The sequence below is a fragment of the Barbus barbus genome (assembly GCF_936440315.1).
Source record: "Barbus barbus genome assembly, chromosome: 40".
NCBI lineage: Eukaryota > Metazoa > Chordata > Actinopteri > Cypriniformes > Cyprinidae > Barbus > Barbus barbus.
The window spans coordinates 18,996,800-19,285,157 of record NC_136718.1 but is presented as its reverse complement, the minus strand read 5'-3'; the positions used below and the strand labels follow the sequence as shown (position 1 = coordinate 19,285,157).

The window sequence follows — 288,358 nt, the reverse complement described above, 5'->3', positions numbered from 1 at the left end:
CATTTTAGCTATCGTTCTATCATTTTTGTATCTATCTTTTCTTTTTTCTGTCATTCTGTTGTTCTATTATTCTATTTTATATAATTAAATATCTATCTATCTATCTATCTGTCTGTCTGTCTGTCTGTCTGTCTGTCTGTCTGTCTGTCTGTCTGTCTGTCTGTCTGTCTGTCTGTCTGTCTGAATGTCTGTCTGTCTGTCTGTTGTTCTGTCGTTCTATTGTTCTGTCTATCATTTTGTCTGTCTGTTTTTGTTCTATAATTTTTTTGTTTATCTGTCTTGTGTTCTGTCTATCATTCTGTCTGTCCATTGTTCTGTCATTCTATCATTCGGTCTATAATTTTAGCTACCATTCTACCATTTTTTTTTGTATCTATCTTTTGTTCATTTTTGTCATTCTATCATTCTGTTGTTCTGTATTTCAATTTTATTATTTATCTTTCATATCTATATTTTGTTTGTTCTGTAGTTTTATCTGTCATTCTGTTCTGTTACTGTTCTAATGCTCTATTGATCTATCTTCTTCATTCTATAGATCTTTCTATCTGTCGCTCTATCTGTCATTCTGTCATTCCATCAAGCATTCTTTCATTCTCTCTATCTACAGTATCTATAATCACTGCTTCATACTGGTTATTTTTGGCCTCATGCCATTGTCATGTCAGAAGTCATCTATTGATGTTTTCAAACATTTGTTAATTTTCTAGAAATCTAAACTGTTTCCATGAGTTATGATTAGCCTTAAGCTTCAGCGTGGTTCATAGCTGCTTAGCATTAACTTATTTTACACATGACTGGACATGATCTTATCATCTTCTAAACCACTAGCTGCTCAGTCCCGATGAGTGCGACGTCAATCCGCAGGCGCTTTCTGAATGCCACAGCTATAACAATGCCTCTAATTATACTGTGTCTGTTGCTGTCACTGTCTCGCTGTTCCAGACGCAGATGAAACATGGTACCCTCACCTCTGTCAGCCTGATGTCCTCCCGTCAAGTTCAGTGAGTCAGCGGCTGAGTGTTCCATAACATCGCTCCGCTTCATCAGAGCTTGTGTTGAGGTAATCTAGTACTATTCAGGACTAAGAGTTTCAAAATAGCATGACGCTTTTGAAGATCACGTCATCAATGAAGCAAATCTTCATCTCTCTCGTTTCTTTCACACACACACACACACACACACACACACACCTGGTTTTTGTGGTTTATGGGGACTCTCCATAGGCGTAATGGTTTTTATACTGAACAAACTGTGTGTGCTATTGCCCTACACCAACCCTACACCTAAACTTAGCCCTCACAGGAGACTTTGTGCATTTTTAGATTTTCAAAAAAAACTCCATTTAGTATGTTTTTTAAGCCTTTTGAATTACGGGGACATAGGCAGTGTCCTCATAAACCACCTTCATATTGTAATACCTCTGTCATACCCATGTCATTATACAAATTTGTGTCCTCATAAACCACATAAACATGCACACACATATATATACACACACACACACACACACACACACAAACATATATATACACACACACACAGTATATGGTCAGGTTATGTGACCATATATTAATAATGATTTAGCTTTGCCCTCACAGCAATAAATAACATTTTAAAATATATTAAAATAGTAACGTTATTTTAAATTGTAATGCTTTTTTCACAATATGATTGTGTTTACTGCATTTTTGATCAAAACGCTGTCTTCAGAATCAGAATCAGAATCAGAATGAGCTTTATTGGCCAAGTATGTTTACACATACAAGGAATTTGTTGTAGTGACAGAAGCTCCACAGTGCAACAGAAGGACAGTAACAGGACAGGACACAGGTAATGAAACAAAATAACAGGAAATAGCCAATGACCAATGTACAAGCAGCAAAAAAAAAAAAAAAAAAAGAAATACACAATATATAATATATAATATAGGCGACTATGTATGTACAGGTCAAGTATGTGCAAATTAGAAATGAGAAAATAAAATAAGTGAGTGTGGTGAATGGATAATGTATTAGTTGTGTGTTTTACGTTTATTTATTGAGTGTTCATGAGATATATTGACTGAGGGAAGAAACTGTTCCTGTGTCTTGCTGAACATAGGAGACTTTCAAAAACATAAAACGTACTGAACCCAAACTTTTTGAACAGTAGTGTATATTTTTTCTCATGAGATGAGAAACAAATGTTTCTCACAAACCCTGCAGTAACTATTCAACCATTAGTTTCCATTTTTTCTGTCATAGAGAGAAAGTCAAGCATTTATCGCTGCTCATTGCATGTGATTAGTGATTTGTCAAGCGTAATTTATTAAGCCCAATACTTGATTTTGCTCTGGTTTGTCAGTTTGATTTGAAATCGTTTGTTTTTATATGCCATTGTGTGCTAACAATATCACACGCTTGTCTTCGGTGACCGGATAATGCAGTATTTTTAGCAGTGAGTGGCAGAGATCAGAATTTCTGCACACGGTTGAACAAAAGCATTGAAAGAAGTGGCATCAGAAATCTGACATGGGTCACATACTAAATTTACACATCCCACAGTATTACATAAATGTATTAAGACATCTTTTTCTCAGAAAGTAATGCTTGCATCTAGAGTGACATGCACAGTGAATGTAATAATAGTCTTGTAAAGCTATAATATCTTTTAAAAAAAATATTATATATATATATATATATATATATGTGTGTGTGTGTGTGTGTCTGTGTGTGGTTTGTATAAGTTAGAGTTTAAAGTGGCAAACCACAATGTACAGTACAGCTGCTACAGATTTCAGCTTTTTTTTTTATAAACTTTGATGGATGAAAAGCACCGAGGCAAAGACATTTTATCGCACTCAGGAGCAGGAGAGGTCAGTGTGTGCAGTTATTCACTTTTTGACTTTTAGTACTTGGACTCTCTCTCACTTTCTCTCTTTTTGGCTCTTTGGTAACAGTTCCTCTGTGGCAGTAAAGAAATGGGAAACCGTGACTCACTGATAAGGAGCACAATTGGGGGCCAGTCTGAGAGCTGTCAGACGGAGTGTACTGTCTGAAAAGACAAGAAAAAACGAGGGAAGGGCATGTCATGTTCCTCCAGAGTATTTCAAACTTATCTGCAAGATTTTTGTCCCCAAGTGGATCCTTAAAATGTAATTGTCCTATCTTGGGCTCGCTCTTTGTTCCTTAATGGCTTTATCCGAGAGGTTTGCTTAGTCAGCGGCTTTTTTCAGAATCAGAATCAGAACTTTACTTTTTTGTAAATTTTATTTCCTAAAGAGTTGCTAGACTTGCTTAACTCACACGTCTCAGACAAATCTGAGTTGAATAGATTCACTGGCTGTGTCCCAAAACATGGTGATATACAATCCACGTAGACAACTACCTTAAAAGGCAGTATCTTTAATATGCTACCATGTGGTTGCTAAGCTTTGCCATGGCAAATTGCTGTTCTATAATGTCTACAGTTGATACAAGCACATTTTGACCATAGAATTGTAGGTTAAAAAAAGTAAATTGCATTATAAAATTCAATCACAATTTAATAAATTATTATTTAATTAAATAAATTATCATTTAATTAAATACATGATTTAATTTAATTTCATTTATACTCTATTAATATATTATCTAATTTCAAAATGTGATGATACGTTTTATGATACCATTGTTGTTAGATATTATTATTAATGTAAAACATGTTAATAAAACAAGATGAAAAAGGGCAACAACTGAACAAATTTGCTGTAAATTTGGATTGTATGGTTATATTTTATTAGAGTTTTATTATCATATTATTTGACAGCATAATTTTGATACCTACTGGGAAGTTTGCTATGATGACTAGAAGTGCTGTCTAGGTAGTCAGCTCACTAGAGTTTGAAACAGTGAATAATTGTGCACTTTTCTCTCTGTGCACCTGTGTGAGAGAGTGTTCATATGGTTTATGTTCCTGAAATGCTCTTGATCTCTAGAAGGCATTGGTCATGTGACTGTGACTGACAGACAGGGACATCTGTTTCTGTCACACGGGGGTTTTGTATAAAAGAACCGAAGTTTGTGTTTCACACACAGTGGAGTGTGTGTTGTGTGCCGAATAATGAGCATCCAAGCCAGAGCTCCTCAAGAGACAGGTGGTCCTGCATCTGTGGAATTACCTGCCCTGTTCCAAAGCCAATGAAACAAGGGGAAAGTTTCTCAGGTCTGCCATCTTACTTTGACTGCAGTGTCACTCTGATGTGATTGCATAAGCCTGACTTAATTCTCTATGCAGCTGTGGTCTGAGCTTCTTCTGGTTTTGTTTGCAGCACAACATGAAATTCTGCTTTCTTCTTTGAGTTACTTTTGAATGCTAAGATGTTATGAAGAGCAATCAATAGAAAAAGCAGGGGGGAAAAGGACAACAAAACATGAACAGAATTTACTAATCCATAGAACTGACTAGAGTTTGTAAGTTTTCTGAATCAAAAATAAGTGATTTTAGGGCTTGTTTTTGAAAAAAGCCTCTCATACAGAAGGTACTAGCAATACCAGGGTCATTAGTTTGAGTTGTAGGCAATGCATACAGTACACTGAATGCAGTAGACACTTATATCAAAGAAAAATATGCATTAATATAATGGATATGGCTCAGGTTTCTAAATTGTTTTTCATCTATTTTATCATCTGGCAGCTTAAAAAAGTAAATCAAATCACCATGATTAATGCACAATGCATGTCTGCAGTGCAAACAGTGCAGGCTAGGTTAAGTATTGAAGTTTAAGACTTTGCTCAAATCCTTGACCCTAGGCATGAGCAATAGTAATGATGTCTTATCAAGTGTCACTAATTAACTGAGAGAACTGTAGCCTGTTTATGCTACGACTGACTCTTTGTTTTCTTTATTTTAGTATGCTGTACTGTTCAGTGCTGTGAATGGACTTGAGTGGTTAATCAAATAAATGGATGGCTGTTCATCTTGGCAGGGACAGCCACCCTTCACTCGAGTGTCTAATGCACTTAAATGCCAAAACTCTCTCTCAGACCAGACAGCATGTCCAGTAAATCCAATTTATTTTATATACAGTATAGATTTTCATAACAGTACAGCTTAAGTATTTCATGATCAACATTCATGGCTCCTGCCAGCACAGTTGCAGAATTAAACTTTAGGAACTGACAGCTCTTCTACAGGACCTCCTAACCTCTAAGATTTCAAAATTATTTGACATTCAATCTGGAATGTAAGTTGGCGGTTCGTCATTCCCAGAGTAAAGCTGTCACCTTTCCGCGTACAGCACATGCAGTCTGCTTGAATTATTGATGGTGGACTACAACCTAGTTCCCATTATTCAACGTTTTGCTTTCAGGAAGAAATAGACATCAAAAATGTTTTTTACAGCACACTATTATGAAATACTGTATATAATGCTGTTGCTTTTATTGTTTCCTGTTCTGTGAAAGAAATAATTCAAATCTATAAGAATGTGAGTCTCTCTTCTGAGCAATGGATGGTTGGAATATATCCAGCTTTTTCATTTTGCTTGAGGAAAACAAACAAGGTTGTGTTTTTAGTTGAATGGTATTGATACAGCAAATGAGGACGAGACCCATATATTTCTCCACGTCTTTTCATTGCCCATGCAGAACAGATTAAAGTCTAAATCTGTTTCTGTTGAATGGTATAGGACATTGAGGGACAGTAGATTGACTCTAGTAATTTATTCAGGGAGGACAATAGAGGTATATTGCTCAAATGGTCACCGGAGTGGAAAAATGGCCTTTAGATTCTATCAGCATAGGTTATTCAGCTCTTTGAAATCGTCCACATCCTAGATCAGATTTTAATTTGTGTGATGAGACTATCATAGATATCATTCACAAAATGCAGAATGATGAGACATTATAATACTGCATGATTAAATGTCAATCTGTGTGATTTGAGTCGAACAATTGTTCATTTAATACATATTTAAATATTTATATAAAATAGAAGAAATTAATTAAAATGAAGTAAAACATCAATTTTTTTTATTATTATTATTTTATTAAATTATTAATTTATATGGGATCACTACGCCCCCAACATTTGCATAAACCCGCCCTTGTTCTAAGCCGGCCGAACCATCAGAAGCTCTGCAGGTATTGTAAATAAACAAGCGCGGACAACAGCGAAAATAACAAAATAAATGTTATGTTCCAGGCCGTGCAGGGGGTGTGAAGTGCAGGGATGGGTTGGTGTCTGTATTCAGAAAGGCACAGAAAGCAAATAACGCGAGCCACTAAAGGGACATGGTTAGCTCCTTGCTAGCGGTAGCCTGTTACAGTACATAAGATTTCACTCTCAGTAAGGAGAGATGAGGATGATGGCGAATGACTTACAGATCCTGAGCACCACTGACAAGCATCTGATCTTGTGAAATGTGTGGTAAGTACTGTTGCTCCATAATGTAAACATAGTTTGTGTGATCGCGTCTCTTGAAAGGGAAACTATAACGAGATCGATGGATCGTTCAAAAGCAGTTTCAATGCCTCGCATATTAATAACGGCTCCCTGATGCCCACGTTTTATATACAGCATAATTACCCGGCGATATAACTGCGAGAGAAAGTATTTAAATATATATTTTCCTCCCTGTGCTTCCTTCTTGCTGATGAGCTGTACTGTGAAACAGCCAATCAGAGCAGAGCTCAACATTGAGCAGCACTGTGAAACAGCCAATCAGAGCAGAGCTCATTATTATTCATGACCCTGCCAAATAAGCCAATAACAGACCGTTTCATTCTAGGGAGAAATCCTAGGGTTGTAAATGGACATGTAAAATCGTTTCTGGAGATTTTTTGCCCTTACCTAAGCCACATACCTTCTGTGTAGATATCAGAGAACAATTTAAAATACTGTATCAATGCATTCTATGGCACCTTTAAGATGTGTTTCGAGTAAATAATCGGTCAAAGGAGCAGGCAAAAAAGGAACATTGCTTTAGAGCAGCGGTGTTACTGAATATAGTTCCAGTGGCCTTTGCTTACATTTCTCCTTTTCTTTCTCACCCCTGCAAGGGTCTCCTGCTCTTTCCTGTGCTCAGACATTAAATGCTACCTGCTCATGTGTGTCTCTGGGCAGTGCTGAAGTAGCAGGATGCCACCTGGAATTAGCAGTGTGTGTGTTTGTGTGTAAGCCTCTGCCTGCAGTGTGTCCTCTGAGGTCGAACAGAACTGGGGCTTAACTCAAACTTTTCCACCCTGAAGAGGGAAGACAGCTGGGCAGAGCAGCTCGCTGTAAACATGACCGCCAGCAAGACATTTTCACTTCGTAGTCAGTTTGTAGTCAGTTGAGCTTTCCGGTAATGGCTTCTACTTCTAGGTCTTCCTTTTTGATTGTTAGGGTTATTTTAGTACACCAGCCTGGCATCACAGATCTTAGTTGCGTGACTATACACACACACACACACACGTTTGTTTTTGTGAAAAGTGGGGACATCCCAGAGGCGTAATGGTTTTTATACTGTACAAACTGTATGTGCTATTGCCCTACACCTACCCTACACCTAAACTTAGCCCTCACAGGAGACAGTTGCATTTCAACTTTCCCCAAAAAAACTCACTCTGTATGATTTATAAGCGTTTTGAAAAGTGGGGACATGGGTCAACGTCCTGAAAAGTCACCTTCACCTTGTAATACCTGTGTCGTACCTGTCATTATACAAATTGATGTCCTCATTTGTCACAAAAACGCACGCACGCGCACACACACACACACACACACACACACACACACATTATGGTCTACATTTAATGAATGTTATGTTATGTTTAGAAATCATTCTAATATGATTATGTATATTATGTATTATTCTATGTTTTTGCATTTTCAGGATGTTTGAAGAATATAATGTTCAAAAGTTTTATTTAAATGGAAATCGTTTGTGACATTATAAATGTCCTTACTGATCAATTTAATATGATTTTGCTGATTGAAAGTATATTCACACATTATTTTAAGGTCCAATTCTCGCTATTAACAAACCATTAATTTCAACTCTTGACTCAGTAAACTCCTAATTTGCTGTTTAATAATAGTTAATAAGGCAGTTTGTTAAGTTTATGTTTTGTGTAGGATTAGGGATGTAGAATATGGTCATGCAGAATATGTGCTTTATAAGTATTAATAAACAACCAATATGTTAATAATAGGCATGCTAATTAGCAACTAGTTAATAGTGAGAATTAGAATTAGTGTTACAAAAAGTATTGACATTTCTTTAAAAAAAAAAAAAACTGGTAGCAACTTATTTTGGTTAACTTCATTTTAAGGGGTCCTTGTTACAGTGTAATTATAAATTTAAGTACTGAGTAATATTAATTAACTACATGTACTTACTGTATAGGGTTATGTCTTAGGGTTACTTGCATGTAATTATACATAATTAATTGTCATTATAATAGTAAGTACATGTAACATTTATAACAAGGACACCTTAAAATAAAGTGTTACCATTTAAAGTGTTACCATTATTTCCACTAAAATATGAAGCAGCATAACTGTTTTCACCATTGCTGATAATGAGAAATGTTTCTTGACCATCAAATCAGCATATTAGAATGATTTCTGAAGGATGTGACATCAAATATGCCTATGTATGTGTATATATGTATGTATATATATATATATATATATATATATATATATATATATATTATGACTTTATTGACATTATGTCACATTCTGGACACAGTACCTGCCTCTGGGATTAAAACAATAATATGGCCTTGCTAAATATCTCCAGCGTGTGGTGTGAACTTTTCACCCCTGTAGGTGGATGACCCCTTTGCTGCGGCAGGTCCCATGATTAAAGGTTCTGACACAGCTGTGAACGGGTGCGCAATGGCTGACTGGGAGCCCCGCTCCGCACTTCTTATCTTTGACATCCTGTTGGTCAGTGAATGCCCAGGGGCAATTGATCCGTGAACCCAGCTCTCCCCGACAGGATAACCCTCTTTATTTGGCAGGGGGTTGGCCCACCTGTCAGGATCCTAAAGGTTAATGTCAGTACCGTACCGCACCGCACAGACCAGGTAACAGGGACAGACGGGACTGTAGTAGTCAATGGATCCACCTTGGTCTATTATTTGTTGTGCTTCATTTTTGTTTTGTGAATTCAGTTTGTTTATATATATATATACACACACACACGCATGGAGGTCAAGAAAAAAAAAACATGCATTATATATATATATATATATATATATATATATATATATATGCAGTGCCCTCCATAAGTATTGGAACAGTAAAGACAAAATTGCTCTGTTGGCTGTGGAGTGAAGACATTTGCAAATATGATTAAAAGATGAATATGAGACAAAACTACAGAATGTCACATTTTATTATTAGCCATTTCAACACATACATGTTTTACCAAATAAAAAGAACAGCACTTTTAGAGTTCATCCCACTCATTGATGTGAGCATAAGTATTGAGACAGTTGAACATAAGGCAGATATAAAAGATTAAAAGATATTATTTAGTTGCAGATCCCTTGCACACAATCACAGCAGTGAGTCTGTGACCCATAGACATCACCAGACTCTTGGTCTCATCCTTTGAAATGCTTTTCCCAGCCTTTAATGCAGCCAATTCCAATTGTTGCTTGTTTTGGGGAGTTTCTGCCTTTACTCTTACTCTCTTTACTCTGGTGAAATTCATGTTCATTTGGATTTAAATCTGCCCTTATAAATTCTTTGACTGAACTGGCAGGGTGTTTTGAGTCATTGTCCTGATGCAATATGAATAATTAAGTCATCAGTAAAGTTGAGAGGGCCTGTTCCAGAGACAGCCATGCATGCCCATGCCATGACACCACCTCCACCATGCTTTACAGATGAGGCTGTATGCTTGGGATAATTTGCAGTTCCCTTTTTTTTCTCCACATTTTTGCTTTCCCATCACTTAGATAAAGGTTCATCTTTGTCTCATCAGTCCATAAACTCAGTTCCAAAACTCTTCTGGCTCACCTTTGTGCTTTTTGGCTAACTCTAATCTTGCTTTTCTATTTTTGGTGCTGGTCAGGTTTGCATCTTGCTGTGTAGCATCTGTAATTCTGTGTCAGTCTCCTGAGGACAGTAGATTGTCAGTGCATCACCCCAGCTTTCTGGAAGTTGTTGGTGATTTTACAGACATGTCTTTTAGGGTTTATTTTCACAGCTTTTATGATTTGTCTGTCATCAACTACTGTTGTTTTCTCAGCTGATCAGGTCATTGGTGGTTGCTGGTGTCGCTGCTGTTTTCCAAACTCTTGATTTCTCCATGTTTTTGCTAGAGCTGTAATTGACTTCCTCTTTTCTTTTAGCATCCAAATTGCTTGCTTTTCTCTCAAAGTCAGCTCCCTCATCTTCATCCTGGTTTGTGTGTGTCATCATCGAATGCAAGATTCACAATACAGAAGTAATGGATATAACTGATACGACACATCCCTGCTTTTAATATCTGAAGAATTATTGCAACAGGACACAGCTGATCACTTAGAAAGACCTGTGAGGCAACTGCTCCAATACTTATGCTCACATCAGATAGAGGGATGAAACTCTAAAAGTGCTGAACTTCTTAGATGGTAAAACATCTATGTGTTGAATCACCCAATAATAAAATGTGACATTCTGTAGTTTTGTCTCATATTCATCTTTTAATCATATTTGTAAATGTCTTGACTCCACAGCCAACAGAGCAATTTTGTCTTTACTGTTCCAATACTTTTGGAGGGCACTGTAGATATGTATGTATAATGAGTTCAGATGCAAAAGCCCCTACGTACGTCTGACATTTTTCTTTAAAATTAGCATTTCTTTCTGGCTACTATGCATAGGTTTCTATGTAAGTACTGGTACTTCTAAATGGGTTGAGGCTGGGATTTAGTGCATTTGAAGTGAAAGTACTTGATGAACATATACTATGTGTTGAGAGCATTCACTCAGTATCGTTATCTCATTTTTGACCAAGATGGCTTTTAGTGGCTTTTGCATTGGAACACTTCATATATAAAATGCATGTTTGTTTTTTCTTGACCTTCATGTAACAAGCAAAAAAAGTTGACTAAACAACTCTGATGACATAAAAAGTGCTTGTAGCTCAACAAACGCCTGTAAATGTCGACTAACTGAATCCTGAAAACAAGTGCATTATTCTTTGGCTGCACAGTGCAATATGGCATACAACATAAGCAGCCATCTGCACAATTAGCATAGCACATCCTTTCATTGCTCCCCGTCACTTCTCTCCAGCACCGCCATGTCAAATCAATGTCAAATTTAAATGTTAATAGAATCTTAAATTATTCACCATGTAGTTTAGCCCCTTTGACCTATTCCTCAGTGTGGAGTGAATCTCAGTCCTTTTCCAGAATATATCAGAATAAGGTGGCTTGTCCTTTTCCCTTGAGTGCGTATCCATTTTTTTTTCAACTGTTCCCGAATACTGGCAGTCTGATTGGAAAGTGGGGCATAATTTTGTATTGATATATGGGCACATCAATACAATTTCTTATTCAATTACAAGGGACAGCTGATAACACTGAAAGCTGGTTAGCTGCTAGTCAAAAGCAATGGATTACACCTGCAGACTGTTCCAACTTGAACTGTCCTGCACTGTCACTACCTTTAAGGTTAATTTGATGCAGTTATGCTGGATTTTATCAGTAATGATGTAAATGATGGCAGAATGTTAACTTTTGGATAAACTGTGCCTTATATCTTGTTTATAGGTGTCAAATTGACATTTCATTCCTTGAGAAATGGTTTTGACATGCACTCCACATTGTTAATAAAATTGGAATATTAACAGAATATTAATGTTGGTTGCAAGATACAGACGAATAAACTCAAAGGTGGTCACACAACATGAGAAGATGGTGGTATAACATACACTTCTGTGCTAGTAATACATGCAGTGCAGTCACAGTACTGTGAGTAAAATTGGACCATATTTGCCAAATTAAAACTTATGGTTAAGTGAAATAGTCTGGAATCAAATAACTAAGGGTGCTTCTGAAATTATTGAGGATGTTCTAGCCTTAATAATCTGCTTTCACATATCATATTTTTGTCCTGTCTATTGCTATGGTTATAATTATGTCAATAATTGCAATTCTGAAGGTGAATCCCACATTTATATGTGAATTAATTTGCAGTGTGTGGTCTCTGGTCCTTTAAGCAGCATGAAAAACAAAGCTTTTAATTTATTCAAATTCTGCATGGATAATATAGAGTAGAAAGCACACAAAGAGGCCACCCTTTATAACCTCTACAATCTGTCACTCATCTTAGTCCATAGCGATCTCACACAGTTCCTTTATAAGCTCTTTACACCACACAATGGATCTCTTACTGTATATTGCGTGTACACTTTCTTATAGTCAAAGGATCACGCGAAACTCCACATGGAACAAAAAGTCCATTTTGTTCCATTTTTGTCGCAATAACGTTTTTTTTTTTTTTTTTTAATTCAATGGCGGAAACGGGCTTCCATTGGTCATATCTTAAAATGCTTCAACAAACCCTTTTTAAAAAAATCCATATGGGAAAAATTTATGAAAAACAATACTCCTGGAACCACCACGCTGAAAAAAGTGGATGGGCACTAATGCATTCACAGGTGAATAGGGTAAAAAACAGATATTACAATTTAGTTTATTTTTTTTTTAATATGCAAATGAGTCATTATCTAATTAAACGAATCCACTAATTTGCATCATACATTTCCCAAACACGCAATTCTGGCTTTAGATCTCGCAATTCTGACTTTATAACTCACAATTGCGAGTTTGTATCTTACAATTCTGTGAAAAAAAGTCCGAATTGTGAGATAAAAAATTGCAATTGTGAGTTATAAAGTCGCTATTTTTTTTTTTTTTATTCAGTGGCGGAAACGGACTTCCATAATGTAACAAGCAAAACAGCTACAAGGTGAATCACGACATTACAAGTATATATTTGAAGCGTAAAAGCATATGCATATGGGTAGTTGACAATGTGTCCTATGGTGTGACAGAAAAAAAACCCTCTAACATTGAAGATGCCTCTCTCATGCTATTTGTAACTCTAAGAATGAAGATACATTTTTGTCATGTTATTTGTATGTTAAGTTTTTTTTCTACATTTTTTGCTATGTCACACCATAGGACGCAATCCAATTTTTATGTGCCAACTACCCATACACAGGTATTTAGGTATTTTGACAAAAAAGCATATTCCATCGATTAACTACATCAGAGCTCACAACAGGTCTGCATTTAAAAGATATGGTTACAAATCAGATTCCCTGGAGAAAATAAATATATTGGAAACAATTGTGAGCCTGTGCAGAGTGGCGTTGCTGCCCATATAGAATGTTCCAAATTTCTCGCTTATTGAGTTGCCTGACAGTTGGGATGTGTTCTCAGAAGGCAGCTGACTTTGTCTTGGAACAGATCTCCCATGTAGTCTTGTTTTAAAGTGACAGCAGCGGCAGGGAGGGCGAAGTGCGGCCCGGAGAATCAAATTAGCCGGTGGATGTGCTTCCGCCAGAGACTTTGGTTAACATGGAACAGCGCTTCAACATGCGTATCACCCTGACCTTTAGAAGAATTACGGTTCGTCTGCAAGAAGGCCATCTTCCATACTCAGCTCTCTTCTTCAAGGGTCTTGCTGCTCTGCCAGACGTGGCCTTTCCAGCTCGTGGTTCAGGACTTGTTAAATGTAATAGAGCTCCTAATGCTCAGACCTCCATCTGGCCCAGGTCAGGTCCCTGACATTAATGGATTCCAGCACTCATTAAATTTATTTAAATCATGTCTCTCCAGCCAGGCGGTGCAGTGGGGGGTGGGAACCTTATCCGAGGAAAAGGCCTTCAGACTGTTGCTCTGTCAAACCGCACACCGGGGTGGATCCCATATGTAGATTTAAGGGGGGACCAAGGAGAACTCTGTCAAAATGTTTCCTTGCAAAGAACACCTTGAGCTTTTACGAGTGTGGTGAGGTAGGCACTAAAAAGTCATTAAGATGGGAATAAATCTTAATGTGTAAGCAGTTTCACAGCTGTTAGGGAGAAAGGCGCGGAATTAACTAATATCAGCAAAAGAAGCTTCTAACTCTCGCTATGCATGTCACTGATCCTATTTACTGATCTGGTGATACTAATAAAACAACACGTTACAAGAGTGTGCTTCCGGTACGACCAATTAGGCTTCAAAGAACAGAAGGTTTTGGAAGTGTCATAAAATCTAACCGTAATGACATGGGAGGGTTACAATTGTTTTATAGAAGAGTAAACAGCATCCCTTAGAGCCAAATTCATGTCCCTTGTTTATTTCAGTCTTTTTACACTGACTGAGCAGAGAGCCACTGTAGTGCCATGCCATAATTGCGAGTCATGATTACAATCGCAAAATGAAACCTAACTGGGCATGATGTGACAAGTTTCCAATGATTTAGTTAATAATTTGTTTGTCCACACAGAAAACAAAAATGGTATGAAAACTGGCAGCCAATCAGAAAGTATTTTATTTAAATATAGTTATGTGGAGTGGCACTGATGGCAAGCAACTAAATGTAATGTGCCAGCCTTTTTGATCAAAATCTGACTGCTTAAAATATCTTATTGTGAATAATTCATTATCTATCATTTAAATGAACCTAGCATGAAAAGTAGCTAGTTTTAAATGTATGTATGTTTCTTCAGATGGTGATTCTTTTGGCATCTTCCACCTCATAGTCTTGACATTGACTATATGCAACAATCAGAATCATACATTATTGTAATTTTGACAGTCTGCTGAATTGATATTCAATTTATTGCCTTAAATGATATTTTACTTTCATTTAAATATATATTCTTATATATTAATTATACGGTATACATTTCTATCCATAAATTAAATTTGGTTTCACTTTATTTTGATGGTCCCTTCAACATATTTTGTTGACTATTAATAATGTTGCACCTACATATCTACTTACTCTCATTAGAGTGTTAGTAGAGTATTAGTATACTGTTAGGGTTAGAATAAGTTAACATGTACTTGCAAAGTTACTTATAGTCCATAGAATATCTGTTGGGAGACTATCACAATAAAGACTAAGAGTTAGCAGATATTAATCGGACAGTGTACTAATACTCTAATGAGAGTTTGTTGACATGTAGGTGCAATGTTACTAAAAGGGACATCAAAATAAGGTATTTTTTAATAATTTGTGTCCAACATTTTGCACATGACCAATTTACCAATATTTTTGTTTAAATATGAAAATAAGGTCATTTAATTTTCTCTTTTATTTTGTCTGTTTAGTTTGAATGTTTTTAAATGTTAATTGCTGAAAAATGAAAAATCCCATAAAAATGTATAACTATAAAGGTTCATCATTTAGCTTGACCTCCTGAGGTTAAAAACAGCATTTTCTAAGTGTCAAGCACCACTATTCACTGGTCAATTAATGTGTGTTTTTATTTTTTTTTATTTCAGGCCCTAATTTGCAACATATTTAATGAAAAGTACCAGTTGTGCTAATTGTGAGTCTGTTTTTCACCCATAGTCATTTTTTTGGGCTACTTCAAAAATATTGCTGTTGGTGCTAAATGATGTCCAGTTTGCTATGAGATGTCAATAGAGGGTATTATTTCAATACTTGATTCTTACTGAAGGGCCGGTGTGGATACATAAGACAATAGTTGTTGTGAAATGCTGGTGAAATGGGAATAGTGTTTGTCAGGAAGCTTTGAAAAGGTGTTTTCAAAGAATGGGTCAAAAAGGCATAACAGCATGAGGAAGATGCAAGTGAAAGGGCTTTGATTGGTTGAATATTGACCTTGCGTTTTCTTTTCCACACAAGCACAATTTTACGATGTCAGTGCTTATGCAGCCTGATGTCTTTTACTCCAAGTGTCATAGCTCTTCACAAGCCATGGCAGGTGATGAGAAGCGATTCGTCCACCTCTCAAAAACATGCAAAGTGAAGGGGTATCAAACAAACAGCCTCAAACAGATTCAGAGTTAGCACGGTGTCAGCACAGCACTTGTGCCCCGCACCCATCCTCCTGCTGAGCATTTTAATAATGCCGTCTCAGAGGAACACTATCAAATATTAGTTTTCCCCAACACCTGACACCAACTCCAACAGCCTCCCCTCCCTCCGGCTCTGATCGGCATCTTCCTCTCATTACAGCTCAGGGATTGATGATTTTGTTTCATGAGCGTCTAGATTGAGACCGGATGGATGGAGGGTTAATAAAACATGAGGAACATTATTATTCACCTCATACTTCCCTCTACAGCAGGTCCAATGTGGCATTTTTCCTCTCCTGCCATCCCTCAGATGTTCCAGTGCCAAATGCTTCAGCGGCAGGCTGGGAATTGGAGGGAACAGAAACAAGATTTGCTTCCACACAAGACCTCTGTTGCTCATCAACATATAAACTCACATCTGAGCAACCAAAGAGTCCACATAGGAATTTGTCGCTTGCTTTTGATGCAAATACACTTTATTTTTTCTGGATATTGAAATATTCATTAGCTAGTGCCAAGGGTTGTGATCTTAAGTACTTTTCTGTGATATGCATGTGCAATGAATCCTAAATGAGTGTATTTTGCTCTAAATTTAAAGCAATAGTTCACCCAAAATGACATAAACATAACATAAAAAAGATATTTTGAAAATGTTTTTTTCCCCCCTATACAATGTAAGTTACTGGGATTCCAAAAAAAACAAAAAAAAAACACACACAAAATATTTTTGTTCTGGAGACAAAAAGTCACACAGGTTTGGGATGACATAATTTGAATACATTTTAATTTTGGAGTGAACTATCCCTTTAAAATGTACATTTTGGTTGTGCTCTTCTGGTTTGTTAATTGCAATATATCCACTCTCCCCAATAATGTGCATTTGGATATTTTTAAGGTTGTATTGTAGCCTAGCTGGGACATTGTTTTTTTCAAGGTGCAATTATAAGTGTCTAGAACCCCAGGTAATTTGTACATTGACCTCAAGGAAAAAGACATGTCCTCCATTTTGTATTTTAATTAGCTTTTTATTTAGCTTTTATGGGGAAAAAAACATTTCGCATTGGACTTGGAAATATCTTGGAAATGGGTAATTAAGAAGAGCTGCATTATAAAACGCAAAAAACAACATAATGATGGAAAATAAGTCTTATATTGTAAAATACACTGCAATTTTTGCAATTATGCTGACAGGATCTCTGGGGTTTGATTCTCTTAGTACAATCCAGCTGGGAACATTATCTTCAGTCACTGCAATAGTCAATGGCACACAATTAATTGCCCAAATGAAAGGGTCTGTTTAATAATTCAAATTGCCGTTTGTGTGAATTAAACAGAGGGCTATCTTGGCTCTATCTGAAGAGTTATTGTTCACGGTAGTGAATGGCTCGCCGCCTCTCGCTCAGCACACTGGCAAAGCTCTGGAGATCACATGAACATTTCTGGCTTTTTGTGATTGAGTCTTCATTGGAGTGAGGCAATTTGAATGTATTTTTTTTTTTTACCTCCTGCTGTGCTTGTTTACTGCCAAGTTCAGACTTCTCAGATGAAAATGCTTGCACCAAGCATCTAAAAAATTCAGCAGCAAGATGAACCATCTAAAATGAGTTTCCTGGCACAGTCACTTCCTGTGGGCTTGGTGTAATGTAAGTACAGGCTGACTGTGTCTGAAACTTAAGGCAGTCAATGACTTACCAGGCAGTGTTTTTGTCAACAAGCTCATGCAAATTTGTTACTGTTTTAATGCTGCATTCACGTGCTATCGGAATTATCGTAAATACGAGTTTCCTAGTCGGAAATTGGCCATATAAGGCCGTTCATGTCCAATTTCCGACTAGGAAGCTCGTATTTACGATAATTCCGATAGCACGTGAATGCAGCATAAGTTTGGAGAATTGGTATGATCTCATTTGTACGTTTTGTATGTTTCATACATTTTTGTTCATGTTTGTATCTGTCTAAATAAAATAAAATTAAATTAAATATAAAACGTACAGTTCCAGTTTCATATGAAATTGCCACTTTATATTATAGTTACATTTTTCTGTGGGAAAGTTTCCTGAAGGAAGTTCAGGCTTCCAAGTCCATAATACCATAATGTTAATGTACGATTAAAGAGTTAACATTGATGACAAATTAAGTGATGACAGAAATTATTTCTCAACTATTTATTCTTGTTCTTTTTAGTGAAACTAAAATATACAGAGCAAGCATTGTAGACCAATTTCCAAACAAATGACTCTCCAACCTGTTCTTTTTTTGTGAATCAAACACATACAGCGCAACCAGTACGTAGTATGATTTCTGAACGAGTGACTCTTTTGAACTTTCTTTTTAGTGAATCAAACATACACTGCCCTCCAAAAGTTTTTTTTTAATTTGTGATAATTTTGCACTGATAAGGGACAACACAAACTACGAAAACATATTTTATTACATAAACAGTGTATGCATAGAAAAAACTTACATTTTCGATTCATCAAAATATCCACCATTAGCAACTTTTACAGCGCTGCATAATCTGGGCATCCGAGCTGTCAGTTTATTCAAACATTGACTTTGAATCGGCAATCAATTGTTGAAGCTACAGTATTAAGGTGTGCTGACCCAAAAATCTTTTAAAAACCTGGGCCAAGTTTAAACCAGTAACCAGGCATCACAGCTGGCAAGGGGGTCTGTCTGACTTTGACACGTATATATAGCCATTATTATGTTTTATTGCTGGTCTTCAATGATAATGTCAAGTTACTTTAATGTATTTGCACCAAAAAATTATTTATTCCTTATTACTTAAGAACTAAAAGAGTTGTTAATGGAACTATTTAAAAACTGGAATCTTTTTTTTTTTTTTGCTCACGCGGCAGACGGCCTTTGTGTTTTGGCCTAGAAAGAGAAAAACAGCTCTCATTTGGCCTTGAGATCACAGCGCGGTCCAAATACCCACAGATCCCCCCAAATCAGAGCGCCAGTTTAGCATCAGAGCATCAGAAATGACACGCGAATAAAACGCCAGTGTGTTTAAAAGGTCACACAGATACATTCTACAAATGTCCTTCCATCATTTGCACCTCTACCTGGGCTCTGTTGCTTTGGCTTTAGGTAGCTTCGTCTGACAGCCTTGGAGAGTGACAGATAAGAGGGAATAATTAATTTATCAGAGGAGACCAGACTCTAATCCCCGGTGTCCTGGTGATAAGGTTGTTTTTTCGCTCTCTCTCCTTCCTTTAGATCTCTTCTGGTGATAGAGAGCTCTCCCTCAGCAGGTTCCCGTTAATAAGCCTGTCAGAGAGGCCAGGGAGAGCCCGTCCAGAGCAGGTTATCTCCTCGCCGCACACCCACGTCTCCCCCTGACAGCGACTGGCTGGCCGCTCGACGGCCCTTTGAAACCTCAGGAGCACTGGGCCACCTTCTGCAGGCCTTCGAGGCAGCCCTGTCATTTGAACTGGCTAATTCCAGCATCAGGGGGGCAGAAAAGGGCCAGAGGACTCGGCGACTGACAGACCCGTCGGCACAGGCGAGGTATGGAACTCGACGGGGGTTGAATTTGTTAAAAATTCTTTTGTGAGGGATCTAAATGCTGAGGGATTTGTTTTCTCTTTTTCATGTTCCTCTTCTTTCCCTTTCCAGCTATCGCTTTGGGTTTAAACGTGGGCATCTCTCCTGAGGTGGTTGCGCATGTTTCATATCGTGTGTGGATTCAACTGCCCCTCGTGGTGTGAGAAGCTTTTGTGTGCCTGGTTTCTCCATCTGTGCAGGTCTGTCTGGTAGCGCCGGTCTGGATCTGTCTGCCCTGCACAGCACGAAATGTGTGTGTGTTTTTGTGTGTGTGTGAAGAGATGAGGTCAATAATGAAGGTTGATATCATGTGGGAGTTTAAGCAGACAGAGTCTTTAATAAATAATAACCTGTATGATTGAAGCTTAGCCAGGTTCTGTACACAGGTGGACATCTCCTTGATTTCTGGGAAATATATTAAAATCCTTTTCAAAAGACGTAATTGAAAACCCAGGGACAAGATTAACAACTTGGCGGTTGTGGAATTTGATGGTTTATGAATAACAATGCTCCAACTATTTTGTTTTCTCATGAATATTTAAAATGTCAAATATTAATCAGATATGAGATGGAATTTATTTTGCAGATAAGAGGTTAATGCTGCAGCTGCTGCTGTTTTTTCAAGCAGGGCTTTGTTTACTGTGTATATTCTTTAATATTATCATTTGTCAGATTTAATATATCATTATATACCATTATATTCTATATTTGTATTATTTTCGATCATATACCATCTGATAATTACTAAAGGTAGATATTTGATCTGTTCAAACCTGTGATTTTGGCATTGCTAGTGCTATGCTTGATTTCAATCTATTTAAAGACAGATGAAGTGAAAATTCACCTATTTTTCAACTGCATCTATTTTTTTTTTTTTAAATGCATCTTATTGATCCTATTATGAATAATTCACCCATGCCGTTTTTGGTGAGCTTGTCATTTTTAATCAAATATCATCTCTTAATCTTACGGTTAGACTTCTCCAGCCATTTCATTCATATAAACTCCACTTGTTTCTTAAATAAGATTAATATATTTTTTTAAATCAGGGTTGTCCAATCCTGCTCTTTGGAGGGCCAGAGTTTAGTGTTCTGTAGAGTTTGGTGCCCAAATCCAATTAAACACACCTGAACCAGCTAATCGTGGTCTTTAGGCTCACTAGAAACTTCCAGGCAGGTTAAAACTAATTTTGAGCGTGGCATGGTTGTTGGTGCCTGAGTATTTCACAATCTGCTCAGTTACTGGGATTTTCACGCACAACCATTTCTAGGGTTTACAAAGAATGGTGTGAAAAGGGAAAAACATCAAGTATGCGGCAGTCCTGTGGGCGAAAATGCCTTGTTGATGCTAGAGGTCTGAGGAAAATGGGCCGACTGATTCAAGCTGATAGAAGAGCAACTTTGACTGAAATAACCACTCGTTACAACCGAGGTATGCAGCAAAGCATTTGTGAAGCCACAACACGCACAACCTTGAGGCGGATGGGCTACAACAGCAGAAGACCCCACCGGGTACCACTAAAAATAGGAAAAAGAGGCTACAATTTGCACGAGCTCACCAAAATTGGACGGTTGAAGACTGGAAAAATGTTGCCTGGTCTGATGAGTCTCGATTTCTTGCAAGACGGTTCAGATGGTAGAGTCAGAATTTGGCGTAAACAGAATGAGAACATGGATCCATCATGCCTTGTTACCACTGTGCAGGCTGGTGGTGGTGGTGTAATGGCGTGGGGGATGTTTTCTTGGCACACTTTAGGCCCCTTAGTGCCAATTGGGCATCGTTTAAATGCCACGGCCTACCTGAGCATTGTTTCTGACCAAGTCCATCCCTTTATGACCACCATGTATCCATCCTCTGATGGCTACTTCCAGCAGGATAATGTACCATGTCACAAAGCTCGAATCATTTCAAATTGGTTTCTTGAACATGACAATGAGTTCACTGTACTAAAATGGCCCTCACAGTCACCAGATCTCAACCCAATAGAGCATCTTTGGGATGTGGTGGAACAGGAGCTTCGTGCCCTGGATGTGCATCCCACAAATCTCCATCAACTGCAAGATGCTATCCTATCAATATGGGCCAACATTTCTAAAGAATGCTTTCAGCACCTTGTTGAATCAATGCCACATAGAATTAAGGCAGTTCTGAAGGCGAAAGGGGGTCAAACACAGTATTAGTATGGTGTTCCTAATAATCCTTTAGGTGAGTGTATATTGGGTTACACTTTATTTTATGGTGTCCTTGTTACAGTGTAATTATATACTTAAGTACTGAGTGATATTAATTAACTTCTTGTACTTACTATATGGTTAGGTTAGGGTTAGGATTAGGGTTTGGTTTGGGGTTACTTGCATGTAATTATGCAAGTGTTATTATAAGAGTAAGTACATGTAACATGTTTAACAAGGACACCTTAAAATAAAGAGTTACCATATATTGCTTTTAAAAAATGCTAAATGCTCTTGCAAAAATGGCTTAAACCAGTCTTTGTTTGTCTTAGCTGGTATCCCTGGGTGGTTTAGCTTGTTAGCTAGCTGTCATTGGTTCGTTCTAGGGACTAGTTTCAAAGTGTTCTTTAATTTACAAATGAAAACAATATGTGTTCTAAAGTCTTCGTAAAATATCAAACGTGTGATATCCATCGACTGGATGCAATCATAGTCTGGAGATAAAAAATCAGATTCTGATACCATCATACATGATTTTCTACAAAACCTGTCAGCTCAAATCTGCAGACTGGCTTTGAGTTTCGGCAAATAGCGTCAACTTGTCCAGACTGTAAATCAGAGCATAAATCTGGGCAAAAGTATAAATATAAATATATATAATGTATAAATAAATAAATCTGTTGCTCATCTGTAACACTGCTTTTACTTTAAATCCCAAATGGTTTTCCAGCTGTCTACTGCTTTTGTTACTTGGATGCAAACTGGAACTCAATCTGAAGAGAGAAAGGTAGTTCATTGGAGAGTGAAGTCTGTTATCATATCGCGGCTAATCAAATCGACTGATCCTTTTGTTGCTCCGCTATTGATTTGTTTTGTCTGCTGCAGGACTCCCTCCCTCAAAACAAGAGACGAAAGTGTCTGGTGGGTAAAGATCATTCCAAGGTCAGCGGTGAGTGATTCGGTCCATCCAAAGCCCCGTGTCAGGCTTTTTGGCAAACGCCAGCTCTTCTGCCTCTTTCGATCAGGCAGTCGGCTGCCACCGAAAACCATGGCAGATGATTCCTTGGCTTATCTCTCTGATATGTTTAATCTCCTCAGGGGCTTGGCCAGAGGAGGAAGGAGACGCTTGTCATTGTCCAGGAAGGTGAACTCGTGACCTTTTCAATTTCGGCCTTCGCTTCAAAGCCCTGTCCATCCAGGCGGCCACACGTCCCGGCACAAAGGTGCCATTTGCTTTTCATTTCCCGCCCGATAAGAGCGAAGAGAAAACATTGTATATTGTAATGCTCTCTCAGCCCTTTGACATCAGTAAAATGGAAGCCCGTGAGAGAGATCGATACAAATTAAAAGCAAATACAAAACCGCCGCTGAGAGAAGAACATTAAAACGTTCAGAGAGCCATTGGCTGCTGCTTGCCACTCTCTGACCGAACATTGTTTGTTTGAAGGTTGAACGAAATGGAGGGATTGAAAAGTAAAGAGAATAAAAGTTAGAGGAAGTAGAATGACCTTCAGTGTATCCCAAATCTGAACACATTCTCACGTTCTTTATAAAAAATTTCTTTATGCTGTCCAGCACTCTGTAATCCTAAAACTTTTTATATGGTTTTAGTTTTAATCTGTAAAATGATCCTTATTAGATTAATAAATGTGCATGTATGCATTACAATTTTGGGGGAAAAAAACATATTCTTCATTTACTAAATTAATACTGATCAATGCTTAATTTATTATTAACAATACTTGAGTATGTTCCAGTTTAATACTGTAATACGTATTATATTATACGTATTATATTATTACAAAATAAAAAATTTTTAGAGGATAGTTTAATGCAAAACAATTACCTGTGTATGCTGTACACTATCATTCAAAACTTTACAGACAGTACGATTTTTTAGTGTTTTTGAAAGTATTTTATGCTCACCAAGTCTGCATTTTATTTAATTAAAAAATACATTAAAACAATAATATTTTGAAAACCGTTTTCAATTTAATATGCTGTAAATTGAATGTATCGTAAAATGTAATTTATTTCTGTAATGGCAAAACTGATATACTTTGATACTTTTATGGAAACCATGATACTTTTCAGGATTGTTTGACGGATAGAAGGTTCAAAAGAACAAAAAAAAGCATAACCATATTGAGTTCAAATTTTTATATAATTCCCTGGATTTATCTGAACCGTCAAAGAGGTCATCTAAAATGGATGTTAGTTTTTGTTAGCATCATCCGCTGACATATTTATTGACATCTTTTGTTTGGGTCATTGTAGCAGGCGCTCAGAATAATGATGTCTTCAGAGCTTTTTTTGCCTGCTGGATGCCCTTACACGTTTCTGATTGATGGAACCATACAAAGAGATTTATTGTCATCTTCTCTGGTATCTCAACATACCTTAAATCGTGGCAGGTGGTATCACATCAATCTCAACTCCCTGGTGTTCAGTGTCTTAAGCATTTATTTATTTAATTTTCTCCATTCTGCTGTGTGTTTTGCTCACGTTTCACAGCAGAAAAGCCTTCCGTTTATACTCCGCTCTTCACCCCACAACTGAGATTCAGCAGGAGGAGCACAGAGGAACTCCTACTGCAGCTAACTTGCATCACCCTGCAGGTGCAATTGATCATGGAGGTGCTGTGGCTTTGCATCAACACTTTTAAGGTGCAGAGTGTGCATGATGGAATAGGTGGAAGTGGGCTCAAATTACAACTCCCTATTTAATGGGAAGAATATAGCAAAACGTTACTTTATGATTTCCAATATTTAGTAGTGTTCACGATTTTCCAGTTCAAACCGGAAAATTATTTTTAATTAAATATTAAGGTTTGTAAGTTCCCAGCATGCATTGCAACACATTAAGTGTGTTCAACTTGAAAGGGTACTATGTATACTTTTGAAAATGGTTCTTTGATGTCATACACCAATCATTCTGTGTAGCACTGTTTCAAGTTGAACACACATATTCTGTGTTGCCAAGTCTGAGGTTTTTATGTGGAACTGGGTTATTTTTGCACTGTTGCCATGAGTTTTTTTAGGTTGTGAGTTAAAGCAACTTACCTGAAACACTATTTTGATGAAGGGAAAAACCTGACTGGGCTAGTTTTAAGCTAATTTTGAATAGCAATTGTTTTGCAGACCTGGCAACCCTGATTATTATTAAAGATTATTGATTAGTAGAGATACCATATTAAAATATTACTTATGATTTTCAAGACGATTTCAACTTCTGAGGTTTAGTGTTTTTCAAAAAAAAAATTGTTGAACTAAAAATGTGTGGTTCCTTTGACAAGAGTATATCGGCTTAATTTAAGATTTAAAAAAAGAAGAAAAAAAAAATTGATATTCATCATAGGATAGTTCACCAAAAATGACAATGCTGTCACATCACCCTCATGTCATGATTCAAAATAAAATTGCACCCCATTGACTTTTATTGTGTGGAGCAACAAAAAAATCCCAAATCTCTTTGTTTTCCACTGAAGAAATAAAGTTTGCAGCTTTGGAATGACATGTGGGTGAGTCACTCATGATTAGGTGTATCCCAGCTAGTAAAATATTCCCAGCTATATTACATGATTTGCATTCATTATTGTAAGATACTGGGTAAAAAAAATTTTATAAAAAAATACCAAGAACGCAAAAGCAGTGAAATAAGAGAACCACTGTACATGCGAGGGATACACAGACAGCAAGAGAGACTATGTTGTTTGCAGGTGTTTTTGTACCTGCCAGTGGCTATACATCAAAAGCAATGGGATTACCATCAATACAAATTAAACACAAATAATATGTGTACATGGAAGTAGTTCAGGAGCTCAGCATCCATTATGCTTTGATTTCTGGTGCGGTGACCCGGAGCCTGTTGGGTCAGTGAGGCAGTAAGCATGAATTCAAGCAGACTCATTGCCAACTTATTGGTCAGTCAATAACCTATTTAATTTAATGTCACAGGCAATGTGGACTGGGAATGTTGACGAGGACTTGAATGTACCTCAGAAGGAGAGGGGTGGTGGGAAGGCAGCCCCCAGGTGCAGGTACCAGATAAACAGTAAGTGAAAATCCAGTCTCTCTGAGCATGAATACCTCTGGCTCTTTCGAAAATATTGAAAGTGTCTGGCCTCTTATAAAGTGTAGAAGACTTCAACTCCACAAATTAATACCAGTCATTTGGAAAAGCCAATATGCCCACCTGCAATCGCTCTTTAGATGGCCTGGCCTTTGCCTTCGCTTCAGCTCAATCAGACTCTGCCCTTTACCGCATGCCTGCACGACCGCTTTGCACCTACGCAGAGAAAGACACAACTAGCTGCTGATGTTCAAGACTAGTGTATTTTAGCATGAACTGTTCATTAGTGGTTGAACATATGCTATGCAGTTGTTGCGGTGTTGTTTTGCTGTTTGCTGACACTATAGTGATGTTGATTTTGTTATTAAAGGTGCAGTAATATTGATAGCTAGCAGTTGAAATAGGTACAGAAGTCTAAATTCAAAATATTGGAGGGAGTTATTTCACCTGCCCACTTCACTTCAGATTCAACACTAATGCGTTTTGCCAAATTGAGGACACGCAACAGGAACAAGCGCATTGACAATGGAAGGCAACAAGCCTTACACTGTAAGTTGATGAGTTGATTTATCAGAGTTTGAATATGCCTCTTGTCATAGAGCTTTTTAGATGGATGCAGTGGCCTTTTAGTTGAATCTGCAATCTCTCACACAGTTGATTTGTTGGCTTCCATGGCTGCAATATGCTGTGTTTTCCACGAGCTGGCAACCCGAGGTGTCAAAATACTTTTGGGTAAAATGGCATTGGGCAGAATCACACAGACCAAAACAAAAACAAACATTCCGACATGGAACTCACATTTCAAAGTAGAATGACTGGCTGTAGCATTGTTTTTTGGAGAAAAAATTATGTGAACTTAGCGGAACTTAGTGTGAACTTAATGTGAACTTAGTTTCCTAAATATATTATGGTATTTTTATGCTATATCACATTCAAAAAATTACATATAGCACCTTTAATGGTAGTTATTTTCTAAGTGTAGTTAAGAACTCTTTTTACATTTTTGATTGTCACAATTGTTGAGGTTTGTGTCAAGAATTGAGGTTTGTGCAGCCATATATACTATTACCCATGTATCTAACACAGAATCTAAAATGCAACGTAATTGTTACATTTTTAGATTTTATAGTCTTGTATTCTCATCTATTTTACGTTTGCTCTCATTATTGTAGGATATTGAGTATGAAAAAGTAGTAGGGTGTTACTATGTAGTTTCTAAAGTGTTCCGAGTGGAATTTAGCATGTTGCTACTGAATTTTAGCACATTCCTATGCATTTTCTTGGGTGTTCTGAGACAGCTAAGTTCTATAAGTCTAGCATCCTTTGGCATTCAATTTTCATTGGCTTTTTTTTTAAATCATACAAAACCCGAATTTAAAATCCACAAAGCCACAACCAAATACAGGACCTCCCATCAATAGCTTGCAGACTAGGACAGTGGCTGCGACATTTGCAGGTGAGTTCATGTGCGAGCCCGTTCGCTTTGATGCCCCACCAACAGTCAATAAAGCATTTAATCTTGGAGCTTTGGAGGGGTCGATCACACCGATGTCGTGCCCAGGAGTTGCAGCATGTGGGAGAGCTGTCCGGCCCTGATAAAGCATTAATTTCCCAGTCCCCTTTGTCTTCAATTTGGATAGAAGCAAAAGGCCCCCGGACCATTTCAATAATTCATCTGTGTGTTTAATGAGCTCCAGTAATCCGCAGTGGTGGGCAACGGCAAACTCAGTGCCTCACAGTGCTCTAAAATGAACACGATTAGAGGATTACTCCCATGCATTTCTGTATTCATGCACCTAATTTACAAACATGACAATGTCGTTCCGCTGGTTTGGCTGCTATGGCAGCTTTGAAAGATTTGAGCCAGCACTTTTTTATTTTTAATCTTGCCATTGCAGGATTTTCACCAGGGGTCTTTTCAGGCCCCCCAGTAGGGCGTCACCATCCAATCCAACACGTGCACGAGTTGAACCTGCACATCTAAATCCTTCTAAAACCAAATTAATTTTTTTCCACCTGATTAAAAATAATAACAATGGACATTTCATAATCTTTTAATAAGCTTGAATTTGTATTGCTCTTGTTTAAAGGAATAGTTCACTCAAAAATGAAAAGTATCTCATAATTTACTTGCCCTCAAGCCAGCCTAAATGTACATGCCTTTTTTTTTTTCATTCAGATGAACGCAATTAGATCTATATTAAATAATTTGCCTTTTTCCAGCTTTGTAATGAATTTGAACAAATTTTTGAAGTGAATTGTGAATAGAAGTGTGTTGTTTTGGTCACATGTAATGCTATGTCTGATGAAGAGCGTCTAAGCTCGAAACGTCACCTGTGGTGAAAACATAAATACATATATTTCTATTTCTGGAGCTATGGTGTGCCCACTTTGATTTTCTGGTTCACATGCAATGCTACTCATTGCTGGAAGCCAGTGATAATAGCACAATGTAACAAAAAAATGTTTCCCTCAAATTTTTGATGGTTCGTCTGTAATTCCGTGGTGCTAATTGTAATTGTAGTATTTGTTATCATCTAGCATCAATATTTTGTTTAATATTTAGGTCTGGTAAATTTTAGAACTTCTATCTTATAAACCATTGGTTTAGTATACAGATAAGTTTGTACCAATTTTGCATGTTTTTTTAAAAAATATTTTGCATTTGCAAGGATGAGAACATTCTTGAAGTATCTGTAACGTTTTCCATAATATTGTGCATTGTGGACTAGCCATAAAAGACAAAATATTCCAGCATGCACTTCTGAAGTTTTGGACGGCTCACTTCTCTTTACGCATGATTAGCTTGTATAAGTTGTCAATATATTTTTTATTTTCATAAGCACTGTTAATGATACACAAAAAGTAATGCGATTTTCGTATTCAGAATGTCAAACTTCATGAAGAAATGTTTAAAAAAAATTTGTTACACTGTGTAGTTTATACAGTTTTAAATATGGATATTTTTCTTACAAAAACCCATCTCTTCATTTCAGAAGGCATTCATTAACCCACTGCAGTCGTTTAGATTACTTTTATGATGGATGGATGTGCTTTTTGGAGCTTTACTGCCATTACAAAGCAGGGAATTTGATTGTGTTTGTCTGAAAGAAGAAAGACATACATCTAGGATGACTTGAGGGTGAGTAAATTATAGCATTATTTTTTAGTGAACTAGTCCTTTAAAGTGCTCCTTGTGGAAACAGGGAGAGAAAAATGTCAGTGCAGCTGAAATAAAGCAGTAGAGTCTAGTACTCCATCAAACATCCTCATCCCTCACCTTCCCCTGACTTTTCTCTCTCTTTCCCTCCACAAGGCCACACACTGGCGATTAATCAGATGAAATCTGTCTGCTTCACTCTCCAGTCAGACTCTGACAATGCCTCCTGTGTGTATGAGATGGTGAGGGAGGAATGGCAAGATGTGCTGGAGTCAAATAAGGAAAGAAAAGGTATGACTGATTCTGATTCACTCTTGACTTTAATATTACGTTTTTTTGAGAAATGTCAGCAATAAAAAAATAGTAATAAAACCTTTCAGTCATCACGTTTTCACTGTGATGGTCCATTAAATGGTGGGCTGGTCTCCGTTGGGAGAAAATCGTTCCGGTTCTTGAATACATTTGCATTTCATTGATACGTCTGAGCGTCTGAGAATAAAACTGCAAAAAAGAATATGTTAAGCTGTACTTCAAGACATTCAGTGACTTTACAATATGTGCTGTTCAGTCTTAATTGTACTTCATAAAAAATGAATGTAATTAATGTAATTTGAAGCTTTTCTATAAAAAAGGCTTTTTATGTGTCAGTTCTGAACATTTTAAAATGATTTAATCATTTGTACCTTATTTATATATAGATTTTTATAATGTGAGAGGTGCTTGTGCTTGAAAAAGTTACTGATTTGATGCTAGATTCTTCTAGGTGGTTGCCAAGGTGCTGCGATGTGGTTGCTAAGGTATTCTGAGTGGATTTTTACATGTTGCAATGCGATTGCTAGGCTGTTCCGGGTGTTTTTTATTTACTCATGTCAAAACAGCGCAATACGTCAAGTATTAAGCTTTAATGTTTAGGAGTATCATTTTTAAAAAATGCCATAGTTTATTAATTATTAATTAATATTAATATAATAAAAAATCGTTGTATTTTATAATTATGTATTTTATATATCTAAATTTACTCACGTCAAGACTTCTTTCTTTCTTTCTTTCTTTCTTTCTTTCTTTCTTTCTTTCTTTCTTTCTTTCTTTCTTTCTTTCTTTCTTTCTTTCTTTCCCAGAAATACTGTGTTGTGTATTTATTTTTGTGCTAAATAATTTCTGGCAAATCATTTTTCTGGCAATTTACATTTACAAATAATGTCTTAATAATATTTTTTATTAGTAGTAGTAGTAGTAGTGCCATTATATTAAGTACTGGTTTCTTCAAGTTAAACCGAACTTTTATTTTGACAGGTTGATGTGAAGACCTTTAGGTTTCTGTTTGATATGATGATAGTTTTACTAAAAAAAAAATGAAGTGACTCTCAGAGAGTTCTAGAGATTATGTTCATGTGTTCACGTGCTCATAAATTGAGGCAGCAGAGGCTGAAAATGCTTCAGTATGTGTGTGTTAAATGAAACCGCGCGTCTGCGCCATTCATTCACATAGAGAAACGCAGAACATGCAGGATTCATATTTAAATGGTGTTTTTGCAGCTTAATATTCACAGACACTAGTCCATATAATGTTTTTATTTAAACATACTGACCTACTTTTGATCCAAAATTTAGCAAATTCTGTGACATTGGGAGTTATACAGTAAATGTTGTTTTTATGACTGTATTCTGCGATTTCCGTCTGTGTTTTTTGCATTGCAGAAATCATAGGGCCCTATAAAGCATAGTGGTGCTTTCATTCTACAGTTTCACCTTAGTAAATTAATCCGGTCTGCGATGTCTAGTTCGATGCACCTCCGTGTCTGCTTGTGGTCTAATCTAAACACACTCATCCATGCAAACATGCGTGTAAAGAGGTGCGCGGCCACCCATGTGTCATTGAGCGCATCTGTCAGGGCCCATCATGAGACCAGAGCAGGTGACAGATGAGGTCCATCACACACACACACACACAATACACACTCCGGGGAGGTACGAAGTCCTACACACACTTGCGTTGGCAATCATGCAAAGCGACTTGATGAGAGATAGCCTGTCGAGTTGATTGACAGGCCCGCTAACAGGAGGTGAAGGCAGCGATGAGGCGACATTGAGAGCAGAAGAGCAGAGGCATAAGTCTCCAACCCTGACACGCACATATAAACCCCTAATCACTGACCATGATTAGCTGTCGTCTCCGTTGCTCAAATCGTTAGTGTGAGTGACATGAGTCTCTGCAGGTCTTTCAGGGACCGTTTATAAGTGTACAGCCACACTGCTTCATTATTATGAGTCACTAAAGATGGTTCGCTTTGGCATGTGTGGCAACTAACGTTTTCTGTTTCCTTAAGGTGTGATGTTAAACTCTGGCTGAGTGTGAAACTTAGGTAAAGGTAGGAAGACACTGAGACACATCCGAACCCACTGTATGTGTAACATCAGGTAACATCTGGTTCTGCAACCTAGTTAGATACCTATGTGCATGGATAACAAATTATATATTATATATAATATATAAAATATATAGTAATCATTAATTCATAATATGTTATTAGAATAATTAAATGCCAAAAACTATTACTAATATAGATAGATACATAGATACAGTAGATAAGAGTAGACACAAAAAGTGAATTTATATATGAACATATTTACTCTTTTTGTGTTATGTGTTGTATGTATTCGTCCTAGACATTGTTACTAAAATCCTATTTAATAGAAATTTTATTAATTAAAAAATAAAATCTGAAAAAAGCTTCTTATGTAAGAGTACTGTTGCTGTTAAATAAAATTGTAATACTAATAAATAATATTTAATAATAATTTATTAGCTATTTTTAACTATTTGTTATTTTTTTACTAAATTATTTTTCCATTTCCATTTTATGATTCTATATCTACCATGAAAGAAGCTTTTTTTCTTCTTCTTCTTTTTTGGGAGGAGTAATTTTGCTGTGTAAATGTTCTCTTTTATCTATATTATTGGCTCAAATGCAGTGGTGAATTATACCTTCAGATATATTTATTCTTACAGGACCTCATTTGAATTCCTTTTTTATCTGCTTTAATTATATTCAGCCATCTCGGTAGCATCATTAAGTCTTTAACCTTGCTTGTAAATGACCCATGTAGCTTCTACAGGGTCATTGTTAATCAGTGTTTATGGGTCCTTGTTAAACGTGCAGGTTCATCTTAACTAATTAAATTGTCTTTTCTGAGCTCATCTACTGTGCACTTTTATTGTTCATGTGATTAAGGTATTTAAAGGTGACAGAATGTAAGTCGTTATGTTCAAGACAGGTGTCATGATATAGAGAGAAACGTAACTAAAATCTGAACTACTCTGTATAGTTGATAAGAAAGTAGAGGGATAGAAATATCACCAATAATTTTCATCTTTAATAACTGTTTAGACAGCAATGGAGATTTTTGCTTTAGTTCTCTGCTTTTTAGATTTCCTTCTGTTAAAAAGACCTCCATAATCTAACATTGTATCTACAGTTTTAGATCAGTGCTCAGATTTGCCATGCAGTTCAAAATCAGAGATATAATGATTACATTCAAATTCAAATTTATTACAAATAATAACTTTAGATTCCAATAAAAGTCTCTGAGGCTATAAAGAACAGCATTTGATAAATACATACCGTAGATCTAGCAAGAATAAGTTCAAACAGAAATTAGAGAAAGACAAATGGGAAGAAATTAGGTGGAACGATCTATAATAAATGTAAATTAGAAATGTGTGGATGTGGCATATGAGCCAGACAGATAGAAAAAAGCGGCCAGCAGCCATGCTGCTTGTGTATGAGCAGGGAGCCATGTGTATGAACTAACGTCTTAATTGGTGTGAATGGCAACGTCCGCTACCTGACCAGAATCATTAATCAGAGCGGATGAGAGCTGGAGGGTGTCAGCCTCTCTCTCTCACACACACACACACACACACACACACACACATAAGCCTAATTCTGTGGTTACAGCTGTGACTGTGACACTCTGGTACTCTGTAATACCAGCAAAGGCCAGAAGAAACGATACACTAATTAAGAAACATAGTCACAGACAGCCCGGTCATGTGTGGGTTCATAGCCATGTCAACAAACTGCTAAATAAATGATATATATACAGTCAGGTCCATAAATATTGGGACATCGACACAATTCTAACATTTTTGGCTCTATACACCACCACAATGGATTTCAAATGAAACGAACAAGATGTGCTTTAACCGCAGACTGTCAGCTTTAATTTGAGGGTATTTAAATCCAAATCAGGCGAACGGTGTAGGAATTACAACAGTTTGCATATGTGCCTCCCACTTGTTAAGGGACCAAAAGTAATGGGACAGAATAATAATCATAAATCAAACTTTCACTTTTTAATACTTGGTTGCAAATCCTTTGCAGTCAATTACAGCCTGAAGTCTGGAATGCATAGACCTCACCAGACGCTGGGTTTCATCCCTGGTGATGCTCTGCCAGGCCTCTACTGCAACCGTCTTCAGTTCCTGCTTGTTCTTGGGGCATTTTCCCTTCAGTTTTGTCTTCAGCAAGTGAAATGCATGCTCAATCGGATTCAGGTCAGGTGATTGACTTGGCCATTGCATAACAGTCCACTTCTTTCCCTTCAAAAACTCTTTGGTTGCTTTTGCAGTATGCTTTGGGTCATTGTCCATCTGTACTGTGAAACGCCGTCCAGTGAGTTCTGAAGCATTTGGCTGAATATGAGCAGATAATATTGCCCGAAACACTTCAGAATTCATCCTGCTGCTTTTGTCAGCAGTCACATCATCAATAAATACAAGAGAACCAGTTCCACTGGCAGCCATACATGCCCACGCCATGACACTACCACCACCATGCTTCACTGATGAGGTGGTATGCTTAGGATCATGAGCAGTTCCTTTCCTTCTCCATTCTCTTCCCATCACTCTGGTACAAGTTGATCTTGGTCTCATCTGTCCATAGGATGTTGTTCCAGAACTGTGAAGGCTTTTTTAGATGTCGTTTGGCCAATTCTAATCTGGCCTTCCTGTTTTTGAGGCTCACCAATGGTTTACATCTTGTGGTGAACCCTCTGTATTCACTCTGGTGAAGTCTTCTCTTGATTGTTGACTTTGACACACATACACCTACCTCCTGGAGAGTGTTCTTGATCTGGCCAACTGTTGTGAAGGGTGTTTTCTTCACCAGGGAAAGAATTCTTCGATCATCCACCACAGTTGTTTTCAGTGGTCTTCCGGGTCTTTTGGTGTTGCTGAGCTCACCGGTGCGTTCCTTCTTTTTAAGAATGTTCCAAATAGTTGTTTTGACCACGCCTAATGTTTTTGCTATCTCTCTGATGGGTTTGTTTTGTTTTTTCAGCCTAATGATGGCTTGCTTCACTGATAGTGACAGCTCTTTGGATCTCATCTTGACAGTTGACAGCAACAGATTCCAAATGCAAATAGCACACTTGAAATGAACTCTGGACCTTTTATCTGCTCATTGTAATTGGGATAATGAGGGAATAACACACACACCTGGCCATGGAACAGCTGAGAAGCCAATTGTCCCATTACTTTTGGTCCCTTAACAAGTGGGAGGCACATATGCAAACTGTTGTAATTCCTACACCGTTCACCTGATTTGGATGTAAATACCCTCAAATTAAAGCTGACAGTCTGCAGTTAAAGCACATCTTGTTCGTTTCATTTGAAATCCATTGTGGTGGTGTATAGAACCAAAAATGTTAGAATTGTGTCGATGTCCCAATATTTATGGACCTGACTATATATATATATATATATATAATGTATGTGTGTGTGTCTATACAATAAAATAATACTTTAATAATATATATATATATATATATATATATGTTTGCTGTGTGCATTTACATATTTTATGAATATTTTGACTGTGCAGCAATTTTCATTTTATTAGCATATTTAAAAATGATTGTGTATTCATTTAATTCTATCTGTATGCACCTATTTATATACATATTTATAATAAATGCAAAAAAAAGAAGAAAAGAAAATAAATAATACCTTTAGGGCTTTAGTTTAGGCTGAACTAAGGTATTTCTGTGTTTGTATTATTTTTATGAACAAAATGGATTTGCTACCTGTTTTGTCTGACCCGACTGAAAGCAGAAGCCTGTTTAATAATGATTGGAGGGATGATAATCTTGCATCAGCTGCTGTCTGGGCTTGGACTTGTATTCAGCAGAATTCCACAAATTCAATTGGCAGAAGACCTTGAATGGTTTATAGAAGTGGGTCAATCTAATCTCTGTGTTTACTGGTACTCTGCTGAGTTGAGGGCACAAACATGTGGCACTCAGAAATCTAATCATGCAAATCTAAGGTAGAGCAGAAACAGAGCATAGGTCACTGAAAGTAAACACCAGACTACATCTTTCCTAATAATATGTGCCCACAGAATTTTAGTTTTTCATCAAATATTTCTCACAGTGTGCATATTTACTTTGAATGGCTGTGATGTGTATAGCCCAATTTATTATACATAAACAAATACATACATAAACATTTATAAAATGCATGTTTAAAACAATTGTATTTAAAAATTATAATATATAATTATATAATACGTTAACAAAATTATTTGCTATTGCTATTTATATATATATGCACACACTATATAGTTTTCAGAGCATTAGTGGAGCTATTAATGGCTCTAAAACTGTCAGAAAATATTGCTCTGCTTTTTTGACACCACACATTCTAGTTAAAGTGACATGACATGACATGTGGCCAAGTATGGTAACCCATACTCGGAATTTAACCCATCCAAAGTGCACACATACAGCAGTGAACACACACCCGGAGCAGTGGGCAGCCATTTATACTTCAGCGCCCAGGGAGCAGTTGGGGGTTCGGGGCCTTGCTCAAGGGCACCTCAGGGCACCTCAGTCGTGGTATTGAGGACTGCATTGAGGTGAGAGAGAGTCATAGAGCCAATCAAGTGTATGGGGATTATTAGGAGGCCATGATAGACAAGGGCCAGTAGAGGGAATTTGGCCAGGACACCGGGGTTACACCCCTACTCTTTACGAGAAGTGCCATGGGATTTTTAATGACCACAGAGAGTCAGGACCTCGGTTTAACGTCTCATCCGAAAGACGGTGCTTTTTGACAGTATAGTGTCCCCGTCACTATACCGGGGCGTTAGGACCCACACAAACCACAGGGTGAGCACCCCCTGCTGGCCTCACTAACACCTCTTCCAACAGCAACCTAGTTTTTCACCGGAGGTCTCCCATCCAGGTGCTGACCAGGCTCAACCCTGCTTAGCTTCAGTGGGCAACCGGTCTTGGGCTGCAGGGTGATATGGCTGTGGCTACCCTAATGAGAATAATACTAATTTCTTTGCATCATTTTGATGATATCATTTAAGTCTGTCCATAAAATCATTTCTTAGAAGACTTTCAGTTAGGATTCTGTGGTGGCCAGTTGATTCAATCTTAAAATCTTACATATTTCCTTATTTAATTCCAGACGGCAACATATTTTTTGGCAAGGCAGTGTATATATGTAGTGTATGGGTCTGTTCTCTGTGGTCTACTGCTTATATAGGTATGTTTTTTTTATTCTCTCTTGCATGTGTTTCAGACTGCCCTTGAGGACTGTCATTCCCACAATGCTGTGCAAACCGTCAGCACTTACCACCACAAAGCACTGGCCTCATTGGCCTGGATCATGACTTTCTCTGGCTGCTCTTTTTTCCCCACTTTTGTTGTGCTCTTTCATTCTCTTCATCCTCATCTTCCTCAGGTCACTACTCCTGATGGAGGAAGAGAGTGTCGCCCCAAGGCCTGACGGCTTCTTTCCTTCTGTATTTTACATCTTTGCTCTTGCCGTTGTTCTATTAGTTGCTGGCCGTGGGGCAGAGGGGCAGAGAGGAGGTCACTCCGACTGTTGCCTTTATCGCAGGCTATTCAGAGAACGCTATTAAAGGTGACACAAAAGCGTGTTTGTGTCATCGGACTCGTTTGCAGTCTTCATTTCCTCCGTCTGTCAGTGCTTGCCCCACTTCCTTTGGCTCTCTGGGAAGAACTGAAGGGCATGTTCTTCCGGTGGGTGTACAGTGTTAAAAAGCCACCTGCATCTGGGTGACTGCAGGGTACATTTCTGTACTTCTTGTTCTGTCTGGTAGAGTTTAGTCTGAATAGTTTAGTTTAATGGCTTGATGAGTTCCAACTGTCTCGACCACCATATTGAATTATAGATAAACCAAATTCAGAGGCTTTGATTAAATACTACTAAATACTTTGCAATAGCCTGAAGTGTTATTTTATTATTGTTAATTTGTTTTATATTAATTCTATTTTGAATTACCTTTCCTTTTTATATTTTAATTTTTGTTTAATTTTGTTATTGTTTTATTATTTATTTATATTTATTACTTCATTTGAAACTTATTTTAGCTGTCAAGTCAACATTTCTACATTTAATTTTTTTTTTTACTTTAAGCTTAATATTAAACTTTTAGTTTAATAATGTCAGAACAAAAGTAAATCAATAATTTGATCAATACATGTCTCATATTTTGAGGAAAAGTAGCATAGAAGTGGCCTCAAAGCTAATAGCCATTAAAGATTTTCATTTATTTTCTTTTTTTTTTTTTTTAGTCTTTACAATAGTTTTAGCAATAAACGGTACTAGAGAACATTTTAATGGGATACTTAAAACAAACACTGGCTCACAATACAGTTAGCTGTAAATAGCATACTATATGTAAATAGCTACTATTTTCCTACAACTTCAATCCAGGCTGTTGGAAAAAAAAAAAAAAAAACTAATGACTTATTCTGTGACCTTTGTTTGTCCTGGAAAACTGCTGATGAAGAGTTGCGTTGTGATTAATCTTCCCCTAATCTCTCACCGAGGGACTTCTGCATTAGACGAAATGCTGTGTGAGACATTCTAAGAGACTGAACTTCAAGGAAAAACATAAATCCACCTGGTGTTCCTGAATCACTACTGCACTTGCGTTTCTGTCGCAACCGTGTATCCATCCATTAAACTATATTGACTTTCCATTAATCATGCTAATCCCTAGAGCTGATGTTATCAACTACAAGCTAAATGAAGCATATTCAACAAAGTGTACGTGGGTCAAAAGGTCACTGACAGCTCTGTCAATTATTTTCGGTACATTGTTTCCTTATTTATGTAGCTGAGGCACTTTGAGGTACAGTATGAGAGTGGAAAGGAAGCAAATTTGAAGCCATAATATCCAAACAAGAACCACAGCGCAACATGCCATAAGCAGCAAGAATCTGAATAAAAATAAATCTGCATTTCCCCTCATAGTAAAACTAGAAAGTAGGTAAAATTCAGTGTCAACAGAGCACATTCTCAGGCTGTACTGTGGAGGGAAGTGATGGAGTGACAGACACACTGTGACTGTATACACACAGACGCGCTACAGTCACCAGTCTCCGGTCTGAATCCCGCTCTGCTCAACACTCACACAGCAGGCAGCTGATCGACAGCCATTACACACCTCTGCAAACATGTCCCATATTCTTCCCTCTCAGTGCTTCTGTCTCTCCTTTAGCTCTCTCACTCTTTATTTATCTCTCTTTTTATACTCTCTGTATTTTTCTTGTCCTTGTAAAACAACATGAAATCCAAATGGACCCCATTTACTTTCTTAATAAATGTTTTTAGTCTTGTTGAAAAATGGTCTCATTTCATGTGGAAGTAGGTGTTTCTTAAAGGCACAGCTGCAAAAAAAAAAAAAATTAATTGTCAGAGAGACAGTACAGTGAAAAATAAAATATTTAAATTTTGTTCTAGTTTTGTATGTATGATATAATTTTTTATTATTATTATTGTGTGCACTACCATTCATAAGTTTGGGGTCGTACAATTTATGTTTTTTTTTTTTTTTGTCTCAATGCAGTTTTTATTGTGAAATATAATTGCAATTTAAAATAAGGGTTTTCTATTTATATATATTTTTTAAAATGTAATTTATTTCTGAATTTTAAACATCATTACTCCAGTCTTCAGTGTCAGTGTCCTTCAGAAATCATTCTAATATGCTGATTTGGTACTTAAGAAACATTTCTTATTATTATCAATGTTAAAAACAGTTGTGCTGCTGCTATTGAAAGTTTGATTTCGTTGTTACAGGTTCTTTCATGCATAAATATGAATATTTTTACTATCGGTTTTGATCAGTTTAATATGTTGGTGTTTAATAAAAGTATTAATTTCAACGGTAGAGTTTGTTTTATAATACGTTTTCTAGTGCAAGAAATTTTGCCTTCCTCTTTTCCCTCTTCGTTCTTTTTCCTATCACACGTCCGTTATCATAATAACCTGCCCTTTCAAATTGTCTCCTGGATCCATCAGAATATGTGAAGCAGATGTGACATAATGATACAGCTCTCTGTCAGGCCAGCACTTCACTATTGTGTCAACACTTTCCTCTATCTTCTCTCCTCCCTCATTAACCTCACTGGCAGTAAACCTCCCCTCCGTCTCAATTCATCTCAGCTTCTGTGGAGGACAGTTAGTGAGGAAAGGGTCTCATTACAAAAGACCAAAACCTTCCTGTCCTCTGCTGTGCTCCACTGAGCTCTACTCGTTGGTGTTTGACAGTATGACTCGGAGACTTACTCCTAACAGTTTTCTGTGCTTGATGCCCCGCCTGTTTGAGCTTGTCTTTCTGGGTCTGCATGCAGTGAAAGTGTTCAACTTCCACATCTCTGTGTGTTTATCCATCGCCCTGGGGTTCAAATATTTTAATTTTTTCAATTTTAAAGACTGATGATGTGTCACCACTAGAGAGGCCGCAATAAATAAAACAAAAAGGAATTCATCTTTATTTAAAAAAATACCAACTATTGTTGTTTCCAAATAATTTATTCCATAGTTGCTATTCTAGCGTTAAGACCTAATACTAAGGCATTTTTCACGTTCCTGAAAGTCGACATGAAATGGAAGTTGTGATTGTCTTTTCTCAAGTCACCTTTATTTATAAAGCGCTTTTAACAATACAGATTGAGTCAAAGCACTTAACAGTATCAAATTGGAGAATATAATGTCAGTAATGTATAATAATAAGATTAAACACTCAATTTTCAGTTAAAAGCATTTAATTATTGAATTTAGAGATGTCATTGTCTATCTCAGCCGATCTCCGGGTCTGGTGGTAGCACTTTTAGCGTAGTTTAGCATAGATCATTGAATCTGATTAGACCGTTAGCATCTCGTTAGCATATTACGCAGTGCCTGAAAGTAGTCCCCAGCTGGGTAACTAGTTATTATATAGCTGGGGACTACTTTCAGGTGCTGCGTAATATAATTGCACCTGCTGCACCCATGGTACGGCAGCAAAGTTCCTTGATTATTACGCCAGAATGAGAGTATAGTTCCTAGCCATATCGGCCTAGAAAATCTCAACTTTTCATTTTCCGTCAGTCTTAGTACACAATGTATAGAAGAGTCAAGTTTTAAATAGGAAAAATATCGAAACTCTTTGGTCATTTTTGAACGAGATCCTAACGGTCTAATTAGATTCAATGATCTATGCTAAGCTACGCTAACAGTGCTACCGCCAGACCCGGAGATCGGCTGAATGGATTTGAAAACGGTAAAACTCAACTGTTTAACTCTTGGGGAGTTGGAAAATTAGCCTATTTTCAAAAAATGTTGAGTGTTCCTTATATAATAATATATATTCATATTAATACTTAAATGAAATAAAACTAAATTAAAACAAATAGAAATACTTTTCTTTCTGTTCTAAATTTCTGGAGTCAAAGCCTGCACCACTGTGTTAGATCATGTACAGTATGTTTATTGAATTATGTTTTATGAAGACATTTTTATACAGCTATTTATATCCAGAATGGCATGGTTTATATAAAATTGGAATTGCATCATAGCTCATTTTTTATCTTATAGTATAGAAACAACAGCAGGAAAACAATATTTTCAATTTGGGTCAAAAACAGCACATAATGTCTGGCATTCATCAGTGAATGCTGAAGTTTTGGAGTACTTCCCTTCCTGCATGCTGTATTTGTCTTGTTGAAGGAGCGTGTAAGTGCATTTGAATGCTCATTTTTTTATAGATCTCTATCGATCATTCCTGGGAAGGAGCATGGCTCTCTGCAGATAGCAATCAAAGTGTGACATCGCAAGACTCCCATTTCCTCTCCCGATGTCAGGTGGGATTGATTTTATGGGTTTGAAGGTCTTTCTCTCCAAAGAACGCTGGAAAAACTTTACACTGTGAGACCAAAGACACAGCCTGGAGCTTCAAGTGTGCCTTTGCTTACATTACACAGGAAGTGTCTAAAGATTCCCACCATTAAAGCTGGATTTTACAAAGCACCACAGGTGTACGGGAGCAGAATGTGTTTAATACACGGATACAGGGAATGATAAACTGATTACAGTTGTTACATGTTGTCAATTTCTCACAAATATCTGCAAATCACGTCAGAATGCTGAAAATGACAGATTGCAGCATGCTCCAATCTGTTTTTAATTATGTTCAAGATGCATGGCAGGCTTGATTTTAGAGATTCAGTGGAGAATGAAGACTGACATGAAAGCAATTTTCCATGCTCTCTTCATTAAAAATGCTTTTTCTTCCCTTCCCTTGTCTCCTTCCATTTTCCTCCTCGCTGTCTTCCTGTAATCCCCCTTTCCTTCTGTCTTTTTTGTTTAGTCACATATTAGATCCTAGAGAGCTGCCTATGGATGCAGCAGCGTAAGGCATCACACACAGTATGTGAAGCCCGGTCTAAAATATCTATATTATAATATAATAACATATTTGTTATGCGTTGCTGATTGTAGGAGGCAGGAAGACGAGGGATTCAGGAAAAACAGGTTCTTTTAATCGTGCAAATGTATTAACAACAGAAATAACAGCATAAACATAACTTTAGTTTGAGATTCGACAAAGACTTGAACAAAACTGAATGCTTATAAAGGAACAGGAACAAAGGAGTAAACGAGATGAATCATTAACTAAACAAGGACAGGAACTACCAAATAAGGGCAAAACAGAACTGAAAGGAAACCGACACATGACAATATTATACCTCCTAAGATATTTTGTTTGAAAGACAAAGTTGCATTGCATGTAAAAAACAAAACAAAACAAAAAACAAGCAAAATTTAATTATAAATATAATAATAAATAAAATATACTGTATATAAAATGAAAATTGTTAAAATTATTTGGGGAAAAAAAAAATTAATAAAACATTCCATGTCAGTTATTCTTGTAGCAGGGCTATTATTTTTAGTTACATCTGAGACTAAAAACATAGACATTTTATTACTTGAAAAAAATGTTAAATGTAAAAAACAAAAACACTTAAGCTTCAGCCCTATTTTTAATTTCATTTAGTTTAACTTTAAGTACTAAAGTAACTACAACTAAATAAACTATTAAAAAAAATAACACAAACACAAAATTATAAAAAAAATTAACTAAAATTTCAAAATATAAACTATTTTTAAATATTTAAAAAAATGTAATTCATAACAAAATATTAACAAAAATGGTAATAGTATATCAAAAATACTAAAATAATACTGTTATTTGAGTATTAGTAATATTCTATGTAAACATACAGTGAGGCTGATTTCTAGATGTTTTTAACATCCCTACATAGCAGATGATAGAAAAAACAAGTATGTTTTTTTTTCATTCAACGAAACAGTTGAAGAAAAAAACATGACTTTGAACAAGCCTCCAAATTTAAAATGAAAACAGTTAATCTCTGTAATCTAAAAAGGCATTGTTCTTCATTCACTAGGCAGTTTTTCTCATTAATACGTGATCATATTGTACTAATTTCTGTGTAAATCTCCACAATCGTTCACCTGGAGGAAAACCAGAGTAGCAGGGGGGGGGGGCTGCCCCAGAGCACATGCCTCCTGATGACATGCTCCCCAGAGGCCGTTAGGGAATGATGAGGGAATATTCTGTTTCCCTCCGATAGAGCCTTTAAAATATTCAGTGTGAGAATCCTCGTTTGCGCGCTTTCTCGCTCTCCTGTCTCTTTCTCTCTGGGTCCTCGTGGCTCTCTCCTCATCAGTAATAGACTCCTGGTGTCACTGCTGCAGCTCTCGGCATGGGGCTAATGCAGAGATGGAGCTGTCACTGGGAGAGACCAGTCACCACAAATGACATACATTGTTCACCCCTCATCCATATAACACCCCCGTACAGTCTGCAACAACCAACCCACCAACACACTCTTAACCGCTCCTGAATAGAGCCAGTGTCATGCCAGACAGACCATTACAGATTTAGAATCACAATTGTTTATCACACAAAAGTAAACTAAAATGTCCTTAAAATTTGACATAGACATTTTAATACAATTTCCATGAACTGCAGGCTCAGCCATTTGCAAAATTATTAACATAAGAGAGGCTTACATATTTTTGTAAATGCATACACAACAGAAGTGTGATTATTTTTTTTATTTTTTTGTCAAGAACTGAATTAAATGTAAAATTTTAAGCACTAATTGACCCTTACTTGGTAGCTTGATTGACAGGCGTTCTGACCAATCATAACGCAGAATCTGTCATTTTGTCCGACAAATAAACCAGACAGGAGAGTAGATTAATATTGATGGACTTGAACTTAAAAATGTTAAAACAAGTTACCTTCTGATATTCATTCATGTTTATTTTGTGCTATAACTAGTAAAGAGGAAGAAATGATCAGTTCATGTGCCGATTGAACTGAGGCTCTGTCACAACACATTAAAGAGTTGAATTTCTTTTAAAAAATCACAAAATTTGAAAGCTGTTTTCAGTGCTATTTCTTCACTATGCGTGTTTAGTAAATCCAGACAGTACTATTTTGACGCCAAAAGACGGTTTGCACAGGTGCAAGCTGTTAGTACATCTGGCCATTTGTTTCATACCAAAAGTAACCTGCTCTGTCTGTCTGGATGGATGGATGAATTAACGAATGAATGAATTAAATAATTAATGGATGTGTGGATGAATAAATGAACAGAGGATGGATAAATGGATGGATGGGTGGATAAATGAATGAATCGATTGAAGGATCAATGGATTAATTGAAAGATGCATGGATGGATCAATGGGTGGGTGGATGGATGAATGGATGGATGGATGAATAAATGAATGGAAGGGTGGATGAATGAATGAATCAACTGATGTATCAATGAATGGACTGATAGATAGATGGATTTGTAGGTGGGTGGATAAATCGATGGATGGATAGATTTGTGTTTAGTATAAATGACCATGATTTTAACAGTAAAAGACTGTAAAAATGCTGCAGTTAAAAAAACTATTAACTGGTTAATGGTAAGTTCCCCTACTATATACGGTGAAAAACTACATTGGACATTACATGTAATTTTACAGTGTCTGGAAGTGGAAAAAGAACGTATAATTTACAGTGAAAAAATTCAAATTTACATTTTTACTGTAATATTCTGGCAACCACAGCTGCCAGTTTTTACTATAAATTTGACAGATTTTACAGTGTAGTTCATATTATTCAACATATTTAATAAATGATTTTTGGATCAGGGTGGATGAAAACTTTATTTCGCAGAATGCATTGTTATTTTTTAGATTGAAATTCAGAAAATTCCTCTTCCTGCCATTCCAATTCAGAGTTTGTAGTTTTATCTCCCTTTCCAATTTAAACTCTAAGGGAAAACTCAAGCAGTTTAACATTAGGTTCTCTACCATATACACAACCTTCAATTACAATCAAATTTGTCACAGCTTTCCATTTCCCTTTCTGAGCAATGTAAAACAATCCCTACGACTTCATAACAAATTCATAGTATCATGTACTGACCTCATGCTCGGCAATCAGACAGCAGAAGTCTTTACACTCTCTGGAAACATGATCTTGTGACCTTTATCTAAGCTCATATTCTCCTATCATACGCTGCTGCTGACCTCATGGAGGTGCTGCAATGAAATGGCCATATGATTTCAAATGCTTCTGGGTTGACTGTATACACCACTCAAGGTAAGCCAATAGACTATAAATAGAGCATTACATGATGTGCATTTTATTACGTTAACACTTCACTCCAGAATATAGCATGTTTATATTCTTGCAAATTTGTGTGCAATAGATTTTGTTCACTATCTGAAAAGAGAACAGGCAGGACACTTTATTTAGTGGATTTGTGTACATGGTTGAAGCTTGTGTGTTAGCCAAACTGTTTCATAACTGTCTTCTCCAGTGTGAATTAAAATAAATTTAAGACAGTATTTATGCATTTTTGTTGTACATTTTCTGATTAGCTAGGTACAGAGACGTATATAGTTACAAGAGTTATTCTGAATGAGGCTGATTAGCACCTGCATCATGTTGATGCTCGAAATTCATTACAAATTCAGATTTCCGTGATTAGTCTAGCACCTCTGCATTAATTCCCTAAATAATCCCATTCTATATTAATCCTCGTCTCATGCTTAAATATCTCCCCATCTATCTTCGCCTAGCATTTCATTTGGATTTCTGCAAGCTTAGAAAAAGTTGATCCATCAGTTTTACAAATTACATGCATTCATCACGTTCATTCATGGGAAAAAGTTTGCAAAAAATTAGCCATGGATCGCTGAAATACCCTTGAGATTGACAAGATAATACATTTGTACTTAATATCATGTCTAAGCACTTAAATGTGTTCTTAGGGGCATGAAAAAACATTAGCAACAAAAGTAATGTCAAAAACTCCATAGAATAACTGTTTACATTTAGGGACATTTAGCATCAGCAACTGGGACATTTAGCATCAGAGTACCAGTGGTTAATAGCATTTTGTTTACACAATAGCCATAAACATGATTTGCTATTATATGAATTTTAATGTAAATTTTGTATACAAGATGTACATTTTTACAGCACTAATACTATTGCAGTTTAATTTTAAACAGACTTTACATATTTTTAGCAATGCTTATAAGTGAAGTGAAGTGAAGTGACATACTGCCAAGTATGGTGACCCATACTCGGAATTCGTGCTCTGCATTTAACCCATCCAACGTGCACACACACAGCAGTGAACACACACACACCGTGAACACACACCCGGAGCAGTGGGCAGCCATTTATGCTGCGGCGCCCGGGGAGCAGTTGGGGGTTCGGTGCCTTGCTCAAGGGCACCTCAGTCGTGGTATTGAGGGTGGACATTCACTCCCCCCACCTACAATCCCTGCCGGCCCGAGACTCGAACCCGCAACCTTTGGATTACGAGTCCGACTCTCTAACCATTAGGCCACGACTTCCCGCTTACATATAAGTGAAGAAATTTAATTGCATTGAACAACAACTATTTGTGTCTAAACTTGTCAGAATTACAAGCACATCAGCCTCTCCTCAGTCTGACACTTGTACAAATGCAAATGTTCTTTTTCAATCAGTTGAAAGTGATTACCCACTACCTGCTCCTGACATCCCATAATTACCACAAGCCCCATTAAGAAGAGCCAGGCGCACATCCATAATGGCGCTTATGGGGACCGTTCCAACTGTGAAGCGTTTTCCAAAGAGCAGGCAAAGTAAGGGTCTTTGTCGGATTGCAGTCTTAATTGCCGGACTCATCAGTCAGCTCTATTTTGGGTTCGCTCTAGCGTTATTAGCATATTTACATACCCAGGCATTCAGCATGGGCTGGCTACACTGGCCCAAGACCTTGACCTAAAGTAATTTGGCCCTCCTCTTTGATATAAGTAAACAACATTTTTATACACATATTGTTTGTTTTTCGATGTCAAAATATGTTAATCTATCCCAGCCATTTTGGAGTGACTCTTTCTGCAGGTTACATCATTGCACCAGTAGGGGAGAGGCATTTCTTAATAAGTAAATTATCAAATAATTCATTTTATAATAAAACAAGTTACTAGTGTGAAGACAGTTACTCAATCAATTCGTTCAAAATCCTAATGTATTCATTAATTAAACAAGTTACTGTCTTCTGTGCGAATCATTGAGTTATTCATTCAGCCGATTATTTAAAAATTCTGACGCGTCCAAGAACGAAACAAGTGACTGTCCTCATGAGCGAGTCATTGAATCACTCATTCAAACTATTCATTCAAAAAATTCTAATTCATTCAGAAAGTAAACACTACTGTTCATAACCAAACATGTTAATCTTTAAAACAGATGAAACTGTTCTGGCCTATGCTAACTGTGACCGCTTTTGGCCCCTAATTTTCATGCACATAAAACAATAGGAACGGACTTGGCTCTTCAAGCACCTCCAGGAGATCCAAAGGTGCCATAACCAGCATAGAACCCAGCTGCGCCTTTTTCAACATGGCTGGCGAAAGATGGGGATCCTTTGTTTTGTTTATTTCCTCCTTGGCTGTGTGAAGACAGTTTGAACCCAGCTGTTTGAGAGTGAGTCACATATACATATTTATGGCCATCTGTTTGTGCAGAAAACAAAAGAAGATGCAAAGCATTTCCAGACGTCATTGTGCCTTTGAGTGAAAGCTGGAACGTACATTCTCTGGAATGTTCTCTGAAACATCACGGAAGCTTGTATCTCTCCAAATATGCAACTTTTAGCCTTGATCATTCATGAAAAGGGAGAAAATATGCCCATTTCAAACTAAAGGGCTTACGGTTTCGGCTGACACCTATACGCTTTCTCGGCACGCATGACGTGGACTCGATTTTCCACATGCGTAAAGTGCCAAAAGGAGAGCATTTGGCATGCAGCAGAACTGAAAAAGGAAGGCTTCTCAACTCAGCATGCTGACAGTGGCTAATTTATCCGTCACGTTGGAGGCATATGCTGCAATTAGAGTCATTTTCTCACACACATTGTTCCGTGCTCCTGTGGGTAGTTTGCATGCTTTGAGCATCGCCTGCACCACGACAAAAGCACGCATTAGGGTGCATTATGGCATTATGGAGTTCTCATCCCATCTCCGTCATAGTGAGAGAAGATTGAGGTCACAAGTGAAACTGTCCCTTAAATTAAGGGCCATTAAAACTCCCCTGCAGCAAAAATGAAGCATTAGTTGTCTTGATGAAACAAAGGCAGTTTCTTTGCTAATAGACTAAGCATTGAGATGGTGATGAGTTATTAACTCTAGTCTGTGATGTGCATCTCAACTATTAATAGTGTCGCTGAGAGTTTAATATCAGGTGGTTGTCCATTAGGGACGTAGTTCGTTTCAAATCAGGTTTCAGGTCACCTCAAGTTCATTTTAATTTAGACATGCCTAAAAATGGTAACGGTAATGCAAAAATGTCTTACTTGTGTAATAAAGTTACATTTATCAGGTTTTGTTAAATTTTCTGTGGCAGAACTAAATACATGTTGTTCAAGTTGCATTTCTAAATAAGGAAGCCACAGATGCATAGTGTAAATGAGAGACTGATGGGGTGATTTTCCCTGAGATGTTGTCCCAGACGTGTGGGCTGTAGTCATGCTGAATGGAGTCATCTAATGTTGATTATAACATCCCTTGCTGCCATCCTCAGAATAATACTACTAAGGATACTCAGATGATCTTGTTTCTCTTCTCTTTATACTTTTCTTTTTAGTCTGTATCATCTCACTGTTACATTTTGTATAGTTCACCCAAAAATGAAAATTATGTCATCATTTACTCATCTCTATGTAACTTGACAGCTGTATATTTTTCTGTAAGATATACAGTACTGTACTGTTTTATCAATGTAATGTGGTCCAATATTGATTTTCATTATATATAAAAAATATATATAATTATAATTTTGTTCCACAGAATAAAGTAAGTCATACAGGTTTGTAATTTATGACACAATTTAAATTTTGGGTGAACTTTAAGATTTCAGAATAGTGGACAGTAAAATGGGTCAGAAAATCCCACTTTTACCCAACACCTAGCAACCTCTATTTTTCTGCATTTTCTTTTCTCTTCTTTCTATGTCCACCTCATAATTCTCATGATATTATTCTAGCTAAAAAAATCAATGGTCTGCATATGCACTTTTGCCATCTGTTAGTTACAAACAGAAAGCTTTTCCTCCACTATTTTCCTTAGTCTAATAAATAGATTTTTACTTGTCTCTCTCACGTTCTTGTTCGGCTGATGGTTTTGTGATCATTGAATCGGGTGTATCATTTTTGCCTGTTCTTTGGGTTCTGTGGTCTAGTTGGAGGTTTATTCTATGCCGTCGTCTTCCAATTTTAACTCTGAATGAAGCTGATTGCTTGGTATTTGTCTTCATGAGAAAGACGTAGCCTTGTTTTTTCAATTGCATGGATAATATACAGCACATCCAATCAAATACATCAATGTTTCCCCACAGAGTTGAATGGTTAATGGATGATTCATTTTGAGAAACAACAATTCTCTCAAAATCATGGCTTGACATCAAACCGAAGTCTAGTAAATAGACAAGATACCCAATTGAGACATAAAAATGGCTATGAAAGCAACAAAAGCATAAACTGACTGTTTATATTAGTCTCAGCACAGTAAACCTCTTTCCTTTTCAGCATTTTTGCTTTCCATGGTTATATTCATATTCAATGACTATGTCAGTGCAATCTGACTGTCAATGCAATATGTTTTTCTTTATCTACATTCTTCACCACTCAAATCCCCCAAACAATTTACATATAAATACTTTAAATCAATCTTTATTCATTAAATATACCTCAAGGGGGCAGTGTGTCAACCTCTATGTTTCAAAGTCCTAAGCAGACTAAGAAAAGTGTTACTTAGCTGTTCCTTTTGGTTTGTTTTTGTATTAATTATTACAATAATAAGACTACAGACGGGAAATAAATTTCCCTTTAATGTCCTTATGTGGGGTGAAACTGAAAGTTTACTTTTATGATGTGTGTGAGTGTATGATAATGTTGGCCTGGCACATTTCACTGTTGAAACACAATGCCAGCTGAGTTTGGATGATATCCTTGTGGCAGTGCCTCTCTTTCTGTCTCAGTTTTTCTCTGTGATATTGATAAGCATGTTAGAGCAGGATAATACCCTTCACATCTCATATTCTTGGTCTTTGTTGATTGTCAGGGTGTGTAACAGAGAGAAACAGAAATTTTTGTGAGGTAGGGGGCATGTCATTCAAAGCATTCACTGCATTTATCAAGGCTAATTAAATAAAGGGATAGTTTACTCAAAAATAAAATTTTTGTCATCATATATGCACCTTCATGCTTTCACAGAAAAAGTAGATTGAGACCAGAAACAGCCATAGACAACTTTCAGTTTTATTGATCTGTATGGAAAAGAGTGGTATGGAAACCTGTTTCTCCCTCAGAGTAAAAAAAATAGAGAGAGATGTTATTGTGAGATTAAGTTTAAAATAAGAAAATACAGTCATATTCTGAGACAAAAATATCACACTGTCAGGTCATATTGAGATGTAATTATTACCTTTTTTTTTTTTTTTTAGCTGAGTAAATCATGACATCAGTGTAATTTTGGGTGCGCTGTCTCTTTAAGAAGGTAATTTCTTGTGTTTTCAAGTCATGAAACTCATATGCAAACTTGCATTAAAGCTATTTTTAATTTGGAGAATTTCTGCATGCCGTAAGCAGCAAAATCAGCATGCATGTGACCTTGAATCATACCATTAATTCCAGAGGCAAATGTCTTCCTCCCACACCAGCTGTGCTGAGGAGTGTGACCTTGACTTGGCGAAGGTCGAGCCCCAGTCTTCTCTGTCGACTCCATAGCATGAGCTTCTATGTATGCTAAAGCACACACACAGTACATATGAATGCATATGTCTTTTAGGCAGAAAAGTCATGGGTGCAGCATTTGTGAAAAATTAATTCTGGGGTTTCAAGAGGTCTTCACTCCTGGTTTAAAGGGCCAGTTCACCTTAAAATGAAAATTCTGTCATCATTTACTCAGCTTTGTGTTGTTCCCAAACCTATATGGTGTCATTTATTTTGAGGAACACATACGAAATTTAGCAGAATGAAGTAGCAGGCTGTTAAACTCCTAAAAGACAACATAATATCACCATGAAGTGGTCTATCTTTCTCAGGCTACATTAATCCAGATACATTTGAAAACAGCATTTCTGTTTCAATACTCTTTCGATCCACACTATCATTTTCAAGTGGTTGCCATGCATAAACTGTCATAAAAACTCACTGAAACGATACAGAGAGACCAGACGTAATAAAGTTCTGGAATGATATATCACACCATTTACTGATGGCAGGCAGAATGATGCCTCAGCAAACTTCCAAGAGGCCTTCAAGATAATTTTAAACAATCTAAAATAAGACAAAACAAGCATTAATCTAAGGTATAAAATAACTAAAAATCAAGATATTTCAACAAAACTCTCAAAAAATCTGGCTATATGAGGAAGAACAATTTTAAAAGTGATTTCTAGACCTGAAAAAGCCATGTTAATACAACTGTAAAACGCCATAGGCTTTTTATTACGAAGATATATTTTTCTAATTATATCAAGTTCTAAAAAAAGATGTTAAGATGTTAACCTTATACACTGTATTAGTCTCTAAAGCTTTTTTTAATTTATTTTTTTAGGAGAAAACTCTCTCTCTCACACATTATCTTCCTATCTCTCTCTTTCTTCCTGTCTCACCTGGACCATCTGCCAGCTTACCTTTGTCTGTCTTTCTGCAGTCTGTAAATGACAGGCTGTTCCTGACAGCCATACTCTCACCTTATTTCCCTTGTTTCCTTCCTGTTCCCTCTCGTTTTCATCCCCACCACGTTTTCACTCTTTAGCAGGTCTCTCCGTCTCTCTGTCCCTGTGAAAAGCAGAGCGCAGGCTTTATCAGGTTATTAAGTACATGGTGTTCAGGAGGAACTGATGGGACCGGTACCCTAACAATGAAAGCGGGTCAGAAGATGAGTTACTGGTGGAGGCGATTCAATTAGGACCTGGCAGTATGTCCACCATTCACTTTATAATAGAGCCCCTAACAAACTCCTCCTGCCCGGCCAGATAAAGGCCAAGAGCGTTGCCTTTTGTTAGACTTCCATCGGCGGCTCCTTCTGATAGGCCCCCAGATGCCCCAGTCACCTAAATTGAATACCTCCATTCTCCTCGGGGGTTTCGGTGCAAAATAGCAATTTCCGTTGGCTCGTCGCACTTCGTCCTTCCATCTCTCCCCTGCTTTCTTTCTGACGCACGCCCGCAAATTTCATTAAGGGCTCCTCTAGTACATTGCCCAGCGAGCAAATCAAATTGCCGTTCTCTGGAGGCTGGAGCGGGGTTAAATGAGCCTTTCAGAAGACTTTGGCCAGGGTGGGCGCTTATTAGCTCTGCCAGGCGGCACACTTCTCCTTGGTGTGCCCTTTGGACCCCAGGACCCTCCACATGCCACATACATCTTTTCTCTGCCTTGTACATATCCACTGCACCACAGTATTCAATTCAATCGCTCTTTGTGATAGAAAGAGAAGGAGAGAAAAAGAGAGAGAGTGCTCAAATTTATTTTTGTCTATCTTTTCTTCTTTTTTTCTCTCTTATCCCTCTATATGTTTCTCTCTTAAAGGGTTTCTGAGCTACTAGCACTTTAGCTGTCATTTCGTATGTCATTTTCAGAGTTTTTTTTTTTTAAATGGCTGTGCCTTCTAAAAAGAGTATCTACAATTTCCAAAATTAGCAAAATCTCAATTCTAAGGAACAAATGGTTAAATTGGTATTTAGCAATTAATGAATTTAATTTTAGATAACGAATAAAAATGTGAATATCTAATAGAATATAAAAACTATATTAAAACAATATATAATAATATATAATAAAATATAATAATACATATAATTTGATATATTCTTTAAAATTACTTGTAGTATATATATATATATATATATATATTATGAAGAAGAATTATGAAGAAGAATTGGACCTGTTCTGCAGGTGCATTAGAGCTAACATTAGCATCATGCGACATAAGACAATTTATGAGATTAATAGTACACTTTTACTCAGAACTCACTTTAAATCACCATTGAGTGTTTGTAATAACTTCCTTTTGTGATCACATGTGTAAATACACTTTGGGCGGCCGTGGCACATTATAAAAGTAGCCCAAAAAAACGCAACCCATGGCTCTGTAACTTTGCCCACGACTGTATTTTCAAAATAGCCCAGTTGTGCGGGAAAACCTTGACCCTAGCCTGGCAACACTGGTTCACTGTACCCTTATCACATATGAGTCTCTCTCTCAGTCTCAGTCTCTCTCTCTCTCTCTCTCTCTCTCTCTCTCTCTCTCTAACTCGGACACACTTGCTCTCTCTTTCCGTGTTCACTTCACTTTTGTTGAGCCCGGCGCCTCATAATCACACAATCCCTGCGTCCCAATGTGCATACTATCCACCCTATCTGCCCTAAATAGTGTTGAAAATTACTAATATCACATAGAATTTAGGATGGATAGCGTGCACATTGCGCTGCGATGACGGCAAGAAGTTGGGGTCAAACCTTATCAAACGATTAATTTGCGTTAAAAAATATTAACGCGTTAAAATATTTAGATTAATCGCATGCGTTGTTGACAGCCCTAATATATATATATGTTAAAAAAATAGATATGCAGTGCAGTAGTACGGTAGGTACAATTCGACAATGAAAAAATGCTACCTATTAAATTATGATTTATTAATGTCTACACCTACCCTAACCCTAAACCTATCCCTTACAGTAATGCAGATGCATTAAATATTGTTGTTCAGCGTGAGAAAAAGGACGAAATGTTATGCACAGTAAACCCCAGGAAATCTGAGGGGTAGGATAAAATGTGAGGACACGGGTCCGGACCCAGAGGGAATTCAATCCAGACCCGCCTCGATTTCATATTTCAAGAGCACTAATTCTATTTCCATCTCAATATCAAAACTGACTGCCACAAATAGATTTTCCAAAAAGCTTATAGGTTACTTTATTGAATAAACTGAGCACTGCACGTTTAAAAAATGCAGCGTGGGTGTTTTTATATGAATGTATCTTTGAAAAAAACCGACCATCTTCAGAAAAGCTTTGATGATATTTTCATTTCGTATTTCCTGTAATGCCTGATAAAGTAGCGTTTGTGAGAAGGTGTTTATTTTGATTACAGCCGTTACCGGGGAAACGAGAAGGGTCGAACTGCAGAACCACAGAACCCTATGAAGTCACAGCAGTCTGAGGCCAGCAGCTCCAGGCCAGCAGTCTGAGGCCGGAAGTGGGCGGAGCATGTGTTGTCTTAAGCCAAGTTCACCCTACAGGACTTTACACGTCGGCAGATCGTTGTGCCGTTCAGACTACATGACTTGATTGTCTGTCTTTTAGTCGTTGTGGTGTTCACACTACATGACTCTATAAATTATCCACAACCAGGGGTTACACAGTACACGAGCTGACAACAACTCGGTCACCCAACTACTCGATTCGGTCCCTAAACCACGTTTTGTCATAAAAACACGCGAGAATTGACTGTTCCCAATAGCTTGATTGAGAGGTGATCTGACCAATCAGAACATGCCTGACAGCTGGCCAGTCTTCACAGAAATACGTTAAAACGGGGTGAAAAAGATCGACTGAATTGAAAGTTTTTCAATATAACTAAATATAAATGTGTGATGAGGGTTAAGCTGTGCTGTTGTTGGCTGCCACGGTAACGGCAATAAGCTGAGGTATTTAAAAGTGCTTGTTTTGCTCACCAGAAAATCTGCTCATGCACTGTATGCATAGCTTGCTGCGCTAAAGTTAAATGCTGAGTGTTAAGTAATAAAATAATATGTTAAAAAGTGTGCTCTTATCATTCTGTGGATAAAATGAACTTCGCCCCGATCGGGAGCTGTGCACATGCAGCTCATCTGTTTTCAATGCAGGTTAACCGCCAGCTTCATGTCATCTTCCACTCATTAAACTATGACAGGTCCTTTAATTACTGCAAAAAGACCGTCACTTCGACACTGGCAAAGTGATGAAACTATGGCGCTATGTGCTTTTTAAAACCATTTTCATTGGTTTCAAGTTATATTGTGGGCTCGGAAAATATGTAAATGCGCATGCCCAGTAGCCGCAGCTGTATCCCTTCTAGCCTTAACCACAAATCAGACAGGAGTAGATTAACTTCGGTGGACTTAAAATGGTGTGTTCCGCGGTTGAAATTAAACACCTTCTGATGTTTGTTCATGTTCATTTCGTGCATTAAGTAAATATGAAAAGACGATCGGTTCACGTGTTTGAAGTGAGGAATACAGTGATCTGTCACGACACATTGAAGAGCCACAAAAAGGTATTTATTGTTTGAATTTCTTTAAAAATGACTCGATTTAAAAGCTGAGAGTCCTGAGACCTTGTTTCATATCAGCAGTAACCTGCTCTGTCTCCTCTGTCGGTGTGTGGTCAGTTTCCTCTCTGCTCTGCGATGTGTTTTTCACTGCGTGAGATAGTGTAGTGTGAGTGTTTGTCAGTCATGGCAACAGTAACTATTGGTGGTTAATAAAAAATATAGCAGCCAAAAGCCTGTGAAAGATGCTTATGTGCAAAAATATAAGCCTTTTCTTTCAGCGAAGTTGCTGTTGTTTTTCTTCCGGTGACCTCAACCCATGCCTTGCTCTTTCATTGGCTGTAGCTCATCACCAAACCTGACACCAGGTGATGTCGAGTTGGCCGACCGGTCCAGATATTTGGCATGCTAGATATTTGTTTGGCGTCAGCGAGCGTCTTTGATGCATCGTTGTGTAGTTCACACACAAAGATCGCGAAGCGCCGATCACCCGCAGATTTTCCCCCGATTACAGCCCGACCTGTCGGCGAGCTCGTTACCATGCAAATCGGTCTTAAATCGGGCTTAAAATCCTGTAGTGTGAACTAGCCTTTACTCTACTTCCGTGTTTTCAGTTTAAACCGTCAGTTTTAAAGTTTAAAACCACATTATCAAGATTTTTATTAAAGCGATTTAATCGAAAGTGTGCGTGTGTGTGTGTGTTATATACAGGGTAGCCAACTCTCATGCATTTGATTGATGACATGATGCAAGCTTTTAGGCTCTGTCTTGCTCAGCCCATGTTAATCTCCTGCCAAATTGGCAACCCTGCTGGCAAGTTGCGATATGAAACAGTCTCAGTTTCATTATACAGGTATTTCCACCCATTTTTGGTAAACATTACAGCATATTATGCATTGATTGTCGATGACATTTACGGTATCAATTTATTCTGGAGAGTGATGGAGAGGCAACATTAATATGGTTTTCTTAACCCTCAGTTATTGCTTACTTATGTGACCATACAGTTTAACTATTTTTCACTTAAACTCTATATTTTAGCTCAATAATATTTATTTAATATTTTGAGATCTTTTTGGTGCTAAATACTATTTGTGCAATATTTATAGTACATTAATGACTTAAAATAATTATTCTCATATTTCTATTATATTACAATTAGTGTAGTATTTAAGGTTAAAAAGGAGAAAAGGGTTTTAAATTCCATTGCAAAGATGCAAATTAGTTATTTTAAGAATAATGAGAAATGTGTCTTGAGCTGCAAATTAGCATATTAGAATGATTTCTGAAGGATACGTGACACTTAATCTTCTCTTTGTAAACAACAACAGATTTATAAATGTTTCTAATGATGAATATTGGGTTCCCAAATGCAAATTAAAGCGACTAAAAACAGTACTGTATAACAGCAGACATGTAGCACGTCAGACTACAGCCTATTATATCTACAATACATATATATATATATATATATATATATATATATATATATATATATATATATATATATATATATATATATATATATATATATATATATACACACACACACACAAAATCTCAAATTCTCACCGCCATTTAATAAAAAGTCACTTGGTTGAGAAACAGGTTTCAGGACTGATGATTGCATGTGACGTTTTGAATAATTTGAACGCTTTTATGGCCGTCTTGTTTATGAATGACTCTTCAGCGCTCTCAATAATTAAAAATTAATTAACTATAGTTTTTTTAACACGTCGTCCGCCATGACGTTAACTCCGCAATCCTCCCGCCATCTTCTGAACTGACTCCGCCCACTTCCGGCCTCAGACTGCTGGCCTGGTGCTGCTGTCCTCAGACTGCTGTGACGTAATGGTTTTGCGGTTCTGCAGTTGGTTATTATTGGGGGAAACCGCTATGTCTCCCGCTACAACAGCGCCTCCTGTTTCCATGTATTATCACTATGAATTAGGCTACTACTACTAGCCATCTTGTGCCCCGTAATAATCATTTTCTTTTTTATGAGATAAAAGGGGAAAAAAGAAAATCAGCCAAACATATCTGCCAAAAAAAGCAGCATCATATATTGGCCATTGGCTTCCCTGATTTCTAAATATCGGCATCGGCCAGTGAAAAACCCTTTTGCTGACATATAAATTAATTGTTTTGACACTTTTGCACTTATTAATGTATTTTGAATGCAAAGGGCACTTTATTTTTTCTAAAACATTGTTTATTTGTTATGCATGTTATGTATGTTTATTAAAAACAAGTTTTGTAATAACCAATTGTTCCGGTCCGGACCTCTGACACTGATGAAAATTCAGATTTGGCCTTTGAATGTAGACATTGAGAACTCCTCTGGGGTTGGATTCACGAAAATTTTCTTAAGAAATAAGTTAAGAAATTTCTTAAGATGAATTATACGAAGTTCGTAAGAATGTTCTTAAGTGCAATTCTTGAAAAATTAAGTTCTCAAATATATTCTTAAGAACATCTTCATTTTTTTCTTAAGAAGAAAATGACAGTCTAAACTCTTTATTGTCTTTTTGCGCTTCCTGCAGATTACCCTAATAATCATAAGCACGCACACTTTTTTTGTCGCGATTTTGACTGGCGCTCAGCTTTACATTTTTAATGCGGCATGTTTTTGAACAGCCTGTCTCAAGCCGCAGCGATCTGTTTCATTCAGTTTTGTAGTGCTGTGTTTTACATCTCATCTGAGTGAACGCTTCCGGTATGTGTGTCCGCGTTACACAGTCATATGCGCTGCATACTGCCAAAGATTATGTCGTATTTATAAGCTAAAATAATAGCGTCCAATTAAAGCTCCCTATCTTACTCGTTTTTGTAGAGTAGCTACTAAGTTTTGAAGTTAGCAAAAAGTAGTGTCACACACAGGCTACAATTGGGTTTCAATACAAGGGGTTACAAGGGGTTTCAATTGGGTTTCAGGAGCCCTACGTGGGCTAAACATAGGAACTGGAGCCTTCTCAGGGCTATCCACAGGGACAAGAGCCCTCTCAGGGCGAGGCTTGGAATCTGAGGCCCTTACTGGGCCGGACATAAGACCAACTGCCTCCTTGGGCTGAACGTAGTGACCTGGGCCATTTCAGGGGTGAATTCAGGAACCACTTCTATTGAGGCAGCCCGGAGAAGTAAGCAGCTTGGGAATGGCCTCCGTGGCCATGACGAGAAGCTGCCAGCTTCTGGGGGACCCCAATAGACAAGACATGACAACACAAGACCGACAAGATCTGTTCCTGTGGACACGATAAGACTTCTGGGGACATGATTTGACTTTGGTCAGAGGCTATAGCCATCATAGGAGCGCGCATTCGAGGAGCGGGCACTGGAGGGCGCTCTGGCAGGCGCTTTCGAGGGGCTGGCACTGGAGCATGCGCTGGGCTGGAGTGAGCCGCGGATGGCTGGCTTGAGAGAGCTGCAGATGGTGGCGTTGATTTCCCCGTGGACGGCGGGCTTGAGAGAGCCGCGGACGGCGGCAGGCATGACTTCGGAGCCACGGACAGCGGCGGGCATGACTTCGGAGCTGCGGAGGGCATGAGTGAGCGGCGGCTGACAGACTTGACTTCATAGCGTCTGGCTGACTTGACTGACGAGCGGCCAGCTGGCTTAGGTTAGCTGCAGCCGGCGGGCTGGACAGATGAACGGTCGGCAAACTTGACTGACGAACTGTAGGAAGAACTGACGGCGGGCTGGTTCTGGCTCGGGCCTGGACACTCTGGACACCGGAAGATACCTTCCCTCCAACTTAGTCCGGTGGTGTCTGGGAGGTCCACGGGGTGATGGTAGTTGGCCCCGAGCCAGAACAGAGAGTTGATGGTGGCGTCGTCCAGCACTGTCACCGCAGCGAGCCTGCAGAATTCCCCGGCGTACTCATAGGAGGGGAGATCGCGACGGGCTAGGGTGGTGAATCGTGCGGCGGTTTCCATGCCTCAGGAGAGAACAAAAACAAAAGCCTTTCAGAAATGAAACAATAAAAAAAAAAAAAAACAGGGAAAAAGGCTCCGCTCACTTTCGGTGTTGTTCTGGTATTCTGTCATGGTTAGGCTGCTACAGTGCGTGAACGAGGAGACCAAGGAGCACTGAGACGTGGGAGATTCACATTCACAGTCTTTATTTGACAAGATAGCCAGGAACACACAGGTAGAGCGGGGTGTAGACAATTCAATACTGGACAAACTAGACAAGAAAACACAGGGCTTAAGAACACTAGGTGATTACTAAAACACAGCTGGAACAAATGAACATAATAGGAACTAAACAAGGACAAGAAACAGGAAGGACCAAATATGGGCATGTGGGGAACAAAACTCAAGACACAACAAACACAAGCCTGACATATATAAATACAACCTGAATTCCGGAAATGTTGGGACGTTTTTAAATTTGAATAAAATGAAAACTTAAAGGCTTTCAAATCACATGAGCCAATATTTTATTCACAATAGAACATAGATAACATAACAAATGTTTGAGAAATTTTTCAATTTTATGCACAAAATGAGCTCATTTCAAATTTGATGCCTGCTACAGGTCTCAAAATAGTTGGGACGGGGGCATGTGTACCATGGTGTAGCATCTCTTCTTTTCAAAATAGTTTGAAGACATCTGGGCATCGAGGTTATGAGTTTCTGGAGTTTTGGTGTTGGAATTTGGACCCATTCTTAACTGATATAGGTTTCCAGCTGCTGAAGAGTTTGTGGTTGTGGACGTATTTTTAATTTAATGATGCACCAAATGTTCTCTATAGGTGAAAGGTCTGGACTGCAGGAAGGCCAATTCAGTACCCAGACTCTTCTGCTACAAAGCCAAGCTGTTGTAATAGCTGCAGTATGGGGTTTTACATTGCCCTGCTGAAATGCACATCGTCTGGAGGGGAGCATATGTTGCTCTAAAACCTTTTATATACCTTTCAGCATTCATAGTGTCTTCCAAAACATGCAAGCTCCCCATACTGGACGCACTTATGGACCCCCATACCATCAAAGATGCTGGCTTTTGAACTGAACTCTGATAACATGCTGGAAGGTCTCCCTCCTCTTTAGCCAGGAGGACACGGCGTCCATGATTTCCAACAAGAATATCAAATTTGGACTCGTCTGACCCTAGAATACTTTTCCACTTTGATCAGTTTTAAATAAGCCATCAGGACATGATGGCGCTTCTGGACCATGTTCACATATGGCTTTCTTTTTGCACGATAGAGCTTTAGTTGGTATCTGCAGATGGCATGGCGGATTGTATTTACCGACAGTGGTTTCTGGATGTATTCTTGGGTCCATTTAGTAATGTCAATAACAGAATCATGCCGATGAGTGATGCAGTGTCGTCTGAGAGCCCAAAGACCACGGGCATCCAACATCGGTCATCTTACACACAGACATTTCTCCAGTTTCTCTGAATCTTTTGATGATGTTATGCACTGTAGATGATGAGATTTGAAAAGCCTTTGCAATTTGACGTTGAGGAACATTTTTTTTTGTGAGTATTTCACAATCGTTTTACACACTCTTTCACAGATTGGAGGGCCTCTGCCCATCTTTACTTCTGAGAGACTCTGCCGATGTCAATTAACTTAATTAGTTGCTAGATGTTCTCCTAGCTGAATCCTTTCAAAATTTCTTGCTTTTTCAGCCCTTTGTTGCCCCATGCCAACTTTTTTGAGACCTGTAGCAGGCATCAAATTTGAAATGAGCTCATTTAGTGGACAAGTGTAAAATTTCTCAGTTTAAACATTTATGTTCTCTATGTTCTATTGTGAATAAAATATTGGCTCATGTGATTTGAATGTGATGGTGTGGTGCAGGAGGGAAAACACAAAGAAGAAGAATATAGATAAACAGTCTTTAATAATCCACATAAGGGTAATCCATCATAGGAGGGTAGCAAACATAGACGAGACCAGACAAAGAAACACAGAACTGAATGCAACTTATATGGGGAACGTAAATGAGGAGCAGACAGGTGAGAATAATATACTAATGATGACACAGGTGAACAGAGGTTAACTAATAATGACACAACGAGGACAGGAACAGGAACAAGCAAATATGGGCACATGAGGGAGAAAACACAACCAAAAGTCCAATGGGTTGTGACAATGTATGAGTAGACATATATATATATATATATATATATATATATATATATATATATATATATATATATATATATATAAATAATGGAGCATAGCGCTTTTATGGCCAAGAGAAAACATGGCAAATTGAGAAATCCTTTAGTGCTCTGAAACACAGGTGGGCTTTTAACCCACCAAGCGTGCTGACAGACTGCTTCAAGAAACCACGACATGGAGACTCAAGGGCAGTGGACCACACAGAATGCCTTAAGCGTTCACCAGCAAGCATGAGTTGTGTCTCATGGAACGAACCGGTAGTTTTTCTTTTTTGCTTATTTAAGGGCGCAAGTGCTTCTGAGATCTTACATGTCTTACATTTTCTGTCAGGTGGAGAGGAGTGGTGGTGAGACTATTCCGGTGGTTGTAAAATGGGGGTCACAGCTGACCATGTGCCCACATTTCAGAAATCTTATTCCTGCTTTAATGGTGGTCTCAGGATGAAAATAGCTAAACAAATTACACTTCCATTCAGAAATTAGGAAGAATTAAGATTTTGTAATGTTTTTAAAATAATTTTTTTAAAGGCTACATTCATTTGTACAAGAGCACATTAAAAACACTAATATTATGAAATATTATTATTATTATGGTAATTCGAGGGGTGAGAACCAGGCGTAACTATCATTTCACCAACTTTTCAGGAGAGCCAAAACAAAAATTTTACCATATTTTGATCTGACTTTGTGTACTGATTTCAATTGTTTATAATACAAATTTGATGTTATGATATCTGATGGTGGAAATGGGAATTTTCACTGCTCTAGCTCTTTTCTTAAAGCCACTTCACTAATTTGTGAAGCTCAATTATCTTTTGTTGCACATTTTTTCATTGTGATGGATGATTAAGGGAATTTGGGCTTTGTTTTCCCTCCTATTTATATTTCTGTGGAACAGGAAGCCATGGCTGGATAATTTCATGTTCATAATCACCCTAGTGTGCTCAAAATTGTGAATATAAATGGGAATATACTTCAGAGATATTTTACTCATAAGAATTTCTAGGGGTACCAATAATTGTGTCCAACGTGTATTTAATTGTTTTAGTTTAATGAAAGGTTAGATTTTTGTGTTTTTTTTTTTTTTTGTTTGTTTGTTTTTTAAGATCAAAAGTATTAGTAATGCAGGTTTATTTTCAGAGCCTTCTTTGATCATATTTACCAAGGGTGCCAATAATTCTGACAACGACTATATATATAACGCATGCGATTAATCTAAAAATTTTAACGTGTTAATATTGTTTTTAACGCAAATTAATCGTTTAAGGTTGACCCCAACTTCTTGCCATCATCGCAGCGCGGAAGGTAATCATTGCCTGCGTCCCAATGTGCACGCTATCCATCCTAAATTCTATGTGATATTAGTAATTTTCAATACTAATTAGGGCAGATGGGGTGGATAGTATGCACATTGGGATGCAAGGATTGGGTGATTATGAGGCACTGGGCTCGACAAAAGTGAAGCGAACGTGGAGAGAGAGAGCAAGTGTGTCCGAGAGAGAGAGAGAGAGAGAGAGAGATGTATACTCATATGTGATAATGGTACAGCGAACCAGTGTTGTCAGGGTCGCAGTTTCCCCGCACAATTGGGCTATTTTGAAAATACAGTCCCGGGAAAAATTACAGAGCCATGGGTTGCGTTTTTTTGGGCTACTTTTATAATGTACCACGGCCACCCAAAGTATACAAGTGATCGCAAAAGGAAGTTTTTACAAACACTCGATGGTGGTTTAAAGCAAAAAAGTTCTAAGCAAAAGTGTACTATTAATCTCATAAATTGTCTTATGTAGCATGATGCTAATGTTAGCTCTAATGCACCTGCAGAACAGGTCCAATTCTTCTTCATGATGCATTTTGTCATAATACTTCATGTAAGGTCGCAAGAAAATGTTTTGTTGTATTTATTTAGAAATACTTTTGATAATAGTTGGGTAAATGTGTACTGGGATTGAAGTGATGTGGCTTGGTAAACGTTTTATTGCCAGTATAAAGGCTGATAATGGCTGAATTAAAACAAAAGAATAATAAGGATTATGTCTCATACCTGGCGGAGATGTGAGAGGTTCTGTTTCCTTAAACTAGTTTGTCATGCATTTCTTTATTTCAACACATTTACAGGTAAATCCTAGTATTTTAAATTTGCGATTAATATATATATATGTATTCACACACACATAAAATGGAAGTGTATCACGGTTTTCACAAAACCATTACACAGAAAACGTTTTCAACATTGATCATATTAAGAAATGTTAGAATGAGTTTTCAAGGATCATGTGACACTGAAGACTGGAGTATGGTTGCTGAAAATGCAGCTCTGCATCACTGAAATAAATAAATATATTATAATAGAAAATAATTATATTTAAATTGTAATCATGTTTCATGTAATTATTATTATTATCAAATATATGCATCCTTAATTATGTTAAATAATTAAGACTTTGACTGGTAGTGTATACATTTTCTTTCTTTTTTTATATATAAGTGGTGCTTTCTAGTATAAAATTTACTTCGACAATGCTGGTTGCTAGGCTGTTGCTATATCAAGTCAAAACAGCCCACCCCCAAGTTTTTATGATATCTCCTCCCTAGTTATGGCTCATGTCCAGTGTTAATTTTAGATTCCTCTTATGACACATTTCTATTTCCTGTGTTAATAATTATCATTCTTATATGGCCTATGCTGTCCATTTGCAGTTATTAACAATATTAGATGGTGAAAGGTGAAAATTAATGTTAAATGACAGTCTGGGCCCTTGGACAGTGCTTTCTTTGGACTGCATTCGGTTTGTAAATGTGTGTGTGTATTAGACTCCCTTGTGTCCTGTGTACAGGATCATGTTGTGAAACCCCAACCGCAGATTCAGGGTTCTGGCTGCTCACCCCCATTAGTGGGTCAGAGAACCCCGAGGAGGTAATACTATAATTGGTTTAATGGCAAAAAAGGGTGGAGGGGGGTCACTCACTGGAATAATTATGGGATTTAGTTTCACACCACATTAGCTTTAGAGGTGCTGGTGTCACCAAAATGACAGTCACAGACCAGGACAAATAAATAAATGTCAAATCTGCAGGGTACTGACTGACAGAAACACACTCATTCAGAAATTTGCTCTCAGAATTGTACATCTGGAGAGCTGTTTTCAGTCTCAAAAAGCCTCTTAAACCTTGACTGTAAAGCCTAACACAATAAACCACATAAATAAGGACTTAGACAACACATTGAGTTTAATACTCTTGAATTTGCTTTAATGCAAGCTGAATCAACAATCAACATAGGAGTTAAGCAGTGAGCAAACATGGACAGAGCACTCCCGCTGGGAACTGACTCCCGCGTAAAATCATTTCGGCACAAAAGTGAAGTTTTATTCCATGCTGAATTTACATAAAACCATGTTTTAACTCGAGGTCTCTTTGATCAAACTGTCTGGCACAACAAGCCATCAAGCGCTAAATAAGCAGCCCCCAGAGAGCAAAACGCAATGAATGTCTTCCATTTATCCAGTCGCCTTCCAAAGCGGAAAATCTGACATTTCCAGGTGTTCGCTGTTTATATACTCAACCGAAAAGACAGAGACCTATAAGAGGAACACACCCATACATACTGCCACGGTTTACTCTTTTCCACCATTTAACGTGGTGTGTGGCAACCATTTTGTTTAGTTTGTCCCGGGCCTGAAATGTCAGCGAAATGTCAGCTGTTGAAAATGCATGAGTGATGGGATGGGGAGGTGTTTGTCTCCATATTTACATTAGATGGGTTCTCTCTTCCATGCTTTCCCTCGAGGCACATGCCACAGGGTTTGTTTTTTTCAGGGGGCGGATCGGGAAAGATCAGTGTTGCCGTTGAAAGAGCTGCTCGGTTGTAACTGAATTAGAACCCCCTCTCCACCTAAACAGGATTGGTTGGTGTGTTTTAAAAGTGCAAACTCCACACATTTAGAGTAATTGCCCATAGAATCTTGTTAACCAGGCTGAGTGACTTTCCACTTAATGGAGGTGGGGTTGCAAACGTAAGGCCTTGCTAATGGGTATTCAGTAATGCTGCCTTTTTTAGTATTACTGAGAGTAAACCCAGCCAAGTCAGCTGTGTCCAACTTAGATTTTCTCATAGTGCAATCACAGCTGGGCAAGAGGTAAACATTTCAGTGAGTACTGATGGAAAATTAAAAAAAGAAAAAAGCAAACTTGTAATTTGTGCTTGCCTTTGCAAATTCACTGCTATGGCACTAGGGTGTTCCTTTGCATTTGGGGTTTTGAGTGGTTGTCAGGTTGTTGCTAGGGTTCATTGCTGGCAGACATCGGACAACAGTTAATCTTTCCGCCTGAGATTGCCTTGACCAACCTAAGGCCAGACTTGGTATTCTGGTCCCCCTCACTTAAAGTGGTATATATCATAGAGCTCACTGTCCCTTGGGAGAATTTGATTCAGGAGGCCTATGAGCGAAAGAAGCTACGCTATGCAGAGCTTGTTGCAGAAATAAAGCATCGTGGCTGGAACACCAAAGTTTATCCAGTTGAAGTGGGTTGTAGAGGATTTGTAGCATCATCAGTTTTCAGACTACTAAAAGAACTCGGAATCCATGGTCAGGCCTTACGCAAGACCATCAGAGAGGTCTTAGAAGTGGAAGAAAGAAGTAGCCAGTGGATTTGGCTCAAGCAGAATGATCCGTGTTGGGCCCCAAGTAAAGCATAAATCACTCAATAACTCCCATTTGTCAACATCTCAGCCAACCGCAGACTTTATCAATTCTGGGAAGGGTGGAGCACGGGCAACAAGCTGAGGACTGATCATCCTGCAGTGGGCCACCCTTGTGGAGAGTGTATAGTAATTTGCTCTATCGAACCAAAATTGTGCCCAGATCAAGATTTATCTCCTATACAACTCTACCATTCTTAGCAATAAGGTAAATCTCAAAATAGTGCTCACCACTTATTGTCACAGCTTTCAACATCTAGTCCTGTGTTCTTCTTTGATTCTTTAAGTCCAATTAGTACACCTTCAAGTTTCTATGATATTCTATATGACTTCTTCAATCTAGGTCTATGGGATTTCATCTGTTTATCCAGTGACAGTTTAGTATCATTGAGATGCTAATTTAGTTTTTATTAATTGTGCTCTCCAATAGTTTTGTTCATTTTGCTGTGAGCCACTGCTTTTTTTTTTCAGGCCCAATTTACTGAATGAATGATGCAAAACGGGTAAGGGAGCTAGAGTGTCATGGCCACAAAGTTACAACTGATCAGAACTTGCCCAGGGCAGTCGCCCAGCTCGCAGGCTGCTTCTGAGTGCAAGGTTCTGAACAATACGGCAGACCGGTGCAATCTGGCAGATTTTTGTGGGATTACATAGACTAGTGTGACTCACCCACTGCATCCAGCACCTGAATTGGCTTATTAAAAGGACAATGCGCCAGGTAAAGCTGAACTGAAAATAAAAGTGAGGTTTTTGTGTCCAAGCACTATATGCTACAGTGGCACGAATGTTTCATGAATTCACCCCTGAGAATCTGGTTCTAAAGAAAAATGCAACTAGTGGGCTTACGGTTTGGTGGCCCATCAACATGGAAAGACCAGCAAGCAGTTACATTGATATTACTGCTTGATAAGAGTTCAGGGACACATGCTGCTGGAATTGTGAAGAAACTGGCAGAGTCCACAGTGTTATAACTATAGGAGTAAATAAAAAAATAAAGTCATAAATAAGCAGGGGAATGAATGAATGAATGAATAAAAGAAAATAAAAATGAATGAAAAAGAGAGATAAAGAATTCTTTCTTTTGCATTCATGAGCAATTTCTCATAAATTGTATGTTTTCATTTTTTTTTTTTTTTCATTTACACAATGTACGAGAAGCAGCACTTCACTGACCTGCCAAGGTTGTCTGGTTTCTGAAACATCTCCATAATAGATCAGGATGAAAGAGCGATGAACATTGTACGCTAAAACCACTTGGAAAGTGATCACCTTCAAACAACCAACAGACAGTATTCAACACCTTCCAAACCAACAAGACAGACCAATCAAAGATTACGGCAAGTTTTACCCCTTCACCATTATGGTACGGCACACTGTCCCAGGTAGCCACAAAAGCTGATGTAGCAGCTAAAGGTATGTTAGGGAAGTATTGGAAATATGGAAATATGAAATGCTTACAAAGATCTGATTGTATGTGCACTCAAAGTATTTGACAGGCTGCTGCAAGAAAATTACACTATGTCTCCATCCCCAGAAGCGAGGGAATTTGTTAGCACTATGAAAAGGATAAGTGAGAATGAACTCTCTGGTTCTGCAAAAAAAATAAAAAATGGTCAAATGGTCCAGGTTAGGCACAAGGTTCTGGTTGCATTGGCTTACAGTTGGGTGAGACATCCACATGGAAAGAGCGGCGACCATTCACATTGATATTACTGCTGGATGAGAGTTCTGGGACGCTGCTGACTGGAATTCTGAAAGAATGGTCAGAGTCCAACGTGCTGTAACCTGCCTGCAGAAGTAAAAATTAATTGATGTTAAGTCTTCCACCGGTACCAGGTATAAATGCCTTTCAGTAGAATGTAAGGTATGACGTGAGGAAAGGGAAATGCCTTGTCATGTGTCTCATTGGCAAAGTCTACAAGGACTTTTGTTCTGTCTCTGCAATGTCTCCATAGTTGATGAGGATGAAAGAGCGATGGACATTGGAGACTAAAACCACTTGGAATGTGGCCACCTTCAAAATACCAACAGAAAGCATGAAAAATCTTTCAAGGACAATACTAATTCACTGATAAACAACAATTCGGTCTTACCCCTCCACCATCATGGTATGGTACACTATCCCAGGTTGCCACAAAAGCTGATGTAGCAACAAAAGTTATGTTAGGGTTGTATCGGTCAATAACCTTGGTGACTTGAGCCAGTACAGCACTGCTTGTATCCTCTCTACGGGAGATAGTTCCACCACGTCGATTGTCAAGGTGAGTCCAGAGAGCAGCAGTGATGTCTCTTCCAGAATTCACAAGGGGTATGTAGTCGGACAGCGGCTCAGTAAACGTCAGATGGCCATTGTTGTTGACCTAAAACGTAGGACAAAACATTTGCGCGTGTTAGGAGGGATAATGTGTGGAGACAGAATAAAGAGTTAGAATTAGGCACAATTCCTACTCGTTAATTCCATGAATCAACAGTCCTCTGAATTTCACATTTACAAAGGCTCATTCATAAAGATATCAACGTCTGAGCAAAGTAAATCTACTAATTGTACTCATATAAAGAGACTTGTCGTTTCCGACGCGAGTAGATAAATCAACTCCATATACATAAGGAAAAGAACAACTAAAATGCTTACAAAGGTCTGGTTGTGTGTGCGTCCAAACAACTTGAAAGGCTGCTGCAATGCAATGGCTTCAGAGCTTCCATTCTCCAAAAAAGGCATCACTATTTCTCCGTTTCCAAATGGTAGGAAATTAGGTGGCACTAGGACAAATGCAAGTGACAAGAAATCCTTTAGGTTATCCCAGAAACATGAGCTCACAAACACTCCCCTAGTTAAAAGACTTAATATTTAGATTTTTTTTTTTTCATTTTCATTTTAGATTTAGTTAAAGTTTTAGTAATTTTTTTGCATGTTTTGTCATTATTTGTTTTATTTATTTATTTATTTTGGAAATATGTCTATCGTTTTTATTTATTTATTAATTTTTTTGTTTTGTTTTAGTTATTTTAGAAAATCAAGTTAAACTAATTGAAAATTAGAAATGTTGCCTTGCATGAAATAAAGTAAACGTTTACATTTTTTTTTTTTTTTTTTTTTTTTTATAAAATTCAAGTGACAAAAATGTGTTTTATGTTTTTAGTTAACTATAAGCCTACCAGACTAATATTTTAAGTTGACTTTAAAAAAGTTATCTTCACTGTTCAAACTTTTGTAATACTATAAAGGCGATTAAAAATTCTAATTTCAATTGGGCATAAATAAATGTTTCACGCCACTTCAAGTTTATGAATTGGCAGGTAAAACCTTATCTTAAAATTTAAGCTAAATGAAAGAGTATGCTACATCCACTATTTGTTTAGAATCAGAATTAGTGAATTGATGTATGTTTCGTAAATGAATGACTCATTTGAGGCAGTTCTTTTCCGTGATTTGTTAATGGTTCCAACAGTTCCCCCGAATTGGATATTGCAGAAACGCTATATTTTGGAATATAACGAACAACATGAGCTGGATTATGTGTATAATGGACATTTGCCCTCCATCAGCTGTGACCAAACCATCCAACCGTTTGACAGCGATGAAGAAATAAATATTTAGTAGGATCAACACCTGCACGTGGCAGCTCACGACTCAATTGTAAGTAAAAGTTTTCCTAACGGCAGAGTACCAAAACAGTAAACAAACCACCAAAGTACCAAAACATATCATGATATAAACATTAGTTATACTTTATGTTCCATGCTCGTAGCTTGCATGATAGTCGATTTCTTTGAAGTACAGGGTAAATAACGTAAATATAGCAATGATTTAAAGTATTATTGTACTTTGTTGACTGCTGATTGCTGTCATTTGAGAGCTTCAAGACATCCGGAGTCTGTGTGGTTTATTGTAATAGCTATAGTCAATGAATTGTGATACAGTTTGTATATTAGTGTTTTGTATGTATTTATTGGCATATTCTTCAGTTTTTTTGTGAGTGTGTGGCAAAACTTCATAAAAGTTTTAAATGGAGTTGAATTTAGCCCTTTGTTGTTGTCTGAGCCCTTGCTGTCATTTTAATTGTTGGTTTGGTCAAGTTGATGTCCATTTGCAGATAACTGCTGGCTATGCCAACCCAGCTGAGAAGCTCCATCAAAGGGTACAATTTCCATCTGATTGGGCCCCTCACCACTCAAATTTATGCTGCAATTAACTGGCCAATTAAAGGCCATTTTCCCCCTGTTCTCTGTTAATGGCTGTAAAGTGATAACTGCTAGAGATGCTTTGAAGGTGTATGTCCTCCTCGACATTCAGCTGAGCCTGCTTTCCTCTATTTTGCCCTTTTTGTGCCTGACAGCTCCATAAATGTTTAACGGGTCAGTAAAGTTGAACCAGGTTCAGATAGGACACACTTTCTGTAGCAGTAGAACTAGATGAGAGTTTTGGGAATAGGACTGAACCTGTGTTAGAGCAGCAATGAGCAATACATCTACAGTAATAGTGGGAAAAACGTGATGACAGTAAGATTAGTGTTGCTGGACTGCTATTTTGGATTGTTGCTCAATTATTTTATTCAGCAGGCCTTCCTTCTGGAGGTTTTATGATGGGTAAGGGGTGTTTTATTGAGGGTTACTTTGCTGAGATTTTTATTGACATTTTTCAAACTTTTTGATGCATTTCTAGCATCTAGTTTTTAACTATATAATGGCATTTATGTATAATGCAATTTTGCACATTATTGCATTGTGTTGTACAGTTTAAACACTTAAAACTATTATGAAAAATTAATGGATAATATCCTGGTAGAAAATTACCAGTCCTTTTTTTTTTTTTTTTTTCATTTCATATACACATCCCATATTTTATTTATATTATACAAGAGTGTTGAGGTTCAGAGAGGAAACACTGAGGTAGGCAGATATAACAGTTCAGTTATTTTGTGACACACATGTTCACAGTCCTCCCACAAGTAGAGAGAAAATCAGACATAACAGGCCCGCTCTGAGAAACCTCCAGATCCTAACTTTCTGTGGACTTTAGTGTTTACTTTGGAAATTACTGAACTTCAGAGTTTTAAATACATCTTACCTGACATATCCTGTGACCACAGCGACCTGCGAGGGCATGTTAGAAGTGTACGGAGGAGTGCTGACGTTGTAGGCACTTAAAAGGCTTTGATGGGTGAGGAGAGCCATCAAAACCATCTAAGGCTTGTCTCTGGACATCACGAGGGGTTGGGGTTATATTTTAGTGATATTTTATGAAGTACAGGGCTTCAGCAAAGGCTGAGTGATCAAAAATGATAGTGTTGTTTGTTGGCTCTGGCTGTTTTCTTTTTTCTGCTTGCTTGCTTTCTTTCTTGTCTTTTCTTATTAAATCCTTTTCTTAGTGCTTTGCCTATTCGATATTTGTCACCTCAGAAGTCTTTATTATGTTTTAAACACAGCCTTCCTGCATTTATGAGCCCTTAGACTACTATTTGCCAACTTAAATCAAGCATAAATACTGATCTTAGCACTAATGCCGTTTAGAAGAAACAGTAGATCAAGAAACTTTGATTTGTTTTCCCAAAGGAGTCATATAATGGTTTTGCTCATGAGAACTTTGAGATGATAAAAGTGTTAAATCGTATTTGCTCTCTTATGGTCAGGATAAGAGAGATTTGGGAGCTAGTCCTAAGGCGTGGCGTACATTTTTAATGTTGTTTTTATAGATAATGATAGTCCAGAAAGCCATCCTACAGGATACATTAGTGGTGCTTTGGAATGATTTTATTTTGAATAATGCATGATTAAAAATGAAATTTGGAATGAATCTAATTTAAATTTAAATGTGCTGCAGGACTATTTTTTTAGAGACCCAGAGGAGGATGAACACAGCAGAAAAGCACATCAGTGGCATGTCATGGTCCTCTCTCTTTTTAGGTGTTTTTAAGTCCAATATAAATTTGTGTTTTTAGTTTAATTTGATATTTATATATAATATAAATGCATATGTTTATACATTTTTACATTGCTCATTTCATGTTTTTTGTATTCATGTTTTATAGCTTCTGTTATTGAATTCCTAATCATTTAAAGTTCTCTTTTGCTTCTTGATGTGACCAAAAGTTTGTTTGTTAGTCTGTTCATTCTGATGCATGAGTCATTCAGTTAAGAACATCATAGGCAGGGTGTAATCAGACTTTTCGCCCTGTATTTTTCTGTTGCCTCCCTCACACCACACATTTCTGTGATTCATGAAGGTGGAAGGTGTTTTTTTTGAAGTCGCTGTGCACTTTAACTCTATTTTTAACTTTATTTCAGATAACATATTAAAGGGATAGTTCACCCAAAAATTCTGTCACTAATTAATTACTCACCCTTCATTCCTTCTTTCATCTTTAGAACACAAATTAAAATATTGAAATCCAGTAGCAACAGAACTACCACGTTCAAGGCCCAGAAAGGTAATAAGGACATCTTTAAAACAGTCCTTAATTTCCCCCCAACCTTAATTTTATGAAGCTACGAGAATACTTTTTGTGTGCAAATAAAACAAAAATAATGATTTTATCCAACAATTTCTTCTCTTCCATGTCAGTCTTTGTCGTGTTCAAGAGAGTACCACACTGCCTGCCCAGATGATCTGCGCCTTGTTTACAAGCAGAGGAAGACGCTGTGCATACAACAGTCTTCATAAACATGTCTGAAGATTTTGACAGAGAGGATGACTATTTTTTTGCCCTGCCTTACTTATTTGAACTAGAATATACAGATGATGAATTGAGAGAGATAGACGTTCTACATCAGAATGCCGGTTTCTGTGTTAGCAGCACCACATACATGTGGTACTCTCATGAACGCATGTTGAAGACTGACACGGAAGAGAAGAAATTGTTGAATAAAGTCTTTATTTTTGTTTTTTGTGCACAAAAAGTATTCTCGTAGCTTTATAAAACTGAGGTTGAACCAAGACCCATGACTATAGTAGTTCCGTGGCTGTCTATGGAGGGTCAGAAAGCTCTTGGATTTCATCAAAAATATCTTAATTTGTGTTCTGAAGAAGAACAAAGGTCTTTGGAATGACACGAGAGTGAGTGATTAATTAATGACAGAATTTTCTTTTTTAGGTGAACTAACCCTTTAAAAAGTTAATATAACATCACATCTTTATTTCTTGCAAATTTCTTATACATGATTGGCCTCAAAAAAGTATTTAAACACTTAAAATTGTATGAATGTCATACAGTTTGAGTTTGCTTGCATGTGGATGAATGGGCTTTCAGGGAATGAAAGTCTATGTGACAACACTTAGTTTGACAACCAGAAAGTGTCTATTTTGAACACTACTATTTTTGACCAGTACTATCTATTTTTTTAATCACTTGAAAAAAAAATCAAACTTCTTTTTGAGATCCTAAGTAGTGTGCATTCAGTCCTCAAAATCAATGAAATGTAATGTTTTAATGCAAGGATTGTCATGCTCTATTAATTGTGACTTACTGTTAAATGTTCAAATTATGGAGCCATAATATTATATATTTCACAGTCTTGCTTTAATCTTTAAATCAGTAGTACTAGCAATACTACGGATATATATATATATATATATTTTGTTGGGCAAATAAATCCCATCTTGTTGCCAAGAGGTCACAATGTGCCACATTTCCTTGCTGTTTAGATTCCTGCAAGGCCCTCCGTCATTCTTCCTGTCACATGTCTAACCATGACCCATGTCCTTATCATCTACCTCTCCGGCACCGTGACGGATGAGGCCAGCTCTAATGACTCTGTCACGTCCTGATCCCTGCCATCCTTCCTTTCTTTATCCCTCCACCCTCCATTTACATCCTCCTATCTGCATAGGCTTTGGTCTGGGTCGGGAGTGAAAGGCCAGGTGGGATTAAAGTATCAGCAGCTGTCTTTGGTGTCTTCGGGACGTTGCGGACGAAAGGTCTAAATCCCTGTCTTGGGAGACGGCGTGAGCGAGTAAACCTTCATCAGTCTCACTCTCGTTCTCAGCATCACTCCATCTGTTCCCCTGGCGATGGAGAGCAGTGACACGTAATGCTGAATGCAATTGTCTCGTCCTTTGTGCGTTCCGCATCCCTTGGTGGGGGATATTAGCCAGATGAAATGAGTAATTCATGTCTGTTGGCATTTTTGGGGGTTTAACGAAAAGGTAATGGGATGAATTTGTGATGGGGCGTGTCTGGTGTCCTTTGGCTGTGCTCATGAGAGATGGAATTATATAAGATTAATTGAGCTCAGTGTCACTTGGGTTGTGGAGGGCACTGCAAACATTGACGTGCTTAATTAGAAACTGACAATCATTGTCTGATGGGGAAAAGCTGAAATATAACCTGTCAGATTTTTTTTTTTTTTTTTGCCACTTTTTTGATAGTAGATGGTATACAGACAGGAAATGATAGGAAGATGATGGGGTTTGAACTTATCTTGCCTTCATGAGCACCATGGATTAATATATTGTATAGTTTATAGATGCTCGGTTACAGTTCTAACCCTTAATTTCCATATGACTTGTGTGTAGAAATGATTTTGGCTGAATTGCACCAATTTTGTCAAATTAAATAAAACCAAAGTCAGTTGCTACATTTTGAATGCTACAAGTGAATTTAGGCATTAAAACATTACAATGCACATTTTTTGTTTCTTGCGTATTTAAACACTTACAATGTATGAATGTCATTGCATTAGATAACAATATCAAATCAATTGACGCTGGAGCTTGTGTCAGAACTATAAAAATGGATATTCATTTTGAGATTCACTTAAGATAAGTTTTTAAACATTGTCTTTGCCATCAGTTAATTTAAACGAGCATGTGGAAGTAAATAGGCTATCTATTACTGGTTAATATTATATAAAATCAAATCTAATTTAAATAAATTATTTAAATATCTAAAATACAATTTTGCAATAAAGAAATTAATACTTTTATTCAGTAAGGACACATTAAATTGAGCAAAAGTGAAAGTAAAGTGATTAATAATATTACAAAAGATTTCCATTTCAAATAAATACTGTTGTTTAAAACTTTCTATTCATCAAAGAGAGATGTCAAGACTGTGTCTGCATGCTCTGCATATTTTCGTCTTTCTTCTAAGCTTCCAAGAAAACTAATTTTGTTCTTAAGTTAGTCCATCTGGGAAATGGAAATCAACAACTGAACCCCAGGCAAAACAACAAGATGGCAATGTTTGTAGAGGAAGGCCTGGATGTCATGTACGTTTACATTTATGTTGTCTGCAGATACTTTTTTAAGTGACTCAGCAGAAAAAGTAATGTGCCCTTCTAGAGATGTTTCAGATGTAACCTGTGTGTCACTGATGTGAAGTTCTTTTTTATAGAGGATTATATTTTAAAAAGAGCCTTTTGAACGGCAGCAATTCACAACTCCTTGCTAATATGCAAAGTAGTTTATTAGTATGCACACTACGCCTCATTACTGATTGTGGGGGACATAATGACAAAATCAACAGGAGATTACCCTATTAAGCGTTGTGGTTCTGCTTAATAGCCGAGTGTCTCATTTGGCCGCAGCCGTGCAGAATTGCTGGGACGTGCCCACGCCGCTACACTAGACGCCGCTACATTGAGAGGTGTTTGGCGTAGCAGGGTGTGGAAATACATCTAATTAAAATCAAATACATTATCAAAATCCACAACAATGAGAGAGCCAGGCAAACACATAGTCATATCCCAGAGACTCACGTTCTGATAAGCATCTTATTAAAATGGGGGCCAATTTATTGCGCGTGTAATTTTTGCAAGTGGTTGTGTCGCGTGTTTATCAGAATTGGTGAGGCAAGTTTATCTATTGTCTTCAGAGATCATATCTTTGAATATATGACACTGTGTATGTAGGCATGTTTGTGTGCCATTGCAGGACGCAGACTTAAATGCAACACAAAATAAAAAGGCATGACAATCTGGTTATTCAAAGATTTTTGTGCACTCAAGTGCAGTTTTGTCAAATATTGTCCTGTGGGTGCCATGGTTTCATGCTGTAAACAATAAATGCAGCAAGAGTCATCAAATCTGATTGATGAAAAATGACTCTTATGAACGAAGTAAATAAAAAAAGATTAATCTTTCAACCAGTTCAACCTGAACAGAAAAATTTGTATTTTACAAGAAATTACTATTTCAGTCTTTCTGCTTTTTAAATTCCATGTTTATGTTTTTGCGTGAAATTTAGCGATTTCTGAGTGAAAACGGTTTCAACAATTGTTTTCACTGTGGGAGAGTGAAATTGCATTTCTTTACAGGTCTTGCAATAATTCAACATTTAGTATTACCAACATGACACAATATAGACAACAAACGTATACACAGTATACATAAATCAAAACAAAATGAGTAATGAGTTAGGCTTCTGTGACTTTTTTAAGGTTTGTGATATACATATATTAGTCTATTCACTGAGTTGTTTGTTTGACTACTGGTACTTATTAAAAGTTGAAATAATAAGCTATGTACTTGATGAACTATCTTCTGAACGGTTGAGTGATTCTGTAATTTGTCAACTAAAAAAGTCATTTAACTCCTAAATGTTTAATTTTTGTCTGGAGCCCTAGGAATCTTTTGTGAAAATGAGTCATCGCAAATGCTGAAATGTGTAAATGACTTTGCTGCGAAAGTGGCGTGCTTAATTGTTTTTTCCATCATGATCTTCTCTGGTAGGAGTGTGGATGATGTTTATGTGATATGGATGGCAGCGCTGTGTTGAAGGCTCGGCCATCTGTGTGGTTCAGTCTCTCCGTTGTCGTTGTTGTTTCTACTAGCAGCGCAAGCTGACAAGGCCCGCCACTTTCTCCCACGCACTGGATGTGCGAGAACGCAGCGCTGCTGCGAGTTCCCTCCGCCCCCTGTCAGTCAGACGCCTTCAAGCAAGGGCAAAAACAATAATAAACACTTCAGGGCGATATGTATCACGACATACACACGCAAAGGCTCGCATGAACTCACACCCTGCTGGCAATTACAGACTCTCTTGTGTTTGTGAGAACACAACAGAGACGGAGAACTGCATTTTGTTTTCTGAAGAAGTAACTGAAGGTCTCCAGAGGGCATCACATCGAAGCATTTTCATGATGTTTGTTCTCTGTTGAGTGTGAGTGTCTTTCATTCCTGATCAGATGGGTAGAGAAAGATGATTTAGCCATGGAAACAAGTTAGAGGCTCAGAAGCGGAGGTGAACGGTTCAGACGGGCCCCTGACAGTTGCAGAATGGAGACGTGAGTAGACATAAGTGTTTCTTCAAAACACATTGATCGATGCTAAATGTCCACTTAAAGGAAGAGTTGCCATATAAATTCTGACATGCTGTTACTCACTGTCATGTTGTTACAAATTGATGTGACTTTCTTTCATTGATGCAGGCGGAGAAATTCTGAAGAATGTTCAAGGTGCGCTTTTCGAACAGAAGTGACCAGGGTCCATGAAGCTCAAACTCCTCCCATCTCTTAAAGGCACAGTTCACCTAAATTCTGTCATAATTTACAGATGTAGTTCCAAACCTGTATAACTGACTTTCTTCTATGAAAACATATTTAAAGAAATGTCTTTCTCTTTTTTTCCCCATGCAATAAAAATCAATGGGCTCTAATGTTGTTTAGTTTCCAGCTTTCTTCAAAATACCTGTATCTTCTTTTTTGTTCCTTAGAAGAAAGTCAGGCATGCTCTTGGAAGGCTCTCTTAGAAGGAAATTAGGGTGATTAAATGATTGCAGAATTTTCATTTATGGGTGTTTAATAGAATAAAGACTTTTATTCTCAGACTCAGGGTTGACGCAATATTTTACTTCATGGAAATGAAAATAAGTTTGTAAGAGAGAGAAGTATAATCCATTCAGTAGATTTTATTGTTGGTGCATTGTCCTTGAGTTGATTGTTCAGCTGATGGAAACTGAAATGCATGCCCCCCCCCCAAAAAAAACACATGGATTAAGAAATGTAGATGTGTCATATGGACCTTCAGACTATATTTAAATTCTAACTTATTGAATGCTCTGCACTTTAATTTAAAAATCCAAACCCACTTTTAATTGTCAAATTAAAAATTCTACACTATTTTGTATATGAATAAATAAAAACATAATCTGCATTTAACAATGCCATTACATTTTTTGTGTTTTTAAAAATTAACCATAAGTATGTGGTGCATAACAGCAAAGATAATATAAATGCAAAAATAAACATGCACAAAGATTTAGTATCAATTGATATAAATGAATAAATCTTTTTGAAGCTTGGCAGCCCTAAACCCTGCTTGATATGTTGTTCATGCATCTTTTTGTTAAAAATATCTTCTTTTGTGTTGAACAAAGTAAGTCATACAGTTTGGACAAACATGAGAATTAACTATTTAAATTTTTGTGTGAATTATTCCTTTTAATTCAGATGCCAACATACTTTTTAACAAATGGAGAAATCATGATATCTTTAGATATTGCTTAGACCCATTCTTTCTCTCGACCTGTACAGACTGACAAGACTAACAGAAAGCTAGTTGTTAGTGTAGTGTATGATGAAGCGACCCACAGGCTTCCTCCTTGAGTGGGCCATTAGAGGGGGACAAACACGTGTGTGTGTGTGTGTGTGTGTGGTAAATGTATGTCAGCCCTGCAGCCACTGACTGTTCTGACAGGCCTGTTTGTGTCCGTGCATCCATGCTACCACAAAAAACAACTGTCGCTACACAAAGATGATCCATTCAGTGAGCAGAGGTTCTGCCCCAGCCACTTTGCCACACACACGGATCATAGTCTGTGCGTGCATGTGTTAGGACATGGCAGTTGCCTTCTCTGTCAAAAGAGACAGTGTAACCGAGAAACCCAATACCACCCAGACACAATGACATACAGAATTAAAGAAAATCCTGATCTATGAAGAGCTGGTTCACCCAAAAATGAAAAATTCTGTCATTTACTCTCATGTCGTTCCAAATCTGCATGACTTTATTTTTTCCATAGAACACAAAACAAGAAAATCGCAAGAAATTTGCACAGTGCAACAACGACATGTTTTGAGTGTGATTTAAAGGAAAAAAAATGACGAAACAGTCACTATAAAAGTAGTTTACATGACTTGTGTCTTCAGAATAGCAATGTGTAAGGATAAGACCGAAAGTCACTGAAGCTCTTAAATCTTAAATAAGTGACAGTGAAGGCCATTGGTTCCATCTTAATGAGCCAAGCTTAAATATTAGAGCGCATGAACAAAATAAATTAAGTCATTTGGAACAACATAAGGTGAGTAAATGATAATTGATTTTATTTTTTTAATATTTTTTTTAGGTGAATTATTCCTTTTAGTTATACGAAAACTACAGTTCAAAAGTTTGGTGTCTTATGCTCTATAATGCTGAAATGGTGCTGAAGAAACTTTTTTTATTATCAGTTTAATGCATCCTTGCTGAATATGTGTTAATTTCTTATTAAAAATCTTAATGACCGCAGACATTTGAACCGTTATGCACATATTCTTGTAACTATTTTATTAAGCCTAATTACTCTGGTTCCAATTCATTCTCATTGGACAAGCTGTTTTTGGAACTGGTGTAAAATTACTATTTAAACATACACTGATGCCACATTCTATATTAATGCACTATGCTGCTATTTTGCAATTTGGGATGTTGAACAATATTAGTTGGTGGATGCTTAATTAGGTGGTTTATGCTTAATTCATATTAATATAAAAAACACCACACTGCTGCTGGCACTTTTGTATTAAAGCAATAAGTAAATTGAATGTGCATTACAGTGATTTTACCACAGTTTTAGAGGTTTAAACTCCGAGCTTCACACATCCTCTTATGGCTTACTGCTTCATTTTGTCATAAGAATTTACTAAACTCATGATAGTTGTAGCTGAACTGTTTATGTCATGCAGGTGAAAATGCTTAGTATCTCCTGAAGTGTGTCGACCCAGTGCGTGTTTACTCCAAAAGAGGCCAGAAACTCAGCACTACTTTTCGCATCAATAGCATGCAGTCATAATCACAGATTGAGCCAATGTTCTAAAGTGCTCTATGTGTGTATAAGAATCAGCTGTTGTTATGGCTGGTGTGTGTTGTGAGCTGAGAGGAGGAATGGGTCTCCCGCTGAGCCGACGGAGTCACGCTTGCCCTTGTGACGCTTTCAGATGCCTCAAGAGAAGGGGGAGATGAGACGCCATGGAGCGTCAAAGCTAGAGCCGCTTTGAAACCTTTCAGCTCGCTACAAAATTACGGCATGTGAGCACTTTGATCCGCAAACGGATGAGCAGTGTTCTTGCAGCGGCCCATCGCCCTGCATTACTCTCAGCACGCTTCCCTCTTGCCCCTGCGTCTGACTCGCCCACTGAGCTGATCACCCGACAAATCGAAATCGGCTCAGCGCACGGCGTGGAATCGCACAGTTTCATAATGCAATGCAGTTTAACCCCCAAAACCCATGCTCTTGTCTTGCCACATCCTCTCTGACGGATAAACATTACAATAGTCGATTTACGCCATCTAGTTCCTTCACCTTGGCCTCGAAATGCATTTGGATTGCAAATACGTTGCGCAGACTGACATTGAGGTGGAGGGAGGCTCATTTTGGGTGCTGTCTGTCGGTTTTCTCCTCGGCGGATGGCTGGCGAGATGCGGCGGCACATCATGGCAGCGGAAAGCTGTCACCAGAGTGAGCAATGACTCACACTTTTGTTTGCCTGTTCGGTGTGGTGCTGAGCATGTCGAGCTGGGCAGCTGGCGTGGCGCTGTACAAACTCACATGTGGCAGAATCCCAGGGGTTTAATGGAGATCCTTGACAGGAGAGGTGTGTTTGAGTTATGGGCTAATCGATTTACATCCACCGCATAGGATTAAATGGCCAGAGAGGATAAAGAGGAGAGGGAGGATAGAAGGAGGGTTCAGTGGACATTGCTGTAGAGGAGCGGCATTTAGATACCAAGGAAACACCATCCATCAGTATAGAAACCCACAATGAGAACTAGAGCTTTTGTGTAAATTTGTTGCACATAATTCAAATTTTTTAACCTTAAACCATTATCCTTGATATTATATAATAGATATAATATATAATAAGAGGCACAATAATTTCATAACATACTGGTTATTGATATTGACATTTCTAAATGTATAGGTATTGATTATTGGATCATTTAATTGTGTAATTTAATTTAAAAAAAATTATATTGTCTACTGTTAAAATATGCATTTTAAATATTTTAGCATGAATATATATTTATTTTTTTATGTTTTTGGAATAAGTTTTTTTTTATCTCATAAAGGCTGCATTTATATGATCAATTATTGTGAAATGTTATTAAATAACAGTTTACTGTCTTAAAACATTTTTAAAATGTAGTTTATTTCAGCGATGGCAAAGACTGAATTGTCAGTCTTCAGTGCCACATCATTCAGAAATCATTCTAATATAATGCTTTGGTGCTTAAGAAACATTTTTCTTATTTTCAATGTTGAAAACACTTTAAATACGGAATTTCTTCCAGATTCTTTGATGAATAGAAAGTTCAGAACAGCATTTATTTGAAATAGAAATCTTTTGCAACATTACAGTTGTCTGTACTGTCACATTTGATCAATTTAATGCATTTATGTGAAATAAAAGAAGGAATTTCTTAAAAAAAAAAAATAAAAAAAAATGACTGACCCTGAACTTTGAAGGTAATGTGTATGTAGTATGTGAATATTTGCATTTCGTGAGAATCTGGAAATGTGTACGGTTTATTTTTTTTATGATCTGATGATTTTGTTACACCAACAAAATGAGAAGTGACTGATATTAATAATAATCATTGAGCTTTTTTGAAGTACTTCCACTTGTCATTACCCTAATGATCTCTAGCAAACATAATTGACATATTTGAAGTGAGTCTTGTGTAATATTTCACTTTTTCACCATCTGGATGTCGGACCCAGTTTGGGCGCGTTCACTGCCCCTCGGAGTCCAGCAATCATCAGTAATTAGGCTCAGATTGTACGACCATGGCCAAGGTCAGACAGGGATAATGTTTCATGGATTGTACCAATTATAGCATTCGTTCCAAGGCTGGCACTTGAGCTCAACCTTGAGTCAAGCGGCGCAGTGGTTTTAACACGGGACATGTGTTCTCCGGTACACAGCTGCAGTCTCCATTCAGACACATCTGTCACTGCTCACTTCAAATGGCCAAAGTCAAACGTTTCCTTTTCATCGGCTTGAGCTTGAGTAATTGCAGCCTCAGGAATGTGAGAGAATCTGGCCTGATACTGGTGCGTGTTTAAATACCATGTTTACAGACCCATAAAAACACAATTATTTATTTGTCTTTAGTTGAGAGAATCCATATAATTATGCCAAGCGAGAGAGGGAGAGATTGTGCACTAATCACTAAACAATGGCTCCGGCAGATAAATGCATTGATTAAATAAAAGATTTGTATAGTAAAGTTTCTACAGAAGTTTTTGGCACCACTAATGGCATACAGATAAAACAATGTTTTTCTCATTTTATGCAGATGAGAGTTCAGCTCAGCCTAACTGGATTGAGCTTTATTTTTGCAATTCAAATCCAATTCCCTTTTATTTAAACATACTACTTCTCAACAGAACAGTGAATAATGTATTGAAAAAAACCTATATTTGATTACTGGTGGATGACTAAGATGCATTTGAGAGTTAGTGTTGTGGAATTTCAATATGGACGTCCTCCAGATATTGACCCTGCCTCTCTTAAGAGTACACACAGCTTTTAGTAGGCTGTACTTACACAAGACTTGGTAGATGCGCTCTTCTCCTCTGGCAGTTTTGCAATACTTTTGATGGCTGCCACCGGTTCTTTTCCCACTCTAAATTATTGATGGATCATGGAATAAGTGCTCCCGCAATGTCCCCTTTTAAGTACAAAGATGCAGAAGACAGGCCAATGTGTAATCCATTTCTGTTTGAGCTAACCGATCAAACTATCGATTGTAGAATGCCACTTTAAAAGATTCGGCGACAGATGTGCAGCTGGGAGATGTGACAAAATTCTGCAGCGTCTCGCTGTGGTTATTCTATTACCTCCAGCAACTTTCCCTGCTGTCAGATCTGAGAATATTTTTCCCTCCATAAACTAAAAAGAATGGGGAAAAGATTGATGTAGCCTGTAAAAAGGAATTGATGATGCAATATCTCGTTTACTGTAGAAAGAGGCTATTAATGGCCCACTAATCCTCTCTGACAGCCAAATATCATTTGTCGAGTTTATATGGCTCTGTGATGCTGGAAAGTATTTCATATTCGATGAAACACAAGTTTCATCTTTAAATTCCTCTGGAAGGAAATGCTCAAGGAAAACTCTTGTGATTATATATAGATGCATGTTTCTTTATTGGAAAGCAGCAGCACCGATCATTATGAAGCAAAATTACATTCTCCTCATTCACACTGTATCTGAAATGAGCATCAGCACAGACAGGAATAGCTAACAGTGATTTGTGACTATGCAGTTCTAAATATATGAATAATTATAGCATTCTGTTGAAATTATTATTTTTTTTTAACAGAAATAATCCACAAAATAAAGGATAGGCATGATTATTGTGACTAAACAAATTCACCACGGCAATATTCTTTTTGTGCAAAACTGCAAAAGGCCATACTGAAGATTATTACTGTATCACAGTTTATTTTTAATTTTTTTAAAGATGGAGAAAGTTGTGTGTAAGTTTATATAATGTTAAGCGGCTCTTTTTTTATTCTAGGAAGAAAAATGCAGATTCTGAGTGTTTACTTTTATTAAGAGATTTAATACAGGTAATTTGTGTTATTTTAATAAGCAATACAATATTGTGTAATCTTATATTTTTAAATAATTGTTTATTTAATACTCAGCATCCTTTTTTCATTACTTTGAAATGTAATAATATTTTGTGGACCCATTATTGTTTCAATAAAATGAAATTATACCCTGTTTGAAAGGCTACAAAGTCCCTGTTGATTAGATGAGGTAATTGCATATTTCTGTCCAAAGATGGCACTGTCTAGCAAAATTTTTACTGGACTAGCACTTCCCTCACACTTGCAGCTGGTTGTAAAACAAGGGACAATAAAAACAGATTTACTTGTAAATGGATTTTACATATTGTGAGGGAGTCTTGTACTCACTGCAAAAAAAAGCTAATTATTTGCATAGAAAGGTCATAGCTAATCACAAGAACTTCAAAAAACATATCCTAAGATTTTTATCCATGTTGTTTTTGAACATGGATAAGTAGCCTAATTGAGCCACAGAATTCTTCTTTGACATATGCACTATTTTTGCAGTAGCTACAAAAAGTGATTGCACACAAATACTTATCATGAAGAAAGTTTTTGATTAAATAATTAATCTCAGTGCAGTTGCAGCTACACAGACTCTTGAGACATGTATTGCACTATTCAGCGAGCACAGTTGCAATGTTATTTAATCATTCAAAACCTAAATATGCTAATGTACATTTCAAACCACCTCAGTTGTGCATTTGTAAAATGACCATTGTTGAGTGCATGAAACAGTTAAAACATGCGACATGCAAATAGAGCCGGCAGTAAGTGAGTGCTAGCACAGGGGGCTGGGTTTAAACGCGCTGCAACTGTAACGCTGCTGGGCTTCGATGCCTGTGCCAGTCTCGCGTAAAACCTTCACAGAAGAGCAATGAGCGCGTGCATGACGGTCTAACGGAGAGCTGCTTATGAAAAGGCGTGATGTCAAGCCGCTGTCAGTGTCAGAGGACTGGGGGAATGTGCCTTGCACTTGGCATATGCGCTTGTGAATGACCATCCTCCGGCATCGACAGACGAAGCGTTGTAATTTGCTGCATAGATCAGTTACCTGAAGCCGCGCGGCGACCGTTCATTCATCGTCTTGCATGCAAGAAATCTTCGAGGAATTGTGAGAATTGTTTTTTTTTTAAGGTGCTACATTTGAGGCTTCGGCGTTCGTTCGGATGTGGATCTATCTGTCAAAACTGAGCTGAACGCAGAGACATCTTTAAACTGAACATTAGACACCATCCTCAGCTTTCTTCTGGATTGTAGGTGAGTGGACAAACGTGCTTCATGAATTCATTTCAGCCCAGAGATGCTTTACGTGCGAGATGTGGCCACGAATACTAATGTGTTCCGTGCGGTGTGTTAGAGCAAAGCATTGAGAAATCAGACCATTCATGTTATCGGGATGAAATTGCTAATGAATCTCAAAGAAGTTACGCTTTACGAGCAGCTTGATTATTATAATGGGATTTAAATAGGTGGTTTTGCTTAATGCAGAAATATTTTCTGCTGCTGATGCTGGCCAGTCCAAATATCGTATTCATTTTAGAAACAGGATAACCTGATCCTCAATGTCAAGTTTCAACTTTTTGGTTTAAGCGGTAATGATTGTTCATTTAAACTATAGCGCACTATTATTTGACTGAATTTTGATTTTGCGTTCCTTGTAGGTTTCCCCACACAAGATAATAGATCAGAATAGAAAATGAAATTTAAACGTTTGTCAATTATTCTCGTGTAAGCGAGAAAACGTCCTCGCTGTCCGTTTAAATAGACTCTGACTTCAGTGGACGACTAACCCCATCATATATTCAGTTTTGTGGGACTCTGTCAGAGACATTGATACATGTTCAGAATGTGAAACATAATTCAGCTCTTCTACCTCAAACTCGGCTCCGTTCATCTGGACGAGGACAGCAGATGCACTCACAAATCTTAATTTCCCCTCACACACGGCTCTGACATCGGCTCTAAAGAAAATAAGTGTTTCTGTAGAAAATCGGCCAGCATTTGCATGAGAATCACTGGCATCTGCTATGAAGGACAGGGGTGATATTAATCGGTCTAACACAATCAAACGGCGCTTTCAGTGAGGAAGATGAGGTGAATTCACCTCTTCACATCATCGTTTTTATCTCCGTCTTGAAGCGAAGCAGCGGTATGACCTGAGACGGCGTGTCTGCAGGTGAAAAAGGTTCATTCACGAATTGAAAGAGCGCGTTGCTAGTGGAGAACAACATAAGCGAACGAATTTTAGAGGTAATTTAGATCCCTATTTCATTTGAGATGAAAAATGAAGTAGATAACCCCCAAAGGAAGTCTTAAAAGTTTGTATTTTTCTGTTTCTACTGCGTTTGCAAGTAACCTTTTAGTAACCCCAAAAGTTAGGTTACAAGTTCGTCAGTGAGTTAAATAGACGCTCGCCAGAGTATGAAACCATAGCAACAGTAAGCTGCTCGCGCGCGTCGGACGGTGCGTCGACTAAATACATAAGAACGGTCATTAGCAATACTTTGAAGATGAACATATCACGAATACAATTACAAAAGTGTTTTATTTAAGTTATATTTCATAGAGCTGACTGTTGGATAACTATACCAAAATATCAGGCAGAAAATCAGCTTTAAAAAGCTGAATTTCTAAAAATTCCTGGCATATAACCTTTTAAATTTCATTAAATAACACTTTTGTCTGTTTGACCTGAAAAGTTTCATTGAGACACCTGCAAAGAGAACAATGATGAATATTAATTTTCTATGGTTGTGCATTTATATGGTATTAGTAAAAACGTTTCTGTGTTTTATATTTGATGCAAGTAAATCACTCTTCACTCAGCTGTTGTTTTATGCTCCTTTCGGTGGGACTGCATATTTGGCTGCCTGATTGGCCAATTCAGTTGTAACCCCATAAAGTCGTTATCTCACTTCATATTTCACATTGAAGTGGCTTTCTTCAAGCCTTGGGCTCCCGTGGTGATGTCATGCACAAGTTATGTTTTTTGCCAATTTAGTCTTTTTTTTTTTTTTTTTTCAAAAAGACTGTACATTTTCAACTTTTTCAGTGCTGCTCCTTCATGTCAATCAACATGCATTGTGTATTTGGTCCGGTATGCAATGTCAATTAATAACAATAAACAAGTTTTGTACATTGTTCTTGTTATTATGACTCCAGTGTAATTTATGCTTACTCTATGCAGATTTAATACGTTTTATTGGCATGTTTAACCTTTGTATAATTGGTTTATACTGCCATTAAGCCCCCCCCCCCCCCCCGCACAGCGTCCCGTACGCCAATGGTTTAAACATTGCTCATCTGCAAGCATTAAATGTCACTTATGTAGGTTTGACTCCCCTATGTATGGCAGAGTATGATTACATTTTGTACGTTGCATTATGCTCGTTATGTGGCTTTGTAGTTTGTTCTCTTTGATGAGGCGCTGAGAGACAGAGAAAGCTGTAAAGCATCTCTAGATCACAGGCTCTTTAATCAATAAGGTTAACTACACAAAGCCGAGAGGACAAGTCTCCACTGGGTGCACACCCATAAACTTTACCTGCTTACCTCACCGGCTCCATGCGGTTTGATCGGAGTCGTAAAGTGAATCGTCTTTTCCCTTCCTCACAGCTTGAGCTTCCTAAGTTGGATTTGCATGTTCATCCTGATTGTCAAAAAACCTCTAGCATTCTTACTTAGGGTCGCATGCTATTGATTTGATTATGTCAGTCAGGTGCATTAAGCATTTCCTGATGGGTAATTGGAGGGTATTATCTGCTTAAAGGGGGTTTGTTCCTCTCTCTATAGCCGTTGGCTCTCAGATAGATGTATACGTTTGAGGGAAAGCTGACGGTCGAATCTGAATGGGGTGGCCACAAGAGACCCATGCTGAGTGCTTATCCTCCTTGCCCCAGTTAAATGCTATGCTCGAGTGTGTTAGTTTAGCGGCCAATTTGGATACATGCTTGTATCTTCTTAGCTCGGATTTTGAGGTCAGTGAGATTACCTTATCAGTCCATTCAGAGGAGACTCTGCAGCTGTGAAAACGGCAATGTAAAGATCCTAAAGTATGTGATATCTCATCACTCATCTGTCCCATTGTCTACAAGGCCTCTAATGTTTGCAGAAGAGCTGCTCCTCTGTCTCTGGCTTTGACTGAACGTTGGGATGAATGCTTGATGGATAGTCGCAAACAACCCCCCCCCCCCCCCCCCCCCAACCTTCGAATAGGACCATGTAGCTCAGTAGCGCCACCTATTGATAAATACATTGCAGCAACAAACCACAATGTCCGAACCTACCCAGGGTTCCAGAGTATTTTAACCACAGGCAGAGGGGCATTTGAGGTTGGTGGGTCATACATAAGCCTGTGCTCGTTTTAGTTGCATGCTGTGTCACCAGCATGCACTACACCTTGATAGAACCTCCTCTTTTCTTCTCTCATAGTGGCATACGGGCTTGCACCGTTTAGCTTAAGAGATTTTGACAAGTCGCGATGCATGCAGGCGGAATCCTTGACCTATTTCTTAATGAGTGAACAGTACAAATGCATTCAGAGGGCTGTGTTTGCAATGCAAGCCATTCCACCGTCCCCCCACCGCTCATGCACACAGACAGACTCTTGCACACTTATGCCCTGCAGGATGGGCTCTTGTCGAGAGAGTTCATCTGTTTCCTCTATGCTAGTCTCATGTATTAGTGTGTGTATCCAACGTTTGTTTGCCTTCACGCATTGATCTTGCATTCTCTTTTGCAGCAATGCCGCTCGGCTGTTTATCTTGGGCTCGCTACTGTTCAACTGTCACAACAAAGATCGCTATCACTCTTGACCCATCTCGCTTGCTTAAAGTGTGTTTTTAGGTGTACGTGTACATGCGTCCAAGAGTACAAAGTGTAGCCAGATGTAGTGCCGATTACAATTATCCTGTGACATTGACATTTGGAAGCAGGATGCACATTTAGTTTACATAGAAAATGGTGTGCACTGGTCTACCAAATAGGTAGTTAGGCTGCCCGGCTTTACTATTTATCTCTGTATATCTTTTATCAGGATGTAAACAACCTGGCGCGATAATTTGTCTTCAGAATTGGTGGATTATGCATGGGGTTGATCCGGTGACCTGACGTTCGTCTACACTGTAATTAGGCCTGTGTTTTCTGCTGTAGCTAATTACCCTTGAACAGTTGGTGGACAGACTCTCGCTTGGAAGGTGCCAGTGTCCAGATTTGTCACAGAGAATTGTGGGTGTTGACGCATTTACAGCTCCAGAGTGTGGGCAAGAGAATCGGACGAGTCAATCATGCACAGGTGCCAGAGATTCTGAGAACGCTGCCAGTTTTATGCAACATTTTATTAAGAATGGAAACCTAAATTTCACTGCTCGTTATACTCTGTATAATTGTGTATGTGACAAATAAAAATCTTGAATCTTAAAATCTTGAAACACATGTTCTCCGAAAGATCTGTTGTCTATGACACTCTCCCTAAGCAAAAAGGGGTGTTTTCACTACAAAATGATTAATCTTTGAGTCATTCCAAACCTGTATTACTTTGTTTCTGTGGGGACTAAAACAATGGGGACTCTTAACTTTAATTTAATGGCCAATACAAGCACTGGGATATTATTCAGAAATAACATATTTTGTTTTCCACAGAATTGTAGCTGATTGAGACCATTTTTGCTTTCGACTATCTGAAGCAGTGTTTTCGTATGAGCAACTCAAAACACAGAAACAAAAATCAATTGCCTCCCATCTCTCCAATACGAACTCAGACCTTCAGCTGCCTTTTAATGAGTGGGCTGATAATGCATGCTGTTTGGAGAGAAAACTTTTTGAGGGTAACGGGGTGAAGGTGGTTTTATGGAAAGTTGTTATTATGTGAGATGCATTGGTTTCGGATGGCTGGGGCTTTTTGGATATTTGGTCCGTGTCTGTGCTACGTTTTATCTGGTCTTCATGATGGAGTTTTGCCTCTTGAGACTTTGGACAGAAAGAAACTACTTGAAGAAGGCAGAGAAAAGACTTTGTGTGTGTGTGGAGTGGGAGAGAGAGCAATTGAGAGAGCAAGTCACATGTTGCCGTGTGCCTGGTCATAAGAGGCAAGAGTTCTCCAGTTAAACCCAGCAATCCCCTTCTCCTTCTCTCCCCCTGTAGCCGCCGCCAGCTTGCGGAAAACAAAAGCTTTTGTTTAGATCTTCAATCCAGCAGATGGGAAGAAGGACAGTAAATGAAAACAGAAAAGGGAATGGAGTAAGTGGACCATGATGGGAGCATACAAACTCAGAGGCCGGTCCTTTGGGAAGAGTAACGGTCCCTGAAAAATGCTGCCACGAAGTTCCTGCACTGTGTGGCCCTCTGTTACTTTTTCATCCCAAGTCATTGACTAAAAGCGTTAGTCAGAGCCTCCAGGCTCTCTTGGGCCCAGGCTGCTTTTATTAAGATGTTAATGGAATTGCCTTCATGACACACTTCTATAGGACAGCCATTCTTGAATGCCTCAATCTGTCTTTTGCGCGGAACAAATTAGCAGTTTACGCACAACAGGTTCCTTGCGCATTCGAGGTTCGCTCTTTGTGGGACTACTCTAAGACTCTATAATTCTTCCGTGTATATAATCCTTCCCGCCACATGCATGCCATATTTCACAGCATGCGAAAACCGCCCATTTCAGTGATAACAGTAATAATCTATGGACTGTAGTGCTTCTGTTTGTTTGTCAGTGAATTGTAGGCTGATTGTATGGTAACATCAAAATCAGTATGTTAAAACTTGAAAATGCTAATGCTGCTTTTCTACACGGCGTCTAAAAGGAGACACGGTATGCTTACGCACGCCTTTTGTGCCTTCCACAAACCGCTAACGATTTCCCTCCCTTAACCACAACCCCTCATGTTGTGTTTGCTAAACCCGTACTTGAGATTCCACCACGTGCTAGACAAAAAGAATAATGTGCTAAACAAGTTGGGGTTTTTTACAGTCTGTAATTTGTGTGTGATAGAACTTCATCCTATCAGTGTTGGAATAATTGCTTACATGTCTTGTTTATTGGAATGGTCACTGGCAGTGTAATTACCATGCAGTGAAACTTTTGATTGACAAGTGTCTGTTAATTGAAAATGTAATAATAATTTAAATTTTAAAGGGCAGTGTAGCCAAAAATAGTTTTCTCTGCCTTACGTTGTTCCAAAGTTGTGAATATCTTTCCCTTGCAGTGAAATATGGCATGCATGTTTTTGTATACAGAATGAAAGTCAATGGGGTCCAAATTATTTGAAAATGCTGAGATATTTTTTATGTCCCTCTGAAGAAAGAAATAAAGGCCAAGGGCAGGTAGACAAGGGTTACCCAAGGTCCATGTGCTTTGGATATGCACACTGCCCCCTGTTGACTGGAAGCTCACACTGCCCCCTGTTGACTGAAAGCTGTAGTCCTTGGTTTTGTCATTTACTCTGAAGCTGTCATTTTCAGTGTTGCATTGACGTTCTTTCTAGTTCTCTTTTTTCTGCTTGATTCAAGAGCAGTGCGCATTCAAATCACACCTTTTCCAGCCTCTCTGTGGTGCACTGGTGGGAATAATTCCTTTGTTGTGGGAATTTAATTGCTTTTAACCTCCTTTTACCTGTCTGGGATTTTTGGCTGCGGGCTTATACACGTACGCTGACGTGTACCCACCTGCATCCATGCTGTCTGCTTTGTTACAATTCTCAAGTCAGCCATGGCCTTATCAGGAGAGATAGCTCCTCTTTCCTGTCAGGAGGCAGACGCCTTAACACATCCTCTCCGCCTCAGCTGGGAAAAGAGCTCCGATAAGCCTCCCAAATTCATTCCTGAGCCTGATAGCAAACAGGGCTCCTCGGAAAGAGAGAGAGAGAGACAGAGGCAGGAGAGAAGGGAACTCAAGAAGATAAACACTTTCCACAGCACAGAGCAAAACAAACTGAAAGTGATGAGGAAAGTTGATGAAACTCTCAACTTCCAAAGTTAAAAATATGACACATGCCATCTTTGTGTACCCATGATCATAACTGGTTTGTGCAAGCACATTCACAGAAGGCCCGGCTGGTGCCAGGAGTATTGGACAGGCTCCTTTGAAAACAAAAAGTATCCATACTTAGAACGAGAACAGAGGGTCATACAGAAGGAGCGACTCGGAGTGGGAAAAGTATTGTGGACTGAGAAGTTCTCCCTTATGCTCAGCATTCTGTTTGAAATCTTTGGCTTGGGTAGCACTAGCAGCCACATTGAATTCAAAGGCTCCTTGAGTTCTTGCTAGTAACTTCAAATGTCTACTTCTACTTCACAGAAAGCACTGTGGATTTACACAGAATTGGAACACCCATTATGGGCAGTGTTCCTTTTTTTCTTTATTTTGGATATTTAATGGATGCTTACGGGTTAGCTTTCTATAGCAGTTAGCTATCTTGTTGTTTGATAGCTCGTACTTCAAAGGCGATAGTCACAATGAATCTGGAAAATATCGAGTCATTTCAAAACATCAAGGTCACTGGGTGCACTAGCAATTGATTAGACCACAAATCTGACCTTTGGGGGAAGCGTGATTGTTTGAGCTTGTACAAATCTGTCCGGAATCATGATAACAATGAACAATCACAGTTTTCCTTTCTCAGTTTGTTGGCTCTCCTGTCGAATGAATCATTTGTTTGTGTCGCACATAAAAATCTTGTACCATGCTTTCTAACAGTTTCCCTATCTTTTTGGCATGCTAACGTACAGCAGAGATGTCATAGCGTGATTCCTGTCATGTCAAACCTTAACATTTCAGCTTTCCATGTTTGAGGCAGCACAATTACAAACGTAAGCGCTCGTCTTTTGAATTACACTACAGGAAATAAATAATCAAATGTTGACATCATGTATAATTCACAGATCAACAGCAATGTAGGTCAACCACGCTTCTTTTCTTGAGCATTTAAGGGGAGCGACTGTCGAATTAGGGTATCTAAGACAATTATCCCAAGTGTGACAGCACAGAGAGTCTCAACAGAGGACGGCAGATCCCTGTGTTGTCCGCCGAGATGTTGATTAAATATGACTGCGCTGAAGCTACTGCCTGCCGATGGGGGTTGGGGAGGGACGGGGCGAGAGAGAGAGAGAGGGAGAGAGGGAGGGATAACGGAAGGGGGGTTTGGGCAGGTTCTCTGCTGTGAATGAATAGCAGCTCAAGTCTGCATCTGTAGCAGTTTAGGATTATGGGTTAATGCTGTTTAATGCCTGCCACACAAGAAGTGAAAGCGTGGAATCTGTGACACTCTGTCACTGTGATGTAATGGTGTCAGCTGGGTGTTTACTCAGTGCGGTGCTCTTGCACTGATCTGAGTCCAGCTTTTATGAACTGTTCATATCAGAACTTGTGTAAGCTCAGCAGATCGCAGGTTATCTAGCTGTTGGCCATTTCCTGGGACCTTCCTCAACTTTGAAGTCGACATGAACCAAAATTGACGCTATTTACTTTCTTTATACACCTCCTTGATCTGATTGTCCGCTAATTGGTGCATGTAAATTTGCTCTGCCTCTGAAATTACACTGTAAAAATTATAATGTAATGTTCCAGTATCACAGGATGGCATGTTGGTTCCTGTATATTTTACAACTTAAAAAGTGAAATAATACTATACCAAGCGACAGGGTCAGTACTAAATAAGTCCCTAAATAATTCAGTAAACATTAACAAAATGTAACACACAAAACCCTAACGTACATTACTGATAACAAAAATGAGAAGAAACAAAGTCATTTATAAAAAAATAATCTTCTGTCAATGTCCTTTTGGCCATTTTTCTCCATAAGTAATATGGTAATTCCGAGTTTGCACTTCAAAAAATGTTATAGTACAGTTATCCAGTGATAAACCATTTACAGTTTTTTACTGTATATGATAAGGTAGTAAACAGATTTTTTTTGTTGTAAAAATTCCAGATAAATAAAACCAAATTCTGTTCTATTTTTTTCTCATTGGTTATCCTTTTTCATTGTACTGTATACTGTAATATGTCATTTTGTATGCGTCAATGACGCATAATGGGTTGAGTGCCATTTCATGTTGATTTTGTGGTTGCTAGGATGTTCTGCGTGGTTGCTAGGGGGTTGCTGAGGTGTTTGATTAGTTGATAGGCAGATGCCAGGGCACCAAAAATTAGTGCTCTTCCATTTATTTCTGTTCTACTTCTATGCGTTCAAATTTGAATCATGCTGTTTTGCTGATGTTAATTCAAATTCAGTTCAAATTTAGAATTCATATTTTCACCAGGGCACACAACCCTGGTTGTCATCTAGTGAGGAATCACATTTTCCATGAACGTTTCAGATAAAACAGCCTGATGAACTCTGAAAACAAACAACTTCTCATTACCACAAGCGTTTTAGAGGCTTTTAGGTTGAATTGTTTAGTGAGTTTTTGGCAGTAACCCGAGGCGTCTTAACTGCTTGCGAACACATTGGAGATGAAGTTTCTAACCTTCAGCTGAGTTGAAGACGGCGCTCATTGCCACGGGCAAGAGTTCAGAGGTGAACTGAGCTCAACCACCCACCTCAAATGCTCATTGCATTGGTCCCACATCAACTGTTTTGGAAATACTCCAGTTATGTAACAGACTCGAAAAAGGCAGAGCTGCTGTTCCTGGAGGCGATAAATATTTCATTATCTCTGCCTGTCATTATTATGCATCAGAACGAATCTGTCAATTAAAGGCTTTGTTGAAGAATTTTGTAGCATGCCGCAAAACAGTATGGTTTGAGAGAGCCCGAATTAAAAATTAATGCGCTTTATATTGTTTGTTTGTTTACTCATTTAGTTTCTGCCTGACAATTAGCAGCTTGTAGCAGACAGCTTTCCACCCCTCCTAAACACTGTCCCTCCTTCGTTCCTCTGTTCCTCCTTTTGTTTGCTCAGTGGGGTGGAGGAAAGAAGTGTTTGGGGCTGCAAGCAAGCATATGTGTGCATGCGTACGTGTTGTTGGGTGGAGTTGCGCGTGGATATTGGTGCTGCGGTGTCGATACAACCATGCCCTCTTCTGTCAAGCTTTATCTGGCTTGCTTCCATCACCTAATGATCTGAGCAGGACTTTGGCAGATGCCCAGCGTGTCTGCATTAATGACCAGAGACACACACCTGTCCTTCATAGAATAAAAAGTAGGTCTCTGATCCATTGATGCTGGATCGGTAAAACGAAGCCCAAGGTGTCTAAGTGTGCGGCCGTGACTGGGTTCTTCTTGTGAATTCGTGCTTCTGTCTAGCCAACTCGAGTCAATACGCTTCAAATCATGCAGGTACTCTGCTTTGCTCTCTCTCAGAACAAAAGATCTTCACCTAGATAAGATCCTTGCAGAAACACCTCAGGATGCAGCATAACTCCGTCCGAAGACCTCATCAGTATACCGTGACCTGCTATCAGTCTCAATCTCCTTGATGTTCTAATGGTGGTTAAAGGGAGTCTAGTGGTGACTACAGATCACGTTTGTGTCCATCATCGCTGTTGCACGCTGTGATAAGTGGATGAATTAAATGAATGTAGAGATCATGGTAAGCTTTGCAGTGATGTATGCTGTCCGACATACTGCGGGTCACAGCCTATCAATCCCCCTCGTGTCTTCAACATGTCACTCCACATTCAAATCCTTCTCTGATGCGTTCTTGTCCTCCTACGTGCAAAAGTGACATTTTTCATCAGCTAAAAGTTTTGAGTTGTTTTGCACTTTCTAGCGTACTTTCTTAGTGCAGAGTGGGAGATCTTTCTCTGAGTCAGTGCTTCATTGTGAGGTCTTTGTGTCTCATCTTGTATGTAGGATGTAAATTACTGTGAAGCAACAATGTGGATTGAATATTACAAGGATTTTTTTTCCTGGCCCTCCAGAAAGATGCATTTGTATTTTTTTAGCAATGCATTTTTTAATTGCTAAAAATATTTATGTAGCTATATGTATTGCATGTATTTGTTCATAGTATAGGCCTATTAATAGTAGTATGTATGTATGTGTGTGTGTGTATATATATATATATATATATATATATATATATATATATATATATATATATATATATATATATATATATATATATATATATATATATATATATATAATACACACTATTATATAATAATAGTATATATACAATATTATATAATAATGGTGTATATATATATATACATATACATATACATATATATAATACACACTATTATATAATAATAGTATATATACAATATTATATAATAATGGTGTATATATATATATATATATATATATATATATATATATATATATATATATATATATATATATATATATATATATATATATACTATTATAAATTGCTTTCAAATTATATATATGTGTGTGTGTGTAATTTGAAGGCAATTTTATACTTTTATATGCCAAGGACATTAAATTGATCAAAAATAAGAAATGTCGCTTGAGCATCAAAATCAGCATATTAGATTTCTGAAGGATCATGTGAAACTAAAGACTGAAGTAATGACTGTTAAAAATTCAGCTTTGTCATCACATGCCTAAATTCCATTTTAAAATATATTTTAAAAAGTTATTTAAATTTTTAGTAATATTTCACTTTATTACTATTTTTAGTGTATTTTTAATCAAATAAATGCAGGTTTGCTGAGCATATGAGACCTCTTTCAAAAACATTTAAGTTTTACTGACCCACAATTTTATTTTTAACTACATTTTTGTTTACTAAAATTAAGCAACAAGCTGATTTTTTTTATTATTATAAATAAATATATCCATATAATCATAAACCGTTTTGCTGGAAAACGATGGCATGCAATGGTAAAACATTCCTGATTTTCTCTGGAATCTCTGGATGCTTTTCAGTTTCAACACAACCTCATCTGTGTTACTCATGTAGATACCATTATTTTGGATATTATAACTCAGAACTGATGACTATAAGGTTGCTGTTCTGGTTTCCTTAAGAATGAGCCATCTTCACTATTGTTGTGCAAGATGTATAAGTTGTGCAAATTTCTCAGCACTTTTCACAAGGTAATAAATGATAGTTATAGTAGCTGAGCTCTGGTTACTTTCTAAATGTCAGTGGTGACTCTTTGACTGACAGTATCCGTTGGCAGTACAAAATATGACTTGAATCGGGAAACAAGAAAGAAGGAATGTGAATAAGACCTCTCTGATTGTTCCTGGTGAAAGTGAGTCAGACGGGAAGAGGAAGGGAGCAAAAAGGAAATGGGCATTATATTAGTCGTGCTCAGGGGAAGTTTGACGGACGGGGCATGGCATTGGCGTGACCGTTCTCACAGGACGGAAGAAGTGGCTTACTGTTTCACATGCCGGTCACCGAGGATGACTGGCACACTGCCATGCTAAGGTCAAGCAAGATAAGTCACCCTCTCTGAAGAGACGCCTAGTCAAAATTCAAGTATATTCTTGCCCTAAAAGTCATTTCCGATTCTCCACCCAAATTATTTCTGTCAACACCTGGTATAAAAAAGCAAGGATTAGCAATTTTACTTCCTTCCCTCCCTCCCTGATTAATGTAGCTTGATGTTAGCAGTCACATCCTTGGTTTTTGAATGCGCTGCTCATGCTCTAACATTAAACTGTTTTGTTTTGCCTGATGTAGTTTCAAACATCATGTACCTTTAACCTCCACCCTCTACTGCACGTCAAAAGCTAGATTCCATGGGTGAAGTTCCTGCTCTGTTTTTGCATTTGCTAATGACTCACAAGTCAGTAAACCTCTTGTCTTCATGAAGCAACTTGTTAAATCCTGGTTGGATGTATTAGCTGTCCGCTGACTCACATAGCCTGCAACAGTATAGATTTCAAGGAAGAAGTCCATTCAAAATCTCCATTGAGAATTCCATTTGGAATTGAGTCGAGGATGTTCCAATTTGAATTTTAATTGAATTTAAAGTAAGGTAGCAAACATGATGTAGGTTTCATTTAAATGAGTGAAATTCAAAGAAATTGCTGTAACTGTTAATTAAGAAAAGTTTATCAAGACAATGTTTGAAAATTGACTTGACAAAGCCAAGAAGTTACAGATAGATACTGTAGATGGATGGATGGATGGATGGATGGATAAGAAATGGATGGATAAGTGGATTGATGAATGAATGGATGGAGAGAGAGTGAGAGAAAGAGATGGATGCATGAATATGTGGATGGGTAGAAATATATGGATGGATAGATAGTTGGATGGATGGATGGATGACGAGAGAGGGATGATGGATGGATATGTGGATGGATGGGTATATATAGATGGATGGATGGATAGACAGAGAAATGGATGGATGGATTGATAGAGAGAGAGTGAGAAAGAGAGATGGATGGATGGATATATAGCCGAGATGGATGGATGAAGAGATGGATAGATGGATGAATGGACAGATGGATGCACAGCTTTTATGGACCAGGGTGGAAGAGCACTTAATTTCCCAGAATGCATTGCCATTCAGTAAATTATTTTTCCACCCATTCCAATTAATCTTAAACTTCAGCAATGTAAATCAGTCTGCAGTATCTCTGAACTTGGTGTGATTGGCAGGGTTGGCACATCATAAATCTTTACATATTTGCAAAAGTTTCTGGTCCCATTTAGTTTCAGATCCGTCTCTATTTCCATCTCTTTCTGTATTTTTTTTTCTCTCTCTCTCTTTTGTCTTATTTCCTCAAATAGCTTTGGGTTCAGCTGCTCCCTCTTGCCCAGCTGAAACAGATGCTAATTTGAATCATCATTCACACACAGATTAGTCTTTGATCAAACTTAATGCCCAAGGAGCGTCTGTTGCATTTGAGAGGAGAAAAAAACACCCTTTCATGTGTTCCGAATCGACTCTGCGAGGGAAAGAGTCAGAGGCGCAGATGAGCGAAAGAATCATTTTAGATGGCTGTAGCCATTCAGGTTCGAGACCATGACCAATGCGGATCCAGAAATGGTGCCTGAACTGCTTACAAACAGCGTGACCCTGAGGCTCACACCTCAGTGCTAGTCCCAAAGGATCTGTGTGTGTTGCATATGGTCTACTTAGTCAGTAGTGTAATTCTATTACTATTCTGTTCACATTAGGGCTGGGTCTAGTAAGTCCCTGCTCTGAATTTCAATGCCTGCTCTTCTGATGTATGCCTGTGTATGAGCATGTGATACTGCCAGTATGCATGTTTCATTAACATATGTTCATTCATGTAGAGCTATGGTGGGGTTATACCTAGGAAAAGATAAAATATCAAAGTTTTTCACTTAGTAATTAGTATTAGTTTAGTTTTAGATTTTTCAGACTGTTCTAGTTTTTTATTTATTTAAATAATTGATTAACATTTTAGGTTGTATAAATTGCCTAAAATAATTAAACACTCTATTGTTTATATATTTGTTTGTTTATACATGTATTTGTTAATCTATATACTTGTTTTGTTTTTACTAGTTTTAGATTTAGATTTTTCAAACTAGTTTAGTTTTTTGTTTAACACTTTCAGTTGTGTAAATTAACTTGAAATAAAATCTATTTATTTTGATCTTATTTATGTATATGTTTATTTTTGTATAAATGTATTTATTAATTTGTTTATGTATATACTTGTTTTGTTTTCATTTTATGATTAGTAGATTTAGTGTAGTTGTAGATTTTGAGTTGTCTAGTTTTATGTATTTATTTTAATTTATTTATATCTAACCATTTAACTATTTATTTGCTTTATTATTAAAGCTTTAATTAGTTATTTTAGAACTGCCAAGTTTGTACAGGTATCGGTAACTGGTATCAATTAAAGTTTTAATGGATCTGTAGAATATAGTTTTAAAATTTATAATAATCATGTATAAAAACCTAAAGCTAAAATTCAATTCATTATTTTAATTATTTTTCATTAAAATATTTTAGTTTTAGTTCAGTTGCAATTCTTCTCAGTTATGTTCAATTTTATTATTATTTCAGTTATGTTTTTGTTTTATGTATTTGTTCACAATAGTAAAACTAGGTGGTACTATGTGTTGATAAAAGTGTCTGTTAAATGACTAAATGTAAAAGTACAATACAGTAGCATTCATGTAGTTCTTCAAACAGTAAAGTATTGGGCTAGCAGCATCAAGGTCATGGGCTTGATTCTCAAGGAATGCATGGGCTGATACTGTAAAATTCCCCCAACCCCCAACCACGAGTCACCCACCACTCTGTCCAAGATGCTCACATAGAATGAAGCACAGGAAGAGAGGAAATGCTAATAAAAGATGAGCGAGAGTAGATGAGATGGAAGCTATCAACTCCTTTTTGGCACTTAGCGTGATGGGCAATGCCTTTGAAACCAAGGGCATGAAATCAAAGTCCCGTGGCTTTAGCCTTTTAGCATCTCTCCCTGCTCTTTTTTGGGTATCAGTACTGGCTTCCTCTCCTCCATTGTTCAGTGCTGTGCCTATTCATGTTTCATTTGGTGCATTTGTTATAAAGCCTGATCTCTCACACCTGGCCTGGTGTGCTAGATTCATGCCTCAGTGGAAAAAGTGCTTTGGTGTTCGTATCGTGACACAAAATTCTTCATCCGTTGTTGTAGGTCAGTGTGACATTCACTAGTCTCCGCAGCTCCTCTGCAGCTCGATTTTCAGTTTCACATTTGTGAAGAATGGAATATCAGCATGGTTATCCGCTGCCCTCGGTGAGCAAATCAAAGAACGGCTGAGAGAATTGACTTGTATTTTTCTTAAAATGTAAAATTCATCTTTTGGGATTTAGTGGCCTATGAATGTTGCAGTCTAAATATTAAATGTTAATTTGTCTTGAAACTCTGACATTGAATGGGTCTTGCAGGTAGTCTGTGCAAAAGGAAGTGACCTTGTCAAAGATCAAGGGTCACATGATGCCAGCGCTCACGAGGTGTTTGGCCTACAGGAAGCAGGCTTCTTATTTTCCACTTCACACTCCTTCCTCTGGGCATTGAACTCTGAGCGGTCTGGAGAGCAGTGACTCAGCATTTCCGCTGGCTAGATACCATGGTTGTCAGCGTTCAGGATGAATAAGTTGGCACTTCCAAGCGCTCAAAATATTACTGACCTTTCCCTTTCAGTCAGGCCGGAAGATGGACAGGCTCCTTGTGCTGTTGGCAGCAGACCACTTCTTGCCTCACCAGCTGTCAAGTATTAGAATTTGATTTGGCTAATCACTAATTACTTTTAGAAATAGTTTGGACACCTCAATCATGCATAAGAGCAGAAGACATCCCAATTTACCAGGAGTTCTATAAATATATATATATCTTCAGAAATTCCACTTTAAATTTAAATTCTAGTTAAAAGAACTAGAATCTATAATCATATTGCAATTTCTATATTACTTCTTGAGTTATAGGCATGCAAACTTTGGAAAAAGAATATTTATGGCATTTATGGAAAGGTATGTTCAATGTGGTTCTTTTGACAGAAGGAAACAAGATACATTTCAACATTATTTGTTCTTCAGAAATTCCTCTTTAAAAGAAAGGAAGTATCATATTTATGATTATTACATTTATTGACTAGGACATCATCAATTTATTTTCTCAGTTATGCTAGTGTTTTTTCAGTTATGCCATGTGTTTTCATTTAGTGTTTTGTTAGTGATGATAAAAACTGGTTGCTAGGGTGTTCTCAAGTTAAAAGAGCCAGCCTTGACGTCAGCAACATAATAAAAACTGTTTTATTCTACATGGAGAGGGTCTCCTCACAGTGGCTGCCATGTTTAGATCACATGACCAGCTGAACTCCCTTTTTGCTGTTTTATCTTAAGATTTTTATGTGTATTTATTTATATGTAACCTCTTAGTATTTGAAATGAATAAATAGAAAGTGATTATATAAATGTGGGCATACCTTAACACTATGTATGTGACTTCCAAATGACACGATTTTGAGGCTTAGTTGCTATTAGAAGGTTTTTTGGATTGAGGTTTGAATATAAATATATTTAAAAATCCTGTTTTCCATGATATGTGAAAACCCAGCTGGATGAAAATAACAATAGCCGTTAAATGCAAGGAGTAAGATTCATATATGACCCGATGGTCGCTCAGACACATTTTCCTTCCGATCCGGTAGCTTTTGACCTACTTCTGTCGCCATGTGGTACTTAACCAATCCACTAATTGCTTTCATTTATTCATACCCATGTGAAGTTTAGCCGTCCCAGTCATCTGCCTGTCATCTGAATGAATTCATTCGGAGCAGCAGCGTGTCTGTCTCTGCAGCCAACCTAAAAGCGATCACGTCAGGCTGGGCTTCACGGTGTACATCCTTGGAAAGGATGTCTGTCTGAAGGGCAAGAGGAAAAGGAGAGATAAAGCCATGACAGACTCTCTCTGTGCTTCTGTAAGAGGTCTGTAAGTCTTCACTAGCTAATACAGGCAATGCTGTTCCCTTATTGCCTCGATGCAGGCAGATATTAAGCTAAGTAACAAGCCGCTGACTTGATTCTCTCAGTTTTTATCACCCCTGATGAAATTATGGCCTTTGTTGTGGAAACTGTGGTTGCTGGACGAGTACAAGAGGATGACGGAGAGAGAGCAATAGCACTTTGGGGAAGCTCAGGCCTTGTCTAATGTAATAGACTGAAGAAATGGGTCCTGTATGTGCTAAATGAGATTTTAAGGCGTCTGTGTGCTGGATGGTAACCGTAAAGCAGAGAAATAGAATCTAGGACACATTTAACACTTATTCGGTGTGTATCAAGATAAAGTGGATGAGATAGCAGAGAGAAAAAGTATCTGTCCACTCATTGCAAAGCCTCTCAATCTTTCTGCCTCAAAGTTACGTGCTTATTGTACTGTATCTTGTGGCATGAGAGGCTTTTCACTTATGTTTGATTGCATTTACGGAAACATTAACTCACTCTATGAGCTCTGGGAGAGATCGGCTCTTATATCACAGCAGCTTCCTTTTTTGGTATAACACAGCGAGCGTGTGGAGCGGGGCCTGGAGCAGACTGGTGTGTTAAATCCATATAAATGCATAAATAAATGGCAAACAAGCAGCTGGACTCTTATGGTGTGACCCTGTATTACAGTCGCTCTCTCAGCGGGGCTAATAATGCCTTAGTTTTGATCAATATAGATTTGAGCTCTGTTTACTGATGAATAGCTCAGCAATGTGTTTATGTATTGTGTGCCTGTTTCACAGATGTAGTTGTCATGCAGAAACTCTTAATTACATGTAAATGTGAACAAATAAGAGCTAAACGGGCATACGTTCAAACATCACCTATAAAATAAATGTTGAGGCTGTAATCTGTAAGCTTGATCACATTTATTTTTAATCTTGCACCCCTGAGTGCTGTAGTTTGCAATCTTTGGCACAGGAAAAACAAGATTTTATGCATTGTGATAAGATCTTTTTTCCCTCAGCCATCGTTGTTATAAATACGTTTAAAGGCCAATCTTAAGAAAACATTTCCAGGTCTTATTTCACTCTAAAATCACAAGAAAAAACGAAAAGAGACTGTTTTAGGATCATTAGCATTTTTTGGCATTATGATATTTTTATGATAATTATGCTAATCTCCCTCCCCAACACTCTGTTCAATTCACACACACACACACACACACACACACACACACAGATAGATAGATAGATAGATAGATAGATAGATAGATAGATAGATAGATAGATAGATAGATAGATAGATAGATAGATAGATAGATAGATAGATAGATATAATGTCATGCTTTTTTGTTGTTGTTGTTTTTTTGGATCTTGGTTTGATTCCTGCTCATCACAAAGGAAGTTAAATATGATTATGATGTAAAAATGCAATTTAAGTAGTTAAGAGTTTATATCTCACAATTCTGAGAAAAAAAGTCAGGACTGCTAGTTTCTTCCATGAGAATGAGATTTTGGTCTTAAAGAAAATGAAGGCCTTATTTAGAACAGGGACAACAATACTCCTTTTGATTTTGGGTTAAAATATTGCCTGGACATGTTTTTGATGGGATTCAAATATAAAGCCAAACCGTACATTGTTCACAACATTGCTTTTTGTGCAGTCAAACCTTTCCATGACCCACACACTGGTTCGTCGATTTGACTTGTGTGATTTAAAGAGCGTCCCTGACTTACTGATCTAGGATAAGAAGTGACTATCATGGGGGTTCATTGGCATATATGTGCGATAAATCAGCTGATATGCTGTGGATGCGGCTGGGTGGATGGGCATTGACTGAGAGACATCAGTGGGCCGCTGGATCGAGAGCGCTCTCCCCAGCCCTCTGTTTATTAATAAACGCTGCTCAGTGACAGTATATACTCAACAGAGAGGATGTCCTATACGCCTGGGGAGAGCGTGACGGATGATCCGGCCAGTGCGGCCTGCCGTGACACTGCATACAGTTGTCATTCCCTGTGTAGACAGTAAAGCATTTAAGTGTGGCTTCCTAACATTCCATGCCTGAGCATAGAAAGCAATACACAGTAACAGCCCCATAAGTCTATAATTAACAGACAGATTTACGACACCAAAGCAGTTATTTCAGCAGCATTTACATGATTTATTCAAGTGCTCGACAACAATGATGGAGTAAAATACATCAACTGCTGCAAATCTGTCCCTGTCTGTACCGTAAACTTCTGTAGTTAATGGTCTCACGCATGTATTAGTGGTCAGGAAGTATATTGTGGTTTTGCATAGACTGGAGGAGTCTGTAATATTTCTGAATGACATTTTAAAGGCCGTCTGCTGTCCTTATTGTTAGTTAAGCTACGTGGCAGTGAGTTATCACAAAAAGGATTATGAAAGAGTATACTTTAGCTCTGCTGTCACAGATTAACCTGGAACATTGTGGCCCCCTTTGCTACTGGCCATTATGGGATGCTCTACTGCACAGCAACTGCATTAATTGGATTGGCATCTGATTGATTAGACAATAGTGAGTGAAGCAGAGTAGGTAAAATGGACGCTGGTCTACTACCTGCCATTAGACTCCATAACTGAAACTCCTTCTTGTACCGGTGTTCATTATGTTGAACCTTCAGTTCCAAGGTTGTGGGTGGGACAGTGGTTTGAATCTAGGATAGACAGACAGACAGACAGACAGACAGACAGGCAAACAAACAAACAAACAGACAAACAAAAAAATAAGTATTATTATTATTGTTAATGTATTGTTATTGTTTATAAAGGCCTAAATAAATAAATGTGGTAATAATACTAATACTTCTTTTAAAAATAATAATAATTACATGGCACTCTACCAGTTAATTCATGCCATTTATTTATTTGTTGAATAGTTACCAATAAGCTGGATAATGGCATCACTTGACCGCTACTTACTGAAGACAGTCACATTTGCTTGAATTGTGCACACACACACACACACACACAAGTGTCATTTTCTGCGTGTGGCGGCGTCCCTGTCGCCCTGCCGTCACTGTGGGATGAGTGTGTGTTTAAACCTCGCCGGCGCTAGCTGTGCCTCCCGCTGTGTGTGGAGTAGCCAGGTGGTAGCTCTGAGTGGCTGTGCATACAGTGGCTGTGTGATTAGCACGCTGGATCCCGTTGGCGAGCTCTTATTTGAAACAGTGGGAGCAGAATGGAGTGGATTATTCTGGCAGGTGCCCACTCATTTCCCTGAATATCTTATGTAATGCGTCGGATTTGAGAGCCACGCATCACGGCGGCAGATTGAAGTAATATTATGCAGTTCAGTCGTCTCCGTAACATTGCTGTCCGTCTATTTATGCCATCTTTTTCCACAAACATTGTAAATCATTCTCGCTTCCATCTCGCTGACTTTCTTTTTTTCAGTTCTGCGTGCCAGGCCGTGTAAATCTGCCCCAGATAATAGTCTATGTGTGGGTGCCAGTTTTTGGAGTTGTGACTGCTGTTGTAACGGGTTGTTACCCAGCTGGAGTAATGAATAGCTGGGCCTCTGCTGCCTCTCCCTCTCTCTTGGGTGCCAGAGTCTCATACGGCCCCGTCTCCCTGCCAGCCAAAACCCGGAGACACACACACACACACACACACGCACGCACGCACATTTATACACTGATCCAAAGCTGAGGAACTCCTTTGGGAGAAATCCACTCCGTGGCATAATCCACATGAAGGTTAAATTCGTTCTTCGACTTCTTTGAGTCTGTTCTGAGGATTTGATCAGATTTCATTGTGTTTTCTAAATAGGAGATAAGTAGGGGTGTATTTGTGTTAAGCAGCCAGCTTCAGTGGCGTTTGAGAATGATTCAGGCTGATTATTAGATAGCGGCTCTGTTTCGCTATGCCACGATCTGATTGGTTTTGTGTTGAGATGTGATTTAGCTCATTGGCTATATCTGTGGCTGACTTTTGGCAGTGTGAGGCTTTGGTTTAACACTGACCTCAGTCTGGGGTGTTAGGATGTGGGCCTGAGAGAGCTTAACGTTCCCTTCTCACAGCTGGGAGCGCTGCTGTTTACGTAATCCAGCACCCGGCAAATCTCTCCCGTCCTCCTTTCTGCTGCAGGACTCCTAATACTGCTCTCACTCTGTCCTAACACCCCCGACTTGACCCTGGAATGTGAGAGATGGATAAGAAGGGGCAAGTAACAGTTGTATAGAGAGACTTTGATTGTAGTGATTTAAAAAAAATTCAGGGCATATATATTTTTGAAGATTAGAGATTATTTTGGAGAGAGATCAGAGACCAATGCTTTTACAGTAGTTTTAAAAGTTCTAAACCACCATGATGCTTTGTTCATTATTAATACAATGTGATGTTGAATCAGCAATGACACTACCGCCATAAAAGTTCAAGGATGTTAAAGCTGAAAGTTAGTTTTTTTTGTATTTATTTATTTGTTTGTTTTAGAATTTATATTTAATGTTTTTTCTTATATTATTTCTTATTTCTTTATTATTTGTATTCTTTAACTTTTTTTGTTATTATATTTGTTTTATTTATTATTTTTATATTTAATTATACATTATTTATTTATTAATTTTGCATTTTTTTTATTCAGTTTGATTAATTATTTAAAATTTTATTTTCAATTTTATAGTTTATTAATATTGTTTTTTTATCATTCATTCATACTTATTTTATTTATTTATTTATTTGAGTTAAACAGGGCTTGTGAACTTTTGTTTTGTAGACTGTTTTTGTTGTTTTCAGTTTTGGCCCAATGAGCTTCCACAGTGGGCGGGGCAACTAAATATGACAGAAATAGCAATGAAACTTCGCTGCTTGTTGCATTCGTGGCTGATTAATGTGGGACATTTTTTCTTTTTTGTGGATTTTTTTTTCTAGGATCTGGTGTCAGTCACATCTTGAATAAATCTGGTTACAGTTTTCAAAAACTTGCATCAACCATCCTGCAAATAATCAACTTCTGATGGAAACAATTGAGCGGAAAGAAGAAAATTCTGAACAGACAGCAGCAGATTTCTCTCACTCTTTCATGTGCAACTCTTCGGTGTAATGTTGACTTTCAAAACTCACAGGCTGAAAAGCGTACACTGAGTTTCCTGATTGATAAACGAGCGTTGCGTCAATCAAAGCGCTTAATTAAATTCAAAACCGCAAAGCCGAGGGAGGTAGATCTGAATCCTGTGGCCTCTGGTGACATTTTCCGTTTGTGTCTTGTGTCTTTCCGAGGCCTCTCCGTCTCCCACTGCCGCCCTTTACAATTCAGATTTATGGAAATAAGCCTAAATAGAAACCTGTGCCAAGTTTGACAGACAGCTCTGATGAGAAGTACTTCCTGTATGTGTGTGTGTGTAAATCCTTAAGCAGATTGCCAGTCGTGGTAATAGGTGTGAGGCCGAGACACTGTTGGAGTGTGTGTAAAGAAGTGTGTGATTTCGAACAAGCTCCTGTTTGTGTGCACATCTGTGTTTGTTAGCCGAGAAGGTGGCGACTGTGGGAGGGAGAACAAAATACATTAGAATAACAATAATGTTATAATCTCCCCTCAGCGGAGTCGAGGGACTGTGTCGGGAGCAAAAGAGGGAGTTTATTTTCACAGAGTGGAAGTGTGGAGGATGCGGGGATGTAGCAGCAGGTTGCGGGTGAAAGGCAAAGATTAGATCCGCACACCCTTGTTTGCATTCGGGGATAAGAGCGCCTGCTGACGGCTGCTAATTCTGATGTCATGTTGACATGGCTTTTTCTGTGGGAAATCGCAATGTGTGAGGGATTTAATAGACTTTGATATGCTTCAGTCAGACTGTATCATTCAGTGTCCTGGTGAGAGACAGACCGAGATAATAGCGGGAAACTGGTCTCTAAAAAGTTGCCTGAGGATCGACTTGTCTAGCAAGCACATTGTGTAGCTGACCGCACAGTACAAAAGTTCAACGCTAGAGTCGTGCTAATTAGGACTGTGCCTTTTAGTGGTTTTGACATTTGCATAATGAATACACGGTTTACTAATGGGCATCCTGATGCAATTCCTCCCTTAAAATTAGCCTGGTGGTTTTTAAATACTGACCAGTTAGAATGAGACCTAGGCTTCCTCTACTTTTGGAGTTGATACGGTAACAAGAAGCTGGCTGATTGGCCAGGTAAATGTGACATCATCAGTTTAAAGCCTTTTAGGCTCTTAAAGTCAACATGATACGGGATTTACAATTTTTTGCTTCAATAATATGACATTTTCCCGATTTAACAAGATACTTATCGTGTGTGCACCAAAAGCGAACTTAATTATTCACGTGAATAGATTACATAGTCAATGCAAAAATGCGCCGAGTGATGCGAATGACGCAAATTGTGTGATGCGATTGCTGCGAATGCGCCATATATGCCTCAATCACATCTTCCACGCAAGTTGAACAATTTCAGCTCACTGAAGCCAATCAGTGAAGAGCTTATTGACACGTCCAGTTTGACATGTCCAGTTGAATCAGAAAATAGAGGAGAGCATTACTCTGTGTTTTTATTCACGAGTGACAAGAAAAACATCCCGTGAATAATCTAGCGCAATAACACGATTCGAATATTCAATTCGAATAATGCACACACCATTAGTCAGAGGGAAAAAAACTACTTTAATCCACAAGGAATGGATTTCATAGTCAAAAGTGGTCTCTGTTGCTTTTTTTGTTTATTTTCTTTTAAAATAAATAAATTTTATTTTTGTTATTTGCATTTAGATTTTTGTTTGTTTTGTTGTTTTTCTAGTTATGTGTTTTTTATTTCATTTCATTTTGTTGTGTTTTGTTTACTTTATTGTTTTATTTTGTTTTGTTTGATATTTGGAGGGGGCAGCTGAAAAGGAGAGTTACTTCAAAGGCAAAGCAAGTATTTACATTTGCATAAAAGATTTAGTAAATCAGCATGTTGGTACATGCTATTTATAATAGTATGTACCAACAAATCGTTCACAGTAAGAAACAGAAATAGGGTCTATTTTGATTTCATGTTGACTTTAAGAGTAAAAGTAAATAAACACATTTGCTGTTTGCTTTTTTGCTTGTAATTTAGCAATTTGCACTCAAAGTCTTGTTTTTTCCAATGCCTGGCCAATAGTTCCATGGAAGAAGATTACAAAACTGCCTGAGTAGGCGAGAGAAGACCAACAGGAAGCCATGTGGTCAGTGAGAGTGTAATCTGTCCCTACTTCACACTGTGTCATTTCCCTATGGGGAAATGGATGCACTCGGCAGTGGGAGCTGGCACAGAGAGAGAAGCAGCCATTACTGGCACAGCCGGAGCTCCCGCAGAGACAAAAGAAATTATAAATATCACTACACTGCCACGACACCCTGCTCTCACAAAGCCTCTCATTATCACCACCAGAGAATGTCAGGGAAGAAATAAAGACTAATGGACTAACCTCTCCTACTAATCGTTTTTTAGATGCACTCCCACAAAGTGCTGCTTCCCTCAAGGAAAATTAGACTTTCTATTTTTAACTTGCTAAAAAAAATGGCAACAGAGATAAGACTTTTCGCTGCCAAGTGATCGGCCTTTTCAAATGCAGCAACTTTTCAGACTTTCTTTTTGTCTGCTTAAATAACTTTCTTTTCTGTGCCGGTATGACTATTGGTATTTATTTAACCATTTAGATTACATGCTCAAAGATTAGTCGTTATTAGGAATGATGGATTAATCCCAGGCATGAAATTCCAAAGTGTCATTTTTTTCCTATTGCACAACAATTAATAGGATTTTCCGCCATAACAGGATTGTGGTTTAGGTTCTTTATCTGAAGCAGTACAATAGCTGTAAATATGAATTTAAAAGATCAAACAACTTTGGTTCTATTGTTAAGTAGCTTATAAAAGGAGAGAAAATATGTCACAGCACACGGGGAGGCACTCGTATCCATAGCTTGAGCCCTTGAGCCAGGCTCTCTATACAGAGATCAGCCCTCAGAGCTTAAAATTACCCTTCTGTCCATTGAAACGGTTCGCCTGTGCTTTGAATTGTGGGTAGAGTCTGCAATGAATCACAACATAGCAGATTGCTCGTTCATCCCTAAACCACTGCTAATGTCCCTATGCCAACGCTAATATAAAGTATGGCTCGTACTTCCAGAGATTAGGAAGCTACCGCAATGTGCATGGCAGAAATCTGATCATTATATTAGCAGATACTCTATAGATGAGAGAATTGCACAGAGTTAGTCAAGGCCACTGTGTGTTTATACAGCACTAACATGTGGTTTGTTTTGCCTTAGTGTTCATTAAGGAAAACAACAGTTTTCCTGTACAGTAATCACAGCCTCAGCGCTGACTGGAATGCAGTGGTTTTCCTGTTCGTTCAGTCTGTACGCTCACATTTAGCCCCGCATTGAAATCCAAGGCCATGTATTTGGATATAACGCACTAGAAAATTCCATGACCCCCTTTTTGGAGCTTTATCCAGTCGGATACCACAGTGTAAAAGATACCAATGTGGCCTGAAAAATCAGCTCTGTGCCTGTGCACATTTCAGCAGAGGAATCTTTTAGAAGCATAGCCTCGAATTCGCCATGGTTCATGAGAGATTAGCGGTGCTAAATTTGGATCCCATCTGAACAGCATTGTATCCCGAAGGTCAGTTTAATGTAAATGTGATGAGAGAATTATAACCCAGGGATGGATTTTCACATGATAAAATGACACTCGGTGGAACCATGTGCTGATGCTCAGTCAGATGGAACTAAAATAACAGTCAGGGGCTTGGTGGAGTACTAGTGATGGTTAAATCCAAATCCAAGTGCTTTAAATCCAAATTGTACCTGGGGTAAAGTATACTGGATTTCCAAATCGTAGTAAGCTCTGTGCTGTTTTTTTGGGGCATAATCTGCAAAATCATGGTAAAATGTAAAAAAATAAAATAAATAATAATAATAATATAGTAATTATTATTGTATTTATTGTAATTTGTATTTTTTTTTTATATATATATATTTTAATTAAATTATTAAAATAGTATTCCCTAGAGTGCAGTAACTGTCTTTTTATCAAACTTACTAATGCAGGTGCAACTCTGCTACAAATCAAACCAGAGACCGAGGCAGGACATTGGAATAAAAGCTCAGTCTCTTGTGGTTGTGAGGTCATAATGGATATGCTAATGAGGCAACTGTTACCTTTCTATTGGTGCACTGTACGGTTGTGAATCACTGTCATGGTGAAATACAGCTCTTGCCAAAATGCCCGTGCTGTTGTCTCCACAATACAGATGCCTGTTCGGACAAACCTGCCTAAATCGCACCATTATCGCTATAGACTCTGGTGTGACGAACCCGTGATTCACAGGTGCAAACATTGACATGGTAATCTCTTCCGAGAGCCAAGTGTAAAGGACTGACTTCAAACAATAAAAGGAAGCTAAGAGGCGAATCAGTCTTATCTATTCAGTTCTTTGGCCAGGCTGCATAATAAGCAGAGTCCTGTCAGGCGTTGCAGAAAGGAGGGGAAAAAACACAAAGCATAATAAACAAAGCCCCTATTGCTTCTGTTCCTGACAGCACTGCTGCTAAACTTTGAACAGTCGTTATTTACACCATTCTGTCCCCTCTTCAGTGCAGCTGTCGCTACGACATAAAAAGAGAGACGCACACTCGCTCTGAGCCAGCAGTCAGCAGGGAACAGGGGAAAAAGGGGCTAGGGATATGGAAGAAAATAGAGGGGTGGTGGTAGTTAAGCGCACAAAATCACACAAGATAAAACAGGTGATGGTTTACAGTTAGAGAGAAAAAGGGATTGTGCTCGTGAAGATGAGGCCTAAAATCCAGAATGCTGCAGAAAGTTGCTTGCTCTGCAGATGCCAGATAACACCTCCAGGGGAATGTGCTTTGCACCTCCAGCATGTGCGAAGTCACAAAAAAGAGCAGCGTGAAGGACAAAACCAAACCTTGGACTGGGTTTTACAACTCATGCTAATATACTGCACCTCAGAACTGAGCTAGGAGGACAGCTAAGCTAGTATATTAGCACTCTGTTGTATGTAAGCAAAGTACTGTTTATAATTCTGCACATGCCATTTACCTTTGATCACTTTGTCCCTTTAGCCTCTACATGCAAGCCACGAAGAGACAAACAATGGCTTCTATATCTTGACATGTTCGAGCACACTAGCAAAGCTCTGTTCACTTAAACTCATCACCATGTTTCGGCATTTGTTACAACAATTACAATTGTTGGACTGCTTTGCTTAATCATATGTGATTCTCTGATGTGAAGGCATTGCCTGCATTTGTTAGCCCTCTTGGACCACCTAGCACTGATAATGCATGCAAATCAAATGGAAGGAAAAAATAGGAGCGGAAATATGGTGATTGTGTTCGGACAGTGTAGATTGCGTATCTCTAATGGCTGCCTTAGTCGTTTAGGGATGATTGCTCTGGTGCCAATGATTAATCCCTCCAGGATTTAATGGTGTCAAAGGGATACAAAAAAGTAAAGAGAGAAAAACAGACGAACAGAATTGGGAAGCATAATTAATGGATTCAGATCCTGTTAAACAGCCCCCTTACAGAGCAGATAGTAAAAACAGGGTGCATGGAACCGGCACCCAATTTGTTCACACTTTGTTGTAGTAATAAGATCCAGGCCTCCCTCGTGCAATGGATTGGATAATTAACTCCCTGGGATAAATGCAGAAGAATGGGGGCTCCCCTTTTGATTTATCATATGGGGAGAAGACACTATACCGGCCTTTGCAAACTGCTATTACATAAATTGCTTTTTTTTCCCAATGTACTTTTCTCACTGACAAACTAGGTTGGGAAGTGTAGATAATAAGAAAGAAGCAAATGTCAAGAAATGAGAGGATGATGTTAATATTTGTCATAAAGGAAAGCTCTTAAGCGCACTTTTCTTGACATAAATGCATTACTCAAAAAATGTAATGGTTCCGCAGCTAAAAGAAGAATACTTCTAAAACGATTTGTCAGACCTGTTCAGACATGCTCTTGCTACAGTTCCTTTCTTTTTTTCTTTTTTGATGTTAGATCTTGTAATTGACAAAACAGGCGCTACTCTAGAGACCTCTGACTGAATGCCGTACTTAGAAACTGCTGTCTCAGAGAACCAGCAAACAGCGTGACTCAGGTCATGCTAATTTCCGTTGCTACGATGTGCTTCACCTTCCTGCTTTGTGTAATCCTGCCCAACAATTCCTTTGGAATGTGAAAATAAACCTTTCCTGCCATTGTCCATTAGAGAAGCCGCCCCCCTCTTGGGTTAGTAGACACATTCCTTCAAAGTAGGGCCTTGGTTTAGTGAATGAGATGCAATTTCCATTGTCTGTTTCCTTTTGCGAGTCTAGATGTTCTGATGCTGATTTATGTACTCATTGCTCTTGCTCTTCTCTCTTTCAGAAAAATGTGAAGACCCTAGTGAGGTGCTGGACCATAGAGGTAACCTTTAGACTACGAGGACGAAGGTTAAGCCTTCTGATTCTTCTTTAAACTCTTCATTTTCTAACCTGTCGGGTCCCTCGGATCATGGAGGGACAGCAGGATTCAAAGAGGACTTTGAAGCAAAGCCCTGGATGCGGTTCCAAATGGTCCTTTACGTGCTGGTTGTTAGTCTTAATCTTGCCTGTAGTGTCCTGTGAACAGTCCTTTACCACATTTCACCCTGAGCGACGAGAATGGGCCTTCAACCATATGACGGTTCACAAGACGACAGGCGCACTCTACATTGGTGCTGTCAACCGCGTCTACAAGTTATCAGGCAACCTGACACTCCTAGTATCCCATGATACTGGTCCAGAGGATGACAACAAGGCCTGCTACCCTCCACTTATCGTTCAGCCTTGCACTGAACCTCTGGTTTCTACCAACAACATCAACAAGCTCTTACTCATCGACTACTCTCAGAACCGTCTACTTGCCTGCGGCAGCCTCTACCAAGGTGTCTGCAAACTGCTACGGTTGGACGACCTCTTCATCCTTGTGGAGCCCTCTCATAAAAAGGAGCACTACCTTTCCAGTGTCAACCAGACGGGCACCATGTATGGAGTCATCGTGCCCTCACAGGGCAAGGATGGGACCCTCTTCATTGGTACAGCTGTGGATGGGAAGCAAGACTACTTCCCAACCATCTCAAGTCGGAAGCTTCCTCGTGACCCGGAGTCTTCAGCTATGCTGGACTACGAGCTACACACTGACTTTGTTTCATCACTCATCAAGATTCCCTCCGATACATTGGCATTGGTCTCTCATTTCGACATCTACTACATCTATGGTTTTGCCAGTGGCAATTTCGTCTACTTCCTGACCGTGCAACCGGAGACGCCTGAGAACAGCATGTCTTCCAGCGGGCCCTCAAACGACCTGTTTTATACCTCTCGAATCGTCCGACTCTGCAAAGATGACCACAAATTCCACTCCTATGTGTCACTGCCTATTGGTTGTGTCCGGAACAGAATTGAGTACCGCCTTCTACAAGCAGCCTACCTGGGCAAACCTGGACGAGTGCTTGCAGCATCCCTCAACATTAGCGCTCAAGACGATGTGCTCTTTGCTGTCTTTTCCAAAGGTCAAAAACAGTACCACCATCCACCTGATGACTCGGCCCTCTGCGTCTTCAGCATCCGGGACATCAATGCACGGATCAAGGAGCGTATGCAGTCCTGCTATCAGGGAGAGGGGAACTTGGAGCTCAACTGGCTGTTGGGAAAGGATGTACCTTGTACCAAAGCGGTAAAAAAACTTTTTTTGTTATTACTAGCCACAGCATCTAGCTTACTAGTTAGCTTGTTAAACCAGCTTTGAATGTGAAGCATTGTTAGATGTAGTATATGAAACCCTAATCATGGAAGCTCTTTCCAAATTGTACTACTTTAATTGAGCTTGTTGTGTGCATGGCTTATTTAAGAGCTTTATTATGAGTTCTCTGCATTTGAATGCTGTTCTCTTGGCGCAATATACATTTTTGCCCTCTAAGAAACTGACAGTTCCCATGCCTGCTTCTGCTCAGTAGAAAACCTCTGTAGATCAAAACAGTCAGATGGGGAATTGTTACTAATTTTATGTTTTCTTTGGAATGAAGATAGGATCTGCATCATAATGTTTATGTTGCTGGTTGGTGTTCTTTCATATCCATATTTCATTCTTAAGAATGTAACAGGATACTAGCCAAGCAATCCTGTTGACCCCACAACCTACAGGATTGAATGTCAGACATGGTTAGGGTTAGTCTAAGCATGAAAGCACACCTCAACAAATCCCATAGAATGATTTCTAGTCTAATTTTTTCAGTGTTCTTACCCTATGTAGTCACTGAAACGTGCTGAAATGCAAATAAATCTAGAAACAGATTAATTATTCAGGGTTAACTTACCAGTCAGTTTTAAAAATATGTAGTTTAAACATCCCTAAATTCTTCCACAAAAAGGAGGATGTAACAGGAAGTCACATAGAAGACCACATGAAATTACTCAAGCATTTTCTTTGTTCTTTACTAGACTTGCTCCCAAAAGACCACAGTCTTCAAATTATTTGCTGTTTAACAGGGGTTGTAAACAAACTGAATTAGAGGCACTAATAATTCTTTGTGTATATGTTTATTTACAGATTACCACACTGACAATTGGTGTGTCAATGCTAATATAAATATATATGAATGTGTGTATGTTTTTATGGCTGTCAGTGATTGTTTTGCAATGTGTGTGCATGAGTTTATGAGTGAGTCTTTAATAACAAACTATTGCTACGTGGTTTTCTCCAGGGCATCCTTTATTAGCTTCAGTAAATTTGCCATTAGCATGATGTCAGAGGTGATTGTCACTCTGAGGAAAACATTATTGAGTGTCTGAGCAGGGTGGTCTTCATAGTAGCAGACTCCACTCTGGCCCTATTAAGGACCCTAGAGGATCCCCTGTTTGACCCTAGGGGGGCTGTCAGTGGCTTATGATGTCAGCCAACCCTCCTCCATGTTTTTCTAGGACTCATTAAAAACATTGCACTAGAAGCCTCCTGAGTCTTCTTTTCTGGTACTAGAGGAATGTCAGGATTGACTGAGGAGGAGGTCTGAGATATAAAAACATGAAGATATATGTTCTATAAAAACTCCTCAGTTGATGCCGTTCTATAAATCCATGGTATTATGCAGGTAGATTTTTAGCGTTTAGTCTGTGATCCCACACAAATCGCCACAAGTCACCACCCTCTAGCTGCCACAAAGTTTTTTTTTTACTCCCTTTTCATGACCAGTAGGAGTATGAAAATATTTTTACAGTGAAATAATTGTCCTCAGACTTTTTTGTTTGCTATTCAAGCTCGTTTTACCTAAAAAATACTGCTAGAAATCCCCATGCTGTGATGTTTTTGTTTAATTTCCTGTCAGTTATTTTAAGCTATTTTTGACCACTGGAAACATGGCCTCTGCGCAGACTTCAGTATAGTTCCTTCAGCTCCAGTGTCTCTGCTGAATTACAGAGAAAGTGAAACTTAGAGACACACAGGGTGATAGAAGGAGGAAGAGAAGTCATGAGCTGAGAAGGCCGAATGAAAGATTTATCACAGAGCCCAGCTTGCAACTGTCTTCCTGCTTGGCCAGCCTGCGCGCTGCTTCACATCCAGCCCTTTGATGCCATTCACTCATTCAGCCGGTGTAACGTTTCATCAGGCTGTCTGATCAAGCCTATCGCAGTGCCAGTTTCAACAGTGATCTAAGGAGGACATCCTATTGATGAGGTGGCTTCCAAAGGGACGACCCTTATCCTGATTTGTATATGGGACAATAACCCCCTACCTGAAACAGCATGAAATGGGTTCCAGTGATTAGCATATGTTTTGCCATTTGAATATCGAATCAGGCACTTTAGATGGGTTCCAAACAAAGGGCACATAACAATTTTGTTTGTTTTGTTTTGTTTGTTTTGTGTTTTGTGTTTTTGGTTTTGTTTTGTTTTGTTTTGTTGTGTTGTGTTGTGTTGTGTTGTGTTGTGTTGTGTTGTGTTGTGTTTTGCTTTGCTTTTTGCTTTGTTTTGAATGTTTTTACATGGTTGATTACAGTTTTCCCTCTGAACAACATTTATAGAATGTAGTAATCTATAAAAATTTATCATATTTATCATATTGATTGGTTATTCAATTCTATACATGTATAAATATAACTTCTGCTACATTAGTTCAAATCAAACTGATATATTTAAAGTAGCAAAATTTATGATGCCATCTTTGCCAGTCATCTTTGTGATTGATGCTATTGAAATATAAGACTACAAACAATTTTCAAAATTTTTCCCCATTGAAGTATATATGTAGAGTGAATCATTTTCTCTAAATTAGCATAATACTTGCAAGATTAGAACATAGCTGCTCTAGGGCATTTCCAAGATGAATGCAGAGTGGACTGTCTTAAAAAGGACGTTGCATACAAACATTGAAATTATGTAGTCAAAGGCCTACTGTTTTTGAGGAACAGATTTGAAAATCTCTAAGGCAGTTATTTTTGGACTGGAAAATAAAATAAAACACGCTGAAGAAGGGCTGGAACGAGATCTGCCGAGTTTGAGGCATTTACATCCCTGCTTTATTGCCGTCCCCCAGCTTGTGAAGGGCTGGGAGGCAGTAAAGATTTTATAGCATGAGCCTGTAGTGGAGCAGGCTGATATTAAAGGGCTGCGGAGTGTTGGGGACGAGCAGTGCTGCGTTCAGCATCATGACCGAGTGCACAGTATCCATCCCTCTTACTCTACATGGCACTTTGAGGCCAGTGTCAGTCACAAACTCCGATGACCTGAATCTAAACGCCACAGAGTATTGTAACCCGGCGCCCAAACCCAAATGGGGATTGATAGTGGCCCATGCATGCATGTGACATGAAAAATGGGCCGTAGACCCTCCCATTACATTGTAAATGTTTACAAGCTTCAATCTCTTCAGTTTAAGTTGGTGTGTATCTGTATGTCTGAGAGAGGAGGAGATGCATGGGGAGAGGAATAGAGATCGAGCGAGGGGAAAAATATGGGTTTGTTTTGGCACTGTGAACACACATTTTACACTCTGACTAGTTTATTTGTCTACTAACAGTATCCAAAAATTGATATACATAGAGAACCAGAGGATTCTGTACATTTCCAGTCATTTCTAGTAGTGTCGTTTCCAAATTTGGGATACATATTTTGACTGTCTTTGTCTTGCTAAGACTAATAGCTAGCATTATACAGTATGTGTCACAAATACAACCAATAAATAATATTTTTTACTTGTTGCTTAAACTGAAAAAAAAATAACAATTGAAATTGCACACTAAAAATATTATGATAATCATATTTACATTGACTTGTTGGAGTAAACAAGTACACCATTGGAAATAACACAACAACTAAAAAAACAAAACAAAACAAAAAAAAACAGGCGGCATGGTAAAAAAGTTTGGTAAACTATAAACAAAAAAAAGTTTTAGTTTGCAAGTATTAATAAAATCCCCAGCAACATAAATTGCTTGTACTTATAGAAACACTAGATGACTAGATAATTTAAATCATCTGTATAGGTGTTGTTTTCGGCTAGTGTGGTGTGTAAGTGTGAATGTGCTTTCGTCCCCAGCCGGGGTGAGCTACACTATTCTCATAGCACAGGGTAATGAGGCAGTCAGGGAGCCCAGCAGGACTCACCAGAGCAGAGCGGGAACATGTCTGCCCAGCTGAACAGAAAACCAAGCGTCTGGCTGGGGAAACCACACTCAATGGTCCGGTTACTGTCTCCCCTCAGAAACTGAACTAGAGTCAGTATTTTCTGGTCTGCTCTGCAAACCCAAACTACCAGCTGGTTGGGCGTCACTTGATAGTGTGATACACTAGTAAAACTGAATCCCACGCTAACCGTAAAACCTGTAAATGTCAGAGAATATTTAAATAGTGATTTCCATGCTTTAAAAAGTCTTGGAACAATTCATAGTGAATGTAAAGTACTGTTCAAAAGTTTGAAAGAAGTATCGTATGCTCACTAAGGCTGTATTAAAAATACAATAAACAAGAAGAAAACCTTTTAAGCATGTGTGTGTATACTGTAGGTTTGATCTTTATAAAATTCAATTTTACAATAATTCAACAGTAACTCCACATAGCTACATTTATGTATTTATTTTATTGTAGACAGTAAAAAAAATTGAACAGTGCGTACACAGTGTGTAAATGAATAATAAAAAAGACCAATCTTTACAGTATAACATTTCAGAATTTTTGTGTGATAGTTTGTAAAAATGTACAGTTTTGTCCAACTATACTTTTTATACATTTATACAAAAATGGTGCAAATCGACCTTTAGTGTTCCCTAATTCCACATCACTCGACAACAAAACAACCAGCTGATGCTGGATTGGTTAATGTGATTTGCTTATAAAGTGCTTTGCTGTATTAAAATCAGTGCAACCTTTTCACCCTCCTACTGATCTGTATAAACAACCAAACTGACCTTGACTTTTTGATTCAAAGCAAACTGCTGACTCGGTTGACCTTTCTCCTCCTGTAGCCTGTCCCTATTGATGACTCCTTCTGCGGTTTGGACATCAACCAGCCCCTTGGCGGCTCTCAGCTGGTGACCGGACACACCCTTTATACGGAAAGCCGTGATCGCATGACCTCGGTGACCTCCTACGTCTATAATGGCTACTGTGTGGCTTTCGTCGGCACGAAGAGTGGACGGCTGAAGAAGGTGAGTCTTGAGTGCAGTTTTTATTTATTTAATTTTTTTATGGAACGTTGTGGCTCTAAAAAGCTGAGATGTGTACAGAATCGGACATGTTTGAGTTAGGTGGAGAAGTTGTAGACCTTTCACCTCAGATACAGGCAAACGTTTTTGTTCGCAAACAGTGTGTCACGTTAGTTATTAATGGTGTCTTCTGGAACACTGCTTTGAACTGCTCTACTGGCCTCATTTAAAAGTATGGATGGAAAAGAGGGAACCTGAAACTTTTTGACTAAATATTTAATACCTTTTTGTAGGATTCTTCTGGTTCTGTTCACTTTCCCGACCATAATGGGCAGCTTAAAGCGACCTCAGGGGTTCCTGTCTGCCTCCCTAGTATATTAATTTTAATAGAATGTCTTCTCAGCCAAACCCATGGAAAGGATGTAAGACACAAGAGGCCAGACACTGTTAGGGCTATCATAGGCGTAATTATAATTTCAGATAAAGGGCATAAAGAGAAAATGTGGTGTTAAACGTACCGTTTTGGTTGGTAATAGCAGCGATAGACAAGAAACCGTCGCTCAACTTCTATTCATTAAGTAAACATGAAATGTCTTTCACTACCCATTAGATTTGATATATTTAACAAGAAACCGATGTAGTTTGAAATAACTTCAATTTACCTTACATTTATCTAAAATTGATCTTCATTGTGTTTCGTATTGACACAATTTTGTTACCTACAGTACAACATAAGCCTAAAACAATAAATAAATACATTTTTAGCTAATTGGATAGATTTAGTTCTGCTCTAGATGTCACCAGCCAAAAAGAAAAACAGTTTCTGATCCAGAGACAATTTGGCCTTTTTGATTAAACCAGTTTTATTTTAGTATTATTTATATGATTATAGTATTTATTAAAATTGTAATGAACTTTTTATATTTTCATTGTAATTTTATGTGTATTGGCATTTTTTAAATATTTCTAAAAAGTTTTATATTTCAATTTTAATATTATTTATATTATTATAGTATTTATTACAATTTTTAATTATCTTTTATTTTTACATTTTCATTTTAATTTTGGTTGAAGTTTTAATAATTTTATGTGTTTTGGCATTTTTTAATATATTTCTAAAAAGTTGTATATTTATTTCAGTTTAAATTTTATAATTTTCATTGCTTAATTAGTGCTTACTAATTTAACTTTTTTTTGCCAAAGCTTCATTTCTAATATTTCTGTTCTTTCTATCCATTTTTTAGAATTGATTACATATTTATTTCAATTACTGAAACTGATTTTAAACAATTTTACTTAACGATAACAATACCTATATAAACATAGGGCTGGATATCGTTCGAAAATTTCCGATATTGATACCGATACCGATACCTTGAGTTTGATGCCGGATTCCAGAACGATACTTTTTCCGCTACCAATCTTATGAAATAGTTAAAAACTATTTTTTCAGCTTGTTGACATTTATACAGACTCAAAGCCTCATCTCCTCAGCCACTGCACAAAGGAACAAAATATATCCAGAACAATAAATCAGTGCAAATAATTTTAAGAAAGTTCCATTAGTTTTCAGTTTACACATCTGTTAAGCTACATTTGCACTAGTGCATGTTCGTTTTAAAATGCATAGCTCAGACAAAATCAGAATTTCTATTAATTTATTCTAGGTTGTTAAAGACTTCAAGAAATTGAAAATCTTTATCCACCCAATAAGTGGGTGTTTTATTTTCTTTCACCATATGTTTTATTGTTATTAAATTATGGTGTACTATGTCTAATTATTTGAATGCATAAAAACAACTTTAATTTATTCAAAAAATATCCTTATGAGATGTTTTATTTTTCCTCATAAATTCTGAGTTCTGTATCTGGTTTTCAAATGAAGACATAAAAAAATATTATTTTTTATAAATAAATGAAGGCTTATTTAAAATATTGAAAATCAAAGTCTATTTATTTATTTTGGCAAACAAAGGGTGTTTACTATTAAAATTAAAACATGGAACAAAAAATGTTGTGATCATTACTAAAAAACAAAAAAAATTTAATAATTTTAATAGTAGCCTATAGTAGCAGTATGTACTGTCTGCTGAACAATAGTAATATATTTCAGCCGCAGTGTCTTCCACATTAAACTGAACTTTTATTTTGACGGTTGCCATAAATGCCTTTACAGTTCTGTGTGTAGATAATATGACGCTAGTTTTACTCAAATCAAATGGTAAAATGCTCATGAAGTGACTCTCAGAGCAGTTCTGGGATGTTGTTCATGTGTTTATGTCCTTATTTAGTGAGACGGCTGACGCTGAAATCACTGCGAACAAAACGGCGCGATATAGAGAGCAGACTGCCCCGTACGCTTTCGAATCGCTCTCGCGGATGTCAAACACTGATCAAACAGCACCGCACCGTTTCTAGTCAAACACACCTAGTGCTACAGGATTATTGGCTCACTGACGTTGATGAGATTAACCCCTTAGGTATCGAAATTTGGTACCGAACGACAAGACGTTTTTCGATACTCTGTGGTTTCGAGGCAATTCGGTCGGTGCCTAAAAAGTATCGAACTCGATACCCAGCCCTACATAAACATGAAATTAAATGTGCGTGATTAATCCAATAAGTGTTTTGAGAAAATTATTTCACGTTGACTTTACAGATCTATTTGTGTGGCTCAAAATGTTTGCCCTTTATTGAGCAGCCAGTTCAGCAAGTGTTGACATGTTAGCATGTGGCTAATAGATCTGCTGTGGTTCGTAGCAAGATGAGACTACCTGCAGTAGGCAATTATGAAAATGACAAGGGGTCCGTCAGCTGCTTTTGGGACTCGTACCCCCTTTGGGGCATGACACCGTTGAGTGACAGACCAGACCCTGTTAGACGAGCAGGAACAGGCATGTCCTCACCCCACAGCAGCTGCAGGAGACACCAAAGGGATGAAGACAGAGAGAGACCTGCTTTACAAACGTTGGTTTTGTCCCTCGTTCCCACCTGCCCCCCTACAAACACGCACAAATAACAGCTGCCTTCCCAGACGCGAGGGAGAACGGACAATGTCAAAGTGTCAAACCGAGTGTTTGTTTCATGCCGGTAGCACAGCAACGTCCAAATTGTGTTTTGCGCTTTGATTAATTAATTTATAATTGAATCAGCACTGCAATCAGGAAGTGGCATCAGAGGCATTCGCTCTCTGTAATCCTCTTGTTTTAGTGGCTTATTAATTAATGTTATTTTTCTCCTCGCGGTTGGTGAAATTAAATTAGGCCAACAGCGCCATGCTCTTAGAAGTGATGCTGTGACAGGTTTGTCTTGCCTCAAGCTTGCTTAGATTCTCAGCTGGTGCATATCGCCGCCCTAGTGGTCAAAAAGGATAATGAAACATACCGATATGGTGGAATTAGGGAGGTATTACCCTAGATGGAAATACTGAGCGTCTCTGCAAACCCTGAGAATTCAGTCACATCTGCACAAGGCGTAACAGTGTCGAGGAAGAGGATGAGACGGCCTTATAAGAGCTTGTGTGTTTTGGAAAGGTTATGTTCCTATCGCAGCCCCAAAAAGTGTGTCTCTTGGAGAATACACAGATGAGCCTAGAGAGCTTAGGAAGCTGGGATTTGTGAGATGCTTTGTTTTGTGTCCATGAGCCTTTTTCCCTGCTGTGTGACTCTGAGAATCTGGCTTCTGTGTTCCAGCTAGAGCTGGATGATAATTTGGATGTTTATTGAACATTCACCATATATTCTTTGAGAGTTCGCCAGTGTTATTAAATTAAGCAGTATCATGGATATTGCAATGATTTAAATGTGCTTTTTATTTGGCCATTAAGTTTCCTAAAGACCATATAGTTTTGTGATCCTCTCTTGTCTCTCTCTTGGCCAGTATGAAACGTTTTAGAAGGATGTTTTAATATACAGATTTCAGAAGCAAAACTCACACTGGAGCTTGTTAGTTCAGTTCATTTCAATGAATCAACTGTCCATTTAATCAAACAAAGCACTGATTCAATGATTCGCTTGCATGGTATTTTTTTTTTATATATATTAAATGTCTAATTAAAGTATATGTAGGTAAATATTAATCTAATGTAAGTACATATTGAAGCATTTAATTACTCTGTACATTAAATATGCACACTGTAAATATACTATGTGTGTGTCTGTATATATATAAATGAAAAACATTTTTAGTTTTAACTGGATTTTTACTGTATTTTACTTGTGTACAACAATCAAGGCATTTATATAGAATTTCTATAACAATTTATAAATATATTTATAATGATGATAATAATAAGAAGAAATATGTATTTTAAATACAGATTTTCACAGTTAATGATAATAACAGCAACAAATATTTTAATATGAAATAATCGATTAAGGTATTTTACATATATGTGTGTGTACGGTGCATATTTAGGTTATATTTATATAAAAATACACACACACATGTTTATTTAAGATATATAATATATTATTAATATAAATCATATATGGATTTTTAATTTATGCTACAATTTAGACGTTTTTATATGTTTTTGTTTTATTATTATTAAATTATTACACAATATACATGCATCTGTGTATATGTAAACATAATCTTTTATTTTGGATGCGATTAATCGTGATTACTCGATTTGACATTACCTAATATCAATATATAATTTTTTTTAATGAATTTTAAAAGTATAATTTCCGCTATATATGACCTAGCCCTAGTTGCAGTCATGTTGATGTTACAGGATTTTGATGCTCTATAGGCAATATACTGTTGTACAGGGGTGAGTGGTTGCACCTCATCCTTTGAAGGATGGAGTCAGTTGCATGATGCTGCCTGTAATTGGATTGGCTCCTTTCCCAAAGAGCAAACCCACCACTCTCTATTGCCACTTTCTCTTTTTCTCTCTCTCCCTCTTGCTCGCTCTTACACACATACACCAATTCCCCATTCAATCGACACAGTCCCCTGCCGTACCCTCCCTTGCTCCAAGCAGAAGTTCCATGCTGGTTGAGCTCTCTTTCTCTCTCTCTCTGTATTCTGGTAAAGACAGGCGACTCTTGCAACATTGGCTCTTGTAGCTGAACTAGTAGCTGGACACACAAGTTGAGGAAAAAGCCCTTTGAATGAATTAATGAAAGGAGACCCGGGGTGCTATTGTCCATATTCCATCAAGCTGCTGTAGGTTAAACAGTTCTAGCATTAGTCATTTTCACACTCCTTTTCTGTAAATGTTCTAGGATGAATGAAATATTGGAGAATGTTGAATGTAAGCAACATTAACAGCCATCCACTGCACTCCGAGATTGATTAATAGCATGCAGGATTCTGAAAACACCACAACCATTTGTTCTAAGAATGTAATGGCATATACATTTTGGTCAATGCAGATAACATTGAATATTAAAATGTAATGACTGATGAATGATAATGTATGATGGTCATTATTGTAAATGTATACTGATTTACATTCATGCTAAAGCACCAACTTAAACTTGCACATGCTTGAAGTGAAATTGAGCATCAATAATTATATAATGTAAAGTAGAAAACAAAGATAACAGATTTGTTCTTTTAAAATGGCCTAATTGGAAACTTGCGGCCAAAAAATATGGTATTACAGTAAAATAAATAAATAAATAAATTGTTTATTGGCTTTTATTTATTTATTTTTTCTATTGTGTTTTTGGACGTAAATAATAATAATAATAATAATAATACTAAAATAATAACAATAATAATAGTAATAATAATGATGATAATAATAGTAATTATTATTATTATTATTATATTTTTTAGATGTACATTGATATGAATATTGAAATTATTGATATTGGATAGACATTACTATCTTGATATGCTGTCGTATCTACTGATATTTTAAATTTAAATTTGATTTAATTTGGACATGTATTATGATAATACATTTTATTTTATTTATTTATTTTTTTACCGCTATATTGTGGTGGTGTTCTTTATACTGTCAGAAAATGTAAGCGAGTTGTGTGTGTTATAGGCTCCTGACCTTACCCCGGTGGCATTGCCCTCTGAGCTGATGGGTGGCAGAGCACTGATACTGTTCACCTCAGCAGGATTTTGGCAGATAAGGGTGGCAAGGACAGCAGAAAAAAAACAACGTCCCATTCAGCCATTTTGTTTAGAGGTCACGATAGCATCTGATTTTAGTAGGCGTGTGAATTTACATTCAGAGGGAAAACATGCAGTTCTACCATTCTAAAACTTAACATTTATATTAAAATAACATCTTACTTGTAAGCAGAACAAGATGGGCCATATTTGCTATTGAAAATACAGCCTCTGTTAGCAGTATTGCGTCAGATTAATTATAGGGCGTGAAGTTAAGTTTATATTGTGCTTTAAGTGCAAATCTCAGGGGAGAGTGTGGGCTTCCTGAGAGGAGGGGGAATACGTTAGGAGCGATCGGCCCCAGAGGGTTGCATTTCTCTTTGATATTGTTAGAGAGGAAAAGACTGCATGCTAAAATTAGATCTTTAAAATCTATCCCACTGGGAGATTAGCGCTGATTTGAGATGGTCACACGATCTGTACTACATTAATCCAATCAGAGCACAGGCATCGTGAACTGTGGGACTGCAGGAAACGGTGTGACTCAGGTTTACTAAAAAAAAATTCAATTGAAAAGAGCACCTGTGCTAATTATACGCGCCCCCATTAGACATCCTTCTATTTCTAATCGGTGGTATAATAAGTACTGTGATGCGAGGAGTAGTTTGCATGACCTACATGGTAATTCCACTCATGTAAAAAACCCCAAAGGGAAACTATTCCACGTCAGCATCACAGTATGTAGTGTTGGGGAAGCTGCTTTAAAACTTAAAAAGCTACTGATACTTTCAAATAGATAAACAATAGTCAGGCTGTTCTTGACAATGACAGAAAATATTGTTACACCTGACTGAGAGATGTAACATTAAGGGAGACGACACGGCGGAATAACTTCAAGCATAATATTTATTTACAAAAATTAACCAAAAATAACAAACACAAAGACAGTATCAGCAATATCAATCAGTATGAAATGCAGGTGAATGGATGCACAAAGTGAAGTGTGGTCAGTGCTAGTGAGTGGATGCGAAACAAAACATAATGCCACAAAATTGGAACGCGGCTCTGGCAAACTGCTCGAGCAAGAGGGGAGCAGCGGCCCCGATGAACTCTCGCACCATGTTTAAATAAGAGCTATGACGAGCATCAGGTGCGCTTAAGTCACACCCCAATCACAGAACCTGCAACAGAGAAAAGAAACCAAATCACCCAAACCAACACAAATCGATCCAAACAATATAAATAAGATAAAGCCAAGTATTTAACCAAATATCTGATTATGCAATTTATTTTTACAATCAGAGCAGGATTTATCAGACAGAGTGTCAGCATTAAATTACAACAAATTTACAGTAAATCCATCTAATAAAACTAGAAGACACCCATTAGTGACAAAAGTACTACTGTTCAAACGTTTGTGTTCAGTAAGATGTTTTAAAAAAAATTATAATTATTATTATTATTATTATCATTGTTGAAAACAGTTGTGCTTCTAATTTTGTAGAGTTTAATAAATCTCTTAAATAGAGTTTAAAAGAATATAAATATTTTGAATCATTATAAATGTCTATACTGTTACTTATAAAAGAATGAATTACTTTCAGAAAGCAAAAACAAAAACAAAATCTAACTGACCCCAATGAATAGTTGTGTATTTCTCTACAGAAATATTTTAAATGCTTTGGTGAATTGTTTTACATGAATGAATGAATGAATGAACTGACTAAAATGAATCATAATTTTAACTCCGAGTTTAAAACTTTGCATATGAGTAAAACAGTACAGTTTAGATAAGTGCTTTTAATTACGTCTGTGGTTTGCATGACTATAAAGCTTTATTCACAATACAACAAAGAAACCGCAATCTAACATTCTCATGTCATATTGCTAGTTGGTGGAAAAGCTAGCTTACTATACCATTTTGAAAACACCTGCACTACTGTTATTCTCCTGTGAAATGTAGTTAGTAGCATCGCTATTTTTAGTTAGCTTCTTCCCAATACTGTTTGTCTATGTCTGGCACGCATGACCAAACCGATATCTGTCATCTTGCTTCATTAGTTAATCAGCATTTGGTTTGGGCTGCGTTCCGATAGGGCTAGGAAGAACGGTTCAGGTGGCTTCCTTCTGGCAGGCAATTGAGGCCCTAATTGGACAAATGTCTCGTTGAACTGGTTAAGTGAGTTTCTGGGCACCCATCCCACTCTCCTCGACACTGACATCATCACTGACATGGTGGATGTGTTCAGGACTGAAACAGAGACGCAGCGGTGATCTGCAGCTGACTGCTGCACATGAAAGCAACGGCAGTTTAGTGGATCAACACGCAGCTGTGTCTGCTAGTTGCTCAACCTCCATTGCTTCTGTCCCAGAGACACCTTTATGTTGTTCCGAGCATCCCTTGTGGTGTAAGATTGTGTCTGATATGCTAGTCACTGAAGTCTTTGAGCTGGGAAACAGCTGAGTTTAGCATGTTTAGCTCTCCCAGTCTGTAGCCTCCAGATTCCACCAGGTCGTCCTTTGGATTTGGTCCGTAATGAGCCGTGGCCGAAGACGTGCTTTATTGTCTGGGATGCACAGCAGGAAAGAGAGTTGGAAATGTTGAAAGTGGGGAGAAGAAATGCTTGAACATGTAACATGTTCGCCAGCACTTCTGTGGCTTGGCTTTACAGGAACTTCAGAATAAAACCATCTCTGTCTCATGAGAATACACACAAAACATGCACGTATGCTCACTGAAATGTAGCGGTATGCATTTTTAAAGATCCCATGAAAAGGCTTGACAGTTTTCTTTTCTATGCTGACATATTTCATTTAAAATCTTTAGACTTGCTACATCCCATTGCTTTGAATTGTGCATATTTGTTTAAAGATAGTATTTGGAGGATGCTAGCATATATAGTAGATTTATCAAAACTAAAGGACATTTACTGTTACATTTACTGTTGGGTTCAGGTTGGTCACACCGATTTGTTACGCTGACCAACAGAAATCTGCTTGGTTTGAAGGTGATGTCTGTGCTTCATACTTCTCTACACTATTGGCAACCTTTTGTTTCAACGAAATTTCGCCATTGTGACTGTATCTTAACAAAAACTACCATAAAACCACATAATTTTTTTTTAGAGCCTTTGCTCTCTCCAGATGTCTGTACCGCACTCTCCTCAGAGATCGGCAGAGATGATTTTTACTTTAGCAGAAACTTAATGAGTCATTTAGAAACAGGCTGTCAGCGGCAAAAACCCTCACTAGAGTTTGCCCTGCTAAGCAAAACTTGCCCAGCAGTTATGTGTTAATTTGTTTTTTCAAGATCAGGGGAGCATCCGGCACATCGGTTTTCATACTGGTGGCATTTTCTTGACATACTGCAACACTACAACAAATTCTGCTGTTGTGTGGCAACACAAATTGGTGTATCTGCAATGTTGTTGGCTATACTTTCCTCCTGCAGTTTCATAATTACTTGAATTGAGTGCTTTTTTGTAAAAGCCAAGCTTTTCTTGTTTTAATTCCATATTTAGTTTGGTCTGTTATTATACTTGATTTTTTTGGTTCCAGAGTATTTTAGATTAAAAAAAAGACAGCCTTTGAGGACAATACAGTATCTGTTGCCAGATACAAACAGCTGGGAGATGCATTTGTTTAAATGTTCCTCTTGGTTTCAGCGTTGTTAGGAAGCTACAATTATATCGAACACAAATGAGCAAAACAATAGAACATGCATTTCAATCATCACAACAATTTCTCACTCCTCCTTCAATTTCATGTTGAATTAGCATCAATCTGCCTGTAAATTGAATGCTTTGTCTTTTTTCATGTCTCATGTCACTGTAGCCACTTTCCACAAATATGATACAGTTTAATGTTTGATGTACTTTATGTACTAATCTACTTTAAAAAGTGTTATATCTTCGTGTATATATATTCCTATTTGTAAAAAGTAGCTGTTACATCACATTTTGAACATGTATTGTCTGAGTACAAGTGTACCGTATTCAGACATTTTGTAGTCGTGAAAGCAGTTTTATCAGCAGATGTGTCCTGATAGCATGATCAGGTGATTACAGTAATCATTATTGTCTGCTGTGATTGCAGATGGTGTTGCACCCTCAGTGCCACCTTGCTGGCTCTCAGCAAGATTGCGAGCAATCTTCCTAATCATGTTACTGTACACTGGGCAATTCAACTTCAATTTGCCTCCTACCAATAGTGGGAGTCTCTGATTGGCTGTTGAAATTAGGAGCTGCGAGAGCACATATTGAAGATTGGCTTGCCCTGATTTTAGCCCTAACGGGAGCATGTTCTTGGATTAGACAGGGAAGAACCCAGTTCTTCAAGTAGTTGCAACCACTTTATAGGCAGTCAAGTTTGGCGTTTCAATTATTGCAATGGTAGAATCACCTTTTATAATCTGAATGTTGAAAATTCTGTCATTTATAGTCTCAAATCATGATAGTAGTGATGATTGATATATGTTTGTTTGGTTAGCAGTGTTTTTTGACCATCTTTAGACATGTTTTTGATGCCTTGACCCCAGTTTGACCCATCCAACTAAAGCAGCGAAGACAAAAAGAGAGCAAGTGACTTCATTCTGCTATTCAGACTGAGCCTCACAGGAGGGATCTCAAGCTTTCCTGGGCTGGCTCAGGACTGAAGCGCAGCTAAAGAGCCAAAGGCTGAGAGATAGAGGGACCCTGCTGTTCCTTTCACTCATCAAATACACGTCCACACAAAGACACACACACACTTCTGCCCCCAGACCTCTTCCACTTATCTTCTTGGCACGGTCTTCAGTCGGCCTTCTGTCCGTGTACAGTCGTGTGTCCGAGCCTTATGTGTGTGAGAGTTGAGTACCGGCCAGCTGTCTTCCTTTTCGCTTTTTGTGCTTTTGTGAGCTCAATGCTTCGTCTTCTCTCTTTTCTGCATCTCTGTGTTTTTGTCTCTCTCACACTGTCTTTCTAGCTAGTCCATTACATTACCATTAGACAGCCCACCCTGCAGTGATCTCATTACTGGCACACACACACACACACCTACACACTCTCTCTCCTTCTCCACTATCCTTTTCTTCCTAGCCGTCTTTCGTTTCTCTCCCTCGCTCTTTTTCCTGAGATTCAGCTTTTTTCTCTGTGAATTATTGCTCTTTTGTAGTCGCTTGGTTCTTTGTTTCTCCATTCGCTCTTTTTGCCACTGCTTTAAGTTTTTTTTTCAAGCCATGTTTTTGTACTTTGTGCTGTTAAAGAGGCATTTTAAAATCTCTGTGGATGCTCTCCTAAAGTAATATTTTTCTAAAAAATGAAATACTGTCGTCATTTGCTCAACTTTGTGTTGTTTCAAACCCTTTTGACTTTCTTTTGTCCATGGAAATTAAATAGGGGGTTTTAAAGAATTGTACTTGTTTGTGCCTTTTCCATTGAATTACAATAAGTGAAGGCTTTTAAGCTGAGAAAAATGAAAAAAAAAAGTATGCTAAAAGTAGTCCTTTGGAAGTTTCGTATGAGAAACAGCTTAAAACTGAAGTAGTTATTAGCTGAAAATCTTGACTGAGTATAAGTATCTATTAATAATAAATGAACGAAACTTTGATCTGAAGACTTGGAATATAGTACACTAGTCCACACGTGGACTGCTTTAATTATACTTTCTTCTTGCATTTCTATCCTTTTTGAAGCTTTAATGCTTCAGTCACCATTCAAGGTACTTGCATGGAAAAGACTGACTAGCACATTTTGCAAAATCCTCATTTTGTGTTTTCATATAAGTTGTATGTCAGAACGCTTGTCTAAACATAGCCATTGTCTTGTTTTGTATACCGATTGAATTCAGATCAGGAGAGTTGTTTAGGTAGTTGATGTTAATGCGCTCTCTCAGGATCCCATTCCTTGCTCAGCATCTGTTTATTCCTACTCTTCTACTTTATTAATCTCCTTACTATAAACTTCTACCTCTTCATTTAATATACTTCTTATCGCTTTTCGGGAGAGCGGTACATTACCCTGTTGACTGCCAGCCATAATTGGTCTTAACGTCATGAGGTTGGTGAATTAACCTTGTGATTAGTGTCAGTCCTCACCAGAGACCTGCATCCACGGTTCTTACCATTTTATTTCCCTCTTGACTAAATTGAAGATGCGGTTCATGTTATAAGCTCTGTTTCCTGAGACGTGTGTAAGAGGAGGACAGTTTGAAGGAACGTGTGTAGAATAAGTTTAGAATACCTCAGACTTTGCATACCAGTTCACATGCATTCTGCCCTAAATAGTATACAAGATCTGACTTCCCAGAGCATCCCAGGTCATAGTATATTGACCATTAGTAAGTCAAAGATGCCTAGATTATGCTCTTTTTTTTTTTTTTTTTTTTTTCAAAGCGTGCATCCGTGAATGGTTTTCAAACTATTACCCACAATTCAAACGGGATTTCTGGAGAAACTCAACACCTAAATCATGGGTTCGATTCCCAGGGAAGGCATGCATTAAGTTGCTTTGGATAAAGCATGTAAATGTGTAAGGTAATATGGCAAATTGGGATGAAAATAATAGTTTTTGTTGGCAATATTATCATAGCCAGTTCCTGAAGTGAAACTGGTGCTGTTTCATCAAATAGAGATTGCATCTGATTGCATTTGACAGCGTTACGTATTGCGGTTAACATCGGGTAACGTTCAGCACCTCCATTTTGGTAATCTGTCACGTCTGCTGTATTATACTACACGTTCTTCTAGTGTGTTTGTTTGAATGAATACAGAGCGTCAAAGTCACTGCAATCCAGTCTTTCTCTCTGGCACTTTTACTAAATGTAATCGTGTGAACTAGCGATTTGGGTGGCGGTTTCGATTAACATTTGACAATATGATCAGAACTGGTAAACCACATAAGAGAAGATCTGCACTTCCATCTCAAAGTCTTCCCACTAAAGCATTCTAAAGATCAGAGTTGCGCTCATTGCAAACAGATGTCCTTGTGGGACCTCGTTCCAGCATGTTTAGAAAAGGAAAACCTCTGTAATGACACAGAAACATACGTTTTGTATTAGCAGGGCTGTGATGTTCACTGAGATTTGGTTGAAGCCCAGAGCATTAGCATAGCGTGGCTAGTCATCAGCATATCGATATTCAACCAGAGCGCCCGGCTCTCATAATCACTGCAGGGAAAGCATTTGAAATTCATAGAAATTCCTGCCAATCGTGTTGGCCTTATTGATCCACTACTGCGGAAATGAAACAAAGTTCCATAAGCTCCTTACATAAAATTATAACCAACCTTTAGCACCGAAAGCAATGAGGCCATGAGGATGAAGAGGGGAGGGCGCAGGAATAAATAATGTGATCGAGAGAGAGAGTAAAAGCATTTTTTTGGCCGTGGTTCCACAAATAGATTTCTACTGTCCGTCAAAGTGGACAACTGGCCCGTCGCCAGACCATATTGATTTACTTTGCAAAGCACTTGAATGGGCCAGATATCTGTGATTACCCAATTCATTAGTGTAGTCTCTTAGAGCGGAGAGGAAATTAGATAAAAGCTAAGCCTAGAGATGGGAAAACCTCAAATTGTCCTGCATGTGCATGTCTGGGTAGGTGGAGTGCACTTTAAACCAATTAAAACCTGCTTGGCTTTCACTACAGCAAACACTGGTGTGCGCCTGACCACCCATTACATTAAGAAATTTATTAACTGAATAAAATGTATAACTGTTGTTAAAACGATAGTAATAAATTAAAGGGATAGTTCACCCAAAAATTAAAATTCTGTCATCGTTTACTCACCCTCAAGTAGTTCCAAACCTGTATGAATTTCTTTGTTCTGCCGAACACCAAGGAAGATATTTTAAAGAAAGTTTGTAATCAGGCTGTTTTGGGGCACCATTGACTACCATAGTAGGGGAAAAAAATACTATGGAAGTCAATGGTGCCCCAGAACTGCTCTGTTTCCCACATTCTTCAGAATATCTTCCTTTGTGTTCAGCAGAGCAAAGACATTCATACAGGTTTGGAACTACTTGAGGGTGAGTAAACGATTGTTTGATAAAACAATTCCTGTGTACAATTTTCATCATTTTGAAAGAAATCGTTTCATTTGATGAAAGAACAAAATTAATTCCTTACGTGTTTCATGAATGCGTAGTTATCGCACTGCACGTGTTGCATTAGGTTTGATGTCAGTGATACTAAACTCCATTTAAGGCTGTGGTCACATTTTGTTGTTCAGGATTTATTTTATGGTTGAAATCTACTTGTTTTAATAGGAATACAAGCGATTGGGATTTTCATGCGAGGATGGAAGATTTCCCTATGCATATTTCTCAACAGGTTCAAGTTGGTCACATGGCTTTACCGCAGTGACCAACTAAGAGCCGAATCGTTTGAAAGCGACTTCTATGAGAGCTACGCAACTGTCAGTGAAAAATTTTGCTAGCATGTTGCATAACTGATTATGATGCATGTTTGCATAAATGTGCATAAATATTTGCAATAAATGTAAAGAGACATGCTTCCCTTGAGTGGAAACCAAAAGCACCCGTCTTCAGTCGTTTGTGTGGCGCTGTGATTTGTTGATGCTGTTGCGTCTCTGAATAGCGGGCTTTATCAGGTTGCTTTCAAGCGAGGCTCTCTGGGTAAAAGCCTGAATAGTGATTTTTTTTTATTTATTTTTTTTTTTTATTTTACACAAAAAACACATTGTTTGTGCTTGTGTGAGCATTTTCCCTTCTTTTCTTTCCCTGTCACTTTAAATAACACCTTCAAAAACTTTCATCTTGTTTGGACCGTGTCAACAATTGAAGCAGCTTTGTATCTTACACGTCTTACTTCTGAACTAATTTCAGCTGACACGATGTATTGTGTTCGCTGGTGCCATTATTAGCGTCAAAAGAGTTTATAGCGACAGTGTGGTGATGTGTTCTACTGAGAACTTCATTGTAGATCATTAACACTTTCTTGAAGTATCTAGAAAGAAACACCATGTGACTAGGCTTAGTTTAGCTGCCCCATCTGCCCCGTACATGAAACATTTGTTCTCTCTGTCAGGTGTGGGTGAAGGGATGAGAGCGAGGACTCACTTGCAGGAGGAAATAGGGATTTATTAATTATAAAATAAAATCAACAAAGAAAATCTACCCTGTAGGGGAAAACTGGCAAGGCAAGGCTTCACACAGGGTAACATCGACGACAAACCGGCACAGGACTGCAAACACAAGGAGATTATAAAGGGAGCAAATGAGGAGGGTAACGAGTAAACACAGGTGGGGCAAATTAACCAATAATCAGGAAACAAGGTGGGTGGGGTTAAGACAATTGACATGAGAGCACATGGCACATCGAACCAAACAAAATCAAAATCACTAGCCATGTACAAAACAGGACATGCAGGACAGGAGACTCATTAGCTGCATGTTCACAAAACATGACAAACATGAAAGCACGCATCCAGTGAAAAAACACAAGCTGTGTGCCACACAGAACAAGACAAAACAAGAGAAAAAAGCATGCGGCCGAAACCGAACCGCATGACGATCAAAACACACACACAGAGGACAGAGGAGCGCATGGCCCGAGCAAACTCGAAATCGCACGCTTCCACAGCAAGAACAAACCTGGAGCGTGAGTGTCCGAACCCCGACATGAAACCAGAACCTAGCCTGAACAAGACAGGAGTGCCGGGATCCGAACACCACGCCCCAACATGAAACAGAGCACGCAGACAAGAGCACACTCGAAGCTGCGCGCTCACCAGAAAACAAGACAAGAAGGGAGTGTCAGGGCTCCGTCACAAAACCATGAATAAACTAGACCAAAGTGACAGAACCCTGACACTCTCAGAGATTTCTGTGGTGTTTTGGAAGGGTTTTTTTAGCTGCTATCAGAGTGTTATTGGTAATTTCCTGTCTTCTCTTGGCCTGTCCACCTCTTTCTCTGTCTTTATCGACAGCATTCAGACACCATCATCTGTAATGAATTCTGATACTTATCTAATAGCGTGCGATAATGTTTCAAACGTCAGGTAATAATGTCTCCTTCACTAAGTCATTACCGGGCCCTCACCCCGTTTCAGCATCCACCTTTCATCCCGCCTTGGCATAGAGCGCAGACACCCCCCTCCCATCCTCCTGTTCAGCCGGCTGGCTCGTGGCAGACTTCCCTGTGACGTCACACTTCCATGCGCCTAATGCGAACTGACAGCCTCACCTCGTTCATGCATCCCAAATGCACTTCCAGTCATTTAGACTAGCAGAAAAAGGAAACGCTTATTTGCCTGCAAATTCCCTAATAATGCTCTGCTTTGCAACTTAATAATGCCTGTTTTATTTACTCAGGGTACCTGGGATGTTACATTGAAACATGAAAATTGAGCTGGTTTGCTTTTCTAATACACGTTACTGTGCACGATAAATCAGTGCATGTTATTCCAGTGAAATGAAAATAACACACTACAATGTTACGTTTAGTTCATGCATTAGATATCATCAACAATACTTTTACAGCATTTCTGTATCTTGGTTAAGGTTAATTTTTACAAATAGTACTACATTTTTAACCAAGTTTGAATTATTTTATTTATTTAGTTGTTTTAACTAGTTTGAAATTTGTTATATAATTTTTTTACAGTTTATTAGTAATTGGTTTAACTTAACATTCAAGCAATGTTGAACTAAATTTGTGCAAATGAATATTTTTCTATTTGTATTAATAATTGCTGTAATGACAATAATGTAAATTATCATTAATAAAAAAATCATAATTGCTTACTTGCTTAAATTACATTAAATGGTATACATTAAGAATTTTTATTTTATTTCTGTTTGTATTACTGTAATTAATAATGTTACTGTAAACGTGTCTCAGAACTAATAAGAATGGTTGTCTTTTTTGCAAATAGAACTTGCTCAGCATCTACAACATTCTTTTTATTGAATGCTAGGATGAACTTGATCTTCAGCCTTCAAGGAAGATGCGATCAAACCTGTTGGTTAAAATGTAGTCCAATCCTGTTTTTATTCAAATATATTACTGAAGCAAAAAGCTCATGTTCAAGCTCACCCAGAATACTGAGCGAGTTCCACTACTGGCAGCAGAGCCCAGATGAGATATTTTTCTTTGTGGTTCTCATTTGGAATCTTGTGTGAGTAGCTCTTTCTCAGCACTGCCGACTTTGGGCTTTTTCATTATGTTTTGCCGGTGAGTCAGTTCAGAGGGCAACAGGAGTGCTAGTGCACAGAGTAAGGTCAGGGCCATGTAATCCCATTACACAATCAGAGAATGAGACAGGAAATGCCAAGCACTGGGCTACAACCCAGGCAGGTCTGTGTATGTATTTGTGAGTGTGGTGTATAATATCTAATACGGAGTGGCATGTGAGGTTAATGTCCCATTCCAGTGCAAGGCTTGGTGGTTTTGGATACATTTTCTACACTAACATGGCTAACATTGCTGGCACTGATGTCATCCATTAAACGATAATCACCTCCGGTGCAACGCCATCACAGCGATTTCTCAAGAGGCCATACAAGGGCAGCCATGCGGTCACAGTTGAGCGTGGAGTATGTGTATTCAGAGCATAAACAGAAGATATGTTGCTTGCGATTGGTTATGTGGACTTAAAGATGGGCCTTTTTAGGAAAGTATAGTGGTACAGTGATGGTGTCAGATGTTAATACCATGGTACTTTTAATGTATGCTGTAGTTACTGTATTCATGTGCTTTGGCATTTATATGGTTTTGCAAGTTATACCAAGTTATACCATGATTCTGTCTCTAAAAAGCAAATTATTAATGTACCAAAAACATGGTAACACCTTTGTACTTTTGTGTAAGTGTATGCAAAGATTGTTGGATCGGTGTTGTTGGTGTGTTTGGCACACACAGTTTGGCTCGGCTCAAAGCAGCTGCTGGTCCTGCAGGGGGTCCAGACCCACGGGCTGTGTGTGTGTGTTTGGGGGGGTGTGTAGATTTGGACCCTGACCCATAGTTTGTTTTTCTGTCGCCCTCACAGAGAACTAGTAAACAGTTGCCCCTCGGGCTGAGTAAACCCAGAGAACGCTCCATCATCAGTTCAGTCGCTGTCTGTACGCTCCCTGGGCGTCAATGAAGCCGCACTGACCCCAATATCTCCCTGATCTTCTGTGAGGGCTTTTAGAGATGTTTTCTCTTTGCAGTTTCCCCGACAGAGCCAATTAAGATAGAACACAATTCAGCTATACTTTCATTATGCAGTAGCATCAAATCAGCATTGTGTAAATTGTCTAACTAGCGGCAGAAACCACCCATCCACTCCTTCCCTGCAGGTATGCGGTGTTTTGACGCTGAGTGTGAGAGCTGAAAGGTGTGCGGTGGATCGGGTGACAGTCTTGGCTTCCTGGGTTGCCCCCGTGTAATGAGATCTGTCTGATGTTTGGGCTACTCTCTCTCCAGAGCGCTGTCTGCTTTAGACAGGGTCACACTGAGCGGCGTGACAGAGATAAGATTAACTGTGTTGCACAAGATCAGGTTTCAAGCACTCAAATGCTGACTTTTTCTTTCTTTTTTGTCGCCCACCTTCTCTTTCGGTTGACTTTCTGCTGTCTTTATTTTGGCAATCTGATAATGATTAAGGGCTCTTCATATAAAAGATGTTCTGATTTCCTATCTCATAATGTCTGTCTCATAATTTTATTTAACATTTAAGAGACATCACCCTGTCTGCCGCCCAATACAAGAAATTAATTGTATTTAATATACATTATTCTGGGCTAAACAAAGGAAAACATTGTATAAAAATACATAATATACATTATTTAAATAAATTAGTGCTGGGCATCCAAAATAAAAGCTTTTGTTTATATAATATATGTTTGTGTACTGTGTATATTTATTGTGTATATACTGTATAAACACACACACATACAGTATATATTTTGAAAATATTTAAATATATTTATATATAATATAAATTATATGAATATAAATATATACATTTTCTTAAATAATATGCATGCATGTGTATGTTTTTATACACAGTATACATAATAAATATACACAGTACATACACATATTATGTGCACAAAACTTTTATTTTGGATGCAGTTAATCATTGCCCAGCACTAAAATAAATACATTCTGAATTTATTTATAGACTTGTTTATTTATTTATTTTGGATTTACTTTATTTCGTTTAGTAATAAATAGTAAGAAGTAATTTAGTGAAAAAAAAAAATATCATTTTTAGTTCTTTAGTGTTTTTTTTATTTTCTATTTGTTAAATATAATATTGTGTATATTATGGTGGGCCAAACAAAATTAAGAAAATAACTAGACAAGTAAATATAATGCAGTATAATAAGTTATACAATTATATAAATATATAATCCAAATCTAAAAGTGCTAATATAAAAAATAATATTAATAATAAAAATAATATTAATCTTATATGAATTAATATAAAAATCCTAATATATAAATGCATTTCAGAACTATGTATGTATGGCTGAATGTGTGTATTGCTCAGACATGCTGATAGTTTGAATTGATAGAAAATATAAAAATATATATATATATAGAAAAAAAATCCTCTTCTGCTTTGTAATTATGTATCTTTATTCAAGCTCATGGAAAGTTTATAGTGGACAGTCTGTTGGCCGTGGACAGTTGTTTTATAAGCAAGAGGACGAGGCCCAACAATAATGTCTAAAGGGGAAAAAAATGCAGACCGCTGGGATCATGTAACCAACAATGGTTCAGCTGCAGAGCGGTTACGCAGGCTGCTATTGTTGCCTCGTGAGATGTAGAGGAAATAGTTTCTCCTTTCAGACCACAATGACTTCCCCCATAAAAGAATCATCATCGACTGTCAGAGGAGGAAAATAATATATTTACTCTGCAGGCATCTGTTGTCTGCCTGTGTTTTTACTTCCTTCTCTCGCTCTTATGTATTTCCAGAATGCTCTTTCTACTTGGCTTTAGAAGGGATTTGGATTTTGCATCATTCCCGCCATCTCATATCAGATTTAAAGTAGACAGTGTGGGTTTTAAAGGATGAACTGAGGAATTTCGTCATTTTCTCTGCTCCATGCCTCTCTGTTTTCTCTTATCCTTTTTGTTTTTTCTTTTCCACTTTTTACCCTGAAATGGGCCTCAAGAGATCATTATAGGATGCATTTGTAAATGTTTCTGCTCTCCTCTTGTTCAACATCCTCCACATAAGCCGCAGACAGCTAAACAGAAACGGCTTCACTATATCTGAGAACAAAACAACTGATTCGGCTTATACACGCCAGCCACAAAGACCTAATAAAGAAACCATAAAATAGACAGTAAATGTAGCAGCTTTTTGTCTAACGGGTCCATTAACTTTTTAAGAGTCTTGAATAGTCTGTTTTCCATCCTCTTCCTCACACAGTATGCATTTTCTTGGCTTCTTGTTTTGAGAGTGCCAATACTTGTTAAAGGAAAATTCTGTCATCATTTACTTATTCTGTATGCTGTTCCAAACCCATGTCCAAACCAGTTGAAACATTTTTCAGAATATCTTCATTTGTGTTTTGAAGAAGAAACTAAGTCACGAGGTTGAGTAAATGATGACAGAATTTACATTATCCCTTTAAGTCATGCAAAAAACAACTTTCAGCCCACTAGGAACCTCATTAAGCCGCATTGCCGATCCAGTTGTATAGGGACTTCAAGTCCCACAATGCACTTGACCCAAAAGAGATTGCATTGCCCTCACTGCTTAATGCCAATGCAGTTCTACCGAGGTTTGGGTTTTACGCTATTTTGTCAGCATCACAAACAATGCAACATCAGGAAATGGTTACTTCTCTCTGTGATTTATGGCATCAGAATGCAGAACAAAATGTTTAACTGCACCATCATGCATCACAAGCCCATGTTTGCTCAGCCATTTGATTGATGGCTGATGGTCTCTAAGCCAATCCGATTGTTGTTGTTTTTTTCCTGCACATGGGATGGCACATGTACATCTGTTCATCTAAGTCACCGGCTGATTTGCTACAACTTCTGTGCTGATCGTGTGTGTGCGTAATAATTGCCAGTGAAAAGCATAAATCTTGTTTGAATGAAACCGCACAAATCCCTGGTTAGGCTGCATTTGGATAAGCTTCTTGTACTGAGCTTAGCCCCTTTGATTTGTCCTGAGCCCCATCTGAAATGGAGAAAACCTTAGATAAGCACAACAGGACAAATAAATGCTTTGCATTTGATCCGATTGCTACCAAACCTGAATTCTGCATCAGAAGTTGTAGTGTGAAAGCACCATATAGAGAATGGCGATGACAAATATGACTTTTTCTCATATTTTCGGGATGGAGCTGAAGACATCACTTTAATTTCAGTCTCCATGTTTTCCACAACACTGATCCTTTTGTTTCCTGATGCCTGAAGCATCTTTCTCTTCAACTGAGTGTGTGTGTGTGTCCTGCACTGTGGTGTCCCACCGTCCTGAGGCTACCAGCCAAGTTCTGTAGTCCTTTTATTATACCTCTTTCCTGTACTGTCTCTTTGTCCAACTGTCCTGTTGAATTTTTCTCTCCCCAACTGTTCTTCTGTGCACTTTAGAATATTAGCATACCGTTGCCACTGCAGGCTTCAACTTTGCAATTAATGGTTCTCCAGGCCGTCACATTATACGGCTCCCCTTCTTAATGTAAGCCACGAGGGGGGACCATATGGACGACGGCCAGACCCCATGCAGAGGGAGTCTGCGAAGCATTATTTTGAAGTTGTGGAAAGTTTATTTGTCTGAACTTGGCAGGAGCCTAATCCACTGAGAAAAGCATTGAGTTGGGATTGGGTGTCATTGCGGGTTAGAGTTACTGTAAAGGTGAAGGGGGGTCGACGAGCTGTCGCTGGACCCTTCAAAACACCTCGAACAGCTGAAGGAAACCTGCTGGCCTTCAGACTAGTGACAGGAAAACAACGACTCCTGACAGGGTCTGTAATGTGCAAATAAGCTGAGGTGTCAGTGTCAACCTCTCTGTCAGTCTCTTGGGCCCATACGTACCTTAAGGACTGAACTTATTTGCTTGGATTTGTTTGCCGTTTATGTTCTTGTGTCAGAGTCAAGCGGTATTTGCTAAAGCTAAGCTTCCTTTATAACAAAGACATGAAACCATATCCAAGTTATGACTTTATAAATATAAACTGAAGCTTTTAGATGTGTTAGATGATCCTTGTTGGCTACTTTAGAAGTGCTGGTATAGTATCCTGCTAAAAATCCAATACAAATGAATGTATTTTGGAAAAATGAGATCAGATACTCTTATGTTAGAGCTCTACTTCAGCTAATTTAACATGTTCAAGTCTTCTGTGGAGAGGAGCCAAAAAACCTCTTTACTTATTACATGTTATACAAGTACGAAAAGGCTTTGTCTTCCATTTGTTTCTGGTTTTGTTTTTCTGTGAGACTCTTGCTGAAATGTAGTTAAGTGTTTCAGGTACGTGCAGGCTGGATTTCTTTCGAATCCCTTGACAGGCTGAAACAGAAAATGCTGAGGTTTGAGTTCCTAAAATTGCCTCTAGCACTGTCCTCATAACCCGGCTGCCCAGCAGGGCTTGACATTTGCCACCTCATTAATGGGCTAATTAGCCTGATTTAGACTCAAACAAGTACGAATCCATCCATTCGTCTATCCATAAGGGAATTTCATATTGTACATGTAGTGCAATTTTATCCTTCCCATTTTTTCTTTTTTGGCTCATACCGCTCAGAACAATAGAAAAGTGCTTTTTGTAACTTCAGGATTGTTGAGTAAGTATTTCTCAAGTTCGCTTTTTCAGCTTCCACCGTTCAATCCATAGCCCAATCCCTTCCTGCTTTCCCAGGCCTGCGCTTGGTCTCATTGTCTCCGATGCCCCCACACCCCCCTCTGTGCAAGTATTTTTTTTCCATGCAATTGTTTCTCAGGTAATTATATTTTCATTCCATACTTCAATTGAATGGCATTGCACTTAGGGTTTCGTAATGACAATTTTGGTTATTTATTTTCTTCTCCGTTAAGAGGCTGTTGATTTGCAGATGGAGAGAGAGAGAGAGGAAGAGACAGAGAGGCCTCTTCAGGCACCTGACATTTTGCTGCTCTTCATTAAAAAGGAGCGGCAAACAGTCGAAGTCTAATTAAGACGTCAATTCAGGCACGGTTATGAGCATTGCACACTTTTTCCGAGACACATCACAGCAAATCTCTTTAACTCCCCTCATGACTGACGTGTGCATAGTGGTTGGACCAGTTATGATGGTGTTTGTTTAGAAAGCATAGCTGCAAATTATTTTATTTTATTTTATAATAATTTACTATAATATTATATTTCTGCTGCTGACCACACCTAATAAATTATTATAATTATAAAAAAAAAAATACATTCATATCCTATATTAATTTTGTTCACTGCCAGTCATGAATGTGTTTGCTTAGAAAGTATAGCTGTTGCATTGACATTGGAAAATTACTAATGGACAATTACTTAATTTCCAAAATTATTAGTTTACTGTAATAATAATATGATATAATATTAATATCTGCACCACCAAACTTAAAATAAATTATTACGATTATTGTAAAAATTAAATCTATTTAAACATTTATGTTAAAATTCAATATTAAAAATATAATGCATCATTATATATTATATTATATATTTGTTCTGGTACACAGTAGTTCTTTTGAAGTCTCCTCTTGACTGACATGTGCTTAGCTGTTGTACCAGTCATGAGGGTGTTTGTTTAGAAGACATTGCTGTGCGTTGCCTCCACATGTCTGTCGGTCTTTTCACTTCTAGATATGCTTTTTTGATTGATAAAACCTAAACGCACAGTCATGGCCATGTTTCCACAAGCGCCAATTATTCTGGGAATGTTTGAATAGGCCGGAAAACCCAGACAACTGATGATGTTTTTTTTTTCCTGCCCACTTCTTTGTGACTTGGGCAACTTTCTCAACCGGCCATCTTGAGATCCACTGTCTGGTTTCTGGCCTTGTGGGGTCATGGTTCGACTCATTTCCCAGCTCCACCGTAAGCCTCAGACTGACTCATTACTGCTGGTTTCCATGAGGACAGACCCGTACTTTACGGCTTTACCTGTTTGTTCAGACTTCTTGACAGTCAGGACTTTGTATGTGCACGTAACCATGACTCACATAGATGTGTGTACCTGAGAGAGTTTTTTGTCTTTTAACAAGACGCAGACAGACTTAAAGGTTCCCACAGGAAAGAGATTACTTACGGAATATCATAGCCCTCAAAGTCAACATCTGCAACAATTTGGACTGCTGTCAGTATTAAAGCAATAGACCTGACTGCTCAAGCATCAGTCAGACATGCCTCAGAGATTAGGCTGGGAAATCTTGTACGGCTGCGTTATCTCAAAGAGAATGTGTTAAAAGTGCTCGCTTGATCCGCGAGTCCCTGAAATGACCTTGTTCAGAAACTAGTGCTGTATTATGAAGGTTTTAGTGAAACACGGACTTCAGTAGAAGCAGCATCCAAGACTGTATGTATACTTGCAATGCGCAGATCCGATATCTAATTTTTATATATCATTTAAGATATAGCTGTTTGTTTTTTTACACTGGATCTTGTCATTTTTTTTTTTTTTGTAGTAGTAGTAGTTACACAATAGTCATAAATCTATAGACATCGATTCATTTATTATAAATTATGATGTTATATTAACATTTTTAATATAAATGAAGAATAAATTGCCTTTACTAAGTGGGAGAGTTTAGTGTATTTTTTTTGAAAGCGACTCAACTCAGATGTGGATTTCTTGTGTTTTATTGTTGACGTGCAACAAGATCAACTCTGTAGCAGAAAAGTCTGGATTGGTTGACACTGTACAGTAAATGCAACCCAAATGTTGTGAAATTGTGTTGGTTTTCATCTCAGATGTGTCTAAGGTTATATAAAGAGTGCTTGCTCAGCTAAAGAGCTGTAAGACGGCCTCCTGGATGGAATTGTTCTCGCAGCTGTAATTATGTGGTAAAGCGCTGTTTTTGTAAACCATCCCTCTTTGTTTCTTCCCTCTCTGTTGCTCTTTCTTTCTGAAAGAGGAAGTTCTCTCATGCCTGAAGTATGTAAGGTCTGGCCGGCGGCAGGGTCCATGGCTCCCTCTCCCTCATATACAATATCAACTTCGTAGCCGTTACTGAAGCCAGAGGAGCTGCCATTGAGATTTTGCAGCTGTCGGCCCTCTAAAATGTGGTTTTCTTTCCTGTCCTCATATGCATAACACTCACGCTAGTGGGCATGTATCGTTTAGCGATATAAACAAGAAAACAGTTCAAAAGTTGGGTTAAATGTTTTTTTTTCCCAGTACGCTGTTAATAAATTGTTAAAGATGTTGTTAATCACTCAACAAAGCTATAAATGGAGTTGTGATTGCATTAGCAGTGTTTTGCGCATACTTCACACTGGCACAGTGTTTCTGAGTAAAGCCACAATGGCGTTCGAATAGTCTTGCAGTCTCCACTGCTAATAACAGCTTTTGCTGTCCACTGTGTGAATTTTTGTGGTGTATCAATTGTGGATTGCTTACCGTTTCACAATTTTATTTAAACTGTAAAGATGGCACAGTCTCATTGTGTATGTGGCTCAGAGTCGGTTCGCTCTCAAGGGCGCATAAAACATATTTGCAGTTGTAGTTTTTTGCTAGTGCTCATTAACACACACCATTGTTTTCTGCACTGCTATTTTGAATCTGTACAAAACCAAAAGGAATCTATTTTTAAAAATATAATATGGTTTAATAAAAAAAAAAATAGATTAGAGATTAGAATACTGCGAAAAGACTTGTCTGATTCACTAAGGACTCTTATGAGCCAGTTTTGTTAACAAATCAATCAATATGACTCACAAACTTGTAAGATTTGTGTCTGAATCAGTCAGAGAGTTAAATGAACTAAGATTTGACACGCTGGCTGAATATTTATTTGAAAATGATCTAATATGTCAGTAAATAGTATTGTAAGTACGTTTTGTTTAGGACAAAATACTGCAGGAATCATTGACACACATATACACACTCCACATAAAATCACATCAGCCATGTGAGTGGAAGCCCCAGGGAGCTTGTCTGTGGATGAAGTCTGATAAATTCATTTTGTTTTCTCTAGGCTGAAGCGGAGAGACAGAGAGATTGTCTGATGTGTTTGTCTCTACCATGTCTTATGACTATGGGCTTATTAGCTCTCATCATAGACATAGAGTTAGTAGTATTTTTACCACAGAGATTGAGTTTTTCAGCTAACTGGATGACATACACTATATTGCCAAAAGTATTGGGTCACTCCCTTCTAATGAACATGTTTGACTACTTTAGTAATTTCTATGAAATCTTAATGTTTAGTAATTTCTATGAAATCTTAATGGAATTGTGTGCTTCTAATTTTATAGCAACAGTTTGGACAGGACCCTTTTCTATTCTAACATGACAGTGCCTCTGTGTATAAGGCATGGTTCAGAAAGACATGATTGATTTAGTCAGTGTGGAAGAACTTGACAGGTCTGCAGAAAGCCAAGTCCTGATCCCAGCTGAACACCTCTGGTGTGACTTTATATGCAGACCTTGAGCCAAAAACTACATATAGTGTATGTACCAAGGGTGTTGATTTTATTTTTTAAATGAATTAACATAAAAACGGTAAGGCTATGTATTAATTGTGATTAATTTGAATGCGTATTTATTTTCAATAAATTATTCACTTTTTGGTCTTGGCTCACAGGTGGATCACTGTGTTGTTTGTGTCATATGTTGACTTTGTGTGTATTTGTGTGCAGATTAGATTGAGCGGTCAGACAGTCTGCTCTGATTAATCACTGAGCAGTCAAGTGAAGCCAGAACGTTTGCAGCCCATGTTTGTGTGACCGACCAATTTAATGGCTGCACAAAACATGCGTTGTTTTGATCTCACATCAGTCAAAATGAACAATGCAGGAATTGAGAGGGTTGGTCAGCTGTGTGCGTTTGCACATATGTCATACCTTCATTTCCATACTAGATGTGTGTGCAGGAAATAGGAAGAGACTTTGTAGGCAATAATGATATTGGTTCCGGCACTGGGATCAAAGGTCAATGAGTTACTGTGAGTTAGAGGACGGGAGATTGATCAGTTCAAACGATGATCGATTGGTACGAATGCCTTGCGCACACACAGATAGATGGATGCACATTCATGCAGACGGACTCAGCAGTCATGAGCAATAATTCACTAAACTGACTGCAAGCCAGCTGGACCCCAAAACTACCCACCCTCACCCTCCTTTCTCCTCCACAGGATAGGGGGCACAGCAGACCCCCCCTTCCACCCCTTTACTCCTCCTTTTAGGCATGTGTCAGCTGCACCCATTCCCCAGGCATCCCCATGCCTCTGGGTCTGTCAGGGTATGCTCAGTTCTTCCGCCCCCCCTTTTTTCTATCCTCTTTGTCCATTCATTGGGGATTAGTGTTATTGAATTATGCTACAGCCCTGTCACTCTCCCTAGATCACAGTTTTACCCCCTCCTACTGTCTCTGTAGGGGCTACGCATGGGAGGGTGTCTGTCCGGGGTCAGGCCCCACGACACACGTCTGAGGGTGAGAGGAAGTGCAGGCCCGTGAAGCATGACTTCCTCTACCTGGGATGAGTGCCACTGAGCACTAAAAAAGTGACAAGCTGCTCACTTGATGGATGGAGGGGATCGTTTGATTCCATCTTTAATGTTTAACACATCATGAGCTGGACCACATGGAATCTGTGCCTGTAGAAACACGTCAGTTTTTGAAGTTGTACACGTCAATCACCCATTAATTTAGTTAATAGTTTAGTTATTTTAGTTAATATTTTCAGCCAAGATATATCAAAATATTCATTGTTGGGATAGACGAAATGTAAAATTTTATGATTTAGTGTCCAGTATTGGTCAATATTGATTGGCAGTTGACATTACGGGGAACTGCGTCCCTTTTAATGTCTATTGGTTACAGGCCGGATTTCAGCTACCATTAAGAATGTAGTATTCTCACTTGCTTTTAACATGCTGAAATTCATTCTTCAAACAAATGACTCATTTGAGCCAGCTCGTTTAAGAAATCAATCAAAAAGACTCAGGCTTTGAATAAATCAGAATGGTTACTAAATTACCACTGATGGATGACTGAATTACCACTGATGGAGACTCGCTGATGGATGTTTGAAATGATGCGAAATACATTTTTTAAATAAATGTAATTATATAGTTATATAATATTTTTACATATTAAATTTAAAAAATGTAATCAAGAAATCCTTTAAAAAGATGGTAAATAAAATGTTTTAAATGCATTTATTTTAATTTTTTTATTTATTAATTTTTTTTGTATAGTGGGCACTTACGTTATTGGAGACCTTGAGTAGCTTGTCTAATAAGAAAGTCTAGCAAATTGTTTATTTATTTATTTACTTCGTTCAACACATAATTCCATGTATTCCGTCCTTCCAAATCAAGGCAGAAAAAGTCTGCAAGTTCTATCTGGATCTGCTCAGGACTCAAAGAATGGAACGGATTTAATGTGAGAAGTACAGCAAAATGGAAAGGGGCAGGAGACAAAGCTTGCAGCCTTGCAGACGCCAGGGGAGATGTCTGTCTTTCCACATGGCTGCCTGCACACATGAGTGACTAAACCCATCACCTTGGTCTGTCTGTATCATAGCATTCTCCATACTTTAGCAAAAGGTCCTTTGATTCCAGATCTTCATGAGCACCATCGGAAGTCAGCAAGAATCTCACCAACGTTAAGCACCGCTTGCTCACTAACCAAACTGCTAGGAGGTTAAATACAGGGCTTGCTAAGTAGACCTCTGGAATTTATGAGCATTTTTATAAGTATTGCATGTCCATTACCATCTAAGGAGCCATAGTATTTGTTTTAAATATAACGTAGCAAAAACAACATACTAAAATAGCTGCCCTGCTCGGACACCCAATGGCTCAGGCACAAGAGGTCAAATGACACACTCACACAAAAATACACAGCGAGTTTATGCTTTTGTTGGTCTTCACGCCTCCTTTTGAGCCTGCTGTTTCACAGAGCAGCATCAACACTTCCTGTTTAAGAGCCCTCGGGACTGTGTGTTCACATGCACACATTTTTTACTCTTTCTGTCTCTCCCAAACACAAACTCATTTACCTCATCAAAGCATAGTTTTGTGTATCCCCACTAAGACAGAGGCTGTTTCCGATGCCTCTTACATATGGAGCCCATTATTCAGGCTTTATTTATTCACACAAAAGGTGGGGGTCCAACCAACCATAAAGTGAGGGAAAGACTGGGAGAGAAACAAAGGGAAAGATGAGCAGACTGTTTATGTACACTGTCCAGAATGTTAGTCATCTGAACAGAAAAAGAATGTAGGAAAGGTACCGGAAAAATGTGTTAATGAGTAACTGTAAGTTATATAACCATATATGGTGAACATTATAGGTTTTTTCTAAGCAGTGCTATAATTTTCAGTGAAATATTGTAAATATCATGGTTTTTGGAAGTAAAAAATATGAATTACCTTATAATTTAGAGTAAAATTGTATATTTAACAACACAATGCATGTGCTTTTACAGTAAAAAATTGCTTGCATGTTTTTTGCAAGTAAGCATAATTAATCACCTAACAATTTACAGTGAAAATGTTCGTTATTTACTATATTTAGTTTTATTTAAGTAGTTATTTTTTATTATTTTTGCTCTGAGGAAAGTACATTAGGCTTCTGTCTGTTAAATATGTATGTATTTTATTAATTATTCTGGGTATCAGTATATTGATCAATAACAAATAACAATGTCTGAGATGATAAAAAATTTTTTATAGCCAAATATTACCATTTTAATATTGTAAAAGAAAAACTTTTACAGTATGACCCATGTGTCTCAGTATAAAGCAGGTTTAAGTAGAAGAATATATAGAGTCAATGTATTTTTATATTTCTGTCAGCAATTTTTTTTTTTTTTTTTTTGAGCACAAATTATTTTATTTTAACAAGAACCCCTTTCTCACTGTTATAAAAAATAGCTTTGGACTGAGAGAAAGAAAAAGAGGAAATGAGACAAGGAGAGGTTGTAAATACTTGACAGGACCAAGATTGTTTTGCAGACAAAATAGTCTAAGTGTTAAGACATATTTCTTCATATTCTAACCACCAAATGAGAGAGAGAAAGGAAGAGAGAGGGACAGAAATTTTTAGAAAGCACACAAGTTCAGTTACTGAAATTGACCAACAGGAAACCCGAGTGTTTCTGGCCTGAATCTGGACAAACACAGAGCCGACTGGACGGAGTCTGTGGTGAGAGGATAAAAGAGGGGAAGAATGAGCGAGGGAAGGAATTTGGTGTGTTCTTTCATTTTTGGCTCTTAGATCTCCAAATAAAGAGAGGGACCGTAACTCTACCTGTTCTCAGAGGAGAGAAAAACACGACAAATCTCTTAAGTATCTGAATTGTTTCTCATAGAGAGAATGAATGAAAATGAAATCAAACATTTCATTTATTTGGTTGTACTAAATTTTATTTATTTATTTTTACATTAAATAATATAATTAACATCATTTGTGTAAATATTTTTTCTTACCCCATTTATGAAATAACTAAAAAAAGAACTAAAATTATGTTTTGTAGTAATTTTACTTTTATATTACTAGAAATCAAGACAAAGAAATCCTGATAACAGTACAATACTGTACCTCAACAATCATCTCAGTTGTGTCTTTTTATTTCTCCTTAAGAATAGAAACATCTGAGAATATAGGTTTGTCTGGTGCAGACAGCAAGACAGATGGCAGCTGAGAGTCTGTCCTTTCCTGGCCATCTCATTCTAATGACCATTTTTTAATTGATTTCTGCTTTCATTCCTTTAGAATATGTTTAGCAGTACGCAGATGCTGTCCAGCTCACTAAATCTTAAACAGCCAACACAAAATGCAACACATTCGCTTTCCATCTCATTATAACAAACGTCTGCCTCTCGCGAAAACAATAGAGCGCATTAAATCAACAGCAACTGTGTTTGATTTGCCATTCACTCAGTCGTGGACACAGCATCTCGATCAGGCTGCCAGAGCCAGACATTACCTCACAAAGGCAGTTTACAGTGAGGAAATGCTTTATGGTGCAGGTAATGCAGCGCAGCATCACTCCACGGAGACGGACAGGCAGACACAGGCATCCAGTAGCTTCTCAGTGCCACTCAGGACATGACCTGCTCTTCAACTCTCACTCTCGGTAATAAACCATAATTGGAGGATATGACACATGCTAGATGGCCTATTTTAAACAGATAGTCTAATATTTGTGCATCCTTTCGGCTAAAACATTAATTTCTAGTGTCTAAGCAGCTGTACCTGAATGGGCTGTCAGCATTTGAAATTATTTGATTCACATTTGACCCACATTGGACAGCAAGCTGTCATTCTTTTCCATAATGAGGCTCTCTGAGCGCACCCTTAGCAATGGACATTTGGGGGGGGGGGGGGCACTCACCCGAGGCCCTTTTCCTCAATTGTCTATAGCGCGACTTTACTCCTGCCATTCGTGGTTTCCTCCTCGTAGATGAACGTTATCATGCCGTGTTTCCGCATACAGATAGACACACTCAAATTAGACACAGACACACACACACAGTGGTTGGGCACTGACCGGCAGTAATGGCATTAATGGTTCTGGCCTATATACAGTGTCTTCCAGGCTTGTGTGTGTGTGGAGTGCACAGGACACAGAGCCAGACGAGAAAAGGAAAGGTTAGATTTGCATACATAATAACTGAACCCAATCTCAAAACATGTGACGGCTGAGCAATGATACTGATGTTAGATAGTGTTTAAAATAACATGTTTTTCACACAGAGCCAGACTTTTGACTATCACCATGAAGTCTGGTCTATTTTGCCATTTCTTGCAGCCAAGAAGTGCCCACTTGGACAGGAAAACACTGTCTGACTGATGCAAAATCACTGTTTTTACAATTCTTTTAGAGGAAGGTATTTGCTAAATCAAAATACCCTGATGTACTACATTTTTGCGTACTATAAATTAGAGAAAGAAGCATAATTGTACACATATTTAGCGTTCATTTTATTAGCCTGCTTCCTAGTGTGACATCAAGATATTCGGTGTGAAATTCTTTCTGCTCAGACCAACACAAACATTCACTTGCTGACAATACAACAAATTTCTTTTTATAATGAAGATGAGTTTTTAAACTCCTTTCCATCATGCTGGCAGTAAATCTGGCCAGCCAATAAGATTCATACTTTTGGTCACATGACCAGAGCTGAAGTAGCTGAACTGCTGAAGTGTATCCAACTGTGTTTATTCAGCCTGTCTGCTATTTTTTTTTTTTTAATGCATTGGTCTGAATAGACCAGAGTTTTTGTACTGATCGTTTTTTTGGTGGCCTTTACTACCTAGTTGTTTTCTTCTCATTTCTTTCGCTCTCTTTCTTGCTGTCACCCTTATTCTCTTCAGTGCCACTGCTGGTCTCCTTCAGTTTATCAAATGCTGTTTTCCTTTATGTCTTCTGATCTTCTTTTACACACACACTCACTGGAAATTGGTCTGTCCTTTTTTCGTTCAGTGGTCTGTCTCTGTAAGATCAGTCAAACACATTTACCTGAGATACGTTTAACACTGTGGAATTCTAACCTCTTTTGTTCAACCCAAGTTCACTGACATATTTGTTCATGTTTATTTGACTACAAGGATCCGACCCGAAATATGCATGTAAGCAAGTAAATGAACTTTTAGCTACATAATCTAAATGCTGCTTTTCAAAAGCATGTGTTATAAGGGATGCTATAGCATTCATTAGCATAAACCTCAATGTAAACAGATTCATTTTAGCATAAGAAATGTATTTTCCTGTCTTTCAAGTGAATTACTGTTGTGGCCTAGCAATAGTTTGAAGCAAAACTTGCTAAGAAAGTTAGCTAAAGTTAGCTATAGCTAACTAGCTTCTTAAATAATTTTGAAAAATATGTATACAAGAATATTATCAGCATATTAGAATGATTCCTGAAGGATCATGTGACACTGAAGACTGGAGTAATGGCTTTGCCATCACAGTAATCAATTCCATTTTAAAACATATTAAAATAGAAAACTTTTCAAGTTGTAAAAGTATTTCACGTTATTGCAGTTTTTACAAGACAAGCATTTATGTCTGATCGCTTGCATACATTATGTTTCTGGCCTAAGAGCTTAACAGTCATAGCTCAAGCATTTCCTTCCTATTTCACCTCTCACCCTTCCTTTAGATCCGTCTCTATCAGACAACCTTACAGAAGTGCTGAAAGAAACAGTAATAAGTGGAAATATATATCAGCTTTCCTGTGTTTCTTAGGGAGGGTCATTTGTGGAAGGCAAGTCTAAAATCCCCCTCCAGCCCTCGCCGCACCTCTGCTCTTATAATATATTGAACGGCCGAGACAATAACACACATCTGGTTTCCACCTCCCTATGGTTCTGTCAACATGATTTGCTGCAACCGGGGATTGCTTAGAGCCGGCATGGAGTATAGTCGTCCACTGCTACTCCAGCCCCCCATATGTGTGCGTCTTCTGTATACGAGGGCACAGCAGCATGTCATTAAGGGGTGATGGAGGTGTACACTGACGACAGCAGGAAGCGAAGGACCTCAACTGAATTTATAGTTGCAGTCACCCATGAGAGAGGAGAGAGCTTTGCTGTTATGACCCCCTCCTCTTTACCCACAATGCATAGAGGTTGATTTAGTGGTGATCTTGTCTTTGTAACAAGACCTCCAGGTTTTGTTCAATTATTGATCTGCTAAGGGGTATTAGGTGTGTGTGTGTGTGCACTGTCAATTTAGTGTGGCTGCATGATGTGCTGTCTCTTCTCAGTTTAGGACAATGGGACCTGCTTGCAAAAATCTCAATATGATTCTTCAAGTTTATTTGTGCGCTTTAGTCCGTTTTGTGTAAGTGTGTGTGTATACATTATGAATGGATCAGTAGAATAGTTTGTTTTATTTATTAATACTAATATCTTAATATTATAGTTATAACTACTGTATTTGTGTGGGGGGATAGCTTTTTATTAAATTTGAGCTGTTTAGTTTTAATTTATATAAAATTATAAATTATTTAATTATTTTTAGAATCAACTTTATAGGAGGTAATAATATTTTAATAGTATTATTCAATATAATAATATATTAAATATTATTATATATATTTTAATATTTTTAATAATATTTTAGCGTTCATATTTTGACATCTTTAGCATTGATAATGTTAATATTTTTAATTAGCTTTGTAGGAGATGTAGGATTCATCAGAATGATTCACACCAAAAAATCTTGAGTTTTTTTTGTTTGTTTTGTTTTTTGAATGGTTCATTTAAAAGAACCGGTTTATGAGAGTCATTTGATCATAAATTGAGACACTGCTGGTGTGATGTGTTTTTGATTCACTTAAACAAACTGACTTATAAGAAATAATTGCTTGTGAATCAAACTGCACTGCTTGCACTGTTTTTGATTCACTAAAAAGAGCCAGTTCATAGGAGTCATTTGCTCATGAATCTGACTACACTGGCAGTGGTATGTTTTTGATTTACCAAAAAGAGCATGCCCATAAGAGTCATTCGTTTGTGAATCTTACAGAATATGTGTTTGGTGCAGAAAAGTGATGCAGCAAGTCCATAGATTACATTATATTTATGAAAATATATAATTTAACTCAACACGATACAGTATATGTAGATTAGTCCAGTGTCCCTCTAACAAATGCCCACACCCAAACCTTTTTTTTTTCTGAAAGTGTGTCAGACATATATGCATTTGTTTGTGCACATATGTTGTGGAAGGCTGTCATATATGCACGTGTGATCAATTAGCACACATCTCACGAGACTTACCATAAACCTGTTCACAGGACGTATGCGCTGCACAAAACGAGAATGTGTGCTACACTGTGCATGATTTGAGAGGTTGCGTGTACGTATTCTCTGAGCGGGTCAGCGCTAGGGCTTACCGCTGTAATACCGCCTGCATCCCGCGGGATGTGTTGCCGTGGTTACCGTGATGGTGGCGGCCGATCCTGGGCATTAGGGTTGTGGTCTGCTTTGCTACAGCCATGAAAACAAGCATGCTCAGCAGGTCACATGGCCCTCATCTCCGTCTACAGCAGGTCACGTGACCCTTATCGCTCTCTACACCCAGGAGGGCCATCGAACGAGTGGTCAGTCCTGGTAGGACAGTAGAAAGCAGATATTGCTTTGAATGAAAACGGCGTATTTGAGGCGTGAGGGGCCAGATAAGCTACAGCAGGTCCGTAGGGAAAGCCGAACAGGTCATCTGATAAGAGGACCCAGTCTCTCTCTCTCTCACACACACACACACACACACACACACAACTTTTCCTCATACACAGCTTCCAGCAAAAACAAAGCTGCGCTCCATCTCTCAACACTATGTTGTCGTTTTCTCCTTTTCTGCTATCCTCACTTCCTCTGTCCTGCTTTCTTTACACGCTTTATGCCTCCATTTCATGTCTGTGTATAGATGTAGAATAGCGCTGTTGAGTGATTACTGTGAGCTTTAATCAAAACCCTTTATACAATTGCCTCGCAGGTGGACCAGAAGTTGATTTATTATCATCACAGCTTTCTCTCTCTTCCGCAATCGCTCTCTCAGTTGAATTATTTAGAATTCACTTTAATTAAACTACCAAAGCAGGGCAAAATAACTTAAATATGGTAAATTATCATGCAGCTTTTTACATGACTTGATTCTGATAGGGTTTTGTATAAATAACCATTTTATTTTTTTATTTTATATTTATAATTTAATTTTATATTTAATAAAATGACACTTCAAGGAACATGCATTTGTGTCTTTAGAAAATTATTTGTTTCTATTTGATAATATACTGTATATATTATATTATTACACATTCCCAATATATATTTGAAAAAATTTTAATCAAACCAAATGAAATAAAATATATATATTTTTTTTTATTATTATTAAAATCATACAGATGACACTTCAAATCACATGTATTCTTTTTTTAAGAAAATTATTAATAAAATAAAACAAATAAATAAATAAATGGATGATTTGTATACTTTTGAGTTGCAATCTGACTTACCATGGTCCATGCTGGGGTTCCAACAACAATCAGTCGTCTGGAAGTCCCGAGAGAGACAAATGGATGGCCATTGTGAACCACGCATCATGAGAAAGAAAAGAAAGAACAGATAAGGTCCCTGGATATACTTGTATTGTACTGAAGGAGAGAGAGAGTGAAAAATAGACTGACCTTATCAAAGGACAAAGACTGAAAGAATATTACTCCCAAGACGATGTAAGACAATGAACTGCATTTGTGTAGAAACAAAAGGAAGAAGAATAATGCATAAAAAAACACTTCCTAGAAATGCACTGAGTAAATAAGATCTACATGAGGTTTTTTCTGGTTAATAAGGCGCAGCATTGTAAGTATTTTTCTAATGCATCTTTAATGAAGTTAGTATGAAGTTGATAAAGCAAGAAACATCGAATAACCTCAGACAAGTTGTATGTTTAATTACTAGGGTGATAGTCTTGCCTGGCCAGACTTTTGATTTACGCCATGAAGTCTCGTCCTCGTTGGAGCTTATTCCGGCCAAGATCCACCCACTTAGACAGGAAGAGACTGTCTGACCATTGCATTGGTCGTGTCATTTAAGGCTGAGACTACTAGGGGGATAAATGAGGCTTTGATTATGACTGATCTGAATGAATCCGGCACCCATCTCAGTTTCCACAAGCGACTAACATGTGTTTCTTTATCATTATTATTTATTTTTTTAAAACGAGCATGCACTCAGTGTTCACTTTGCCAAATTACAGCCTGCTAACTTGCAATACAGTATGATTGTTCTCTAGGGGAGAAATTTGAACTTTTGCATTGCCTTCCTTTTTCTGTTTTCCTTTCAAACTGCAACTTTAGATATCATTCACTTCCACTTTCAGCACTTAAATGATAAGAGAGCAAGACAGAGAGATGCATTATGCTCACATGAATGATTTGGCGACACAACAAACGTTTTTGAAGTCGCTTTGATAGAGTGTTCCTAATTATGCACCTATAGATACTAAATTCACCACAGCGGTTCTAAGCAGCTTGGCTGTCACTAATAATTGTGTTGTCGCTTAAGGTTGTTTTGGTTCCTCTGATCAGTTCTCACCCCCCTGAGATTTGACTTTCTGTTTTCACTGGATCCCAACTGAGATTTGAGGTTTGTCACATTCATTTTGATGCCTAATGCTTGTCTTGTAAAAGCAGTTGTATATTATTAATATTTAAATAATCTTATGAATGGCTACCCTTTATACGTTAAAACTTTAAAACAAAGGCGTGGTACAGGGTGTTCTCAATCAGTGTTGAGTCTTTTAATGGTGCATACTAATTTGTCTGTGGTTCGTTTTAACATGCTGTTTTTATGTTGCTTTGATACGCCTTTTATGGGTCTTGCTGTCTTGGTGCAAATGAGAGGGGCTGTATAATTCATGTTTACATTATTTTTCTCCTCCACACACAATTAATAGGACACCCAATCTTATAGTGAATACTCTTCCAGCTCTTCAGAGCAGAACACTGTTTTTTTCCTCAGAAAAAGTACCGTAGCTTCTCCACAGGTCCTGTAAACATGAATAAAGCCATTGAGAGTACGGCAAAATCCATAATAGAGGCTGAAACCAAAATATAGTCTCATTCTAAACTCATTTTTGTCATGAGCAAAGAATCTCCTTAATATCGGAAGGTCTCTGAACTTAGAAAGGTACAATATTGTGTCTACGAAACTCTGTGAGAGAGAGGAAACCTCAGTGAGAAATTCAACTGCATAATAAATCCTAATGCAAAACAGTTCAGGCCAATTAAGTGCAGAAAAACACCATATAACCACTGGTTCAACATTAGTTTTACCTCAAACTCATTTTCAGTGAGCTCACTTGGACACAATCCACTAGTCTGGCGGTGGTTCTGTCGTTTTAAGACTTCGCTAAATATAGCCGGCTGGCCGTAGCAGCGAGGCTGCGTGTTGGCATTTTTGGATAATTAGGGATATTTTTGATCATGTTTCACCACAATCCCTATTTATTCCGATCTGGTTTCTGTAACCAGCAAGAAAAAAGCTGACTCTAAGTTGTGTGGCTTTTAAACTTAGGTCAGGTAATATCAAAGCAGGGAAATTCTTTGGAAGTTTATCTAGACATGAAGTCCTCCAGGCACGTTTATTTCATCTCATGTAATTAGACTGACCTAGTAATTTGTATGGTACTCATGTGACCATAGGTAACTGCTGAGGGATTTATGATGACATGCATAACTAGTTTGTCCCTAGCTTGTTAGATACTGGTAGTCTTTAATTGCTTGTGGTTGGATTAGGAAAATACCAATCATTTAAATTATGGGTTAATTTTATTTATTTTTTATCTTTGAATATATTTGTGATCTACCATCGTTATTGCAAACATGAGCAGGGGTATAACCACCATAGACATAAATATATATTCAGAATAGTGGTTAATATTGTTTTAATGACACATTCTTTAACTTTTATTTGAGTATAACTTCCTTTTTCTGCTTTATTGGAGTGTTTTTAATGAAAACCATAAGTTGAAAGTTGGCGACAGAAGGAATGGGACTCAGGAAGTTGGTTGGGAACTCATTAAAGAAATATTCGCACATTGTGAAGCAAAGTTTAGTTTTAGTAAGTCATTATGATTAGTTGCTGATTATGCATTTGTTTTGCATGTGTATATAAAGCATATCACACGAGTGCATATGTTTAGTTTATGATGGCTTTATTTGTATAATGAACTTCACATAGGCTCAAGAGTATATTAAACAGACTAATGAAACTTTCCCTGATGTTCCTCGTGTTTAATTCCTCATAACTCTTTGGGGATGTTTTACTGTAAAACAGACAAAATGATTCAACTTTTTTTTATTATTTAAATTAAATGAATTTTGAGCCCTCAAATAGTTAAGCATCATAGTCAGAATGAAAGTGTCCACTCACTCCCGCTCTCTTGCTTTCTCTCTCTGTCCCTGAGAGGTTGAGATCTGCTTAAGTGCTCAAATGCATTTGGATGGAAAGTGACACACGGGCCGAGCAGTCTGTTGCTGTAACACATGCGTTATGGGAGATAGTGTTGTAGTACAGCAGCGAGAACAAAAGAGCCTGTTTTCCACTGATAGAAACCATCAGAAGACAGAGAGAGAGAGAGCGAGAGAGAAAGGGAGAGAGGGCTTGCTGACACCAGAATTCTTCAAGCTGACACAGGTGATGGATTAGATGTGTTATCCAGGCGGACTGGGGCTCAGAAAAATCTCTCCAAGAGCAGAAAGAGAGAGAGAGTGAGAGAGAAATACTGCTGCGTCCAACGGACCTGAAATATCCCTCCACATCTCACCACAGATAGAGGAAGAGAAAGACTCTCCTGCTGCTTTATCTATCTATCTATCTATCTATCTGTCGGTCTGTCGGTCTGTCTGTCGTTCTGTCTGTCTGTCTGTCGTTCTGTCTGTCTGTCTGTCTGTCTGTCGTTCTGTCTGTCTGTCTGTCTGTCTGTCGTTCTGTCTGTCTGTCTGTCTTTCTGTCTGTCTGTCGTTCTGTCTATCACTCTATTTATCATTTTATCTATTATTCCTTCATTCTGTCATTCAATGTATCGTTCTTTCCATTGTTTATTCTGTCTATTGTTTGTTCTGTCTGTCTGTCTGTCTATCTGTCTATCTATTGTGTTTGAATCCTTCTGTCTGCTACTAGTGAGTCGAATGTGGAAAAAGTTGAGGGTCAGGTTGGCCTTTTTTGACAGTTAACCCTTTCAGTTAGCATTACCCTCTCGCTTACTGGATAAGTGCTGGTATTTGACCTGTGAGAGCAGACAATTTTGAGGAATCCCCTTTAGTGTAATTGGATTCAGTGTGTTCAGGTGGCAGAGTCTCTCTCTCTTTCTGTGTGTCTCGACATACTGCATGAGCCTACACATTTTAAATGGATTACGGAAGATCTGAGATAGGCCACGGGACAGATTGCTCTGTCAGTCTGAGTTCTGTCTCTGACTCCCTCGCGCTCCCATGCAGACACATTTAAACAAGGACATTCATTGTGCACAAGTCCCACAGCGATTGGAAACGATATTCTTGAGGTTGGTGCTTTTCATAGCCTTTTTTATAGTGAAAAAAGAAAGAAAAATACATATGGGAAACGCATTCAGATTTTTTTTTTTTCTGGTCCTCTTTCTGCTTTGAACGTTCATGCTTAATGTGTTTTAGAGGTTACGCCTAACAATAAACAAGAGAGTAAATATTGTTGCTGAATATCTTTGAGCAGGTTTATGTTTCAGTGCTTCGTGTCGGAATTAAATTACCCTCTTACTGTTCTTCTCTTACGCCTGCCATCTCTGTCATGTAATTGCTTTAAAGGAAGATTGAATTGTGCTTTAATAATACTTTTAGAGGTAAACTGAGTTGCGTATCCCTCTGGTTGAGGAAGGGTTATGTGGATGTGAGCATTCAAGATGTTTGATTTGTATTCAGTACGTTTCTAGTACAAGAAGAGTTAGTTAACATGAATAATCTGAAATGGGATCTATTCAAAGCGAGGTACCCTAAAGGTTCTTTCAGATGTGGGTGCGCGTATAAAGTATTTCAAGTATTCACGTATAAAGTGCTCATGCACAGTGTGGGAGCAAGTGTTTTGCAGTATGTTATCATGTTAAACAGCGAAAGACTTTCAATACGAGTCTGGTTTCTCTTCAAGCACTTTTTTGTAGCACGCTTACATTCTCACATCAAAAGCATCCTCTTGGCATGAGCGTGTAGCTGGAAGGGGCCGGCAGTCTCAGAAGTCCCTCATACAAATACAAACACACACAAATGCACATAAAACAATATGTATACAAAGAGTTACTCATATATACTGTAGAGTGCCAGTGAATGAATATGTAAAATGAAATATTTGAAAGAAATGGAGAAAGAGACAGCATAGCATGCATATAAAAGTGAACTATATGAACTGTATATACATTAACTAGTATATATAAATGAATAAATAGCATTGCATTATATTGACATGATCTCAGTGCTGACTGACATGAAAACACAAGCACCTATAAAATGTACATCCTTATTTAAAATGGGCGAAGCACACAGAATGCTATGTGATTGTTGGGTGTAGTTCAGCGTGGGCTCTGCTGTCGGAGCATCTCTGAATGAGAAAGACAGCTGCACTTACACTGCAGCCAAAGGGACGGCAGCCATCTATAATGTACATACGGGACCAAGGGAGGAAAAGAGAGAGAGAGAATGTGCCAATAATGAAAATGTAATGAGCAAATGTTGCAGAAGCTTGTAAGGAGAAGACAAGTCTTTGAAAGACAGAACAGTGATGACAGAGCAAGACTCGAGCTAGGTGATCGACAGATCAGTGGTCGGGAGTAAGAGAAACTACAGTGCCCTCCACTAATATTGGCACCCTTGATAAATGTGAAAATAAATCTGCATTGTTTATCCTTTTGATCTTTCACAAAATTCTAACCTATCATTGAAGTAAAGCAATTGAAAGTGGGGAGAAAATCTCATGATGAAATAAATGTTTTTCTCTAATGAATGTTGGCCACAATTATTGGCACCCCTAGAAATTCTTATGAGTAAAATATCTCTGAAGTATATTCCCATTCATATTTACATTTTTTAGCACACCAGGGTAACTAGGAGCATGAAGTTGTCCAGCCATGACTTCCTGTTCCACAGGATTATAAATATGAGGAACACAAAGGCCAAATTCCCTTAACAATCCATCACAAGGAGTAAAACCTGAGAATATAGTTCTGATGTGCAGAGATTGTTGAGCATCACAAAATAGCAAAATAGAAAGTGGCTGTAAGAAATGAGTTAAAGCATTGAAAATCCCCATTTCCACCAAAAGGGTAATAATTAAGAAGTTCCAATCAACTAAAGATGTTAAAAGTCTGCCTGGAAGAGGACGAGTGTCTCGTCCTAATGCATGGTGAGGAGGAGAGTTTGAGTGGCCAAAGACTCTCCAAGGATCACAGCTGGAGAATTGTAGAGATTAGTTGAGTCTTGGGGTCAGAAACCTATCAAGCATCCCCTACATCACCACATGTTGTTTGGGATGGTTTCAAGGAAAATTCTCCTCACTCATCCAAAAACAAACTCCAGCAAATGCAGTTATCAGACACGACTGAAATTTCAAATGGCACTGACTTCTATGGTCAGATGAAACTGAAAAAAAATTGCTTTTTGGCAGCAAACCCACCAGATGAGTTTAGTACAAACGGGGATAAAAAGTACCCCATGTCCACGGTTAAATATACTGCTGGATCTTTAGTGTTGTGGGCCTGTTTTTCTGCCAGAGGTCCTGAAGCATGGCATCATGGATTCTATCAAATACCAACAGATCAAAAATCAAACCCTGACTGCCTCTGCTAGAAATCTTATAATGGGCCGTGTTTGGATCTTCCACCAGGACAACAATACTAAACAAACGTCAAAATAAACACAAAAATGGGTCACTGAGCACAAAATGAATCTTTTACCATGGCTGTCCCTGTCCTCTGACCTGAACCCTACAGAAAATGAGTGGGGTGAACTGAAGAGAAGTAGAACTAACATTAACATGGAGCTGTGAATCTGAAGGATCTGGAGGGATTATGTATGAAGAAAATGGTCTCTGATGTCTTTTCAGGTGTTCTCCAAACTCTTCAGGCATTATAGGAGAAAACTCAGAGTTGTTACCCTGGGAAAAGAACGTTGCAATAATTGGGTGCCAATAATTGTGGCCAACATTAACCAGAGAATTGTGGCCGACATTTCGCAATGAGATTTACCCAACACCCAACACCCCCCACCCCCACACACACACACACACACACAAACACACTTTCAATTGTTTTACTTCAATGATAGGTTGGAATTTCGTGAATTTTTGAATGAAAGAAAAAAAGGATATAAACAATGCATATTCATTTTCACAGCCGCCTTTGCTCATATTTACCAAGGGTGCCAATTTTGGATGGCACTGTATAAGAGAGAATCCATTTCCAAAGGCATTCTGGGAAATTAATGGATCAGTGTAGCTGAAGACATTGTACATATACCACTTAGAACAGGGTATCTGCTTATTATTGATAAAAAAAAAAATTGTGGGAAAAATGTCAGAGTGTGTCTATAGAGCGTTCTCCCATAATAAAATTAATTAAAAAAGTGATAAAAAAAATTATTACAAAAAAACTGAATGACTTATAAATGTGTGTATATGACTTTGTACATAATTCTTAAATAATTTGGTATATAATTTTTTTATTGTGTGTGTATCCACCAAGGGATCCTTATCCTTTAAAGCTGTGCATGCTTCCATCACCTTTACAATTCCATCCATAGAACCTACTGCAGTATCCATGTCTGATTGCTTTATAGTCCCCTGTAGGACCAGTGAACACAACATTTAACTCAACAACCAGCATGCCAGACCCACTTCCTGCCTGCAAATGAAGTATGTTCTTCAAAGTGCCCTCTGTGGACGACTGGACACACAGTTCTCCGTGACATAAGGTCCCTGCGGTGCGCGCGGCAGGTCGTATCAGGGTCATGCTTGGCCGAACAAGAGGAGGCGGGTCTTGTTGACTGGCTGATATGTTTTATGTATGAACACATTTACTGTTACGGCAGGACATCAGTGTGCTGTAAATGTCAGTTTAGTGGATTGGGAGTCTGCCGTTCACAGATGGTTTTTACATTCAGTGGAGTGGACTAATGCTTGAAAAGGGCTTTAGTGTACCGTGGACATTATCCCCCCCCCCCCCCCCCCCTCGGGCCAGAATTGTGTTGAATGACAAGTTGTTATTAGTTTTTGCCTTTGAACTCTGGTTGGTTTAGTTGAATGCTCTTTGGATCTCTGTTAGGGTCATCCTCAGTCGTCCTGGTTCTCTGTTGTTAAGCACTACTAGACAGACACATGACCTAGGACTGACCTCAGTCAGACATACACAGTCCATGCAGGACAGCCACAGTGTGTCCTGAGCTTTTAATTGTCTTTTGGGGTGGGTGAAAACAGTGTGTGGAGACTGTTTAATGTGAAACCTGTGATGTTTATGATTAGTATTTCATCTGATTTTATTGCTCTGAGACAACCTTTAGTCATTGTAATAATGTTTAAAGTCTAAAAATCTGTCTAAAATGGTGTAGATTATTAAAATATAATATATTGTATCAAATAATAATAATGTATCAAAAAAATAAAAAAATATGAAAAAACGAACAAAATTTGTAAAAAACGAAATTTTTATAGTTGGGTGTGTAGATTCAATCAAGGAGCAAACACACTGTCACCTGCGTGTGTGTGTGTGTGTGGTCACTTTTTTGTTGTCACCTCCATGTAAATCTTCAGGAATCTTCATTTTTTGTTCAAAGGACCTTGAACTTTGTTTTGCCTTTGCCTTTTGTATTTTAATCTATAATGTGTAATTAATATATATATATATATATATATATATATATATATATATATATGCGTGTGTGTGTGAGAGAGAGATATTGTACGACAATTACAATTCTGCTCATGATCGCATGTTTTCTTCTTTCTCTTTCAGATTCGTGTTGACGGTCCTCCTCAAGGTGGCGTCCAGTATGAAACTCTGCCGGTCATCAAAGACGGAAGCCCTATTCTCAGAGACATGGCCTTTTCCCTGGACTACAGCTACATCTACGTCATGTCAGAGAGACAGGTCTGAATATATACATGTATATGCTGTCCCCTCCCGTTGTCTTTCTTCCATCCATAACAGCTGTAGGACGGAGAGAACGTGACAGCATCCACTAATGAAAGAGCAATGGGAAGAGAGTAGAGTAGCTGTGTCAGTGAAGGAGAGAGTGATTGAGGGACCGCTGAAGGAGGAGAGATGGAGTGAGAACAAGGTCACTCTCTCTCTCGACAGCATAATGAAGAGAGAGAGATATGGAGAGAGACCCTGCTCATATAATATTAATACACACAACACTTCCCATGGGATGCATTGCAGACTAGAGGTGGGCGGTATGAGTCATTTTATATCACAGTAACCCTATACATCACAGTATTATGGAAAACCCGCTTTTTGCCTCAGAGTAAAAAAGGTAATAGTGACTATTTCTCAATAGCGACTTTAGTTCTTATAATTGCGGCTTTAAATCTCATGACTTGAATTTCATAACTGTGGCTAAAGTTCTTGTTTTTGCAACTTTATTTCTCACAATTGCAGCTTTATATATCACAGTGTGACTTAATTTAGGACAGATTGAGTTTTTATCTCACAATATGACTATATATCTGAGTGTGACTTTAGTCCTTATTTTAAACTTTCTCACAAATCTTTCCTTTTTTTTCTTTCGGATATGAAAATAGGCTGTAGCTCCAGAGGTTGTAGTTTTTTTTGTTTTGTTTTTACTGGAAATTCATACCAAACATATTTCACATAATAAAGCATATTTCACATAATAAAGCAGTAATGCTGCTTTACATTATGTAGCAAAGGAGTCTAAAGGAGTGTGTTGTACAAAAAATATATATATTAATAACAAAATAATCACTTAAAGAAAATCAGTTTAATTCTTTATTAATGCACCAAGTTACATTAACAGTTAATTTCGAGTTTGTTAAATACCTAAATATATAATTATTTGAACAATTGTTAATGCAATTATTTGTTCATATTTTAAAATGTGTTTAATGTAATTACTATTATTGTCACAGTGCAGACGAGGAGTAAACTCAAATAACAGTCTTTAATGAATCCAAGCCAGGCAAGGCAAGGCAAGATCACCGGGGAGTAACGAGTAGACCAGACGAAATCTAACTGAACAGACAGGACTTAAATACACAGGCTAATTACACAAACACAGCTGGACAATAATTAACTAATGATCACATTAAACATGGACAGGAAACAAACCAAATATGGACACAAGAGGCGGGAACACATGACACACATGATAGAGGTCTGACAATTATAGTATTTTTTGCTCTTTTAAATTGTGCTATGGATATACTGCACAGCATAGCAGAAACTCTTACAGTTGACACATTTCTCACTCTGACCAATATACTATTATACCGCCCAGCCCTATTTTAGACTATAAAATAAAGTGAAAGTAAGTAATAAAACTAGAGAGAGAAAACCTCTAAAGGAGAAAAGGAGAAAATTCTTGCTCTGCTCTGAGATGGATGACCAGGCCGGTTGCTTATATCTCCAGGCTTTTTTTAGCATCCATTCTAGAGGTTTGATATCCCCTCTGGGTGCCGCGTGGGCAGCGGGATGGGGTCGGGTGTGGCAGGAGGGAAGGGCCGGTAATGAGAGCAGTGGTTTAATGCACAGCGGGCTGACAGGTTCACATCATATCGCTACACTCGCGGCCTGCTGGGTCAGCCCCACTGGGCGGCACATGTAGTGGCAGATGAGAGAAAAATGAGGAGAAAGAGAAGGAGACTTGTTGAGTCAGCGAATTGTGTCTACGCACACATCCTGTCACCCTCACCAGGGATGTAGAAGTGAGCACAGCATTTTATCAACTTTGTGACTTGAGTCCGAGGCCCTTACATCACCCAGACCTGGTGACAATGTATTAACAGCAGGGATAGACTTACAAAGAGAAAAGATTTTTCTCTTTCTTTCTTACTCATACACTTACTCACTGTAAACACACTTTTTAAGATAAAAAGATATTTAGATTTAAATAAAGATTTAAGTAAACTTTGACCGCATGTGTGGGATGTTGTCATTTATCACAAAAAATATTTACTAGTAAACTAGTCAAATTTGGCAGGTTATGCAGCTTTTTAAAATGCTTGTTTCTGATTGGGCAAACAGTTGTGCCAAACTGTATAATAGTCCACTGGGACCAACTTGTTTTGCTTTGTTTTAAATATATGTCAAGGTAATTTTTATTATATAATTTAATATAACACTATATTTGTTTCACAAATAGGTCTTTTATATTTGAAAAATTATAAGTGCCTTTATATGGAATTGGAATGGCAATCACATCATATTTCGGGGGGTTTTTGGCATCAAAAAGTTTGAAAATAAATGTAGCTATTTGGCATCAGGCTGTGAAACCGTTTTTTGGAAGGTTTATTTGTGTGTGTGTGTGTGTGTGTGTATTCCTGTGAATCTCTTCACTTGCATTTAACAGTCTTTAAGGAATAGTATTCACTGAAACCTCAAAAGATTCGTCCCTCTCACGCAGTAATTTAGACCGATACCGTCGTAAAAGAGCCATAAGCATGTTCCATAATTTCTTCACCCTCTTTTGTCCTGTTTTGAGTGTTTCAGGTGATTAATTTAATATTACAGCTTATTAAACTGCCGTGTTGAGAGGCATCGCTGGGCTCAATGAGCTCTTTCAGTCTGACTCGGTCTCAATTGCTCTCGGAGGTATTTCTCTTCATAACGCCTGCTGTATCTTCTGTGAGTAGTGTTAATATTCAGGATGCAGGTGCGAGACGTTCACTTGTTGGGCTGAGAGGAACAAAAAATGGTGCTAAAGACCGCATGGCCTCAGTCACCCCAGCGCACCGCTGTTTGAGGAGTCAGTTGGCGTAGTCACGCTTCACACTTCACAGAGCAGCAGGATTACCATTCACCTTTCAGCACAAGCTCTTATGCTAGCAGGAAACAGAGCCGTCATGGCGGAGTGGAGCTCACCGTGGTCACGTACTGGGTGTAATTTAATGAAAACAGAGCCAAAATGGCTGAACTAGGGTAGTTATTGCAGCTCCATGGGGATGTGTGGTATATAGTCTATATGTTCGCTGGCTTAGAGGAGTCAAAAATGTAAAAATAGGTTGAAACAATTGATGCTGGTAATTTTTAAATAAATCTATTTCATTGGCTGCACCGACATAATTTAGATATAAAGGAATATTTTTGTATACTTATATATATATATATATATATATATATATATATATTATATATATATACTTTGCCATGATTCAGTCAGTCTAGTAATGGATAAAATGAAGTCCCATCCTGTGTTATTTCCCTCTAATTATTCTGAAATATGTAAATGTATCGTATTATGGAACTCAAATGTGTTGCAAATGTTTTATGTTGTCATAACAAGGGTTATAAGGTCTATGGTCATTTGCCATTAGTGAGTGTATTTGTGTGCAACTGATGTGAAGAGTACTGTACAGATGGATGTGTGGGTACAGATACACAGATTACAAATTTACATGCATGCACACATGCATCAGACACCGATGGATTTGCATTTAGCATTCAAGCATGCTCAAACCAGCATGTAATCTTGCTTTACGCAGAGAGACACGCACAAACACATTCCATTTTTACCCACAAACGCTTCACGCCACCTCATTTCCCATTCGGCATCTATAATTATTTTCTATGATGCCGTATATTGTGCGCTTCCTCAAAGACTCGCATAAATACAGCTCATTCCAAATGCATAGCCATCCCTCACTAAAACACAAATAGATTTCAAACGGATTGCCTCGCACTGACATAAAGAGAAATACACACATACGCACATTCATAGACTTCGGTGCCCATTGTCTCAGTCGATATGTGCGAATGCCATGTTAATGGTCCGTAGTTATTGGTTAGAGCAACACTGTGGAACTGAAAGACAAATGAGCTCCAGACAAGATGTGTCCACAACCAGAGCAGTCAAAAACACAGGTTATGTCGGTCGTGTTTACCGAAAGTCTGTGAAGGGCTTGAAAGAAAGCGCGTTCAGAGCAGAGCAGGAGCATCTACAGTCTTAGATCACGCAGGCGGTGAGATGGTGTCCTTTCTGTGGTAATTCATAGTCTTGTGATAAAGTGCTTTGGCTGTTTGGCTGGGTAAGGGAGCCAGAGGCTAACAGCTACGAAAGGTCAGAGCTGTTTCAGCTGATAACAGCTTTACAGAGACAGAGGGAGAGAGCGGCGGGCAAGGGAAACAAAAAGGGAGTCGTTGAAAGAAACATGGAGACTTAGCGATGTCATGCACATTTGCAAAATATGTGTCGAAGACCGCTTCAAAAATATCTCATCTAGGTTTTACATTCCAGCCGACTGCAAACAGTCTTTACTTGTCACCTCTCTGCCAAACTAATGGCACATGAGTGGGAGTCTGGCGCAGATCTGTTGTTCTATATCTATCCATCTATCCATCTATCCATCTATCCATCTGTCCATCTATCCATCTGTCTGTCTGTCTGTCGTTATATCTTTCTGTCTGTCATTCTGTCGTTCTGTCTATCATTCTATCTATCTTTCTATCTATTGTTTTATCTGTCTATCTGAAAATAACAATTACTGAGTATTTATATTAGTGAATTTAATAGTTGCATTAATGATTTTGAATCATTATATCATAATTTTGTTTAGCATTGCATTTAAAAATGTTAAAATGATTTATACTAGCAAAACCACTTTTTGACAGAATATAAGTATAATATTTATTGTATATCTACATAATAGATAAATTTGATTTAATCTGGATAGATAAATAATATTTGTGCAATGTTGTTTTTTGTGTTATTATAATGTATTGTAGATATTATATAAAGTGAACTATAAATAAAACTATTATATCATATAAATATTACTATGTGCATAGTATATACATATATATTTGGTAAAATTGTTGTACATTTTATTCATATTGTTCAGTATTGAAGAAAATATGATGCGTGTGAAATTTATCTGCCTTTTTGGATGAACTTGTGGCGTGAGCTCACTAGGGTTTGGAACAGTGCTTGTGTGTCATCTGTGCGACCTCACATAATCAAATGAGGCCTGAGCACTTGGGACAAGCAAAGCCACACCTGCTGCCATATGCAAATCCAACACATGTAACCAACTCCGCTCACTCTCATCGAAGCGTGTAAACCAAACCCTTATGCAAATTGTGAGGAGGAAAGACATATTGCCTTGCAGGTTTATTCAACTTACCTTTTTGCATATCAGCACACAAAACTCCAAAACAAAGACTGGTGTGGTAAGACATTTTGGTGTGCAGTATGCAAAGACTTTTTGGTGTGGTAAGACTTTTTTATGTGGGTGTTCAGCGCTTTCTGTTTTCTGTTTCTATTCACTATAAATCTATAAATAGCACATTTTGCTCTAAATTTAATTGAAAGATCTGATGCGGACAACTAAAATGCCACAACAATGTGCCAGTTATTGTTCAGTCATTGCTGGAGAGGGCTTGAGAATAGATTGGTAGTGTTTTGATTGGTCGTTTAATCAGCTGCACAATAAAATTGTTGTTAACTCCCACCACATTAGTGGCGAGCGATTCACAATTAATCATTTATTCATTTAATTATCAGTGCCGCTAAGGCCATAGGTCAAAACCGCCAAGCACTCGTTCACAGTACTGAGAGTATCGCTTCAAAAACATGTAATATGATGTGAACATGTCTGTTGAGAATTTTTTTTTTAAGCATGCATTATGAGTCATCAATGTATCCAAAAGAGAAGTAAGGCTTTGCATAGTGGTTTGATTTCATAAGTTGGCCTTAAAAACCCAGCTCAAGATTTGACATTGTCTATCCCACACCAACTATTAAGAGTTGCGTGAAATTTGCGTCGGCGTGACTAATGTGGAGAAGCTTGTGAATGAAGTGTCGACTTTCACAACCAAACCCGATTCTCTGCATATGCTGCTGTCAGTCATATAGCGAGAAACGTTTAGGTTGAACTTGAGAATCCAAGATCTGCTTCGTTCTTCCCCTCAGCCCCTTCTCTCGCCTCCTCACCCCCGCTCATAAAAGCAACGTAACCGAAATCATCAACCAAATAAAGGAGCCTCCGTATTTCTGCCCTGGCAATTTCTCTCCCAAGTGCTCAGCTGTGAAATTTAAAATCCATGCATGGCTTCCCTTTTCCCCATCTTGAAGAACCAGATTATTTGCTCTGTGTCTTTGCATAGCCTTAGCCTCCTTTGGCGGACACACATACTATACCTCGAATCATATGCATGTATTTACCATTTTGATCTCTCACTCACTCACACACACACACGCACGCACAGAAGGACATTCTAGGCCCGTGCTGCCTTTGTTCGGGAAATGTAGGAAATGAACTGTGTAGTTATCAAACGCGGGGAAATGGGATTTTTCACCCGGAGTGAGATTGTTTAGAGACTCTCTCCTCTCTTCCACAGTCCATTCCAGCCAGCTCCTAAAATAACATTCTCCTTTCATTAATCTTCCAGCTGAAGATTGTCGACTCAGAAATCATCTCCGTGTTCGGCACTGGCATAACTAAAATTAGAGCCATCGCAAATGGAGGCGTTTGTGATTGAATGTTACATTTCTATTCCAAAGAAATATATAGTTTGACATTTAGGGGATGGCGTATTGATCTTGAAGCATTGATAATTCCAATGTCCAGTAGGTGTAACCCCCCTGGGTCCACACCGACACAACTCGTTCTTGTTCCGAGTGGATTTTGGGCGCGGGAGGCGGGCGCTATAACAACGAGGCTAAAGGCCACGGCGTCAGTCACCAGAGCGCCTCATTTTGAGATCAGGGAAGTGAGGTTTACACGCAACAGCTCTTACTGGCCTACGTTGGTTACTTAGGGATGTAACGATATTATTAATATTGTGGTATTGCGATAGCAAAACTGTCTAGATATTATCATGGTCACAATAGGTCTTCCAGGCAAAAAGTGTAGTTTTAAAAATATATTTAATCTTCTTATTCTAACATAATGTCTTGAAAGTGTTTTGGGCCGTTGTGCTTTGGCACAGTATCTGTCAAACGAACTAAAACCAAAAGCACAATATGGTTTAATCTCTTCATTAAGTCTGCTATCGCTGTTTCAAAGCGAAGCGCAAACTTAGTTCAGGCGATCTGTTCCAGTGATCCGGTGTTTTCCGTGCCTCAGAACGGCTCCGTTCACAGTGAATGAATGCAGTGAACTCATTTATTGCACATGCTCTGAGTTTAGTGCACATTTGGAAATGCAACAGCCACCAGTTAGGCTTTATTTTCGCGTGTTTTTACTGAAGCTATTTTTTTTGTTAGTTTTGTTCAAAATAAAAGTACTACTGCAGTTTCTGTCAAAATAAAAGAAGTATGATTTGCTGATAGCTAGCGTTTTAAAAGCAGTCCAAATTCAAAATATCTCTTTCAAGTGTTGAAATTAGGAAAGAAATATTGTATTTTCCCTACTGTAAAGCATGTGAATAATGTAAAGCAAAAAATTATATACCTATGAAATATTCATTTTCATTTGTTGCAGTGCAATTTTTTTTACAATGCATGGCTATTACTGTCATTGTTGTTAATATTATTATTATATATTCCAATTATTTTGGCTTCCTAAAACACCAGTGAATGTAATTTAGACTGAGACATTATACCACAAATAAAAAGAGGGTTGAGTCCCCTTTAAAGTTCAGGTACAAGTCAATTCACTAACTTTGTTTTGACTTAAGTTTTCTTAATTAAGAACACGGGTTGGAGCTTTTCATTTTGAACTCTCGAAGTCCATTAGATAGAATAATTTAACTTTAAACTGTACAAAATTGTCTTTTTTTCCAATTCTTAATTTGTCTTTTTTTTAAATCGCAATAAATATTGTATCTTGGATTTCATATCACGATATTATCGTAATTTTGATATTGTTACATCCCTAATGTCCAGTATGTGTTTTTTTAATTATTAATATTTTGATTTATGCTGCATGAATTAATGCAAATCACTAGCTTTAAATATAAAAAAAAAATCAGTGTATTATTACATACATTAGTGATTAAAAATTTAATTGAATGTATATCACTAGCTTCGAAGTGAAAAAGTGAACTGTTAGCAAATACTTGTGAGCCTCTTGGTTCATTTTAATGTGCAGAAAAAAAACTATGAAAGGGAAAAGAGATTATTTAAATTAAAAGTTGTTAAATGTATGTATTTATGTATTAAATTCATATTCTACAAATTTACAAGTAAATGTATTATTGTATATTATGAACAACTACATTTAAATGTAAATTGGTAGTTTTAAAGGTTTATATATAACACTGGGATGATAGTGTATATATATATATATATGGTTGTACTGTATATTAAACTGAAAAACAAAATTGGGAAAAAATTGTATCAACCAGTCCTATTAACATTTTTGATTTTGCTTCATTTATGCAAATGTTCAAATGTCAACTAACTTAAGTCCTGTCTGTGCAGGTAGTGCCCCACAGAAATCATATCTATCCTGTGATTTATGCTCAGTGCCTTTGCAGTCTTTTGTTTGTCTTTTGTTTGGTTTGAACTGCCCCTCATACTGCATGCAGATTGAGTTGGCCGTCAGCCACTGGTTTCTCTGTGTGTGTGGCGTTCTGTAAATGTGTGCGCATGTGTCTGGATGTCAGCATTTGGGTGACTGTAGCGTGGTTAGGGGGATGGGGGTGTATAGGATGAAAGGGCTAACAGGAAATCAACAGAGCAGAGGATGTGATTAATGAGAACAAAGCAGCATTAATATTCACTTAACAGAAGTGCACGCACTCAGCTCTTGATTCTCAGACACAATGCACAAGAAGAGACCTGGAGCCTGGAATTCTGTTTTGCTGTAGTCTGTACAACAAGCTTGACTTAACAATGAGCTAAACTGAGTAATTGTGCCCAAAGTTCAGGCAAATTTGAAAATAAAAAAGTGCCTTCTCGGCCTCAGATGCCCCTAGGATTTTCATGACCTCTGGTCACCCTGTGAAAGTGCAGCTGCTCTTGCTAAAAAATGGGAACAAGGAGAGTGTCTTGACCAGCGACCTCCATCTCCCCTCTATCCACCAATCACTGTCATTCATGCTGCCCTGGACAAAGACTTAGATTAACTATAGCTGCCATGGTAATTGACGGGGAAGAATGAAAATCTTCTTTTTTTAAGCATAATGAATGAGACATGAGATCCATTGTATTCATAAGAAATTGGAGCAGTCCAGCTTATCCAAAGTAGGTATCGCATATCTCTGTTTACATCACAGTAGACATATAATAACATGTCAAGTTATATAAATAAACAATGTATTATGTAGAATAAACGATTATTGTCAAACGATTAATCGCGATTAATAGCATCCAAAATAAAAGTTTGTGTTTACAAAATATATGCGTGTACTGTGTATATTTATGAAAAATATGACATTTATATATATAATATTTATATATACATAATATATATTTATTATATATACATAATAAGTACACACAAATATATTATGTAAATACAAACTTTTATTTTGGATGCAAATAATTGCGATTAATCATTTGACAGCACTAATATTTTCCAAAATTTATATTTTCATTTGTACTTTGTTTAATTATTTTAAAATGTTTTATCTGTCTTGTAGTTTTCTTTCTCTTTATTAAAGCATTTTGAATTAACACTGTGTAAATATGATAGATTAGCCTAGATTAATTAATGCAGTAAAAATGTTGTTTATCATTAGTTCATTGTTAATTGTTACCAAAATCTCTTTGTTTTAATATTGTAATCAAACTGTTGTTTCGCCATGATAGACATTCACCTCAAAGTTAAAGTAAAAATGAAAAGACTGCTAATCTCACTGTTTATATATATTGTATGTGTATATATAGTTATTACATTTATACAAATTTAAATTCTCTCTCTCTCTAAAATATATTTTACTGGTGATTTACACTTTCCACTTCATGAAATCAGCCCTTGTGTTTATATGGACGACAGGGCTTGGACAATGCTAGTCTGTGACGCGTGATAACAAAAGGTCGTTGACGCTACACAGAGGCCTTTACGACTGCCTGACATCTGCAGGCCATTAAACGAATAGCGATGAGCTGCTAGCATGTGCATTTTGCTTTAGTCAATCATTCTTCTTGATTAACCATCACAACTTGCTAGTATACTATCTTCCTAGCACAATGGCAGAGCTGATTGATACGATATTGCTTGTTATTTCAGATTTTTAGGGGGTCACTGCTTGCAAGAGAGAAAGTACAGGTGGGGAGAATCAATTCCAATGATAGGGTGCACGTTTGAGTGTCAACGTGATGGCTTCACTTGCTATTGACAAAGGGACAGATCAGGATAAATGTCCCTGTCGATACATCCCACGTCCAGTGTTATTGATGAAGCTATTTAGTGGACTCCAATCTCGCACTCTCTCCAGACACCTGAAGTCTTTACGCCTGAACGCTACGTATATTGTGGTCTTTGGGTCAGTGGCTGACCTGGCGCAGTGTATCAAACTGCCAGGGTCAACCTAAAGGTCAATTGTATATGGTCACCATTGCAAGATACACCTTTGAGACTAGAACGAAACCTTAGGGTGGAGCACGAAATACATCCTTTCCTCTCGCATTAATGCATCGCTAATTGACTTAAGCGAGGATTTGCACTAATCAGGTTTGGTGCTGAGGAACCATTGGCGAGTCCTAACCTCATTATTTGATAGAAAAACTGTTGTCGGCGTCTATCAAGTGTTTAATTAAAATACGTATCGCCTTGAAGGTGCTTTCTCTTGCCCTCCGTCCCTCCTCCTTTCTGCCCCCAGTGGCAGCTGCGCTGTCAATAAATAATTTGCTCTGCTGCACAGTGAACTATCGCTGCCTGTTGTTCAGCCGAGAATTTGGGCTCTTTAGGTGAAAGGTCTTTGTTCTTGTTAGTAAACAACCTGGTTGCACCCTACGCTGGCCTCTGACCCGTCAGGCTAGTGCTAGATTTAGTACAGCGTACGGAGACAAGCCAGTGTCACGATGGGTGTTATTAGTCGAGGACAGGTGCTAGCGGCGCTGGTTGTACCTGCTGAATGCTTGTCACTGTCTCACAGGCCTCTAGGGGGCTTTCAGTGCAGTGTTGATTTAATAGTCTCAAATGAGGTGGTGGATACCTGAGATCTGCTTGCGTGGCTTGTTTAGGGGCCGTTGGGTGCCTTATTCAGAGAGCAGTGGCTCTGCGGGGGCACAGGATAACACAGCTAGTAAGGAGAGAGCGGCAGAGGTAAGAGGTAAGGTAATTCGACTTTGCAATCTTTCTGTTGTGCATCAATCTCGAGTCGGACCACCCAATGAGAAATGTCGATAGCGTAAAACGGCTTCACAAGCATTAGCGGTGATGAGTGGCTGAGCACGTTCCCTGCTGCTTTGTGAAAAACATGGTCAAAAAGAGTGCTGGAAAAGTTCAAATGATCTATGAAAGAGCAACCTCAGCGATCGATTGAAATTAAAGCAAACTGTTTTGACTACTATTTCAGGAGTGTCTAATTTATTTCTGTTTTATTACCTCTAAGAGTTTTTAAGAGATGCAATCGGAGACAGATGCAAATGAGACCTAAGAAGCTTCTCAGATAAAAGGAGTCAAAACTGATAATTTGGTTTTGTCTTGTCTTTAGCTCTAAAGGACCATTTTTGTTGTTTCCTTTTTCATAGCTCAATGATTAATTCTGATTGTCAGCAATGCTACATTTAAGTATCAACTTGGGAGAAGTGAAAAACTGAGTCAAATGAAACGAGATCAGATACAAATCTATCAAAACTGATAGGTCAATTGTGATTGTCTGCAATGTTTTATTTAAATGTCAACTTTGTCAACAATAGAGTCACTAGAGCTTTCAAAAAGCGACTTTTGAGACAAGAAAGACAAGACAAGAAAGAGATTGCTCATGCATCTCACACTACTTTCTCAATTTTGCCACTACCGCTGTCCTTACATCTCAGAATTATCACATTTCTGTCTTTTTTTCTCTCTTAGGGGGTTTTAGAAGTACTTGAGACATAGGTGATAGGTAAATGAAACTTTTCTGAGAATCACAATCAAGATTTTATAGCACTGAAAGATATAAGCAAAACATCTATCTAGAGATCTCAAAATGATCTAATTTCTCATTTGCATTTGATTTTTTGAGTTTTAGAAGCATCTGAGGCAGTTAATACTTATACTAAACATAAGGATCACATTCAAGTTTCCAGAGCTTGAAAGAGCAATTAAAACAAGACAGAGATCTTCTATGTATCTTAAAATTCTCATCATGAACTGTATCACTTGTGTCTGTTTTTATTTCTTTGAAGGAACTTTAGGAGAGACGACTGAAACCAGCTTGTTATTTTCCCCCAGAGTCACTGAAACTTACACAGTTGTGTACAGGAACTTTTCTGCAACTTTCAAGCGACTGTGCTGTTGTCTCAGGGATCAGAGGTGAAGATGGCAAGATAATACCATCTGCAATTAAAATGTTCTAGCATATCAACACTCATTCTAGCTGTCAGCGCATGACTGCATAATGTCGTAGATTTTGTGCGCACCCCACCACACCAAGGGTTCTCCCTGGTATCCATCACATCACTAATAGTTCTGCTTCAGTCTCCTAATTGCAGGCTTTAATTGCAATAATTATTTACAAGCCTAATTAAACAAAAAGGAGTCTCATTGAGAAGTGACTTCCAGTTCAAGTAATCAGGCTCAGTTCTGTCAAGAAATGCTGCTAGCATGTTATCATTAGCGCTAGCTGTCTAATTGACGAAGGCAGTGTTGTGTCTCTCTCTTTGTCTTTTTCTCTCTCTGTCTAAGAGACAGAACATGCAGAAATGACTTTGTTCCCTCTCGGCGTGGTGGAACACAACAACTGTATCTTTCTCTAAATATCTCAAGGCGTCTTTTTTCCAGAGAGATTTGAGGCAACCTGAAGGCATAGAACATTAGTTGATGCTTTTAGGGGTAGTTTTGTTGTTTAGATGCACTTTTGTATGGTTTTATGAGGGTCTATTATGCTAATGTTTATTTGCATGCAACTTTTGGCTATTCTAGAAGATGAAATTGAAGATTATGAGTGTAATGTCTCTGTATTCTCCTTTTTGTTTTGCTAATGCATAAAGTTTGTTGTTGGCTATTGTTGTTAGGTTCTTTGCTAACTAGTTTTGTCCTGTTAGCAAAGTCTACTTGCTGTAGAGTAAGATGATAAACAAGATTATGATTATTATTTGTCTGTATCTTTGCTTTGCTAAGTGCCACTACAGTATATAACTTTTAGCCCAACTTCTCTCTGAGAGGATAATAAATGTGTTGTTGGATATCAAGATAATATGATTGTTAGCTTCTTGGCTAACTGATAATTGTAGCTATTTACTATGACATTTCCATCACTCTTTAAAAACAGGTTGTTATATTTCCATCCTTATTTGATTTCATTGGATTTTTTTACTTCAAGGCAGGACTTCGGTGTCTAAAGTGACCATTTCGAGTGTTGGGATTGAACTGAGAGCAGACTGTCATTGTTTACAATTTTACACTATGCTAATTTCTGATTTGTCTACAACTTTTGCTTTATTTTAGAAAAATATTTTATGACTGCTTTCTTTATACATCCCACTTTGTTTCGCTAATGCTATTTTAGTACATCTATATTTATAGAGTATAATAAATTTGCTGTCGGCCACCAAGATAACTCATAATTGTAGCTATTTACTACAACATCCATCTCTTATTAGAAACAGGTTGATACTGTATATTTTAATTTTACGTTTTTGTTTTTCGTTTACATTTTTTCATTTTACGTTTACAGGTTGATCATTTTCATTTTATGTTTTACATTACTGTATGTCTATATGCTAATTGGTGATTTGTGTACATCTATTGCCTTATTTTAGAAGATCTAGGGCCAGTTTTACTAAACAGAGCAAATTCCAAAACCGTGCCAATGGACGTGGACATTTCTGCTGGTGATTTACTAACAAAGTGTAAATTAAAGAACACAAACACAACATATCATTTACTTATTGACCAACGCAATATACCAAGTGCAGCACAAATTAGCGTAGTCGCAAATAAAGAAATAAAGAAGCCACAGTATGTTGAAAAGAACCGAAGGCCAAAAAATTAAGGGATGCAAGTTTAGATAGACCTGGTATTGCGTGACTCCTAGCTTATGGTTCCAATGCGTCTTTTATTTCCTGAAGCAAATTAAAAATAACATGGCTTGGCAAACAATATGTTCGGATAATGTGTTCTTCTGGCATTCCAAATAAATTAATACGTGTGGAAAAAAATCATCTCCCTTCTACCACACACTTCTGTTCTCTGCGGTGCCTCCTCCCATCAACAACAATTGCAGCCATTTCAAGTGCAAAATAGTTTAAGTCATGCTTTTTTGGACGTTAAATAATGGTGCAAATACCAGTAATTTGATGAGCGTGAACGTTAGTAAATCGTGTTGCGTGATTCATTTGACTACTCTCCTCCCATAAATTTAGCATCTGAAAGGGACTGCTAAAAATGCATATTCAATAAAGTCAGGTGCAAAAATAACTGTGTCCACACCTTTTCAGCGTTAATTCGTTGCTGCACATCTTTAGTAAAGCCTCACAGTACTATTTGAATGCCAAAAGACAGTTTGCGCTGGCACAAGCTGTTAATAAAACATGCCCGATATAAAAATGACGTTTTTTTTTTTTATACGTCCCTTTTTGTTTTGCTAACGCATTTCTAGTACATCTATACATATATATATTTATAGAGTATAGTAAATTTGTTCTCGGCTACCAAGATAATACGATTGTTAGCATCTTGGCTAACTCATAATGGATTCGTCCTATTACAGAAGCTGTTGATTTCACCATTTCCATCTCTCTTTCAAAACAGGTTCTTTGTATTTCCGTCCTCATTTGGCTTGATCTGGTGCCTGGCAGCGATTCCAAGATACTTCTCATTAATCGAGTCCAAGCTTTTTAAAGCCTTGGCTTCGTACATACCGGAATAACAAAACCCCTGTCCTTCTTTTATCGATTACATCTGCCCGAATTTGAGTGGAGTCTCAGGCTGTGCCAGCCCATAATGGAGATGAGTGTACCTCTCCCACTGTGTCTGCGTGCTTCCAGACAGATCCTGTCAATGTATTCCTGCCGAATGTCGCCGTGGGCCCAGCGCTCCCCCTCTTGTTTTGTGGCGAGCGGCTGTAAATGAAGCCCCCTGTAGATCGAGCGTTCCCCCCCTCCGAGCACCTCCGCAGGTTTAGCTGCCAGTCCCGGCCGAGTCCGGGGTGAAGCCCACTCCCGCCTGCTATCCCACCAACGTGGTCCCTGCCAGAGCTTCATATGCTCTTTGTCTGGGTTGCTAATGGCTCAGATGCAACCGTAAACACCCTGCACGGCGTGAGGTGATTGTTTTGCTGGGTTACACAGCGGTAGTGGCAGGTTCTGCCTTTTCGGGTACCGCATGTGTCGGAAGAGCAGCTCTGCTGTCTGTCCAACCGTGGCGCTGCCGGCCAACAGTGAAAAGAATCAATCTAGCGGCCCTGCATCTGTCCTCCTGTGAAGATCATTTTGAGAGAGCTGTCAGCACTAGCCGAACTGATGGATGCATCTTACGCGCTTCGTGTTTGTGTCATTTAGTCTTGAGGGAGACGTACGCTCGGTTTCTTATGAGCTAATGCCACCACACGCCTCCCGTTAGCGGCCTTTGATATGTTAATAATACTCCTATGCTCTCGGACTCACTTAATAAGGCCGGGTTTCACATCGTCAGGTTTCTTATCTCCGCTCCATGACCTGCTCTCCAGAGTTAGATTTGTGGGTTATTGACAGAAGCGCTGTCTTCAATTATATCTGTTTAGTGTGTGTGATGCACCGTGCATTAGCATCACGCTTATAATACTAATGCAGCAAGCGTATGTTGCCTCCGCCGAGCGAATGATGGATGTCAGTCTCGAGTGGTGCACTGGCACGATGCTGACAGAACTCAACAGGGAGCAGGAGGCACACCGGTGGGCGATACACGCCAGAGACAGTGATGAATGTTAGGAAGGAAATATCATAAAGGATTGAATGAAGATTGCCCCCATACCTGGAAGGATCTTTGAGGCTTATGAAGTATTATTTTTTTTGCAGGTGTGCACCAGACACACGACTGGTTTAGAGTGGTTAGTAATTTATCATTTTAGATCCTGGGATGGTGTTTAAGGCCCTGGGCCCTACATATTTCTCCATATTTTGGCAAGAATAATAATAATGATAATAATAATAATAATAATAAATAAAATATATAATATTTATTCAGTTATTTATAATGTATTATTATTAATAATAAAGAAAATCAATAATAATAATTGTTGTTGTTCTTATTGTTCTTATTATTATTATTATTGTTAATATTCATGCATTTTAGGTATTTATTCATTTTATTTATTGTTAATAATAATAATGTAAGTAAAATGAACGAATATATGATTATTTATTTAGAATATGTATTTTTACTAGTAACCTTTTTCATTTTTTTTTTTTTACCTCATTTACAACTTTCTTTTTCTTTTCTTTTCTAGCACAATTTAGCAAGGTTTATGATTAAAACAGGAAACACAAATTTCCAGTTTATTTGTTCCAGTTTATAGTTTTACATTTGGTTCTCTCAAATCTTGAATATATAGTGGTGATTTTGATGGGCACCAAAATAACTGAATGAGATTTGTCTCTGAAGGAACAAGCATAGAGAATGACAGGCAGTAAGCACCTAATACAAGCAAACTGTATGCTAAAACCATACGATAAAGAAATACGTTTCGTATTAGCTATAAGCCCGAAGCTCAAATAAGCTTAAGGTGATTGGTGCAGATCCATCCAGTCAAATAAAAATGAGCTATATTTGCCTCTCGCTGTGCTGACTGGATGTACAAAATGAGACCCAAAGACAGCCGAGGCTCATTACTGGAATATTTCCATGACTTCCTCTTCGACAGCGTTGCAGAAGGGTACTGCCAGAGCGGCTGGATTAAATGAGGCGAATAGAACGCTGTGTGTTTGCTTTCACGTTTTTCTACAAAGCGAGGGGCCATTATTTCTTGCGGTGGTGTTTTAGGGTTCCTTCAATAGAGTTCATCTACCTCCTCCTTCGCTGTCCGGGAGGAGGGAAAGAAATTGGGACATGTCTCTATCATATCACCATCTCATGATTTGTTGAGTGAATCGGAGGATGGGGCATCAGTTGCGTCCATGCAGTTCTGCTAAATTGTTTTTTTTGCAGGTCCGCAGTGAGCTCACGGCTGAGTGGAAGAGGCTTGTTTATGATACGACTGGTACCAGACTGGGCCACCTGAGCCATCACGGTGTTTCCCCCCTTCTCCCCAAACCTCGGCCAGCCAATCACGCTGAGTGTACGCTTGCAGAGCAGCCAAGAGAGCAGTGGGGTGCAGCCAAACCCGCCATCTGTATATACACACGCATGCAAACACACACGCTAGAGATTTCCACAAATGCGGACAGGGGGCAATTGGCAAACAAAGAGCCAGGAGAAGGGGCATAAACCACTACACACACACACACAACAGACACACGGTTTGTGCTGAAATCAGGAGTGGAATTTTGATGTCTTTTGTCTTCCGCAAACAAAAGAAGCCCTCATGCAGTCACACTCTCACTTTGACATTCTCACTCTCTAATTTCACATAATCAAACCTGGATTATTATGCAGCCCCGGGTCAGAGCGACCCACTGTCTGGCTGCTTTCTTGAAATCAATAAGGCCCCTATCATCTCCCCTGCTGATATACACCACTGCTTTCACACTTGTGTGTGTGTGAGGGAGACGCAACCCTCAGCCTGTTGCTCCAAGCTTTGACAACTGAATTATTCACTCCTCAGACAGTAGCTCAACCTCTGCCTGCTGTCAGTTCGAACTGAATTATCAGTTTAGAGGCCACCGTACTGCTGCTCTGGGATCTGGCTTTAATACTAGCAGCTATTGTGTTGTATTAAAACCTCTCCATCTTTTGTCCAGCAAAATCAATGGTAATCTCATCAGTAAAATTGCAGGTAAAAATTAACATTTTAATTCTGATTTTTGCTTGTTTTTTGAGATGCAAATTAAAAATAATTTTAATAAAAATAAGAAAATTCATGATTCTGAATCAATTTCTCTGTATTTGAATCTCTATGATATTTAATTATTTTTTGTAATTAAAATTTAATAGTGAGGATTTCACCACATATGGTCAAATATATAATTTTTAGTTGCTATCAAAAACAACAACAAAAAATATCATACAAACTAAAATGAACGAATAAGAAAATAATTAAATAAAAATAAATGAATGAATAGAAAAAAGGTCTTTTTTAAAATGTATTAATATTATGTTTAAAATGCAGTTTTGTGTCATTGTTGGGTATTAATAGGTTTTATATTTAAATGTTATGTCTGAATTCATTCTAATGATATGTGTGTGCGTGTTCGTGTGTAGTATTTAAAGTATTGCTTTATATAATACAACATTATATAAAGTCACGATAGATAGATGGATAATACATAATTATATACATAATATAGATTTAAAAATACTGAAAAAAGGCTAAACATTTTTTAAAAGGGTATCTGGTATTTTTGAAAGTGTGCTAATGATATGTTTACAGTATTATGTCTGAATGTGCAACAGATAATTACTTTATAAAATGTTCATTTTAAAATATTCTAATAAATACTAGGAAAAAACTAAACATTTGTAAGAATTCATCTGCTGTTCTTTTTCAGTGTGCACTAACAATATTTAATTTGATTCCTAAAGTATTGTTCTGTGTGTGAATGTGGTTTTAGATGGAGCAGGAGGCATATGGCTGCTAATCACATTTGTAGGTCTCATCAGTTAGCTTATCTGACAGTTGGGTTTTGACCGGGACTGCTACCTAGAGACTGATAGAAGAAGTTGAAGACCTGTGCCCGCCAGTCACATTGTAGAGGAGGTGTCAGGGGCTAATTGACAGGCTGACAGACAGACAGGTTACAGGGCTTTACCGCCGTCTCCCCTCGGGGGCTCCGAGCGTGCCCGGCAGCTGTGCACGGGTGCCGCGCTCCACGAAGAGGCAAACGTGGGCCGCCTGTGCATCTTCCTCTCATTAGTGTCACAGTATGCGGATACCACTGTTGTCAGGCGAGGCAGTGTGGATCACTATTTTGTCAGCTCTGACAGAGATTTTGTACATATGCCCATGCGAGTCATGAAATATGGTTGAATAATGTGGCAAACACACACGCACACACACTGCCCTCTCCTCATCGGCCCCTGTGAGAGGATTTCAGTCATACATTATTGATGTACTCGCTCTCTATCGACTGGCTGCAGTTTCCAGCTCCGTATCTCAGGTCCAGTCTACCTCTCTATTATTTCAGTCCTCCTTTGTCTCTCTCGCTGTCTGTCTCGCTAACCCTTTTACAGCCCACATGCGTTTCCTGTAAACTCTGCCCCGTTCCCTGAAAGCATGTGGATTTTTTGTGTGAAATCTGACTTTCTACAACTGGTAACAAAATGCATTAAAAGGGATAATTTAACTAAAAATTAAAATAATGTCATCATTTACTCACCCTCAAATTGTTCCAAATAAGCTGCTATTGTGAAAATATAAAAAAGATATTTAAAAAATGTATCTTATTTTGTTTTTATTTATTTATTTATTTAATTTTTTTAATTTTATTTCATTTTTATTTTACTTTCTACTATGAAAGTCAGTGGTGTTGTTTTGGACCCCATTGTCTTTCATTGTATGAACAAAATCTCTTCAAAATGTATTTATTCTTTACAGCCCATTAAATTATATTTATATTTATTTCATAGAAGACGGAAAGTCATATAGGTTTGAAATAACACAAGCGTGAGTAAATGTGACAATGTTCATTTTTCAGTGAGCCATCTGTTTAATAAAGGTGTTTCTGTCTCTATAAATTTTGTTTAATTTGTAAGTTGTGACTGTAGTAAGCCAAATGCTAGCTAGCTAAACCTTAAAGGGGTCATATGACGATGCTAAAAATAACATTATTTTGTGTATTTGGTGTAATGCAATGTTAACGCGGTTTAAGGTTCAAATAACACATTATTTTCCACATACCGTACATTATTGTTGCTCCTCTCTGGCCCGCCTTTCTGAAACGCGTTGATTTTTACAAAGCTCATCGTTCTGAAAAGCACTGTGTGCTCTGATTGGCCAGCTATCCAGTGCGTTATAATTGGCCGAATACCTCAAGCGTGTGACGGAAATGTTATTCCCCTTACCATATTTGGAAACACACAGCATCCCCATGACATGGTGATGCAGGCAACAATACTACAGCGAGAATAAAAGTTACGGTGCCTTTCTTTGACAAAGCATTTGGGCGATGTTATGCAAATCATCCAAAACAGTGAAGTAGATATGTGGGGGCATGTTTGAATGAGGCGTTTTAGGAAGGCGTGGACGAGTCTTAACTTTTATAAAGAGTATCTTTTTGGGTGTGAGACTTTAGTCTTTGCTACTTTACTGATCTTATATATGCACAAACCGCGTGTAACACTCCAAAGACAAAGGAAAACTTGAAATCAAATCAAATGAGCCCTTTAAGCATTTTAAGCACAGACATTCAATTAAAACGTTTATTACCTGAGTTGTAAAGCTGACTGAATCATGTTTTTGAGGTAGGACTACTTTTCTAGGTGTGTATACTGTACATTTCCAACTTAGCATGAGCTCTGTGATGCAGCTGCACTGTGAGACCCACTATGTGTTGGCTTTCCGATGTGCGATTAGAAACGCAGTCCCTCACGGAAGTCGTGCCTGTATGTTGACTGCGATTTACTATAGTTGAAGCTTTCAGAAACCTTTTATAGCAGTCTTGCATAGCCCCTCTGGTGCCAAAGCATCGAGATGCTTCAGTCGAGCTAAATCTACACGTTCAGGCCAAATCCGTTACACAAATAGCTCTGATGGGAAAGAAACGGTTCGCTGAGGAGGCTCAGAGCTCTGTTCAAACACGAAGGTTAAGAGCCCTCACATTTCATCTAAAACGCAATCAGACTGGATGCCTCACTCAGAAATGACCATCGATTTTCGGCTAACAACTATCTAATGCTTTTTGAAATCCGTTGTGTTCCGGAAACAGTCTAAGGCTAAGCTAATGCTTCCTTTGATCAGGCGGTTAGTTTACATTATTGCAATGTAATATTGTTAGCTAGCTAGCTAGCTAGGAGATTGTCTCATTTTGATTTATGTGTATTTTTCTGTCGGACAGTAAAAACTCCATATGACATTTAAGTTCGGAGTGGAGAGGAATTTCAAAGGTCACCTCATGAGCACACATGCTGCGCTTTTGCCTTTAATATAGTTCCTAATCAGTTGTGCTATTCTGCTGTGTCTAGATTTTATTTGTGTCACGTTTCATGCATTTTCTGATGAAAATGGTAGTGCCTTTCCATGCAGATCTCCAGCATGATGCTAGGGTGCTTGTTAGCTCAGTGTTGTGATCATCTGAATGTTTCTTAGCGTGTTTTTAGGTGATTGCTATGTGGTAGAGGACTATGAAGTACAACACTTGGGATCTGGAATTAAAAATCTGTATTTTCTGGGAATTGATTTTGACAAGTAACTTTTAAAATAAAATTAAAACTTTGAGCTGTGAGGTTGTTAATTGATGCTATATGATGGTTATATGTTTCTGATGACTTTTTTGAAGCCATCAATCTGCATTATTTAAAAGTATTTTTAAAATAATTGTTTGACAGCAGAATTCTTGGTAAAATACTACATACCCCATGATTCCACAAAGAAATCTCCACCAATCACAGTCAGTTTCCTTATGCTCTCAAACAAAAGTGTTTGTATCCATAATTTTCATTTTTTGCTAAAAGAAGTTACATAAATTGTTTCTCTAAATCAGTGTATATTTAGCTGTTGATTTTAAATTTGATTGTCAATCGCAATGCCTTATGGGATTTGAAGTCTTTTTCTTGTTAAAGCTGTCACAGTCTTGTATCTTTTGTCTTTTTGTCCGATTTTCAAATACTTTTTCTTCAAATCAAAGTTTGCATGTTGTGATTCACCTCATAGCTAATTGGTTTGGTCCATTGCTTACGAATACTTTTTTTTTTTATTCCCATGAGAAAAATTAATAGGAAAAACACTGTTTGGGCACCTGGTACTGGTACCTTAATATGGCTTCGATCCCTCTATTAATGTAAATTAGCTGGTAGCTCAGCAGGTGGTGCATAGTGCTAGCAATGTCAATACTATGGGTTTGATTCTCAAATCTGTGGGCCTTTTTTGTCATTTATAGCTTAAAATCAGAATTCCAGTCACCAAGAAAAGTAATAGCACATCTCTTTAATAAACCATACAATTTAAGTTACAGTATCATTCATGTTCATTGCACAGTACAGGACAAGTTACTCATTGAAGTTTAATATTTTAGTATTAGAGGTTTGTTCAAATCGCTAATGCTAAAAATAAGCAGTCAGAATAGTGATGCTTGCTTTAGCCGTTGTCTTCATGTACTTTGAGAAGCGCATCAACTCTCTTGCTCACTCTATCATGCCATCATTCTCCTACAGTACGTTGGAGTCTTGCTGAGAGGCCTCCTCACGCAATCAAGAATGCTTTGATTGAGTTTTCAACCCACACACACACACATACTCATGCATTTGTGAGCGTTAGCGAGATGCGAGTGAATAGGGCTGGGAGAGTTGTGTAAACAGAGCAATTGTGTGTGTGTGTATAGTAACTTACACTTCACATGTGTGAATGATTTATTGCACTCTAGTTTGAGTGGGTTTGCTGAATACGTAATGTGGATTTCTGAGAGCGACCACCGTAGAGACGATCTGTGCTTCGGAAATCAAAGGGTCAAGGTTTGGCTGGTTAGCACGACCCCATTAGCCTCCGTATACACAATTTGGCTGCAAGAAGCATCTTTCTTCATTGATTGGAGTGTGTATATCTGTGCAGATGTGTGTGTGTGAGATGTGTGTATAAATGACTGTGTTGTCCTGTATCTCTGCTGGGATTCGAGGGGTCAGATTAGCCTCATGTCTGAGAGTTTGTGGGCCGCTTGACTCTACAGAGACACTGCACTGAACGGATAAGAGTCAGTCAATTGTTGCCTTCAGCTTAGCCAAGCGTGAACTTATCACCAGAGAATTTGTCCTTAGGACTGAGGTGTGTGTGTGTGTGTGCGTCTGAAGGGACGTGATCGATGGCTCTCATTGCTGTGGGTGCAGCGTTCAGTATCTCACATTAAAAATGAATGTGTGAGTGTGTGTCTGTGTGTGCTGGTGGCAGTGTGTCCCAGAGGTACCAGCTCCAGGAGAGGGGTAGGGGGTCAGTGCCTGGACTGGTCGCTATGGCAACCGCGATATGGATTTGGTGAACATTTTGAGTGTGCGTGAACATCTGGATACAGTATTTTTACATGAGAGGCTTCTGGATTTCTTGAGTTTCAGCTCAGACGATAAGCCCACTCTTAATGGACTATCTGTTGTGTACTGCATTACAACTTTCCTAAAAAAAAAATTAGGAAGTCAGTGTGTACAGAGTCAGTGTGCACAGATTTTTATCAGTCTGTGTTTATTTTGATTCTTTTTATTTTGGAGGAAAGAGCTGCTGGACTTTTCAGTTTTCAGTACTGACAGATATCCCACAGAGTCATTATCTGTATACACCACTGTTCAGAAGTGTGAGGGGTTAGGTTTTTTTTTTTTTTTTTTTTTTAGTCTGCATTTATTCCAGAAGTACAGTAAAAGCAGTAATTTTGTGAAAAATTGCCATTTAAAAACAGTTTTCTTTTATAATATAGCTGAATTTTCAGCCATCTTCAGTGTCACATGATCCTTCAGAAATCAATGCTGATTTGTGTTCAGTTACAGTATGTGTAGATGGTCGTAATTTTGACAAAACCGATAAATGTAGTCTATCCATTGCATACGAAATGTGTTGTTCAGTGTGATTGTTACCAATGCAATGAGAAACCAGCAGAGATTTTGGAGTCCAACTGTAAAGTTTGCTTAATTTGAAGGTTTATGGGACATTTATTCTACTTATTTTCCAATAAATACGATATCCTAGATGCATCCATTGTATTTTCTGATGTTCCTCAACAACAATAAACACTCTCTCTTCTATGTTAGTCTGAGTTGCAAGACATTTTTTATTGAAATAATTCTTGTTTTTTAATCCGAAATTCATCATACACTCTTAAAAATAAAGGTGCTTCACGATGCCATAGAATAACTTTTTTTGTCTAAAGGGTTCCATAAAGAACCTTTAACATCTGAAGAACCTCTCTGTTTCACAAAAGATTATAAAAAGGTAAGGAAGAGATGGTTCTTTGACTGAATGGTTCTTTGTGGAACCAAAAATGCTTCTTCTATGGCATTGCTTGAAGAACCTTTTGAAGCACCTTTATTTTTAAGAGTGTATTGTAAACTGTAACATCATGCCAAAAATTGGTCAATTTGCATATTGTTCAGACAGTTTTTTCCTGTCTAAGTCAGAAGTTCTTGGCCAGAACAAACTATAATGTTGATCAGAGTGTATGCTGATAGTCAAGTCTGGCTACACAAGAACAGGATTTCCCTTACCCTCGGTTTGCCCTCATATTTTTCATTCTCCTTCTAACCCCTTAGATATATCGCTCTACATCCTTTTCTCCACATGTTTCTGCTCTTAATCATTTACCTCAGACCTGCAGCTTTCTTTCATTCTGTATCACTCTTGTTTTCTCTCTAATGGTTCTCCATTCATCAGACAGGTGCGTGTGACAGCGAGGGTGTTCTGAGGACTATGGAAAAGAGAGCTAATGAGACCATTTATTCTCGTGGTCCAGCTCCCAGCTCCCCTAGCATACTGTACTCTCTATGCTGATCCCAAGCACAGGTCTAAGATCATCCGTTCGGTTGTAATTATAACGTCTTGGGTCTGGATTACAGCAGCAGAGGTTCTTTGGCGGTTACAAGCTTGACTTGAGGAGTGTTGTTTGTGAATAAGACAAGAATTCGGTGCCAACTCCGTCTTCTTTTCTTCTAAATGTCCTGTCTCCAGGCGATTCTTGGCCAGCATCAGAGCGAGTGGAAAATATAGAATTCAAGCCAGATAGAGATTAGCAGATAGCATCCTGGAAGCATTTTAAGCTGTGGAAGAATTACAGAGCTCAAGAGGAAATTAGGAGTTGGCGAGCACCCTGTCCTACCATGAGTTTGGGCTAAACCCAGAATTCCTTGCTAATCTAACTACAGTTGTCTTTTAAACCAATTGGCTGTTATTAATACTTTAAGTTCACAAGTGCAAGTGGAGATTAATGGCGTTTGTGGTGCATTCAAATCTTTTTTTGGAGGAATGGTTTTTAGACCGTCAGACCACTTATAGGAAAATACTTTCAATATTTCTTTAATACAAAAAAATAAATAAGTTTTAACACTTAAGTTTCTGATTTCCGAGTAAACACCCAGAAACTGCAGCATAAATTAAACACTACTACATATCAGTTGTCAACTTGTATTATAGTTTTTAGTTATCCAAAAACAATAAAAATTATGGAAAGAAAAGTCGACTTAAATAGTTAATGTTGATAAGCATCTAGAATGATCTTTGAGTATTACCATGGCCGGTAGCTGTAAACAGCTGTTTTACATGACCGAAAAATAATTTGTGATTTTATTCATATTAATAAGTGTAATCATTTATTGAACATTGCCGTCTTTTATCATATTTCTTTTGCTGCAGTTTGCATCATGCCTGTGATAAAATCTGTAGAGTATGATCTTGCTTATTACCTTATATTTAGTTCTGTTGTAAACTAATCAAAAAAATTGGTTCAAATGAAAACAGTATTTCTCTGTTTTGCAGTTAAACAAGTTTTAATGAGAAAACATTTCAAGTCACACACACAATTACAAGCTGCTCTCAGTGGGAGAACAGGCCTCATTGTGCTTCCCACTGTGTTGACTGACTAAAGCATGTGCTGGTCAACAGCTGCTCCAGTTGCCTGCCCGCAACCCCCATAACACCTTTATCTGTCTGGAAGTCTCTCTATCAATTTCTCTGTCTCCATCTTCTCCTTTGACATCTTCCTGCCAAGTGTGCAGACGTGGACGTGCACCTGCGGCAGCTGTGTCACCCTGCAGTGCAGCTGTCCCCTCTCTGATCCGCTCCATCAGTGTTTGACACTGCTGCAGATCTTCATAATGTAGTTAGTGTCACTAGTACTATTGCTTACACTAGGGTTATTGTGGTGTGGAGGGTTAGTATTTCAAATTAGACAACAATTACACTTCATGAACAGTATCTACTTTAATTTGGTTTACAATTTTTTGGGGTTTGGGTTCAAAAGTTGGAGAAAAATGACAGGTTAAAGGTCATTGTTATTTTAGTATAAGTTAGATAATATCGTTTTAATATTTTGAATTAGTTTTTATAAAAAAAAAATTATTCATTTTAATTTCGGTTTTAGTAATTTTGTTTTGTTTTTAAAAATGTCTATATAGGTTTTTTTTTTTCTTCCAGTTTTAGTTATTTTAGTAAATCAATATCAACTAAATGAAAAGGAGAAATGTTGCTTTGCTAATTAGCTGAAATAAAAAAAGTTGAAGTTTTTAAATATTTCAGTTATAGTTTTATTTCAAGAAGCAAAATTGTTATTATGATTTAGCTTTAGTTTCAAACTTTAGATTTTTATCTGACTAATGATAAAACTGGTGAAATAATTAATTCAAGAAAAAACCGAGGCACATCTAGGGGCCAGAATATCAAAGAGACTTGGCGGTAGGCTCTTTTAAATACTTAAAAATACCCCAAATGCCCCAGAAACCACTCAGAACATCTTAGCAACTGCATAGTAATGCCCTGGCAACTATCAAAACACCCTTGCATTTTGTACGGGCTTACAATTTCTTCATAACATATAACAAATCTAGTTAGTGTTACTCCAGAACTGGCATTTGGTGACCGTTGGCGTCAAGACGGCATCATCTGGTATCTGTGAATCTAATGTTGTTGGATTGTTGGTCTGGCTTTAAGTCAGTGTTGTGTAACATTGAGACTTATTGCCATGTTGAACCAGCGTCGTATGGCCGGTTTTGCTTTGTGAGCAGAGCCCCTGGTGGGCTTGTTTGTCATCAGGCTGGGCGGCAGCGCTGATGTGCTGGACTCATTACTTTTGACCACCTGTTTGTCCTGGGGCAACGAGTGAGCGAAAAATAAAGAGAAGCGAGGGAGGGGGAGCTGGGTGAAAATGAAAAAGGGAACAGGACGGATCCTTGTGGGACACCTCAGTTTTTGCCATGAAGTCACACCGTATGTATAAACACAACTGTGCATGCGTTTGCTATCACAGCCATGTGACGGTGGAAACAACGCTGGTAGCGGGAGGTTGAATGCGTGTCTTTGTTTTGGAACCGCCGCGGCTGTGTGTCGCAGGGACAGGTGGATGGCCACCCCCGTCAGACCCCGCCACTCACACACTAATGACATTTAACACGGCCATACAGCACACACACGCGCAGAGGGAACCCTGCATGTTTCTCCACCCCTCTCACTAAATGCACACTGTGTGCCCACTCATCCATCTTAAAACTGTCTCTCACTTCATCCTACCCTTTGACCCCGTCACGAATGTCAGGATAAAGAAAACACAATGCCGGTAAACGTCAAAAAGCTTGATGCTGTGCCCAAATTCTGAATACTAACTGGCACACTGGTCCTATTGGTCAAACTTTCTTACAATTTTGTTCTTTTATTTGTATCTGATATGAACATAACCCTATATAAGACTTCTTTCATAATTCATAAATCATTTATTGTATAATAATAATAATAATAATATGATTATTATTGTTATTATTGTTGTTTTATATATATATATACACACACATATATATATATATATATATATATATATATACGCACACACACAGTTATTTCTCTGTAACACACCAGACCAAATTTAACCATCCGTTCATTTGTCAAAAAAAATTTTCCCCAAATCCTCAATGACTTCACACTATCCTGTTCTGCTTGTGTGTGTTAATAGGATCCAGGTGCACCCAAAAAGTCCCCTCAGCGACAAGGGAGGACATCACAGACTCCAGTGCTGGCAATGAAACCAAACCCCTGAAAATACATGAATAGATAAAAGAGATATTACAAGCGCAGGCACAAATCACAGAGCTGTGGCCCGGTCATCGCAGCGATGCTATCCCAGCATGCCAAGTGGGCAGCAGAAGGCTGTGCGATTGGAGTGGATAGGGGCTTTGTGGGTCAGCAGGCAAAGCAAGGCTCTAGTCTGTTGTAACGATCCTTTGTGAGTGTATATCTGGTTAGCACTCATCTCTGAGGTATTACAGGAGTGTTTGATTGTCTAGGTGTGCATGTGTGAGAGAGAGCATATGTTCAGACTGTTTGCCAGAGACACACTGCTTGTTGAGTTTTGAGGAGTGACATGTTTGCTTTTTATAATGGTCAGTGAGTCTCACTCTGGAAACAAACTTGACAATCACCATTATTTGTGTGTGTGTGCGTGTGCATGTGCGTGCATGGGTGTGCGTGTGTCTGTGTGTGTGGGGGGGTCTGTATGTGTGTGTGTGTGTGGTTGTGTGAGTGAGTGTGTGTGTACCTACTTAGCTATACTTTGAAGTCAAATTTATGACTTGAAGTGTAAGGGAAATCCTCATTTGTGAAAACATAAATTAAGTAAATATTTATTTAATTTTTATGGTTAAAGGGGTTTTAAATTATGAATAATATTGATGTTGTTGTTTATATTAGTGGTATTAAAAAAATTAATTATAAATTAATAAAATGGTGTACATTGTGTTGTAGCTATCAATTACAAGCAGTTTATACAGTGTAATACAATTATATATAGATATACAAATATATAGATCTTAGGTCAGATACAGATACGGTATATATATTTCCTGTATGTTTGAGCAGGTTTGTGTGTGTGTTTGTGTGTTCATACCTAGTTGGACAGGTGCACTGGGTGCCACAAAAGAGCACTGTGTCGATGCTATTCCTCTTAGTGGCAGTAGCACAGCTGCTTGTGTCCTGTTTCCTCTGTTCTGTCTGTTTCTGTTAGCACACACACACACACACACACAGTACAGGTTTTACCACTGAACACTCTCAAGCTTGTCTTTGACTTATGCATTTCAAAGGAAACACGAGTGCACATGAACACACTGACGTTCTTATGCCCATACACAATACACATACACATTTGGATAGCCATAGACAAAAAACGTTTGAGACAGCAATGAGATGAAATGGAGATAAAATGGAAATTATTTCTCAAGGGCATTGCGTCTCCATTTCTACTTATAAGGACAGTTCAGCCAAAAAAATTTAAATTCTGTTTTCATATACGCATGCTAATTTTGTTACATACCTGTACAAATTTCTTTTTTCAGTTTAAGGCAAAATAAAGATATTCTGAGGAATGCTGGTAACTACACAGTTCCTGTTGACTTCCATTGTATTTTTGTCCAGACAACCAAAGTCAGTGGAAACTGAAACTGTCTTATCTTCTTAAGTAAATGATGACTGAATTTTCATTCATTTTGGGGTGTATTATCCTGCTTTTCAGGAAGAAATTGACCTCAATGTCTCAAACTGTTCTCTCATTTGCCATCTCATGATTTTTTCCCTTACTATTTATCACTGTAAAAGTGGAAATTTTACTTTAGACTAGTATTATTTTCTTAAATACTGGGATTCATCTCGTTCCTGTGTCACTTTGTTCACTTCTCTCTCTCCTCCTTCTGGTCCATCATAGTCTCAAGACGAAGTGGCTTTGGAATTTATGATTTTCAGTGTTACTTTAGTATCATATATCCATCGAATGGATTAATGGAGCTTGTGTTGATTGAATATGCTCAGTCTGTTCTTACTTTGTTCTGCAGGTCATGCGGGTGCCAATCGAGTCATGTGAGCAGTATGGCACGTGTGGAGAGTGTCTGAGCTCTGGAGATCCACACTGTGGCTGGTGTGTGCTGCATAACATGTAAGTACCTTCTTTATGTCTATGCACACAGTTAATAGTAAATAACAAACGATTTGTCATGTGTTTGAAGACCAGAATCTCCAAAACTTAAGTCATGTAGTGAAAAGTCTAGGATGCTCGTAAGTAAAAGCCCAGTGGTGCTCTGATGGCACAGAGGTTGTTTGCTCTCTGGTGGTGGACTAGTGCAACTGCATCCAGATGCTAATATCTCACAGAATGCTGAATCCTCAGATGCTTGTATGCTTTTAATATTGAACAACTGGCAACTGACATTACAGCGTTCCTCATCTTTTAGCGCTTTTGTGCCGTTGTCTTCTCTCTCACGTCCTGACTCTGTAGGGGTGTGTAAACCCTCCGCTGCCATCATTACAGTAATGGCGGGCGTACCTCCCTTGGAAAAGTGCACTTAAAGTAATTTACATGACTCCCGACAGGACAGGGACAAATAATTGGTGAAGTGAGCGGTATTTGTGTGTCTCTGTTCAGCATGGGGCTGTTTTTTTTTAACCGGCATGCCGTTAGCGCGGCAGGATTACATTCCTCCATCAGTCCTCCGGGGCTTTCTGCTGTATTAAAGCTCATGTAATACAGATGCCATTCAATTCTCAAACATACCATGCTGTGCTGTGCAGACAAGCTTATGTATTTATTAATTCACTAGAAAAAAGAATTAAAAGTACCATGCTACTACTTTTGTTTTTTAACATGACATGGTATTCTTTGAAATTAATTAATTTATAAATATTTTTATTATATATATATATATATATATATATATATATATATATATATATATGGAATAGTACTGAATGGTATATATGTTATAACTATATTCTGTATGCTGTGCTTATTTTAAGCTACATATTTTTTTGAAGGAACATATACCGTAAATATCATGGTATATCAATATGGTAATCACTCAGTACCATGCTATATATCAGATTTTCTCATTTTCTCTTTCGCTCCATGTGTGCTAGTATTCCTCCCTCCCCATGGCGAGTGCTTTTTCACAGTCAGTGTTCTCTTAATGAAATTAACATCTCTCACTCGTTCTAATTCCAGCTCCACATTCATATTCGCTCATTTCTCACTCCTCACGTCCCCTATGGAGTCAGTCCTTCCACATCTGATAGAGCGACAGACAGAGAGAGAGAGAGATTGCTGACACCTACTGCAATGGTTTCAGTAGTCTTTAAGCCTTCACTGCACTGTTTTTTGTTTGTTTGTTTTTTGCTCATACTTTAGAATAAATGTTTTTAAATAGGTTTTCTGGGATCATTAAAGCACCAAAGCAGATGGTTTCCGGAAAAATTATTCCTTAATGTCTTTAAAACAACACATCGGGCAAATATCACAGACGTGTGTAAATATGTCACATAACCATAATAAGTCATTTTTTTATTAAAAAATAATTTGATGAAGTCATAAGTTACAAATTTGTAGGAAAAAATTGATTTGAAGTTTCATTTTAGTCATTAGATGTTTTCACTACCATTCAAAAGTTTGGTATCTGTAAGATTTCTTATGTTCACCAAAGCTGCATTTATTTGATCAAAAATACAATAAAAACAGTAATATTGTGAAATAGCTGTGTTCTGGTTTAATATGTTTTAAAATGTAAATTATTCCTGTTGTGGCAAAGCTGAATTTCCAGCAGCCATCTCTTCAGTCTCCAATGTCACATGATCCCTCAGAAATCATTTTAATATGCTGAATTGATGCTTAAACTTTTCTTATTATTATCAATGTTGAAAACAGTTGTACTGCTTAATATGTTTGTAGAAACCGTGATGCATGTTTTTTTTTTAAATAAAAAGTTCAGAAGTACAGCAATTAATCAATGAATCAATTAATGTGGCCTTGCTGAATAAATACATAAATTAATTTCTTAAAAAAAAAAGAAAAGACAGACGCCAAACTTTTGAATGGTAGTGTAATTTATTTATTGTACTTGCCTTGTTTGAAGGATTTTTTTTTACCCTGGAGACTTTTTTTGTAGAGCAACATTATTCTGCTCTTAGAGATGGCTCTCTCTTTATTCTTACCTCAGTTCAGAATAGTGTGATTTGCCAAAGTTCCTCTAATTACCAGCAGCTGCTGCGCACCATGTGATTGAAAGGAGAAAAAATTAGTGAGAAGAGGCAAAGCAAGCTAGAGTTGGAGCATATGAGGCAGCACTAAATCTGCTGGTGTTTATGAAGGCAAAAAGCATCTGTCTGGCATTAGACTACATCTCTCATTGGCCAGTTAGGTGGGACCCTGAGACTGGGAGGAGACAGAAAAAGGAGGTGAGAATAAATTTGCTGTCAGATTTAGGAGGTCTAATCTCCTTGGCCCATGGAGAACACTAATCCTGGAGATGATCTGATTGGCTGAACTCCTTTGAGGTCAAAGGCTGGTTTAATATCAGTGATCCAGCAGTTGCTCAGCAGAGATCATTCCAACGGATCCATAATCGCTTTTAGGATTTAGCTCATTATAGAGAGAAAGAGGGAGGTGGGAATCTTAGTGCTGATCAGTGTTTAAGGGCAGTGTGTAAGCGCATTTAACATTATGCAATACATGAGTGTTTGGAAAGTAAGTAAGTGTGTGTGTGTGTGTGTGTGTGTGTGTGTGTGTGTGTGTGTCTGTCTGTAAGCTCTCGGCTTGGGTCTTGTTTGCATGGCTGTGGCGGTCGTTCCAGGAGGGAGACGATCTTCACAGCAGGGTTCAGCGTTTGATCCATGCTGTGAGGAAGCATTCACTCTCTCTCTCTCTCTCTCTCTCTCTCTCTGATGTACCTGCATGGACATTCTTGATATGTTGGGCAAGCACACTTTTTCTGCCGCATACACTGTATACTGTGCACCGTATGTGCACAGTATTTTCTTATGCATTGAGTGCACAGAGTACAATGTGTAAGATGTTGTGTCCCACAATGCAGTGCACTTGACTTGACCTTCCATGTGACAAATAAACCAGGAAAAAAAACGATCTACTGCAATTTTAACAGAAATTGCAATATTTAGATTTTCAGGTCTGAAAAGTTTATGGAAATTAGTACAGTTTTGAAAAATGTAGTGTAAAATAAATTTTAATTTTATTGTTTAATTGGATGGAAGTAATTCTAGAGTAAATTATATTTTCTTAAAAATAATTTATAATGTATACATTCATTTCTTAAATAATTTCTTAATTTGTTTAATTTAGAAATGTATTAATACATACATTTTAAAATTTTAATTATCGATTATAATTCAATTACATTCATTTATTAAATGTATTACACTCATCTTATTTAACAAAAAATACTATTTATTTATTGTTTAATATTTTTATTAATTATTTTATTTAACATGTTTAATCAAGTCATATCAGAGTGATATCATATTGCATATTGCATGATATTGCATATTGAGTATTTTTTCACATACTGTAGTATGCAGTACTCTAGTATACACTTCCAATTATATAGCCATAGTTTTGGAAAATATAGGTGGCAACAACCATGGGTATGACTGAACATCATGGCTTTTGTTATCTTGAGTCGCTACTTTTCTTACTACTATCAAAACCTTATAAAGTGACATTGCACAAAGCAGTGACATGATGGTGTCTTTTCTTTAGACTGACATAAGTATAGTCACAACAAAATTCTTTGGCATTCAACAACAACAACTCATCACTTCATCAGTTCATAAGATAAATATCATTGTTATCTGCACGCGTTCAGAAGGATTGCTGTATAGATGCTTAAACGTTCATTCAAACAGCGATTATGGTTATAACAATCATACGCTGCTCATTACATGGCCACAAAATTTACTCCTCTGTCTCGGTAATGAACTTTGATGGTGCTGGTCTGTGTTCAGGTGATATGGGATTGGTGCTCAGCTAAATGAATTCCTAATTACATATTGATCTGGAGGAATGGAAGCAGATTCACTCTCACAGGCTGTTTATGAGTGAATTATTTCACCTGTTGACAAATACAGGGGCAGTATGGAGATGAGAGATCGATTTACACTGGTGTTGGGTTTTGAACTCTTATTATATTGTTTCTTATTGTCTCTCTAGTTGTCTCGCCTCACCTCCTCTCCTTGTTCCATCTGCTCTCCTCTCATTTCTTTTCATCTCCTCATCTGTACTCTATTAGTCTTGACGAAAACTATAGTCTTTTCATCTCATCTGAACTTTTCTGTTTGCTTTACTTCTCTTTTTAACTCACCTCATCTTCACTCGTTTTCTATTTTAATTTCTTCTCAACACTTTTCTGTTCTCCTCTCTTCTCCTCTTCTTGCCTGTATTTGTCTCATCTCGATCCCTCTCATCTTTGTCTCATCTCAGCTTTTCTCTTTTGTCTCATCTCAACTCTTTTTTGTCTTATCTTAGCCTTTTTCTTTGTCTAAGTTCATCTTGACTCTTCTCTTTTCATTTCATCTCATCTTTCTCTACTCTTCTCGTCTCGTCACTTCTTTTTTGTCTTATTTCATCTCGACTCTTCTCTTTTCATGTCTTTTCTTCTCATCTCATCTTCACTCTTGTTTTCAATTTTCATCTCTACTCGACACTTCTCTGTTCATCTTTACTCATGTCCTCTGCTCGTCTCTTCTTGACTGTATTTGTCTCATCTCGATCCCTCTCTTCTTAGTCTCATCTCAGCTTTTCTCTTTTCATCTCAGCTCAACCCTTCTCTTTTTGTTATCTCATGTTTTCTCTTTTCATCAAATATCATTTTAGCCCTTTGTCTCATCTCATTTGGACTCTTTTATTTCATCTCAGCTTTCTCGACCTTTCTCTTTTCATCTGTTTTCTTTTCTTTTCTCATCTTCACTCATTCGTCTTTGCGTCTCGTCTCATCTTTTTTGTCTCTTTCTCATCTAATGTGTCCTCTTCTCATATACTGTTGTGTTGCCTCTTCACTCGTCTCTTCTTGTCTCATTTTGCCTTTTCCTGTACTTCTCTTCTCTTCTCATCTTGTTTTTCACATCTCATTTTGGTCTCCCCTTCTCATCTCCTCTCTTTTTGTCTCTCACTCCCTTTCCTTTCCTCTTGTCCCACCTTTACTCATCTCCTCGTGACTCTTCCGTTCTCTTCTCCATCTCATCTGAACCCTCCTGGGGAGGAGTTCACAACACTCTCACAACTTTCTTCACAGCTTTATTTTAAAAGAGAGACCTTTCTTCATCTATAAAACGTCCCATCATCTCCTCCCTCAGCGCTTTGCTTAATCAGATATCTCGCCACACACCTCGTGGGATGTTTAGGGGACGCTGGTAAGAACGCAAGAAAGAAACGGGGGAAAATCTTCTCCTGTCGTCTGTCTCTGCTCATCAGGGCTGAGTGTGTGTGTGTTGAGTGTGTAAGGAGAAGGAAAGACGCTGTAATTGCCTGTCTGGTGCATGGGGCTAAAAGCAGAAGGTAGAGAAAAACCCAAAGGTTAACCCACCACTACCATTACCCTCCTCTGTCTGTCTCTCGCTCTCTCTCTCTTACATGCACACTGAAAACAGGTCATTCATAAAGCTTGTCACATACAACCTGTAACATATTACTACCACATTTAAAATATCAAGGATTATTCATAATTAACAGCAGTATGTCAATAGCTTTCGGTTTTCAGTATGTCAATGCAAAGAGTTTAGTCAGGCACAACAGCTCATTTGCATATTAAAGGTTGCTGATATTAGAGCTAAAACAACCTGTTTAATTCTAAGAGAGAGGAGCCCAGAGAGGAGTCAAACTAAAACAACACACACACATTTTGGTGCAACAAACCTTGACTTTAAGTAAATATGAATCATATTGTATGTGTGTGCTTGTGTGTTCAAGCATTTTCTTTGATGTGTATGCAGCTCTCTAAGCATTTCATTCAGGTCTTTAGAGGACCAGGGTTGTCGAGAGGCAGAATAAACCCCTCTGGAGACAAAACGATGTGTACTGGGCACACACACTCTTCATTTAATGAAAGAGAGAGAAGAGGTTCCCCACTAAGTACACACACTTACATGTACACACACATTATAATGGCCGTCTCCTGGTGCCATGGCAACGCAGCATCCCGAGTACACCCACCTCCTCCTCCAAAATCAAACCCGGCGCCTGGATTTGGCAGCTCGGAGAGATGCACACACTCGCGCAGACAAACCCACACCCACGTTTTCAGACAGTGAAGTATGCACAAGCCGTCCCGGACATCTGAAAGCACAAAAGCACATTAAGTGTCACTTCTCCCCTCCCAGAGCATTAGGCATGTTAAAAAGACACGGCAAATTGCAAGCCTACACGCTCTTTGTCAAAGATAGAGGAGCAAAGAGAGAGAGGGAGGCTGAGTCAAAACCAAGTGACAGGCTGAATGAGTGTGGTGTGAAAAGTAAAAATAACAACCCTCAGATTTGCAGACGTACAGTGAGATTTATAACTGTAGGATTGATCAACCATAGTAGGTTCTGTTAGTCTATGTGTAAATGCAACAAAAATGGTAATTTAACATCAAAAAAGGCATTTGCCTGTCCATCAGTGCTTTCTGCTAAGTAAAAAAACACTTTGAGAGGCATAAGAGGACTTATTCTGGAATTATACATGTATAAGGTTTGAACGTTGTTGGCTTGTGACAGTAATGACAGCTTTAGTCACTTGATATCTGATCAGCTTGTCTGGAATTAGAAGACACTGATGGCTCTTTCAGGGAGAGTGATGTTATGAAACTGTTCAGCACCAAGGACAGCAGCTAAAATCAGCAGTGATGCTCATGCAGCCTGTGTGAAACTGAAGCACACTTAAAAGTCAAAGGGATATATTACCATATTCAATACTAAAGACTAGAGTAATGGCTACTGAAAATTCAGCTTTGCATCATGGAATAAATTACATTTTTAAAAAACTGTTGTTTTATATTATTATAATATTGCACAATATTACTGTTTTCACTGCATTTTTGCTCAAATGAGCATGAGGGATTTCTTGTAAAAGCATTTGAAAAACCTTACCAACCCACACTTTTATATGTTGTTCACTGGGAAATTTAAAAAATGAAAAGAAAGTTATGGAGATTACAGATCGTTAATTCACCATCGTGTCGTTCCAAATCCATGCCTTTTTCTTTCCTCCAAGGAACACAGAAGAAGATCTATTGGAGAATGTCCAGTGCTCTCTTTTTCATAATGAGGACTGTCAAACTGCAAAAATGTGAAATATTCCCCTCTTTTATAGTTCTGAAATCTCATTTATACTCATTTTTTGTGCCAGATTTAACTTCATGGTATCAAACGTCATTGGTGTGTCTTGTCGTAGACATCAAATCTAGTGTGACACATTTTAATGCAACATTTGTAAATTGAATGAGATTTGAAAACTCTGGCAGAGAAGACTTTCAGCAAATAATGATTTAAATTTTCTGCCTTTTTATGCAAAGTTTTGCTTCAGTTTTACTGTATGGCTTCAGGCTCCTTTTTATCACTTTTAATTTATTTTTCCTCATTTTTGGAGTTATTATTATGCTGTATATATTTTTGTATGTGTTATGTAATTGTACAGCACTTTGCATCAACCCGTTGTTTTTTAATGTGTTTTAACTGTTATTTTGATTTGACACGAGGGTGATTTATCTAGTGAATATTTCTCATAAATTCATTTTATTTTTGTTTATTGGTTCGTTAATTATTGATATGTTCTCAGAATAGGGTTCTTGTCTACAGAGTTTCTGCCAAATTAATAAACATCAATCTTTGTGGTTGTCCTCATATTTTCCCAGCTAACTACTATGCACTGTCTTTCTCTTCTAGATGCTCTCAAAGGGATCGTTGCGAGCGGGCAAACGAGCCATACCGTTTCGCTGCCACGCTGAACCAGTGTGTGAAAGCCACAGTGTACCCGGACAGCATCGCAGTGTCTGAACCCAGCGTACCGGTGAGACCATTTATAACCTTTACTCACAAGAACACAAACACCTTAACAACCTCGAGGTTATGTTGACTGAAATATAGGAGCACGGATTCCTTCTAGCGAGAAAAATTAGCATGAATTAGTTTTCAGTGCGATGTCTAGATAAACAGTTTTGGGTTTTGGAAAGCGTGCGCTGTGTGGGAGGGCTTGAGCAGCGAGATATCTGGAAACAGAGGCCTTTGGGAAAGGTATATGTGTGGGTGAGATGCCAAATAAGCGTGTGGGCCGGAGTAGGAGTTGCGTTCAAGAAGACAGAGACATCGATTCAGGGCTAAGACTTTTGTTTTGGACAGTATTTTTAGTTTTACCCTTCTTATTCATGCAAAAAGTACTATCTCAGGCATACCAGGAAGTATGAAGATATTCACCTTGGTTAAACTTCTCTAGGAAGCCAGGAAAAAAAATTGTGATGTCCAGATAATTGATAGAGTTCCTGTATCACAGCTACCTGATTAAGATAATGAGGCGTCCGGCTCTAAATTAGATGTTTCTGTCATGCCGTAGCGCTCGACAACATGACAACAGGGTCACCGCTGTTCGACGCATTGTACGATGAAGGGAAAGCATCACCATGACAACAAAACCCATCCACACGGGCACCGGAGGAGCATGAAAAGCAACAAAAACAATCAAATTACCTTTATTAGAAATACTAGCAACAATTAGCACTCCCTGCACATCGGCAGCCGCGACGAGAAATGAAAAAAGCGCAATGAAAGGAGCAAAGGCAAAACATAGAGACACCAATCACACCTCGTCATTGTTGTTATGGTCAGACAATGCTTTATAGCAAAACAATGCCTTGTCTCGATGTTTGAATACAGCTTGTGTATCTACAACAAATAACAAGACAGATAATTAGCAATTCTGTAGCTATCGCTCTCAGTGAACTAGCCTAAAGAGTGCAGAACTGAGCATTCTTGTGGTTTTGAAGTAATTAGATGGCATATAGACATTGGAAATTTCAAAGGAGAGGGCAAAAGTCAATGAGATGGTCCGAACGTAACCTCAGAACTATTGAAAACGATGTGGTAAAAGCAAAAAAGTTGTCCACGCAATCATAACAAATGTCACAGCAATAATTGTCCTCTTTTTCAGTGGCGAGAAGACCAGCCTGCATGTGAAATTTGTGTATTTATAGCCTGTGAGCTCCGTCCTGTGTGTCACCGGTCCCCCAGAGAATGACTTCAGAGGGCCATGTGTGCTTTGAGAAGATGTGCGAGAGCATTCGTGTGAAATACAGGAGATGTAGTTCAAATATAGAGAAGGAACGGATGGATTGTTAAATGCCCTCTTTGAGCAGGAGTCTTTATAAGGTTAAGTCTGTAATGATGGCTGGAGTTTTTGCTGTGTGAGACCATCTGGTGCGTGCTGCAGAATTAATTTTCCCCATGTGAGAAGATTTGATCAGAAATAAATAGCTTCTTTCAGAGCCATAGCTTGATGGATAGCACTCGTGGTTCTGACGTGGTTTTCGTTCGAATACTCATCCTACCCCCTCTCTATTCTTTATATACATGTATTTTTTTTCTATATATACACATTATAAAATTAATTCTTACAGAAAATAATGTACAAAGTAATATTAATATGAATAGAGAATAATTGTTAAAATCACAATAAAATAATTATAAATCATAAATGTACTTTTAATACACCAATAATATTAGCATAATAAAATAAAATATTAATGTCAGCTAATTAAAATAAAGTATTGATTAAATTTAATGTATTGTAAAGTACATATTACTATATATTTTTATAATTATTTCTAATAATAAAACTAATATGTCTATAATGCTAATGTATATAATGCTAATATAAATATCAAATATTATAAATGAATAAAAAATAAAATTATTGAAAAATATTTTAGTCAATATTGCTGGGACCCCACATTCAGGAGTTTTCAAAATAAAAAATATTGTTTATGTGAACTAATGTCTGTATTTTATATCTATATCTAGATAAATATTTTTTTAAGCCCAGACTGTATTTTGTTCTATCCACCATAAGGAAACCTGAAGAGAAACAAAAATATGGCTCTCAGAATAAAGTAATTCTGACTGTTTTGATTTATTTGTTTTGTTTTGAAAACTCCTGTTCTAATCTGATATTTTTTCTCCGTCTAGCTACTGGTGAAAGTGACAGATGTTCCAGATCTTTCCGCTGGAATCACATGCTCCTTCGGGAACCTGACGGAGGTTGAGGGCAGAGTGGATGGGAATCAGATTCTCTGCACTTCTCCCGCTGCTAAAGATGTTCCCATCATCCCCACAGATCAAGGTATTTATTCAAACGAGACTATTCAAACTAAAACTCCATATTGCCGCATTATTTTATACCCCCATAGATTTACTCCTGATATCTCCTGCTCTCCATTTACTCAACTTTCCCTATCAATTGGCATCTCTTTTGTTTTTTCTTTATCCATCCATCTACCTGTTCCCCTCAGGGAGGTGATCTCTATTCTCTTGTATAGATGCTCTATTAATAGACCCTCCCAGTAGCCTTGCTTCCTGATGAGTGCTTCATTCAGCAGTGCCGCCTGCTCTCACACTCGAGCCGCACCATTGATCCCACCGGCCACGTACAACCGCGGCTCTAATGAGCCTACACCGACCCCGGGTCGGCTCCAGGGCTACAGGCGTGCTCTCAGACACACTTACGCCCATTAGAGGTGACGAGCCCTCTGCCCTCTCCCTACCCATAATAGCTGCAGGGAGGGAGTTCTTCCCAAACGCTGATCAACAATCGGGTTTAGAGTCATCTGTGGTTATGAATTTAATCGGAGTGCAGGAAACCAAAAGTAGAGGATCCAGTTCCGTGAAAAACCGCATGGTGTAACTGTATATGTGACTACAGAGGTATCGTTTAAGTATTCACTTTGTTGGCGACGCTTATACAGCAAGATTACACTGATTTTTTTTAAAAGCTAACATTCATCTGCGGGCAAATTCCTACGTGTGCTTTAAGTCTAACCTCTGTTGGGAAGCAGATGGCCGCATATGCGGCAGAAGTTGGTTGTGATTATCTGAATCACAATAATACCCTCCCAGCTCACAGTAAATGACAGCTCTGTTTACCCACAACCCCCGTGCTCTTGTTGGGGGGAGCATTATCCAATCAGTGGCCTCCCTCAGGTAAATGTCATCTAGTCCCCCAGTGCCTCATATTTGCCACGTCTCTCTTGACTGAATCGGGACTCGATAGGAACATATGAGCATCGATCATGTGTGGAAATACCCGCTCATTGAGTGGTGGGTGTGACCAATTCTATTCCTAATTTATTTCCAGTAGCTGCAAGGCATGAGACGGTTGAGTGTTTGGGAATTGCGTGCCAGTTATTGTCCTATGCATATGTGCCAAAAACATGTTTAAAAAGCCAACTTTTACCCTTCAGTCCCTTCATCCCTGTTACGAGGCGCGGAAACAGGTGCGAAGGAGGGAAGAGGAGAGGAAGTGGTGCTTTCGGGTCACGGCTGACTCCCACACACTATGCTAGCTGAATCGCTGCCTGTTTGGGACGGCGCTTGTGCTTATTTGAGTATGAAGGAGCTGGCCGCTTATCGAGCGCGAGCGTTTGGTCTGAACGCCAATCGGCATTCTCCGCGCAGCCATCCTGCCAAACGGGATTGGCCTGGCTGGTGTTCTGCTGCGCTGCCAGCCGCTCCTCCGCCATTACATCGGCGCTGCCGCCTGCAGGCCTGTTTCACATTAACAGCAGGGCTCAGCTGTGTTCTGTGTGACAATAGCATGTCTCCACAAAAAAAAGCACCAAATATGCTCATATCGGTTTGGATGCCATGCACTGCAGAGCTGCTCGAGGCTCCGCTTGACTGTGAGAATACGATGTGAGGAATGCCAAGTATTAATCAGAAGACAGCTTGAGCATGAAGTAAGCTGAAAAAAGGGTGGCAAACCAAACACAACAGAATGCGATGTGACAGAAATGTTCTCATCTTTTTCTCTCTTGCTCTCTTTTCAGACTGGTCGGGTGTCGAGCTCAGACTGAACTCGAAGGAAACGGGTCAGATGCTAATTAGCACAGAGGTGAAGTTCTACAACTGCAGCGTGCACCAGCTGTGAGTATACACACTTCATTTAACTCATTTCCAGAGCTAAGAAAACTGCATGTGAGAACTCGTTAATTTCTCAATCATTTCCACTCGATGGGTTCATTTGAGCAAAAAAGGCTCAAATGTCCATCTTTACAGGTTTTTCTTTTGAGAAAATACATCAGGAATTTCTCATGTCTCAGATAAAGCTCAGATTTCAGAGCCTTAGAACATTTCTTGTCATTTAATGATTTCATGGCTCTATTTTTATAGCTCTTTTTGATACAGTACCGTTCAAAAGTCTTATGCTCGCTACAGTGGCATTTATTTGATCAAAATACAGTAAAAACATGATAAAAAAAAAATTCAGAACCCTTTGCTGAATGGAAAGTTTAATAGAATAGAATAGAAGAACTTTTGTAACACTGTAAATGTATCTAATGCTATTTTAATTCAATTTAGTGCTTCCTGGATTCCATTTTCTTGCCCAAACTTTTGAATGGTAGTATAGCTCTTTTTTCAATGAAGTGAAAATTATCGGAATTTTATAGGAATTATCGGAAAAATATTTGAGGATATTGAGGAGTTGATATTTAAACACAACACTAAATGCAAGTTTGCTAAAATTGGCTCCTGGGTAACGTTATCTAATAGACCATACAGTCTATAACACCAGCAGAAAGGGAATGTTTTTTTCAGAGGGGAAGAGCAAGTAGTTTTTATCCAAAATTATAATTAGGATTAATAATCATTTTTATTAAAGATTTTCAAGATAAACATTTATATTCTTGGGATAGCATTCACAAGAGAATCTGTCACAAAAAGTCATTAGAAAATAAATAGTATCTGGTTGAATTGTTCGACACTATTGTTTTTGATTGCATAACTGTTGATTAGTGAATGTTGTTCAGCTTTACGACTCAATCGGAAATTGTTTTGCTGATACATAATGAGATATACGATATGTCATATCATCTACCCAGGGGTGCGTTGCTGTGATATTTGTCTTTATGATGTTTTCGTCCCACATACACAGCCCTGCTGATATTTCTCTCACTTCCTGTGTCGTAGAGTATCAGCGTTGTGTCACAGCGCTCAGCCATCTCACTCCGCACACTGTGAATGTGTCAAAAGTGTTATGCAACATGGAAAAACTGTGAATGTTTCGGGCCCACGGGCGTTTGATAATATTCAAAGAGTTTATCAAGGCTGCGTCTGGCGCTGCACCAGATTCTCGCGGCGAATTTGAACTCTCCAAATCGTTTTTTGCAGGACGCCAGTGTCACATCCCAGGCTGCACTTTTCTGGGACTGGCGAGGGCCTCGTGGCTATAAAAAGCATCCATTATGGCAAATGCCGGCTGATTGCTTGACATTTCTCAAGTGTCGAGGCTGAGATGTCTGAATTGCTGAATCTAAGTGTGCTGTGGGTTTGGCGCTCCGGCTGGAGGCATCGCTGTCTGTCACAGTTCAATTCCACTTCATCTGCTGTGATGGCTGATCAGAGAGGAGCGAATTCGACTGCATCTCGACTCTCCAGGAGGCCTGCTGATAAACAACCGCTTGTGTCTTAGCAAGCTTTGTGTCTTTGTTCACGCCGCGCCTCCAAACTCCCCTCTTGTGCGTGTTTATGTGTGTTTTAGCGTATATTCGTAGCCTCTCATGTGCATTCGTAACCACATCTCATAAGCGTGCCTTCTGCGGAGAACAGATGCTGCTCGATGCAGGAGATCACAGAGCCCTCCAGTAGCTGGAAGCTTTCTAAAAGGCTCAGGAAGAGGCAGCTTCCGAGGGCACTGATTGGCTGGCGCCGAAAGACTCGCCCCCTCCCCGTTTCCGTCGCTTCCTTGCTCTCTCACGGCCGTGTCGCCCAAGCATATGACAGATCTGGAACTAATCAAACAAACTCTCTGTATCCAATCCCTCTGAACACGCACCCCTCGCGTGTGAAAGACCTCACACCGAGCTCCGTTGGTGCTCTGTGCCAGTGCCACAGGGGATTATGGGTAGTCTGAGGCAGAATGGCCCCTCCTTGTGTGTTCAACCTGGCTCAGTTTTTGGCACGGTTTTCCTCCCACACTCCCTTTCACTTCAAATGTTGTAAAATGTTATAATTTATCTTGAGTTCCCAATATAGTGATTAAGTACACCGTGGTATATTGCGTGATTTATACACGAATCTCACCCGTCCAATCGGGTTGGCCCATCTGAACCCAGTGGCCCAATGGCAAGGCGGCTCTGATGAATATTTTAGCATAATCCTGCTGCATAATTTAGCCATCAAGCAGAAAACACAAACTATTGGACACCAAAGTGCTGTAGAGGTTTACATCTCCAAGATTCCTCAACATCAAATATATGACATGTTCGTCTACAAATAGAACAAGGCCTGCTCGCCCTATCGTGGCTTTACTTCTGAATTGGAGGGACTGATGTAAGTGTTTTATTGGAAGGTGTGCTCTTTCTCATAAGCTGTGCTCATCTGCATATAAATGATGAACAGAAAGCTTTCCGCTGCAGGCACGCACATGGATACATGCAAACACACATGCTCATAATGTATGGCCATATTCTCTTATGGTCTGCCTGCTGCATATTGGAATACTGATTATACAGCTAAATAGAGATGGCGCACAGGAAGTGAAGCGATACAGGGATCACAACCCCAGTTTATCTCAATTTTGGCCTTAAATGAAACACTTAACCTCATGTTGCTCCCATGAGATGGTGCTCGCAATTAACGTACCGTGAATTGCTGAATAACAACCAAAAAAAATAAAAACAGCTGTGCGTTCAAACACTTGTCAAATTGAATAATTGCCAGTTTCCCTTAAGTTGACTGTTAATGTCTTTATATGAGTTTCAAATACCATGTGATGATCCATGCTTAATTAAAAATGCATTTGATTGTTCTAAACCAGTTTAAACTCTTTTGGTGTGAAAAACCATTTCAGATTATTTTATTCCATCTTGGCTTTTTGTTGTTATTCAGATGTTGAAATCAGAGTCATAAGTTCTGTATTGGGTGTAATACAAAGTGTTTTTGGTGCACAAAATGTTTCAAAATATCTTGTACTTTTATTTATATAAGATGTGTATATATTAATCTTCAACAGTTGTCTCAGATATTCAACATTTTCCAGTATTCAGAATAATATAAATATAGCATTATACTTGCAGGATATAAATATTACAAATAATATATAATATTATACTTTTCTGTAAATATATTTTTATTTATTTAATTTTTGGTAACACTTTATTTTAAGGTATCCTTGTTATACATGTTACATGTACTTATATTATAATTTACAATAAATTATGCATAATTACATGCAAGTAACGCTAAACCAAACCCTAACTATATAGTAAGTGCATGTAGTTGATTAATATTTATCAGTACTTAAACGTATAATTACACTGTAACAAGGACACCTTATTTTTTATTTAACCGTTTTCTGTACCGTTTTGGGCTACAGTTAACACAAGTATATTGATATCATAAAAGGCTAAACTAATTTCTTTGTTTAGCTGCACTGGACTTGTACTGCTCTAAATGACTCTCTGCTAAATGTACATTTAACCTATAGACTAGACTTAAACTATACTAGACTAGGACTATAAAACACAATTACTTTTGTTAACTATTATAATACTTGGCATCACAATTATTGCAATTAGAATTAGATAGCAAAGTCCATTCCATATTCACTCAGGCAGTCCACTGTCTCACTCACAGACAATATAGTCCTAATGCAAATCATATGTCGCGGCATGACTATATGTCTTAATAAAGTGTGTATGTCTCAGTTCCAAAGTGATAATTGCACATCTGAGCTCTAACCTTTGCAGAGCCGCAGTACATCTGTATGTGGGTTTCAGTGGCACAGCACTATCCAACGGCACATGCAAATTTCCGCAGCACACTTTTAATTTATTCAGCATTAAGCCGCAAAGGTCAAGGACACAGCAGTGCTGGTCTCAAAGGCACAACCTGCTCCCCATTGCTAATCTAAAACCCAGAGCTACGTTTTATGCTGACTACTTTCCCAGTACCCTCAAAAAAGGGCTTTGGATCATAAATCAGGGACATCATGAGAGTGGTAATAATACTTTATTCTGTCTCTCTCTCTCTCGCACGCTCTTTCCATCTGTTTAGGTGTCTTTCCTGTGTGACCAGTTCCTTTCGCTGCCACTGGTGCAAGTACAGAAACCTCTGCACCCACGACCCCTCCAGCTGCTCTTTCCAGGAGGGACGCGTCAACGCCTCAGAGGTACTACACACACAAACACACACACTGTGTGTTGAGGTTAGAGTCTCTCAGTAGCAAATCTACAGGATCACAACCCTCTGGGGAAGAGCTTCCAATAATAGCTGCTGAAAAGTGTGTGTAAAGTCGACGGTCGCCTCGCTAGAGAGCGTGTGGGTGTGGGTGTTTGCAGGTGTTCAGCTGATCAATGTGCTACATTACACCCTGTCAGGTGGTAAACACACTTGCTTACCATCTCACAGCGAGCAATTAGCAGTCGATATCCAGAATATTCTCCCTCACAGCACACAGACTTTCCACTTATTCACACACAGCCATATGCACAAAATAAACACACACACTTACTGTACACAGGCAAAAGCTCTTTACGGTGCACCATCACTCATAGTGTGTGTGTGTGTGTGTGTGTGTGTGTGCGTACATGTGCAGGCTTGCATGTGTATAAGTGTATGTTTGTGTATCTTTGTGTGTTTTTAACCTTATACTTTAGCGAGAAAATTGCTGTCCTACAAGTTTTTTTAGAAGTTTTTTTTATTTATTTGTTTATTTTTCATTTTAACTTTAAAAATGTATACAATTTTAATATATAATTAAGACTAAACAAAACATTTATTTTTTATTCATTTCAATTCAAATATATTTTCATTAATAACTTTAAGTGTATATTGTGACGAGTCGGCTGCCTCCCCCCTGTCCATCATCACCACCCCGTCCCTTATTCGCCGCCCTTCACCAGGCTCCCGACGGGAGTGGGTGTGTGAGAGAGAGGAGGGGCGCTGAAACAGCCAGGGCTGGCGGCGTGTGATGAGGCGCACCTGACGTGAATGGAGCCTCATCACCGCCGCCGTTTAAACGCCGAGCGCGCCTCTCCTCGAGAGACCGGTCTCTTCCCGTGCATGCACGCTGGTGTCCTCGTGGGCCCAGGAAGGGAGCGTAGAGGGAACTACCTGCCGCCGTCAGAGACGCGAGCGGCCGGACCCGCAGTCCGGCCGACACTGCACCCGCGATACGGCCGTCGGGCAAGGACGCCGGGCCGTGGAATCCCGTCGAGCACCCGGGGATGAAGGAGTTGGACGAAGCCGCCATAGAAGCCGCCGTCACCCGCGCCCCGGGACCTCCAGACGGGAGCGCGTGCGGCCGCCGGACTCCGCCCCTTACCTGGACCCTTCCCTCCTGAACACTGCCCTCCTGCACAGCCCCGCAGCACGACGAGGACACCAGATCCCCGTTTATTTTGGACACTTTTCCCCCTTTGGACACTTTATTTTGATATATTGTTTAATAAAAACCTCTCCGAGGCTTGACGCCACGCCCACTGTGTCTGTCGTTGGCTCCTCCCGCCACAATATATATAAATGAAGCAACCTGTTTGTGTTTACACAAATTAAGTTATTCTTTTAAGTGAAAGACGCAACATTTTTAAATAATGTTGCCTTCGTAACTTATTTCTATAGATAGATAGATAGATAGATAGATAGATAGATCAAATTAAGTTTTACTTAAGTGAAAGATGCAACATTTATTTAATTGTTGCCTTTATATTTTATTTTATTATTGTATTTTCATTTTATCTTATTTTTCAACAGGAGTACATTCCTGTGCTTGTCTACTTACACAGCGTATGTTTCTGGTCTTACTGTTTGGGTTTCGCTTAATTTGTGTGTGTGTGTGTGTGTGTGTGTGTGTGTGCGTTTTTGTGACAAATAAATTTGTATAATGACACAAGTATGACACAGGTATTACAAGGTGAAGGTGACTTTTCAGGACGTTGACCCATGTCCCCACTTTTCAAAACGCTTATAAATCATACAGAGTGAGGTTTTTTTTGGGAAAGTTGAAATGCACCGTCTCCTGTGAGGGCTAAGTTTAGGTGTAGGGTAGGTGTAGGGCAATAGCACATACAGTGTGTAAAGAATAAAAACCATTACGCCTATGGGATGTCCCCACTTTTCACAAAAACAAACGTGTGTGTGTGTGTGTGTGGTATTAGAGAGACACTAGGGATGCCTCTCACGGGCTGACCTACTAGCGTACATCACCTCCACTCACAGCTTTTAGCGAGTAACACGTCAACGTGCTTTTAAAGAGCACCTAAGGTTTCGCTGTGTGTGTGTGTGAGAGAGAGCATAGGGAGCAAGTGTCAAGCTGAAGTGTGTGCATTTCTTTGTGCACTGTATGTTTCTATAAGGCTTTATCAATTTAGCTTTCATGATCTCTACTGAGTACACTTGGGTGATTTAGGATTTTATGTGTTTGCATGTGTTTGTCTTGACTACCAGTTCACCTCTCGCTCCCTTTCACTCCTTTAGGACTGTCCTCAACTGGTCCGCTCTGAGGAGATCCTGATTCCGGCAGGGGAGGTGAAGCCCATCACACTGAAAGCCCGGAACCTTCCACAACCTCAGTCGGGTCAGCGCGGCTACGAGTGTGTATTACACATACAAGGAGTCAGTCACAGAGTCACGGCGCTCAGATTCAACAGCTCCAGTGTGCAGTGCCAGAACAGCTCGGTATGTGTTTGGGTTTGCATGGCAAAGGTCATAATGAAATCTCAGTTATTTCTCTTAGACATCAATAAGATTTTATTGAAAACAAATTAAGACTTATCCTTAAGTCTCGTGCTTTTCTCTCATGAGACAGAGTCCAGAGTTTCATTAGAGATCTCAACAGTGTCTCAAAATGTGCTCAGATTTGTTAGGATACAGCATCTAGTGAATAATGGAAAGTGCAAGATGTTTGTATTACCTTAATCATTTCTCATAAAATTCTTCCAAGACCAAATTATCTGAACTATACTTACCAGATTTGTAAGTATAGTTCAGATAATTTGGTTTTGTAGCTCCATGCTGTAAGAAAAAATCCTGAATTTCAGAAGAGATCTCAAAAGTCTCAAATTGAGCACATATTTGCCAAGATAATAAGACATTGGATTCTTTCTAAACCTAAAAGAACAGAATCCTGAAATGAACACAGCCAAGGTATATTTTACCTTTCTACCTCCACCTTTCACTCTGTCAGTCATTATCTTTCAAGCGAACACACACACACACACACAATGTAAGTAGAGATGAAGGCGATTAGAGCTCAGTGTCCAAGCTGTGGAAAATAGGAGTGTTGAAAGTCCTCCTTATTCCTCAGACTGATGATGCAAGTCTGAAGTAACTCAATAAGAGCACTAATACAGTCAAACCTCCTCTCTTTCCCTCTCTTTTTGTCTCTCATGTTATTTGCTTGTATACTTTGCCGTTTATTCGTTCACTTTTTGGCTGCATGTTGTAATCAATAATTGACACAGGCAAAGACTAAATCCAATAAACAATTTAATAAACTTTACATTATCTCAGCGTTTGCACTGTCAGGAAAATTTTGTAAGCTCTTTCGATCTCTCCGTCTATCTCTGCAGTATCTGTATGAAGGGATGAGAATCAGTGAGCTGCCGGTGGATTTCTCCGTGGTGTGGAATGGAAACTTCATCATTGACAATCCTGAGAACATCAAAGGTAATAATGTGTTTTTAAACCAAAACTCTATAACCTATCTAATCCTCCCAGAAGCATTTTGCCATAAATAAAATTTGAGGTGATTGATTGGACTGATTATTATTCATTCCATGTTTTTATATAAAAAAATGAAAGTCTGAAGCTACTTTTCTCATGCTCAGCAAAACCTTTTAAGCATCACGGTTGTGCTGAACTTCATGATTTCATCAGTCTTGATACGTTTATGATCAATACCCTCTACTAAACTGTCAGATAGGTCAACCTAAGTCAGAAAACTTTATAAAAACTTTTACCAAAGAGCATTCATTTAAAAACACTTCATTAATTTCTGCATGTATCCCACAGTGCACCTGTATAAGTGTGGCGCTCAGAGGGACAGCTGCGGCGTGTGTTTGAAAGCCGAGAGGAAGTTCCAGTGTGGTTGGTGCAGTATGGAGGGCCGCTGTACCCTACGCCAGCACTGTCCCATGTCCAACCCCTACACCAGCCGCTGGCTTCACCTCGCCAGCACAAACGTCAAGTGCACCAACCCTCGAATCACTGAGGTGGGTCACATGTACTATACAGGACTCATTCTGTTTTTCTGTGATACTTGATTTCATTTAGGGCACATATGGCAGAAATATATCTAAAGAGATCATGTACAGTCAGCTGGCCACTTTCCAAAAATATCTGAATGCTGAATGCCACAACTGACCAATCAGAGTAAAGTGTTCCAGGGATCTGTAAAATTATATATGCGTTTGTGTGTGTGTATATATATATATATATAATGCAGCTTTGGTGAGCATTTTAACCCCAAACTTTTTTAATGTATAAACCTGTAACTTATAAACTTTTTTATATATATACACATTTTATTTAAAAATGCTTTTCTGATGAAAGTATACAATACAAATATGCATTTAACATCATTCATAACTCAGACAAATGAACACATACATACACAAGAGTTATGTGGAAGAGTCTCCATCAGCTCATATTTCTACTCTGTAGTCTGACTGAGCTCTTTATTGATGCTGCTATTCATAGACTCTCAGAGAAAGGTGAGCTATGTGTATAGTGAGTAATATCTCTCTCTCTCTCTCTCTCTCTCTCTCTCAGCTTCTCTGCCACTCTCATCGTCAATCATACTGCCAATGCTGCCAATATCTCACGTTTTCTTGTAATTAACACAATGTTGGAACGTTGATGGCATACTGTGAGATGTGTGTGTGTGTGTGTGTGTGTGTGTGTGTCTGCTGGGAGACTGAGGGAAGACATGGTGTTTAATTAGTTTAGGTAACGCACCAGTGCTCTGTGTTTAAACTACCTGATTCATGGAATTCATTGATTCGTGTGGCTGTTTGCAGTCTGCATATCACAAGCTGTTGCCCCATGTGCACACCAGCCAATTAAAAAGTAAAGGTTATGACTTCCTGTTGTCTGTTTTCATTTAGGATGAATGGGCAAATTAAGGTTATAAACGGCTTCTGTTTTTTGTTGATGGAGAGTGTTAAAAATAGCATTATTTATTGGTGTATTGAAACATACACATCCTGGTCTGTGTGTGTGTGTGTGTGTGTGTGTGTGTGTGCATGTTTATGTGGTTTATGAGGACACAAATTTGTATAATGACATGGGTATGACAGAGGTATTACAATATGAAGGTGGTTTATGAGGACACTGCCCATGTCCCCGTAATTCAAAAGGCTTAAAAAACATACTAAATGGTGTTTTTTTGAAAATCTAAAAATGCACAAAGTCTCCTATGAGGGCTAAGTTTAGGTGTAGGGTTGGTGTAGGGCAATAGCACACACAGTTTGTTCAGTATAAAAACCATTACGCCTATGGAGAGTCCCCATAAACCACAAAAACCAACATGTGTGTGTGTGTGTGTGTATTTGTGTACTTATACCTTAAACTGAAGGCTTTTATTTAGGGTTTATTTTAGACTTTTAACTTATTTTGTTAAATATCACTGTTTTCTCTGTTATCGCTGTTGTATTTCATTTTGTTTTATTTTTTAAATTTGAAGTTTATTTTAAATACTTGTTTATTTGTCTCTACCATATTTTGTGAAAAAATTCAAAATATGTCTTTATATGTCTAAAAATACTAGATTTTGTTTACTAAGCTGAAGTTAAGAAATTAACTTAAATGCCAAATGTTTAATCATCCCTCTGTCATAAAAATGTAAAATTAAAATATATTAGTACTACACTTACAGTATATGGCTCTCTACATCAATATTGAATATTTTAATGGCTTTGCAATGCAAGTATCATAACAAAGTATGTGAAGAGATTAATATGCTACTACTGTATGTGCATGCTCTCATAGGACAGTCGTAAAACCCAGCACTCAATTTTATGAAATATGTAGTATTTATATAATATATAGTGACCCTGATTAACGGTTGACGACTCAAAACATTTTTACACCCACCAATAAAAAACGAGCACTGCATTTTGTGTTTCAGACACATGCAATTGCCAAGACCACATTACAAAGCAGTGGAGCAGTTCCTTCAAAGCAAATTAGTATGAATATTTTTAATTCATCCATTTTTAATCTGTTCTTTCCAAGTTGTTCATTTCCATTTTTACTTCTACCAGTCTCACTAACGCACATAAATGTAAAAATGTCCTTTAGAGCAGTCGTTTCCACGGTCATCTTTTGTTCTTAATTTAGTTATGTTATTTTCTGTTTTTGTCTGAATATAGACATTCGTAAGCTGATTTGTGCAAATACATAGACATTAGCGAGATCTGCCTACAAGAAAATGACAGTCATGACTGATGAACGCTTCTATTAAGCAGCACTCTATCCCTCCTCTAAAGACTTATTAATATTAATGAGGCTTAAGTCCTCAGTGAAAGCCGAGGGTTCGGCATCAAATGAATGTGGAGGAAAGTCAGGCACTTGAAGCTGGTCTTGACGTGGCTCTTTGCTTCAGATGGTCTCTGAGCCTCTCCTTAGTAGCTCAGTCACGGAAAAGGACGGTGTCAGTTCGTACTTCACAGAACTGATCTTGGATCAGCCGTGAAGAACTTTTTGAATTTTCATATCAGTATTGATGTTTTGGTTTTGAGTTGTTTTTGAGTAATTGATTTCTTTTTATAAATACAACATTTAACATTTAAATACACACAATATAGCGTAATATACAGACTAGACTATATGAAAAATATTTGTAAAAATTTTCATTAATTTGGTTTTCATAATATTTTATTAAATTACTTTTTTTTTTTTTTTTTTTTTGGATGGGGTTGGGGTCAGCGAATGTCACGGGCCCCTTAGAAATGCAGTTGCAACCAGCCATGAGTTTGTTTCAAAAAATATGGCCTAAATACACACACACACACCCCGACACTGTTAGGGAGAGACCGTCCACGATGAAAATCATCATGAATAAATGATACTGAGCCTGATAGAACCTTCTCTCCCATCAGACCTACAACACTTGTCTAGTACGAGACAGCCTTTCCACAAAGTCACATGTCTATTTACAGAAGAGCATTCAGCTCGACTCACTCAACCACAAACCACTTTCAAGTGACTCGTTCCTTTCTTTCCTTGCTTAAACACTCGCTTGCTTGGCCGAAGTTCAAAACCAAGGCCCCTTTTCTTTTTTCCCCTCTTTTCAGGCTTTATCGCAGCCAACCACGGGGACATTTAAGAGCAAATAAAGTGTTTAGTGTGCAGTTTATGCAGCAAGAAACAACTCATAAGCTGAGTTTTATCAAGCCCATAAATCGCATCTCGGTGTGAATTTGGGACCTGCTTGGATCAGCTGAAAAGACTCCAATCCTGGTAACAAATCACACTTTTCGTCCTCCTGCTGCACACTTTCATTAGAGCTTCCTAATTATACACAGCAATTGAGTGCGTGAAAACCCTCCGAGGACAGGAAATACATCCCCGTTTAGACCTGAACATGCTGGTGTTAAGCATTAGCTTTTCTGCATTACTTAACGAAAGAAGAACACATTTACTTTTTTTAATCTGCAAGAGGACATGATGCCAGGTGCACTTTGGGTAAAGAGCATCCAGGCAGGGCTACAGCTTAAAAAAAAAAAAAAGCATGCATTAAGAATGAAGAGACTTCCTGTTTGTCCCTGAGCCACTCTTAAGACATGACACTGGCCCGTGGCTGGGAGTGTGTCTGTGTGCATGTGTCCGTATAACTCGAAGCCAAACAAACCCGTGAGAACTCTGAAGATCTTCTCAAGAAGTTCACGTTCTCATTCCGAGGCTGGAATCCAGACAGTCACTTTTGTAATGATGGTGAAATTGCAATCGGGTACAAATTGTAGCTCTGGAACCAGTAGCTGTGTGGCGAAGGAGGCCGTCTGCTTGGTCAAACAAGGCAGCGCTTTCACCTCCGAGTGGGCGGACGAGACTTTGAAGTATTGAGTCAGTGCGAGAGATATTTATGCTCTATGAATAAAGCCCATTTGATGTCTGTAATGGCTAGACAGAACAGCACCACGCTCGGGATGAAGCTGGAATCTGACGCCTAGACTATTATCACATGTGCTGATGAGATTTAATCTACAGATGAAAGCACTACCGCCAGTGTATACGCCACCATGCTTTCATTTATTTACTTGATTGTTTTATTATTTAGAGCATAAATAATAAGGATACATCTGTAAGGATGTATCTATGTAATCTGTAAAGAAGATGTGAATCTGTTTGGAGTTGAATAGTGGTACTGCTTTCTACGGTGCACAGTATATAATGCATAATAGTTTTAAATATTAATACTATGGAGTGTGCATAAATGTTTCAAATACACAATCTCACAATGTTTTATGTAGATGATGTCCTAGTTGTATATATTTTTTTTAATTATAAAATTTTTATATTATATTGTCTTATTATATTTTTATTATCAGATTTATATCATTCTTTTTTATTTATTTTGTAATATTTTATTTAAAAATATTATAATGTAGTTTTATAAGAAATAAAGATGTCCTTTTATCTAATTTTTACATTTCAATAAGAAACACAAGCCAAATATGCAGTATACAACAGAAGTAATATAAAAGTTGGATTTTATTTTTTTATGTATACTTATTTGATCAGACTGCTGAAATCTTTTACATAAGAGTATATTAAAAATACTGAATAAATATTTTTTAATCTTTTATGAAGTTAAGTATTTGTAACAGTATGCAGTATGCATAAAGGAAACTGGTACACTATACATTGCATACATATATATATGTGAACCTGGACCACAATACCAGTCCTAAGGGTCAGTTTTGTGAAATTGAGATTTATACATCTGTATAAATTAGCTTTCCATTGATGTATGTTTTGTTAGGACAGGATAATATTTGGCCGAGATACAACTATTTTAAAATCTGGAATCTGAGGGTGCAAAAATCTAAATATTGAGAAAATCACCTATAAAGTTCTCCAAATTAAGTTCTTAGCAATGCATATTACTAATCAAAAATTAAATTTTGATATATTTACAGTAGGAAATTTACAAATATATTCATGGAGCATGATCTTCACATAATATCCTAATGATTTTTGGCATAAAAGAAAAATTTATCATGTTGACCCATACAATGTATTGCTGGCAATTGCTACAAAATAAACCTGTGCTACTTATGACTGGTTTTGTGGTCCAGGGTCACATATGACTTTTATTTTTATTTGCCATTCTGATCATACCCACAATGTGTTCTGGTAGCAGGTCTGTATTATTTCAGCAGTTTATTTAGTTTTCTGTAGTTAGTTTGTCTTAGATATAGTCAGTCTGATGCTGACTCGTACCGATATGGATATATTTAGCATTCCATTCTTCCTCTTATTGTCCCAGTCCTGTGTTCGCAAGAAGCATCCTAACTGATTAATGTCCACTAAACTCTCACCAATACTGCACTTCCGCAGCACACTGCTCTCAGATCAGTAAATAGGCTCACTTAGAAGATGCTCTTACTTTGATCATGTTGGTTTTACTTCCACATGACTGCACACAAATGGTTTATTGATTGCGTATGTAGTGGCTGTACTGTGCATGTGGCCTTCTGTCTGTCGCCCTGTCTCTCTCTCTCTCTGCCTCTCTCTCTCAGTGATATTTGGATCTGGAGAGGGTCCAGGGCTGAGCATCTCTTGGGCTTTAACAGCCCAGAAGGCTTTTTGGCACCCAGAGCCAAGGTCATGCTGGGTGACCATATTGTATTTTATGAGAGGGTGGGCTGCTCCGAGGGCTAAAATAGCCTCATGTTAGATTTATTGCCTGTGGCAACAGCATGCAGATCTGCTGCAGTCTTGACGAGAGAATTGTAATGTACTATGCAACTTTAATAGGATAGGAAGTTGCCACAATGAGTTTTACTGATATCTAATTCGGAGCTATTAAAGCGAAACACAATGCAAGGAACAATTATCTTTAAAAGGCTTCCTTTTAAAAGGTCCATTTGGAGACCTTTAACTAGTTGAGGCTTATGCGTGTTAAATTTCTTAATTATGTCTCTGTGTTATGCAGATATATATTTGTGTCTTTCCTGGTGTTTTGTATTAAAACATTTCAAGTGTTCAATCTTTAAAGGGATAGTTCACACAAAAATGAAACTTCTGCCATAATTTACTCACCCTCATGTCATTCCAAACTTGCATGAGTTATAGTTATACTAGCATTCAAAAAATTAAGTATGAAAATTAATACTTTTGTTTACCACAGATGCATTAAATTTATTAAAAGTGACAGTACATGCATTTATAATATAGCAGAATATTTTTATTTTAAATAAATGCTGTTATTTTTACTTTCTATTCAGAATAGTGAAAAAAAGTATCACAGTTTACAAAAAAATTAAAAATGAAGCAGCACAACTATTTTCAACATTTATACTAAAAAGTTTTTTAGTTTTTTTAATACCGATTCAAAAGATTTCTGAAGTATCATGTGACACTGAAAACTAGCATAATAGCTACTGAACACTCAGTTTTGCTATTACAGAAAAAAATACATTTTAAAATAGATTAAGATTAAAAAAAAGTTATTTTGGTTACACTTTATTTTAAGGTGTCCTTGTTAAAGTGTAATTATACATTTAATTACTGAGTAATATTAATTAACTACATGTACTTACTATATGGGTAGGGTTAGGATTAGGGTTTGGTTTTGGGTTACTTGCATGTATTTATGCATAATTAATTGTTGTTACACATTACATGTACTTACTTTTATAATAAAGACTTAAAATAAAGTGTTACTGTTATTTTAAATTAGAATCATATTTCACAGTATCAAATAAATGCAGCCTTGGTGAGCATAAGAAACTAATTTGAAAATTTGAAAAAAAAAAAAGATCAACCCCAAACTTGTGAATGGTGGTGTGCAATATATCTTTACTTTATTCTAAAATATTCACGTTTTTCCAAAACAATGACTGATTGAATGATTCACTAAATGAATCAATTACTGAATGACTCTTGCTCTCTTGTTTCAGGTGACCCCAGTGGCCGGACCACCAGAAGGGGGCACCAGAGTGACCATCCATGGCGTGAACCTGGGCCTGTCCTTCTCAGACATGGTCAACAATGTTCAGGTAGCAGGAGTCCAGTGCACCCCACAGGAGAACGGCTACATCATCGCTGAACAGTGAGTGACTGTAGAGCTGTAAAACTCTATTCATGCTGTTCAAGTGAGATTAGAATGGGAAAAAATGGTTTAGCTTATCTTAAATCTTTCTCAAAATAGCAAGAGCTGGAAAAGATAATGTCCTACATTACACATACTGAGAAGCTGTTTCATGGGGAAAAAACACCTCGGGTTTTCATCCGCTTCACTTTAAAGCACAGCAGGATTGAGTCCATTAAACACACACAGGATCCAATGAACACTGCTTTGATGTCACAAGCGTAAAGCGACCAATCAGGGCTAAGTATGAAAGGCAGGGTTGGTCATGGCCTTCTCCTTTATGCTCTATTGAGTCTGTCTTATCTGACAGAAACATCTTAACAATGGCAGGGAAACATTTCTATCTGAAAGGCTGGTTGTCAGCAGTGACCAGGGATATTGTGAAGCAGAAACAAGCCCTAATTAGAGTCCAGACAGACCTGAGTTGGTCTCTGTCTACAGTAGATCCCATTTTTCAACATCTGTTTGTGTTTATCCCTGCGATTGTGTCATTGACTCTGTCTGTAAATATCCTTAAGCCAGGATTTCATCATTAATATTAAACCTCCTGGGGGAAAAATTCAGCTAGAGGAGCTAAAACGTGATGATTTGTAGTAGTAGTTTTTGCTAGGACATGCAGAAAAATGGCTGCACTAAGCTTTTTTTGTCTAATTTTATTTTTTACCAACCATTTGACTAAAAAAGAAATTGGGTTAAAAGGTGAAATGTGTAATTTCTGCACACTAGCATTACAGAATTGCAAGATAATGTTTGTTTTCAAGCAGGTTTCCTTTAAACACTCCCCTCATCTTTGATTGGCCAGACAAACAGCCCCAAATTTACGTCATTGGTTGAGCTGTTGCTGTGTCAAGCTTGTCAGAATTCTTAAACAAATTTTTATGTTTTGAAATCTCCACAGTGTTTAGGCTTTGAAGAACTCAACCTACAGGTTTAGTTATAGTTGTCGCTGTATATTAAACTGTAATAGAAGAAAGTATATTAACATCAAAATAATTTCATCTTTAAATTACCCAGGATGTATTTAGTGCCCTTTATTCTTCACGCAATATTAAACCTACACTCCTCATGATCCATCGCTCTTTGTCCTCACCTGGTACGTGTCAGAACTGACATCTAGCTGCATATTATTAAGATACTATTATAGTTTTTATTAATATTTTGAATTAATTTATATTTTATGTTTCTATTTTTATTTTAGTTAACGTTTTAGTAATGTGTTGTTTTTATTTATTTTTTTTAAATGCCTAAATAAAATTAATTGAAACTATATGAAAATGGGAACTATAAGAAATAAAAATAAATTTAAAGTTTTTTAATTAATATAATTCATTTTATTTCAGTTATAGTATAAGTAACAATTTTTTCTTAATGGTTTTAAATTTAGTTTAAATTTAGACTATAATAACCCTGCTGCAATACAACACTGTATCCTGCCATCTTTATTCTTGAGAGAAACAGACGGCAGCATTAACCATGTCCATTTCAACAGAATGTGATATGTGATTCTACGTTGCATTAAAACTTATCCTGAATTTACTGTACACAGACATTCTGACATTCTGCATTTACCGTATACCATCATGTTGTAAGGGTGTATAAATAGCATGTAGCATCTGCGTTCAGGTGGAGTATGTCTCCACAGCGCCTCTCTTTGCCGCTGAGGTGGGGACAGACGGAGCGAGGGGGGAAACGTGTGGTAATTGAAATGCATGGCGTGCTGCCGGCTGTAGGAGGGAGATTTGTCAGCCCTTCTCTCTTCTGACAGCAGTTTAATCCGAGCGGGACGAAGCCGAGCCGAGTGGGAGTGGATTCATTTGTATGGTGCGGCGAAGGGGTGTCATGAGGAAATGGAGAATGCGCCATTGGACCCCATCAAACCCACAAATGCCACGTATCTGTGTTTTAACAGTTCTGTGTGGTCGTTTTGTACAAAAAGTGTACACATTAAGATGCCCAAGTTTGCTGTAGATTATCTTTTGCCATTTTTTAAATGAGTATCATAACTTATGTCAAAGTATGTTCACAATCTTGTACTAGGTTGCGGTCAAATTAGCAAAATTTCACAAGAAAAAATGTCCATTGTTCATTGTCAATGGTGCAGCAATGGATGAAGCACAGCTCACAGAGAAGTCACTTTCAAATCAACTTTCTGTTGCTCAACACAGCAAATTCATGTGACCAAATATAACCTGTTACAAAATTTAGGATTCTCACACAAAATTCCCAATTAATGACTGGATTTTCAAGGTAAATCTGACTGCACCTTTACGTGGCTACTTTTGAATGGCTAGCAGTGGAGAAAGGTGTTTTTTCGTCCACAAAATGGTGTAATAATAGCATCTGCCTGCTAATTTCCGAAGCCCACCAGCCAAACTTGCACCACGCAGCAGCAATGATTGAGCATCCAAACTTGCTTCCCAACTTTAATTGCCTTAGAAGTGAAAGTCCTCCACTCAGTGTGATTGAGAGGGCATAATGTGTGCTGAGAACAGCTGTGAATGCTGTCTGCCGAGCCTGTCAGACTCACCGCAGGAAGCCACATCACGCCCACAATCACGTAGTCTGCGCCGCATGCGTTCCGACAGTTATCCCTGATGATGCGAACACTCGATATCAACCAAACATCGATTGCAGTGCGCCCTCCCCCGCGTGCTTTCAACTCAGATTTGAATTCTCATGTCGGTTTCATATTTACTTCATTTGATGGCCAGTCAGTGGGCTCAGTGTTTTTATTATGTCATTTGATCTGGCCACCCATCCGTGAAGCCGATACCTGATCAGTCCGTATGATGTAGCAACATCGAACTGCTCCCTGATCAGAGTGCATGATAACGCTGTATTGATTTGTGCTGGGCGTCAGTCACTGGCTTGCCGTATATGCATGTTTCTTCAACTTCAGGCACTTAAATATCCCAGGGGTTGATTATTTATTTATTTATTTATTTTAAATTAAAACATCATTTAAATTTGCTAATTTTGGAAAGTTTTTACATTTTATTTATATATATATATATATATATATATATATATATATATATATATATATATATATATATATATATATATATATATATATATATATATATATATATATATATATATATATATACATACTGTATATAAAACTCTCCAAAAGTTGCAAATTTAAATGATGTGAAAAAGTTATTTGTATATTTAGGATGCATAAAATACTAGCTATAAAATACAGTAACAAGCCAAACAAGTCTGCCATTTTATTTCATGGTGGAAATTACGATTTAAGAAAAGGAAAATGATAAAGATGACAGATTTCTCTGGAGATGCATACATGTCCGCTATTGGACTACTAGGTTAGTGGACAAATTAAATAAACCAGTATGGAAAATGTGTTTTAAGAGAAGTTATTTCCCAAAAGAACACTCATAGAGCCTGCAGGAACATATGGTTTTGTTGCTACAAAAGCGTGGCATGTCTATGCATCGGCATTCCCGTAGGGTGCTCTTGTCAATTCAGCTAATGGAATGTGTGCGCTAAAGCAATCAAGGAACCAAAGCAAAAACTACATTGAGATCAAGAGGAAATCAATGGAGAGAGAGGAAGAGTCGCATACTGATCACTCAGCAGGACTGGAGTCGACTTCCAGTGCTTTGGTTCCTCACTCTAGAGTCAGTCTGGAAATGTTGCTTTGTAAACCAGATCATGGGGATTGAGTGAACCTGGATCTCTTTGTACAGAAGTTATGAGACGGTGGCATCCATCCATTTAGGCAACTTTCATTTAAACCATGGTTGAAAATGTAATTTATCTTTGTGTATTTCTTCTTTTTCAGGATTGTGTGTGAGATGGATCCAGCTCCCACTGACAGTAAACCCGGCCCGGTTCATTTGTGTGTAGGGGAGTGTAAGCCGGAGCTCCAGACGCGCTCTTCTCAACTCTATTCCTTTGTGGTAAGACCTTGGGCTCTGCTACATCTGAATAATGCATTGAGGTAGTGGTGAACCTGGCCATTGTTTTGGTTTTATTAAACTGGGCTTTACTTGGTCCATTGAAGAGAACTTACGGGTCACTGTGATGTTATGCGTTTGGATAGGTGAACCTTGCTGAGGTTGTTTTGTTCTCAGAAGCGCTTTAACGGCGAAAATGTCAAATCACAGAAAGTGACTCAGAGCTCAACATTCTGTACTTCAGCTGTTTAAATAGCCACTCTTAAGGAACAAAGACTTCCTTCTGTACCAATTCATATGGCATGAAGTCCATATCTTCATTAGTCATCCATTTTAAATATACTTTATTGAATTTGAGTTTGACAGCTCTAAAATACATTGTCATATTTTCCTCCCTTTTCTAGTTTGAAAACTCGTCCTTTTCTCAAATACAAAAACGTTGTACTTTAAGAGTGCATGTCCTTAATGTGTAAGCAAATTTGACCCAAACCAGTACTATATTTATAATATATTTACATTTTAGTAGCATGATTGTTTGTATCTGTCCAGACAGTTATGTAGAAATCATTCCATTAATGTGTTGGAACAGTCTCTCCATGCAAATTGCAAGTCATTAAAAGCCATAAGGTCAATAAATTAACCTTTTTGTGGCTCGCATGACATTTTTATCAGCTAATTGTTCTATTTGGTCCTTTTTAAAGTAGTATTTTTGTGCACTTTCAGTAGATTCTTAAATGACGCCGTGGATTAGGGGTTAATAGCATTATTTACACGAGTATTTGCCAAGACATTAAAAGAAAAGCATGTTTATTGAACTAATGTACTCATCGAGCACAAAAGACTCGAGATGCACCGTAAAAACTTGCTAATTTACAGATTGCTGCTGCGTTTGTCATTATTATTGGTAAAACAGCAGCCCTGCTTCCTCTGTTACGAAGTGAAGCTCTCGTCAGCATAATAGAACTTGTTCTCGGTTATTAAAATATTGAGTGATTATGAACACGAAGCACCACGGGGAGCGCACATTGAACATGGAGACAATAAAAGCCATTAAGCGAATCAAAGGAAGGATGGTTGCCATGTTGTCTCGTCGCAGAGGAGCACCTGTGGGAACTCTTGCGCACCTGTCTCAAACACCCATCCGCCGGCCTGGGGTTAATAGATAATCAACAGCAGCATTCACACGCACACTAAGGCAAACAATTATCCATACCACCACAATTAACAGCCTCTGCTAATTAGGGGAGCTGTTTATTTTACATTATGCGCCTCAGCCCCTTCTTGTATGCGTTTATGCATGTTTGTGTGAGCGTGCGTGTGATTTTCCTCCACGCCTTTCATATCGCAGTCAAATATAAAAGCAGCATGTTATCTCAAAAGCTCCGCCAAATGTTGTCGGACAACACGGGGTCCCCGAGCGGCCCACCAGTTGTAGAACAATACAAGGCGAGACCAAAATTGGTGTTAATTCATTTTTAGTCAATGCACGTGTGAAGTCGGCCACAAGCCATTTCTTGTGCTTTCTTAAGACACAGAGCTGTCTGTTTCTGTGTTTCTCTCCATCTGCTATTTTCAGTCCCTGTGTACAATAAAGGAAGAGAATTGGGAACTAGAGAGTTTATGTACAACATTTTAAAAGCCTTTTATTTATCCTCAAACGTGTTTTTCATGAGCTCGCATCACTTAGACAAGACTGGAAATGGCATGTCTTCTGTAGCGTTTGCTCTTTATTTGTGAGCTGAGCAGGCGGCGTATGAGACTTATAAAGGACAGTTGTTATTTACAGACGTTGCTGTCTTTTGTGGAACAGCAACCCACATCTAGGCAGCTTCAGATTCAAAACATGCATGTCTTCAGCTGATTCAGAATGCTGCGCAGTCATTTATGTACTTCTAGTGACACTTAATGGAATTAATTATATAATTAAATGTTTTATAATACTTATATTACAGTATGTGCTTGTATATAATATAATACTATTATAATACTTATAATTGACAGTAAAGACATTTTAAGACTTAAAAGATTACGCAGCACAACTTTTTTCAACATTGATCATAATAAAAAATGTTTCTTGTGACACTGAAGACTGGAGTAATGATGCTAAAAATTCAGCTTTGCCATCACAGAAATAAATTACATATAATATATATTGAAATAGAAAACTGTTATTTTAAATTATAACAATATTTCACAATATTAGTATATATCAGTTTTGTACTGTATTTTTGATCAAATAAATGCAGATTTGGTGAGCATGAAAGATTTTTGTCAAAAATAATTCTAACATTTTACCAAACCTAAAGTTTTGGTAGCGTATGTAAATAAAAATTAAATAATAGTGATAGAAAAAATTCAGTACTGAGCTGCACAGTTGGAATGGAAGATGGAAGACTATTTGACATAAAAAAGGCTGTTTTGTCTCCATCTCTTGTTTGTTTCCTACCCATCTTCTCTTTCTGTCTTTGCAGATGCCATCGGTCACAGGATTGTCCCCCAGTCGGGGTCCAGAGTCAGGAGGAACTAAAGTGACCATAATGGGGGAAAACCTGGGAGCAGGCAGCAGCGTCAGTGTGCTTTTTGGGAACCAGACCTGCGAGTTTTATGAGTAAGAATCAGCCTTTTTGAATACTGTTTGAAATCCCCATTTTAAGAAATGTAGCTTCTCAAAAATAATGTAATACAATAATAATAATTAATTATATAGCTTTATTAATATTTTTGTTCAGTTAGTGTGAACCGTGCATATGGAAGCTAATGATAAAAGTTCCATATCTTCATTTACTGTACTCTTCACTTTCTACATGCCTTATATCAGTCAAAGAGAGTTTCCTGTTTGAACTTCCCCCTTTTTAACTCTCTCTCATTTTACTAGCATACATCTGTATGTAAATATCATACCCCCTGTCAGGTGTCTTCCTATATCTCCTCATTTTCTTGTCACTCTCTCTCCGGGATCTCAATTTAAAGATGAGGCTGATTGTAGTGCTGTAAGGTGCATGAGAGCGACAACTTTAATGTGATATCAGCTAATTGCAGATTTCTATTTTGCCCTGTGTTCTTGTGGAAGGCGCCGTTGCAAGTGTGTGCGAGGGTGCAATAAGTAATAGATTAATGCTCTCTAATATGCTGCAGAGGGAATGACTAATGCTCACTTTGCACAGGTAGCACTTTCAGTGAGAGCTATAAGAAAAGACTGCAATTGAAAAAGAGCAGAGAGCCGCCCACTAGCGCCATTCATATATAGTGTGTCTGAACAATATGTCTAGCCATCTGTTATTAAGTTAAAACTTTGTGTCGTGCTTCGTCTCTTCTCAGAATCTGATTGGATTGTATCTGTTTGCTTTGTCCTCAGACGGACTATGACGGAGATCGTGTGTTACTCTGCCCCTTCTCTGACGGGTGTGGGGCCGGTTCAGATCAACGTGAGCGTGGATCGTGCACAGGTCCGAGAGATCCTGACTTTTGAGTATATAGACGACCCCACCGTTCAACGCATCGAACCGGAATGGAGCATTGCAAGGTAAATGTACATATATGATGCAGTGTTTTAGTACTGGATCATGCATAGCAGCTAGTTTGGCCAAATAACTTGCATTTAAATCACTATTAGCAAACACTTTTGACTTTTGAGGCTGTTGATACTCATTCCTGCAAGAAATTGATCTGATTCACTGAATGCAGTTCAACAGCTTTGTTCAAGGCTGTGTGCTGTTGTGTTATTCATGAAAATGAATAAATGGCTGACTTGTGATCAGATCACTCCTTTCATTAAAAAAAAAGAGGATTTACACCATGTAAGGGTGATCATGTGGACGGTTTTATGAAAGTAAAGCTTTTATATGTCACTTCTGAGATCCAAAAAAGGAGCTATTTCTTGCTGCTGAAGCCTTAAAATACATTTGCACAGTCTGTAGAGTATGTCTCATGTCTGACTATAACAACTTAATGGACAAAAAAAGAAAAAAAGACATAATTTGGATGAACTATCCCTTGGAATGATTTTTAAGTATTTCACTGTAAAGAAGTGGACTGATTATACAGAGCCTCAACATATTCATATCAAAGTGCTGCACATGATTATATACAGTAGTAAAAATGAGACAGAAATAGAATGTGCTGAGAATGATTGTATAAGTGGTGCTGAGATACAGGTTCATTGCAAGCTGTTAGAGAGAGAAAAACAGAAAGAAAGTCTCTTTCACCAGATCTAACACATAAATACATAAGTAAATATTATCATGCCCACCAAAGGAACACTGTATTGTGCAAAGGTTGCTCTTCCATAGCTCCAAAGATGTAAAGGGATAGTTTACCCAAAAATGTAAATTTTCATCTTTAACTCCCTCATGTTGTAACCTTTATGACTTTTTTTTCTTCTAAAGAACACAAAAAACATTGGGAACCAAAACACATTGGATACCATTGACTTCCTTTGTACAGACAAAAAAAACTGCAACAGTTCTCAAAATATTTGATATTGCATACATAAATATACAGGTCATACAGGTTTAAAGCACATGCAGGGAAGTAAATGATGACAGAATTAAAAAAAAAAAAATGGGCAACTATAACAGAGCTTACATTAATATTCAACATGAAAGCATGAACATAGTCTTAGATGTTTACAGTAAAATATTTTCAGAAAAATTAAAGATGAGACAGAAACAGTTCTGACTGTTTTTATCTTTCTAGTTTGATCATCTCGGAGCAACAGTTGAGATACTGAATGAATCTCCTATGTGATTTTTCATTCTTGTGGGCGAGTGCCCCATGCCAGGGCATCAGTAGATGGGGTCACAATGCTGTATCTGTTGTACCAGAGCGTTGCCACACTGAACAAAAAAGCGTACGAGCGGCGCCTGGCTAATGAAGTGCTCAAGAGTAAACAACTGAAACACCTAGAGCTAGAGCTCCTCACCCATTCCACTCCCAGATGCTCGGCTCTTTTGTTGTGCTTTATCAAGCCGTGGACATTCCCAGAATGCTAAGCAGGATCACTGCTGCTTCTGTTCCTTTAATGTTTTCAAAGACGCAGCTAGTATGATTAAATCTACTGAAAAAGCATCTTTAATCAGGACCTTCTCAAAAGCTTATTATCTTCTAAGCACCACATCACAAAGAAACAAGTTTTAAGGGCAGCATTTGATTCAAGTGGAGATGAGTTACTTCTGTGTCAAAGTTTTTATGTTCACCCTATTCACATTCATGCCATCTTGTGTGTTTTTTTTTAGCGGACACACACCTCTGGTGGTGACTGGGACTAACTTGGATGTCATACAGGAGCCGAGGATTCGGATCAAGTACGGCGGGCGGGAATCCGTAAACGTGAGTAGCTTCATTTGTGTTATCGGTGGTTCCTCAATTATCCGCCCTCACTTTTGAAATGACCTTAGTTACCTGAGCTCAGGGGCTTCTGGGAGAACGGCTGTCTCGTGTGAGCTGATATCTCACGGGGGCCGACGCGATGAAACCGAATCGTATCAGTTCGACCTCGGCGATGCACGACCTTGGGAAGTGGGATGCTTTGTCTGCAGGTTTGAGTTAATTATCGGTGACTTTCAGAAGAGAAAGGATCACAGAATCTGCGCGCTGCCTTTTTTGGGATGCATTAGACTAATTTCTGTCTTTTCGGTTGACCCACGGAGGCGGGATCTGTCGTGACTCACTGCCACAGCTCCAGAAATCTTATATATCTCCTACCCACAAGCCTCTGCGTGACCTCTTTTTCAAGCTGTGTATCTGTAATTTCGACTAAGTACCCTGCTGAATTATTCAGTCTGCACAAAGTGGTGCGGATGAGGCATTTAATGTGAGCATTTTACTCTGCTCATACCACCTTTGTCGAACTGGAATTTTTGGGCATTATTTGCAGAATCCGGTATAAAACCAGTTTCATCTGAGGCGGTATTGGTGGATAGTGGCCAGTTAAAGAGGGTTGTATTGGTTAATGGGCTTTAAAGGAAGATGAACTGCTGACAGAATGGCTTGGTCAGCATAAAGACATCCCAAAAATAATAAGACCCAAGGGCTGAGGAGTCGGTACAAATTCAATTTGCTTGCCTCTGCGGGGGGTCCAAGTTTAATTAATGGAACAGGATTGATCGGTGTATGTGTGTATTGTGTATATATATATATATATATATTAGTGCTGTCAAATGATTAATGTATTTAAGAAATGTATATGTAGATATTTAAGAAAAATGTTACTTTATATATTATATATATATATATATATATATATATATATATATATATATATATATATATATATATATATATATATATATATATATATATATATAACAAGGTAACGAGAGAGGGTGGAAAGTGCTCATAATGAAACTAATTTAAGAGCCAAAAAATATGATTAGACTCCATGTACAATAGGTCTCTGCCTGTTTGCAAGTCTTTAAACCATATATGTAAATAACGTTTTGCGAGTGTGGAAGTGTTCAGAACAGCACTAATTACACATTCTCTTCCTTCGCTGAGGTGAAAGCAAACTGCTATAGTCGTCCTTCCTCTGTTCCTGATAGCATAACTGCACTTCAGTCCCCAACTGTACAGATGTACCCGTGTGCGGGTAGTTCTCCTGAAAGTCACTTTTAGTAAAAGAGACACCGACTGCGCAATGAGGAGTGACAGAAGCCCCTCGTTCCTCCACGCTTCACAGAGCCCAGAGCTCTTAGAGTTCTTAAAGGGACTCCTGAAATATGTTGTGTGGGCGCTGTCTGATGTGTCAGGTGCTAGTGCTGTCTCTTTCTTTCTTTCTCTTTCTTACTTTTTACAACAGAGTGAAAAAACTGAGGTAGACAGAGAAAGGTGGGCTTTCGCCTCTAAGGCATGATCACCAAAGACTCGACTGGCTTTGGTTTCCTGCCTTTTTATTAACTGTTGAGGTTACAATTATGTATTTTTTTCCTCTGTATTTTTGGGGAGGGAGGTGGGGAAAAAACAGCCGCGGAGTCTGGCAATCAGAGCCGAGCGCCCGTCAAGGCAGCCTTCAAACTGTCATTTGCCTCCTCCCCAAATTGCTTCTCTTCCTCCTCTCCTCCCCTCCCTTTACCTGGCGGGGTTCTCAGAAGCCAAAAGAACGGCAGACAATTGCCTTTGTGCATCCTGCTGTACCTGTCACCAACCCGCAATTGAGACATTAATCATTTTCCTGATTATAGCTAAAAGATTAGTTTTTCTACCTTTGTCTTCTCTTGAGGAGGAGAAGAAGAAAAAAAACGGTTGACACGTGCACTGGTGGAGAGATTCAGTAATGAAGTCTGGAGACGGATTCCTAAAGCGCAGCGCGCCGCTATCTAAGCCCATCACAAAGGCACTTCAGTTTTTTCCTTCTAAAACGAAGCGATCAGACGCTCCCACCAATCAGTGTCAAAGACCTCCCCAGATACCTCGGATAAGAGCGCGCTTGCAAAAAACCAACATGAAGAACATGAACTATGGATGATAAAAGCATCTTGGCATTTAACAGAGCCACAGGCGTTTTTCTACAGTCGTGCAGATGCTTATAGTTATTCTACATTCGCCCTTATTTCCAGCCGTTTAATTTTTTTGCCATTGTATGGTTACATACGCATGTAGGCCTATTTGAAAAACAAAGGGCATAATTACCATGCCCTTTGCCATTACCATGAAACGTTTTATTCTCCTGTCAGTTTGCTGTGACGGGTTCAGAAGAAGATATCATGCTGTTCATACTGTACATCACCAATCGAGCAGAGAAGGCTTTTGTTTTAAAGGAATAGTTATATATATATAAGGATATTGGGTTTAGTCTAAAGGTCTTTGACAACTGAGTTCAAAATTTTTGCACGTTAAAAATAAATACGTCCTAATATTTTGTCAATCACATTTACACATGCATCGGACACAGTGTGGAAGGCTTCTGTGTGTGACGAATTTTTAGGATGTACTTACTATATGGTTAGGGTTTGGTTTAGGGTTACTTGCATATAATTCTGAATAATTACGTGTTATTATAATACATGTAATGTGTAACAATCTAATGTGTGTACACTTGGATGGGTTAAATGCAGAGCACAAATTCCGAGTATGGGTCACCATACTTGGCCACACACCACTTCTCCTTTCCCTTTCCCTAAAGTGACCAAAAAAAGTCAAATCTGCTATTTACTCATTTATTGTTTTTGGACCCCATTGACTTTCAGTGTTTATATGCTGTATTTGTGCATATAGTGTGTATATAGAGAGTGAGTCAAATTATATTTTATATAATATATATATTTTTTAAAAATGTATTTTTAGCAATCATTCCAAGCCTGTCTTTTTTTAATATAAAAATGAAAATCAGTGGGGTCAAATGTTCTTGTTTTTGTACCTCATTGACTTTTTGTGTGGACAAAATCAGCTGAAACATTCTGTAATATATCTTCTTTTGTGTTCCACAAAGGTGAAGAAAGTCATGCAGGTTTGGAACAAATAAGGATGAGTAACTGATAACAGACTTTTCATTTTTGGCTGAACTATCCCTTTGAGGCATTAGTATCTTGTGGCAGATTATAGCCAGGGTGTACCATCTGCAACTCTTTGTCCTATAGAGCCGAAGAGAGATGCTTGGATTCATTAGTTTAGGTGGGTACGACTGTGCTTTGTGCTGAGTCATGTGTCAGTCCATGGAAGAACCTGAATCCAATTATTTCAGAGAGACAGAAAAGGATCCCAATTATTTCCACAGCCAAATACCTGCAGCTACTGCAGCCTGGTCATGGAAGGACAGGAGAGGAACTCAGATGTTATTAGTCTGGTGCAGGCCCTGAAGTACAGCTAAAAAAAAAACATTTGGTTTTGACCCACTCAGTATCTACATGTCCTTCTGCTTACAGCAGGTGTTATTTAAAATACAATTAAAACCTGCAAATTAAATCCAGCCATGTGGAAAGCTACATTTTTGGTAGCTTGATGTGGGAGGAAGTGAAGAAACAAACTGGTGCAGCAAGACAAAATGTGACAACAGCCAGTGCGCGTCCAGCCAGTTTGAAACAGATGGCATTAGAGGCAGCACTAGGCTCTTCCAGGCCGTGCCAGGCTGGTTGTGGCCACAGCATCTGTCTCTGACATGGCACTGCCACGAAAGGACAGAGAAACACACATACAGTTCAATCGCATTAGACCCTTATTTTGTTCAACTAAGCTGGCCAGCAGCGTTGTGCGGTATTTAGAATGGCTTTTTAATTTAATAGCACAGAGGTTGCAGGTTCAGTCTTTGGTAGGGGTGGTCCACGAACTGGAGAAGTGCTGGAACAGCCCTCCGCTGTCATCACTGTAGTAAGTAATAATTTAGTGCTCACTTTTATCCTAAGTGACTAACAGTACACTTACTACAGCAACAATATCCCTGAAGCAAGCTGGTTTAAGTGTCTTGCTCAAGTGTCTTGCACAGTGGTGGTAGTTCATGGATCATCTTTTGTGGGCCTGCAACCTTCAATCACTTAATCCTACATATGTTATACATCAATGCTGAATACAGTAAAAACAATAAATATTGTGGAAAAATATTACTATTTAAATGAACAGGTTTTTTATTTGAATATATTATAAAATGTGATTTATTCCTGTGATGCAAACCTGAATTTTCAGGATCATTATTTCAGTCCGATACTTCAGAAATAATTCTAACATGCTGATTTTGTGCTCAAGAAACTTCTGAAATTTCTTATAATTTCATGATGCTTTGATTAATAGAGAGTTCAAAAGAACAGCATTTATTTGAAATAGAAACATTTTCCTGCCCTATTGATCAATTTAATGCACCCTTACTGAATAAAAGGATTCATTTTTTAAAGAAAAATCTTACTGACCAAAAACTTCCAAATACCAGTATTAAAACCTGTTACACTCTGCAAAAGGGATTTTTTACTATGTTTATAAATAAAAAATGCATTAAAGTAATTCATTAAAATAAATTCTCTAATATCATTTAATGTTTATATTAAAAGTATCTTGTCATTTTTCTGTATTCAGTGACTGATTGAAACTCCTCTTTCTTTTTAGCTCCGCTAAGAATCAGTTTTTCGACAATTTGACTAGATCTGCATTTCCTCCGTGTGCTCTCAGCTACCTCATGTGGGGTGCTGTGGAGTGTGTAATGGGATTACAGGTTTTGATGACAGTGTGACTTTAGAGTTATTGAATCCCATTCATTTTTAACCAGATCCAGTCCCTCTGAGCTGCAAGAGAGCTTCTGTTATCACGCAAACATTGTGCGTAATGTGAAGTGCCTACAGAAGAGATCTGAGGCCACGGCGGAGACGTCAAATGTTGTTCAAACCTACCCTCAGTTCAGTCAGCTGCCTGAGAGTTGTAATTTTGGAAGCAAGTTTTCTTTTTAGTGTTTGACTTTCTTAGAAAAATGTAGTCAGTTAGTCCTTCTATAGATGCTTGATATTTTGCGCTATTTGGGTATGTTCAGGCCTGGTAACCAGTAGGTTGCAGGTTCAATCCCTAGCTCGAGTTTTTGAAGAATATTTCATGTAAAATAAACTTTCAGAGGTACAAAATGTTACCTAAATAAATTCAAAAGGCTGTGTTTTGCTTGTGTTTGTGCCGTATTGTTCTTTCAGGCTCTCAGTTCGTTCCAAGAATCTGGCCTCAAGGACGAAAACATTTTCTTCGTAATACACCCTGTAGTGTTTACTTGTAATAGCACCGACCTAGCAAGTGTAAGCCAATACCAGTTAATCACTGACAAGAAAACCATCTCAATCTCAGAGCTGACAAATACACTCCTCAAGGGCCGGGTGAAGAGGAAGAGCAAAGGAATGAGGAACCAAAAGCTATGGAATGAGATGCACCCTCAATCTCGCGCAAATCAAGTTTGTGTGGTCAAAATGAGTTAGTATCGATTGGCTGCGAGGAGGCGAGATGCGAGTAGGAGGTGTGGTGCTCGCTGGTCCTGCCGTGCTTTGAAGATATTTAGCTCTAATTAAGTTTCTCCCCTGAGCGTCGGGGAGAAGAAAGAAATGAGATGAAAACCTCCCGGCACAGTCAGAGTTTCACAGCAATCAATTTTGTTGTTCGAGAGTCAGCGCTGCTCTCTGCTACTCCGAGGGAACGGTTCGGTGCCCGTGCACGTAGACTTGAGTGCATCTGTCAAGTGTGACTGCTGATGTTTATGCGGTACAGATCACAGTTGTTGCACACTTGAGGAATGAGAGGGCTGCAGTTTGCATCATTTCAGCTTAACAATGTAATCACATTGGATTCGAGGCCTAGTGCTTAGAGATACATTGAGCTTTGTTGCTTGTGTTGCAGGATCCAGTCAAACTCTAGACCATGTTTGCTCTTTCTGTAATATTTATATATTACAGAAAATTAAAGCTCTTCAAGGACTTTTTTTTTCATTGTGAAAATATTTTCATGCTAATTACATTTTCCATTACTTTTTCTCATTAAATAAAGTTTTAGTAGTTTTGTTGTGTTCTTTCTCATTTTTATTTGTTTTTGTTTCATATAAAACTATATAATCTTTACAGTTTTCATTAATTTTTATTTCAGTTTTAGTTAATTTAGCACTTAGTTAAACTAAAATAAAAAGAGAATGGTGCCTTAGCCACTAGTGAAAATAAAAATGAATTTATGATTTTTATATTTTATTTCATGTTCATGTTTTTAATGTTTATTTTATTTCAGGTAACATTTTTAGTGTATGTTAATTGTATAGTTTTTTTTGTTTGTTTTTTTAGCAAAATATGATTACTTTTTTGCCCAAAATAAGATGACCCAGGCATGTTCTTGACAGGTTTTGCTCATTTCTATTTTGAAGAACAAAGTCTCATAATAATGCGTGATATGCCGAGTCGATCAGAAGAGTGTAATTTACACTTTTAATGTTTTCTCTCTGAGATTATTCCTGATTTTTTAGTTTTTTAAAAGGTACTCTTTCCTTTGTTCTCCAGCTCCGTTGTTGTCTAACAAAAGGAAATGCATCTGCAGTCTTTTCAGTTCAGTAAAACACTTGAAAACAGATGGTATCAAAGAGATCTTAATGGGAAATAACTGAAGTGAGATGAAACGATGAATAACAATTACTCTCGAAAAATGCTGATGAAAATGAAGCACATTTCTCTCTGTCACTCTCTCATTTCCAGGTGTGTAAGGTTCTGAACATCACGACTATGAGCTGTTTGGCTCCCTCGCTGACAGCCGAGTACAGGCCAGGTTTGGATTCAGTCAAGCACGCAGACGAGTTTGGCTTCATCTTCAATAATGTGCAAGCTCTTCTAGTGTACAACAACACTAACTTCATGTACTACCCAAACCCTTACTTTGAGCCTCTCAGCACCAATGGCATCCTGGAACAGAAACCTGGCTCACCTATCATTTTAAAGGTATGTTTATCCTCACGCTTGACCTTTTGACCTGAGAGCTGCAAATCAGACTTTATAACCATATGCAATGTATCCTGAAAGATCTGTTATCTGAAAGATACGAATACAGAAATATTTAGCAGTGTAAGCTTTTCAAACATATCTAACCATCAATCACATTTGCTGTGTGTGTATTAGGGTAAAAATCTGGTTCCTTCGGCCTCTGGAGGAGTGAAGCTTAATTACACTGTTCTGATAGGAGAGACTCCCTGTTCAGTCACCGTATCCGAGTCTCAACTGCTGTGCGAACCACCAAATCTCACCGGCCAGTACAAAATCATGGTAAGACGTATGCAAAAATATGTACAGTATATGGCAAATTTTTTGAACACATCCACAGCAAATCGGTCTAGTTTTTCTGTGAAATATTTTTCAACCCAGATCTAAACCATCTTCATAAGTGGTTTGAAATCTGATTTCGGAAACACGTCTCGGTACACAAAAGAGACAGTAAAGACATTTAGAATGTTACAGAAGGTTGCTATTTCAAAGAAATGCTGTTCTTTTAAACATTCTATTCATCAAAGAATCCAAACTGCATCAGTTTTCACAAAAATATTAAGAAGCACAGCTGTTTTTAAAACTGATCATAAGATGAAATAGTTCTTGAGCAGCAAATATTAGAATGTTTTCGGAAGGATCCTGTCACAATGAAGTCTGGAGTATTCAGTTCAGCTTTGCCATCACAGGAATAAATTATATTTTATAATAAAAAAAAAAAAAAAAAGTTATTGTAAATTATATTCATATTTGACAGTGTTGCCATTTCTACTGTTTTATCAAATAAATGCAGCATTCATGATCATAAGAGACTTTTTTCAAAAACCATCCCTAAACATTTGAATGTAGTTAATAGCTTTTTTTTCCCCTTTCTGCTGTTTTTGTGAAAGAAAACAGTCAGCTCTAATAATCTGATGAAAAAATTAGTCTGATTTCTCAGAACAATACCTTATGTGTTATGTTTTTTACATGCTAGAAAAGTCCTTTAGTGCTTGTTTACTAGATTTGAGACCTGTGCTGTTGAGGAGGGCCTTAAATGTTCTGTTTAAACACTCATTATTTACAATTGTTGTACCGCTTGTTGAGGCACAGACCAGACCTTCAACAATGCCACAGTCTTGTTGCTGTCATCAGGGTCCCTAGAAACAGAAAACCAATTACTGTTAGTGCTGCCAAAAACTCAACACAATGTGTACGTGTATGTTTTTTCTAGATTTTTGTTGGTTAGGGGAATAAGGTATATCTTTACACTCTGTATCTCTGTGTGTGCATCTTTATGTGTGTGCATTTATTCTTGATTGATTCTCATGTGTATATATATATATATATACTCTCAGGTGCAGGTCGGTGGTCTGCATGTGTCCCCCGGCTCAGTAAACATTCTCTCTGATAGCCTCCTGACTCTTCCTGCCATTGTCAGCATCGCTGCCGGCGGTGGCCTCCTTCTCATCATCGTCATCCTTGTGCTTATTGCCTACAAGCGTAAATCCCGCGAGAACGACCTCACACTCAAACGACTCCAGATGCAAATGGACAACCTGGAATCCAGAGTCGCGCTGGAGTGCAAAGAAGGTGAGAAAGACACGGCCATCACCCTTTCACTATGTTGCGTTATTGATTATTTGTGTTCATTTGAGAAAAAATAATCTCATGTTTCATTACAACCACACAACATGACTGTGTGTGCCAAATTCATAATGCATTCAACATATACATACTCTTAGTTAGAGAAAATTATGTTTGAGGATTGCAAAACATCACAGGATGGATTTGAAGTGTCAAATGTTTTAAATATTAGAACATATACTGTTAGTTGTGTTTGTTCTGTTACAGTATCTATTTTTCCCTTACTCACAAAAAATGCAACAGTTCTTATGTCATACAACAGTTCTTATTCATCAGATTGCACCAATTAAATCTTTAGTCATAGAGCAATGCAACATACATCAGCCAATTTTGAGGGTTTCAGGTGGCTGACAGATAAAAGTGTTTCTTACAATGCAGAAGAGAGAGCGTCCCTGACCTACGGTTAGCGGGTCTGAGAGGATGAGGTTTGTGTTGACTGATTCTGGAGCCGCAAGGAATTTAAGATGCAGAAGTATTAAAGGGGCAGATCGAGTCCCGAACCCCATGAACGCCTGCGAGAGAGTGAGTTTAAGATGAGAGAAAAGGCACAGAGAGAGACGCCGGGCCGAGATGAAGAGGAGGACAGGTGAGGGGAGATGATAGAGTGAAGGCAGAAGGAACGTTCCAGAAAAGAGAAATAAGGAAACGTGAGGAGAGAGAAAAAGAGAGATAGATAACTCCCTCAGGGAAGAGTGCTGCCCCAGGCTCTGTCAGAATGGACCCAATTAAAGACATCCCACCTCCAGTCTCCAGCAGCAGGGGAAAGCACTTCAGCAGTCTGCAATTTACTCTGTGTGTGTGTTTGTGTGAGTGAGAAACCATAAATAGAGAGAAGCTGAGAGGTTATTTTGGTTTGCTCTCTTCGTCTACCTCCAAAACCCTTCAGGAACTTCATAAAAACCTCAAACTGGACAAAACAAAGTCTTCAGAGATGCTGATTAGCAGTTCAGCAGTTCAGGTTTTGTTGTGTTTGGACCTTTAATGTGACTACAACTTTAAAAAAAACACATGTTATATATTTAAAGTAAAAGTTTCTGTAATTTAAAATAAGAAATCACATATTTTTCATTACAGTTCAAAACATTTTCATGTCTTAAAGGGGTAGTTCACCCAAAAATGAAAATTCTTGGGTGTCTTTGTTCTGCTGAACACAAAGGAAGATATTCTGAAGAATGTGGGAAACAGAGCAGTTCTGGGACACCATTGACTTCTATGGAAGTCAATGGTGCCCCAAAACAGCCTGGTTACAAACTTTCTTTAAAATATCTTCCTTTGTGTTCGGCAGAACAAAGAAATTCATACAGGTTTGGAACTACTTGAGGGTGAGTAAATGATGACAGGATTTTCAGTTTTGGGTGAACTATCCCTTTAATTCTTGTTACTATAATACTTGATCTTTGAGGGTAAAATATTATTGATATTATATGATATGATAATATTAAGGTAATTATATTAATTGTGATTTTCATATAATTGTTATTTCAATGAATTTAAATATTTCATATTTAATGTGCTTATACTTGTTCTTTCTTGAAAATGTCATCATAAATTAAAACATGTATTAGTATAACAATAAATACTACCATGACACACTTTCCATTTACAGATTTAGAATTTGATAAGAATGTGCTTTATTTTTTCTAAGCCAAATAAAATGATCATTTATCATTTAAAATAATTTTTGTTCTTGATTTTGTGGCAAAACATGACGTTTCTCATTTTTTCTCTACCCGTTTTTGTTTTCAGCTTTTGCAGAACTGCAGACAGATATTAATGAGTTGACGAGTGATCTGGACCGAGCCGGAATTCCCTATCTGGATTACCGCACATATGCCATGAGAGTGTTATTCCCCGGCATTGAGGACCATCCTGTGCTCAGAGAGCTGGAGGTGGGCTGTTGAGAGGATTTATTTCATGAACACTTTTCTCTAACAAGTTGTCCTAACAACAAATGTCTGTGCCATGTGACAGAATCACATGCAGTCATACTGGATATTTAATATACAATTATATGGAATGGGTTTTTAAACCAATGAGCCGACCCAGCACAATGCCAATAAAAAGAAAGCAAATGACTATAAAAAATATCAAACCTGGTTAGATTTTCGTGTTGCATGTGCTCTTGTTTTGTATTTAAATTATGCATTATTGATATTTGTTCATTGACAGTCGCAGTTGGCTCATAAAAAATGTTTGTATTTAACAGCAAAGATGTTGTTGTGTGTTCCAGGTCTCTGGTAATGGGCAGCTGTGCGTTGAAAAAGCTCTGAAGCTGTTTGCCCAGCTGATAAACAACAAGGTGTTTTTGTTGACGTTCATCCGTACACTGGAAATGCAGCGCTCCTTCTCCATGCGTGACCGCGGCAATGTGGCGTCGCTAATAATGACGGCTCTCCAGGGTCGACTGGAATACGCCACGGATGTGCTCAAACACCTGCTTTCCGACCTCATCGACAAAAACCTGGAGAGCAAGAACCATCCCAAACTACTGCTCAGGAGGTTTGCTATTCACTTCATGTTTCTGCTTTCATTTAGTTTCTCCATTTCCTTTGAATGAATACGTCACTAACTGAACTCAAAGTTTTGTTGTGTTATCTTAGCCGGGCATAATGGCTATATTGATTCATGATCCATAACTCTGCAGTCCCTCAGTACGGCCCCAATGTCAGTGTCACTTATCATTTGTGCGCTAGGTACTAATAAAACATTCATGAGCAGCTCAAATCCACTTGTTTTTTCCTCTCTCTCGCTCTCGGCTGTCCTTTATGCTTTCCCTCCAAATTTGTATAGGTTTTTCAAAGTCTTTCCAAAGCAACTTCTCACATTTCACTGCTGGTTATACTCTGTATAATTGTGTATGTGACGAATAAAAATCTTGAATCTTGAGAAGATTTAGACTAATAATGATTAAACAAAGAGTTGCCCAAGGGCTAAGCGCAGTCCACGGCCACTTTCATTACAGCTCCGCTTGATGGAGGCTGAGTGTATTTTAGCTTTAGCTGGAGGTGATTTGTTCCCACCAACCATGGCGCTATATCAGCTATACATCACACTTTGAATATTCAAAGCAGACAGGCCAAACAAACACCACAGCCGTTCCTCGTTTGCTCTCTCTCGATCTTATTGAATGATTTTTGGTATTTTGTTACGTGACTCAGCTCATTAGCAGTCACAGTAAATAGATGCAGGGGAAATGTGGATTACGCCGTTATTTAACGTGACAGACGCTGCGTCTCTCTCATTATCTGCTGTCATTAGGAACACAAAACACTAATCCCCCTGTGCTGGCAGGCTGGGCCGTGGGGATCAGGGGCCCGTGGTTTTAGATGACACTTTTTCCTTTTTTTTTCTACGGGAATTTAGGAGATTATCCATTCGACATGCTCCTTTTGGTCTTGTTCGCAGATCCGTGTCTTTACTTTTCCAGGAAGCATCTGGAGAACAAGCCTGTATTAGAAACCCAAATAATGTTTTTATTTTATCGCTTAGTATATTTATCGCTTCCTTTTTCAGTATCGCATTTGGCCACATGGTTTCCTGTTGGTGTTACGGTTAAACGAACACCGCCGTTTCTGCAACTACTGCTGGCCTCCACTCCCTCCACATCGATTGGGCTCCATCTCACTAATTTTCTTCTCTGTTCCTTTAATAAAAGGCATTACTCTGTCTCTCTCACTCTCATTTTCTCTCTGTCTCAAGCATTTTGATGTCAATTGATCCGTGTGAACAAACCCTGCCCTTCTTGTGACCTCTTTCTGTATCTGCTCCTCATCTTAACATTTCTCGGATAATGGAATACATCTGGAGCTTGTCCCACATCAGTGAGCAATGCATTCATTGGTGTTTCTGGATCAAGCAGGTCTTATTTCCTGTTGTACAGATGAATTAAGTGACGAATTATGGCACAAATTGATTCTTAAAAGCCATATTTAGCCATTCAGGGTGAGATGTTACATCCAAAACACCATGACTGGTTATCTTTGACCCTTACCCATAATTCTGTCCTCTTAATGTGTCATTGTGGGTTTGTTGTATTGATGACAGCATTCATTTAACATGGCTGACAAAGATGTCTTTGAAATATTTACCAGTGTCTTCTGTTGCAATGGACAAATGTTTATCATCATGTACATCATCATAATTTTGAAGATTGTAAATTAATATATTCTTGTTCTGAAGTAGAAAAGCAACATTTAGGGTTTTAATTGAATTTTTTTTTACCAAATACCATGCTACCCACATGAAAACCAAGGCTCAATATACAACACAAACCACTTGGCCACATCTCCAACTCCCTTTTGCAGTTTTAATAACGTGAAGATCCACAAGTATTGCAGCTTAAAATCATCGTCACTATTTGAGCTGACAATCGTTACCAAGTTCGCTACTTTGATAGTGTGCGATCCTTCTACATATTCTTGAAGTAGGAACAAAGGACGTTCATGTGTGTTAAGAAAAATAATGAATGTCAAAGATGCCTGTAGGGCAGTTGCTTGCAAATGAGACATCCTTTAAGAATCAGACAATATCAACAGAGAGACTAATTTATTTTCATAAAGTGACCCACTTGCATTTAATGATAACCGACTGTGAAAAATAACAAGGGCCTGTCTGGTCTCTGTGGTCATCAGAGTGACTGTACGTTTCATTTCAAATAGCCTAAAGCTTAGTTGGCGTTAATATTTGCTTGTCTGTTTTTTAATCTTTTCTTGATTATGGAATATATAGAGACACTAGACTCAGACTTGTTCTGGGCTTCTGGTTCCATGTGGATCAGCAGGGAAATGTTATTTTTTTCAGTGAAGACTGATTCATCACTTCAGTGGGAAAGCCACAATGAATCAAATCGCAGTCGCGCAGTGTATAAAAAGGTTTCGGTGGGTTTTTGCCAGTCTTTATTGACAGAAACATAAATGGGAGAAAGAAAAGGGATGGGAGATTTTGTGGCTGGTTGCATTCAAACCTGCATCGCCTGCAACCCAGCCACAGCTCTACATGTATAGTGTATGGTTTTTGTTTGTGTTTTGTCGTGGTTTGGTTTGGTTTGGTGCGTCTGATTCCGCAGTTCTACCTCATTTTTTTTGTCTGAAGTTGTTATTTTCTTGGCCGGGTAATATTTGTGCTGGGTTATTATAGTATATTTTTTGTCTCTTTCTCAAGCTTTTTTGTCATCCACATTAGCACCACGATTCAATTTGTCAGCGCTAGCCCACTAGGCCACAACAACAAATTATTTCTTCATGGAACTTTTGGGTTTTCTTGTTTGTCTTTCACTCCCTTATGTTAATATCTGTGGAGGACTGTGGCTAAAAATGGAACGGCTCCATGGCCTCAGGCTCTCTCTTGCTGCTGTTTGTGTGTGTGTACATGTTTTCACCTAATGAGATTTGCAGGCGCACAGAGCCTTGGAATGGACTATTAGTGAGACACATTGTGTTATGTGTCGCTCCTTCAGTGAAGCATTCCTTTACCCGCCTTAAGACACACACACATATACAACTCATAGGTACGCTAACAGCTAATAAAACCCTCATGTTCATTAATGAAACTCTGTTAAAAAATAAAGCAAGCGAAAAGACAGAAAAGTGCTGAAGGAGGAAGGAAAAGCATACTCTTTCTGAGCGGACGGAGGCAGAATTACACAAAAGCCTGGTGTGATGAAGTTTTAGAGGATGCAAAAACTCATTTAGGTGCTCAAATAGCCTAGTTACTATTAACTTTCTGTTCATTCATTCTCTCACTGGGGGATGAACAGGCAATGTGTTTGAGCTTCCTGGTGAAAGAAAATAGTGATTCAGTGGCGAAAGAGTTTTTTAAAGCATCAAATCAGCAATGAAGAGATTTTGGAGATTGATTTCTGTGGGTCTGAATTATATTTTGAAGCCAGATATTGACCCAGAGCCTCTGCAATATGAAATGTGTTGGTGCGCCAGGAGTGTGCCCAATTCTCGAGAGCATTTGAAAATTCCCGACCAATTTCACTTCATTTTCATTTTATTTGTTAGAACTCAATTTCCGGCCATTTGTGAAACTAGTTTATGAGAAGCACTGAACCGGATGCTTCTAATAAACTAGATTCACAAGGATACTGCATTTTAAAAGGAAGTAAATTTAGTTCAGTAACTGTTAATTCAGTCCCTGTTTGTAGGGGTTTTTTGTCTGTCATCGTCCATCATTGATGCTGATTGACTGAGACAGGAAAGAGACAGGAAACACTCTTGCAAGACCTGATGCAACCAGCATCAAACGCTCTGTCATTGTAGTGTATGTGTGTGTCAGAGCTCATAACTCACTCAGACTCACGCACACACACACACACTCACTGAATGAGTGTCACATATGAATGCACGCATCAGTGCACAAATACACACAGGTTCCTCTCGCTCCTGCATCCAAAGTCCCTCAGCTCACAGGCCCAGAAGAAAACAGGTAGGATACAAAGGAAAGTTGACAGACTTAAAAGAGAATATATAAACATGACAATGTTTTGTATAGCCCGCCACACACGCTGCTGAATAAAACACACAAACACACACTGTCCTTTAGAAGAACCACTGAATGACTGACGGTCTCGTCACAAACATGACGACTTTCCTTCGTTTCACTCCATCTTGCATCACTCCTTCTATTTGCACTCCTCTCGCCTCTCTCATTTCATCTCTGTGTGAGACTGCCATTGATTTATTCAGTAAAATGCACCATTATTAAATAAGCATAATTTGACGGCCTCGTTATTAGCATTTATCATCCGCTAATGCATTAACCAAGATGGGTGAATACCTCAAAAAAACAAATGCAGTATAATGCAAATCACATCATCTTTATGTTAATTGACTCTTAACTCCTGAATATACAAACCCTGAAACCCCTTAATGCGCTAATAACTTGTTTTTTAAAGCAGTCCATCCACTCAGTGGCCATCATAACTGTTTTCTAGTATAGCTTCTGTCTATCTCCAAATCTGTGTGTTATGCCAATGAAATATGCTGAAATGGATATCATAATTATAAAGGCCATGTCTTTACCAACCAGTTGTTCTCCTCAGCAACTACTTAAATCAGCTTGGACTAACCTGTTCTAGGCAAGTAATATAGGGGGCAGTATGCGTTCTTGAATTTTATCTGCACTGTTTTTAAGTTGTTGATTAGTTTATGTACATATGTTTTAGATTTTACTGTCCTGTGCAGCATAACTTAGTTTTTTTTATGGTTTTGTGTCTTAAATCAGTTTGCAATAAATCTATGTTTGATATAAGAACATATCTTTAAACTAGGTTTAGTTCATTTTTCAGCAGATATATATCAGTTCCCATAAGAAAGACAAATCAATAAAGTAATATATCCCAGTTATTTCTTCAAAAATGATTTCTGAAGGATCACGTGTGACACTGAAGACTGGAGTAATGGCTGCTGAAAACTCAGCTTTGCCGTCATAGGAATAAATTACATTTAAAATATATTAGAATAGAAACTAGTTATTTTAAATTGTAATTTTTTTCCACTATAACTTTCCAGTTTTTTGGATTAAATAAATGCAGCTTGGTGAGCATGAGAGATCATCTCACCTTGGTCATATGAATATGCAGCGATTACGGTTTATCACCATCCAGACCTGACCTCTATAAATGCACCTCATCTTGTCTCGTCAATCAACGCTCACTCTCACGTGTGATACTGAAGTGTGACCCCCTCAAACACAATACGCACATGTGGACACGCTCAGACACACACAAACACTCTCCTCACTCGGTGTTTGCGGGCTGTCTCAGCGGTGTAATCATAGTTATTTCCACATGCATTAAGAGAGTCATTTTCTCTCACCGCTGTTGAGTAAATTGCCGGTGTGCTACCTCACCGTCCCCACGGCGGCTGAGCAGAGTGTGCGAGCGCATAACGTCGCAGACATCGCCACGACAATTACGCAGCTGATATTACATCGTCCTGTGATGCTTATGTGTATTTGTAATGTCCATAAGTGAACATAATACTCACTGCAACAAACAGAGCTAGTGGGGAAAAAAAAGTATTTTCCGGGGTGAAAGGAGAAATGTTTTGCAGGGAAAGAGAGGTATTGGTATTCCACAGGCACGCTCAGCCGTCAGAACGAGGGAATAACCCTTTCATGTATTTTTCATGCTCGTTAACCACTCCCGTCGGGGTGCTGTTTGTTCTCTCTTCCTCTGTCTGCCGTATCTTTCCCTCTCTCTCTTCGGTTTTCTACCTGCTCTGACTTCAACGAACCCTCGGCTCTTTCCTTTTCTCTCTTCCCAAATTATTGACCACGACTCTAGAGATCACCGTTTGAGTCGTGTGTTTGTCATTTGTGGGTTTGTGTCTGTGTATCTGTCTCATCCCTCAAAGCAAAGAAAGAAAGAAAGAGACAGGGGTGGTCAAAAGAAAAAAAATGAAAAAAATGGACAAACAGTGTCTGGAGTGACTGACAGGGAAGGCAACTAATGTTTTTCACACTTTGTTTTCCCCTCCATCAAAACCCAGCCAGTATTATACAACCAAAAAAAAAAGGAAATACACAGGTATTCTTGGCAATAAGTGACGTCACTTGCTGATATTTGTGTGTTTCAGGACAGAGTCTGTTGCTGAGAAGATGCTAACCAACTGGTTTGCTTTCCTGCTTCATAAGTTCTTGAAGGTAATTTGCTTCTTTGGCTTCCTGTAACAGTACTAGTCCCATCTAGAAAGACTTTTGATGCTCAGCATGAAGTCTGGTTCACTCTGCAGCTTATTCTGCCTCAGAGCCGCCCAATTAGACAGGAAGTGCCAGTCATGTCATGATCAACTACAGTTTGTATGTTTGTAGGAGCTCATTCAAATAATTGGAGTCTCTGCAAACAGTCTTAAGAGAAATTTCAAAGAGATTAATCTGTTTAGACTTTATGGTCGGACTTTAGAGTTTTAGTATTCGCTTGTGCTCAAGGATATTATGTTTACTTGCTACTGCTAAGTGTCTAGAACTAAAATATATTTTTATATCTTGCCATGAATGGAGTGAATCCAGTCAGTGTGTAGTTAAGCAGAAACATATGTTAGTAACCTGGGAATGTTTATATAAATGTGTATTTGTGACAGCTTTTGGCCTTTTTATGTTTGTCAAAAATTGTCAAAGTAAGCATGAATGTGCAGTATATAATACATACTGCATACTAACTGTGCACATTATGCAATAAACATTTAATATGATAGTCTGTTATGTGCTGTACATTGTTACCACATGATCTTGATAGATTAGCCACATGACTTCACTGTTTGTATTTAATATAAAATTTTGAATGAAAATCCTGTTACACTGCAAATGTCTTTACGATTCAATTCAATGCATCCTTACTGAATAAAAGTATTAATTTCTATCAAAAAATGAATGGTAGTGTCCATACTATATACTGCAGAAATATTAGTATGCTAGTGTGATATTTCAAACAGTATTAGACCAGTCAGCGTATAAGAAGTGATGATTATAATGTGTGTTGGTGTTTGTGTCTACAGGAGTGTGCAGGTGAGCCTCTCTTCATGCTGTACTGTGCTATAAAACAGCAGATGGAAAAAGGCCCAATAGACGCCATCACCGGAGAAGCCCGATACTCCCTCAGTGAGGACAAACTCATTCGGCAACAGATTGACTACAAGACACTGGTCAGCATCACATACCCTCAAAGCCACACTAATAAACATAGTATCTAATAAACTCTCATGAATGTCAGTACTGTTAGTGTGTGTGTGTGTGTTTGAAAGCAGACAGTCTGGCCGAGGGAGGGTAGTGTTCATTAGTCTCTCATACCCTGCTAAGGCTGAGATTGGGGTCCTGCAGAGGGTGTGAAATTAGATTTCTCGGGCCAGGAAATGGCCTTTTCCAGAGCCACGCTCCGCACCTACGGCTTCACTGACCACAGCTCAACATCTCATCATCCTTATTCTCTTTTTTTCCCTCCAGATCTTAAACTGTGTCAATCCAGAGAACGAGAACAGCCCAGAGATCCCGGTCAAGGTTCTGAACTGCGACACCATCACACAGGTCAAAGAAAAGATTCTGGATGCCGTGTATAAGAACATGCCGTATTCACAGAGACCCAAAGCTGTGGACATGGACCTGGGTGAGTTTAACGTGTGCACACGAGTGTGATATTGCTTTCAAAATTTAAGTTAAAAATGTGTAACTAACATTTTAGCCACAATATTGTTAATTTGTCCATTATTTTCACCAAAAAAGCTGCAGCAGAATTAATCAGTTTGAATGAATCCGTGTTTTTGAACAGATTCTTCCAGAGAATCTGTTCTGAAGTTGTTTTGTTGCTGAATTTGTTTTGAAGGAATCAGTTGACTATATGATTCAGTTACTCACTCATAAAGAGTCACCTTATCATTCCTGAATGAATCAGTGAAACTTGAATGATTGAGTTACTCACTCATAGGAAAATTGTTGAATTTCTAAATGATTGAACAGTGATTTAGAATGAATTGAGTGTTTTTATTTAGAGTATTAAAAACAACCACGTTTTGTTCAGTTTCTTAAAAGAATCAGATGGATGAATGATTTATTTGCTCACTCAGAAAAGTCATTTGTTTAATCTCTGAATGAATCTGTGGTTTTTGAACAAAATACTTTGAATGAATGATTCAATGACACTAATAACAAAAAAGTCACCACCTACTGCCGAGACAATGTAACCTGCAGAAAGAGTCACAGAAAAGCTTTTTTATTGATACATTTCGATATATAATGACCTCACATTTTTTAAAGAAATGTAAACTTATGCCTGTAATGCATAAACAGTGATAGAGATTTCTTTTGCACACATACAAGCTGGTGTGTGTGAGTGTGTGACCCAGGTAAAAGCTGACAGACGGCGCTGACAGACTGACTACACATTTCATTTCTGGCACACAAAGCCCATCTCACACACACACGCCACACAAAAGCCCCCTGTCAGCGGTGCAAATCATCCTTCCAGCACCTTGGCCAGTGCAATCTCCTCCATGATGATGTTCTGTCTCTGTAGCTGCAGAACTGGCATTGCTTTTCTGTGTGTCTGTGTGTGTGTGTTGGGGGTAGGTTTCTGCAGGCATCATCTGTGCATTTGGCAACCACGTAAACTAATAAACCCCATTCAACAGAGGAGAAAATCAATGATCACTCTCACTCCGAGTCTGTCTATATCCTATCAGCTCTCTCTTTAGCATTTAATTATACCCTACCACGCATACACACACACATTTCTAACCCATGTGCAAAGAAACATTCAGAGCTTTGGATCAAATCAATCTGCTTTGAGCTGGGGGAGGTTCACTGTGTCTGTTTTAATGGCAAATGTTTGATTTTTCAGAGTGGCGTCAGGGACGAATGGCCCGAGTGGTCCTGCAGGATGAAGATATCACCACTAAGATTGAAAATGATTGGAAGAGGCTCAACACTCTCATGCACTATCAGGTACAATAGAGGACAGACACGCTCATACATAATCTCATGGTGCCCTCTTCTGTCTAAGTAAGCGGGTAGACATTAAAGCGGACATATCATGGATTTTCTTTGCTCTATTGATAGAAAAAAAGAATCCGATGTACTGTGTAGACATACATTCTCAATGGAAAGCTCTCTCCCCAATGCAAAAAAAATCATGTTCTTAATCAGTATGTTTCCTAGTGAACATAGTAATATCATTAAAGCTTAAAATGGGATGAAAAAATTATGCTACAAAACTGTAGAATATAGCATCTTATAAACTTTGTCTGCAATCATTAAAAAAAAAATACAACAAGGACAACACGCTACAAAAAGAGATCCTTTGTATATCCATTTAACTCCTCAGACATGAAACAATTAGGTAAAAAAAAAAATTAAAAAAAAATCCTATCTCTCACAGTGCTGCAAAATGTCTTGCTGTGAGTGTTTGGCTCCAGGGAGACAGACAGCAGATCTCACTACACAGGACAATATAATAGAGGACAATTATTGAGCCTGGCCACTGAAAATTTTGTTGCTGGAAAAGTGCTAGTGTGTGTGTGTGAGAGAGAGAGAGAGAGAGAGAATTTGTCCTTTACCTTCAGTGGATTAATTACAGCCTTTACCTTGTCTTTACTTCAGACACCACAGAGACAGCACACGTCAGAGCAGCTACCTGATAACAGCACTTATTGAGAGAGAGAGAGAGAGAGAGAGAGAGAGTATGTGCACATTTTGCCTTTTTGTGTCCAGAGGAGATGCCACAGGACATGCGCACACATTCTCATAATTATTCCTGAAAGAGCTCATCATATGTACTGGCATAATGTGTGATCTGAGGAAGAGACAGACGTGAAAAGAGATCATATAGAAGAAAGGAAACATCATTTTCATGTCATAGTGTTGAGAACTACCTTTGTAAAAAATGACCATGATAAACATTTTCCCACAAAATACCATATTTGTGATAACTGTATATTAGCCATCAAAAAACAAAACTTTTCCCATTCAAGAACTTCCTTTATTATTAGTAACTTCATCTTTCTTATTATTCTTATAGAAAAATATATTATATTATTATATAATATATATGTATAATATATTATATTTTATATAAAAATAGATAAATATACATTGTGTATATTCCAAAATGTGTTAAATTATATTAAACTTGTATTATATAATTATATTTCCATATATAAATTATTATATTACTTTTATCATTTTCTGTATTTATCAATTCATTCTGGTCCTCAAATCTGATTAGCTGATAAGAGTGTGATATTCTAGTGATAACCGTTTCTGTTTATATCATTCCGCTTGCGGTATTTCTCACAGTGCTGTCATGGCAGACAAGCAAATCCACTATAATTTTAAAAATAATACTGTTTTTGTGTAATGGAATGTAGTTTTAAGAGTTGTTTTTTTTGCCAAAATCTCATTCCGTTATATTTTATGTAACATTAACACTGTATATCAGAACGCTGCCTTTGTACTTTTGACTGAAGGCCTAGCAACTTTTATGATGGCTATTGCTGTTTTCCTCTGCATACTATGTCATTTGGTGCAGAAGTGTGTGACACATTCAAAGTAAATCACAAAGTATCTTGTTTAGGGAGCTGTATACTCACTATTTGCTCTTGCTGTTTCCAGAGAGACTGGTGAAATAGAGAGTTTAGGGAAAGAAAACAGAAGGCAGGGAGCTGTAGAGAACACTGCATTAAAATACATGACTCCTGAGCCCTCCACACAAGCACCCTCACCTCTCCTGAAATACTACGGATATGCTAATCTCCGCTGTTCATCGAGTTCCTCAATAGAGTAAGGGCATATTTTAAGAGAGCAGACAGTATAATCAGCAGCTGTGTCTCTCTCTAACATTCCGTGCTGTGGCTTCATAAACCTGTGGTCACCATGTTCTTCGCTGATTGCTCATTTTGATTGCACAGGGCTGATTAGAGCACTAGTGTGTTAAAAAAAAAAAAAAAAAAAAGTTCATCAGACAATGCTAGCTTGAACATTTTTCTCTAGGCTCTGCTGCTTCTCCCACTCACTCGCTCTTTCTTCTTTCTCACTCATCCACTCTTACTTGAAATCAGTGAGCCTCTTGACCTTGCGTAGGCTGAGTGACATTACAGAGGACTGGCAGCATGTCCCTGAGGGGCCACTGTACTCCTCAAATTTCCAATTTAAATAGTTGGAGCAGCATGAGAGACACTGGCATTAACAATTCAAATAAACAGGCCCCTGTTAATGTGTGCGTAATTATCCCTCACAGGGAATGTTGCAGCGGTAGTTGTATTGTACAGTACTTTCAATAAGGTGCTTTACGTAGGAGTGTGCAAAACAATTTATTTCCGAACTTTAAGGTGGAGTTTAGTTGGTCTAACGAAACCTGACCAGCTGACAAGAACACCTTTCTAAAACCATCAAAACAGACAAGGTTAGATACACCAGTAGTCCTGTTTTGACTGATATAAGTTGTATTTACCAGGGTTTCTTAAGACCAACTAATCTTACATAGTTAAATAGTAAACAGAGAAAGAAACGCCACTGTTTGAAAGGGTCAGCAAGACTTGTTTTTCTTTTGTTTGTCTCTTAAGTTCACAAAGGCTGCATTTATTTGATCAAAGATACAGTAATATAGTGAAATATTACAATTTATAATGACTGCGTTTTATTCTAATATATTTTCAAATGTAATTTATTCTGTGATGCCAAAGCTAAAAAAAATTGCACCCATTACTCCAGTCTTCAGTGTCACATGATTTTTCAGAAATCATTCTATTATGATTTAGTGCTCAAAAATATTTATTATTATTTGAAACAAATCTTTTGTAACACTGATGAAGAAATATTTATTAATAATAAAAAAGTTGTGCTCCTTAATGTTTGTTTTTCAGGAATCTTTGATGAATACAATTGCATTTATTTGAAACAGAAATCTTCTCTAATATTATAAATGTCTTTACTGTCACTTTTAATCAATTTAATGTTTCTTCTTTGGTTGATAGAAGAACTCAGCTGAGTGAATAATTCACTGACTCACTCAAAGACAGTCACTGTTTTGTTTCTGAATGAATTTGTTTTGGATTTAAATTTATTTCTAATTAATTATTTTAAAAATCTAGATGACAGTCTTTCACAGTGCACTTTCACAGAAGCAGTCGTGTGTGTGTGTGTGTGTGTGTGTAGCACAAGCCCTTGATGCTCATAAGTGTAAGTAAGCTTTGTTGGCTCCAAAAGAAAATAGATAAACACCTCTGTTGTATATCATTGTGTAAGACGCTTGGCATAGATCACTGCCAGGGGTTAAGCTGTCTTTTCGAGTGCTGATAAAGCTCAAGGACTTACAGTCTGACATACAAGCCTGTTTGTCAAACGCTCATCACTTATACTAGACATACAATGCAGACGTATGTTATATATTTTAACGGTTAAGAGTTAAGTTCCCTTGGATTTCCCTTTTTAGGCATCTTACATTTTACATCTCAACACATTAACCATCTGTATTATGATGCTTTCATCCATTTCAGCTATTAAACGCCCATCATTCTGCTGTGTTTATCATGTGGCAAAGGCGTTTCACGCTCTTTGTGCTAGCGTGACCGAGCCTCCCGTATTTCAAAGAAGAGGCATAATGGCGGACACATCGCCTCATCCTTCCCCACCGCCTGGATGCGGCGTCTGAGTTAAAGGCGCGTTAGCTTGCGGATCGCCATCAGATAGAGCACAGGCAGGAGGATCAGAGATACATGGGGAAAAGGGGTCAGCTGTCTGCTTGATGCAAACGTTATCATGAGGAAAGCTCACCCCTTATCACTCTCACACCCATCGGTGGCCCGCCTGCCTGGCTGAAGATTATCCCTCAAGGGCGAATGCATCTCCCCTCCATCATTTAGGCTCTGTACGGCAGCCGCCTCCACCACATAGACCCGCTGTGAGAGAATAAGAGTAGATTGTACATGTGGCGGCACGGGAGGCTACTGTAGGTGTTGTGGAGCCAAAAATATAAGTTACAAACCCCATTACCCAAAATAATGTTCTCCAGTGACTAATATTGAATGCTTACCCGCCATACCAGTTCCACAACCCATGGAAAGAGAAAGTGAGCTATAAAAAAAGACGTTTGTGAGTGTCATCCCACTCGGCCACCTCTCTGAGGTGATTCTTCCACAGTTCTGGACTCTTTCAAGTGTCTCTCCGGTCAGGCTATTAGGCCGCTCTGAAGTGAGGGTCAGCCGAGGAGAACTAATAGGGTTGGGGCTTATGGGGGTGTACAGGGGCTAAAGTAACACCATCATCAGCCGTGAGAGTGTAGGGAGGTGAGTGAAGACTCCTAACTACCCTCAGCCTTCACAGGAACTCAGGAGGTGCTTATCGTCTCCAGTTTGGTGGACAGAGATTTTCTGAAATGAAATAGACTTGAAATGTGATGTTTTATGTTGACGGGATCTCAAGACTGTGGCACTTGACCTAGTTCGCTAGTATCTGAGAGACCTTTGCCTTGTAAATGAGGATGTTGGCCTATTTTCAGTAGCTTTTGTTAAATGAATAAAACTCAAAAGTTTTTAGTAATAATAAGAAATGTTTCTTGAGCGGCAAATCAGCATATTAGAATCATTTCTGAAGGATTCTGAAGAGTAATGGCTCCAATATTGAGAGTACTAATTAATGAATCTCTGAAACACATTTATTAGATTCTCTGTGTTACAGCTAACACCTCCAAACCAGATAGTATGAGAATCGGCCAGGATTTTGCCAGCTTACTTTCAGGAAGTTTCTTTCTTGTGCTGAATCGAGGTTGAGTCAGTTGTCTTTGTGAGGGAAGACCTCATTTCCTCTGCAGCCCTTGACAGTTCAGATTAATACAGAAGATCAGATGCAGCGCAAGCACTCACAGAGCAGACAGAGAAAAATGGGGAGTTTCACCCCAATGTATAAAAGTCCTGGACTCCATAACCTCATTTTTCCTCATCCCTTTCTGCTTTCTCATCTCTAAATGACTCAATCGTTACATTCGCTCGCCTGTCAAACTCTTCCTGTTGACCTGGCTTTGTGTTTGTATTTTTACCATTACCCTCCATTCTATGTGTTAGCTACTTTTTTCGATCTGTATACATGAATCCAGCTGGAGCTGTTGTTGATTATATAGTGGATTATTTATGCTATTTCATATTATTAAAAAGCTTATAGTGCAGGTAATTTTTTTTATATAACGGTTTCTTATTTTTAAAACTTATGTTCAGGTTATTCTTTTTATTATTAATTATTATTAAAAACAATGTTATTTAGAATTAGCATATTTTCTCTATGGTGAAAAGCACTTTTTTCCCCTCTGATTTAATAATCTAATTTATGGGATGAATTATCAGTAGTTGCTTAGCAACAGGGATATAAAAAATATGCAAGCTCAGTGCTGTTTGTCAGTTTGAGTTACCGCAAAATTGCATTCATGATGTCCAAACCTCGGTGTTACATATGTATTTAATTTCCTTTTTCCTTTCTCATCTTCTTGGGCCATTCATATTGCAGCTATATTTTGTACTATTTAAGCTCGGTACTCATCTCTCCTGAGTGTACAAGGCACAACAGGCAGTGAATGATGCCATTACATTTCAATTAGCCTCCCTTTCTCTCTTTTACTCCATCAGTCATCTTTGAGTGCTGTAGAGTGACATGCGTCCCAGTGAAGGAGATCTCATGTGCTGTTATATGTAAATATCGGTTTCTTGTCTAATCACAATCCTTCTTCTGTGCAAAACACAAGAGGCGAAACTCTGCTTTTACCTAAGAAAAGACTTTAATGCGCATTTGATCCAAGAACACAGCGTGAACACCCCTTATACATTTATAACTAGAATAGATCTTTTTGAAGCACTGTAACATCACTTTATTTCGGCACTGGGGAGAAACCGAACAATTTCATACCGTTTTTGAAAAGCAATAGATATGTACTGAGAATCTGTTCTGCAAAAATATATTTAATTCCGAAGTAATAACTCCTCAAAAGCAGAATAAAACAGCATTAGTTCTGCTCCACTATCTTAAACGTTTCTTGATAATAAGAGGCTGTGAAACCAAAAACTGTGAAATAAGGATTACAGGGAAAGGAAAGAAGCTTGACTTGAACTTTGTATTTCCTGTACAGGTATCAGACCGCTGTGTGGTTGCTTTGGTGCCCAAGCAGACGTCCTCTTACAACATTCCACCCACAACTAGCATCTCTCGAACTTCTATCAGTAGATATGGTGAGTATATTTGGTGGCATTATCTAGTTAGCTAATTAGAAGTTTTAAATTTGTTCATTGTTTTAAAATACAAAAAGGTCTTTGAGGTAAATACACAGATTTGCTGCAGTTTTGCTTTGCTGCCCATAGGATGCCCAAGGGAGCCTTCTGGGCACCAGAGAATGAGAGCAAAAGCAAGAGACCGTGTCAGGAAGGGTAAGAGGAAGAGCGAGAGATGTTAGCAGTTAGTGTGCAGCACAGTAATGCTGATTTCTCTGCTGAGTTTGGATGCCACCCGTAATGGACACATTAGCTCCTTCCCCATAGCGTTGCTTTGAGGGAGTGCCACAGGGCTCCCCATCTGGCCCGTTCTCATTTTCCATCACACTGAGCTGCAGGCCACTCTCTGATTGCTAATTATGCTCCACCGATGATACTTCACACGGGTGAAAAAACACGAATGACACGCAGCCAAATTCCAGGGCCAGCGATGAAATGGAGCCCCTTGTGCGTTGTCACCTAGCAACCCTGCCAAACAACACACAGAAACATCTCACCTGGCTTCAATTCACTATATCCACATGAAATGCGGCCCGTATCGGCATATTACACGATTCTGTTCATCAAAGCTTGAGGATGTGTCTCACGTATATGCGATATAATGAAAGAGTGTAATTATCGTCTCTTATCATTTGTAAACAATGACATTTAAAGTTCAGGGAACACTTCAAACGGCCAAAGACGCAACAAGCAACCTGAGAAATACTCTATCAAGCTATCTTTATTTCTCAGCCGTGCTCTCGTTAAACAAACCTCAATCTTTTTGTATCCTCCCCCTGAATTTGGTAGTTAAGAGTTTTTAGGGTCACGCTTGGCACTTTGATCTATTTTATTGCAAAAGGCTTGTATATTTTGGGAAACTCATCAAATAGGAATGAGATGGCACAACACAGCACTGTTTTTGGCTGTTTTTACAACCTGCTCGTGTGTGGTGCATAAAAAGCAGCTATCTCATCTGGCAGAGCCCTGGTGCCCATCAATCACGCCATGGCACAGCGGGCACAGCTGTGCACAGACACCCGCTGATTGATTCATATCAATTTAATGCTCAACACTTAGCAGCTCGGCTCAATTTGGCATGCCAGCACCCCCGGCCCAAAATAACACACTGTTCACACACCTCTGACTGGCTGAAGCGAGCAACGTTGAAAACACACGTTGAACTGTACACACCAGATTATTCTGGTATGTGATCAAGCGCTTATCCGATAATTGTTTTTTACTGCATATAAAAAACACCCTACTATATTTAAACATTTGTATATTTAAATATTTGATTGAAAGTATAAATAATCTACAATGTATTTACACATAATTGTATAAGCATCCAGTCCACAAGTGAGTCAAATTTTAATTCACTAACCGTTCTGAATTCTGTTTTGCTAGATTATGATTCTTTAATGGTATTTTAAAAATTGAGATAACGAGAACTTTTTATAAGACAAAACGTTAACAAAAATCAACATTTACCTCATCATTTCAATGCATCTAATAATTGTGACTTAGTATGACAACTTTGACTTTTTATCTCCTAATTAGTACTCATGTCATATGTTTGACTCTTTATCTGATAAGTATGACCTGATATCTCTTAATTTCAACATTTTGTTATAATTATGACTTTTTGATTTACCAAAGCATTATTTTTTATGTGCTGAAATACTTTACTATACTGGAATACAATACTTTTTGACCAAAGAACCAAATGGCAAGAAAAAGCAAAAAAAAAAAGGCAACGGAAAACATTTAAGCATCTTTCTCCATCTCATCACATTCAATTCAAACTGTAAATTTACAAAACATATTTGTCCTGACTTTGTACATTCGACAACGCAGGAAAAACACTACAAAAGTGGTGTTAAAGGCAAGTTAATACAATTTTCTGTAGTGTATACACACATATACCCTCTAGCAGTAATCCCTCAATGCCAATACTGTGACTACGGCCAAAAGGCCTGTAAGTCGGCAGTAGCTTAAGGTGGATTGAGACTGCAATCCACTTCTTCCTGTACCCCACTCTGCTAACACCACCATTTCTCTTGGGGTTCTGCCTTGTGATGCTGATCTGCTCAAAATTCCACTTCTGTCTTGAAATAGCCAGGGATACTTGCCTTGCTTTGCCGTTTTACATGCCCTTTGAAGCCAGGTGATGAGGACAGAAACTGAGAGAGACTTTGAAAGTATGTGAAAGAATATATCGCACTGTTGTGAGAAGCCAATCCAACCTTCCAAGAGAGCACTCAACCAGTGCGAAAAAAGCCACACATCTAAATGGAGAAGTGAGCAAGAGACTGATTACTTAACACGAAGATGGAGGGGGAAAGGAGATGAGATGGATGAGCGGAGACCTTAACTCATTAGAAATCTTTAGATGCATTGATTAGGTCCTGTGATGCAGACGTTTAAAGCATGTCTGCAGCACAATGAATCAGGACGAGCCAATTATGAAGCCTTTGAAGAAGAGGCCAGAGAGTGTCAACTTATCTCACTCGGTCTCGAACAATACAGAGACGAATCCTCTACAGAGAGAGAGAGAGAGAGAGGAGGAAAGATATAGAGGGTTAGACAGAGTAAATGAAATGTGAGAGGGCCACGCTCTTTCTGTTCATCCCAAAGAATGGCAGCATGGAAGAATGGAGGTGTAAGAAGATCATAATCCTCTTTCTTGATCTATCTCTCTCTCTCTCTCTCTCTCTCTCTCCCCACAGACTCGACATTCCGGTACACAGGCAGTCCGGACAGCCTGCGCTCCCGTGCTCCTATGATCACCCCGGACCTGGAGAGCGGAGTCAAAGTCTGGCACCTGGTGAAGAACCATGAGCACGGAGACCAAAAGGAGGGCGACCGCGGCAGCAAGATGGTGTCTGAGATCTACCTCACCCGCCTGCTAGCTACTAAGGTAACACCTCTGCTTTTAGCGGTTCATTTTAACTAAATTTCATTTTAAAATTTTGACTTGCCATTTGTTATGTATTTATATTTTAAAGTTTTCAACAAAATCAGTTTACAAATTATGCATGTGGTGCAGGGGCATTTCCTCTGAGATGATGCGGCCTCAAAATATTGGATGAGACAGAAATTCGTAGTACAAAATTAAAGCAATGCCAGTATTACAAAATATAACATTAAAAAGTGTATAAATCACAAATTTTACTACAGAAACATTGTCCAACAGTGACACCAGCAGGCAAAGTTATAAAGTTTTAACAGTTCCCCTAAAGTGTGCAGTGAGTTTGGTGGGGGGGGATTGAGAATGAATGGGGGAAAGTCTCGTGAGAGGAGGCAGTGTCTCCATTGTGATATGATTGGATATGAGTGGTTATGTCTGGTTGTGATTGGTTCACGCGATCAATCCCGCCTCTTGTGTTTGTGCATGTTCGCAAATCAGTCTGAATGAACAGTATAATAGCATTAATGGGAAGACTCATTTAAAAAACAAGTAAACAACTCAAACACTTAGATATAACCACTTTGCTGCATCAAAATAAGACTTAAAATGGCATGAAAACTAGACCTGTGAGAGTTTTATTGATCAGCTTGGTGAAATTTTAAATCTCTGCCTGTGACCAGTATTTCCCGAGCTTTGATGACTGATGATCCGAAAAATGTAAAAATGGTCAAAAGTTAACTATTAAAAAGAATAGCTTAACATAAGTTCACAAATTAAATATATTGTTTAAATTGTTACTGCCTTGAGTTATTGTTTTGAAATAAATGTAAAATGCTTAAAAACGCTAACATGAAATTTCATACTTGGCTTTATAAATAGAATATTGATTACTTTGTTGAGGTAAAAATATAAAATAGAATTTTTTATTGGTCTGATCATGTAAGTAATGTTTATTTAACCAAGAAAATGCAAGTGCAAAACAAATGAAGTTCTAGAAAAGTGTATAGTTTGGTTTCTTTGTATTTGTTCCTGATGTTACGCGTGTTTAACAGCCGGTCTTTCTTTTGTTAATTAGGGTACACTGCAGAAATTCGTGGATGACCTGTTCGAGACACTTTTCAGTACGGTGCACAGAGGCAGCGCGCTTCCGCTAGCTATTAAATACATGTTTGACTTCCTGGATGAACAAGCGGACAAGCACAGCATCCACGACACTGATGTCCGCCACACCTGGAAAAGCAACTGGTGAGAGGACACACTTATAATACAATACCCAACCTCAAGAACAAAAAAAAATGCCAGTTGTTTTTACCCGGCATCTGCAATTCAAACCAATGTAACTTTTCTCTTTCTGTGTTTGTGTCTGTCTATCTCCCTCAGCCTTCCTCTGCGTTTCTGGGTGAATGTGATCAAGAATCCCCAGTTTGTTTTTGACATCCATAAGAGCAGCATCACAGATGCGTGTCTGTCTGTGGTGGCTCAAACGTTCATGGACTCGTGTTCCACATCTGAACACCGATTGGGCAAAGACTCGCCCTCTAATAAGCTGCTTTATGCTAAAGATATCCCCAACTACAAGAACTGGGTAGAAAGGTAAAAATTTAATTGCAACAAACTATACCCCATAGTTCTCTTTTCCTTCATACAATGTTAATAATTCAGTAGTACAAACAAGCTCTCACACAATGTTGATTTTGAGTATTGATTGTCGCCCCCTGGTGGTCTCCACAGGTACTATGCTGACATCAGCAGGCTTCCAGCCATCTCCGATCAGGACATGAATGCGTATTTGGCGGAACAGGCGCGACTGCACTCCAATGAGTTTAACATGCTCAGTGCCCTCAACGAGATTTACTCCTACATTAGCAAGTACAGCGAAGAGGTGAGGCGAAATATCAAAACAAGCCGTGAACCCTAATTTTCAAAACATCCTTATTGATTTCTTGCATTATATCAATGCAGAATGACTTTTTAACTCAGTTTATCTGCTCTGTACTGAAATCGACTGGCTCCACTGGCTAAAATGCCTGAATATAGCCACAAAAAGTAAATTATAAAACATTTATTTTGTTTATGGATTGATGGTTCTAGGCCAAGCGCGTCACGATCATAGTACACTGGAACGTTACGTCAAAGCCAGACAATGTTTCTTGTATCTAGAGTACTAGTTTGTTTTACTGAAGTCTAGCTGACAGATGATTGGTTAGTAAACCACAATTAAGTTGCCAAAAGTTGATGTCTGTACTTATATATATTGTACTGGTGTAATTACTCCATCATAAACACTTTCTCCAAAATCAATACAGCCATATTTGTGGAATAACTATCACTTCGAAACAAGAGGTACTCGTGAAATAGAGTTTCACAGAATGATGTCATCTTTAACCAGTCTCTAAAGCCAGTGGCAGCAAGCTTCAGAGTCACCCACACACACTTATGCACAGTGTGGGGACAGACAGAGAGCGAGAATGAATAGGCTTCTGATGAGGAAGATTACACAGAGCTAGATCACTGACAGCCACTCCGACACAAAGAGTGCTAGAGTATGGCCCACGATGGAGATGTTCCAACCGTAATGGCAGCTCCACTCAGGGGACCCATTAGTCTGACCTTTACTTTACACAGCGCCGAGAGCCCGGAGACACAGCTCTGCCTGTAGCCTCTCCTCTCGCTCTCATGTAAATATTGTTTCTTTGGTTGCTGGTCTGTTTTCTCTTGTCCTCACATTCCCTCAGTCTCTTTTTTGTGTGTCCTTTTCATTCTTTTGTACACAGGGTCTTTCTTTCTACAAATAGAGCAGTGATTACCAATGCAGGAGTATGTTTATACCAGGGGTACTTCAGATTCCAGAGGGTACTTGGGCTTTGTAGATTAAATCAGTAAATTTACATTAAATTTCCTTTTTTTTTTTGCTTTAAGGACAGAAAATATGTGAGTTTTGGGTTAAGCAATTTGTATGGATGATGCAGTGGCTGATAGTACATTATGTTGCTTATATACAGATAATTTAAATAAATATTACTTATTGAATTTAAAGACTATATACACACCACACTATATATTATATAATAGTACATAATACAAAATGATTATAATCTAATAAAATATATATATTTAATTTTATTTAAAATTGTGTGTGTAATATATATATATATATATATATATATATATATATATATATATATATATATATATATATATATATATATATATATATATATACACACACAATTTTAAATAAAATTAAATATATATATATATGTCAGTGATCTTGAGCAGTGTGGGAGACAAACAATGTTTGGAAGCACTACTGTAGACCATCAAGCCACCTGCTTGTTTATTTTCCCTGCCGAACTCCAAAAAAAGAATAAGCAAGCGCAATGCTAAGAGGAGAACATTCTGTTGTTCACCCAGCCAAATGTGTGTGGCGGGACACTCCGTACCTGCATGCAGTAATTCAGATTCATTATACAATGTGAATAGGACAACTGAAAATAATTACCTCTGTCAGTGCTTTGGAGCACTTAACCCGATGAGAGAGAGCTAGAGAGAGAGAGAATATGCGCTCTTCTTAAAATTAAGGCGACTGAATCAGACACAATGATGTGGAGAGTGCTCCTGCAGCTGTGCTGAAATGCATGAAAAATTCAGTGCACGCGCTCCTCGTCTAATACATGCTCATGCTGTGAACCTGGAACGCAAGCTCGCAGCGGCTGTAGGAGTGTTGACCTGCCCCGTAGCTACAGCTGCCGAGATGAGCAGATGTGTGCCCAACTTGGCTCCAATGGCAGGTGTACTGGGAATACTGGGATACTGGTAGAAGATGAAAAAGACATCTAGTGCCTCACAATCCAAATTTGACTTATGCATGAATGCGTCTCAGTTTGATGGTGAAGTGACACTAATGTAATTCCTTATTGTCGGTGGGATGAAACTTGAAGCTGAGCAAGGGTGGGCCTAACTTGGTATGGATTTTGTCTGGGGCGATATAGCATGTATTAAAGATCCTAAGGTTTACCCAAAAGATTTGTTTACGATTCATGAGATTGTGCCTTTGAGCAAGGCATTTAAAGTGCCAGTTCACCTAAAAATAAATAAATACATAAATAAAATCACGCTCATGTAATTCCAAACCTGTATGACTATATGAATCTGTGAAACACAAAATATATTTTGCAGAATGTTCTCGCTGCTCTTTTAAATACAACATACAGTACTTCTGAATATTCAAACTAGGAGTAACACAATCAGTTATGATACACACAAGAACATGTGGTGGGAATAGCCCAGATTCACTGGGGTTTCCTTAGTCGGGGAGTCAGAGGACATTATACAGTTGTTTTGTTTTTTCATTTTATGGTTTATTTTACTGTAAATATGCATAGATGCATCCAAATGAGCTTAACTACACATTACTAAATATAATTTATGATAATTTTATTTATATTACAACAAATTGCAAGTAAGATTTGGGCCTGTTCCTCAGATGTTTAGACAGACTTGCATGGTATTTGACCATTTTATGCACTTTTTTGTTATCGTTAAACTATTACAGTTTAAAACTAGTTAAACTTTTAGATATTTTAAAGTTGAATTAATAAAATTACTAACTGGAAAGAAAAACTAAACCTTAACTAAAACAAAAACTGAAATAAAAAAAATAAATCTTACAAAAGAGCAAAAATAAAGGAAACAAACAAAAACTTAAACTAAAATTAAAATGAAATCATAAAATAAAAGCTTCAAATAAAAATCAAAGTATTAATAAAAACTACAATAGTATATCAATATAATACTAAAATGATACGACTTGACAGTCCTTGTGCAGTCCCTTTTTTATGCTTTGATGCATGTTAACATTAGTGCAAAGTGAACATTCTGCAAAACATCTCCTTGCATGTTCCAGAGTTATTTGGATTAACAGAAGCACAGAATTTAACTTTCAGTTGCTCCATAAAAGTACCTCTGTAGTTTGAATAAACATGTCAGTTGAGCATCATTATATTATTTAAGTATTTATAAAGTTGGAAGTATTAGATCGCTGTGAGGTTTAGAGCAGTGAACCAGATTGTCTGTGTTTACAATCAATCATTCTTTCACAGTTACATACACCCACCCTCCAGTGCTCTCACGACCACCATTTTAAGCTTTTGAAAGCTTGAGAGCTATCATTAATGAAGCCCCATCTTGGCTCGCTAGATGTGCCCGTATTGATCTAGTTTCCCATTATTTCACGGTTTGATGTGCAAATGAATGGCAGACAGAAGCCACGATGCCACTTCCTGCCGTGTTCCTCTGACACCGCAGTCAGAGATTATGACATGAGCTCAGAAAGGGGTCGATCCCGTCTGCCCGCCTCCTCTCAACATGACTCGACATTTTTGACTACTCTGTTTTCAGAAAAACACACAGATGGAAATGAGAGATGGCACTCTGCAGTTTGGGTCAGACTCAAGTTATACTTTCCTTTTTAAATGAAATATTCATGAAATGAAGTCTCTGGCAATTTTTCTCTCAGAGACTGAAAATTAGTCCAAGTCTCATATCACAGTGAGCAGTAACTGGTCGGTGATAATGAGATATGGAGTATGCCGTCTGAAGAACTTGTCTGGTGTTTAATGGTTGCCTGAAACAGTTTTAAGTTTTAGTTGAAACATCAGCTTTGTTCACATTCGACCCAATTCTTATTTGTCACTCTTGTCTTCTAGAAAAATCTAAACATTGTATTACTTTATATATATTTGATTCATTATATTTTTTAAAGTCAATTTCAAACATTCTTCTATTACATCCAAGCATCCTTAATTAAGTTATATTTTAATGTTCTATTATATATATATATATATATATATATATATATATATATATATATATATATATAACACATACATATATACACACACATTAGTGGTGTCCAAATTAGCGCGTTAACGCATGCTATTAATTATTTTCAGATTAACGCGTTAAAAATATTTAATGCAATTAACGCAGGGGCGGGGCTAGGGTTGGCCACCGCATTCGCAACTGCTGCCTCTGTGTCTTTTTTTCTTGCAAAGGATTGCGTTTATTTAGATGCAGAATGTCTTTATGACCACATCAAACGGGAGAAGTTTCAGACACGTGCTCTATACGACGCCTCCACGCCAGACGCGAGTCAAACAAGCGCGTAAAAGATACTGTGCTCGTAGCGCGCACTCTTCAAATACACGCACATAGGTGCCGGTGCACGCTGTAGCCTATATCATTTCATATCATACAGCGAAAGAAACTACGTGCATGCAATGTCGTAGTTATGCCGTCAGTTAAGGCATGAAGTTTCCAAAAAGGCGATTAAAGCTGCCTTAAACTGTGTGCATGCATGCAATAGCCTATGTTATATATGCGTCACATTTAAGTACATGTCTCTGAAATGGTTTTAAAAACTGTCCTGAGGCACCCTAGCACTGTCTCCCTCATCTAAAATACCCAATTCAACTCATCCGCTCATTAGTTGAGACTTTCAGACCTGAAGTGAGTCAGAAAATGTAAAGAGATTTGTGAGAAAATAAGATGCATGTCAGATCCCAATCACCTTCAGCAGCAGCAGCTTTTAAAGCAATAGCAGGCAAATAAGTTAATAACCAGCTGCTATAATGTCTATTAATCCAAGAACAAAAGAAAAGAGCAAATCAATAACTTTTATAGTTTTAAGGGGTTCATATACATTTAATTTAGAATTTAGTGTTTGGTAAGTATTCATTTTCTGTATATTTCTGCTGAAGGGCACAGCTAGCTAAATATGTCATTTATTATAATGGGTTCATGTGAAGATTGTTTTAAGTTCACTTAAATTAGACGTTAAGTCTAATAAATGTTAAAATTGATAGCTCTCAATTATACTGTAATGCTGAATGGCTACAGTCAATGGTTAAATATTCAGGGGGCAATTTTTTTTTTATAGAGACATCAGTAGTATTGATATCAGTGATGCTGGCCTTCAATCATAAAAAAGATACCATTAAAGAAATATTAAAAATATACTGTCTTTATGTTGTTTGTACATTGTACATTTGAAGATTGTTTATTTAAAAACTTGAATGTTAGGTGGGGTTAAGCGTGATTAATCACGATTAATTTTAGAAAAATGTGTGATTAATTAGTTAATTTTTTTAATCGATTGGCAGCACATACATATATACATACACACACATATACATATATACATATACACATATATTTCCCCTTTGCTATAAAGTGATTTTATTAAATGCTGCATTAAATTTTGTGACGCTGCACCCCTTCTCTCCTGGAATCATATTAAATGCTTTATAAAATTTTAGATTTTTCCATCTTTCATTATGTTATAATGTGTTCTTCAGAGCATACAAAATATGCCCCCTCACCTGTGATCTGTCGTAATGCCGTACAGTGATTAACGCCTTCCTGTGTTCTTTTCCTAGATCACTGCTGCACTAGAACAGGACGAAACGGCGAAGAAACAGAGACTGGCCTACAAAGTGGAGCAACTCATCGCTGCCATGTCACTGGACAGCTGAGAGAAACACAAAGCTGGAACGAAGGACGAAAGACCTTCAATTTGTCAAACCATCATCCAAAGCCTCTCCACACAAAAGAGAGAAACACTGGCTAGAGACTCGACACCAACAATAGCTTGTGCTTTTTTTCTACAATTTTGTGAAGAGGTCACCTTTAAGACCAATGGACATCTATTTGATGAAAGCAAGTCACAAAGCTTTCATCTTGAGGACGGGATCAGGAGTGGAATCTAAGGAGTTCTGTTTTTAGTTGTCTTTCGTTTTGTTTTTTTAAGGAAAAAACTGTGGGACGAGCAGCTTCCTGGAACATTTTTTGTTTACCTGGTTAGTTTTTTTCTTTAGTTCATCTGGTTCAATGTGCCTAGCACTGATTTACGTGATGAATGCAAGACACCGATACTTCCTCAAAAATGTGCTTGCTAAAACCATTTCAGGAGGATTTGACTGAAGGAAACGGACATCTACTGCCTCGCCATTACAGTCCAGTTGATGGCTTTTACTTCCAAATTTTATTTTTATACATGAGTGCTTTTTGAGTTTGTTTCATTGAGTCAGCTAGTATAATTCCTCATCGTTGGTGTGGCAAAATTTCAAGTCTTGTTCTTTCCTTGGAAAGCAGCGGCTGCTACCAACACACGTGCATGTCGACACGCTAGTACATACTTAGACTTTCGAGTCCAACTGGCCTGAGAGACCACAAGGCATCGACATTGTTTGGGAAATAATGAAGCTCCAACAAAAATGGGAACAAAGTTCAACCAGCATGTCCCTAATTCTCCTGGATTGACCAGAAGCCAGTATCAAACTGGATGAACTCTGCTCTACGGTCTCTCTATGTGCATATGTCCTGTTTTCTACATGTAAGCGTATGTGAATGTACAAACGTTACTCTATTTTGTCTTTGCATTTTTGTTGCTTTTCTAAAACAGGAGTCAGTTGAGCTGATCTCCACGGCACGACGTCCTAAAAAACTGAAAATCCCTCTCCATAATTGCGCTGCTGAGATTCAGATACGCAAGCGGCGACGAGTAGCACCTTCAGCTCAAATCATGCGTGGAGAAACCCCACCTTCCCTTTCAAACAAATGGACTCGCTTGAGATCTTCATACCAGAGAGTATTAATTATTATGTATGGTCCAATGTGTGTGTAGTCTGCATGCATTAGACAGTACCTCATATAAAGAAAAAAAAATAGTCTCATTTCCCATTTACTCCTATGTTCAAGTGCCAAGAGGTCACGTGAGTTGTGGATGACTCAGAGGAATGCTGATGTTGTAATATACCATGTCACTTCCTGTCTGTACACACCCGTTGGGATTAAGTGCCAAAAGATCACTTATTTACGCACTTGTCGGTTGATGCTTTAAGGGAACGGACCCTGTATACTGTAAAAAATCTCTGGTTTAGAAGGTTCACTCGCAAATTCAGGTACGAAAAGACCATGAGCTTGGAACGGTATATGTAAATATAAAGTATTTGTAAAATACTTTAGGTGTCTGGGATCTTGATAGCTTGAGTGGGTTCTTTCCAATCTCTTTTATTCCCCCGCCTGACATGAAGTATGTCAACAGAACGCATGAACAAAAGACAACATAGCTTTCATTTATAATGCATGATGGCAGGTAGAGCTGTTTTTGAAGATCATCCGAACCAAAATAGACAAGGTTGTTCAGGTCAGAGTTATCTTAGGTTCACAGAGGTGTCAGGGAGAGACTTAACTTTTCCTCAGCTCAGTTCATACGGTAAAAATGCAGTATCGGATGTGAAGAAACGGACTGAAATGGCTCAAATGGCGCTTGTTTTTTCCCCCTGTGGCCTTAGAACATTGAATCTGTTGTTTCTACTTCATTTAATCAGCGACGTGTCAGTTTCTCCCTGTTTTTGTTAGCTGTGTTTGAGACTAATCAGATAAAGAGAGCCAACGTGATGATGGAGAAGGGTGGAAGAGGCATACCCTCGCCCAGACGAGTGCTGGATGGTGTCTGCTGGAGTGTTTGAGAAGCATAGGAATGAGATGGAGAGAGAGACAGACCGCTTTAGCTTCCTCCTGCTGCTTTGAAGCTCGCCTTTGATCTCAACTAGTCGTGTGCACAATGTGATCAGGAGATAAAAAATATAGGATCCAGTGCAGGAGATTACAAATGAAGAGTTGCATGAAAGACAGTGAATTAATCTGTTAAAAGAATAGTGCACCCAGAAAATTCTGTCAGCGTTTACTCGTTCATAAAACACAAAAGGAGAAATTTTGAAAGATATTTTGGTCAATCCTTCACATACAGTTGCAATGAATAGCAAATGATACTTTCATTCCTCACAAAGGATGGAAAAGGACATCATAAAATGGTCCAATTGTGCTATACAGCCATACAAGAGTTTATCTTCTAAAGTCATACGATAGATGTGGGAAAGTAATCAACCACAATTTGCAAATAAATCGTTTAGACTGGTTTTGGGAACTAAATCAACAAATTAATTGAAAACATCTGGACATTGGCAAATATTTTATTTTATTATAGGCAAACACTCTAGTTTAAATAAATTTCTCAGAAAACAGGACTTCTTATCTTACATCATTTTGCTTGTCAAGTAAATTAGGCTATATATTGATTTAAGAATGTTTAGATGTTCTCCTGTTGCGTTCACTGGAAGAAAGTCATTAAAATACGACAGATTTTTTGGGGGGAATGAACTATTATAGGACAACCTATAGTATTTCTACTCTTCCTGAACAACCACACATTCCTCTAACAAACACGCACTGTATAGTCAACATATATGAATTTACAAGCCATGTCGCATGTTAGTGACATTAGGGTACATGAAAAAGCTTCCTACTTTTGGTTATCCACAGTCTTCCCCGTTTTCCATTCATCAGAGCTCATCCCAGCTCTATAAGGGCAAGAGACCTTCCATCGACCCCGCTGCACTTGAGCTTTTCCCAGAATGCAGCTCAGTTTTAATGTGAACCTTGTTTACTGCCACATTAGTCGAGGAGAGACTACTCTCTTGCTTCTGCAAAAAAAAAATATATATATTCAGAGAACAAAATGTATTCTGGTCCTAACGTTTTGTTTGAAATGATGTGGCACAGGAAATTGCACTTTGAGAGATTTCAGTAGCTCAACGCTTATTAATGTTTATTAGAAGACATTTGATCCCTCGAAAAAAAGAGAAAAGTTAATTATAATTTTTATTGCGCTATTCTGCAGAGCAGAATAAAATTTGACAGCACTGGGCAGCTTTCTGAAATATCAGCAGTCATCTGTGGCGGTCACAACTGCTGCTAATTTTATATATTTGGCACGAATCGACAGTCTTGGAATCAATTTTGTGCACTTTTGTTTTTAGCTCATGTTTTGCTCTGTGATGGAATAGCATGCTACGAACAAGTGAAATGTTCATATTCTCTTCATATTACTTATCGTAGGAAACAAAAACGAGAGCGAGAAAGACTTTTGTAGTCGGTGTGATCACCTCAGAAGTGAATATCGTTCCATTTTCAATCACGCAAAATTATAAACGAATCTCTCTTTGTAGACACTGGAGTTCTGTAACATAGTACATAGAAATAATAATGACCTCGATGATGATGATGATGATGATGATAATAATAACACTTATGGTTGTCTATTCTTGTTGTTTTTTTAAGTGTTGTGAAAATTGTAAGAGAGTTAAAGTATTTAAAAAGAAAAAAAGTCGGTCTTGTTTTTTTAATTGCTTTTGTTTTGTTATATTATATTACTGTGTACCTATTGTAAATATGAAGCACACCTATTTTGCAAGCCAAGGATTCACTTTGTACTGTTGTTATATATAAATAAAATTTACTGGTTAAAAATGGTGGTTCTGCTCGACTCGTTGAGAAATATCCCTGTATTATATGCTGCCCTGTCATTACTCGAAAAATCGAATGACTTCTGTCAGCCCGAGGGGAAAAATGGCCACACATTCATCCCACTTAGTTGGGGTTAATCTAGGGATGCAATTTAAACCCTGCCATCAATGAACACTCACACTCAATACTCGCTGCGTAACAAGGTAACCAATGGAGCTTAAACAGCCCAGCGCTGCAGTTTGTCTTCTCACGTGGCCATTATCCCTTGCTGGACACTTCTCTCACACCACACTCAGACAAATTACATTACAATGGTAATGGGCCGGTGGTTTCTGATTGGATGACCGTGTAAAATGCCCCCAGAGGGGCTGAGGTGGATGTGCCGGTTTTTAATCAATACAGATGTCTGGTTCAGGCAAGACCACCAAATACAGCCTAAGGCAATGTGTTTTGTAACTTTATTCACTGCAACCTTGATTCACTGTTTTTAAACACACAGTGCGTACGCTGTTGACCACTAAAGGTGACCCTGTCCCATAAGACTCATCATTAACAGCTGAATGTTGTCGTAACATCTGACAGGTAGTGATTTAGTGGCATACTGTGGTTGAGTAAACATTCAAAATTCACTCAGATGAAAACATCAAATACATGTCTAGGGAATGTATGTGTGCTGTCAGAGTACTGACAAGACCAGCATTAGCACTGGTTTAGTTCAACCAGGATGTTGAAGCTCCAAAAATTACAAAAAACAAGTGTAGAACTGTGGCTCAGCAACAAGGAAATGTGTGCTGCAACATACTCTTATTCAAATAAAATTATATTAATATTATTTACATCAAAGCAACCATAATACACTAATTACAGAAATCAAACAAAAAAAAAATTTAGCCAAAACCATTTTGTACCAAATTTTGGAGCTGTCATTGTATGGAAAATTGCAACTGAAGGTTGTGTTCAACTGAAGAAAGATAGTGTATTTGGAACAGTATTAATTTAGCATTATTTACATACGATTACAATATTTATTCATATTTTATTTTAAGTTATTTTAGTTTTTTATAATTGTATGCGCTTTAGTCATCTTTGTAATTTATTATTATTATTTCTATATAGCTTTAATTTGGATTTCAATTTCAGTTTGTCATTTCAGTCCTTCAACGTGAACTTATTTCAGTTTAAGTGCTTTTGTCCTTTTTAAGTTTTTTTTTTTGTTTTGTTTTTAATAATTCTATACAGCTTCAGTTGATTTTATTTCAGTTTTAGTCTTTTTAGTTCAACTTAAAACTTATTTCAGTTATTGCCAAGGCAACATTTCTATTTTTTCTAATCAAAGTGTTGTAAATGAAAATGATAACAGAATTGGGTGAACTGTCTCTTTAAGAAACCTGGTAGTGACCCCAGCATAGCAGCAGTCCATGATAGAAAACTAGCAACCACAACATGACATATGCTGGTTAGCAGCTATGCAGTGTTTTTCAGCATGGACTTCACTAGGGTTGCTGAAGAACGTGGGGATGTGTGGTTTGGCTCTGTTTCGTATTACCTGCAGGGATGCAGGAGCGATTGCCACAACAGCTGCAGCAGCTAGCTAAACGACCTGTGAGAAAAGAGCTTCCGGTCGATTTAGTTTTTCAACCACCATCCATCTGTCATTGAGGCTTATGCATCTAGTCAATATTAGCTAGTGTGGTGAGGCCTGTCGCTAATTAGCTGGTCAAATAGATAGAGGTCCCATATAGTCCGAGCGGCTCAAAGGGCCGACTTTAACCACGGCCATCAATAATGAAAGAGGCTGCATGTAATAGCTGGTCATAAATATTTTAGCGCGTGCTCTGCCAAGACCTCTGATCGCCATTGAGGTGCTGCCCAAGGCAGTGGAGTGGGTTTTCGTGCAACTTCATTAGCTGTGATGCTTCACCGTGAATGCTGATGGCTTGTCGATGTGTTTTGACATGGGAATGTGAGAAGCTTTCAATACCAAGTGTATGAATGTTAGTTAAAAGAGGTGCTTGTTTAAGCTTAATTGGCAATGATGTCAATTTGAAATGGCTATTCTATAGCAGACTAATGTACATGTAAATAATAGATTTTTGACCAGCTGTTTTTGTCTAATCTTGATTTATTATAAAACATATACACAAATATACAAGTCTAATCAGAAGGACTAAATTCACACTACATGAGTTTTTATATGCTAATTATACCAACTGAGCACAGTGTACTTTCACTCCCTGAAATTACCAAACTCTTGCCTAAAGGACTTTTTTGTGCATGACCATGCAGTTTATAGATTTCACTCAGAGCATACATAATGCTTATCCTGCTAGTCTGCCAGTCTGGCCAAGCTAGTTAGGTTGGTCTGCTTTGATGATTTTAGAAGGATTTAGGCATTTTTCAGCAGATCAGTCTGGAAGACCAGCTGCCCGACCAGTTAAACACCAGTTTGACTAGGCCTGGAAAGTCAATAAACCATCTTAGATCAGCAAATCACATTATCAAGCTGCTGTTATTTTAGCAAGGTAATTTGCGATGATTGTATTTATAGTTTCAAAATTCATAAAAGTTATGTTAATTTATGATTATCTTGAACAAAACATGAAAAAAATCAAACGTTTGTTGGTCACAGAGATTATTTTCTGCAGTAATCTAAAATCCTACTGTTTTTTTATTTGTTTGTCAACAGAACCAGGCCTACAAACTGATGTTACGCCTGCAGCACACTGTATAGTACCACTGCAAGCATTTCAAACATTGTGCGCTTACATGAAGATTCACCAATTATAATACATGTTTTTAACAAGAGTGCAGAACTCAATGCTTGTGAACTCAACAGAAGTGATTGACAGCTTCAGTGATTGTAAAGAGTGTTCTTTGCATGCCTTCTGTATAAAATTTAAATACAATATGAATAACAGTTGTTTTTCATGCTGATAAAATAAACTGAAGTTGACCGTTAAGTCACAGCTAGTTGACTAACACTTAGGCAAGAGTGGAATTACTATAGGCAAGTTGAACGTTATAATGAGGGAAAAAATTATTTGATCTCCTGCTGATTTTGTATGTTTGCCCACTGACAAAGAAATGTTCAGTCTATAATTTTAATGGTAAGCTTATTTGAACTTTGAGAGACAGAACAACAAAAAAATCCAGAAAAATGCATTTCAAAAAAAGTTATAAATTGATTTGCATTTTGATGAGTGAAATAAGTATTTGATCCCCGATCAATCAGCAAGCTTTCTGGCTCCCAGGTGTCTTTTATATTGAATTGAATTCAAGTTTATTTGTATAGTGCTTTTCACGATACAAATCGTTGCAAAGCAGTTTTACAGAAAATTTAAGATTCTACAATATATTAGTAGTAGTGGTGGCTATATCAAGTTGATGTACATCATAGCGTGCCACACTAGTGTAACGTTCAGTATGGGCCAATTGATCAGAAGAAAGATGTGACTACTGGAGGGAGGAAGACAGCACAACAGGTGAGTGAACAATCAATACAAAGTCTTGTTTTCTGATTCAGTTTGATTTTGTATTAGGAGAAAAATGTAGTCTTTAGCTTTTTGCTCAATGTGTGAATCACATAGGTAAACAATTAAAGTACAATAAATGATAATATTATTCACACTTTTGTTGGTTCTTTTTACAGATACGTGGACTCCGTTTTGGACAGCAGTTCTGAACACTTTCGACTCAATTGGAAACAGATTCTCATACACTTATGAGTAGTAAAATAATAAAATAAAACTCAAAATTCAACACCGTCAGATTCCTTGTAACACAACAAAATTAAAGAAAAATACACAATGCTTTCACACAAAATATTGTGATCAATAACTTGAATACCTCAAAAAAAATATGATCAAATAGACAATCAGTTTGATTCAATATACAGAATCAAGTTCTGAATTTTCACTTTCAGTTGCAAATGAATAACTTTCTCCTCAAAACTTAATGATCTGTCCAATGTGAATCAGAGGCTCAAGATTTGACAAATTAATTCAGTTAATCTGAGTTCATGAATTCAATAGATGAGTTCAGAGAACTGTTGATTCTTTTAGAACAGTTCAGAATCACAATTAATGTCTTTCATTGAGAAATCAAATAGGAAAAACAAGATGATCTCAATGAGTCCGAGTCCCGTTTGTCCAAAAGTAAAAGATAGAATCCTCCTAACTTACCAGTTTGATGGCTCAAAACACAGTTCAACAGAGAAAACGGTTCCGTGGGTGGCTCACCATATATAAACTGCACCTCGTGTGTCCAGCATGAATCAGGGAACTCGTCACAGAAGAACTTGAATCTCACAAAAAACCCATCCTTGTAAAAACACAAGACAGAACAACAATTAATGGTCAATTCAAACTATTTCATCATCAAATCACACATATGCACTTCAAATAACACATTAACTTAACGCTTTAACACTTAAATACCATACTTTATGATACTTCATTAGCTCATTAGCATTTTCACAGGTGCGTTAGCTTTAGCCCATGTGCTATCCACTTCAGCTTTCAGATTCGCGGCACTTTTTTTGCATAGATGTCAAGTTAATGTTTGACTTCAACGTTTTAACTCACACTTTAATGAATTTATATATTTTCAAACAAGCAAGTTCATTTGTGGCACATTGATGCTCCGTGGGTCTGCATCGATCCGTTTCACAAGCCTCCGCTTCTTACTCCGGCAACTTACTCCTTATTATAGCATCAGATCAGAAATCCTGATTTACATTTACCATTTATTCATTTAGCTGACGCTTTTATCCAAAGCGACTTACAATTGCTATATATGTCAGAGGTCGCACGCCTCTGGAGCAACTAGGGGTTAAGTGTCTTGCTCAGGGACACATTGGTGTCTCACAGTGGATTCGAACCCGGGTCTCTCACACCAAAGGCATGTGTCTTATCACCACCCCCGTTTTTCTGTTGTATCCGATCACTTTTCTCTGAATTGATCACTTACATGGAGGGGTTTTGAAGATCGCTTCGTGTAGCTGCCTCGTCTCTCTCACTCGCTCTCTCTCTCTCTCTCTAGCAAAACCGAGAACTTTCTCTCACGCGCTCAGCAAGTAGCAGATAGGCAAAAAAAAAAAAAAAAAAGTAGCAGATAGGCGGGGCTTGGTTCACTGCTGCTACTAGCTCTTAAAGAGCCCATCCACATTTAATCAGTGATTTCTTTCTGATTCTTCCTTAACTTGCATATTATTGGTTTTTACTTCTTTTATTTTATTAGTAGCCTGGGTTACCTATAGCGTTATATGTGTGCCTCAATCCTGAGCGAGTAATTGTAAGTTTTGAGCACAGAGAACTATATTTTGCAAGCACATTACATTATATTTTGAACAGAAATTAACAATCGCAAAAAAAAAATTGTTTGAGCAAAGAAAAAACGATTCCGTGCTCAATAAATGTATTTGCTATAATCCATATTAACGTGCAATAATAACCCCTCTCATGCAGTTTACTGAGGTGCTCTCTCACAAACTTATTCTCTGCGCTCCTGTCAAGTCCCTCTCTCTCTCTCTCTCTCTCAACCTCTTAATTCTGTGCGCGCTCAACTCTTGACATACACGCTTGCTCAACTTGCAACAGCCTTACAAGTGTGCCACAAAATCAACCAATCGGAAAATTAAAGGTCAATTGTGATTGGCTGTTGGTCTCCAATCAAATCGCTAGTAGAACCAAAGCCCGTTCTTACAGTCATAGGCTGTATCCGAAATCGCCCCCTATACCCTCAAATAGTGCACTATTTCTTCTTCTTCTTCTTGGTTTTTAACGGCGGCTGGCAACCAACGAAAATAGGTGCATTACCGCCACCTTCTGCTCCGGAGTGTGGAACAGATTTTTATATTCTGTTAATCAATCCCGTCTCTCTAATAAAATCATAGAAAGCTTTATTGTTTACTTCACTCGCCCATTTTATTAATACCTTAAAATTTAAATCCTGACTTCTATTTTTACTTAATTGTTCTATCATTCTTCCTCTTTCTTGCTCATACTTCCTACAATCAATAAATACATGAGGTATTGTTTCTTCAACATTACAGTATTCACATAATCCATTTGGATGCTTCCCTAATATTTTAAGATTGCCATTTAAATTTGAATGCCCTAATAGTATTCTGTTATAGATGACCTCCTCTTTCCTTGACTTTCCTATACACTTTATATTTTGATTTACTTTATTTATTAAACTATAAAGGAATCTACCCTTTTCCCCATTGTTCCACTTAATTTGCCATTCTTTATTCACTTCATTCCAGATTAAAACCTTAATCTCTGATTTACTTAATGGGACTTGTATCTCTATTGTTTCTCTCCGTAATGCTTGCTTTGCTAATTTATCCACTTCTTCATTTCCCTTTATTCCTATATGTGCTGGGACCCAAATAAACCTGACTAATGTTTTATTTTGAACAATTCTTGAGTGAATTTGTAGAATACTAAAGAGAATATCTTGGTGACTTGATTTAAAAGATATCAAACTCTTTAAGACTGCAACTGAGTCAGAACAAATTAAAACATTCCCAGGTTTGTGTTCCTCTATCCACTGCAATGCCAACAGCATTCCTATCATTTCTACAGTATAAACTGACAAATGATTAGAAGTTCGCTTTACTCCATTGATACCCTGGTGGCCACTGTTTTGGACTAAAAAAGCAGACCCAGTTATTTGACTTTCTGGATCTTTTGATCCATCTGTATACACTTGTATATGCTGAGGGTATTGCTTTCTGGTATATATTAAAAACACAGATGCCAGGTCAGCTTCTCTTTCTGTTTTTTTAACCTCTAACAGATGCAGGTCTACTTGAGGCGTTACATATATCCATGGTTCGTTTTCCTGAATAAAAACTGTTGGGCTCATCTTGATGTTATTTACTTGTATTTGTTCTGCATATATTTTACTACTCCACCCAAAGCTTGTTCTACATCCTTCATTCTGCTCCCAACAATTCTGTACCACCAATTTTGTAGGATGATCATCTTTATGCCCCTGGAGATTCGCCCAGTAATTGACCGTTAATTGTTTCCTTCTAATTTCTAATGGCATCTCTCCTACCAAGACTTGTAACGCTGGTATAGGTGTAGTCTTTACTGCTCCACAACACTGTCTCATCGCTTGAGCTTGAATTTTATTTAGTTTATCTAACTGGTTTTTTGACGACGATCCATAAACTCCACAACCATAGTCAAGCACTGACCGGATCAGTGCTATATAAATTATTTTTAAAGAAGAAAAACTTGCCCCCCATTCAACTCCACTTACACATCTCATGATGTTTATCACCTTCTGGCATTTCTCTACTATTTTATTTATATGTTCACCCCAAGTAAGTTTTGCATCAAAATACATACCTAGAAACTTAAATACATTCACCCTTTCCAAAGTTTCCCCATACATCTTCAAACTCACTTCTGGAACGACCCTCTTCCTAGAGAAAATTAGTGTTTTAGTTTTCTCCACTGAGAATTTAAACCCCCAATCATAAGCCCATTCTTCCACTTTCCTTATAGTCTCTTGTATCTTCCTATTAATATATAAAATATTCCTTCCTCTCTTCCAGAGAGCTCCATCATCTGCAAACAGAGACTTACCTACCTTTGGTTCTACTTGATTAAACACATCATTGATCATTATGGAAAACAATAGTGGACTTATTACACTCCCTTGAGGAGTACCATTATCTATCTGGAATACATTCGATACTTCATTTCCTATTCTTACCTGGATGCTTCTATTCTCCAAAAAATCTTTTATCCAGTTGTATATTTTTCCACCAATATTCATCATTCTTAATTTTATCAATAGCCCCTCTCTCCACATCATATCATAAGCCTTCTCAACATCCAAAAATACTGCTATTACTGATTCTTTATTTAACTGTGCTTGTCTAATTTCATTTTCTAAACATATAATAGAATCCATTGTTCCTCTTCCTTTTCTAAAACCACTTTGGTAATTTGACAGTAATCCTCTTTTTTCCAGTAAATAAGTCAACCTTTCCGTAATAATCCTTTCCATAATTTTACAAATATTCGACGTCAGAGCTATCGGTCTGTAATTAGAGGGTTTTGACGGATCTTTTCCTGGCTTTCTTATTGGTATTATTATTGCTTCTTTCCAAACTTTAGGAAGTCTTCCGTCCTCCCATACTCTATTATATAACTCTAAAAGTTTCCCCAGAGCCCTATCCTTCAGATGTCTCATCATTATATATCCGACCTGGTCCTTACCTGGAGATGAACATTTTTTATTTTTATTACAAATAGCTCTCACCAATTCATCTCTGTTGAGTGGGAAGTTAATTGGCTGATCTTCCATTTCCCTATTCCTTACCAATTCTTCCATATTTCTTCTCTTTGTTATTTCTCTCCTCCTCTTACCTTCCTCACTTAAGTTCCCTGACCCATGTATTTTTGCAAATGTTTTTACTAGCATTGCTGCTTTGTCTTTATCTGTTATACCTATTTCTCCTTCTGACTCCAACACTGGATAATCCCACTCTTTCTTAATACCTTTCATTCTCTTAATCATATTCCACACTTCACCTACTTGAGTTGTCCTTCCAATTCCACTACAAAAATCTCTCCAACTTCCTCTTTTAGCTTGCCTGATAGTTTTCCTCACAACTGCTTGAGCTTTTTTGAATAAAATTAGATGATTATAATTATGTGTCTTCTTAAGAAGTTTAAAAGCCTTGTTTCTATCTCTCACAACTTTACTACACTGGTCTGTCCACCAAGGAACAGCTTTTTTTGTTATATTTCCTTTGCTTTTTGGAATTGATTCTGATGCTGCCTCTAATATTGCTGCACACACTTTCCCGTTAAAGATGTCAATATCTTGATTTGAATCAATTGCATCCATTTTTTCCTCACACATTTCCTCAAATTTATCCCAATTTGCTTTTTCAAATATCCATTTTCCTCCTCTTTGCGTTTCTGCTCTCTCCGTCTCAATATTCAATGTTATAACTATTGGGTAGTGATCACTCCCAATGCTAGATTCCCCCCAAACTTCCCAATTACACTTACTGGCCAGATTACTCGAAACTAGTGTTAAGTCCAATACTGACTCCCTTCCCTTACAAACATCTATCCTTGTACCCCTCCCATCATTTAAACACACCAACTCCCTTTCCTCTATTAATTCCTCAACTACTTGACCATTGGCATTAATGTAATTTCCTCCCCATAGGGTATTATGTGCATTAAAATCCCCACACCATATCACTCTTTTAGTGCACTATTTGAGGGGACGGCCATTTTAAGTGGTGTTCGAAACCTTAGTGGATGTTCTCGAGTGCACTCATTCAATCCCACAATGCACCGCAAAAACGAGTGTACAAGCGATGTACACTCAACGGCTAGGGAATCCCCAGAATGCACTGCGAGAGTCGCGCGCCGAGTGAATTCCCGCGTCTCACCAGAAGATGGCGCCCGCAGCTGAATCATCCATTCATTGATTTTAGAAGCGCTCGTCCACGGCGTAATACAGTGGAATACAACAAAGGTACAAAATTAATTGTAAATTGACTATTAGGGTTTATACTTAATTTCCGTCTTACTATTGGAGCTGCCCGTTTCAATCTTACTATTGGAGCTGCCCGTTTCAAATGATTATTTAACAGGAAGCAAACTATGCAAAAGCGGCAGTCCTTCCGGTGCACTTAGTGTCCGAATTCACTCACTCGTTTTCATTCACTCCTTCAAGTGAACTATATGAGTGGACTAATGTAGGGAATAGTGAATGAGGGTATAGGGGGCGATTTCGGATACAGCCATACAGTGCGAGAGAGAGCCTCTCTGCCACACAAATGCACATATTCCATGTATTTTGGGTTTTCGGTAACTTACAGTGATGGAGAAATGAGCTGCATGTCATCTGAAAGTTTTAGATCCAGTCAGTTTTCCACTGGAGCCGCTCTCATCATTTTTGTGTTCTGCGCGCCATTCAAATGCTCCGCTCTCCACCCAAGTTTAAAAGCTGCTGTCAGTTAATGAAGATTTGATGGAAGAACTCGCGACTTGATTGGATTTTTATCTTGTCAGAAAGTGATTTTACTTTGGTCACTGTCGCTATGGTTACTGGTAAGGAATATGGGCTCGACTCCCATTGCACATTCATACAGACAGTATTCTAAACACTCACACCTGTAAAGTAAATGCAGTTGTCAATCCCAAAAACTGACAGTGTGAACGTAGCCTATGCTTTGGGGGTTTTTTTCTGCTAAGTGGACAGGACAACTGCACCGCATCAAAGGGACGATGGACGGGGCCATGTACCGTCATGGCCAGGGCATTGAAGCCAACCAGGACATTGAAAATGGGTCGTGGTCCAGCATGACAATGACCCAAAACTCACGGCCAAGGCAACAAAGGAGTGGCTCAAGATGGCTTTCAACACATTAAAAGTGGCTTTCAACACATTAAAAGTGGCTTTCAACACATTAAGGTCCTGGAGTGGCCTAGCCAGTCTCCAGATCTTAATCCCACAGAAAATCTGTGGAGGGAGCTGAAGGTTCGAGTTGCCAAACATCAGCCTCGAAACCTTAAAGGTGCTGTAAGTTTTTGACTCTACTAAAGCATAATAATATGTTTGCAGATATTTAAGAAACATGCTAAGTTAACATACTTGTTTATCTTAAAAACAATGCTACAGTCAGTTATTCTCCTTTGAAAATGTGCGTTCCGGCCCGGAATGTCGGTTTGTGTTTTGGTTTGTGAAACCCGCCCACTGCCAGTTTACCCAATTGTATTTCGGCACGCCGGGTTACCAGTTGGCGGAAAACACAGCGTATTTCATTTCATTCATCGTCATGTGCGTTCGTTCCTGTTGGTGTCGTTAATCTGGCAACCTGCTTGTGTGTCAAGTCTGAGGAGGAGGGGCCGGGTGAAAAACAACATCTCCGATATTTTGCATTTGGACTGCAATACCTAGTTCAACCGCTAGGTCAATCCTACATACAGCACCTTTAATGACTTGGAGAGGATCTGCAAAGAGGAGTGGGACAAAATCCCTCCTGAGATTTGTGCAAACCTGGTGGGCAACTACAAGAAACATCTGACCTCTGTGATTGCCAACAAGGGCTTTGCCACCAAGTACTAAGTCATGTTTTGCATGTATTTACAAAATACTTTTATTAATTTAATCGGACTCGTTGCATTTAAATGCAAATCGATTTATAAATTTTTGGAAATGTGTTTTTCTGGATTTATTGTTGTTATTCTGTCTCTCACTGTTCAAATAAACCTGCCATTAAAATTATAGACTGATCATTTCTTTGTCACTGGGCAAATGTACAAAATCAGGGGATCAAATAATTTTTCCCCTCACTGCATGTACACTGATGCAACATTAGTTATTAAAGTGATACAACAGAAAATATTTTAGGCATACTTTTAGTATTTTAAAATAAAGAGACATATATATCACCCAATTCTGTCATCATTTACATCACTTTCATGTCAAACCGTTATTGTTAACTTCAACAGTTTTTTTTTGTTTGTTTGTTTGTTTGTTTAAAGAAACCTGAAATAAAATAACATATAAATATAAGACAAAAACGTTAAACACTAATTAGTGTATTACAGTTGCTTTGGTGATGTAAATAATATTAATACAAAAAAAATTAAAACAAATATTTTAATATTACGTCAAAAGGTCCTTTTGTTGATTATATTAACTCTAATTATCCTTTACCTTTTTTAAATCAATGCACAGACCATTTGGAGGACTTTACAGACCACCAGAGAAGCAGTGGCATAGAATATGCATTAAAATTATATTTATATCAAAGTAACTGTAATGTAACCATAAGAAAATACAGAAGCTTTGATCAATAATTTGGTTTTATCTACACTTCACCTCTATGGCGGTCCTCCAGTGATGCCAAGGGTGAAGAGATGGGCACCGCTGTCATCCGCGGGCCTCTAGCAGACGGCCTAATCCTGGCTACTCCGACAGCGGCTAGTCATCACATCCCCCGAGGCTAGTTAAAGAACTAAAGCCTCAAAGAGCTGTCCACACAGGATACCTGTCAGAGAGAGAGAGAGTGGGAGGAAAGGATGGGGATGTGAGAGCTGAACGTGTGAAGGCTGGAGAGATAAAAGCAGAATGAGCAGTGTGGCTAATACAGATGAGAACGGGAGGGCAATCAGGGATTAATGAACTAATGATGAAATAATAACTTGAGAAGGGATATCACATGAGAGAGAGGAAGAGGACGGAAGAAAAGAGCACTATAATCAGAGTTTGTGAAAACAGAGGTGAGGTTCTGAATGACAGAGCAAGAGGAGGAAGAGATAGAGGGCAGCACGGCTGTGTTTTATTGGAGGAGAGAGGTGTGCAGGAAGAGCGGTGTGTCTAAAGACTGATTTAAAGGAAAATTGTTGGGGGAGAAAAAACGTCAGGGTGAAATCACCCTCCACGCGTCAAAGTAGAGTTATTTATAGAGAGATGGCCTGTTCACCTGATCTATCTGTCACTTTCCTCTCTTTCTATCTCTTTCTCGCTCTATGCCATTTGCAGGTTGAAGGAATAAGCTTCAATGTAAATTGAGGGGAACTGTAATTTCCGTGCCACTAGCGCCACCAAATGTAAAAGCAAAAATAATAATAAAAATAAACTTACACTACCTATACTGTACAGTAGAATGTATTTCCAAAATAAGTAGTAGTAGTAGTAGTAGTAGTGGTGGTAGTAGTAGTAGTAATAATAATAATAATAATAATACCTATTTTTTTTTTTTTAAGGAATATCACACAAATTTACAACCATGTTTTAATTAAACAGTAAACCTCTGAAGCCCTTTGTCAAAAATGAAAGAAATTGTTTACATTTTAACAATTAATTACATTGCTAGAGTTTGCATGAATTTAATTAGTACCCATTTTTACCATAAATAATGAAAGATGGAAATCTACAAACATTTTGAAAAGAAAAAAGAAAATATTTCATATGGCAATAAGTGTTAACATTTTAATAAATTATTGCATTATTAAAGTTTTAGGAATTCAACTGATTAGACATCATTTTTATTTTTCAATCTAAATAACCCATCAAAATCAGAAAAATTAAAACGGGGAATTTGAGGAAAAATAAAACTGACTTCATAGGCCTCTGTACAAGCACTAGCCTTGGCATCATGCTACTTTATGAGTCACTATTCAGAATGTCGACATAGTATACACTTGTTTTCTGTCAGAACCGTTGAGCGTCACAATAAAGCAGAGAAGTTTTTCTTGGTTCTTCTTTCCTCCAATGTTCTCCCTGTCTCATTAAACTTGTAATTCATCCAGTATCACTGAACTACATGACTCACTAGGCTCAAGTGTACTGACTTTCTGTTTTGAGTGTCTCATTTTTTTCCCTGACAGCAGCAAGAAGAGTGTGGTAAACAAATGCAGAGCACTTCAATGGCCCTCAGTGGCCCCTCTTGCTCCCACACCATCTGGGTTGAGCTGTAGAGGCAGTGATGGAGGCTTTGAATATGGTAAGATCATGTGCTTATGGGTCCATTAGTGCTCATTCTCATATACAGTGCCCTCCATAAGTATTGGAACAGTAAAGACAAAATTGCTCTGTTGGCTGTGGAGTCAAGACATTTGCAAATATGATTAAAAGATGAATATGAGACAAAACTACAGAATGTCACATTTTATTATTAGCCGTTTCAACACATGCATGTTTTACCAAATAAAAAGAACAGCACTTTTAGAGTTCATCCCACTCATTGATGTGAGCATAAGTATTGGGACAGTTGAACATAAGGCAGATATAAAAGATTAAAAGCTATTATTTAGTTGCAGATCCCTTGCGCACAATCACAGCAGTGAGTCTGTGACCCATAGACATCACCAGACTCTTGGTCTCATCCTTTGAAATACTTTTCCCAGCCTTTAATGCAGCCAATTCCAATTGTTGCTTGTTTTGGGGAGTTTCTGCCTTTCCTCTCCTCTTCAGCTGGTGAAATTCATGTTCAATCGGATTTAAATCTGGAGATTGACTTGGGAAATCTAAGACTTTTTATTTCTTTGCCCTTATAAATTCCTTGACTGAACTGGCAGGGTATTTTGAGTCATAGATCTGATGCAATATGAAGCACTTCCCAATGAATCTGGTGGCATTTTCTTGAATATTGGTAGGCAAGATGGTTTTGTACCCTTCCAAATTCATTCTGCTACTGTCACCATACATTAGGTGATCAGTAAAGTTGAGAGGGCCTGTTCCAGAGGCAGCCATGCATGCCCATGCCATGACACCACCTCCACCATGCTTTACAGATGAGGCTGTATGCTTGGGATCATTGCAGTTCCCTTTTTTCTCCACATTTTTGCTTTCCCATCACTTAGATAAAAGATCATCTTTGTCTCATTAGTCCATAAACACAGTTCCAAAACTCTTCTGGCTTAACTTTTTTGCTTTTTTGCAAACTCTAATCTTGCCTTTCTATTTCTGGTGCTGGTCAGGTTTGCATCTTGCTGTGTAGCATCTGTAATTCTGTGTCAAAGTCTCCTGAGGACAGTAGGTTATCAGAACATCACCCCAGCTTTCTGGAAGTTGTTGGTGATTCTACAGACACGTCTTTTAGGGTTCATTTTCACAGCATTTATTATTTGTCTGTCATCAACTACTGTTGTTTTCTCAGCCGATCAGGTCATTGTTGGTTGCTAGTGTCGCTGGTGGTTTCCAAATTCTTGATTTCTCCATGCCCTTTGTTTTTGTATAGCTCTAATTGACTTCCTCTTTTCTTTTAGCATCCAAATTGCTTGATTTTCTCTCAAAGTCTTTGTGTGTCTCATCATCGAATGCAAGATTCAGAACGCAGAAGTAATGGATATAACTGATACGACACATTCCCTGCATTTAATATCTGAAGAATTAATGCAACAGGACACAGCTGATCACTTAGAAAGACCTGTGAGGCAACTGTTCAACTGTGAGGCAAAAAAAAGAAAAAGAAAAAAGTAAATTTCCATAATAATAAAAAATTATTTATGTTGCAGTTTAACACAAGTTAACACATTTGTTTTTTATGTTGTCACATGATCTTTATTAAATTATTCACCACTGTGTTGGAAATAGTCATGCAAATAAAGAAACAGAAGAATATGTCCTGAAATACATTGATTTTCAAAGTATTTTTGAGTTTGATTTTCTTACCATTTTTGCCACTGTGACAGCTCAAGCCAAGTCCTGTAGTTGAAAAGAATCATTCAAAAACAGGAAAACAGAAAGAGAGAAAAACCAATTCAGAAATACATTGATTTTTCAGAATTAAAAAAAAAATTGCTTTAAAAAAGAAAATGAAAATAAAATGTAGATGTTTTTTTTATGTTGTCACATGATTTCTTACCATATTCACCATTGTGTGGCAGCTTAAACCAGTGAATGTAGATTGAAAGAGTAATGAAAAAAAGGAAAGAGAAGAACATGTTCAGAAATAAAGTGATTTGTCTAGAATATAAGATTCATGGTTAACAGTTGAATCTTATAGAAAACATTCAGATTGTACTTGCCTTTTATTGCTGTCACATGATCCTTCTTATCATGTGCACCATTATTTCAGAACAGAGGCATGGAGATGTAAAGGTATTACCATGTTTGCAATTGTGACGGATCAAACAGAGGCATGTAGTTGAAAAGAGTCATGCAAAGAAACAGAAGAACATGTTCAGAAATACAGTGATTCTTGCTGTACTCTAACACAAACTAATACAGGTTTTTGAAAATGACATGACATTTCTTATCACATTTGCCATTATCATGGTCAAACTATGGCATGCAGTTCAAAAGTCATGCAAAAATAGGAAAAGAGAAGAACAAGTTCAGAAACACAGTGATTTTCCAGAATTAAACGTTAATGCTCTCGTAATGAAATTAACATCAGTTAAGGAAGTTTTTAATGCATTCATATAAAACTTTTGAGATGTGACTTTTATTGCTGTCATAGATTTGCCATTGCGACGGCTCAAACCACAGCACATAGATGGAAAGATTCATGCAAAGAAAGAAACGGCAAAGAACATGTTCAGAAATACAGTGATTTTTCAGAATAGAAAAAAATCATGCTGCACTTTTAACACAAATTAACATCTTTTTGATGTATTACCATGTTTGCCATTGTGACGGCTCAAACTGAGACAAGTAGTTGGAAAGAGTCATGCAAAGAAAGAATAAGAAAAAGATTCATGTTGCAGTTTAACACAAGTTTATACAGGTTTTTTCACGTTGACACATGACCTTTCTTACCATATTCACAATTGTGGCAGCTCAAACCATGGCATACAGACAGAAAGAGTAAAGAAACGAGAATGACATGTTCAAAAATATGTTCAGTTATGTTTATATTA

The 288,358-nt window shown here is 38.1% G+C and overlaps 1 protein-coding gene across 1 annotated transcript; it reads left to right on the top strand.

Annotated features, from left to right (window-relative positions):
• Positions 1-84,591: 84,591 nt before the first annotated feature.
• LOC306859678 (plexin-A2-like) lies at positions 84,592-271,987 on the top strand. The gene is made up of 32 exons (XM_079400847.1): positions 84,592-85,034; positions 113,508-114,836; positions 119,617-119,799; positions 164,494-164,628; positions 194,541-194,641; positions 202,405-202,528; positions 204,697-204,850; positions 206,553-206,649; positions 210,781-210,895; positions 213,202-213,402; positions 214,296-214,392; positions 214,738-214,937; positions 221,853-222,004; positions 225,852-225,969; positions 228,438-228,574; positions 229,322-229,489; positions 231,201-231,294; positions 238,089-238,328; positions 238,506-238,649; positions 239,705-239,939; positions 241,740-241,882; positions 242,224-242,492; positions 248,576-248,642; positions 249,494-249,640; positions 249,939-250,098; positions 251,329-251,432; positions 257,596-257,695; positions 260,443-260,633; positions 261,700-261,869; positions 262,005-262,217; positions 262,356-262,506; positions 268,064-271,987. The coding sequence occupies exons 2-32, from the start codon at positions 113,634-113,636 to the stop codon at positions 268,157-268,159; spliced, it is 5,709 nt and encodes a 1,902-aa protein (XP_079256973.1). The 5' UTR covers positions 84,592-85,034; positions 113,508-113,633; the 3' UTR covers positions 268,160-271,987.
• The last annotated feature ends 16,371 nt before the right edge of the window (positions 271,988-288,358 follow it).

Excerpts from the sequence above, each read along its gene's own strand:
- LOC306859678 (XM_079400847.1), top strand. The coding sequence starts at position 113,634 with ATGGAGGGACAGCAGGATTCAAAGAGGACTTTGAAGCAAAGCCCTGGA. Across the intron at positions 238,329-238,505 it reads GCTCACCTATCATTTTAAAG|GGTAAAAATCTGGTTCCTTC; the intron begins GTATGTTTATCC and ends TGTGTGTATTAG. Across the intron at positions 241,883-242,223 it reads CTGTGCTCAGAGAGCTGGAG|GTCTCTGGTAATGGGCAGCT; the intron begins GTGGGCTGTTGA and ends TGTGTGTTCCAG.